General features: G+C 41.5%; 5 protein-coding genes and 1 long non-coding RNA gene across 9 annotated transcripts; 3 read left to right on the top strand and 3 right to left on the bottom strand.

The window, feature by feature from the left end:
* Window positions 1–1982: 1982 nt before the first annotated feature.
* pdia5 (protein disulfide isomerase family A, member 5) lies at window positions 1983–65868 on the top strand. Its single transcript, XM_037109980.1, has 17 exons — window positions 1983–2138; window positions 16668–16794; window positions 19422–19509; window positions 27277–27360; window positions 27507–27552; window positions 29132–29224; window positions 30092–30152; window positions 32071–32138; window positions 34289–34380; window positions 37882–37953; window positions 40186–40322; window positions 48164–48234; window positions 48913–49076; window positions 49459–49589; window positions 53800–53870; window positions 61745–61879; window positions 63385–65868. Exons 1-17 carry the CDS (start codon window positions 1998–2000, stop codon window positions 63463–63465), a joined length of 1662 nt encoding a protein of 553 aa, XP_036965875.1. The 5' UTR covers window positions 1983–1997; the 3' UTR covers window positions 63466–65868.
* Window positions 65869–76140: 10272 nt separating this feature from the next.
* Window positions 76141–90091, top strand: sec22a (SEC22 homolog A, vesicle trafficking protein). The gene is made up of 7 exons (XM_037110205.1): window positions 76141–76275; window positions 78968–79178; window positions 81761–81924; window positions 83933–84112; window positions 85605–85723; window positions 86350–86415; window positions 86776–90091. The coding sequence occupies exons 2-7, from the start codon at window positions 78997–78999 to the stop codon at window positions 86974–86976; spliced, it is 912 nt and encodes a 303-aa protein (XP_036966100.1). The 5' UTR covers window positions 76141–76275; window positions 78968–78996; the 3' UTR covers window positions 86977–90091.
* A 3747-nt stretch (window positions 90092–93838) lies between these two features.
* adcy5 (adenylate cyclase 5) lies at window positions 93839–185023 on the bottom strand. Of its 2 annotated transcripts, none has more exons than XM_037110203.1 (21): window positions 180392–185023; window positions 142279–142428; window positions 140251–140372; window positions 128350–128461; window positions 123772–123899; window positions 122990–123148; window positions 122571–122712; window positions 118734–118871; window positions 114958–114980; window positions 110387–110546; window positions 108340–108437; window positions 104175–104262; window positions 102141–102257; window positions 101841–102002; window positions 99777–99961; window positions 99642–99662; window positions 99130–99262; window positions 97695–97958; window positions 97205–97409; window positions 96903–97027; window positions 93839–95699 (listed from the first exon to the last, which is right to left on the bottom strand). In XM_037110203.1, the coding sequence occupies exons 1-21, from the start codon at window positions 181319–181321 to the stop codon at window positions 95571–95573; spliced, it is 3591 nt and encodes a 1196-aa protein (XP_036966098.1). In that variant the 5' UTR covers window positions 181322–185023; the 3' UTR covers window positions 93839–95570. The 2 variants fall into 2 exon arrangements, with proteins under 2 accessions (XP_036966098.1, XP_036966099.1); XM_037110204.1 differs by having other exon boundaries at window positions 110387–110531; window positions 180392–181321.
* A 1914-nt stretch (window positions 185024–186937) lies between these two features.
* On the bottom strand, window positions 186938–189819 carry LOC119026035. Its single transcript, XR_005076995.1, has 2 exons — window positions 187854–189819; window positions 186938–187074 (listed from the first exon to the last, which is right to left on the bottom strand). It is a non-coding gene; the product is annotated as an uncharacterized LOC119026035 (long non-coding RNA).
* Window positions 189820–193191: 3372 nt separating this feature from the next.
* hacd2 (3-hydroxyacyl-CoA dehydratase 2) lies at window positions 193192–204174 on the bottom strand. The gene is made up of 7 exons (XM_037109052.1): window positions 203924–204174; window positions 201242–201359; window positions 200431–200449; window positions 198431–198519; window positions 197457–197578; window positions 195075–195253; window positions 193192–193994 (listed from the first exon to the last, which is right to left on the bottom strand). Exons 1-7 carry the CDS (start codon window positions 204157–204159, stop codon window positions 193912–193914), a joined length of 846 nt encoding a protein of 281 aa, XP_036964947.1. The 5' UTR covers window positions 204160–204174; the 3' UTR covers window positions 193192–193911.
* Window positions 204175–204322: 148 nt separating this feature from the next.
* On the top strand, window positions 204323–221823 carry stam2 (signal transducing adaptor molecule (SH3 domain and ITAM motif) 2). Of its 3 annotated transcripts, none has more exons than XM_037109051.1 (14): window positions 204323–204445; window positions 206937–207021; window positions 207234–207309; window positions 208570–208665; window positions 208941–209087; window positions 212436–212502; window positions 212881–213079; window positions 214194–214288; window positions 214408–214490; window positions 214572–214659; window positions 214773–214827; window positions 215070–215217; window positions 217513–217679; window positions 219167–221823. In XM_037109051.1, exons 2-14 carry the CDS (start codon window positions 206984–206986, stop codon window positions 219354–219356), a joined length of 1449 nt encoding a protein of 482 aa, XP_036964946.1. In that variant the 5' UTR covers window positions 204323–204445; window positions 206937–206983; the 3' UTR covers window positions 219357–221823. The 3 variants fall into 3 exon arrangements, with proteins under 3 accessions (XP_036964946.1, XP_036964945.1, XP_036964944.1); XM_037109050.1 differs by lacking the exon at window positions 204323–204445 and adding an exon at window positions 205217–205402 and having other exon boundaries at window positions 219170–221823; XM_037109049.1 differs by lacking the exon at window positions 204323–204445 and adding an exon at window positions 205218–205402.
* Window positions 221824–223097: the final 1274 nt, after the last annotated feature.

The following is a 223097-nucleotide window of genomic DNA, read 5'->3' as shown; positions in this document are numbered from 1 at the left end:
CTGCTGCTGGGCTGTTTTTGTCCAGAGCAGACAGTGAAACTCAAGGAGCGAGCGCGAACAAGGAAAGACCAGAATCATTCTGTTCCGTTCCATTCTATCATCCGTGTGAAGACTGAGGGAAATAGAAAGGACAAATAATAAGAAAGGAAAAACATGTATAATGATATATTTATATAACAAAAACAACAACAACAACAACAACAACAACAATAATAGCAATAATAATAATAATAATAATAATAATTAATGTATTATTTTGTAGATTTACAGTCTCCTTCATAAACTGAATTTGAAAGGACTCTTTCTTTAAACCTCAGTTTGACACAGTAAAACTGAACTGCACTCAGAATAATGTTATTGTGAGCAAACGCCCCATGCTTCAATTTCCAGACCAAACTCCACTGGGAAAAAACATTAATTTAAGCATCCGTGGGCTACATCATTTTGATACAGCACAAACAGCCCGTCGTCTACTAATATTCTAGCACTTGTGGCGTCACGATGATAAAAGCAATCAGTAAAAAACAAACTCCATCAAAAAGAACATTGATTTCCACAACTCCATATCACTTTGACACAGCACAAACCCCTGTGTCTGTTCTGTTCCATTCTACTCTATCGATGACTAGCACGAAGTACTTTGTTTTCTCTCTTCATAGCTACCTCAGTTCGATACGACTGGGCAAGTTGAACTGGTAATTTATGTCAGTTCTTCAAAATTATCATTTCGAAACTGAACTCCATTTGAAAAACATTCATTTATGCAGCTGTAGGCTACAAAATGTTGATACAACACAAACCCCCACATGTATTCTATCACTTATTGTGCAGGATCATGATAAGGAAAGCAATCAGGATAAACCAAACTCCATTCAAAAATCAGTGACTTATGCAACTGTAAATCATTTTGATACAGCTCAAACCCCCATGTCTACTCTATTCTATGCTAGTTACTTGAATATGTAAGTGAATTATTACTTCTTGTTTGACACCTTAATGATCACTTATTGTGCAGGATCATAATAAGGAAAGCAATCATATAAGCCAAACTCCACTTAAGAATCACTGACTTAAGCAGCTCTAAATCGCTTTGATACCAAAACACCAAAGCCAAACACTCATATCTTGTCTATTCTATTCTGTTCTGTTCTGTTCTATTCTATTCTATTCTATTCTATTCTATTCTATTCTATTCTGTTCTATTCTGTTCTGTTCTGTTCTGTTCTGTTCTATTCTAACAGAGCAATGTAGGTTTTCACTCTTAATAGGCCACCTCAATTTGATACAATACAACTGAACTTTGTGCAAAAACAAGGATAACTGAAGTGATTCCTCAACGTTTTCTATTTCTAAACCAGACTCTATAGGAGAAACATTAATTTATGCAGCCATAGGCAACACCATTTTGATACAAAACAAACAAACCTCCCATGTCTCATCTATTCTACAACATCATGTTTGGCACCATATTAAAGCAAATAAATCATTAACAAAAAAATCCATAATAAAAAAAAACATAAATTTATGCAGCTCCATATCATTTCCATACAGAACAAACACACACGTCTATTCTATTCTATTCTATTCTATTCTATTCTATCGGTGCATGATGTAGACTGTTTTTTTATGATATATATATATATAACATTTGTTAATTCTAATTTGTGGTCAGTTTCTATATATTCGTGTTATATAGCCCAATTAGCTCGAATGCATCAGATGCTGCAAGCTCACTTTCGAAAGGAGCGGAAGTCGAATTGAAGAAGAGCTAATTAGGAGCCATTCAATCACGAGCCAATTTACTAATTACCCTGTCGTGTAATTAAATGTCCTCCAACATGTCTGCGTTGTGCTGATAGAACACTACACGAATGTAGACCACAGTGCTCACACCCACCGCCATCTAAACAACACGACACGGGCACGTGCCTGGTTGGAGGCTGGAGGAGGCAGGTGCAACACCTACCCGTCGAATGTCCGTCCAAACTACATTTCCCATGGAGCTTTGCGCCGTGCCCAAGAATCCGTGGAATACCGATTGCGCCTGCGTATCCAGACGTGGCAACGGCATCATGGCCTCTTGGAAGCGCGTCGGGAGTCGGATGAGAGAGGCGAAAATGTTGATGTTGGTGCTGCTGGTGAGTGAAACGAGCCCCCTGTGTGTGTGTCGTGTAGACTGCGGCGGGAGTCTGTCTCAGTGCGGGAGGGTGTTTGTGTCCGCTCGGGACTTCAGCGGGAGAAAGAGTCCGGGTCGCTGCTCACCGCGGCTCCTAGCCTGTCCGTGCAGGAGGTAAAGTTGACAGCCCTTGACTGAACTTGGGGCTCAGATAAGACGCTAGTTGGCCGGTTGGTGTTGGCGGTGTTGGTGTGGATGGGCTGCGGTGTCCGTGGTGGTCTTACCGCCAGCGGGGCGGTTTATGTAACGGCCACAGAGAGCGGGGTTGCCGCCTGTGGTAACACACGGGTCCCCTCCCCTGTGAGAGAGCCATACCTAACACAGTGTGCTGTGAGTGGTAGACAGCCAACCCGCTCAGCTAACTTATCTGTCCGTACATGTTGGCCAGTTTAAGGGCTCTGCTGTGTGCGGTCCCGTCCATGCAGCGGGCAGAGTTATTGTTATCAACACAGCAGATGGTTTCTGTGACTCACTGAAACCATCTCAGTTCGCAAAAGGGAATTGAAAGTTCAAAACTTTGTGACTTTCACAACAGTATTGTTAACCACAGGTGGGTGTGAGCCCAGCTACTGTAAGCTGAATCTGTTTATAACAGGAGTGCAGGATCCTTCCCTGTCATGTGACTGTCTCAACTCAACTGGTCAAGCAGCATAAAATAATCCTAACTCAATCCTAACACTATGCTTGGCTGCCAGTTAATGAGACAGACACCGTTTAAAGCACAGTCTCATGGGTGTTTTTACAACAGACTCACCTTTCACAAAGGTCTTGTAGTTGTAGTTTATGGAGCTGTACCGTGTTATGCAGGTGTTTTTATTAATTTGTCCACCCTATTTATATCATTGAGGTTGGCTCATGAACAGAAACACATTTGTATATTGTCAAACAGTTCAACACCACAAACTACGTCCTCCACATCATACATCAACACCTCTCAAAAACTGAACATTATAATGTTTTGTCTTGCTACACTTTTATTAGATCACAACAGCTTTAAGCAGTTGACTGTAAACATATCACTGTTTTATGCATCCAGTACTTCCTGTTTGTCTAACATGAAAATCAATGATCAAACTCTTAAAAACTGTATTGATTAATCTGTCACAGTGGGCATCCAGTCTGCACTCCAAGTTACTTTATTGCGTGGCCACACAGTCCAAAGTGCTAAAGGTCCAGTGTGTGGGATTAAGGTGGGTTAAATTCAGTGATGGGATTTTAGAATTCATAATTATGTTGTTTATAGTGGTGGGACCCGATTTAAAAAAAAACAACATCTAATTAAATAAAGACTTTGTAATTAATTAATTGCATATCAATATTTGACACTGCCGAGAGTGGCCGCCAGTCCACTGCAATCCACTTCACCAGTGTGTTTGTTAATTTGTGGACTTACTCATTTTGGCTCTGAACCCTGTCATCTTGTCGAGCGTGGACTGGCGACACTGCCTGCTCGAACTAGGAGCGTTGTCTATGCTAGCCGCAGCATGTTTGGCATTGAGGTGGTAGCGGAGGCTGGAAGTGCTCTGGTGATAGGCAAATTCTTTCTTGTACAATTTGCACACAACTGTGCTTTTATCCAGGTTTCCAGCCAATAGTTTTTAAAACTAACATTTCTGCCCACCGAACCCAGCAACGACTTCTTATCAGTTTACATTTCTCATTTTGTGTCCTGTTCATCAGTATTACAGGTTTGCTGGGAACTTGTGCAAAGAGCAACATTCCACGCTGTTTGGAGTGCAAAAATAAATTGCAATTAAATGCATTTTTTTTTTTTTGTGGTGTTATTTTTTCTGTAATTGATTAATCATAATTAACGTGATAAAGTCCCAGTCCTAGTTGTTTACATCATTTTATAATCAAGTGAAACCACCGATCATTCTGTTTCCACATTTTTTTTAGGGGCCAAACTCATACAGACTTCTAAGGGGAGGGTGAGGTGAGGTGAGGAGTATTTAGTTGGTTGCTATCTGCAACCGCATTGCTAGATGCTGCTCAATCCTACACACCTGACCTTTAAAGGTGCATTACATAAAATGGTAAAATATAACTTCACTGTGCAGAAATAAATAAAAGACAGTGGTCACCTGTAACTATAGGATAAACACACTGAAGACTGAAATGGGTTGGTGGCTCAGGTCAAACATTGACCCAAGCATTAGTATTTGTATAAAACTGTCTTCCTCCAGATTACTTCAAATATTACCATATTGTAGCTTTAAAAGTGATGCAGCCCATCTCCTGTTCTGCATCCTGTTGAGCCTTTGTAAATAAGGGTGGGGATGTGTGTGTTCATGATACACTCTGCGCCTTTGGACAGTAACAATATTTGATATTTTGGCCCTGTGCCACAGCTTGACGATCTGTACTGAAACAATTGGGATCATAATGATATCACGAGTTTGAGGTTAATGTACTGACTCACAGCTTAAATTCAGCATTGTTCATACCTTCAACAGATCACCATGTAGGATTTGTAGCTCTCTTACATATAGTTCATTTTAAAGGGACAAAAGTCAAACTATTTACTTAAGTATGCTCTGTTTAAGGTGTGGTTATTTATGCATTACTTACTTACAAATTAAAGTTTAAAGTTGGCATATAACCTCATAGGCAAGTTTAATGTGTTGGAATACAAAGACAAAGCAATAGAACTGGTGTTGCTGTCATTATACATGATGACTGCAGAGTATGTGGAACATGATGAAGCTCTCAAATCTAAAGTGGTGCAAAGTTGTCATTTGTACATGACTGGCAACATGCTGAATGTTAGTGAAAGCTGCCATTTTGTATAACATAAACACATACGTAAGTAAATATGATGAAGATTAATTGAAGTATCTAGCATGATGATCAGAATTTGATCTTATTTGATTTTACGGTCAATAATATGCACCATTTTTGGGATATTTAATGTAACTTTCAAATAATAACAATGCCAAACAGCACAAGGTTCAGACTTGCTGATGTGATGGTTTGCTTTTACCTTTCATTTTACCTTTTAGGTTTTTGACATTTGGTCGGACAATACAAACAATTCGAAAATGTCACCTTGTCCTCTAGGATAAAGTGATGAGCAATTATCAGTATTTCGAAACATTTGAAATGTTTAATAGAAAAACACAATAATCAGCCAGTAAATGAAGATGGAAAATAATTATTAGCTGTAGCCATATTTATGAAATATCAGTACTGTTTTAATACTATGATAAATTATGTCCTCATTACTTTCCACTACTGACCTCATTGCTGACTACCAGCAGATGCGTCCTGTCTGTGTGGTGAAGGTTTAGCCATCAAAACTATTGTCAATGATAATAGTTCTATTTTCAGGGCTGAATAATCGAAATGTGTGACCCTACCTGTGTTCATTGACATTCACAGACTCACAGAGAAGGCAGAGTCAACAGCCATGTGGGGACTGGCCCTTATTGATTTGTCCCATAATAACAGATTTTATTGGCAGTTGGTCCTCAACAGGTATTTCAGACACTGTGCACAAACACATGGTCATTATCTCACTTCAGAGAAAGTTCACCAGTGTGTCTTTCTTAATGAATTCAAACAATATTATGTTGATTTCATGAATCCTGTTAATCTGAAAGAGATTGTTTGGTTTTTCTTTATACAGTTTCCCTATTTTACTCACTGACTGACAACCCGATGAATGCCTTTCTCTTGTCTGTTTGCAGGAGGCTCAGGCCGATAACAGATATTTTCAAATAACGAGATATGTGCTGTCATTTTAATTCTTCAAATTCATAATATTGAATATCAAACAGCTGTGTGATTTTTCACCTGAAAGGAACTGCTCTGACTGGATTTTAATTGTATGCAACTAATATTGCAGGCTTTTCTGTTACATTTGCAATTAAGTCCTAATTTAAAAGTTCTTATTCAGTATTATTTTGTTATTTAATAGTGTTTGTGTTGGAAGAGGCGATTATATTGTCACGAAATTTGAGCAGGAACATATCATAATGTAAAAGCCTAAGCCTGGTTAGTAGTTTGTAGAGTTGAGTTTCTGATTTAATATTTAGTGTCTAGCATGTCCACAGAACCAAAGGACTTAACATAATATAGAACAGAATAAGCAGCAGGTCTAAATGGTTATCATCAGATTTCTGACAATAGTCTGATGCATCAAATAAGATGTACAAGTGGTAAAAGTAGCCCAGCTAAGCTTTACTAATTGTCAGCGTAAAAAAGTACTAGCACAACTCAAAGTATATGAAATAAGCTTGAAAAGACAAATGGCTAATCTAAAAAAAAGCTAGATGTTATAATTTGTAGATTTATACTGTAAGTCTGCTTGCGTTAGTGTTAACAAAGAAATGAGTTTACCTCACACAACAGTTCCACTGTCTTCTTCCACTACATTTGTCCACAGCCACAGTGGCAGAAAGCCCAAACATTGTTAACAAGTACAAATTCTCAAATACATTGACCTGTGAGCTACTGAGCCCACAGAAAAGAAGTATTTGAGCTAAAGTAGACCAATCATAACACTCAGGATTAAAACCAAACTGCTCACAAAAACAAAGAAAGTCATCCCTCCAAACGTGTCAAAGGATGTTACAGCAAATTCAGTTACACGCTGTCTGACTTAGTGTGATAAAGTCCCCACAAACTGCTCTACTGTTTACATTTGGCCTTCCTGATAATGATTATGTCCTCAAATATCGAAAATATGCCTCCTTGTAGCGATGAGCAGTCAGTTTGTAATCACTGTTTACTTAACAAAAGAAGTCCATGTTTAAACATTTAATGAACAGAAGCAGTTTTGTTGTAGTCCATAATTCAGATTTTGGTCCTGTAAATATCTGTAAGAATGGACAAACACAATTGTGAATGTGACTTGACATCTGATGCTATCTGTCAGTACTTGACCCAGTTTTCTGACTCTATTTCTGCAGACCCATTTTGATGAGTTACAAAGAAGTATTGAGGCCTGACAACAGTCTCATCCCGCAGCAGAGGCTTGGTACCATGTACCTCTCTGCTGACTTCCACTGCTTGTAGCTGAAATGCGATAGTAGTTAAAGTTGCTAATTGATTGCTCCGCTGCTCATTTGAGAGCTAAGAAGCCTCTAAATCAGCGCTCTGTGTGTGTTATCGGATGCTGCGTAGCTTCCTTTACAATGAGTCAGTCCACACACACCTGACTGGCTCATTAGTCAGACGAATCTCAAGGCAAGTGCTTGACAAACACTGTTGTGATTTGTGCTGATTCAGTACTGCCCCTAGAACTGGATGCCATTTATTAGGCAGATTTGTCAGAGCAGATGGAGGGTGTGGGCTTGCAGGCGGGGGCTGGGCACCTGCTGCTTAGTAAGCGCCACATTCTTTACAGTAATGTGACGGGACATACCTTTATGGCAGATAAGGAAGGGCGATCTATAGAGCACTAATGGGTTTCCTCTTAGTATTGAGTCTGAGTTTGGCCTCAGTTCTGTAATCGCTAAATGCCATTTTTAACCTTGCAGTTACAGTTGTCATATGCATGGTTGTGGTGTGATTGATGAGTTAGGAATTTCAGGTGGATTACACTGATGAAAGGAATTTCGTTGAGAGGTAAAACTTAGTGCGTGCGAGTTGACATTTAAGATGTTGTCTAATTGTGACCTCCATCAGAGAGCTGGTGGCTTTAGTGGCATTTGAACAGAGCACATTTTGATCACTGTTGCAGCACTGTGGATTTAAGGGGTTCATTTTCACTTAACTCTAATCTTTTGTTGTTATTGCCCATAAATGACATGATGATGACTTCCAACAGATATGTCACTGAATAGCAGTGTAACAGACGTAAACATTTGTGTTGTTTTTACATTCTAGGGTAGGCGACCTCCTGAGGATGGCTGAGTGTGAGCTGGGGCTGTCTTTTTCTAAATTTGAAATGACGCACAATTTGTTCAACTGAATTTGAATGCAGACATTGCCCCCTCCAAACAAAACAACTTCATTTGTTTTGTGGATGGCAATGAGATGTTTTAGTCATTATTTTTGTGATGTTATCAACTCTACTGCCCGTCTAACATCACCTTCATCCTGTTTGTCCTGTAATCAAATGTCAATCTTTCAACACCTGTATTAACTTATCGTTTCTCTCTGTCACTTTTACCCCGCCTTACCTTCTATCTCATCAGTGACAGGTTTGTTATGCTGTCAACAAACAGCCTTTTCTTTCCTGACAGTCCATAACCCAAAATATGTCAACACACTGCCTTTTAGATGTTTTGGTCTTGTTACTGTCCACTCAGGAAGCTGTTGTCCTCCATTTTAGTAACAAAACAACCTGACATAAGTGTTAAGTTAAGCTGATAGTGATGTTTCAGAGTACCCTCTGCGATTTTACAAGGCAAAGTACAACAAACGGCCGAATTTGCAATCAGACTACATTTCAGACAGGTTAATTCAGCTCTAATATGAACTTTTCACCCCACGTTTGAACAAATGTCCGTATTTCATATAAAAAGTGACAGCCCTAGTGTGAGCAAATCTAATGGTGAAGTAACATCATCTATTTATTTTGACTCTAAATTCTAAGTTCTAAGGGCTGCACAGTGGCCCAGTGGCTAGCACTGCTGCCTCACAGCTAGAAGATTACCGGTTCGCGTCCCGGTTGGGACGCCTGGGATCTTTCTGTGTGGAGTTTGTATGTTCTCCCTGTGCAAGCGTGGGTTTTACTCCGGGTACTCCGGCTTCCTCCCACAGTCCAAAAACATACTGAGGTTAATTGATCATTCTAAATTGTCCGTAGGTGTGAATGAGAGTGTGTGAGAGTGTTTGTCTCTATGTGTGGCCCTGCGATGGACTGGCGACCTGTCCAGGGTGTCCCCTGCCTTCGCCCTAAGTCAGCTGGGATAGGCTCCAGCGCCCCCGCGACCCTGCAGAGGATTAAGCGGCGTACATAGAATATGTACAGATGATGGATGGATGGATGGACGCCATGTTCTAAAAGTAGGCAGTAGTCACACAGTAACAACATTTTGATGCATCAAGTTGCATCAACAATCATTTTATAATAGCATCATAGTGCTCTGAATCAGATCCAGCCGTGAGGTGCCACCACTTGGGTTCAGTTTTTGTTAAAAATGTTTTATAGAGCTTGAGCGGTGGTCATTTTAAAAGCTATAGATTGTGGTGCTGTTGAATTGTATTGCATCATCAGAGGTCAGTATCATGTCATTAAAGCATGCTTTTTATTTCTTTTTAAGGAATATCGTGTCACATGTTTCACAGGTTTTTACCTTCTTGATTAATTTTATAATTTTTGCTAAATTGCTCTCATCTTAACAAGTATGTCATTTACAATAAGTCTTATTAATTTGTTGCCCAAATCAAATTGTTAAAGACAAATAACTAAGCTTTTCTCTTGGATTGAGTTGCCAGCTTGTACAAAGGAATTGCCTGCAGCTTTTGTTTACTGAAGAGAAAAATGCATGTCTTCTCCTTATGCCTTGTGTGCCTCTATCTCATATAGCATTCCTCATGTCGCCAGATGTAAATGTGCGAAATTTCTCTTTGTGTGTTTCACCAAATCACACTGCTCCCTTTGTGTTTCATCTCCATTGATCGGCTTTGTACCAATGAGCCTGTCACCCAGTAGTGTGTTTTGAGGAGCTTGTGATAATGAGAAAAGACGGTGTTGTGAAGGTAGAAACACTGCATTACAATGCCCTCTCCCAGTGATGGCAGAGTGGAGGGAGCTTCCAGAGCTGTCGTCGTACACAGCTGTACACAGTGATTGGTGGGGTTTGTGTCTATCTGTCACCTGCCAGCTGAGACGGAGGGGCAGAGGTCAGAGAATACTCAGATTAAAAGCTTTGCAGAGATAAAACTCTATTCTTTAGCATACACTACATCTAACTGAACAGTATCTTTTTAGAATAGATTTTACTCTGTTGACAAGATTTATAGATTTTTTTTAAAGGTTATTCAAGATTAAGTGTTTTCTATTACTTTTGGTTGGAAAAATATTAAAGTAAATAAAGAGATACAGTTAGGAATTTACAGAACAATGAACAGAAATGTGAACCATATGCCTTGCATTTCATACTCAAGCATTTATTTGTGGTGTTGATCTTCTTCATGGGAATTTTTTTATAAAAAAAGAATGTCACCAGCCTTATCTATGATCAGTGACAATGATCTATGAAGTTTTAAATCCCAGTGTTTCCCAGTTGACACATTTTGTGTCAACAATCAGACCCCAGAGTAATATTTAATTTCCAGTTTTTAATCATGCGATGGGAAATGTCAAAACTTTCTCATATTAATATCAACTTAAAATAGATGAATCAATTAAAAAAGCTTTTAATGGACGGTACTCAGGCTATGGTTCTCATATTGCTGGAACTAGTGGCATAAATCTTCACTGGCGACAGGAGTCGATTCAGCTGTCAACAATCCAAATGCAAAACAATTCTCGATGCATTTCACTTTATTGCATCCTCACTGATTTAATTCCTCTTTTATTCAGAAAATCCCTCCAACAATCAGTCTGTAGAAGTTTACAAACGCAGCTTTGAGATGAGACATCTATTGGCTGAGATCACAGCCTCATTTTTTTAATGTCATTGGGAAATTAATTCCATTTCATTATTTAGATCTTTCATCACATTCGTTAAAGACATGTCTTTGCGCTTGTCAACATCTCTATGTAGTTAAACAAAAAATTGAAAAAATGTTAAATGCATTGATCAGTTAGCAGTGTTGGGGTAACACTTTATAAAGTAATCCATTAGAGTACTCAGATTACTTTTTGTTGTAGCAAGTAATGTGGGTAACACTAAAGTACTCTTATGCATTATTTTCCCCAGTAGATAACCCAATAACACAAGTTACTTTTTAATGGCAGTAATCTTGTGACATAATGGGTTACTTTAAGTAATGTTACCCAGCACTGTCAGTTAGTAACAACTGACTGTAACACAATGGACTGCCCACTGCTGTGAGCTGTATCTTGTCTACCATCATAGGCTCTAATCAGCCACTGGGTCTTTATAATGGACCACAGAGGACTTGTGAGTTTGTGTTGGATTCAGTGCAACAACCACGCACATACATATTCATGGATCTGGCATCCCACTTAGTGATGGGAATGAGGGTCACTTATTTGAAATTCCAGGAATAGAATAGATTATCATATCCTCAGTGTTATACATTAAGATGCATGTGTGCATTTTGCTCAGAGGCTATCAGCCCTGATGGCACTGTGAGGTCAGTGTTTGTATTAGATGTGAGAAACTTAATTTGTGTGTTCTTCATGAAGAGAGTTCTTTCCCCTTGAATCCACAGAAACTGACCTTCATTATCATCAGTAAGTGAAGGAGTAAATCCATCGTCTCCAGATCTTACACTCATAACTCATTTTTGAATGTGAGGTATTGAACATTTGTGCATCAGTGACGGTTTCAATTGCTGAAGAGCACAGTTTGTTTTTGCATTTTGTTAAATGTATGTTTTTTTACATAAAGAATCAAAAAACCTTTATTTTAAAAGTATTATACTTTACAAAAAGTGTTATGTAGTATCCTGACCTCAGAGTTCTGAAACCTATAGTCTCTTTAACAGAGGAAGTGCCAATAAGTCCATGTGATGTAGTTGGAGGGGAACTTAAATGATGAGAGATGACTAGACAAGTGTTTTGATTAAGGCTGCTGTGATCTGATAAGATCAGAGTCGTGCTCTGTAGCTCTCATGTCTTGCTTGCATTTATCATTTGCAGTTCAAATTGAATATTTGCCATTTATTGTACAAGGCAAGCAGCCCCAGGAAAGAAGGGAGCACCATCAGTGAACACATGACACAGAAACCATGAAAATAAATTGGATTGTCATAAAAGTTGATTTAATTATATTTTATTTCTTTGTTACCCTCACTGTTAATATCTCGTGAATGAACTCTGCATAACACTGATGTGCTGCATTCATGTTTTTGGCTGCGTGTGCGTATTAAATCCTCATCCATGCAGTAATTCAGTTTCTGAATGGGCCTGTCAGTGTGGAGAAACTGTCAGCACAGTCTAGCTATTTGTATTATTCCACTTCTGTCACTGAAAAATGACGCATGCTTCACTTAGTGAATGAATCACATCGTATCACAGCCATCAGCAGTGTTGGCTTGACGACAGCATCATTGTCGTTCCCTGCTGGCTCAACTGTAGGTGTTGGTATCAGCCGGCGTGTTTCATGCTACAGGAAGTTCCTATAAATGTTTTGTTTATAGCTTAATGTAAGTATGATTACCTGTAGTTGTTTTCAGAAGTCCCATATCATGCTCATTTTAAGGTTCATGCTTTAATTTTGATGGGTTGTTTACACAGAAGCTCAAAATCCAGAACATCAGATCAAGATACTCTCCACATTTGCTTGTGTTCCCACATGTTAGCAGTATTCTGTATGGTTTGGACGAGGGGCGGCACCTGGGTAGGAGGCTACAGACTTCTCTGTACTGTTGGGATTAATACCACATGTTTTTGGACATATCAGCAATATAAACAGAAGAGTGGAGAGGAATGTGCAGGCAGAGAAGAAAAGTTGAGCAGGGAAAAATTCTGCAGATGTTTTTGCAGAACTTTGACAATAAACAGCTAAAACACCATTTTTGACATGTCCCAGTGTACGTTTGTGCAACTGACTAAACCAGCACTACCACCGATGATTATATGCCGTTTGCTCCCTCCACACACGTGGTTCACCTGGACTTATGGCTAGGGAGCTGGCAGGGCAAAGTCTGGAGCAAATGATGCAGACATTTGCTATCACACATACAGCTGCTCTGGATAAATCTAGAGTTATGGCAAATGTATGAAAGGAACTTATGTTTACATGTGTCAGTGTTAATGCACACATTATTTTTCTCATACTGTCGTTGTTGCAGCACCTACACATTCAACTTCTGACGGAGTGTTTGTTTTTACCTCCTGTCTCTTTAAGGCTCCCCTCCTGTGATTGGTCAGCTCTCACAGGCTCCTATTCAGTCCAGTGAGAATTTATCACTTGGCACATACACCAAAAAAGTTTTCTTGTGTCTGGGTTCACTTCCTGATTATGGAGCCCACTGATGCAGAGTAGTTTTTCTCCTGCGGGCCCTACCCGTCAGTACCTGATCTGCCTATGGACTTAGTATTATAACCACATCACGCTTCTTTTCTCAGCTTAAGGAAAGTTTTACAACTATGAAACGTCTGTGGATCAAATATGATAATTGGCTCATAATTTACCTTGTTTCCAGTTAAAGTGCCCTGTCAACAGTGTTACAGTCCTCTCTTTGACAATGGAAGTCTATGGGGAAAGTGTTTTCTGGGTCACAGCGGGGATTTTTTGGTACATTGCTGTGAGCAGTCACTTGGCAAAACTGGAAGTAAGGCTGAGTGGCCCCACTGTACCCTGGTCTTAATCGCAGATTCATGGTGTTTCCACATCAGCTCTGGAGGTGTTTTTGCAACCACAGCTGTGCTGGTGGTGCAGAAGAAGGCATTGACTGTATAGATGTGACATCACAACAACAACGGAAGTTCTGGGGCTCATTTGATGACACAGTTTCTGAATACACGCTCTGTGTATTTGTCAGCGGACTGAGAGTTAAGATGTGTTTCCGGAATTTATATAGCCCCCAGACCATTAAGAGACTGTAAAAGTAGATGACTCCTTGTTTATCTTTCCATCAGTATGACTTGTGCAAAAACAAAATTTTACAAAAATAAATCAGCTGTTTTGCAAACAGATCTTTGTCCCTGTTAAACAAACTATAGTACGTATCATCATTCCTTTGTGAAAATGTCTTATTTTAAAGAAAGACTAAATATCTGAATTTGCTTGGACAGACATTATAGAGTCACTTTGTCAGCCCAGAAACCTAATTAAAGAAAACTCTTTACGTAGAGCAAGCATTTGTTGCCTTTAAAATGGCTCTTTAAAGCTTGATCCTCCTGAAAGAAATCAGCTAAAAAATTTGAGGTATAAGCAGAGGCAGTTTAGCAGTTAAAATGCACTCTAAAGGTGAGCCAGGGCCACACCACGAAATAACTTGTGAAATGGTCCTGAAAGATTTTTTTCAAAACACCAAAGAAAATTATTGTAGAGTATTTACTGGAAAAAATAAGTGTTATTTGGAGAATAGTTTTGTTCTATTTCAGTGATTTTTCCTGTGACTCTGCTGCAGCTTCTGTGAATTACCGAGTATCACATTTTTCAGAGGCTCCTCTCATGTTTGCAGGAGGTGAGTTTTTGACACTCTGTGTTCGGTGGAGTTTTCTTCCCTTTAAGCATCCTCAGAGAAAGGGTGATGCTTGTGCTGTATATGGAGCCCAGAACAAGGTCATGTTTACATTATGTGAATGTATTTAATTATGCCATCTTTCATATAAGCTATATGAAAACCCCTAACCCTTAGCCTATTCTTACATTACAAGGTTTTGAAAGAAAAGCACCATAACAAGGTTGTTGCTGGGATCCATGTTATCTAATACTTCATACTTTTACTCCCCTCTTAAGTTTTGTATAATAAAGGCACCATTTGAGGTTAGATAGTTGTTGTAACTTTTTAGCTTGTCATTAATGTACCAGAGGGGCAATTGTACTAAATGTTTAAGTATTTAAGAGGCGAGGGAGCAGCTAAGTAAGAATCCTGTTCAGCTGTGTCATTTTAGTTCTCATGGACATCAGACATCCCATTTCTTGTCTAATTTGGATAGGACAGCCAGACATCTATTCTCATCTCTTCCTAATCTTGCCCCCGGCTCCTTGCTCTAGTCTGGATGCCCACCTATGCAGACAAGTGTCACCTAGCCAGCCTCTAATAAGCCTACCCTTCACACACTATTTGTGATTATCCTGTTGTCATTTTAGCCTAATCAGACACACATGACTACTTATTAAATTGTGCACTGCTGGTTACCTTAACACCACCCACCGAAACATTTGAGGATCAGCTCATTGAATCTGGCAAAGATGTGAAGGTGCTGACCTGGCCCCAAAACTCTGTCGCCAAATCTGATCAAGCACCCGCCCAGCATGTCAGAACAATGGAGGCCCCAGGTTGCAACTCATAGGACCCAAAAGATCCGATGCTTAACATCCTTGTACCTGACACCATAGACACCCACGTGGGTCCCATGTCCATGACTCGATGGTTTAGAGCTGCTTTACATTAGGCAGGCAGTTTTAACATTGTGGCGTGTATACGCAACTGGGCACTTAAGTTGTCTGTTCATCCTTTTCATAGCCCTTTTGACTTCTCTATGATCATTTCCAAAATGTATTGATGTGCAAAGTGTAGTGTTTTAAGATTCCCATCAGACTCACCTCTGAAGAGCATCCAGTTAGGAATTAAAATTAGAAAATTAGCCCGACAGGTGCTTGTTTCCATTCCAGGTGATATCAGTCATCATGCAGGATCCGCTGAGTGGGCAGACGATTTTTGGTGTCTAATTCAGTTCTCCGTAGGCAGAGAGGAAGGGCTTTTTAATGAATGGTGATGGCAGAGAGACGATTAGAATGCACAGAATTAACTTCGTATGGCTTGAGCGTAATCACTCCTGTTTTTTTCCCTGTTAGTCGTCTTTGATTAAAGTGCAGGCCTCTCAATATGGGCTTTGTTTTTCATATTACATGTTTCACACCATTAGTCCATCTATTGGTGTCTGGAAGCCAGTTAGACTAACAATGCAGATTGCCCACCTGTTATTACTTTGAAACCACCCTTAGTGCGGGTTGATACTGAAAGCAACATCCTGTCCTGCTTGTGCCATAGTAGCTGAAAAGAAATCCATAATAAGATAAATGCCGCGCTTAAGCGGTTCTCTGTGTCAGTGTGAATATCAAGTTAAAACTGTTGATTTTATTTATGGCAATTATGAGTCACAGCAAAGAGGTAAGACAAGCAACCAGAGCTGCCGGCCCCTGCTGCCACTCTGATGTTCTGATTGCGAGTGCTATGGACTGCTGCAGTGGCATAAGATTGTAGCTCTGCCTCTCTGTATCAAACTCACAGTTAAATCAAACTGATACTGATATACAGTATTTATCTGCCACATCAGCAAGTCCAACCCTGGCACTGCCCCCTGAAGGTTCATTAAACCAACAGTGTGAATTTGTTGGGCAGAATAAACATCATACTGATACTGCTTCTCTGTTAGAACTTCGCCAGAACAGAAGTGGAAAATCAAAGGTTGTCCAGGATTGGAATAGACTAAAGCGCATGGTGTAAATGGTTAAAGGTAAAAATCTGGGGAGCATGAATGCGCTCAGTAAATGTTACAGTATTCTGTACGTGAACAAGATGAATACAAGTCTGACCAGTAATGTTTGTTTGTTATAACATTGCCTAGATACCATTTTGGATGATATATGGAACCATGAGATTAAAATATAAAAAAAACACACTATATCTGATCAGCTTCCGACAATTTATGCTTTGTTATGTGTTTGCATCATCACACGACTGATTATGTAACTGTGTTTGTGACTGTGTTTCTGTGTTTCATTAGGTGTGGCTGTTACCGGTGCTGGAGGCAGTGAAGGTTTCTCCTCTCATAGAGCAGGTCAGCGACCACAAGGACTTCAGGAAGCTGCTCAGGACGAGAACCAACGTGCTGGTGCTCTACACCAAGACAGGTTAGAGATGATGACCGCTCATTATGGATAACCTTTGTTTAAGGCTATAGATTTTACCAGAATATACACCTTCTTAACAGGAACTGTATCAGAAATGTCTCATTCAGCAGCGCAAGTTTGTCTTTGAGCATCCATCGCCTTTGTCGAGGGAGGAGGGCGGCACAGTAATCCTGTCAGACAGTCATAGATCATTTTTGTATTATCTCTATGACTCTCAAACAGCTTGTCACTGCAGAGGTCATTATGGAGCACTGGAAAACCAAGTGATAGGATGTTATGTCTAATTTCACTGATATTTCACAGGCATACAGTCTGCTAACCAAAATCTTGAACATGTATTTTATTTTTAGATCAAAATTGTTACTTTAATTTCATGAAGAGCTAGTTATGTTTTTTGTGCTGATGTCATTATATACTTGTGCAAGTACATAATGACATACAATTATAATCATTTTATCATAATCAGAGAAGGTGAGTCACCACTGAGCCGCGCAACATTTGCATCCCAACAACTGGGCTTTTTCAAGGAATAGATCATCTGTGCCTCAGGAGAGGATGGACAAAACACTTAGGACCAGAACCTTTCCACCGTGTCACTACATGTTAGCTGTTGTTCCAAAATCCTAGCTTAGTCAATAGACACTATATGAAGTTACAGATGTAAGATGACAGTTGAATGACATTCACCTCAGTTATTGGTGAGTAAATACATTACAGACACGATTATCCCAGTATTTCTAATATAAAGCTGGCACATTCACATAGCTGGTGTAAGAGAACTTAATAGAAATGCATTAGTGCAGTTAGTCATCTTCACTGGTAGGTCTGAATTTTTGCTTGAATAATTAAATTGAATAATGCTGTAATTGTGAAACATTAAAACATCAAATTAATTCAAATTCCTTTGGTCATCGTCTGTGTTAATAAAGAGCAGTCGCACAGTGGCACTCTTCCCAAATCTGATTTAGTATATTAAAAAAACATTTTACCACAGTGAGATATATTTAGAATTAATATTTTGTGCAGCTTTAGCCAGCAGCCCGCTTTATAAAGGATGATTGTGGTGGTGGAGCTCAGTAATGACCTAGGAAATACTTATCTTATAGAATAAGAGGGTCGTCATTAAATAGCAAATAAAACACTTTGTGCGGTCAAATAGAGTTATAAAACAGCATTTTCCTCCTACCATTAGGGAACCCCAGATGTACCCCAGTAGATTTTAATTCTGTTTTCATTAGCATATTTCTGAGAGGGAGTGGAATGCACACTGCGGGCTTGTCGAAGGAGCTGCCTGATATTACTTCTCAATAAGCAGCACAGAACTCTCAGAGCCCCACAGCCACAGATTTATTTGTTTCATAATTCATGGCTGATATCAGCCAGCGTAAGGGCATTGGATAAGACTTCCATGTATCGAGCAGAGGGTCTGATTGATCACTGCTGCTCCACACACACACACATTCCCTCTGTAAAGACAACCAAGGTTCTTGTCATGCAGGTTTTCTGCCGTGCTGGTTTAATGTCTTCTCCTCTGACCGCTCTAACCCTATCACATTCATTCACCCTCTTAAGAGACAGTCTCGCCCCGTTCTTTACTCATCACCATCTGACCCTCTGCACTCAGGAACATCCCTGTTGAGTTAAGCCCTGGTTAATGTCCGTCATACTTTGACAGTGAGCGTATTAGGAAATCCACCAGCCACTATCTGCTCGCCTCCTGCTCCATACATGATAATAAACTGACACTGAAATGACAGATGTTTTTGTAACCAAACCGGTGTTAGGCGGGACCCAGGGGAGTCACGGCTGTGCCCCTTAATCTAAATATACCCTGGGCCTGGAGCATCGAGAGGAATTTTTCTCCTAATGCAGTGACTAAAACTCATTTGGTTTCAGGGGAGGTATAAAAATGATGTATTGTGTTACACAAGAACCAGAATATTACACTTTGTTTACTTTACTGGCCAGAATCTACTTTGCTTGCCATATCTGATAAAAATCAGTCATATTTTTTTGCTTTCAGTATTGTTGTAGCTGGTGCAGTTTATCACACCAGTTTCTTGTCTTTCCTAATACAGAAAGCAAACTGCACAGCTCGGCCATATTTTCTCTCTGACATGGTAGATTGTGTAAGCCTTCAGTTGTCGTGAGCTCTCCATGTCTTCCTCGAATGAGCTCACACTTAATGTTCATTGCGATTCAGAATATCGTAGTAAGCACATGCAGCATGTACAAATCGTGGAGGCATACCTGCTGTGCTTCCTCAGTTTTACTGAAAAGTTGGTCTGTTTCTGCAGAGTCTTTGTTTCGCCATATAATCCTCCCATCCCCTGCTTAGTCACACTATTGTAAGAGGTTGAAAGCTAATGTAACTTAAACCCCTCCCTGAACCCTTCCACTGAAAGGTATGAGAGAACCCCCTTCCATCACCCCTCCATTCCAAACTCAGTGATCTCTTTCTTCGGTACTTGGTACTTTAGTATGACACCGAGCTTCACTGTAACTTAATTCCTTTTCGCTGTGTCTGACATGACAGTGTCCTCTGTGTCTTCAGGCTCTGAGATGTCGTGAGCTATTGAACGGTTTTGGTAACAAGGCTGACCATGGTTTATTCTCTGTGTCTGTAGCTACATCAGGGGACTCCCACCTGAAACTGCTATCAGATGTGGCCCAGACAGTAAAGGGCCAAGGGACTATTGCCTGGGTCAACTGTGGGTAAGTAATGGCAAGATTTAAAAAAAAAAAAAAAAAAAACACATTACAGGACTTCTTCTCCCTCCATCGCATCCATTGACTCCCTGTCTCTTTCGACGTTACGGCCACTTTTGTCCAAAGAATTTTCTGACAGCAGTTTTAGAGGCAGAGCAATTTACTTCTCCCAAGAATGTCTCTGCTGCCATCCGTCTATGCGGATTGCAGCTTTTTCGCTGTGGTGTAAACGGCCTTGTTCCACTGGCTCTATTGTTCGGGCACAATTTGACAGGAGGCCACTCACTTAATGAAGATATCAAAGCTTTTTGTCTAATTTGTTACATCTATTTTATACCATCTGAGTCTTTTTCCAAGGTTTTCATTGTGTACATTTTATCTTATGATGGTGAATGAACAATATTAAAGTAGGTTAAATATAATCAAAATCACCATCTAGTCAAGTGCATATCTGTATCGCAAGAAGTTACAGCTTTTTGATCACAAGTGTCCAATAAAACAGCAGTATGATAAAGTGCTGTGATGCTGAAGAACAAGATTTTGCACACTTCAAATTGAAATGCCTGTTTTTCATTGGGTTTCTGAAAATTTCAAGTTAGAAATTGTGAATTCTTAGTTTGTTGCATATCAGTGATGTCATCCTGCTCTGTGTGTTCGAACAAAATATTCATCTTAATCCTCAATACATAAGTATTATTTCACAATTTGAAACTCTAACTAATTTCTGACATCAACTCAGCCAAACGTAACAAAATCTACTTCTCCATAGGCTGTCTTAGTTGGCCTCTTGCTCTAGGATTTTGAGCAGGACTCCATGACTTCAATATCTCATTAAACTGCTTAATGATGAAATGAATGATTGCACTTTTTAAAAAATGCTGGTTAAGTTGCAATCCATTGAGCAGTAATCCACCCAAACCTGTTCCAGATGGGATTATCCCAGACCTGATGTATTGGTTTCAGTGCCACTAGTTGATTATGTCAGAAAATTAGCTCAGAGAATTTTGACTTTGTGAAATATTATATGTGTATTGAGCTGAGGAACTAAGTTAAGTTTATGTCCAGACACACATTTCAGGATGCCATCTCCTATATGCAACAAATCAAACTATTACAATGTAAATGTATGTAAATGCAATGAATATCAATACTTTCAACTACAAATATTTCAAGGAATTTTTTACAGTCCCACTTGGGAAAATCTACAGTTAAATTAATCAAAAAATGTGTATTTCATCTGCCAATTTTAGGCAGATCTATAGTACTCAGTTTATCTGTGCAGGACCAAATAACTTGTAGATGTGACTGAAGTACATGAACACTACACAGAGCTACATTAATGCTACACAGTTGAGTGGAGTGCGTTGCACAGCTAATCGTAACACCTGTTTCCTAAAGTTACTAAGTGATTTGTTCTGGTCCATTTCAGGCCATAAAGGTTATTGTAGCTTTTGGAGATCTTCATATTCACATTCATTCTCCAGAAGAATTCGGGTTGGTGCAGTGAAAGCAATACTGTATGCATTCTGAACATCCCATGTGTTTTGAAGTTGGGTTTTGAGTTCCATTAAGTGAACTGGTTGATACTAAAGTTTTGATTGAGCTATGTGTTAAATAGGGGTCAAAAGAATCAGCTGTTGGTTTTCTAGTGGCACTCTAAAATAGGAGCTATAAAATAGTTGTAACAAAAGATAGTGCTAAATGAATGAGTGGTGCCTGAATAATAAAAATAAAAAAAACGTAATAAACCAAACTAACATTCAAATATCAGGGAACAAATAGATGTACCTACCCAACAGGTGGATTCCTGGTTAGATCTGAAAGAAAGAAAAACAAGTGTGAGTCACAAGAGTGATTATTGCTTTGTTTTGGATATCTGTAGTCATTTTTTTTTTAAACTTTCTTGTTGCACTTAAAGTACACACTTGAAAGAAAGGAGATAATAAATATTTTGTACTTATCTTTCAAACATAACTGCTGACTCCGTGTGTCTTGTTTCACCATTGCTGTTTGTAACCCATTCCTCCCGAGCGACCTGGAGCTTCAGATATTCTGGCCCACAGTGAAATTGTCCAGTCTTCTCTTATTAAACATAACACGATAGCTAATGCTAGTGTGTTATTACATATTCATGCTCAGCATCATAACTGGTGGTGCTGGTTGTTACACCAGACTCTTTGTTCCAGCCAGACATAAAAAAATGTACAACTTACATGTTTATTGCTTACAGCAATAGGTTTTTGCAAGGTCCTGTACATTTTGTCAGGTAACCCAAATGTCACTTTGAGTTTTGAGACTACACCATAAATCCTAACCATAATTGATAATTGAAATATGAATTAGATAGAGCCTTACATGAAGTATTTATTGACACTCAGTGCTACAGACACAGTTTGGTCAATACCAAAATGGTATTGAGATTTAATACCTATTATATAGTTAACTGATGGAAAATGCCAAGTGAAAATTTAAGTAACAACAAAAACAATGATTCATAATTCTGCTGTTTTTTCTGTTTTATGTCATTGTAAATGTAAAACAAGCACTTTGAAGACTTTACCTCTCAAGAATTAGAATTATTATGTCCTGAACAATTAGTCAGTATGTCAAAAAATCTCGCTTATTTCAATAAATCTATCTAAATCAGTTGCCGCTCTAGTCGTATGGAAAATACTTTTTTATCTTTGAAGTTTCTGTTATTATTTTCGTACTCCACACACTCTTTCCCCTGAAGGCAGAACAATTCATGTGTCATCTGTCTCTGCGGAGCACATCTATCTCAGCCCACACTGTCGAACTGTTTACATTAAGCAAATGCTAGAAACTCCCAAGACACTGGCAAGAACTGTTTTCTCTAAGCACAGCCAGCTTTGCTCCCCAGTGATCTGACTTTTGCTTGTTGTTCTTTTCTGCCCTTCCCGGTGTTCAGTTCCACTTACTTTATTTCATTCTTTTAATACCTGTCAACCCATCAACTGCATGAGCCATCTTCTTCTCCAGAGAGGAAAGAATATATCACGAAACAGGAAACTGTGAGGAAGGCAGTTGCTTCCCTTTGACACCTAGTGCTCATTGCAGCATTCACAATATCTCTCATGCTTATCCGGGATCGAAGACCAGGTGGACCGAAAGGAAGAGGAAAGTCAAAACAGTCTGAAGGAATTGTTTGAATGGTTGGTGTCCACTTTTTTTTTTCAAATACCCCCCATGATACATATCCTCTTTTACTGTTTACCTTTTTGACTCGGTTACGTTTGTCTCGAGTATCCTCTCTCTTCCTTCTCCAGCAACTCTTGCAGGCTTGAGAGTGTCCTAATGCTAAGCAGAGATTTATACTGGGCCAGATTGCTACCAGGGGAGCTAGAGCGAGCTGGGTTCATCACTGTAGGACACATAGATCCGGTGCCAGGCTCTGTAGCGAAGCATTGTGCTATTTGGCATATTTCTCCTCCATTTCAAATGGGCCGCTTCCAAATCGAAGCTCCAGCTGCGAGCCCATGGTGGACAGAGGGCTAGAGAGAGTAGAGCGCATATCACAGCGTGAGAACGGTCAGCCCTGCCAAGGGAGAGGGCCACCAAGGCCAGAATGACACACTTTGAACAGATGACAGGGACCTGAGTGTTGGCCAACAGAGATCCGCCATAGGGAAGGATGATCTCATACAGGAAGGGAGTATAGGACTGCCCTGTCCCCATTCCTCTGGGAATTAAGAACGGACATGTACCATGGTAAGAAACGTGGTCTTGCTTGAATGAATAGGACTAGCAGAGCACAAACAAGCACAGCACGGATTAGGATTTGTGTTTTGGTTTATAGTAATAATCAAATGGCATGCAGGGCTTCATCCTCTTTGCATGATGAATCTATTATTAATCCTTTTAAAAAGGGACTCTGTTGACTTTGGCCTAATGTGAGGTTTTGGCTCTAACTTTTTTATGTAAACAAGCCTTCAGTCTACGAGATGCATCACCCTCTGACATCAAGTGTTTTTACAGCCGTGTGTACCTAACCAAATAATATATCACAAAAGTAGAAGAAAAGGTTTGCACTCAGTTCCCAGTCTCAGAATTTGTCTGTTTTTTTGTGGGTTGGTTTGTCAGCAGGATTACATCAAAAAACTATGTAACTGATTACTATGAATCTTGGATGGAGGATGATTCTCAGCTTAGTATAGACTCATTAACGTTTGGTGAGGATCCAGATAACGAGTTGGATCCAGGACATCTTTTCTCACATTCTTCAACATTGTAAGAGAGGTCGTTTTCAATACTGTCATTAATTGTCTCAGGGGAAAATGCATGGATCCAAATGAAAAAATCAAGTGTTTACTTAGATGGCTGATGAGTGAGTACAGTTTGATGTGGTTCCTAGATTTGGTGATCTTAAATTATGGTCAAGCAGCTGTGAGTGATACAGGGGTATCAAGTTTAATATTGGATTAGGCTTGATTGAATTAAATGGGACTGTTTGGCCTAGGTGGACGTATGCGTTGTGCTGAGTGCCATTCTAGTGTTGGGAAGGGCATCAGAAAGACCACACAAAGGTTTTGGATTCCAACATCGTCAGTGTGCTTCAGTTCTGGTTTGATTAGACCTAAGATCATAGGTTTGACAAACATTTAAAACTATTACAATAATCAAGTCATTTCTGAGTTCTGAATTCAAGGGACGGGAAACTTGATCATTCAATCAACAACAGGTTCTAAACAAAGCAACAGTTCAGCCATGTTTATGTATAACTTTATTTTAAGGTTAAAACAAAAGTTATTGCACTCCAAAGGAAGGTCAAAATGGATGTTAAAAAAAACTGACTGTTTGGTTAGAGATTGGTTAATGGAACAGGTCAGTGAGTGCAGACCTTTTCTTCTACTTTTGTGATGAGCAATGCATTCTCTACCAGGATTTCATCGCCTCCTCTCAACAGTCTTAATGTTAACAATACATGATTGGACAATAGTTTTTCTTGGCATCTGATGCACATTTGTAGTTTATCTTCTCACCACATCTGTTTGTCAGCACCTTATAACTTCTCATCGGCTCTCTCCCCCAATCAGCCTCCAACCATACCGTCACACTTCACAGCCAAAGACCTCTTGCTCGCAGCAGTATCAGCTTTTTGACCAATTTTCCCCGAGAGACGAATGCACAGCATTTGTGCTCTTCCGGTGGACAGGCCTCAGATGACTTGTCTTTCCTGGCCTTTGTTCTTTCTGTACTAAGCATTAGCCAGCGAGTCATTCTCACTTCTCCAGGCTTCTGTGTGTTCTGATAATGAAGAGAACTGCCTTTTCATTGGTTGAATCACAGAAACTACAATTTGGAACATGATGACATGCAGTCTTTTTCTCTGAGTCACATTAACTGTATATGTGTGACCAAATGAGTAAGAAGACCATACCCATTGTTCTATCGGCCCATTCACATTCCTCCACTGAGTGGCAGTTAACAAAACCTAGTGGAATATCATGCCAGCGCCATCAGTGCTACTTTTGAGATCCTTTGTTCATTTGCTCCGGGTACTTTAACTGTCAAGGTATTTTTTAAAAGAACGGATATTAGTAGTTTCATTAAAAAAAAACTGTATTAATGTCAGTAAGAAACCAAGGCAGACATGTGATCAGTTGCAAAGAAGATGACTTTGTGGTGCTGCTGTTGTTGGTGTTTCAACTCAAAAGTGCATTTGAGATAAGTTATTTGGCTCATGATCGATTGGGGCCATGAATAGTGAGATCAAACTTTCCTGCTGCATTATTTATTCACTGACAACCTATCCACAGATGAGTGGAGTTATGATGGGGAGTTGTTGCAGAGTTTTTGTTATAAAACAAATATAAAGAATAAGGCTAAGTATGTCATGTAAATATGATTTTACAACAGTACCACATCAGAGGTGTCGGTAGACTGTGATCACTATGCTGTGCAGCAACTTATGGTTACTTTTGTTATCGATAATCTGTATTGTTTCATATTAATGAAAGAAAAAGAAAAATGGTGACAAGATAAAAGCAGGACATTATTGCATTGTTGTCGCTGTGTTGTGTTCAGCTGTGGTTGTGCAAGTTTGACTTTCATCAAGATTGGTTTCACTTAAGCAACTATCTAAACACAGTTATGCAAGGTTGTAGCACATGGCATATCGGTGAGGTTAGGGGCCTGCGCTGAGCCCACAGGATACTCAAAGGTATTAGCTCCTGCAGCCACAGTGTGTTCACCCTGTTCTTTCACCCTGGGAACAGATACAGAAGTATCTTCCAGACCACCAGACTACAGAGCAGCTAACTTAAGACATTTTTTTTAATGATTTATAAAGCATATTATATGTTGCATAAATGGCTACAGCTATACATTTTTTGTGCAGTCAGATTGTATAATGGTTACTAAATTGATCTTAGTCTTGAAAGTAACAGCAAAAATTGTTTTGATAGAATTTCTACTAGGGTCTGTATCTTACCTCTTAATGTTAAGACTTGCCTTGACTTTGAGGCAGACTTGTGGCAATGTTTCAAGGAGTCGGAAGCAGCAGACTGGTCTTGAATCGGATGACTGCGCGTCATCTCCAGATACATGTCAAGGTCACATCTGCTCCTGGTGTGCCCCGACTGATGCCATCTGCCTTCATGAGTCAGCAGAATGTGGCTCTAAGCACACAGTCATTACCTGCAATACTGTGGATCAATACCCTCCCACACAGGTTCAGAACTACACTGAAAATACATAATATTCAGCTCACTGTGGTTCTTGGAGGCATAATTGAATTCCCCCTCTTTGAATATGTTAGCATCAGACCTTCTCTCCAGCAAAGATCTCTCCCATCTCTCTGCCTCTAAATGAATGCATATTTTCATTTCACGTTATTACAGAAGAGGAAGAGTGCTTCATTCCGCTGATAATGCTCCACTGTAGCAAGTATGAAGTATGCGTAGGTGGCTCCATGCATATTTATTTCCTTTCCCACGACAGCTTTTTTTTCAATTACAGAAGTAAGCCCCGATATGTTGTAATATTTTACATAATTTGTGTATGCTGACTGTACGGTACAGGTTGTAATCAGCATTGCAAATATTTGTGTATGATTACTGGAACTAATAAATGGAGCGGAGAGCCTTGTTTTATAACCCTGTACATGTAATTAGATTGATCTGTTGAAATGTTAATAGAGCTATATCTCCATGCAGCGTCTTCTCTCCTTTTTTCAGAGTTCAGTTCGCTGAGGCTTTATTGTAAACACATTTTGACCAAAAAACATGTAGGCAAAGCACATTCTTAATCGGACGAAAATAGTACATTATACAAACGGTGAATAATGGTGGCACTACAGGTAATCAAACAAGTAATTACTGAACAGAAGGGTAATAATGGAATAAACAAGAAAATAATGCTTTATATGAAGAGATGCTGAGATGTGTGAAAATCGTTGACACACCAGGAGTTTCACCAAGGAGAGTTTTACAAAGCTGTTTTGTTGGAAGGAAAAGAAAAACTTTTTCTATGATGAATCATTCCAATAGCAAATTGATGATTACGAAGTCTGTGAAGTTCAGATTTGTCTGTGCATAAAATTTTGATAACGGGGCTCTTTGATTAGAGGGCTGCTTGAACCTCTTTGAAGTGATGGATAACATTCAAGTGTTTTATCAAGCCAAATGATTTACTTTATACATTTTGTCCAATTCAATCATTTCATCTTTTTTATATTCATTTTATTTTTTAGAATTTCACATATAACCAAAATGTGACTTTTTTAATTTTTTATTTTCCATCCCTTTACAACAGAGATTCTGAGGGCCGCAAGCTCTGTAAGAAAGTGAAGGTGGACCCGAGCTCCAAACACGGAGGAGCTGAGCTGTTGCATTACAAGTGAGTAACCAGAATCTCGGCTGGCTGTCAGACACTTCCACACCTCAGTGCTTTGTGGAGAGTAATGCTGTGTTCGCAGCTTAAGAAGTATGTTATTCACAATTTACTCCTGGTGTTGTGAGCACTGTGCCTGGTGTGTCTTGCAGAGATGGGACGTTCCACACGGAGTACAACAGGCCGGCTACCTTCAAAGTGAGTGTGCAGCTGAAATTCTGTATTCTTTGTCAGCTCGAGTGCAGCGACATGTTATATGTTTGTCATTTAATTTATTTTATGTAGTTTTGATAAGAGCAACTTCACATCATGGAAAGTTTGTTAATATGCCAGAAAAATCAAGTGCTTGAATTTATATATTTTGTGCAAAGTTGTTTTGATGTATTTTGTTAGTAAAGTGGCTGCATTCAGCTGTCTGCATGTGTGACTGATGCAGTTTTCTTCCATCACTTGTAACGCAGCGGCACAGTCGAGACATGTTCACACGTTCAAACCTCTCTTTTGATTGTACCTGTGAGCTTCTGTAAAGCCTGTATCAGTGTTTGGACAGTAATTAACCTCAATCCGTGTCTCAAACTATTACATGTTTGGTCCTTGGGTTTGAGGGAATTGGGCCTGGGATGTCTTGGAAAGTCATTGAATTGGATAGTTAACAGGTTTTATTTGTTAAAAATGGCTTTCTTTAAATTGATCTCCACATCTACAGTTTTTCACCGAGTAAAATCATATCTTGTTCCTACATGAAGAGTATAATGGTATAGAGACCAAAAACTGAGCTAAGAGAGAGTGAATATCGGACTTAGATTCATCAGAGGGCAAAACACATGACTCCAAATGTATGATAATGTTGCTCTGTAACTGCTGAATGTGTAAATAGGCAAACCATGTTTGACTGAGCATACATAGTCCAGACACCAATACTCATAAAGCATGTGAACCACACAGCAGCCATGTTTCATCATGTAGATGAAGGTAGACTGACTGTGAGTAACTGCAGCTTGTTGAATTTGCTGGCTGCTCTTCTTCGAGCCTGAGAAATTGATGGTCAACATCTAAAATGTCCCCCTCTTTCACAACCAGGTACAAAATCGCAAGTCTTCCATTTTGACTTTTTTGAAAATCAAATTGTTGTTTTGATATTAAAATGATAAACTGCTCAGCTCTATTTCAGATTCTCCGAAATACGTAGAACTGACTTCTTCTATTGGTTTCATTTGAATGAATGAGGCACCCATCAAAAAGAAATCTGGGAGTTATTGCTGTTTTGTTTTTAATTTTATTATTCTGCTGGCACACATTTCATTCCCTGACAGATGGAAGAGCCTCTGAGACAATAAAACACCAAAAGTTTCAGTTTAAACCATTACCAAGTAATGCTGAAAATAACATCACAACGATTAAATATTCCACCCATGTCTGCGCTGTCGTTGTTATAGCACGGCTGAATGAAATACTTCCTGCTGTTGCCTTCGCAGACATACGGTTCATTATATTTACAGGGCGCTTTACCAAGCCCATTACCAGACACTTAAAGGTATTGAAATAGCTTTTACACCTCTTGGATGCACGAACATGTTGGTGTATATGAGCTTCCACCTGGCACTGCCTACAGCGTTATTGGCACTAAATTTAGGTATGACTCTCCAATAAATCATCACCAGTCACTCTGTTGTTTACAGGATAATTTTGTGCCTGCGACAAGTTATTGGATGATCTAAGTGTTGCCTTTGTTCAGACTCACTGATTCATCACTTTCATCTTTTTTCCCCTTTTTCAGTCCATGGTAGCATTTTTAAAAGACCCATCAGGACCCCCACTGTGGGAGGAGAACCCTGAGGCAAAAGATGTTGTCCACATAGAGACAGAAAAAGTAAGTAGTGACCTCAAACAACCTTGTGAGCTTTGGATAAAGAAGAATTAACTTTTGATTAAAGACATCCATGTGGATATACAGTGTGACAGCAAGGAAGCAGTTAAGATGATGCACGGACCACTCTTCTGTTGAGGGTTTGATCAGCTTTCGAATTTGACACCGTAGCAAGTCCACTTCTGCAACACTAAACTCTGTATATAAAAGTGACATAGCAGGGCTTTATCATCAGAGTGCTGCCCAGTGTGTGGAGTATCAAAACAGCCCTGTCTACAACACAGCCTAAAAAAACTTCCCCAGACAGTTCCCATCCGGCCAGGTCAGATGGCAGTCTTGTTAAAAAGCCTCCACCACATCCACCCACGACCTAACATCCTGAGACGCTGTAGGTACATACAGCTCTTTGAAAGACCTTTGACTTAATGAGCTGTCCTGTCTGTTCTCACCTGCTAGTCCACTGCCTGAAGGCTTGTTGAAGGTGTCAAAAGATTTTGCTGAATATGTTTTTTTTTTTAGGAAGTACAGCTGAGCTCATGGAGGTGATGGTTAGTGAGAGAAGCTGGTATGATGCCTGATCTGCTGGTGTCCAAAAGAAGAAAGCCCTCTTTTTTTCTGTCTTTGTGTATATACCACATTAACCACTTCAGCAGTCTAATAAACTGCTGAAAAAGCAAAGTGGAGGCGTGCTGTTGTATGTGATTGCTGACTTTCAGCTTTAGTCAACAATACTGCTGTTATTCTTGGACAAATTTAGCTCTTAGACCTTCAGTTATTTTATGTGCTATGCATATCTTTTGTCTATAAATGATGAAGCTTCTTAATCATCTTTTTGCCGCCGCCCCCCCCCCCCCCCCCTTGCTCATTCAGGACTTCAGGAAGCTGCTGAAGAAGGAGGAGAGGCCTATCCTCATGATGTTCTATGCTCCCTGTGAGTCCTTTCATTATCACAGTGTTCAGTAGTTTGCAGGAACTGGGACAAGTGGTGCTCTCATTACAGTGTAATGTGACTGGAAGACAGTGTACCAGCAGAAACTGACAGCAGCTCTTCCACAAAAAGTGAAAAATGTACCATACTGTATAAGATGCCTCATTTTAAGAGGGAAAATACAGTAGGTGGACTTAATCAATACTCTAGGGCACACTTGGTAATACAACACTGTCATAATCAATACTGTGAGTATTTTTTTCTGCATTAATAATACCTGATAAACACTTAAGATACATAACAGTTTGTACAGTTTTTACAGAATAGGAACAGGACAAAAAACAGTGATGGATTGTAACAAAATATTTTCACTCAGTACAATTTTGAGATACCTGTACTTTACTTTAGTACCTCCATGTTCTGCTTCTTTATATGTCAACTCCGCTACATTTATTTGCCACCTTGATGCATAAAGAGGCATGTTGTGTCAGAACCAGAGTAGAGCATGGTTATATTCTTTTATTTTATTAGCAATAAGTTAAAGAGGCACTCTGCAGTTTTGGATTCAAACTGGATTCAGAATTGTAACATTTACAATAAATAATGTGGTAATAATACATAACTGAATAAACAAGCTGTTCTCAGAGGAAAATCAGGTCCCAGAACACTGTTTGAAGCTAGGTGGCAGGGTCCAACACATATAAATAAGGTAATATGGTATGAAACTGTCTTGTTTGTTTGTTTGGGCAGAAAAAAAATCTGCCAATCTTTCTTTTCTCTTTAACATTTCTTAAGGAGTGCTCCTTTAGAGGAAAAAATAACACTGATTCTGATAATCAGAAAAATTCTGAATCAGATCTAATAATCAGCCAGGCTGATAATCAGTAAAGCCTCGTGCTCAAGGATCTTTGGGAGTGGGTTATCTGGTCAAGGGCACACTGTTTAAGGCTTATTAAGTAAAAGTAAAGGACAATTCAGTGGATGTGATAGTAGTACTTATAGTTTAAAGAGAAGGTCTTCAGGGTATTGTTTTGTCATTTGCTCCTGCAATTTATCTCTAGAAGAATTTAGAGAAAGAGCTCTTTTGGACATTTAACAGCTCAGACATTTGGCCTGTCTGATGTGGATGCAGTTTATGTGTATAGGGATTTCATCTATCTCAATCTCTTAGATAGTTAAGTATGTTTTAATTCAGATACTTAACTTATTTTTTACTCAAATACAATTTGTATGGTTGACTTTCACTTTTATCAAGGTAAAGTTTTAACATAAGAACTTGACTTTTGGGTACTTTTTAAACAAACTGTCTAAGTCTAATGAGTTCTGTCATTACTAAATAATCCCTAAACTCATTTTTTAAGTATTTGATTTGTTTGTAGAATTAGTATTAACCAGTCTTAAAAATATGCAACAGTATAAAACAAAAAGAGGCATCACATCCAGACAAATGTATTGGAATTGTAACTGGAAACAGTGTTTGGCATCTTTCCTCAATAAATGGCAGAAACAATAATTCAGTTTGAAAAATTGTTGACAGTTTTATTCCATAGATTGGCTAAATGATGAGCCAGCTGATCACTTCAACACCAGTTTAATTTGGTTAAGTCTTCTCACTGACTTAACAAAATGAAATAAACAATAATGAACTGTCTGTTCTCCCTGTTGTTGCTCAGTGGTAAATCCTTAACATGAATATTTCCATATGTTGAGCCCATTTTTATGGTCACTGGTTTTCAATACATCATATCTGTCCCAGCAGATAGCACACTGCCAGCTGCTATTGACAAAAAAAAAAAAGAAAGAATTCCCCTGGCAGACGATGGGAAATCTTTTGACAGTTGTATCGACGAGGTCAGAGCGATGGTTCCTATTGAGTCCTCTGTAATAACTTCTGTTGTTCCGTGTTGTATTTTGTTTGCAGGGTGCGGCGTTTGTAAGAGAATGCAGCCCATCTTTCAGCAAGCAGCCACAGAGACCAAGGGGAAATATGTAAGTCTGCTAAACCTGGCCCTGCCGCACACTCAGTCCACTGTCTTATTGCATCACCGGACTGATCTGCAGCTGTCGTCCTCTGTGATGTTTGCAGATTAGATGAGATGTGTCAGCAGTGAATGTCTGGATGGTTAGCTTGGCAATCTGCTGGAGTACAGTCTGTCAGTGTGGCCTAAATGAAAGCTTTTCCTTAGTTGTCTTTCCAGCAAAACCTCTCAGTACAGCACCTCAGCAACTTTTGCACCATAGATGGGGGGGTGTGCTCTGTTCCCAGCTGTTGTATTGTTTTTTTAAACTGCACTAGAGAGATGCATGCACAAAAGCAACCAGGGGCTTATGTGATCAGCAAGGGAAACAATTGCTTTGTGTTCATAAATGCTCCTCCTCAAGCACCAGCAGAAGGAGAATCCTGGGAAGAATGTTCTGTACAATGAGAGCAGAGAGAGGCAAGCTGCCCCAGGAGACAGTCAAGTTCACAAACACAATGTGATTACCTATCACAAAGCAGGAGCTGAGTGAAAAGATAATTAACTGCACGTTTTTGGGAGTAGGTTTGTCTTAGCACGAGACATATAGTGTTGCTGAGAAGTGAAAGGTTTGAATGGTGATTTGGTGGTCAGCCAACTTGTACAACACATTTCTCGTCTCTGTGTGATGGACATAGGAAGTGTTGCATCTCGTCAAGAGGAAAAAAGAATCACATTTTAATGTGGGAGTTGTTTTGATTGTGTCACTGTTGTAGTTAAGGTTTATTCAGTTTTTATCTTGCAGTTCCATTTTTGAAGCCTGGCCTACTACATAACAGGGATTGTTGAAGAACACTGCCAACTTGAAAAAGGTGGAGAAGGCATAGAGAGCTGGTGTGACTCATGGATGTTCTTCAAGCTATTTTTGTCATGAACAGTGTGTTGTACAACACTTCCTCACAGGGAACCTGGGGAGTTGAAGCTGTTTGATTTTTATTTCAAAGACAGATTTATGTTTGTATGGAGGAATATTCTCACCCTTTCAGAACTGCAACAGTTAAATCAGTATAAGTAACATTTTAAGAAGAAAAGTCCAAAGTCTGTCAATCAAACTTCTTAAAAAATAGTTTGTTTGTTTTTTGTTTGTTTTTTTTAGTTTCTTCACTCCTCTGAGACAGGAAACTTAATATTTTTGAGTTGTGGAGAAAACAAGATTTGAGTGTGTCATCTTTGGCTTTTGGAAACACAGAAATATTGCTCTACATTCAAATTATTATCATTCAACTTTAAGCAGTTGTGTAGTTATTTTTTCCAGGTGTTACTGTACCTGAATCTTGCTCTTCCACATGGTATTATTTTAGGACTGACACACCACCTACACAACCTCACTGAAAAATACAATATTCCCTTGTACCACAGGACAGTAGAGCAAATAGATGATGCAGAGGTGTTTCCTCCCATTGCAGAAAATCATTGTTGGCTGGTAAAAGATTAAAAGATATGAATATTACTCATAGTCTAAGGTTTTTGTTAAGCGAGAAATAATTCAGCTTGTTAGGTGGACGAGCTTGGTCATTTCTAGACTGAGCAAACTAATGTCAGCATGTTACCAGACTTACATCCTACATGTTAAAAACTCACTATGAGCATTTTAACAGGCTTCCAATTGCACGATAAGACACTTCAGTCTGAAATGTTGAATGCTAAATGTCAGCATGTTAACAGCTCTGTGTAGCTGTTGCTGCTACGCTGAGCAGTGGTCAGACTGTCAGTCACTCTGCTATACTGTGGTATAACCCCACACCTCACACTGCTGCCACAAGGCCTCGCTCCTACACTGGATGTCTTGTGCAGTCCTCTGCTGGGAGGGAGGGAGGGAGACAGCTAGCAGAATTAGGGAGAGCAGTTACGCCTTAAATTAAAATGTCAATAAAAAAGCTTGGTGTGTGTGTTTCATTACAGCCTGCTCATCAACATTCATTAACCTCGTGTTGTTTCTCAGTGCTGTCGCTTTTCATGCTTGAAGTAATCCATCTTTTTTTTTTATTTTGGAGTCCTCTGATGATGACGGACCTGTTGTGATGTTTCATGTCCTTTCTCTTTCTTGTCTCTCTGCCTTCACTTTTCCTCAACTCCAAAACAACCCTCGCCTCATTTTCCTCTTTGTGTTTTTTTTTTAAGGTACTGGCAGGGATGAACGTGCACCCAGCCGAGTTTGACGGCCTCAAGCAGGAGTACAACGTCAAAGGCTACCCGACCTTCTGCTACTTTGAGTGAGTCAAGTCCTCTCATCCGTCTCACTTTAGGCCAGCCCTCGCTTGCGAGGCTCAGAACATCAGAGTAGGGCCACTTCAAACAGAAGTCCAGTCCAGATCTCTTAAGCACCCACATAAGTGATGGTGACAGATTCACAGCTTGCAGTGCTGTTCCCTGAGATTCAGAAGTTGCATCTACCAGGTGAAAAGGAAAAAGTTTCTGACATGCTCTGGGATCTTCTTGTATTCCCTTTGAAAAAGTAAACTCACAGTAAGAGGTTGGCAGTGTTGGTGTTGCAGGGTGCAGCTCAGGGTCACTGTCAGGGACAGATTACATTTTTTAATTTAATCTTTATTTAATTAGGCAGTCTGATTTAGATGAACATCTCTTTTCTAAGAGTGACCCGAGAACAAGAAACATTATGTTTGGCGTTGAAATAGAGCTGATATGTTTAGTCATTGATTAGTTGATGCACGAAAACAAATTGAAACATTGAAATCAGATTTCAAACAAACGTATCATATAATTTCTTGTTGCTGCTGCTTTGAATATCTCAAGGCTTTGGATTTTTGGTCAGTTGGAGGGGTTGAAGGCTCACTGGACAGCAACACTGCACAGTGGCTAATATTACCATTAACAGCAGTGTTGACTCCATATTTTGTTGCAGCGATCATTCGCTCTTGTTTGATTGGCCATGGCGTCGTGGCTAGAGCAGAACAAAGTTTACCGTTTTTTAGCCTTGAATTCTGCTTCGAGAACCACACTGTGCCAGCGCAGCTGCTTCATCGAGTAGATCAGAGGGGCTGCTCTCATGCGGCGCTGTTGTCTGCCTCAAGACTCAACACGAGTCAGCGTTTTTAATTATTAATAGGCTAGACTAAGTAGAGGCTTTTAATATACTGTCCCAAAGTTTTCTCATCTTCAAGAACACCTTAAGGCCATGTGTGACGTTGATGTAGCGCTTGGCCTCTGCGTTTCTTTTTAGTTGCGGTAGTGAAACTCAGCTGCTGGTAATCTGATCGTTTCAGGTACCTGCTCAGCCTTAGTGTCTAAATATGCTTACCGGCTCATATACACACATACTCAAATTTGTAGCCACATTAACAGCAGGGGCTCCGAGTGTGACCGATAGTGTTTGTTAATGCAGACCCCCCAGCCGGAGCAGCCCTGCCCTGTCCTTATATTTACAGTGTAGTTAACTGTGCGCTGCTGCTTTGTAGCTCCGGCTTTGTTTTCTGCTTCTTATTTCTGCGGCACTAACTTTATCATCCCCATTTCCACATTCAACACTCTCTCATTCCAGTCTGGCCTTTTAATTAGACCGGGACTGATTAAGTGCCTCTGTGGTTAGTCCGTGTGTGTGTGCTTGCACTTCTTTCTCGCGTAAGCGTTTGTGTAGGCACACGCACGCCCATGCACTCATGTGTAGCTGAGCCTGAGCCAGTCCGTTAGCTGGGAGCACATTAGTGTCAGCGCAGGGCTAGCTAACGACCATCCAAGCCCATTGGCTTCAGTAATGAGCCCCTCACTGATAAACAGCAGCTAATCACTGTAGGGTAAATCGGCATCAGCGCCACTGTAGTTATCTCGCCGTTGCACCCGCTGTAACTGCGCTCAAGGTCTTACCTTTTCCTGTCCTGCAGATTAAGAGAGCCGACTCCCCAACACAACAGCACACCTCAACTTTGCATCAATATAACAAATAACAAAGAGTGAAACTATTTCTTTGCTTCTTTGTCCTCGCTTTGTCCTCCAACCAAGAAAAACACCAGAAACTGTCAGGACAAATGACATTTACTTCACATTTCCTCAACACGATTTTACAAGGTTCCCCGTCTTATTTTACAGCCGCAGAGATAAAGCAAGCGAATACAGAGTTGGTCATAAATCTCACTGATTGAATTCCAAGCAGCTGCCCTCTTCCACGGTAGTCAGTTCACTTGAAATGCAAGTTTTAAGCTCCAAATCCAGTGTGTGTGATCGTGTATCACCTCTTAACAGTGTCCGCTCTGTATCTCGGGAGCTGTAACTGCGCTCGTCACCACCCTCAGTGTTCGCAGGATGATGCTGCCCAGAGCCAGTTATTATTGACACTGATCCATCAGCAATGGGCTGAGCCACCGCATTTGCTTTCCGGCTTTCATTTAGTTACAGAGTAGATAAAGTTATTCCTGTGAGAAAAATCTGCTTACGCTTTGAATCTTTTCAGACTGTGGAGCTGAGGGGATGCTTTCAGCTCATTTCAAATGCATTGCCATGGGTCACTGGCATTTCCTATATGCACTTTTAAGCTCTCGAGACAGAGGAAAGACTATCAATCAATGCTGAACTTTTCCTCCGAGCCTTTTGTCAGCTCCCATGAAACAATCTTTTTTCTGTTTCTGAAGGTCTGACAAATTCTGTTATGTTAGAATTTCCCGTAGGTTTGTTCAGGATTATTTTGTCCATGACATATAACATGGATCACTTGGTTTCTTCAATGCCAGGTAGCAAACCTCACTACATTATAAATACTGTCCGACTTGTGTCTTTAGCATCAAGTATCAAAAACTATCAATCCCCGAAAACTGTCATCAGATCTATTAAATCACAGTCCACAATCTTATGACTGGGCCTTTTTTCTCATTTTGGATGTTATAAAGAAGACTGTGGACATTGTCTAGATCAGAGGTCAGAAACCTTTGCTATCAAAAGATCCATCCATTTCAGTGTGAGTTAATCCTTATTTTTTTTATCCTCAGCCACATATAGCGATCAACCCTCGGGCCTGAGCATAAAACAGAATGATATTAACTCGAGATCATTCAATTAATCACAACTTGATAGAACAGATTTTGTGTGTAGGCTGCGCGTTTTGACTGTCGCACAATGTAAGAATCACTGTAGGCCTGAAACAGTGATGATGGTAAAAATAAAATGTTAATTTCCATGTAAAATGTCAAAGACACAGGGAGCCACTGCACAGAGGCAGAAGAGCCACAGGTTGCAGACCCCTGCTCTAGATTGATCTTAATCAAAAGTGGTCGGATGTCCAAGCCCCAACTCCAGCTGCGACTCCTCAGGGACCACTCCAGTGACATCATCCCCTCCTCTGCTGTTGATCCTTATGGAACAATTCATCATTCTGTGTGCTGCTCTCTTGCTCCAATGTTGCCTCCAAATCTGTGCTGGAAGTCATGTTACATACTGAATATGTGGAACAGCAGAGATGTGTATGTGCTCCAGAAGTGGTTTAAGGTATTTCTAAGGTTGCGGCCTGTTTTTGATGCTGAGAGTTTGACCTTGATTTGAAATCAATACAAACCTCTGTGAGTGTAATTCTCAGACAACAGATTTTGTGTTAGGTATTCCTTTAGATAAAAAGAAATTAAATGATGCTGTAAAAATACAACCAACACAGTAGGTTTTACAAAAATGATTGTTTCCTAACAAATGACAGGAATAACACTGGCAGTGGTTTGAACAGGACCGAGCTGACAGAGGGTTTAGAGATCATCTTGTTCTCTGTTGTCTTTTAGGAAAGGGAAGTTCCTTCACCACTATGAGAACTATGGAGCCACAGCCAAGGATATCGCAGACTGGATGAGGAAGTGAGTATGACCCTAATCAATCACTGTAGATGCATTCATACTTACTAAAGTGCAGACTTCAGGATTTTTGTGTCCAAAGCTGTTTTAGCTAATAAAACTACAGAACGGAGCCAAACTGCATTCTGCCTTCTGTCTGCTACAATCAGTAGACTGCCTCTACCTCTCACCTTCAGTGTCTGGCATCACCTTTTCCTTTCTGCTGTGGTCTTCATCACACCTTTTCTTTCCTCAACCTGACTCACCTTGCCACGGTATCATCAATCTACACCTGCTCCGTTCTTGTCTCATTTTTCTTTTCACCTTGGCTCAGGCTCTCTGCCCGTAACCCCCGTCTCCCGTCACAGACGGGCTCTCCTGGCTGCTCCTCTCCTCCGTCCCCCTTCTCGCGGTTGAGGGCCTGGCAGGAAAGCCATGACCGTCCACATGGGCTGCATCCAGAGGGCACAGAGCAGGGCTTTCACAGCTATCACAGGAAACGGAGCGAGACAGGCAGAGGATGTATTCTAGCTCCAGGCAACAACTCCCTCCCTCAGTCCCAAGCTTTTACTACACTGCTGATTTGGTGCCCAGTAGTATAATTTAGAAGTGGTTGCCAGGCTGACAATCAGGGAATCAAGCTGACAGAATGTTTGCCGTGATTTAAAATGGGTGATAACTTTGAGTGTAATTGCAGCTCATATTTCAGTTAACAAAGGGATAAACAGTGGTGAAGCACTTTTAATTTCTTTTAGATTCTGTCCCTTTCTCTCCGGCATGAAATAAAAAAGCTTAACACAAGAACGGGCTGACCTTAAACTACTACATTTAGATCATTCAGATGTCCATTTGAACAGGTGGAAGACCGGCCTCCTCTGCGAGCCTCATCACATGTGCAGTTTGCCGTGTCAGAGCCTTTTTTCATCCAGAGATTCTGCAGATGAGGAAAAGCTGAGAAAGGTTTTTGCTGTTAATGGTGTTGAAAGGTTTCTCCGGAATAGTCTGATGTGCTGCGTTCCTATTTTGAGACGTTGCGTCCATTGTGCTCTTTTTGTAGCACTCTCTGCCTCAGATCCTTTATCTCTACTCCCCCATTTATCACCCCCACTTCTCCTCCCTAGATTTGATGAAGTTCCTCTAATGTTCAGCTCTCTCAGTTTTTTTTTTTCCCCGCTCAGTTTCACTTGTTTCACCTTTTTTAACCAGACTAATAGAATAGAATAGATGTTTATTATCATTGTTTCAAAAACAACAATACACAGCTAGCAGCTCGTTGTTTGTCAAATCAATAAATATCAATATAAACACGTATAAAATATGTAGACATATACAGCAATAGTAAAATATATACTACAGTAAAATATATACAACAGGATAAACAGACAAAAGAGTCATGTAGGTACATAGGAATATGTACAGTGACATGTAAGTTACTGCCCTTTGCTATTTGCACTGACAGGGGATTCTACACCTACGGCAAAGATTGCAGCTGTTTTCTCTTTTATTATTTTTGCCAACGGGAGCAACAGAGGTCAGAGTCAGACCACACTTGAGTTGATGGCGTCCTTTGCTTTTGTATGTTGCATATCACCTCATCCTGACATCTACTTGATCCCAACCCTGACCTGATAACTCTAGAGTCCAGTTTCAAGGTAATAAGTAGACAAAGAATACAGGTAACAGTCAGAATCCTTGGTGATTGGTCCCTGCAACAGTGTGACAGCAATGGAGTAAGGCCGATTGGTATGGCCGTGTAGAGGCAGGCCAGGAGAGAAGTGCCTTATGTTGCCGAGAAGCAACCAGAGATGTCATCAGATAAAGCCGAAGTGTAGCTTCAACCACCCGATAAACCCCCGATCCTGAGCTTTTTATACATCAGAGAGATGTATACTCGACAGATGACATGCTGGATAAAAGATAAGTGTCTGGAGCAGATGCAGCATTTCTGAGCACCCCAGTTGCACACTTCAGGTGTTTTTTAAAGGCATTCAGTCTCATGCGGCTTCAGCACATTGGCTCAGACCAGAGAGTGTGATCACGAGAAAAGATTGCGTAAGAGGAATGTTTGTGCGTGTCTATGTCTTTTTAAATTGACTGTGTGTGTATGTGCAAGCGTGCGTGCAACATTGGGTGGAGTGCAGACTACAGCTGTGTCTGATTTCTGCTCCATACAGTTTACACGCCAGCTGCATTGTGTCCACGTTTTAAACTGTCCCTCACCTGTGTTGCCCTTGCTGTCTCCCATTCCCATTCCAGCCCTCAGCCGCCGCAGCCAAAGACCCCTGAGGTTCCTTGGTCGGAGTCGGACTCTCCGGTCTTCCACCTGACTGATGAGTCTTTCGACAGCTTCCTGGATGAACATCCTGCAGCACTGATCATGTTCTACGCCCCCTGTGAGTAACACAGCAAGTTGGAAACAGCAGGGGTTGATTTCATGATTATTTACATTTTTTTAATTTTTTAATTTTATTTTTTTTTAACTGTGTACTGTTGTATAATAGTGAAAATTAATAAGAGTGCACAAATAAGTTTTCTAGCATACTGTGTCAAATTCCACAGTTTAGAAACTGAACACAGAGAATGTTTGGCATTTTGAAAAATAACCTAAATAATCAAATAATAAATTACGACTTTCGACTTTCACTCGATTGTCTTATACAGTACCGGTACTCAACTAATCCTTTCTACAAGAGCCTCTGGTAATATGTTCTGTCATACAGTCCAAAAATATTTTTCATATTTCATATTTTTCTTAGCACAGCTTGTAACTGTTGTTGATAGAAGTTGTTACTCAAACATGTTGGACTTGATGTGAATTATTTTTAGCTGCGTATTAATTCACATTTGGTTCTCCATGTGATATTAGCAGCAGGACGATGTCTGTGGGACTGACTGAAATAATGGCTCTCTGATCAGGCTTTTTAGAGTAGATCACAGATGACCAATAGCTTATTTAAGTTAATAAATGACTATGTTCATTCAAAGAAATTTGCTGAAAACAAAACTGAAAATGTTCACGTTTCACAGGACTTTTACTGAGTAGCCAGCCAGTAATGGTAACTATGGTAACAGCATGAGACGATGCACTCCGGTGTAGTCAACGCTCGCTTCAGTTTGACATTTGCGAAGCTATTGTGCATTCCTCCCAAACACATTCTCTGTCATCCCAGGCCGAGAGACAACGAGAGGCCGTCCGTCTCGAGCGATGCGTCACCATAGGCCTCGACAGAGACCGCTAACCAACGATGGGCTGATAACGATCAATGGCCAATCAATAGTTGCACCCCTCGACTCAAAATTAACTACTAGTCATGATAATGAAGGAACAGTGTGACCCATCGATGTGTTTTTGGACGACAGCGGCGCTCTATGACACACAGGGTTAAGATATATCAGGCTTTAGATACCCAGAAAACACTTAAAGTATCTCCAGCCTTGTTCTATAACTGCCCAACGCTCACTGTTGGAAATACAAAGATAGTCTTCACTGGCTTCTATGAAAAATATGTGCAGCGGATTTTGAGATGAGCCTCACATTCCATCCTGCTGTGTAAAACATCGGCTTGCAGATTGTCTCGGGTAGAACTGTTGTTTAGTCACACAAATAACATCAGTGTTTCACTGTCAGGCTCAGTATTAACAGGCAGCTGGAGGAAGAAACTGAAATGAAAAACAAAGACAAGCTGGTTGCCGTAACTTGAGCTTTTTGTATCACACAGTCCCACACAGGCTCATCCTCACAACAGAATACTTCATTGTTGCCATATGGTTCACATAAGCCTGCTTGTCATTGTTATTCACGCACCATACTGCTGTAGTTACGCAGAACTTTGTAAACATGCCAGTTATTGTCACTGGGTTAGGTTTTTTTCACCTCCAGATTGCACTGCTTTGGTCCAGCCCCCCTGTGTGCGAGGGAGCTGTCAGAGGGAGATTTTGCATGTTGATAAAAGCGACCCATAGATGTAAAATCATGCAAATAGATTCACCTCATTTGGAAACACATTCTGAGTGCAACAGCTACACAATCTGAAGCATGTGCAACCAATTTTTGGAGCTTTGATTCCCCCCCCACCCCCCACCTCTCTGTTTGTGAATACATTACCCTCTGTGCTCATCTCAGTCTCCACGCTGTAAAAAGAGATGAGTAAATAAGAATAGGGACTTTTTTTCCCCAGCTTTCACCATAATGATGAGTCATTGTTTTCAAAAATTTTAGCACATACTTTGCTGCAGAGCTTTTGTACCTCCAGGTTGCCAGGAGCACTGCACTCCACCCAGAGGGCAAACACACTCTCCAGCTGCTGAAGTGATTAAAACACATCCTCAACACTGACACACTGCAGTGGGACCTGCTGCGTCGCCGCACACTATCTCAATCTTCACTGCATAAAACTCTGAAATATTTTCCGGTAATGTTTCGAGTAACTCCCGCCAGTTGGCAAGAACAAATGTCATGACATGTGATACCTCTAAATCCGTAGAGTGAAAAAATAAACAAGTGATGTAATTTGGTTTATCAGATCAGCCTGTTTGGAATGTAAAAACAACCATTACGCGAAACCCACAGACAAGGACCGACTGAGATGCTGCAAGCAGCCACTTGAACCAGCTTTTGTTCAAGAATTTGCTCCAGTGTGTACCTGACTACAAATTTTGATTTATTTTTAGTTATAAACAAAGCAGGCAGCTCAGGAGCTGTTGGAATTTATCTTTGGAGCCAGGTTGTTTCCCCTGATCCCAGTCATCACACAGCTATCTCCGTGTTGAACTCAATACCGAAGTCAAAGAACTTGCTGCTCCGACTGTTGCGTCGGCCAAGAAGCTGCACTTTGCACACCGCAAAGACTACAGCCGACGGCCAGCAAGCTCGTACATACGCTACAGCCAATTCTAATCAGGACTATGTCTGATTAAAACGTTGAGAATGGCACTGATAAAGAGACAGAGGAGGTAATTAAGGAGAGACAAACTGGGTGTGTGGATGCAACAGTGACAGGCTGAAGAGGCTGTCCCTTCTTCTGCTTCTTTTTTCTGCACTGATACACCTTCACCATTTGCCAATCAGACTGATTTCCCTCACCAGTGAGCCGTCGCCGATTCTACTTGCCAAATCAGCCAAAAAAATGCAGACAATGCCAACAATGTGGGGCAGACCAAACTGACTAGAGCCTCAGGTGCCAAGTGACGTCCCTGACGATGCCTGACGGCCGACCGTCAGCCTGCTGCTTCAGGGCTTTTAGTAAACTGCAATGTTTGAATGTCGCTGGGCCTGTTGAGGTGTGAGTGGCGCCAAAAAAATCCCTTTCAAGTTGTTTGGTTGCAACATGTGTGTCTAATAGTTCGTTTACGTGCTCCTACGGTGGTCCCATTTCACGAGTTAGGGTTAATGTTAATACATAGCTTCTCAACCTCTCTACCTCACCCTAAATGGAAACTTCAGATATAGAGAAGTTCTTGCTAGTTTTTGGCCACTTTTATTACACCTTTAGGCAATTTTTGTAGCAAAAAATACTTTTCTCCTTTTTTGATATTATAACTTGAATAAATACAACAATTTTGATTGGTGGATGTGCAGCCATCAGTAGATACATATACATAAAAAACGGCACACTGTAAGACACCATTGGTTAATGCAAATCATCACCATGTGTTATGTATATGTATGATATCAATGAACAGCTTTGCCTGATTTCCTGGGGAAAGTCTTGATAACACTGGTTTCATTCTTGTTTCTAAGAGTCCTAACCTCTGGAAACCAAACCATCTTCACTGAAATCTGTGTCACAGCAAAAGCACAAAGCTCACTGGCCTCGCTCTAGAAGAAAGAAATCACCAAACATTATCGAGCAGACTTTCAGAGATAATGTAGTCTCATTAACTGGTGTAGTTATTTAGGGCAGAAAAGATGACTCAGTAATTGCCTTTCTTTTCAGCATCATCTTTATGCTGAATGTACAGAAAACCCTTTGGGTGGACGTCAGTACAGGGAGCAGACCAGTACGCCCTGTCCTTGTGTGGTGTCCCGGCTTCACAGACGCTTGTCCTGTACTTGACCCACCCTGTGGACAGCAGCCTGTCACCCACACACGCAAATCAAGGACAGGCAGCTTAGAAACCAGCGGCATCAACTCTTCTAGCCCTCTCACACACACACACACGCACAGTACACCAGTGACACACATCAAACAAATTTTTCACATCATGACACAAACATTTATTGCACACAATTACACCGCATATCTCTTTCACACACACACACACACACACACACACACAGATGCCCGGTGTTGCTGCTTCAATGCAGTTTCTTAATGGCCCTGCTGTCAGAGTGAGATTAATGGTCTCCCAACCACCACCATCAGCTTGCATTTCTGTCCACCTCTCAGCGCAGCGTTCTCACCGTCCTCTGAACAGAGCTCAGTGGGGGTTGTTTGCGTCCAGTTCTGTACAGCGACTAAACCTCCAACAGAACGCTGTTTCCCACAGCCTGATTGTTTCCCAGACCAAAACAAAAGTTCCTCTCTGCCAGTGTTTGAAGAATGCATAGATAAATATTGGATGGAGAATGTTGTTCCAGCAGATTAGGCTGTTAATGACCATGTTTGAACCCTCAGTCTCTGTGTTTGGGCTGCAGCTGGTGCATCAGGGAGCTGTTTTTGACATCTCTCCTGACCGTCCACTCAGCGAGTAGCCACAGGCTCAACGTACTGCTGCAGTGGACTCAGAGAAGATGACCTTACAACACCCTAACATCTAACATTTGCCGTGAAGCAGAGGCAACTCACCCGCCTTTTCACTTTAGCTTGTATCTGTTTTTATTACAGCTACAGTGATGTGTGGTTTGTTCCTTTCCCTGACTCTGAGCTCTTCAGCCCCACACTCAGCCTGATTCAGCAATATTTCAGTGTGTTTCTGTAAGCCTCCCCTACATACACACACATATAGACAAACACACATACACCGGCCCTCATGCACCACTTGTTCTGAATGCAGAGCAGTGCTGATGCATAGCAGAGGACAGGACAGATATTTGGTTTTGTCTCTTACTCATCAGTTTGAAGGGTCAGACAAAGTCCTTTCCCTCTGTTAGTCCGGTAAGCCTTAACACAATCTGATGATCACACACTACAGTGACTGAGTTGAATAAGAAGCAGCTTTTTTTACACAGTCATATCACCCTTGATTTATAGCCTGCGCTAGTGCTGCATTGTATATTGAAGAAAGGAATTCCTGAACTGTTTTGACAAGGACAATTTACCAGGTTTGGAAATGTACCAAGTTTGTTTCATGCATCTGTGCACAGCAGCACCGCGAGCGCACACGCACACACATACACACTGCTCATCCCTGATCAAACGGCATATTCATTATGTCTTAAAACAAAACATGTTGTACTCTGCGTGAGACAAATAATGTGTTATGTATCTGAAAGTCCTTTTTAAATCCAAAAATAAAGTGTCTGCCAGTTTTCTCGATGCTCCTGCAATATTAAGCACACCTCGACACCAAACAGGAAGCTTATTCATGATGCCCGCAGCTCTAACAGATTTGTTAAAAAGTTGTAAACACACACGCGTACAGACACTGCTGTTGTAGTGGTTATAGACCAGCGACATCGCTCATGATGCCCTGCTTCTTAATCATAGGGCAGAGATAAACAGTGTTTGGCTGATGGTGAAGTTTGGTGAAGTAAAAAAAAAAATCCATTCTCTATGAATGTCTGCACTCAGGTTTAGAAAGCCATTTTTAAACATAGGAGAGATTAATGCCGTACAGCTTATCTACTCATTGAGTTCATAGCCTACTCCAATTTGTGCACATATTCACAAAAATGCAATGTTCCTACTACATGCTTAACACAAATGAAAATTCCTCTCATCTACCTATTTACCTGTAGCCATGCATACTCTGACTAACAAGCACAGGCTCTCTCTGTCATTCCTTCTTGAAAAGGTTGGCATTGAGATATTTACACATGTACAAAAACCTGTGATATCCAAGTTTTTCATTATGCTTAAAAGAAGTTGTGTTTCTCCTTCCGACCAGAAACATGGTGTTTTCTTTTGTGCATGCGACACCACCCCAGCCACACTAACCTAACTCAATGGATGTAGACTGATGGCACAGGCCTGTGACTGGGCGTGTAAATCATTTTTTCGTTGACACTAATTTGGTCACTAATAGCACAAACCTGAGCAAGGTTTGCCATTTAAAATCCTGAGGCTCACTTCACCACAGGTCCCTCTGACAGTACTCTGCAGGCAGAGGCACCACCACTGCATCCAACATTTAGCTCCACTCAAGATGATTATGATTGGTTTAAAGAAATGCAGACAGCCACGGCATCTTCTCACTTTACCAGAATAAGAATTGGTGCAGCCAGACCTATTTCCAGTGGTGGAAGAGTGCTGGGGAGATGCTGTAGGTCTGGCTATGCAAGACTACAGCCTTCTAAACTGTTGGCTAGGCAACACACAGAAGCGACTGTACACAGGCTGTGTGTTGCAGACTGCCCTTTTTCTTTCAAAGAGTGAAATTGCAGGCAATTTGGTTGTGCTGAGTTCTGCCAGTGTAGCTTTTCATCCAACTTTTCTCTTTCATTTCTTCCTCAAGCAAGTGTTTCTGTTTGGAGGACGTGAACAGTGTTTTTTGTTTGCATTGCCCCCTTTTTTTGTTTGTTACAGTCTCGCGCTGCTTCCACAGTGTCATGGTTTGTTATAGATCTGAGTATTTTTTAGGTCAGATTGCAGATATTTTTATAATCACAGCATTTTGTCACTATCGGAGTCGCTACATTGTTTTCTGGAACTAACTCCTCCACAGCAGAGTCATCAGCAGTGTTTCTGTCTGCAGTGCTTGTCAGTGCCAAACATACTGCAGTCATGATGTAATTATATTAACATATAAAAAAAACTGTTGGTTTTATCATGAACCATATGATACGGGTCGATTTTAAGCACGTCATTATGACCCTAGTTATTTTTCTTACTCTACACTCCTTCACACCCAGCTCTAAGTCTCATGCAGTCTGTCTTTAACATGCTTACTCAAACACACACACTCACACACAAACACACACACACACACACCCCATGACTGAGAGTGAAACATGTAGGAAGTAATCAGACGTGACTCAGGTCTCCTGGTAAACATGAGAGACTCTTGTCATCTCATTTAAAGTTTCACCCTCAGCATGGCAGCCATAAACCCACTGACAGACCAGGGTGAAGCAGCAAGACACCAGAGAATTACAACAAATTCAACAAGACAGCTCTGAGGGTGTAATGTGGAGCAACGATTGCACCATGAGACGGCCCTCAACCGTGGCTGCATGGAAGTAATTTCCAGAGGAACACATACATGTATTTCTTTTTTATAGCTCTGCAAGATTGAGAGTTGATTGACTCAGCTGATAAGGGGCTGACATTATCGTCTGATTGGCTTATCACAGATGCGTTAATATTGGTGTATTGAAGATCACGATTCAAGAGATTGAGTCTAATAAATAAACGTATCTTGCAAAATGTCAAGAAGGAAATATTTTTGACACCTGTTTTCCTTACCGAACAGAAAAATACACCAGCACACCGTCTGAATTCAAGTTTCTGGTCAACTGGACAGAAACTGAATCGAAGTCACCACAGTCACTTCTGGTTTGGTCCAAATAAATCCTCAGTTCACAGAGCAAGATGTGAAAGTATTCCAGCTCATCCTTGCCTGTGGTGATTCCATCTGTGATCTGAGGTCACGGTCCAGGTGGATTGCAGTCAGCTGATATGGCCACTTGCTCCATGGCTAACTGAGCTAGTTTGCCAAAGGCAGCAGAAATACCTGCAGCAAAGAGTATATGGAGCAGCAGTTAGCAGCTATGCTGCCACCAATATTTTTGGGGCTACCTCTGAAATCTGTCCTTATCCTACATGTGACACCTGGAATGTTAGTGTGCAGCATTTGTGTTTTCATGTCTAGTTTCTTTATATAGAGTGATGGAGTTTACTGTTTAACATCTACTATTATATTTATGGTGTTTTACAGTTACTCTACGCCTTTAAGACTGTAAAATATCTTTGTTCCCAACATGTAATAGCCAGTTTGTCACCACTGGTGTTTATTTAGGTCTGGGTTTTAATGAGAATTGAAAAAAGCGATGGTGGTTATCAGTGTTTATGAGTCTCAAGTATCAGAAATCTGCCTTGTCGCTGGTCTCTCATGTGTGATTTGAATCCTGTAGGGTGTGGACACTGCAAGAAGATGAAGCCAGAGTATGATGAAGCTGCAGAGATACTCAACAAGGGCGCAGACGTAAGTTTCTTGACCTTGTGTTTGTGTTTACATGTGCACAGCATGCATCTCCACAGGCCATTCATTTGTTGTATCTCACACTCCGATGAACATACACAACTACACGGGTGTAGCGGCGCCTCATTAACACATCATAATAATCCCTTCTCTTGGCCTCGATGCAGCTGACGCGCTGGTCGGTCTGTCCTGCAGCCCGGCTCTCGATGTGTTTTTGATTAGTGGGGTGTGTTCCTCTCGTTTCCTCTCCTCTCCGCCATTCTGTCCTCAGTGGTAATCTAACACTCCCCAGCCAGGGGCAGGGCTTATAAAAGTCCAGCCTGGTGACTGTAGCAATTATCTCATTCGTGAGCGTCCCCCCGGCCCGACTCTTGGACCTTCTCCTTGTGGCTCTCTGCCCGGCGCTGGAGGTCAATGGGAAAAGCCGGTCCATTATCTAATATGGATGGACTGGAGCCTCTTTCACCCTGAGCCCTTAAGACCCAGCACATCATTTATTTCTCCTCCTTGCTTCTCTGCTAGTGATACAAATGCAGCCCTTTATATACACAGTGTGCGCCCCTTCACAGTGGTTGAACTTAGACCAGCCTGTTACAAGTTCCCAGGTCTGACTCTGCAGCTGTATTGTTTTTATCATTTCACCAACGTGACTTAAGGTTTGCTGTGGTTGTTTGTCCACAGAGCCCCGGTGTGTTGGCGGCAGTGGATTCCACACTGCACAAGTCTGTGGGGGATCGCTTCAAGATCTCAGGCTTCCCGACCCTTAAGTATTTCGAGAAAGGTGAGGACAAGTTCACGCTGCCGCAGCTCCGAAGCAAAGACAAGATCATCGAGTTCATGCACAAGTGAGTCACACACACACTTAATAGGCCGTCTGATAATGTTTTAACTTCCTGTGCAAAGTTAACGCATTCAGACTCATGTAGCCCTGAGCGGAAATATTCTAGCTTCTGTCCGCATGACGGTTCGCTTTCCTCATCTGGTGCCTTGTAAAACAAAATGGGTGAAATGAAGCATTGATTTGCGAAGCTGAAACAAAACCACACGCTTGGAGTGTTCGGTTATATCACTAGTGTTTAAATATTAGCAGTTTTTTTCTTTTTGAAAGCAGCGGGGTAACTGCAAGCATGCATACTCTTTTTCCACTTAAAATGAAAGTAAAGCAGTGTTTCTCCCTCCTTGTAGCATCAATAGTAAATACTGCTTTGTTCTCTTTTATCTCTGCAGTCCCCAGGCGCCTCCTCCACCAGAGCAGTCTTGGGAGGACAAACCCTCCAGCGTCAGCCATCTTGGATCGGAGGATTTTCGAGAGGCACTGAAGAAGAAAAAGCATGCCCTGGTCATGTTCTACGCTCCCTGTAAGACCTTACACCAATTCATATCATCACTAACACCTGATAATTGAATAGTTCTAAAGTCTGGAATTAACTATGAGGGACTGCTTGGTCATTGGCTCTGGACACTTTTCACAACCTGTTGAATTTCATGTGATCGACTGTTTTGATCCAGATTTTAAGTGTGTGTGAAGTTGTTGCAACCAAGTATGATCACAGCCCTGCTGGACTCGGTGTGATCATATCCTGGGTTTAAACCAGGGCGCATACGTAACTCCGGCCGTAAAGCTCCTCAACGGCAGTATATAAACCCCGCCTAAGCCACGGGGAGACTGAGGCATGATTCAGATGACTGAGAATAGATTTGTGCAGGTTAAAAAAAGAGAACAAGCCACTGTTCCACCTCATGTTTCAGGGATCATACAATGTAGATTTGTAGTTGAGTCCTGAGAAAAAGCAAAATTAAAGAGGAATGTTTGGAACTAAATGACCTCTGTGTTGACAGAATATGGGCTGTCATAATCTGACCTGTCTACCAGTTGTGTCTTTGTCCATTGTCTCTGCAACAGCTGACAGTTTAGATTACAACCTGACAGCTCACTTCACTGACAGCACTGGTGCAATATCAGTGAATCAAATGCTTACAGGTAAAATCTTCTTTTATAAATGAGCCTGCAGCCATGACCTTTTAAGCCTCTTTTAGCTCATTGTCTCTGTTCAATGGTGTGTGTTCAGCATCCTCACAGTTTCCAGCAGTTATTTTTTTCAAACAAACAAGCTCTGATAAAGCAACTGTACATTACCTTCTCAGCGGCAAACAGTAAGGAGACAAAAATAATGACTAGCTGCGACTCCCAGGTGTACAAGCACAACTCCAAAGGAAGGCTGAATATGTAAATGGATGTAAACCTTTAAAAAAAAAAAAGATAACAGGACAAATATGCTAGATATGTTTGATGTAGAGTTAGTAGGAAGTAAACACAAATGATAGAGAGATTTAGAGGAGTGAAACCTGTTCTCTGTCTGGACATATCGAGCCGCTTGAAGTCGGACTTCTGGTTCTCTGTTAAGTGAGACCTCCACGAAGAGAGAGGTGAGAGTTTCTCTGTTACTGAACTTGTCTTTGAAAATGATTTGCTTTAAAAAATGTAGGGAGGTCAGTGTTATGACACCCTTCATCTGAGCTCTCAAACACAACATAGATGCTGAAGGAATACAGAGTGACTCCCTTGTTTAATCATCAGTGCACTGGTAGAGACACACATGCACCTCTGTCCCTGCTTCTTTGTCCTCTGCGTCTGACGAGGGCTTCAAAGCCAGCAGGGGCACAGTGGTCGGCCTGCTGCCTCTGTTGGGCCCTTTGGTGCCTCCCGCTACAAAGAGACACTCCAGATGCACATGAGGCTGCAACAACCTGCTGCCCTCCCACCTCACCAAGCCCATCTGCACCCCACTCACTGGTGCCTTATCAGTGAGGGAGCTTGTGTTAAATAGAGCATTTGATTAGTTACAGCTGGCTGCTAAGTCATCGGGGCTGGAGATACTTCAGACAGAACAGTTTTTAAACCAATGTGTGGGTTTTTAACTCGAATCTTCTTTATTGAACCTAAAATAAAACTACATACCATGACATCTTTTCTGTCTGCCAGCTCTTTACCGACCTCAGGGAATACTGAGTTAATAGTCCCTTTGTCTACACGTAGTGCTGTTTATCTGTCTTTATAGTTTTGTGTGAGTTGCAGAGTTTTGGAGACATCGACTATAGACATGTCTGCCTTCTCTTCACTAGGATGTAAACCTTAACCAAGTCCTCTTAAGCTGAACTGTTATGTTAGCTAGCTTGGTTAGCTGGCCTGTCATCCATGAGCAGATGCTCACTCGTTTCTGCATTTCGTTTGGTAAAAAGAAAATGGTTACCACATGAAACTGGTCACATCAAAGAATCTGGAAAAGAGACATGCATGCTGATATCTTGAGTGCCATCTAATTCCATAGTGTTCAAGAGAAGGCAGACGTCTCTGCAGCCGATATCTCCAAAACTCAACAAGACACACCAGAAGAGTCTAGATGGATAAACAGCACTACAAGAGGAGGAAAAATATATCTTTTTTTATTTTCTTGTCTCATCTCCTAAGTAATCAATTGTAGCTGTCAGAATAAGTAGTGTTACGTGATGCTCAGTTCCAAACAAAACACTTATTTGTGTTAAGCTGCCTCTATATTGCTTTTCTAACTTCTGTGTATGTGCAGTTATTATAAGCGATGATGAAAAGACAGAAGATTCAACGCTGTTAAAGTACATCTTCATCTGACAGTCTTGTATTCATCTGTCTTCTTTTCTCTCCACCTTCCTGTCCGTCTCTCAGTAACTCTGAAAAGAGCTCTTGAAGATGTCTGTGCAGAAGGAAAAAATGATAGTGCCGGTCTCATTATCAACTGCAGACCTGCCTTTTTAGCTGCTTCTTAAGCAGCTTGGATGGCAGACGATTTGTAAGAAGTGAAAACTGAAATATCCGGTACTTAGAGTGCTGTGTGACACTACCTGCCCCCTACCCTCATTTATCTGCTCAAATTTCCACTGTTAGAGAATCGTTGAGCTGGTACAGTGACCCCACCTGCTCTCTTCTTGTGAGGGCAGAACGCGGCAAAAGTCACACTGCTGTGTTTTTGATAAACCAGTGTCAGAATTGCGAAAGAACCTTTAAAGGCCACTTATTGTTGCAGCTAAAAGGGTACTTCAGGAGGAAATGGATTTCTGAGCACTGCTGAATGCAGACTCAGGGAGGCAACTCTGAAAAAGGAAGGCAAATGAACGGCTCCCAAGTTGGTGCATAATTGAGTTGAAGGTAGAGTAAGCGTGTGTTTTGTGATGCTTGTCGGCATGTATGCAACCGTAAAAATCTGTAATTATTACGGTGGCCGCCATCAGTCAGCGCTCTTGTAGCCTCTTGTGCTCTTAATTACAAAAACAAATCAGGTGATCTCGGTTATTACAGGGCCGGTGTCAACAATGGGCGGCTGAATATATTTTGTTTCATACATTTTGATTAAACTTGCATTTACAAGGTATATTGCAGGTTTAATAATCTCTTATGCTAAAAAGCCTGAAACTAGGAGAGTAGTTTAAAAATGACATGTTCAAAATCCACATCATAAGGTTTGGCTATGCACATTCTAAACAATCTGTCCACACAAGCATGCTCCCTCAAATAACCCTTACAGTCTGCGTGAAAGAGTTTCTCCAGTCACCCACCGCCAAGCAGCTTTTTTTTTAATGTCTTCTATTCGTCAGCGCAACGGAGGTCCTCTTACCTCTTCCATTCGCAGCAGCAACAACAGCTTGATTGTAATGAACAGGAAAAAAGGGGTACTTGACATTAGAGAAGGCTGCTGGAAGTCAAACTTCAACAGAGATTCAAAGGCGTCATCACAGTTATTGCACTCGATTGCAAGTGCAGTGCAACAGCGCAACCTTCTAATCTGTGCAAGCTGTCGCTAGAGAAAACATCACTGTGCACGCAAATCCAAACCAAGAGGGGCGGCGCTGTGTTGGGAAGTGAGCAAAACTTGAAACAGGTCGCACACTGCAGGACTCCCATATCGTTTAATGCAGAAAAATAATGACGTTTCCAGCAGCAGCAGTCTCCATCTGACATGTCTGACTCTGATGGAGAGTCGTGTTGCTCAGTCGACTTTGGTGCATTCAATAAGGCATAGCGCTGCCCTGCAGTATGTGAGCGTCTTTTTAATCCAACATAGCTCAACTCAGGAAACGTCTCTCCTCACAGAGTCATCAGACAGCTTCTCATGTACAGCTGAATCATCTTACCTCCGCCTACTAGAAGTGAACCTGCTGTCTGTGTATGTGATCTCTAGTCGTGGTACCTAGTGGTGTGTTTGTGCGAGTATTGACTTCCCTATATATGGATGGCTGATGGAGCCACGAGGGTCGGGGGAGGTTGTGTTTATGACGGCAATAAAGAAATTTACAGTCTCTCATAACATGCAAGTGAAGCATCCCTAATGTGGTGTAAACCTCTAAATACCTGCAGGATTGTGAAAGGGCCGAATGCTTTATGAACACGTCACAGAGCGTAAATGATGTATGGAAGTGATTCTGTTTGTATTGTGGAGTGTGTGACTCTTAGTACCTGTATATGCTGGTGCTGTTTAGGACTAGGAATGAGAGGTTTATGGTGTAACAATGACCCATCTGTGTGTTCCTCTCTTCCAGGGTGCCCTCACTGTAAAAGCTCCGTTCCCCACTTCACCACAGCGGCAGAGCTCTTCAAAGAGGACCGCAAGGTTAGTGTTGCTCGCTCACACACTCGGCAGCATGCGCGCATTTACACCGAGCAGTAGTGGTGTGACGAGGATCCCTCAAGCTCAAGATCACTCCTAAAGTAACAACACCAGTTTTGCGCAAGGGAAAGCAATTAGAAGAGCTGCTCAATATTGATTTCATCTCTGCATCTATTATAATGTTTGGGCTGCAATATGTTTAGGCTAGCTTAGCGTGTCCGACATTTGTCCGTCAATCAAGACAAAACAAAAGGCATGAGTAGGGCCCGCAGGTAGTCCAGTGGTTAGAGCACATGCCACAAACGCAGTGGACCCTGGTTCGAAACTGGCGAGAGGACTTGAACTGCATGTCACTCCCCCACCTCTCTCCCCTTTCTGATCTGTCCTCTGTCAAAATAAAGGTGTCTATGCCTCAAAAAATCTTTTAAATAAAAAAAGGCATGAGTAGTGAGGGCTCATGGTTGTCTGCTGCTGTTTGAATGTGAAATGAAAGCCCGCTGCCCCCACAAGGAAACAAGGTTACCTTGAATATTATTACCGATTTTTGGGGTTTTTAACATCGATTGAAAGTTTAGGATGATGCAAGTACATAACTCAACAAAACAAGTGTTTTTAGACAGAAATGTTAGATATTATACCTTTTAAAGAGTTAAGCTTTTTCACCTGGTGCATACTGTAGGAAAATACCAACAGCAGACAAAAGTCTTGTTATGTTGTTATTAAAATTCATTCTTGATTGCAAGTTAGTTGAACAGTGTGCAGAAGTGTTTGTCTGGACATGTCTTTAAAAGTCAGTCCTTGACTTTTTTTTAGCTTACAGGTTTTTGGTTATGTTGTATTCTGTCTTGAGCAACATGCAGCAACATGCTCAACAACACATTTATCCAAAAGTACACAAAACAAAAGTATGATGAAGGCAAACAGAAATGTATTCCAACATAGGAGAAGCGACACATCTCAAATGAAGTGAACTATAAAATAGGCTGTAAATAGACTACAACACAAACAAGGTTCATAAGATTGAAGCTGAACACAGGGTAGAAGCACTGCACTGTAATATAACTTATTTCCATAGTGGCAGGCCCCAGATCGTCATAACAGAACAGTTTGTGCCTCTGCTACACCAGGCTTACGTAAAAGTCTGTCATGTAGAATAATCATGAATAGAAGAATCAAAGTTTTCTTCAGATGGAGACAGACGCACGCATAAAGATGCAGGGACACCGGATCCATTGATGGATGCTGCATGGTGCACGGTGGGTACGGCACAGCGAGTTGATGGACCATTTGATGTGTCTGAATTGCACAATCGCGTCCCAGCCTCGCCATGAAGTTAATGAGGGTTCAGCCCAACGCGCCAGGCTCATGAAAACCATGAACCAGGCGGTACTGATCGAATACAAATCAAGATTCTGTCACTGCGTCGCCTTTTTCTCACCTTTAAGAAAAATATTATGGAACTGTTTAGCATTTAACATTTGTCACCAGGCTGGCATGTTAAAAACAGACGAGCCAAAACAGAAGCACCGCCGGACTCGCAGCACCTCACACATCAGCTGGAGCTTTTAGTGGTCCTGTCTGTTCCGATTTTTTGTCTGAGATGCTGCGTGACTCCAGCTGTGCACAGTAGCTGTTGGTTGTTAATAGATTATGAAAGGAAAAGTCAGACATTTAAGAAGAGCTCACTCTTAGAGATATTTAAGGCCTTGTGTGAAGAAAACTTGCTTACAAAATGTTCTCGGCTTTGCAGTCAGTGTTACAGTGCACCCAGCCGAGCTAAACACAGCATGGCACTGCTGTACATCTGTACTGGGCTCATAGAGGGGAATTTGATCAGTGTGGGATTTGATATCCATCATCTCACATTTCCCCGGGTGAGACAATAAACAATCAAAGTGTAGCGTGTGCATTGTCTACAGTGTGGCCTGAAATGGTCAAATGTTGTCACATTTTTTAATTATTTCTTCTATTTTTGGACTTTGCTGTGTCAGATAAGGCTTTTTTTTTTTTCAAAAAAAGCAGCTGTGGTTGGGGTCACATGGGGCACGCTCAAAATGTCTGATAAGAACTTATACTCCCAACTCAGAATTTACAACTCCGTCCACGTCATTCCTAATATTTGTCTCCGCGCGTCACTTAGGAATTTGACCACTTCTCCGAAGCCCACGCGGTCTCATCAGATCTTCGGCCTACAAGGAGATTTGGGGTTATTGGAGGTTCATGCAATCACAACAAGACACACTCCTCCTCGTCCTCCATCATCTCTACTCCCTCTCATTCCTTTTCCCTCAGGACCCGTGTCCTGACATACTCCCACTCCTGCTCCTCCTGTTAATACCCTCTGACTGCAGGGCTCAGTATTTCCAAACCTCTGTAATTGTGTGACTCACTCTACTTACACACACACGCACAAACTAAAAGAACTTGGGCGCGTGTCTGGCAGTGCTCAGCCACGATTTATCAGGTCTAAGTAACACTGACCTTGAAAAAACATCATATTGTTGAGTTTTGATTTAAAAGTCTCATCGAGATGCTTAGAGTGCATGTTGTTCCAATTGTGCTGAGGCAATGTTGCTCTCTCATGAGTTTGGAATTTTTGTAAAATCACTGTCAGATGGTACGAAACTGTGACGTGTCCTCAACAACCTTTTCATCAATTTTCTGAGGCAATCCTTTGTAACATTTCTCAATGATATAAAACCTCTACAGATGAACTTTGAAACAGTTTTTGTACACTTCTGTGAGTATTTCCCTTCAGCTGCTGCTCCAACAACTCAGACGCGCCTTTGTTGATTCCTTCATCCTGCAAGTAAACACTAAAATACACCAGTGGCAGTAACACAGTGAGTTATAAAAGATCATTTTTAATGTTGTAAAGAAATTATTGTTGTACCATAGACTTTAAAAAATGTTTGACTCAGACTGAGACAATGGTCAGTCAAACATAAGCTGATCTAAAGTCTGATAATGGCCACCAAGAAACACAAGCTGTTGAGACCTTGTTCAACTAATGGAAAAAAAAATGTCGACATAGTATTTTAAGAGAAAAGTGAGGACTTTAAGAGCGGTCAGGAATGTTTTGTTTTTTTTTAGATCCAATTTCTAGCGACCACAACAGCTTAAGGCACTTTGGCACAGCTTCACCATTCACCTGTGATGTTCGGATCTGTATCCCTGTGATGAAGCCCCCGCACACTGCCACAGCAGGGGACCCCCATATCTGTGCAGGTTATATAAACACAGAGGTTTAAGAACTTTTCCCTCTCGTTGTCTCCAGCAGCCGGTGGAGGTGTGCAATTGTATTTGAACAGGAGTAAATCTGAGAACTGGGCATGTGTTTACTTGGCAATCCTCTCTATTTATAAAGCCGAGCCCCAGTGTATTGTACCCGGCTGGTGTTGATCACAGTCTATTAGCTGCCCTCGCCTCATTTACCAAAGACAAACACAAGCTTAGCTCCAGCTTTGAAGACGCAAACAATTAAAACTGCACATTCTGTGCTGTATGACAGCGGGAGCTGTGTACAGGGTTTGAGCTGTTTGTCTTTTCACCAAATACTAATCAATAGCAGCATTAAAGGGGCACATTGGCCAGAATTGCCTGTTTGCAAAAGCTCTCTGTTGCCACTGTAATGAGAGCACTGTTTCATCTGAGAATTGCATTTTTTATTTGAAGGATTTGGCCAGTATGACCAGGCATGGTGCTGCTCAACAGACATGTACTGACCTGCCACCATAATGCTACAGATACCACGAGCAAGTCTGATCCTGACCTAAATGAAAGTGATGTTGAGCATATACTGATTTGAAATGGAGTTTCTAGCTGTTATCCTGTTATGTATTTTATACATAATTCAACTATCACTAACACAAATTCACATTTACATCTACATTAAGGGCATTTAGCAGATGCTTTTGTCCAAAGCAACATACAATAAGTACATTTGTCACAAGAAAGAAACAACAACATGTCACTGTCGATACAGTAAAGATGAAAAAAAAAACCTAACAATTTTCAAGCTCTCATCTGAGCATAGTAGCTTCTATTTATCAAGGAGACCGGGGGGAGGACCTCTTCCTCGACCTGTTCAACAAATGCCTTGTAACTTTCACTGTTGCCGTGGTTATCAACATCAAAATTAAACATTCAGAAACCACAAAAGCGGCAAAAGCACAGCAATCAACATTTGGCAAATGGTTGTGAGGTACTATTTGGGCCTCGCTTTAAGGGCGTGAACTCAACTTTCTCTGCACACGCACAGCAGCTCAACACTTGCTTGCTAAGTTGACTTCTGAGACTTTGGAGGCGCGGATGGTTTACACAGTGGATGATGTCTTCACCTCGTGTCCTCATCTCTTATTAGACTCGGCCTTTAATGCAACCTTCTGGGATACTGCCAGTTCCTGGAAGACATTGAATGTTTAATGTAGCTTCATTACAGTGGATATTAACAAAAACACAGTCATATTCTTCTCAAATGATACTCTGTTGGTTTACAGTTAAGAATGATATAACTTTTTCTTTTTTCAATTTTTGTAATCATCATAATTCATCATTAGGTATCATAATATAACATACAAGACAGATCAGAAACATGAGCAACAAGACAACAGTAAAGTGATTAGCCAAACTGTCGTCATCGTCATCATCATCATCATGCATGATATCTATGCTCTCTTTAGCGTTTATCTTCATATACAGGTGATTACTGGCCTCAGCTGTTGGCTTTTTATAACCTTGTCAGAGCAGTCAAGTTTCTGGGCTCATCCCACTTTGTTTTTGCTATAGATGTGTTCCAGATTTCAGAAATTACTCTTTCACAACCAGCACAAATGATGGACTGAGGTAGAATAAATAAGACCAGAGTTGTGAGAAAAGTCTTAATTATTCATCCCAGCATCCCATTTTAACATCACATTGCAAACACAATCACATGCCCCATTTAAGACATTCAAAGCTTAAAGTGAATAAAACCAATCCAATATTTAACAGTTGAACCAAAGTCTTGCCACTCAGCAGACATCTTGGCAACGGCCCCAGGCAGTTATTTCTGTAAGACCGGGCTCCTATCTAAATGAACAGGGAGAGAGCCAGAGCTTCACTTTCAGTGATCACAGAAAACCTGCATGTGTAGAATCACTGCAATTTACAAAAAAAGAAAAAAAAAACAGCTTCAAAAGTTCAGTGACTTTGCTCTGAAATAAGGTTTAAGCACCTTTTCCACAAGTTCTACTTCTACTGCGCACAGTGTCACAACAACAACTTTTAAGACTCAATAAGTTTATTACAAGTCTGACACCAAGTTCCTAAAAATGGAAACTGTTTATAACTTTCCTGGTTCAGCTGCATCAATTGTGTATATACATTTGTATGTATACACACACACACACGCACACACACACACACACACACACACACACACACACACACACACACACACGTGAGTTGTGAGACAGAACTAGAGCAGAATGAATTACTGCTCTGCTGCTCTTCAGTGTGATGTTGGTGAATTGAAACCAAGCAAACAGATAATATGCTGCTGCTCAGAACATTTCTCAGAAATTGATTGGATCAATGACATGATATGGGGTCCTCTGTCATTTGAAAATGGATCAATAACGGAATTGACTGCAGACCTTTGAAGAACAATGACTCTATGGCTTCATCTTCCCCTGTCAATTCACAGCAACTGTGATTGATCACACAGAGGGATGAGCAGTCAGATGGAGTCGGTAGTTACATCACGTCCCCTGTCGCAGCAACCGCTGCTTAAAGTAGCTTTGTGGAGCTCAGAGCATCCTAACTCAGAACTGGTCGGATATAAAACACTCAGTGAAATGAACCCAGAAGAACAGAACAGAACGTCTTCAAACAGCGTCGTCATGTAAATTTCTGTTGACTATTTTGCCATTTCAAAGGGTGAAGCACCTCAGTGCTGCTGAATACACACAGCCTGCAGCCAATCCATGAAATCCACTTGTTGTTTGAGTACATAGAGGCTTAGTTAAAGACACCTGATTAACAGACCATAGAAGAAGAATGTTCCTTTATAAGCTCTCTTCCCCACTGATGTGCGAAAGAGTCTTTCGTCCTTAACCTCCCTTTGTGTTCACAGATGTCTGTGCTGCTGATGCAGACCAAGTCAGCAGTGTACTTGTGTTACAGTATGTTGGTGCTCATGCAGATTCGCAGCAGTTGAGTTTGTGTGTTGGCATGAAAAGAGAAAAAACAAGAGGCACTTGTATTTTGTAATTAGGACAAGAAGTTTGGAGCGTGGCTTCACGGTTGGACGCGCAGAGAAAAGTGTCTGATATGTTTTCCTTCCGCATCCAGCACGGGCAGCCAGATGGACGGGGAGCGATTATTCGATAGTGACAAGTTCAATGTGCAGCGCTCAGCACGCTGAGAGAGGGTGACATTTCATCTGTCCAAAAGGACACGCTGAGTGAGTCATGTATCAGTGAGGCGGCATTTACGCCTCATTGCTGTGGCTTGTCACTAATCGATGCAACAGCCTCGCAACATAAATCTCCGTTGTTGTTTTTATGTAGGAGTGATTGTTGTGGGATTTTTTTTTTCCCACAATACCCGCACCCAACTGTTGAAGAGAAATGCATTGGTCTTTTTTTTTTTTTTTTTGACCTGGAAAGAGACACTAGCAGTCTAAATTTGGACATGGAGGAATGCGTTGACCTGGCCTATTGCCCGACGCACACATTATACATGGCCATTTTACACTTGATAAATATTGAGTTCTTTATTACATCCCCTTGTAATGTCCTGTGTGCAGTTTTTGTAGTGTTGATCTACAATTATAATAAAGTTTATTTGTTTTAAAAATATAGTGTAATGGTTTAGAGACACTGAAACGATAACAGATCACAACCAAACAGTAAAAGTGCCTCTTGTTAATCCAAATCATTGTTACAGAGCAGTTAAACAGGGACGTATAATGATGGAACATGAGCCAAATCCTCTATAAACCTGCTTTCTGAATGTTTTAGGAGGTGTTAGGTGTTACAGATCCTGCCAGCTTTAATATCCACCGGCAGGACGAGTTAGTGTCCTTATTAAACTTCATCACGGTTAACATTGTGTTCATTATCAACTTAAATGGCCACCAACTTTTTTCAACATTGTACAGTACAGTTTTCCATGGAGTTTTAACCTGTAAAACATGCACTAAAGTATGCTAACACACTAATGTTTTGTTGTATTAGAAAGTGAATAGAACAGAATAGAATAGTCAGTGACTTGATGATGTGAAATGTTAAAATCTTTGATATTTTAAACATTAAGTTACTGTGAACATGACACGTTGATTTCAGAAAGTTCCACTTTGATGTTTTAGAGTTTAGCTGTTAAACTCCCACTCATCGCATCCGATGTGGCAGCGTGTGAAATTTATAGTTGATGTTAATCTACTCAAGGGGTCGACCGATGCTTTTTACCATGAATTAGAAAAACCAAGGAGACTGAAAACCATTATTTGGGACTTATAGTCATTTGCAGTAAAAATGTAAATCTTTGTTTGAATATTTCGAACAACCAGTGATGAAATAAAGTTGCTCAAGCACTGCTCTGAAGTACAATTTTGAGGTACTTTACATAACATTTAACTGACATATTTAGTTACTTGTTACTTTGAAAATCCAGATTATTCAGTGTTTACTGGTAGTTATTTGTTATCAGACATTGTTGTGGGTGGGACATTGTGTGAGAGGATGCTGCATCATTTTTATTTTTATCAGCAGTGCGATCACCAAATCACCAATACCACTGAACGGAAAATGCTGAATGTCAGCCCGTTAGTCTGTATGTCAGAACGATACTTTATGTAACATCACACTGACTGTGATTGCTGTGTTTTTCCTCAGATCGTGTACGCTGCTGTGGACTGTACAAAAGGACAGAACCACGACCTTTGTAAGCAGGAAGGGGTGGAGGGCTACCCGACATTTAACTACTACAACTACGGCAAGTTTGTGGAAAAATACACCGGAGATCGTGGGGTAAGTGCTACTTCACGCTACAGGCAGAAGCTCCCTGTTTATGCCAGGGATTCCCCAAAGGCCAATTAAAATACCAATTTGTTCATAGAAAATATTTCTAGTATCATGTAGTCTGGTAGTTAAAAAATAAGCAAGTCAGCAGACCTTATCCTTTGTTGTGTGTGTGTGTGTGTGTGGGTTCAGAATTAAAATGTTTTCTCCTCCTGACTGAGCCTCTTAATTATATCACACATTTGACTGTAAATCTGGACAGTCTCTAAATGTGCGAAGCCAGTCTTTCCGCAGTTGGTAAGGACTTTAAAAGCCTCACAGTGTTCACGGCTTTGCAGATGAATGTAGACAGACGTTAGACAGGAAATGTGCTCTTCGTCTTTCATGCAGCACTCCCTGAGATGTATGATGTCGCAGGATCTTACATGAGGGATGTTGGATCTGTACCGCAGATAGGTGCCTCTAGAATAACCTGTTGCTATTGATGCTACTACGGTTAGTACAGGAGTGACAGAGTGGGTGAATGTGAAGTAGTCAAACGTGAGGTGGATAGAGTCATATAGAGCCGGCTGTGGGTCACACCTGCTCTGTGTAGGTCAGGCTTTGAGGCCGACTGTAGAGGCTTAATAACTGTTAGTTACTCAGAAACTACATCAGCTACTAATATTGGTTGCACCACAGTTACTTGGGGCATAACCTTACTGTTTTGCATATAAAGTCATAACTAAGGCAAGAAGAAACGTTGTTAGGGGTGGGGGTCACTGTGTGTGTCTGTGTTTGAGATGGTGTCCTGTCAGAGTTGCAGCAAGGCAGGAAGTGCTTACCAGCTCACTGCTGTAGTCACCACCGATCCCCAGAGTCACACTGATGGCAACCTCCGATTGTCTCACCCAGCCGAGATAACTGCCATGTCTGCAGCAAAGGGAGCTGGCAGATCAGCTCCTGCGTCCCTGCTGGCAAAACTGACATGCTGATTAAGCATCAGACAAACATCCCAGTGCTGGATTTAAAAGCGTCTTTGTCTCCACACCACATGTCCGTATCTAAGCTGTGTTCAGCGTCTGCAGCCTGAAACAGAGTTAGCCGGCTAGCTATGCCGACAAATCCAAGCTGCCGGACGTACCTTTTCTCCTGTGGACAGATCGCTACAAGCTGATAAAAGTATTGTACTGAATAACTGAATTATTTACGGCAAAGGGCCGGGGTCATGTACACAGCGCAGCCTACCTCAAGTGGGGAATTCGACTTTTGGCAGCAGAGAATAATGGAGGCACATCGTGATTACTTTGGATAAGGCTAAGAAGATTGACCTTGAACTCGGCAACAATGTTTGCATTCTGTGTTTACTGCTCTTATCTCCACGCTGTCGGGCTAGGTTGAGATAATGTATGATGACGGGACTCTGATGTCTATTAGATTAGAAGAAGGCGTTTCAAGTCTGACAAATCGCTGCAAGTGGTGAAATGATCACCAAAACATTGCTTTACCCACTCTGACTGTCCCTCTCTCCACAGGAGGCGGGCTTCACTGGCTTCATGCGCAGCCTGAGAGGACGTGATCAGGAAAAGGTCGGCAAGAGGAAGGAGGAGCTCTGAGGGCGGCATGCAGGGAGGGGGGGGAGGGGCGATGCACTGCACAGTTTGTCATTGCACTGTGACCCTTGACCCTGGCAAGGGCCCTATCAGCACTGATGTGGGAGACTTGATGACCTCAGCGAAAGGCTATTTTTTTACACCATGGTGATCACGTTTGTAATAATGCCAACGGAGAACCTACACAGTTTGACCGACCACTTGAGACGTCTTTTTCATGGATGTTCTGATGGGCAGAAAAACAAAAAAGTGTTTTTCGTTTGTTGTTTTTTTTTATTATTATTATTTTCTTTTTTTATGAATTATTTTTTTCTCTCTTTTACTTTGCCCAAACACTGTGACTGCATATGTGAGAAGCTACACCCTATACTGTATCTATGCAATACTGACCCCTGCTTGTCCCTGGGGGGGTCTGTGTGACTGATTGACACCCGTGGTGGTGGGTGGTGGTGGGCATCATTGGTTCAAAGTGGAGGCTGCACTGTCAATCACTCCACAGGGTCCTAATCAAGTCCCCATCAACCCTGCTCTGTTGGATCCAGTGTTTTCGTACAGAACCTTCATGTCTCCAGTCCAGAACCATCCGGAATATTGTGTTGTTACCGTCACAGATCAGTTGGATGATTTAAGACAGTAAAACATGAAGTGCTACTGTAGCAGTGTGAAGAAGACAAGATCCTGGACAGAGGCTCAATATTCTGTATGGTTCCGGGCTCTCATGATCAGTTTTGCTTTTAGAAAGGACTGACTAATTTTTGTTTGCTTCAAATTGTGGCCTTACTGATATGACCATAGAAAATTAAAAAAAATAAAAATGAAAAATAAATAAATAAACAAGTGGAGGAGAATCAGCAGCCTGGTGCCCTTGCACTTCCCTCACGTCGTGGACCAGAGCAAGTCAAAGGAGAAGAAAAACAAGAAGATGAAATGCCAAATATTCTTGTGCATTGCCCTTGATCATTGCTCATGCTTTGTACATTTCCAAATATTAACCACATTCACCGCTGTAGTGATGTTTTGTGTCTCGTACCTCCTCTGTTGTCCATTCAGAATGAGATTTCATCAATGTTTTAATAAGGTGGGGCTCATCTCCATAAGCATGGGAGATGCTCGAGTTCGGTGGCTGAATATTGCATGTTGATGATCAAATGTCCATGACCATTATCCTCCCTCTGTGCACTGAGGATGGATTCCACTCAATATCCCACAGTCTGCTCCGCACTCACACACCTTTCAGGGAGGAATAATCTGGGCCTCTGGTGTACACTTTGGGCATTCAGGGTTTTTATTTAAGGGTACCCAGTGTGTTTCACACGTGTGTGTTTCTGCCACATTCTGCTGAACTGAACGACACCAACGAGCCAAAACGACAGCCCTCTGGGCGGCTCACTCTGTGTCACCCTGCCGTGCCTCGGCCTGGAACTGCTCGGCTTCAGTTAGCTTGGACTGTGCTCTCTCATGCCCTCCGTCAAATTCCCAGGAATGACTTCATAAATATCCATAGAGTAATTAAGTATTGAGGGAGTGAAGGCTGCGGCCCCCCCTTTCCACTTCTGGCAGCCTAACATCATTGGTTCAGAGCTATCATCATTACCTTTGTGGCATTTTTTTGCCGTGTGTTTTCATCTCCCACGCTTCGGCCACTATAAATATTTAAAGGCTTATCTGTAGCTGAACTTGTGTTTTATTATTCAAGACTTTGGTTTTCTTTCATTATGAATAAGGTTCTCAGGGATAGCGAAACACAATTAAAGGGAACTAGTTTGTTTGTAATTCTGCATTCCAGCTGAATGATTTGAAATCCTTAGGTCACCAAATTAGATATTGTTTACATTTGTATCCCTAGACATTAAGAAAAAAAAAGTGTTGATTGTCCTTTTCTGTGCTATATCATGACAACATGTGTTGAATAGGACGTATTGTCAGTAGATGTTACTGAAGAATTTCTCAACAAACATCATTGTGATTCTTAATGGCTTCATTCTGACTGAAACTGTCTCCGATGTTCTGGCTGGCACCAAACACTCTTCGTGTTGTGTGTTGAAAGTGACTATTAATGTTTCATGGTATGCAGGAGCATTTTGAAAGCGTGCATTACACATTAGATGTTAACATATCGCTGTAGTTAGGTGTCCAATATCCTCTCAGTGGGGAAACTGATCTTTGTTCACTGTGTCCGTTAGTTTTGGTTGACGAGCCTCTGCAGTGACATCACACAATTGCTGAGTTAATAGAAAGTCCACCTCTGTCTTATCCCAAAGTTGTCCATGTTGTGTGGGAATCTGTCACACTAATGCCAAGAAGTCATTGTTGCCTTTGTTGATTTTTCTGTGCTGAGCCATACGTACAGTTTTGCCCCATGCAGGAAGAACCTTGCAAAATAAAGTCAAACATTTACAAAAAAAATGGAACTTTCTTTTGTAAAACGTGCTGTACGTTGTCAGGCTTACTTGAAGTGAATTCTAAAGCCAGCATGTTATTAAGCTAATAGGGACATTTTCGCCCTTTTTATCGCTGCATGAAATTCAGGGCATTACTAGAGGAAGTAGGATTGATCCTTTGTTATCACATTTTAGGCACATTTCAGTGACATTATATAAATTTATGTTTCACTGTCATTCTGCCAATAGATCCCCCAAAATCCTACACATTTTATAGGCTGTGGTGTGTTTGAGGGACAACCATATTTCACCTCTGTGAAGCTGCACGCAGCCCTCCTACACATGCAGTTGATGATTTTATCAGATGAATTTATGATTGAGCCTGAGAGACACCAAGTGGTCCTTAACATGAACTTAAAGGATGAATTCACAAAAAAAAATAGAATTACTTTTTTTTTTTTCTTTCATTCTCATGCTTGCAAAAAGCCTGATGTGATTTCCTAACACAGCAGATACTTCAGCATATTGTAGAATGCAGGAGAAAAGCTTTATTAGTTTTATTGTTCGTAGCTAATGGTACGTTTATATTTAAATCCATTATTGTTAATTGGTTATTATTGTAAAAGCTGATATATTTTACTTTTATCTTTATGTGCACTGTAGCATTAATAAAGTATAGAATTAGGTGAAGGCTGTAGGAACCATTTGAACTGATGGCTGCATAACTCCTGTATGATGTCTGCATGATGTCTTCTTTATTTGATGGGGGAATGGTTTGTGTTTGTTTACAACCAAATGAAAATAAATCTAACACCAAACCAGTCAAGTAACTGGACTGTAGGCAGTGGGAAATCCACATTAACACAATATTGAATTGATTTAAGATTTCAAACATTGTCCTTTATTTATTGATCCATGATCCATTATAATACTGTGAGATAATGAAAATAACTATTTAGAAATGTTGTCTTATATGAGCTGAACATAACATATCATGCAATATACAGTAACACACATGGCAGATGATGTGGAGGAGGACTGGCTCCCACTGTAGATATGAAAGGCTCGTTCTAAGGTAATGAAAACACAATATTCCAGTATTCCAGACCGCTAACATACAGGTTTCTCTCATACAATCTGATTTCTGAGCAACACGGTGAAAACAGCCTCTGTGTGTGTGTGTGTGTGTGTGTGTGTGTGTGTGTGTGTGTGTGTGTGTGTGTGTGTGTGTGTGTGCGTGTGCGTGCGTGCGTGTGTGTGAGGAGCTTCCCAAATCCACCAGCACAGAAGTAGAAGCAGATGATAACTAGAGAAGGCAGGTTATGAAGAACTTGCAGTTGTGAATGCTGGCTGGAGAAACTTTGAATAATGTCAAGGATATATAAGAAATGTGACACACTTTGAGATTTTTGAAGAGCTGACACTAAGTGTGCATTGCTTGCTGTGGAAAAAATTAATAAGGGCAATCATGTATTCAAGTATGAATAATGTGGAATATTTTAAGGTTTGGAGCTGGTGGCTTTAACATAGTTTAAGACGCGTCTGAAGAATACGAACAGTCGCAATAGTGAGGTGATAGTGAAGGATTTAAAATACACTATAAGCTTCAAAGCTGGCTTGAATCTGAAGAGATGTTACATTGGAAATGAGTCAAAAGCAGCAGGTGGTCAGCGCACCTGTCTTTTCAAAGTCCACTGAGCCGACTTGCACACATTTTTCTACAAGCGGATGTTAACAATATGTTGGTAGAGTGAACACTGTGGCAGTGAGAGCGAGGTGAAGACTTTTGAAGACTAGACTTTTTTCATCTCCCCCATCTGTCAGCTGAGTCCTCCCCTCTGGCTCGCAACATTCTGCCCCGTACACACAAAAATATGAAAAAAAATATTTGAACTGTGACTTTACAAATACTAGGAATTATTTGAAAAATTGAGTTTCTACATGAACGTATGAAGGAGTGCGAATCTGTCAAGATTCCCGAGTGACTTCCATTATAACAAGGCTAAGAGTGAGTTTCAAAGAACGTTGAATATTTTGATATGTTTCATTGAGGTCTGAAAGATGAGGTGCGCCTTGTACGCCGACAAGATGTGGAATATTTCCAGGTTTGAATGCAGTGTCTACCTGAAAGCATAAAACAGTAATTAAGGCATGAAAACTGGAATAATGTAGAGTTCTGAATGGGGAAACTGCAGGAAATGTTGAATATTTTGGAAAGTTTCAAAATTCTGATAACAATAGCAGGAATGTCCAAATTGAGCCGAACGTGTTGATGTTTCAGTGAAGAATGCTGACTCGGCATTCACAACCAATAACAACGTCCTCTGTGCTGGTCGGGCTGGGTGCTCCTGTCCTTCTGGGCTGGTGGCTGGGGAGGGTGGTGTCAGGGTGGAGAGGCAGAGGCAGGGTGGTGGTGGTGGTGGTGGTTACTCACTGGGTCCTCACACAGTGCTTTAGTGCCTGGAGGGAAGCAGAGAGCTGCCCAGCGGTCTGCGGTGGTGCTGGCTCTTCTGCAGATGATTGATCGGTTGACGTCCACTCTCAGCTGCTCCAGGAGCACCAAAGACACAGAGTGGTCCCGCCCTGCGACACTGAAACAGCTCCTGGATCACTGTGGACACACCAGTACAACCTGTTGTGTTGCTGAATTTGTTTACATTGTATAAACAAAGGGATACTATTCCTGTAATAAATCTAATCTGCAGACAGTCTGTCGTCAACTGTAGCTTTATATAGCCTCAATGAGAGGATGACTTACTGAGCCCACTGAAAGGAGGTGACCACCAACCTCCTGCTGCTCCATAGCCCTCCATCCTCCTCTTGTGGTCTGCATCCCCCTCTGTCGTCATGGTAATCCTGGATGTAGAGACCGGGCGCTGTGGGCAGGCCGGTGCAGCCTGTGTAAAGATAGAAGGTACAACAGAGTGAGGGGAACAAACAGTGTCTGAATGACTGCTGAATGAGACTTGACATTAAGCATGAACTTACCTTTGTCTGATTCCATCTACACTTTCTGTGATAAATACATGATAACAGTCCAACACAGTGACATGAATAATAACCGAACCATAAGATGATCTAGAAAGCCTGATCTCAGTGCTGTGAGAAGGCAGAGTAAAACAGGCGGATGTATCAAGTAGTCAGGTTTCATTTCTTATTGATCTTGTAGACAGAATGCTGGTTTTGAACTGTCTCAAGTGTCGGTGGTGAGGAAACACATAACAAGGGAACAGACTTTGACAACAATTTTGTGTTGAGTCTGTTGACTGGTTTATCAGCTGAGGGAGACGACCTCCTCTCAGCATTAAGACAAACATTATTGTAACAAAGAATTTATGAGAACTGTATCTGAAGTCATTTGGAGCCAAGTGTCCACAGAAAGTATACATGAGTATATGATGACAGTTACAGTTAGGGCAGATGCTGACTTCTTGAGCTCTGGATAGAAATGATGTAGGAAAAAAGGGGGGGAAAAAAGCGATGTTATGCACATCCCCAGTTCTTCAATAATAATAAAAGTAATTATAATAATAACATGCCTGAAAGGTTTTCTAGCTGTTGGCTCTTCCTGCTTTTGTTAGACAAACAGAATCAGAACACATAGACAGGACAAGGTAAGGTCAGTAAGTCTGGTATTCAACTACCAGACATGACGTGCATTGCACTACATACACTGCACAGTGAATCTTGTACATCACAGCAGATTCTAACTCACCATCATCACCAGGGCCGTCTCCAGACTTCTTGGTACCCTTGGCAAAATTAGATTTTGATTTCTCATCAAATATTAATTCTTTCTTTCTCATTATTGATTTCTCTGAATTTGGGTGAAAACCTTTTAATGTAGTAAGTTGAGCCTTTTTTTGCTGATAAAACACATCAGGCACACATTACTTTTCCAAGCCAACTATTTGTATATGTCTTAACACGCATCTCGAGGGAATCTTTCAGGAAGCATTTCTGCCACAGTGAAGCTTTTAATGTTGGATTTCTGATGAGAATGAAGTATGGTTAAGCTTCTATCGCTGATGTACTGAACTGTCTCATATTGTAAGGTGTCCATATTATTTTGTCTACCTCAGAAGCCCTCCAAAGAACCAGTCGTTCTTGCATCTCATGTAGGGGTCGAGCTTATCCTGGTGAGGATTTTGGTTTTCTCACACACCAGATTCTCTCTGTATTCTCACACAAATTGCACACATATTGCAAATAATCGTATAACTTACATCAGTTATGAAACAAGAAGATAAATTGCATTTTGCAATAAGATGCATGTATGTAAATAGCCTACTTGTTAAAGCATAATCCTACTCGTTTAACGCTCATGTACTCATCATGCAGAGTAGTGGCATTGAATGCAGCTATCTGTGAGAAAATAAATCTAATGATGGATAAAAACTATATCAATAAAACACTGAAATTGATAGTGTTTGAATTTCGTCTCTATAAGTGTCAAGTGTCAAGTGTGAGTGCGAAGTTGAATGCATCCTGATTGGAAACAAACTGGCATGGTTCATCACAGCCCAGGAAGACACTGGGGGATTCAAACTGCCCAGAACATCACTGGTACCATCGACAGAGCATCAGCGACATCGGTGAAGTGAGACGTCTGCACAGAACCAGAAGGACGCTGAAAGATGACATCCACCCAGCCACAGTCTGTTCACCCCGCTGCCATTGGGAAAGATACGGAAGAAACTGCCGCAATGCCAGACTACCAAACTACAGAGCAGCAAGAACTGCATCTGCTTATTGTGATGGAAGTTATATTTTTGCTGCACATCTGCAGGATCACAGTTCATGAGCTGCAGATCACAGGGCTGAACATGAGATGTGCTGTCTGAGATAAACAGCTGCGCTACTTCTAAAATAAAATTTAAAAAAACAGTGCTAATGATCGAATAACTTCAAGGTGTGTGATGATTGAACACAACAGTTTGGCATGTTTCTGATTTTTGTTCTTTCACATTAACACTGATGATTTGTTCACTGATGTTTGAGAACATGTTTAAAGACATTTTAAGATACAGCAGCATCACTGACCGACTCTGCTGGCCCGGTAAGATAAACAGAAGTCGACCTTTTCAGGTCACAGCTGATAGACAGTCCTGGTTTATTTTGATGTATTTCTCAGTTCTGTATCTCAGAAGGGAAACAAATGGACCAGGAGCAGCTCTCAGCAGATCTGACACCGATAGCTTGATTATGAGAAATGTTACTGGACCTGCAAGTGACCTGGCTTTACAGTGAGGTCAGTGAAAATCCCCACTGCAAAACTCGAAAGCTTGCACTGAATATTTTCTTCTCTAATTTCTGGTAAGAATTTCTCTTTACACCTAAAATGAGGCACTGAGGTAAAAATTCAATTCAGTGAGGTAGAAACTTTAGACATCACATTTTCATTACAAACATAAAAGTACTTAATGGTTAGGGTTAGGATAAAAAAGTAAATTAAGTTATTTAAAAAAAGAACATATTTACCATTTTGTTTCAGAAAAATGCATTTTATAATACCTATAAAGAATGTTTTCACAAAATGAGCTTTTCTTATACTTTGAAACACAAATTTCCATTTCAGCAACACACTAAACTTTACAATTTTCTTCCTTTATATAATCTGAAGGTTTTTACATAGTGATCTGACAAACTCTGATTTATATCTTACATGTTAAATGGTTAAGACTGATCTTGAAGGTATTTTTATTCTTTCATTCATGGAGTGATATAAATAGATACCTACAACTCCCTCAGTGAAAACCTCGACTCCTTCAATGGAAAATGTTGAAGCTGGCTTTATCCAAACGTTCCACACCTGGAGGAGAAGAACAGCGACATCGGAATGCTGTTTGTTGACTTCAGCTTATGGAATATTATAAATCACAACTCTAAGGATGAAAGTGTGGAGTTCAGCCCTCGTGTCGCCCACCTCAAGGCCTTTTAGACTGAAGTTTCTTGTGCTCACTGTCTGCAGTCACTTGGGATGCGTGCAGCGTTCAGCCATTGCAGGCTGATTAATGCCAGCAAGCAGGCAGAAATACCCTCTCAGTCTTTCATTGCTTCGTTGCGTCTTCGTGGGTTTTCTGGGAGGGGAGGGACAAACATTTTAACCTGCACAAAATGAGCGTAAGAAATGGAGGGCACAGGGTTGTTCACACAAAGTCAAGGTCTGTTCGGACTCAAGTGCCCTTAACAGAAGCCATTTCCCCTTTATGGATAATTGTGTTTTGGGCTGTTCAGGATTTTATCTCTCTGACGTCAATCTGCACCCTGCCTTCATCCACTTATTCGACCTCCACCTCACCTCTGCCTCGTTGTATCTTCATTATTCAGTGTCTCTTTTTTATATATATAAACCCCACACATGACCTCTTCTTTTCCCAGATGAATCATTAAAAAAACAACTTCCCGTTGTTGGCTTTTCCTTTCTTTACATACTTTTTGTTCCATCCTGTTATTTTTTTGCTACTCAATATGCAGCCGCTGGGACAAATTAGTTCAAGTACCAGAAGTCAATGAAAAAAAAATAGACCTCTGAGTATCTGCTGGGAAGAGATAAAGGTTTTTCTTCGCTCGTTTCTCACGAGGCAGTGATCAAGATGATTTGCATCCTTTGCTGAAAGACCCATATGTTTTAATGTCTGTGTGCTATATGTGGAGCTGTCGGTCATCAGTGGGAAAGGCAATGTTCTTTTTATGACGTTGCTGATAGAAATTGGCAAATTATGTCAGGAAATCGATCAGAACTTTATCATGAAAATGTCAAATGCTTACGCTTGATTGGCTGGTGAGAATGAATGGGCCTTTAAATGAATAGCTTCATTGTTTAACAGCCAAAAACAATTTAAATTACAACTACGACTACAAATGAATTAAAGTTAGGTCTATGGAGATCCATATGGCACATCAAATAATAAAACTGACTGTTGTTTGTGAGTGTTTCTTGGGGAAACAACCTTTGAGCTGTAGACTGAATGCTTTCTAGCTACTGAATCTAAGTTGGCAGCAGTCACCTATAGTATGCCTTGGATGCTATACAGCCTTAACTTACTTAATTACCTTAATGTGCATGACCTATTAACTATTGAACACATTGAAATATTTCAACATATAATAAAAAAAAAAAAAAGCTACATACTTGCTTGAATGTATGGAGGGGAAAGCCGGCTGGTGATGAGTACAAGAGCACAGGAGGGAAATAGAGCAAAAGACACAACAAAAACCCATAAAACATGTCAAACACAAACAGAACGAAAGTCAGATGAGAGGAACACGAAAGGAAAACCATTTAAAATGCAGTGTATTTCTGAAACAGTTTTTCTTTTTAAACACAGCTGTTTGCAGGATGCATGGAGATGAGGGAGACGATCCAAGACTGATAAATATTATGACACTGGTGACCAATCCAAACCAGACACCTGCATTAAGAAAGACTATAGACATCTATAGGATGGGAAATAGCCAGAAAAATAAATTGGATCTGGATATTTCCCAGTGGTTCTGCATCTCCAAGCTCTCCTCCTGACATAAAATCCTTACATCAGGGATGCCAGCATTCCATAATTTTGCAGATATTCAATATGCCGACATGTTCCAACTAATTATGGCTCACGCTACATGCATGTATATTTTTCCACCTAATTACAAAAAGCATCAAGTTTCTCCTGTGGAAGTGTTAACATATTATTATACACTGTCTTATTGCAAGGGCAGATGCAGACCAACGCTTTTCAAAATGTTCAGTTTGACTCAGAATCAGTTAGGCGACGGTTTGGGTCATGGTTGCATAAGCGTCGTCTTAACAGCTTGTAATTTGAGGCCAGTGAGGATATTTCTTTTTAAAGTCTTTATCAGACAAAATAGATGACTTGTCAATATTATCATGCATTTCTACTTTAGATCCCTCTGACCCCAAGGCCCTCTGTTAAGCACCATCCTGAGAAATGGCTGTAATTGTCAGTTTATTGCTTGGTTATATCGTGTAAGAGCATTGCAGTCTCCAAGGACCGTCGACTCAGACCTCAGACTTTTTGTCTTGTTACCATATTGATTCTCACCCGAGACAGGTAGTCCTTAAAATCACTCAATTTCCTGTGCAAAAAATGTCAAAATCTTGCAGTTCAACCGGCAGAATGTCTGCAGGGATATTTTTAGATATGTCACAGCTCTCAAGGATTCCTGAGCTCAGAGTTGAAATATATAATGATGACATCCTGGGAAAGATACAATTGCCGTGGAGGCATTTGAATGCTGATGTGTTTGCACATCTGCTTAGGCTGTGTCACGGTGAATGACGACACTGCCTTCCTCACACCTGACATTCTCTGCACTAAACATTTGCCGAGACCTGTGGCTATTCATCAGCTTGTCAGCAACAGCAGACATACATCATTCACGTTCACTCTGTGTGTCTGTCTTTCTCCCTCTCTCACACACACACACACACACACGCACACACGCACACACACACACACACACACACACACAGGACATGGGGGTACTAAGGAGGTCCCCTTGAGGCTGACACCTTTCCTGGGCTCTGGGGAGATTGCATGGGTACGTGTAAAGGATGAGGCCACAGACCGTCTCTGTGTTGCTGTTTTCATTTCCTCCAACCACAGTTGCACCGTGTTCCATATTCTAACAGGAAATGTATGAAAGTAAGGGGGAAAATGCTGATGCCAGTGAATGGCCTATTTCAGGTTTGAGTGGAAGCACTAAAGCTTGGCTGGCTCTGGATACGCATTATTCATTCTTCATGTTATTTTAATTCTATCACAAAAAAGATCTCAGTCAGCCTGGGAGTAAAGGGCTAATTTGTCGCTGGCTTCAGAGGCAAAGAAGCAACTGGAGCAAGTAACCTAAAAAGAGGAAGTTTGAATTATGAAACAGAGTATCTATAACTAGTAAATGAGCTCATTAATATTAATAATTTTATATAAATGAGTGAATATACTGCAGTAGTGCAATGACTGTCCACAGACCTTATAGCGAAAATGTAATCAGTATTTTTGTAACCAAACTGTTACTTATGATTGGTATGTTCTGTTTTGCTTCATGCTGTCCACATCACTTTACTATTTCAACTATACTTTGTGTCGAAAAGGCGAGGTATTTTAAAGGGCGTTCCAATAGCTGAGGGGTTTGAGGCACTGAAGATGTGATTGCAATGTCTACGGCTTGAGATGTGACTGAAAGCTCCAGAGGAAATCTTTCACCTTTAGATAAGAATGATTTGATAATATTTAATCCTCTTGGCCACATCACTCATTGCCTGTGGGAGATGTGGTTAAAAATGAAGTATTCCTATTTCTGTTCAATTCAAAGAACTTTGTACAACTTATGGTAATACTGAAAAAGCAATAAAAACAAAAAACAACCTAGAATACAGAACAATATATAAAAAAAGATAGTTCTAAGAACACAAATGCCACTGTTATTACTATCATTATTATTATTATTATTATTATTATTATTATTATTATTATTATTATTATTAAAATTGTAATTAAGACAATTAAAGGCGCACTATGTAGTTTTGAAGAAGAATTCAAACAATGAACTTTAATAGTTACAACACTGATAGTTTAATATAAACTTCTTCCATGAGTGAATAAACAAGATGGAAAATAAGGTCTCAGAGCACTGTTTGAAGCTAGAAAGAAGGCAGGGTCCGCCACATATAAACACAGGCATGCAGTATGAGACTGTGTTGTGCTTTAAAGTCAGTTTGTTTATTCAGTTTATTCGGTCAAGAAAAATTATGACATTCTTTCTCTTTGCATTAACATTTCTTGCTCCTTATGAACAATAACATTACAAGACAAAACCCCAAAAAGTAAATGAGGAAAATTGATAAGCACAGAAATCAAGAAAGAAAGAAACTTAAATAAGAAACTGTCATACAGAAATACTAACCAATGATTTTGTCCACAATATTCCTTCAGAAGGGTGCGTGTCTTCGTCATCTTAGGGACAGATACAAAGACATTGTGGTTCCATAAATTAAGAACAAAAATAAATGAGAGACAACTAAGAAATGGAAACAAATGAGAAACTGGCTCCTTTAAGCAGAAGAAGCACGTCTATTTAGGACTATATTACATATTAATTACATTTTTAATGATTTTTGCACAGTTTTGCTGGAAGCCAAAACATCTCTTGAGTTGTATCCAAATATTTATTTTAATATTCGGGACACGAGTCAAACACTAGACATAATTCAAAGTATATCTGATACCTCATGATAACAGAGCATATTGCTTTTTCTGCTGCGCTGCTGATGAGAGGTTGTCCTTACCCACAATGCACTGCGAAATAGCCACGTAAACGAATCATCCCGCTGTCTGTGATTCTCTAGCTGCCACTCTCTGCTCCCTGCACTTTCATACCTGCATATCACAGATGTCCACATGATGCTGAACTCGTTCACCAGGTATTAAACACCCAACTTAGTATCTCAACTTGTTGGACATTTGTGCTTTGTTTTGGTTTTGTTAGACCTCTGCCCTGCTGTGGGTGTACAAACTAGTTAGCTCTTAGCTCATTAGCCTGCTAACGTTAGCACGAAGGAAATGTCAGTGGACAAGCTACTGTAGTTAGCTGCTAATGGCGGCTAGCTGGCTAATCTAGGCTGGTGCGGCTCGTTTTCTGACGTTAGCTCTCCTATTTTTCCAAACCGACCACATACATAATAAATAGAGAAAAAACAATAGACAGAAGTTGTTAAACAGGAAGCCTGAAACGTTTCAAGCGAGTTTTATGTTGGCAGCGTTAAATGGACCCCCTCACCTCCTAGCTTCTGACTAACTGCTGCTAAGGATTAGCTAGCTAGCATAAACGTCAAAACCCCGTTGCGAACTCTTGAAGGCTGTTGTTTTAGTGAATGAAGACAGGTGACGTTAGTGGTTTTTGGCTCTCCAGTTCATGTTGTAGCTGGTAAATGTTTTCCACGACTTCGGTGAAAGCATGTAAAATGAATGTAGGCTTCCTCTGAACATCCCTGTATTCAGTCTGTGGAGCTGTCCATGGTTCTAACAACCGACCAGACACCCACCGACAGGTTGTGGTCGTTACTGAGAGCAGCAGAGGCTCTTAAACATTTTAATTGTGCCACCAAAACTGAATTGTAGTGTGCAACCCAAGCTCATGCATGCATGATGAGCCAACACAATTTCTTTGGCTCTGACAGTAAACTGTCAGAAAAGATATAAACTTGAATTAAACTCACATATTTATTTAACTTTAGCACATTCAGATTCCATAAACCTTGTCTGAAATATTCATCTAACATTACACAGTAATGACTGAGCTTGATATCTAACCAACTACAAGAGAGAATGTACACACTGTTCTGCAGTCGTGGAGATACCTCTTGGGAAAACAACACTAAATGTTCTCCACTGTCAAAACGATTTATTTAGACGAGCTTTGTTCTGGATGAACTTTTTACTTATTCACAAAACATACCGTGAATACTCCTTACTAGTTGTAATTGCTGTGTCAATACCAATAAATGTGTCCGTCTTTTTGTTTACATACAGTAAGTACTGACTGCGGCTTGGGGATAACGATGGTGCTTGCTTGTACACGGTTTGACTTGCGCTGTGCACCAGCATCACTCACTTCATAGCCAGCTTTCATTGGGATTTCCTGAGGGTTGACTGAAATGCTTTTTCAAGGGCTGATACCCATTATTATTCATCCAGGAGACAGATAACTGATAATTGAAACTGATGTGTTTACAGGAAAAATAAAAATTTCATTCTCAAAATTGAGAATAGCCATTTATGGAATGTAACCAACTACAATTTACTCAAGTATCATAGTTATATATAATTTTGAGTTACTCTCCATTGTCTGCTTCTTCATGCTTTCACTCAACTCCATTTATTTGATCCTTTTAGTTACTCGGCTATTACAGATGACATCAGGAAGTATTGTGGACACTGAGACCACAGATTGGTGATCACTAACAGAGAAATTATGCTGCATCACAGCCAAAATACCATACATTTTAAATATATTGATTTTATCAGCAATCAGACACAAAACAAAATACAGATAATCCAAGAAACGTTGAATATCGGCCCAAAATTATCCGGATATATAATTGGTCTACCTCTAATCTAGAGGAAGTGTCAGTTTGACAGGAACTGATAGTATTGCAAGAAGCAGGGAGGGTACATTTGTGGAAGCCATGATAGTACACAGCACTTAATACAGCAAAATAAGCAGTATCTAAGTGCCACCCCCTTCATTTTTCAGTTTCTCATAAAACAAGAGATTATAAATGTGTAATATTTCTGACTTTGAAAAACAAAATGTGTGTTTCGTTTGACTCCTGTAGGCTAGCTTCTTGAAGGTGAAAAGGGGAAAATTAATGCTGTCAACAAGAACTGAAACTTAAGATTAAACATTGTTAAAGACTCTGCTACTCATTGATCTCAAACTGATCAGCCACAACATTAAAAGACCCACAGGTGAAATGAGTAGTGTTACTTCATTATAATGCTATATTCTTCTGGGAAACCTCTGGTCCTTGCCTTCATGTAAATGTCTCTTGACATGTACCACCCAGCCCAAACAAACACTGCTGCAAACTAAGGTCTACCCTTTATGACAAGGAACTCTCCGATAGTAGAAGTATGAGAGCCAAAGGCGTAAGCGTGGCCTCCAATTTCCCAATCCAAGGTGTGGCCTCCATGGACCAGACTTGTTTCAGGAACTTCCCATGGATGCTTGATTTGTAGGCTAGGTCGAGACTTTATTTATTCCTGAGCAGATTCAGTGGTGTGGCAAGGCGAGGTGTCCCTCTAGGGAGGCCACTGTCATGACGGGTGTACATGGTCAGCAATGGTATTTGGGTGGGCGGTGCGTGTGGCATCCACACAAATGCCAGGATCAAGGTTTTCCCAGCAGAACACTAGCTGTAGCTCTGATGTCACGTAGAAACAGCATTGTCAGATCTCTTGCGATGGACACATTCCTGCTGTCACATGATAAATATCGCCACATCGCTGAATCCTACAATATTGACTAAATTGAGAGCCATGTATTGGACAACAGCATTAGATACATGTGCACAATAAATTGTTTTTTTTCGCCTTTGCTCCATCTGTTTCCAGGGCTTCAGTGAGTTTACTAGAGCTGTAAGATGTCGATGGTGTTGTTCGCCTCAGTGGTTCGGGTCGGGGATGGCCTGCCTCTCTCTGCATCCACAGACTATGAGCAGGACAAAGAGCTTCAGGAAACCAAGAAGCACCTCAAAGGTCTCTCCAAGAAACTCAGCCAGTTCCCCGACCGCTGCACACTCAAGACTGGACCATATAATGTCAAGTAAGTCATTTGGGATCTTTATTTTAAATTCCCAAAGCCAATAAAACATGTACATCCAGTTATGATACTCTGTAAGATAACTGTACTTGCCTGATAAGAGAAGTATTTGTAAGACTGGGTTCATTCACTTAACATATTTTATATTCCTGGTTTAAAATAAAGTTTAGAGATCTAACTTTGGTGTCTTGGAGAATATTAATTCATTGATCCCCGAGGGTGATTAAACAGCCCACTGCTGACTGTTTTCCTGCCCTCCTCTTGACCCCTCTGTTAGTACTTTGATGGAAAAATGCTTTTTAATTTGAATGATTTGACAGCTGGGACCTCATTTAAGATGTCAAAATGCTTCTAAAAGCCCCACTGGTGCTTAGGGAAATGCTTTGAAACTTGCTCATGCACAGTTTAAGAGCTAATTAGTCTTACTAAGACAGAGAACATGAGCTCAAAAGAAACTCTGAGAATTGGCCATTAACAAGCCTGCTATACCTTTCACCAACCAGTCTCTTCTGATAAGAGTCGCTTTAATCAAGGAGTCTGAAGCATCTGACGATGAGAAGGTCAGATGAAAGTGAAGGTCAGACGGAGGCAGGTAGTGGTTAAAGTCACAGGTTAATCTGTTCTCTGATAGTGTAGACTTTTTTGAGGCTCTTGATATCTGTTTTACTTCTATGCCATGAGAGCTGGAGAAGATTCCTTGTATCATTTTGCTTAAAAAAATAACTCTGTGGTAAACAGTAATGTTGATAGCTGACTTTATGTGGACATTTACAGGGATTTAAAATATATTGTAGGTGATAGCATTTAGGGACTTTGCAGTAACCTTAATATAACCTGTATACTGCAGTCTTTTGATTAACAGTTTTAACATATTGATGCTGTAAGTCAAATTCATATGTCAGCAGTTAAACCTGAGGACCAGCCATTGACTGTATAAAATATGGACAGACCTTCCTGCTTCAATCTGCATTGTTTCCGATGGCCAGCAGGGGGCAACTCAACTGGTTGCAAAAAGTAGTCAGATTGTGTGAAAGGTTATGAGAAAATGACCCTACTATTTACCTGATGGATTTAAATAGTTTCTTCACAAATTTATGGTCTCAGTTGCTGGTTTCAAATCTTCGATGCAGCATGATGTTGTACTTTTATAGATTATGGTCCTGTTCAGAGTACAACAGACAATAAAGCAGGATATTATTTAGGGCGTGGCCACCTTCTGATTAAGTTACTACCATGTTGTGTCCTCTGGTTCTCCCAGATACTAGTCAGGATATCCTCCCCAGCTCCAAAAAAACAAAATGTTCTTGATGCCAAAAAGCAATGGGTGTTGTCACCATGGATTTATGCTTGGGACCAACTTTATTTTGTCTTTAACTCAACAGTGAGTTTATGACATTTTTTCTACTCCAGTATCAGAAAAATATCATTAGGACTGCGGTCTGTGCAGTCAAGACAAAGATAATCGGATGCAAATTTTTCCACAAGTAGGATGTCAGATGTGATGTGCACTAGTCAAAGCAGACCTTTTTTTTTTTTTTTTAAAGATTCCGATTAAATTCAGAATCCAATTAAAGTTTTTTGTAGTCGGTATTCAACCTCTGCATTGTCAGGTCCCTGCCTGCACCAGTGAGCCACTACTGCCCTGTATCTATTGTAGATTCTGCGGTCTTCAGACTCAATGGTTGTTCCACCCTGCAGGTGTAAAAATAAAGTAGACTGTGCCTTTCAAGTCGTGGCTCCTAATTGTAGAAAGTTGTTCCCTGTGGACCCTTGAAATCATCTGTTTTTTTTGTATTTTATTGTGAAACACTTTTTTGAATGTCAGGAATGAAAACTGCTTTAAAAATTAACATACCGGTACTTAATTTAGTAGCTGTAACATTTCTGATACACTTAGATCAGGATTAAATACACCAAGTAGATGTGTAGTAGGTGTATACTGATTGCCTAACTGTACTGACTCCTTTTGATATTTATTTATTAAATGGTTGCTTGATTTCTGCAGGTACACAGTGACATGCTAATGTCAGATTCAACCTAATCCTTTAGATATCTTCTATACTATGCAATGCTTTTAATGTTTTGTGCAGCCTCATGGTAATCATCACATCAGTCTGTACTATTTGTTGACATTTATGTTCCACATCAATTTAGATGTTGCTTTGATAACCGGATTTCCCCCCAGTTGTGCTCTTAACAATTCAGATAATGAAGAAGTCTTTGTATCTGGGGAATTTAATTTGTGCTCTGTGTATCAATTAACACTACAGGGCCAAAAGACAGAGTGTCTGCCGAAGTGCATATGAATGTGGATGTGGAATTGTGTTTAATGAGCTGTGAACGTGTACATTTTAGGCTCAAATGTGCTGAAATAGTGTTTGTACAGTGTTTAAAGCAGCAGCCTGCAGAATCAGAAATGCCATTATGTTTTTCCCCCTATAATCTGCACTGTAGTTAGCTTGGTGTCCTAATTACAGTGTTCCATAGTTTCTGTCAAGAGAAAAGAGTGTAGTGTGTATAAAGCAATAATGTGTGTGTGTGTGTGTGTGTGTGTGTGTGTGTGTGTGTGTGTGTGTGTGTATTAGCTTCACAAGCTCACTGGGTGTTGGATACCTGATGGTGTGCACTGCAAACTACCCCAATGTGCTGGCCTTCTGCTTCCTGGACGAGCTGCAGAAGGAGTTTATCGTCACCTATGACACCAAACGAATTAGCAGCGCCGTGCGTCCGTACTCCTTCATTGAATTTGGTGAGCTCCATGGAGTTTTATAGAATGTGTCAGCTGTCTAATGGTGAATGAATTCAGCTCAGATTCAAAGAGTGTCTTGGTTCATCAATGATTTGGTGGAAAGATAGGTTGTGAAAGAAGAAGTATTACAGATTTCTCCTACATAATGATTACTTTTCCAGAATATCTTTTGTTCGGCTAAATACAAAACACATCTGAGGTAAATGTGAAAAAGGTGGGTTTAGAGAAAGTAATGGTGCCAAAACTTGATTAAGCAATATTGTGATTATATAACTTAACAACGAAATAAGAGACATAATCAAACTGTATTCATGTTGTAGGGCAGTTAACTCTCAAAATACATGAACTTTTTCAAAAGTGTTATCTCCTTTTCCATGGAAATACATGGGTTCTGACTAATCGGAAAACAGCCAGTTATGTTGGTAGATCCCTGTTTCTGATGAAACCTCGTTTACTACTCCAGCAGACATTCCAACCCGTAGTAACAACCAGCAGCAGAGACCATTTCTAGTCGCTGTTGAATCAGCCTTGAGCTGATGTTATTGTTTTCTGGATATCTTTGCCAAACTGAATAAATATCACACATTTAAACACAAAAACTACTTAGCTAGCTCAGTCTTCTTACAGTAGCTTGTAGCACTGTACAGAATGCCTGCCCTGCTCACTAGAACATAGGGGTGGGCAAAAATATCAGTTCATCAATGCATTGCAATTTTTTCCCAATTCAGTATCGATTCATAAAATCCTCTGAATCGATTCAGACGAGCAGTGGCTGCCGACCACCCGCTGTTCCTCACAGGATGCCTCTCGGTCCCCGCCTCCAGCAGCTGGAAGCGCCTCGCCCGCGACCTCACTCAAGGGTCAGAGGGTGATGCGCCATGGAAACACCGTTGGAGCTGCGGAGGCGGGTAGCCGAAGTCTGACGCACCGCTCTTTTGGAGACTGTAAACTCCCAGCGCAGCCGGTCTCACCCTGACCGCTGCACTCTGCACCCGCGGTTAGCACTCTCCTCTGGGGAGAGAGGGGGGTTCAATGTCAGCGCTTTACCCCCTTGCGTCTAACCATAGGGAAGAGGGACCACGGTTATGTCTATGTTCATGTAAGACAAAAATGTACCATGCAGTCCCAGAAACAATGGCACTTTCATAGCTTAACTATGGTTACACTGTTTTATAACTAAACACATTGAGTACCTTTGTTTACATTTCAATTCAAACTTGAACTTCCTTGAGCAAAAAGTTATAATTTAAGATTGCTTTTTTTAATTAAAAAATTATCAACAGTATCGATATCAAAGCATTTAAGTGAATCAAATCGATATTGAATTGAATTGCGACCTAAAGAATCAAAATCAAATCATGAGGTTCTTAACAATACCCAGCCCTACTTGAAAAGCTTTAGAGCAGCCATGTCCAAACTATTCCACAAAGGGCTGATGTGGCTGCAGGTTTTCTTTTCAACCAAGCAGCAGCACATCAGACCTGACTCATTTAATCAACTGGTCTCAGTCTTCAGAAAGCTCATTGGTCAAACCGTGTGCTCTTGACTGGATGGAACAAAAACCTGCAGCCACATGGCCCTTTGTGGAACAGTTTGGACATGCCTGCTTTAGAGGATGTCGTCGCATATGACATCTAGGCTGAACAGTTTCTGTGTTATCCAAACATTTTCAATTACTCATAGCGTTAAATCACCTGACAGTCAAAATGTTTGGGAAAAAGATAAATATAATAATTTCCAAAACACATAACATGTTTATATCTAACAAAGTATTCTTTAATCCAAATTAGTTGGCGTTTAGACTTTAAAAAAACATTTTCACTTTGTTCAGGAAACTATTACACATTTTTATATATATATATATATATATATATATATATATATATACACACACACACACACATTTCAGGGATAATTGAGAGTGTCAAATATTAAAATTGCTTCCATGCAAATGGGTATTTATGCGTGTATTAACCACCTTGTTGTTGTGCTCGCTGTCATCCATCAGACACCTTCATCCAGAAGACTAAACAGCGCTACAACAGCCCACGTTCCCTGTCCACCAAGATCAACTTGGCTGACATGCAGACAGAGATCAAGCTGCGACCGCCCTACCAGCTCTCCCCTGAGGACCTGCGGGCTATCAATGGATTCTCAGTGCACACGGCCTCTAAATACAAGGGCATAGGTAGAACAGAACCTACGCTTACACACATGTATAGATCTATACACACCCCACCACCCATGAAAGAGGTTTGATATAGTAATAGACTAGCTGCTTAAGTTCCCTTCTGGGGATCAATAGTGTTATCTTATCTTATCTTACTCATTACTTGGCACTGGCAGCACTGGCAGCACTGGTCTTTGTAACACAATGACATACAAAGGTCACTGGTAATTATTTCAGAATACTGGATTCCATACTACACCTGTATAGGGGCATTACTGGAAGCAATGTTGCACCTGTCACATTATTCATATCACTTTTTGAGCTGTTTGGTTTTTCACCATTTTATCTCAAAGCTGTAGACACTCACATGTGCTTGTTATAATGTTCAGAGGAGCAGGACAGTGCTAAAGTGCAGTCCCATCTGTGCCTTTTTGGGGGTGTTTGTTATGTCAACTGAAGTGCATCAACCTTTTTTAATTGCACCTGAGGAATTGAATTTTGTTCATTATTTTAGTATCACATGAAAGACTATCTGTGAATATTAGAGTCTCGACTAGAATACTAATACTTACTAAAATGTAAAATGTTAGAATCTATGTTTCTGCATGTTTCCTTATCAATACTTCCATCTGATTCAACACACATTTGATCATCATTGAGGAGAGGTGCAAGGAAGTAGCTCATCAGCAAGGTTCTCCAAAGGCACCCGAACAGCTGTCGTTATGCTCAGTTTTGGCTATTTATAGCACTCACACCACTAACTCATCACATCATCATCTCATGATTGGAATGTCACAGTCGTCAATTTTAAACACCCCAAAGATAATCATTGGTTGATATAGAGCTCAAATTCAACAAGACTTTGCTGCGCACTTGGGTTAAGGATTAATGATAAGATCACATCTCTTACGTACATTCTATGTCACCCACTTCTCTCTCAACTATTACACTTTGTCTGAATTATAAACACTGTACATATTGTTTGTACTTCTGGCCCCAGGTGTTTTTGAGTTTCAACCTTAGATGTACTGTATGGTGGTCAGATAGCACAGTCGAACAGCTCCACTGAAACAACCCTCCTGTACGCACCGTCACACCTCAGCTGCCCCAAGCTAAGTGATGCCAACTTGGGTCACTTAGAGCTGTTGTGTTCCCCCTGACATCCTCTTCAGGGCAGCTCTCCACGCTATGTTCACTCTCCCTTGGTTGCCCCGGCCAGTCTCAGTTTTCTGAGAACATAAATCATTTTGTCCTGAGGGATGAAGTATGCTAATCTGATGACGGTGATGTGTCAATCCTGTTACTGTGCCAGAATGTTTTGGAAGACAGAGGACTTTAAATAGTATATGCTCATCTTTGTTTCAGAATGTATCCCTTTATCCTGTAGCTAATAGTTTTGATTACATGTTTTGTTATGCCCCTCGTAATGCATATTTTTTTTACTTTTACAGTTAACCTGTCAAAGCTGTGCAATTTGAGTCTGTTATACCCTGTGGTTTCTCTCGTCCAGCTCCCACACAGATGTTGGAGCCAGTCACTCTCTCAGGCATCGTGTCCTGTGTGCTCAGTGTCCTCTGTGGCGGCCTAAACCTGCTGCGAGGAGTCCACGCAATAGAGAGCATACTGCAGGTGAGGTCATAACAGAGATGACATCCAAACACATTCAGATTCTCTTAAAGGAAAAATCTGGTTTCACACAACCAGAGTCTTATTTTCATGATTTTGTCTCTCTGTTCTTTTGTTAATCACACACTTAAGTTATTTCCTTAGGTCCACTGTGACATTGCTAAAAAGAAGTCAGACAGGGCAAGGAAGGCAATATGTCACATTGACAGACAGGCTTTAAGCTTATTTCCAGATCCACCGTTTTCTTACACAATGAGGAATTATTACTGACTTCATGCAGGGGCTTTGTTTTTGGAACAATATCATGCAATCTGATTAAGTTATACAAGTCATAAGAGTTACATAAGATCTATAAATTAATGAAAAATGCCAAAACATGAGCCAAGATGTCATGAACCTGAATCTTCCTCCAGAAAAGTTTAAGAATTCATTCAACTTTGGTGCATAACAGTGTCAGTCTGCCATGAGCCATCCATTATGTTCCCTGAAACTAAATGTCAAATCATAAAATAGATCAGGCTGAATGGAAAAAATGAAATATTGGAGCCTGTGAATTTTCTTGTCATATTAGTTTCATGATGCTTTGTCTAGACAAGATCACTAAAAAGCCTTTTTCTTCCTGTCTGCAGAATGACGATGAAGACTTTAATTATGTGATTGCCTTCTTCCTCGGCACAGCAGCCTGTCTGTATCAGGTAAGTGATAGTCTGCGGTAAGAGCAGCCCGTCACTGGCTGACTGGCTGACTAACAGCCCTGCACTTTACAGCTCAGCAGCTTGTCAGCTAGACTAACATTAGCAAAAGCTCAGTGCCTTTTACCCCCACTACCTTCTCTAAAACATTTTCATCAGCTCCTTTTGTGCAGCTCCTGATACTAAATGGAGCACCACAAATTGGGAGACTGATGGGGGGAACAAAGTTATCAGACAGGATTTCTTACTTGCTGAGCAGACTTATTGTCCCATGAAGGACATTAATGATGAAAACATGTCACTAGTCAATGTCACTCACACAATGTGCAGCATTCAAATTCTCCTCTGTCCTTCTCCTTGCAGTGCTACCTGTTTGCCTACTACTCTGTGTGGAGGAACAGTAAGTCCTTCCTGGCATTTGCACTCATCTGCCTGTCCAACATGTATCTGTATGAACTGAGAAACATGTGGCAGATCCTCTTCCACGTGGCAGTCGGGGCCTTCATGACCCTGCAGATCAGACTGAGGCAACCGCTGGGAAAAGCACCAGACTACAATGTCTGACAAAAACTTAAAACACAAAGGACTATTGGACCTTCAGTCAGATGTCTCGCACGTGCCCTGAAAATGCAGCAGAGATGGCCCTGACTAACCTGAGGACAAAGTGGAAACAAAAGAAATACAATCCTCCGTGATCAGACAGAGAAAACCAAAATTTTAGCAGCACCACATCAGTCCTGTTCACTCCATCCCATCACCAGTGGGCAGTGACAGATCTGAGTGAGGACTTAGAGGAAACTCTGACGCAGCTCTAATCATTTATGGAGCTTAATGGATTGATTTTGAGAGTTGTTTACTCCCCACCATTGTCTGATTAAGACATTTACTTTTACTTGCTTTAAAAACAGCCACAGTTTAGGTCAGAGTCCTGCATACGTGCAGTTTTTCAAACCGATACTCTTCCTGAACCTGCAAAGCTACAGTTAATATCAGACAGTACCTGTTATGTATAACACAATCCCTCTTTAAAACAAATATGTAGGCTGTTGATTTCTGTTTAAAAAATCCAGTTGTTACTGGGATTGTATCATAAAAACACGATACCTTCCAAATGAACATTTTTACCCTTACTACTCAATACCCTTGAGTAATATTAACACCTCTGCGCATTTAAGAAGCTGAGTCAATGGAGCACATAGTTATATAGAAAATAATGGATGCAGTATATTTTGCCCTTAAAAGTTTTACCAAAATTTGATGACATTCATGATTTTAGTGATTGACTTTAATATCATATTATATTATATTCAATAATATACAGTCGTCTTCAATAGTAGAGCTTCAGACAAATTTCTGTTTATACCCAAAGATTATTGCGGTTCAAGACTGAGACTTCTGTTGTTGAGCTCAGCCAGCAACCCATAGCCCATATTCACACCACGGCTATTTTTTTCTCTGGCGTCATGCTCGGGGTGGGAAATTAAAATTTCCTGTTGCTGTGCACTTACATTGATGTTATTAATATATATTACACATTAACTGCTTTGTGATTGATAAGACACTCAAAAACTATATGGTGAGAATCTGGAGGTACCTGGGCCATATTTCAAGGTAAAACAAAATATTTGATAACCCATTAGCCTTCAACTACTTCCTAGATGGCATAGATGTTAAGTTACATCCAGTGTGTGTCACTTCCAGGCCAATGTGGCTGCTCTGACCTGTCAGCATGGACTGTTAGCTAGGAAGTGGTTGAAGACCACTGTAGCTATTGTCTAATGTCAGCTATTGGGTTGTAAAATAAGTGGTTTTAACCTTAAATCATGACCTGATGTCCCTTCAAATTTTAAAAAGTCTCTTTTTAACTGATCAACCAGGAAGCAGTGACATTCTGACAATTTTTCAGATTCACTTCGTTTTCATGGCTGCCTGAAACACCGTACTGCCACATTTGAGTTTCAGACCCTGAGTGTGACATCAGGGGAAATTGGCCACAATTGTGAATGTGGTCTGTGTTAGCTTTGCTGAAGGCAAGACTAAACCGATATTTGCCAGGATACAGCTAAATGGAATATAATTACTATTAAAACATGTGTAACATAATAATTAACTGTTAGGACTGATAAAGTTACTGATAAAGGAAGATGAAAAAAACAAGATTGGCAGATGGGGTATTAGTTTCAGTTTTTCGTTCACCCGATCACATCCAGTTTTCTTCCGTGCGCTTTTTTAAAAAGTTGTAGCTGATAGATGCATGTTTTGCACCCGGGTCCATGTGTTGCTGACCAGGTGCAGGTCTCTGGTTTAGGTCTTTGTTTAAAACTATGCAATGCTGCCTGGTGTGTGTGGCTCTTGTTTCAGATTTGGTGTACTCTGTTTTCAGGAGCCAGTGATTGTCAAATATTTGTCATTTTGTAGACAGTTAATTTTGCTATTTATTTACTGACTGATTGTTCCGTGGAATGCGGTCAATGAAGATTTATATAGGTTTTATTGGTTTCATTTGTTGTTTTATGATTGCTCCATTTCCTTTAGACGCAGGCTGCCGTCTGGTTGTCACAAAGTAACTCCTGCTCCAGGAAACACAAACAGCCTGTTAGCATTCATACCCGACTTGCTCGCCCACACAGCCTCAAGCATATGCCAGTGTCAAGTGACTATGTTAATAAACAGGTCTGTGTTGGCAGCCGTAAAGATGCGTAGCTGTGTTGTCGATGCCAGAGGCAGCTCGCATCATCTGAGCAGCCTCTGGCGTGCTTTTCCTCCCACCGAGCACCTCGGTTCAGACATGTTTGCGCCTGCCACTTACGAAGACGAAAACTCAAGTCTATCACCTTCTGCCTTTGTGATAGATATCAGCACAGTGCTCACATTCAGCATAATTACAGTCAGGAGATGCCACATTCACCGTTATTAGGCAGTGTGAGATTTGTTCAGGGAACTATGGGAACATTGTCTGCCTTCCTGCACCATCCTGACAAACAATAGCAAACAAATGAAGAAGGGTTCAGAATTGAGTCATACGCCTTTATTATTCATTGTTTATGAGTAGTTCAACAGTTGTGCCAAGATTGTCATGCCATATATAAAAAAAATTCTCTTCTGTCTCTCACTGGAAGAAGTTTAAAGTGAAAATGAAATGGAGCAAAGGCACTCAGCTCCACTCTGCATCCAGCTGGCATCTGCACTACAGATCTGTCGGGGGACCGCTGCAACACTTCAGCATCATATGATTCATCGTCGCCTGCTCTGAATGTTCAGTGCTTTCCAACAGCGGTACCACACCTACATGAGCTAATCGCTCTGTTCGTAATGTGTCTGGGATCTGAACTGAGCTCCATTGGCTTAGATTGTTTGTGCTCACATTCTCCTCTTCCACAACATTTACAGTAAATGTGCAGTGTGGCTGTGTTGTGTAAAATAAGAACAGAGGAATTCAAGGCGTTTTGTACTGGGTTAACCAAGTATGGAAAATGAATGTGAGCATTTTCAGACCATTAAAACTTGGAAACGAACTGCTGAAAACTTCTCGTTCTGTGGTGTTGTACAAATCTTTCACATTTTAAACTTTTATTTTACATGTAGTGTCATATTATCCCTTAAAAGTCCCTCTGCCAGGATTAGAATTCTAATTATTATGAAATGAAAATGATACCTAATAAATTCAGGACATGATTTGGATTTTATATGATTGGAGAATGTTTTTTAAAAAACTGGATTTAAAGCATACTTGAGACCAGAGGTGTTTGATCCTGTCCACTGTCTGTTTCACAGCAAGGCACAATGATTCATCATAATGTGTCCTGGTCCTCTCAGTCCACTTAAAACATATCTTCTGTTGTGTTAGGAGGCACTGTCTCTGAGCTCAGCTATGGAACACTGAACATTAAACCAATCTGAGATATTACAGCGGTATCTGTTCTTCAACAAATATTGAATGTGATCTTTTTTTGACACGGCACTGCTGGGGCTTAATGGGGCTTTCAATGAGGTCTGGCATGTTGCTTTAATTATTGAGGAGATGAAAAGATTCAGTGAATCCTGCATTAAGAGGGATATCCGTCGAAGACCTTTATAATTTAAAGAAAGAATCTACCTCACCCTGGAGACCGAAGCCTCCAGCATGTTGTAAATGAGCAGAGGAATTTCAGCGGCTAAATGTAGTGAAACTGCTGAGTATTGTTAAACTCTCCCCCAAAGTCATTTTTTTTTCTCCCTGGAGCACCAACAAGCAACAGATTGCCTCATGATTCAGAGGTGGCTTCTACTCCACTTTTCAGGCAGCAGTTTTTTTTCCACAAGTAATGGCATAAGGGGTATTATTAATATGGGGATTATAATCAATTACATTTGTGGGCGCCCCATCACAAAGAACAACAATTTCCTCTAGATGTAGAGTCAGCAGGGATATGTTGTTGTTTTTTTTCTCCCTGGGTTCTGCCACTGTAAATTGCCACCTACTTGAAACACAATTTAATGTGAATGTCAAGTGAATGTCAGTGGTGATAATGTTTTTGTGGCAAAGCTCACGCTGTCAGGGGATCACAAGTTGCCTGTTCAAAAAGGTCAAAATCATTAAATCTGAGGATTTTGTTTGCTCCAACATGTGCTTGAGTTCTCCTGAGAAAAGTCAAGAAAACACTACAGTGGTAACTGTCTGCAGCGCGTGGGCCTTTTATCCTATTACTGACCATTCAAATCCTTAAATTGCATTAAAGATACTCAGTTTAAATCAAGTCAGATGCTGGGCCTTAAATGCATATCATTGAATTAACTACTAACCAGGACCTTAATTCATCCCTCTATGTAACTGGCAGTGATTTGACTTCTATTTAAATATAGGTATTACAGCTGTAATGGATGAAGCAACACTCAGGGTGCTAATCAGCAGATTAGCATTTTGCTTCCATCTCCTCCATCATATATAAACAGTAATCATGATGAGAAGAAGACAAAGGAACCCCACGTAGGAACCACCAGATGTAGTGCTGCTGCCATCTGTTGGTGAGCCCTGTGAAGACTCCCACATTTCAGCACACCAGCTGGAGCAGCAGGGGCTTCTAACAATGCTCCATGGAAAGGCTCTGAAAGGGGGAGGTCTGGTCTCTAAATAGACATTATTGTATACGGCAAAAAGCATGAGGACATTTGAGCTTTAACCATCAGCTGTTACTAATTGCTAAGCATGTCAGTCAGATGTCATGTCTTTGTGCACAGGGATTTGTGCAAAGGGGCGTTGTCATGTTGAAAAATGAAAAGGGCTGGCGCCATAAATTTGGAAGCACAATATTTTCTAAAATATCACCACATGCCCAACCATTAAAGGGACAGTTCACCCTAAAATAAAAATAAATAAATAAAAAAAATTCTTCTTACCTGCTGTTCATCCATCTAGATTGCTTTGATATGATTATTGTCCTGGGTATCACAGCACAGAAGGAAGCCCGCATCTACTCATGGAGGAGAGGCTAGCTAAATAAACCAATTGAGGTAGCTAACATTACAGCGCTGCCGAAGAGGACATTGTTCATGTTTGCATCCCGCTCTGACAGCACAAGCCTCTCGTCCATGATTAGATGCACGTTTCCTTTTGCGTGGTGATACTGTTGGCAGGTGTAATTTACCTTCATGAAACTGCGTACATAAGGTCTTGAATAACCGGGTCATCATTTCTGTATAATACTCTGTATTTTTTCACTTCAGGCACCACAAGCCGTGTGCCATCTAGTGCCAATAGAGGGGGCAGACATATCCCCAAAACTCGACAACTCAGACCCAAACCATGCAAATGGATCAAGAGCACTACAGGTAAGGGGAAAAAATATGTATTTTTGATTTTGGGTTGAACTGTCCCTTTACGACTTACCAGAGTTGGAACTGAGAGGCCTTGGCCAAATTATAGTGTCTTCATATTTTAATAAATGGTGTAAATTTATTCATATATTTAGTTAGTGAGCTGACAACGCAGACGAAAAAAAAGCACCCAGATGAGATCATAACGAACCTGTGAAACATCTCAGGAGTTTATTTCACTGTAAAAAGAAAATGAAAATAAAAATAGAGCATAGTGTTTGGCATGACATGAAAAAAACCCACGGTTTTATGTCTGAAGCTGTTTTTGTCACCGAAGCTGCCTCATCTTGTCATCTGATCAGAGTCATCATGATGATCCTCTGCATGAAAAGGAGACGAGCTTCTCCTCTTTTAAGCTTATCTACTCAGGCACCTTGTAGCTGCCCCCCTCCTCTCTGATCTGTGCCTTCTCTCCGACCCCCTTGTGTTTTCTAATGGCACATTCCTGCACAACAAGCAGTAGAAAAAAAGGGGGCTCACGTGGGCGTAGAATGGCACTGCATTCGATGAGTCAAATGGGATGACACTTAAGAGTTCTGGTAGTGGCGTGTGAAGGTAATGGTTGCAGCAGTACAGAACATTAACGAAAAACAGAAACCACCAGGGTAGATCAGTGCAAGCTTATTCTCATTCTACAGCCACAAAGCAAACATTTGGACTCAGTGCCAAGTTTCTCTGTCCATCTTCTCTGGTTGTTTTCCCTCGCAGGAGTATACAACCAAAACCACATTTAAACATTTAAAAGCTGGTGCTAATACACATGCATTTCCAAAACGTATATTGCATGAAAAGACCAAAATCATCAATCAAATTGTCGTGCTAAGAATCGTTGGTGTAGCAAAATCATGATATTGCTTATTCCTTTGTGCCGTCGAGCTCCATTGTTGTTCAAAAACTATTAAAAATATGTCAATGAGCCACACTGTAGCCATGAACAAGGACACTGTTATCAAGCCTGGAGTGAGCCACTGGAATTTTTAAACTGTTCCCTTGTTTAAAATTGATCAATTTTAAAAAACCCTATTGCCAAGTACAATATGTTATTTCTCTGTTGTGACTGCACTCTTGGCAGAGTGTTTTGTGGAAAGAGCGGCTGCTCAGCTGTACCATTACAATAAATATATGAAAATGGATTTCTTTGGGTTTCCAGATTGTTGGTAACATTTGCAATAATGAAGGTACTTTTTCATTTTAAAATTCTAAATATCTAGTAATGTTTAAGCATCTCTCCATGAATTTGTTTTGTGTAGCGTTTTCGATGCACATCTTCAATTCAGATGTAATTAATTTATTATTAGGTGGTTATTAAACCCTTTAAAAATGGATCATTATTGCAGTGGCACAGTCAAGCCTCCATACACTGTAGTTCACTTTCAGTCAATTCCACATTTAACGTTAACCTTGTGCAGTAAAATCTCACTAGACTAGTGCACCAATTGTCTGTCAAAAATACACAAATGGTCCCGGTAAACGCTCCGTTTGTAGTGTTGGAAGGTGTATGTCTACACGTGGGACAAACAGGCCTGGAGCGTAAAGTGCAGTGTGTGTAGTCCATCAACAAGGGACCAACACATTGATGAAGTTGGTCTTTTTTAATAAGATTTGTTGGCAACAAAAACATCCTTTAAGCATTCCATCTCAAATGAGCTAAATGCGTCAATATTCTCAGGCGGAAACTCGACACTGCCCAGACATTTACTGATAGCTGTGACTCTGTGACTCTGCCAACACAAACAGAACCAGCTGTAATGTTTGTTAATAACACCACTGAAAAATAAATCACTAAAGTCAATGAAACTGCCAGGTTACAGATAGTTTGTGGGATGACATGCTTCGAAATGCTTTAATACTGAAGAAAACTGCTCTGTCAAGAAAAAAAACAAACAAACAAAAAAAAAACCAGCAGATAAAAGGGCACATTTCCACATGGGCTCGTCTGTCCCCGTCCACAGGATGAGAATCGTCACCATCGTCAGTGTAGAGTTCATATTAAAGGCCTCATCGGAGATCATTGGACATTCATTGGGTCGTACCATCTGATTGAGCAAGCAACAGGGGGATGTGGAGCGATTGCAGGAAGGGGTGGATGGCTGAAAGCACTGGAGTGCAAAAAGACTGATCCGTTCCTGTACTCTAGTCTGTCATTCAAAGAGCGTACTCGCCAGGTTTTAACACTCTCGCCTCAAAGTAAGATCCAGACACACTAGCAAAGGGAAACATCAGAAGAAAAAAAAAAAGACATCTAATCAGCAAACAGTTGACTTCCTGCAGATTACGGATGCTCAATTCGGTGAAAAGAGCAAGAAAAGACGGGCGTTCAGTGGCATCGGTCTGATGGGGCTCAGCAAAGACCAGGCAACACCAGCGAGTGATATAGTATGTACATCTGAATACACATTGGTGTTTATAGATAGCTCTCTAATATATTAATGTACAAAATATAGAATCTTAAAATATTTGATAGGGTTTGGTGTTCTGAAGTCAAAATACAAAAAGAGATTAGAAAAAGCTCTTCGTTGACATCCTCTTTGTGTTTCGTGTGTGTCCTTATATGCTGACGATACTGTAGTGTGAGCTCGTGAATTTAATCGTCTGATGAGAAGCTTTCTGTAAACACTGTGGAGCGTTTTTTTTCTGTCCATTCATGTGAACAACCGTCCTACCGTTTTTCGGAGGGACCCCTTCACCTTCATGTGTAAGACACAAATTCCTGCGACTCCTCCAGCGATCTGTTAATTACTGACGTGATCAGATATTGATACATGGACGGATAGTGCTGTGGTGCTGGCTGAGTTGTACCTCTATCACGACATTACAGACAAAATGTGTTACATACAGTACATAAAATCATATACATACACATAAAACTGTCCGTGTTTTACATGTACATGTATGCTTCAGCAGGAGAAAGGCAGAGAAAAAGACAGGAAGTGACGTAGTTCTCGTCCTCCTGCAGGTTTGTCTGAATCGTAAAATCTGGCGGCTTGAAGCAAACAACATTTCTCCAGGAACATTTCTGCCTTGGGACCATGACTTGCGCAGCTGGCAACATCTGTCTTTATGCTCTGATTGGACATCTTTGGTCTCAATTGCAGATTCAGGCAAGGTAGGCCTCTCCCACTCAGTCTTATCCGCTGCCTGAGCTTTAGAAGGTTCTCATCCTTTTTTCCCATTGCGTGCAACAGGGGATGCTTCAGTCAGTCTCAGTCCGCCAGATGGTATCAGAGGTCCATGAGCCTGCTCGTTATGTCAGAGTCAGTGTTAAGGCGCCTGCCCCAGTGTGTCTATTTGTCACTTAGTTGGGGTTAACTGCTCGATGGTCCACTTGTGAGGAAATAGGTCATCATCTCTCCTTTGCCCTTGACCGTGACCACACCTCTGTATTCTAGTGTGTAGTTATAGGAGCTCAGGACCTGGTGCAGGTCTGCGGTCACCTGGAGACAGAGAGGGGAAGGGACCGTAAGTGCAAAGGTTTACATCTTCTTATCTTATTACATTGTCTTTGGTTAGCACCTATTGGCCTCCAGTCAGCAGTGGTGTTTGTCTGAAGGTGTCTAGATGTCTGGGTTAAAACCACACTAAACATGTTGGAAAGTCTAACATGTAAGGATTGGTTTTATGTAGAATTCATGCTCAAAACAAATACAGGATATCATCAGTATTACCACTGCCTGCCGCCAACTAGCTACACAGATACCATTTGCTAGTTTGCTTAGCTAGCCATGCAACCAGCAGTCCAGACTTAGAGCTTGGATTAGTGAGGTGTGTTTGTTTATACCACTGGCACTGGAGCTTTGAACCAAGCCCAAAGGAACAGCACCAGGCTTGAAAACCAATTCCTGTAGTGGCCAAACTGTGAAGTGACAACTTCATGTGATGCGCTGTGGTCCAAAAAGACTTTTTCCCATAAGCTAACATTGTGAAAAAAGCACCTATAAAGCAGTCTATAATTTTTTGGAGCTTCAAAACCTCCAAATTTTTACCTTATGGTATCTTTGCTTCTCACTTATGAGTAAAAAGTAAAAATATATATATATATATATATATATATATATATATATATATATATATATATATATATATATATATATATATATATATATATATATATATATATATATATTAATCAAATCACCATTTATCAAGCTTAAAGTTTCCTTTTGTCGATATCCACTGATATGAAAAACTTGATCCAGGTAAGATTTTTTTCCATATCGCCCAGCCATAGGGAGCAGTTATTCTATTTGCTCTGGGTATAAAAGGTTTTTCAGGGGATGCAGTGGAGGTGGATGAGATGAAATTAAAGGGTTCCATCTGTGTTCAAGTAGCGTTGAGTTATTAAGCTTTAATGATCTCACATCTGATAGAGCAAAACCAATATGGCCATTTTTAATTAACATTTTTCATTAACTTGGATCGACTTCTTCTAAATCCAGCCATCAGCCATGTCTGAACGGCAGTTTTGTGGAGCTCATGCACGTTCGGTGAATCCCTCATTTTTGACAAAAATACCTTGGAGCTCATCCTGGGAGGGGAAACAAAAGTAACAGCAGTCCCGAGCTCTGCAAATACTCAACTCTGAACCCTCATTTAGCTAGGAGTATATGTTGGCAGTGCAGTGTCACACTTCACTTCACCTGGATCCTCTCCGGTACACCTGTGCTGTCCATACGACTCGCCACGTTCACTGTGTTCCCCCAGATGTCGTACTGAGGCTTCCTGGCCCCGATCACCCCGGCAACCACAGGGCCAATGTTAAGACCTAAGACAGAAAACAAAAAGAAGTTGCAGAACACCTCATTGCCACTAAACCAGCTGGAAATTGACAAAACTAGGTCAGAAAAAAAAAACATCTAATGAGTTCCAGTCAATAACAATCTCAGTATCTGCAGCCCTCTGACACGGTCAAAATCACCTCTCTTTCGTTTCTGCTGCTCACCTATTTTCATCTTGAAGTTGTTGAAGGAGTGCTCGTTGATGTATTTCATTTGGTCCATCAGCCTCATGGCGTAGTCTGCCAGGGCGCGGATGTGCGAGCGCCCGACCTTGTCATACGTGGAGTCATTCAGGCCGGAGGCCGCCATGTAGGTGGAGCCAATGGTCTTGATCTTCTCCAGCTGACGGAACTGGTCCTCACTGATGATCTGATGTTGGCAGGAGAGGGGGGGTTTCATTTACAAAGTATATTATTATTATCATTATTAATATTATTATATTCAGTAGGGTTCTTTGGATCCATTTTTAAATTGATAAGAGGGTTATTCCTCAATCTCTGAAGAAATCTCCTCTTGATTTTTTTATTTGCCTCTGTATATCTATAGCAGCAAAGATTTAAAAGGTTTATGCATTAAGTGAGGAAAATCAGACAGAAACCAATATACTGCTAACTTTACTGGGAAACAGAAGTCAAATAATTTGTTCACCCTCACCTCATCGAAGTCTGCGATCATCTCGTTGAGCAGTCGCAGGCACTCCACCCCCTCGTTGTTGCCTTCCAGCTCCACGTAGAACTCTGAGAAGTTGCTGATGGAGGCGAACATGACGGCCACGCACTCGCACGACTGGTAGTAGAGCTCGTCGTTGCGCCGCTCGCGCTGCAGGAAGTGGGCGGCCACGTCTTTGGGCAGGATGTTGTGGAGCAGACGGCGGTTGTAGGCCTGCAGCTCCTCCATCTCCTCCTTCTCCTCTGTGGCCTGTCGGGGGTTCAATACAGACATAACACAGGATGTACTTCAAGAAAAAAAGGAATCACATGCGGGGGAACCCAGCACTGTTGAAGATCTGCGGTGAATACAGATATTCATGGTCCCCAGAGGAAGAATCCTGATGACTGCTGACTATTCATGCAGCACCACCAGCAAGTCAGTAATCCAGTGAAATATCTTGACATCTTCCAGAGGGATTATAACAAAATATAGTCCAGATGTTTAAGGTTCCTTGTGGACATGATAATGGAATGCTGTCAATTAGGGTGCACAGTTACTTCTGCTCCTGGGTACTCTGACACCATCCTCTGGCCAATTTTTACACTTATTTCACAAACACTGCACAAGATCGAGAACAACTCGAGACTTAAACTTTTACCCCCCTCACAATTACCATCAGTGACAGCAGTGAGCTGTGAAATAAAGAGCCCTCCAGCAGCTCGGAGGGTTTTTTTTTTTTTTTTTTAGATAAATAACTTGTTTACCCCCTCGACTGGATTACCAATCGCAGGCAGCACAACCTGCTTCAGTAACTCCACGAGATGTCAGAACCCCGGAGCATCCCTGAAGACACTGTCTGATTGCTGAATACACACTTCACTTAGAATCATCTGTGCATCAAACACTGGCTCCCTGCAGGCCTGAAAGGTTATGCCAGAAAGTTTTCGGCTTGTTCATTCTCTGAGGAGAACGGCAGCATTTGGGTTTGTGACAGCTGCAATGGATTCCAGTAGAGATGCAGAGGCACAACCACACTCTGACTTCCCAGACCACTGCTGCAGCACAACGCACCCCTCCGCCGTCCATCCACATGATCCAAATTAAATTCACTTCTTTTGTGACACACTGTTTAGTGTTTTCTTGGTGCAGCTGCCTTCCTCCTCAAAGCCACCTTTTGAAACAACTGTATGTGATACTCAAATGATACATTTTTTTTGCAGTGACTACTTTTAAATAAATGTATTTGGGCCCTAGGTTGCCATCTGCCTTTTTTGCATTAATTCCCTGGAGACATACCTTAACCCTAAGCCAGGTTGAAACCATCAAAATTAAAAGATTTTTACATAATAGTAAAAAGTAATTCTCTCTCTTACACACACACACACACACACACACACACACACACACACACACACACACACACACACCAGAAACTGACCTGCAGCTTCCAGAGGAAGTCGAGCCTCGCTGTGGACTCCACCTGCTGGGCGTGAAGGTAGAGTGCGAGAACGAAGACGGTGATGACCACCGGGGTCATGATCTTCAGAGGAACCTTGGAGTCTACTTCACAGCTGGAGTTCAGCACACACACACACACACACACACACACACACACACACACACACACACACACACACACACACACACACACACACATGTACACACACCCATTAGGTTTTCAGATGGACGAGCACTAAACTGCCAGCTCATCAAACACAGACGTAACATAAGGTTACACTCTGTGGGTGTGGGGATGGACTTTGAACACTGTGACAAAAAAAACAAGCTGCCCTCTAAATGGCTTGGCTCATTAGCGCTAGCATCTGTTGCCAGCAGGTCATTACAGCTACATTTGTGTCAGCACAGTGATAATGATGCCGTTAGCTTAATCGGCTGACAGAGGTGATGCTTTGGCTCTCTGTGGTAACAGGAAGTTGCCATCAGTCTTACCTTGTTCCATTCATGTGCTCGCTGTGTGGAGGGGCGAGAGAGAAGAGCCAATCAGAGGTCAGAACATCTGCACACGGTCAAAGATTTCAACAACGCACACGCACATGCGCGCGCAACAGTGACGAAGTTACTCACAAAACGTTGATGGCGTTGGCCATCACCAGCAGGTCCTGGTTGTCAAAGAGGCTGACTTTGGGCACCTCCAGGATGAGGAGGTAGATGAGCTCGATGAAGAGCATGAGGAAGAGTTTACCGATGCTGCTGATCTGCAGGAAGACGGAGCAGGCCAGCAGGCTCAGCAGCACGCAGGACGAGAAGTACTGAGGGAGAGGTTGGGAAAAGGTACATTTGTTTTATTGCGTGATGGGCAAACCGTTTCCTCTGTAACACACAGCTCTGACTGAATGAGTCACACCCAGGCACTTTATAAAACACCTGATAAACCCACAATTTTAACCACTTAACTGTTACATTACTGTGCAAACCGAATGTTAACATTTATACCTGCAGTAACCCTCACTAAGCACCCATTTGTGCTGCTGCTGTTCAAATTATATCACTTGTCAGAAGAATCACATTGAAATCTTCAAAAACAATAAACCACAAGTGCTTCACTATAATAGTTTCATTCCGCTCTCGTTATAATAGCAGTGACGCACATGAGGCGTTACTTTACAGCCACACAGAGCTGTTTTTCATCTGACATTTAGACAAACCCACTGCCTCAGGATTAGACAGCTTGACTGTCAGAATATGCAGCAAATGTAGGCATGACGAAGCGCAAGCTGATTTAATGAACCCCTGGACACAGCAGAGAGACACACGAAGCCAGCGAGTTCTTGTTCAGTCCTGCTGGCGTCTTGTGCTTCTGTGCCAGACGTGCAGCAGCACTTAAGTCTCTTTTGCAAATGAGGCTAAACATTTGAAACAGATTTATTTGATCGACATAGCTAACATTCATTAGCTTTATTGCTTCGAACAATTTGGCTTCTCATCTTAGCTCAACTTTGAAAAAGCCTAATTTTCCACCAACTGCAGTAGATCTGTTTTGGCCCATTTCCCGTACTTGCACAAGTTCATGGCACCGATAAATGTGCCTGTGTACGCCTGCATAAATATGCTTGTTGTAGTAAAGCACAGAATGAACTATGGCTGTGTGATCTGATGATTTTAGATCATGATTAATGTCCTCTTACTTCTGTTTGCAGTCTTTACAGTACCTCACTGACTATCAGACCAAACCAGCCGAGTGATGCGGCCAACTAGACTGTTAAGCTGATGGGACAAACTGGATGACGTGGCTCTTCTTTTGTTGACACTGGAAATGATCAACGTGAGTTACAGCCAGCAACAAGGTAAAAGAGTGAATGAGAACTTTCGTTAGCGCAATCTTATGTTTCCATTCAAAGGCTACTCGTGGATCATGACTGCATTTACTTTTGCTTTGAAAAAAGCCCTCCAAAGTACTTTTGATCACAAATCAACTTGTCAGTGCAGGACTGTCAAAACAAAACTGGTTTTGAAAATGTTCCACCTGGCAGATCTCAGTGTGAGCAGACAGAAGGTATCCAAGCGCATTCCCCAAGGATCGGTCTTGGAACCTAGTTTTCATTATATATATATATATCAACTGTCTCAATCAAAACGTTTCAAATGCAAATTGCTGCTTTCAAGCCAATGACACTGTAGTAAACTGCCACACATCTACACCAGACCAGGCACACTGGATACCATGTAGCACTGAGATTTATTACACATTTTAAAGCCCTTACTCACCATTGCTCTTTGTATACCTGCGTTCGATGGTGCACTTATTCACTCAAAGACTCAACCATTGTTATTTTTATTCTATTTACATCGCTGTTTTTGGGATCACATCATTTAGAAATGTAGTAGAATGTCGTCTTTGGAAAAAGGCCATTTAAGTGTGCTGTTCCCTCTGCATGGAATCAGTTACACAGTTGCCTAAATCTTGAGGAGCTGGTCTCACTAACTGCATCTGAAGTGTTGATTATGTATGTACTGAAATTTGAAGACTCAGCCGTTACCTGTCCCACTTTAATTGTTTGTTTTATGTCTGCAACCTTGTAACCGTGCTGCTGTCACACAGACACACACACACACACACACACACACACACACACACACACACACACACACACACACACACAGAACAAAGCACCCTGCAGGGCCCTGTACCTCAGGGAAGCTGCAGATGAGGGCGTCGTCTTCTCCACAGGGGTTGTCCTGTGTGTCCAGGCTGTAGTTGAGGCGGCAGGCGTCGCAGATGGTCACGCTGTCCCGACTGATGTTGAGCTCCATCTTGATGCAGCTCCGCAGATCATGGTTACTGCAGGTGAACTGAACGAGGTCAAAGGTCAGTGAGGGCACGTCAGAGTAGAACCTTTGCCAATCAGAGCCGAAGCAAAATGCTCGGTGCTTTGAAGACTGTCACATGAGTAGAAAAGTATTACTCATTTGGGAAAAGGGAGAACTTACAATATTGATGAAAGCAGAAAGAAAGACGATGATGATGGTGAAGATGCCCACCAGGGTGCTGTTCAGTCTGGACTGGACTATCCTTTTAGAAAGAGTCTGCAGGGGGACCGGGAAGAGCTGCAAGCACGAGAGGCACAGACAGAGCAAAGGAGTGAGTGATGTGTAGAGTCAGACAAAAAGGAGGAGAAAGATTTATTTGATCTACTTTGTTGATTCTTACCGGCAGCCATGAGATAAATACATCACTAAATTGCAGGTCAGTTTCTGAATAACGAATGGTCAACTTCTGACTCCAAAAATACCCTCTGTTTGTTAAGTCACTGGACCGGTGGAATAGATTGTGTTTTTTTCAGGAATAGATCCATGACCATGATGAGTGAAAACCATCAAAAGCAGCTCCACAAATCTCTTCCGTCCCTCCTGACCTGTCAGCAGGTGCTGAGAGCAGGAGATGGATAGAAACAAGCCTCCTTTGAGAGACGAGCTCTGCCTCCTGGCATCATTACCCTTCCTCTTCCTGTCTTAAAGTGCGCTGAGTTACACACATACAACAAAGACAGAGAGAGACTGTGAAATCCTCCCGCATGTTCACAGTTGTTAAAGGGTTAACAACTGTGTCAAACATTTTTCAGAAAGTGAAAAAGGAAATTAACTTGCCCACAAATGGACATGTGAGTGTGATGTGTCCATATAAAATGTTTCGGTAAATAAGATGTTTATGTATTTATATTTCCAGGTTCCTACTCAGTATAACATGTTATACTGCTTCCATGTCTATCTCTCTTCCCTGCACTACGTTTCTTTGACTGAGTGAAACTCAATTACTTTTATGAATCAAGGAATTATATATATACATTTATGTGTCAGCTGATTGAGTCAGGGAAAGGGATTATAATGTTTTTTAACCATTGAGGGAACATTTCTACTCATGTGTAATCTTGTGTTTGTCTGTATATCATGTGTGTCTATCTATATCTATATCTGTCAAAAAAGATAATTTTTCTACATTATTGAACAGTGATGGAGTCATGGGGAGTTGGTCCGGTGTGCAAAGTCAAGGAATCTCACACCAGAGCAGGGCTCACGTGCAGTCTGTGATCACATTCAGACATCACAAGTACTTTACTGTAGTTGAGGTAAGGAATACTATACTATACTATACTAAATTACTATCTGAAACAGTCACACACTATGATCTGTAGGATTGACTTTGGTTAAGGTTAAGGACACTGCGATTTTGGTAACATAAAACTAAAAGTTTGTTTTGTAAAACACTGACATTTTATCTCTTACATTTGTGAATACTTTGCCATTCTAAAGACACACGCACACAAAAAAAATCCTGTAAATTCATGCCTGAACAGAGTCTCATGTTAGTGTGAAATTGCTATGAACTGAACGGCTGTGTGACAAGCTGTGTCAGGACTTGTCTGTTCAATAACACCTCTAATACAAAAAGCATATTTTCAACCCAGACCTGCAGCGGACAGATCGTCCATTAGGCACCGACCAGTCGACTGACAGAAACATGGCAGACTGGGATACACAAATCCCACATCCAAAGTCAGCCCTGTTGGTTTAGGAGATGGGCTTATCTGATGGGTATTTTTAAATCACAAGCTCTTTAAAGTCTCTAAATTGTAGCTTCAAACGGTGACATCTGCACTTTGCATTAAGGAACTGAGTTTTAAAAACTCTCGCTGAGAACTTACGCTACGAGGTCAAGAGCAGATTAGGTTTAAATTTTCCTCGATCGCTGACATTATCTGGAAAGCACAGCATCAGACCGCGGCCTGATGAAAGATTTAACTCGCAATCTGTCTCCGTGATGTCTGATACTGAAGCTCAGTAAAAAGAAAGAAGAGTCAGCCCTGCTCTGTTCTTGATGACATCTGAGACAAATATGCTCCGATACTGCAACCTTGTAAAAGACTTATTTTTTTAAAAATCACCCTCGTCTCTCATCACACAAGGAAAGATGAAGGTATTTGATCTCATTTGCCAATTTCATCCATCACATCAGAGAAGACTCACCCCGAAACAGCAGTACACAGTTGAGATGAACATGACAGCCATCAGGATAATGAGACAGGTGACGAAGAAGCCCATCATCAGACTGGAGCTGCAGACGACACAGTCAGGATGTCATTACATATACCGTGTTTATTTCTGGCTGCATTTAATGGTTTTTCAAATACGGCTGCCTCTCTTTACCTTGTCTTTAACCTTCTGTGTGTGTGTATGTGTGTGTGTGTGTGTGTGTGTGTGGGCATGACAGAGAGAATGATAACAACAGGAGACCAGAGCAAACAGGGGAGAAAAAGTGTGATTACACTGAAAATGATTCAATAAACAGATTAAACAGAAAGTGGGAGGTGCAAGAGGGCAAGGAGACGGAGAGGGACGGGAATTAAAGACGAGAGGGGGAGTGGTGTGATGAAAGGATCGAGGAAAAAGGTTAATAAAGAGGCAGGCTAAGGAGGATCAATACTGAGAGATGGGCTGGGAGAGCAGTGTGAGCGCAGGAGAGATAAAGAAGGAGAGCGAGGGTTCGCCTGGAGACAAAAATCTGCCGGAGCTTTCTGAATCTGGCTGCTGCGCGTCGGCAATTACACCGATTCTGATTTGATATTCTCTTTTAAAACCGTATTCAGCTTTTTGTGCTACGAAAATGACTTTTCACATTTCTTTTTTTTTCACTTTCATAATTCTGGTTGTAGGGCTGAAGATGGAAGAATGTGCGATTGAAAGATGGATAGATGGATAGATGGATAGATGGATAGATGGATAGGTGCTGTGAGGACTGAAGCACTGTGCAGGATTTTCAAGGCTCCAAAGATTAAAGGCACACACTGATGGTTTGGAAAGATGGGCCACAGCTGGCATGTTAAAGAGGCCGCCGTTCATTATTAATGTGAGCCTCACATCAGTCGAAGCAGCACTTTCAAAGAAGACATTGTTTATAAAGGACTAACTGTGTATTTAACCAAGAAAATCATGAATGGTTAATTAAGCCGCTTAAATAATTGGTTATGAGATGAAAGCCAGACGTGTGTTTTTCTTCTTGTTCCTCCAGCTGAATGTTTGAGCCCTGCCGTGTGATGATGGAGCTGAAGAGTCTGACACTTAATTTTCTCGGTGCTCATTGAAAAGCAGATTTTAAGAGGCGGGCCTAACACCATGATCTGTGACACTGGCAAATAGCTTCACAGGAAAGCAGGAGACGTCTCCTGTCCAGCAGTTAAACAGGGAAGTGACAAAATATTTGCAGATTCAGGTATTCTGGTATTCTTAATGAGTTAGAAGCAGTCAGTGCCATTTGAAGGATTTTGTTTTAAAAAATCGTTCTTCAAAAAAAAAAACACTTTACATAATACCATCTTTGATAAATGGTAGCTTTAGTTAATAGTTAAGTCACAATGCTTTGTACAACATTTATCAAACAATTGTAAAGGTTCAACTTCATAATGGCCATCCAAATAATGCTCACAGCATGAACTACACAGTATTTATTATCATCACTGGGGCAGCAGCAGCTTAGTCTGTAGGGACTCGGCTTGGAGATCGGAGGGTTAGTACGGAGCGTGGATTGGTAGCTGGAGATGTGCCAGTTCACCTCCTGGGCACTCCCGAGATGCCCCTGAGCAAGGCACTGATCCCCTAACCCACTGGGGTGCCTGATTACAGCTGTTGTTTACGGCGCAGCGCTCTCGCTCTGACACCTCTCTATACACTAATGCACGTGTATAGGTCCTGTTTGTGCATGGTTGTGTACTACGTGCTGGTGTGTGTAAAAAGAGTGAAAGCACTGAACTTCTTCTTGACCGTTTACACAGTATCATACATTTTGTTGCAATTTTACAATAAATAATTAATTAATAAATGGTTTACAGCACATCTAATTGTTTGTTAACAGTGAAATAACCATAAATGTTCCATTTACTAATGCTGGTGATTATGAAGTGTGACCTTCCTTTTCAATAATAGCTGAAGTTATGTAAAGAAGCAAACAAGTGTGACTGTAAAATGTCTGAAATTTGACTTCCTGTTTCAACTTTGCCCTATTGCTCTTCGTGCAGTGCACATTGAGGAATTATTAGCAACATCACGGGTCCACTCACTGTGAGTGTCACCTCCAGATAAAGTTGTCTGGGGGATCAGTCCGAACTGTCAGCTTGTTAACAGCCCGCCTGATTATCTGACTCACAGGAGTGAATTTCACGGGTGCTCTGCAATCAGCCAGCGGTGAGTAATGGGGAGCACTGAGGACGGTATCATGGGATGACCATGAGGGGAGAGTAGTGATGTTAATTGTCCAATTAAAATGAAAAGAGAGCTGGACACAGTGCCTCTGAGGTCAGTTATGAGCTAACCCTGCATCGGTCCTTGTAACTTCCAGCTTTCAGCTGTTTTCTGACAGTCCCCTGCAGGTTCTAACTGATGGCTTTCTATGTTTAAAGTTCATCATCTTGTGAACCGACTGCCTGACTAACCCGGCTCTATAGCAACACGCGGCTGCACAGTTTATAAATACATTCACATTTCCAGTGTGTTCTTTCTTTGGCCTTTTAATGGCTTCATTTGAAGGACAGGACAGGTGAAGAGTGACAGGAAGCAGGGAGAGAAAGAGAGGGGATGACATGCTGCAGAGGGCCTCAGGCTGCTGCAGCGAGGACACAGTCTCTGTCCAGGGACGCATCTGATCTGACCACACGAGGCTTTTCGAAACTTTTGCAGTAATGTAGCCAGATCCTAAACATTTCTATACAGAGTATGATGTATTTAAAACAGAGAGAAGTGGTCAAAATGACTAAAATAAGTACTAAGTAATTAACTAGAGCAATTCTACATAATACAAGACCTCGAATGGACTGTTCATCAGCAACAACTTTGTCATTAAAAACTAGTACCATACAAAAGGTTGATGTATGGAGGATTAGTAAATGAATATTAAAAAAGGTTCATTTATTGTTATGGTTTATATACTTCATTGATATTGGCTCTATTCTGGGGACAATTTCCCATCTGCAGTCATGCAGCCTGTTTATACGGAAGCCTGAAGGTGCGAGAGAATTTTTTTTTTTTTTTTTCTAGTAATCCATTTTCTAAGTCTGATCTAAATCATTTGCTCTCTTGTGTTTATGACATTTCTTTTCATCTTTGAAAATATTTGAAATGTAAAAGAAAATGTCAGGAGAAATGTGTTTTTGTGTTTTTGTGGAACTGAGTGAAACTATTTTTTGTTTCAAAAGGCTTGTTTTTTTTTTTGGCAACTGTTTGTCTTAGTCATACTCATACTGACCACGAGAAGCTGAAGTGCACTACTACGCATGGCCTAAATAGCAAAAGCATCCATGTTCTTCCAGTTGAGTTTTGATACCTCGCTGCACTATCAAAGCAAGATGCATCTATTATGTGTTAGCAAGTTATGTAGCATTACTGTTACATCTTTGTTTTTGCGAGAAATGCATTGTACTCGGCGCTAATCTGCCGTTAGTCTAATGGGAGGACTATTGTGTATTATCAGCAAGTCAGGTCAAGAATTACAATTTCATGGCTTCATACGTAGTATTATTCAAATTCTGATATGAGCATTTTTCATGTTATAACATGTTACAGTTTATAATAGTGATTATTGTGGTCATAGAAAGATGATCCTTAAAACTTAAAACTCAGGTCACAAATCTTAAAGACAAAAGAGAAAATGATTTAGATCATACCCAGAAAATGGAAAAGATGATTCTCACTTGCCCCTCAGGGCTTCCGTACAGTCATCTCCTGAGCAGTGCATATTAGCAGTGAGCAGTCTCACCGGCTACACACACTTTCTTGCAAATTAAAAATTGTCCATGTACTTTCTGTATCGTTCTTCGTGACAATTATAATCGGCAACAAAAACACCCACACTCTGCCGTTCATGATTTGATATTAAATTGTTTTTTTTTTTTGTTACTGTCCCCTCTGAGATAGTACACATTACTGAGAGTAGTGGATGCTGGTGTTAGCATAAAGGGGACACATGGCTGACTGCAGCATCTATCTGTGTTAGGCCTGCTGCTGGCTAAATGACAGTGGTGACAGAGTATCTGCGAGGAGCCAAAATACTGTCATCCCATTTTTAATTATAAAAATTGGAGTTGGAAATGGGAGCATATTTCAATGAATCTGCTCTCGGCTGTTTCAAAGTGTTGTGACTCACGCAGGCACAATGACAATCTGGATGAAGCAGATGAAGAGAAAGACGAGGGAGGCGCAGGCCACGTAAGCTCCGAACCTGGAGTCCACCTGTTTGGAGTACTGCAGGAGGGAACAGGAAGAGAAGGGAACAGCGTTTAAACATCTGATTTATCCTCTTTTGTGTAACACTGAAAGCAAACTGAAATATGAGCAAACATCAATTTGCCAAAATAAAAAACAAAATGTGTTTTTCCTCTTCGTACTTCTTCCCCCAGCACCGGCCCCATATGCTGTTCTATCAAGATTTGACTTGACCTGAGACTAGAAAGCAAAGTCTGTTGAAGGTTTTGAGCTGGTAAAGTTCCAGAACAATAAAAAAGTAAATAGGACAAGACAAGAGTTTGAATATTTGATTATCTTGTCTCTGCACGGACAGGTCCAGACTCACACAGTAAAATAGTTGAGTTGGAGTGAAGCAGCTGTCCTGATGAATCCTGACTTCCTGTCTAAACATATTCAGTTTTAAAGATAAAAGTTTCATTCTGTTTCCTTTGAAGAGTTCATAGCGACAGCCTTTAGTTTTGATTAAATGTGCCACAGTATTTGTTACAGTGACATTCCTGCATCCATGAAAATGAAAGACGCCTCTCAAGTCATAAAATCAGAGTGTATGAACAGTGTGAACCCGCCTGTGCAGACACATCTCACTGTCTGGATAATGCACGTTAAACATCAGCAATCAAACTGCGACTTTGACTTCAGACCAGTTTTTTGTTGGTTCTGCTGTCTCAAGATATCAATCCTCCATCAGTGCGCCTGACCAAACCTCACTTTAAGACCAATGCACCCAGGGGCGCACAGGTACATTTGCTATTTACGCAACATGCATGGTGCTGGGCGGGGAAATGACAGCTGTGCCAGTCTGAGACTAGCAGTGACTCTTGGCTGAGCCGCACGCCGCTTTGCGCCAACCGTAAGCTTGAATCATACTTGAGCTTAAAAGCATTGCAGCTGTTGAGTAGGATTTTTCAGGAACTGATTTTCAGAGAACTCTGATCAAGATACAGCATTTAAAAAAATATTCTACTTATTATCGCCGTCGGGAAACTCAGTGTTTTTCACAGTTTGTTTCTGCACTGAGGTCGACATTTAACAAACTAACAAAACAGTCAGGCAAAGTAGGATAGTTCAGTTTGAAAGTGAAATTCAGCCATGAGTTATGATAACTTTCAACATCGTTCAGCTCCGTCTCAAGCAGTGCTGAAGTTACAAACAAACCGTGACCTTACAACATTGTTCCGCCTGTTTCTGCCACGCTGCAAGATCACATCGTTTTGTGATTCACTGGCAGTCGACATATTCAGTCTGTTAGGTATGAGAATGTGAGAATAATGTTTCTGTCCAGTGACACGAAGGTATCTACATATTTAGTTTTGTGAAATCATTGAAATGAAAAAGCTGAGACATGGTTGAGTAAACTGTCATATGTCTGGGGTGCTACTAATTCATGAAAGAAAACAACATTGTCCAGTAACTTATCCAGTCATATTGCTTGGCAAAATATGAAGTGGTCTGTGACATTATTGTTTTGATAAAAATTTGGCACAAAAGAAAAGTGTTGAGCAATAAGTCATTTCTGTGGAACAAACAAACCGTGGAGTGCCCGGCCATGACTCAGTGTTTAAACCAGCTCCGCAGGCAGTTCAAAAGTCCCTTTGATCGGCTTTTAGTTTCCACTTCCTCACACTTTTTACCGTGACAGGAAGAAAGAGGGAGAAACTTGAAAAAGTGACAACTGTGACGACCCAAGTTATCCTTTCTTCTCAGCCTGCCCTTCACTGTCTGAAGCAGTTTACTTCCTCTTTCCTTTAGTGTCCGTCTCCTCCTTTAAAACACAGTTCCTCCCTTTCTGTTATACTTTGCTTTGACTGACTTCCTCAAGGGACAGAAAAGAGTGAGCAGGAGAGAGCTTTTTGCACAGGGAAGATTGCTTGTCACGGCCAATTACTTGCTGCAATATTAGCAGTGTGTGTCACTGAGTGTGTGTGTGTGTGTGTGTGTGTCCCAACCTTTTTCTCCAGGTCAGGCTCTCTGAAGGTGAGCAGGAACTTCTTGACGTGCTCGGAGCGCAGGCGGTCGATGCTGCGCGCGTCGATGGCCCGGCCCAGGAACTCATCCACCTCGTCCTCTGGGTTTAGGTTCTCCTGCGTGTTTCTGAAAATGAAATGCCTGAATAACACAAGAAGAGACCGGGTGACATTTACATCTCGGGACGACTGAAAAAGGCTCTGCGGCTAAACTTTGTCTGCTCAGTGTCTTGTCAGGAAACTCTCAACACCTGCGACCTTTTCAAAAGCTAGAAAGCACTGGAAGTCACCTGTAATTGCCGCGTGGCTGCCTTAATAATAACCCACCCTGAGGTACAGCGACAATTATCTAATTATTACGCCAAATGAAAAGGGGCAGTTGACCTGAAACACCATCACGCCCTCAGACTTAGACTAATCTCGCAATCTGCAAAGTGTCACTATGACTGATTGAGATTCTCCAGCTTCATCGACGAGCAGTGAGCAGCTGATGGAGACGGCGTGCTGCTGTGATCACAGTGATTACGATAATGTGTGGAATGTGTCAGGCCTGTGTGACAGCACATATGATGTTATGAGAGCGGGATATGTGTTCGATGGGTCATGTTCACACAGAAACTCAAATGGTAGGATGACGTTATGCTGCTGGATCTGAGGGGACGCGGTGCCATATTTTAAGGTAAAAACTATATATTCTGAAGCATCTTAGCCAACGTTAGCATTCAACCATTTCCTAGCTAACATTATTGTTAAATCCCAATGCATTTTCCCTCACAGACGGTGTGCCTTTGCTATCATACCTGTAACTTTCAGACCGTATTGTTAGCTTGGAAGTAGTTTAATGCTAACGTCAGGTCACATATTGCTATGCCATGAAATATGGGTCAGTGTCCCACCACATTATCACACTCCATCATCTTGATGACTGCTGGTGACATGACAGCGACTTGTCCAGTTCACGTGAGAGAAGCAGTGTTGCATCTGAGCCATCCACCCTGAGCGTGATGTCACGGGAAAATGGCCGCTGTGTGATTACAGTCTATTGCTAACTGTGACTTGACTCAGATGTTTCACTGTGCAGAACAATGTATGTGTGGTACTGTGCTTGGCCAGTCGGGAGTAATGTGTAAACCTGAAGCCTTTTGAGTCCTGTTGTAGACCGTTTAATCAGTCTCTTCAACCACTAAATGCTCCACTATGTTAACCAGCTAGTAGCCATCAGTGTCTGTCTGATGTTTTCTGTCTAGCAAGTCGTATGCTGTGAGTTTGTAGAGCTTTTCTCTCTGATAACAGACAGCATCAGAGGTGATAGATGCCATTTTAAATCAGGTAACTGTTTATAGAACAACAGATAAAAAAATATTTTTTGGTTTGGACAAGGGGATCTTTAAAAATAAAAACTGACTCTGTGCTGCTGCTACTAGTAAAGTTGTTGTTTGTTAAGATTCTGTGGCAGATGGCGACTCATGCTGATCTGACCTGCTTGGGGACACTGAGACAAGTGCCGACAGCGACAACAGAAGCCTCAATTTTTCATCAGACCGATCAAATTTTTCTACAAACCAAAAAATAATAGATGAGTAGATGTTTATGCATTTATAGACGGTGGTTTGAACAGAGAGGCTACAATACAAGGCAACAAAGAGGCATGACAATTTAGTTTTTTGACCCAATCTTTGCCATAAAATACCCCGACTGAAGAAGCAGATTGGTTTAAAATCTGGGCGACTGCATGCTGTCATGGACCCAAAAGCAATTGTGTTTCCTGCTGCAGAAGACACTGATCACCACAGTACAAAAGGCTCTTTCAGTAAAATAAAGTAAGGAGAAAAACTGGCTATAAACCAGCAATATATCTGGGCTATTACTAGAATATGTAAATTTAAATGACTAAAAATTTAGGAAAATTGTTCTGGAGTTGGACTGATCTCCTGAAGTGATACACATTCGTGAAAACACGCTTTGACTCACTGACTTGCAGAAGTGGGCAATTTTCATTAAATGATGTATAAGTTTGGGGGTGATATCATGTCATGATGTTGCCTGGTAAATGCCATTTACTTACCATGAAATGTCTGGGCCTGTAAAATGAATAAGTCTTTTATAACATCTAGGAGTATTTTTGGAGCTTTTGTCACAGGAAGTAGACACCGAGTGAGAGAAACATGCAGTAAGCATCCCTGGCTGGAATCAACGGGGATATTGGGGTTCATATTACCCTTCAAACTATTGGGGCAACCCTAAATTAAGACTTGGGGGCTGTAGCAGCCACTTTTCACTTCTGAATGTCTGCCTCAGGTCATTGGTCTGACTCAGCCAAATCTCTAGCTCCTCATAAATGGACTAAAAATGTGATTGTTGTCAACATCGGGCCTCTGAGCGCACCAGATGTGGAGACAGATTTGCAAACTAAGCTATGATATGGCATCTAGTGCTGCTTTCTAGTCGAGCAGGGCAAAAACGCAGCATATACTTCCTCTCAGCATAAGAAGCAGGATCTGTGCTGTAGCCCGGAGCAGAGGCTGTCAGCGTGGACGCTGTGTGACGGCAGAACAAACTCGCAGATACAGAGGAGGAGGACAACTTCTTCATAAGTGACTGCAGCTTTCTGATCGCTGACAGCCTTTGTGTTAAACATCCCCTCCTCCGCACCACCTTACGAACATCTCTACCCGCCGGAGCCCAGACTTTAGACGATATCATCTTTGAATTTAGACAAAATGACAAAACACTTTGTGAAAGAGCACTCTGAAATAACTTTTTTCACAATAACAAACACTGCTGGACAGGTGCGTCATATCAAGTCGAATGCTAATTAGCAGCAGTTACGAGCTAATTAAACTTCCTGACAATCATGGCTTTCAGATCTGAGTTTCTATGGCAACATGAGATGACTTAAAGCGCTCCGAAGAGGCTCAGGCACTTTGTGGACAAATACATAGATGCATCGGGCAGAAAAGCTGCAAGATCACAGGTGAACATTAATGGTGTCAAAAACCATGACAAGACATAACGGACACAGAAACGGCATCAGTAAGGTGATCTCACGCCTCAGCTAATGACTGGCTGCTGCTCCGTGTTCAGGTTTCTGTTTTTAACGCCCTCGTATTTATCTCTAACCTTAAACAGTCCTACAGAATAAAATACTATATAATATACACAAAAAAATCCTTACATATTACTTATCAATATTTATCCACCAACAAACCCAACTAATCTGCTTCATCAGGACTGCACAGGTGTGCTTTCACCAGGTTTGATCAACAGTGGGCAAACTGAGTAATGTCATTTCAGAATAAAGGTTACTTTTGAACTGTAAAATGTCCTGTTGTTAAATATCTTTGTCACAAGTCTTTGATAATTACATCTGACAGATCAATATTCAAAAAATGAACATATATCCGCCAATATGTCGAGATCTGATTTTGTATCCGCATTGGCACCAGACCAAGAACTTGTGAATCGTTCAGGCTCTGATCCTTTAAAAGTCAACTGTTTTAATGTTGTTGTTTTATCTTAACTTCTTTATTTGCTTGCTATACGTTATGTCCCATGTATTCTTTTGAAATTAAGCGCATTGGAACAATGCTGCAGGGTGTATCTGTTCTTTAAAAGAAATGTCATTCACTGATTCAGGCACTGGCTGCAAGTTTGTCCAACTGAACCCCCTGTAGAAAAAAAACAGGCACAGATGGAAATCTCCCGTGTGAAATACTCAAAACTGTTCTACATTTGGCAGAAAGCAGTGCTCACCACACAGTTAACAAGATAACTGGGAAATTAAGGGCGGCGTGAACATCATTCTAAGGGGGTCCACTTAGGATTCAGATCTCTATCAGTTGTTCACATTCTTTTGTCTATCCCCTGTTCTTTTCCTGGAGTGTTGAATGAATTCAAATAATATATCAGGTGAGCTCATAAAAAAACCCAGCAGACTCGACTTCTGAAAGGGTTCAACCAACTCTGCTACACTTTATTAAGGTGATGTTTTTAAAGTATGTATTGTGTGTAGTGTGTAGCCGCTTGTCTGACGCAGGCTCTATAGCCTCGCCTGCGCTCAGTAACCAGGTGCACTGTGATTTAATGTCACCGTCTGTACTTTGTTCAGGCTTGTGACTAAACTGGGTGCTTACATCAGCCATAATGTGTTTCCCACTAATGTGTTTTTAGGAGCATTAGCGTGAGCTCACAGCAAACGTGCTTCATAAGACAGCCGAGGAGTCATCGGCTCCCACGGTTCGTACACCTTAAATACACAGTCAGTGTAATCTGATCTCTGACCTGAGACCTCATTCAATTACGAATCCCAAGTGACTCGAACGTAACGTAAAAGCCACTCATTCTGACCTTTCAGCAGTCGGCAACAGCGCTAATTACATTTCCTTTCTGGGCTCAAGTTTGGAATCGATTTAGAAGTGGCCCATCGATTCTGTTCTTTTTCCAGCATCTCTTCTTACAGACCAAATTCATGGCAAAAAAAACACAATAGGAAAAAACAGAGCAGGCTTACAGAAAATAAGAGTCAACACTGTTGAGATTCAGTCGCTACTCACTTGTCTTTGGGGTCTTCAAATCCCTGCAAGACAGAAAACAGAGGAAAAATACAGTTAGCTGGAAATGGCCTCCTCTAGTGTCGAATCAGTCCGACAGCAACGCCGACTGTAGGAACTTCACTCTTCACCTGTTTCCAGATGGCACATCAGTTTGTCCAATTGAACATAATTATCAAATCAAATGCACCTCTGGAACTGTGATTTTGACTATAACATGTCTTGGAGGCCTGATGATATAATAACGAGCCCGACACAAAGAAGAAAATGAAGTAGAACAGGAGGTGTGAAAGAAAAGGTTCCCCGTGGCTGCAAACAAGTGAGCAGGAAATAAAAGTCAAACTGGGCTGAAGATTGGCACCGCTCTGTTACCGTCTCACCTATACTCGGCTCTGCGCGGTGAGAAAGAAAGCAAGCAACAAGCAATTATAAAAAGGGAGTGAACATTTTTCAATCTAGCTCTTGAGATCAGATGGAGGGATAGACCGAGTCAAATCAGACGGGGATGAAAAAGCAGAAGTTTCAGTGTTGAGCGGGGACAAATACTTGTGCTTTTTCCCCCCATAAAGCACTCGAGCGAGAGTGAAGAGTGAGTCAGAGCCCGACAGAAGAGAATCTATTTTAAAGTCATAACTCTTCCTGTTGGTTTGGAGAGATGATTGTGGGCTATTATCTTCATCCAACATTTTTTTTCTGAATTATCATTATGTGAGCCAAAGATTCAAATTAAATAATGATCAATTACTGCCACTCAGCTCCTGCTTCACTTGGAAGTATAATGTATAACACACCACTCTTACTGTTACTCTTAGTTTTCATTTTTCATAAGTGACTATGGATAGATGGATAGATAGATAGATAGATAGATAGATAGATAGATAGATAGATAGATAGATAGATAGATAGATAGATAGATAGATAGATAGATAGATAGATAGATAGATAGATAGTTCAGGAGCTTCTTTCTACACTCAATGAGGAAACAAGCAAACTGAAAATAGAAATGCACATGAAGATTTTAATTTGCCTTTGAGGGTTTATTGCAGAGAGCTCTGGTTGAAATTGCTTTATCTTACTGTATTTTAATAAAAATGTGACTGTCGCCTCAGTGCGCAGCTGTGATATGAAGGAGTGAAAGATTAAAGATGTGATCAGGACATCGCTGCTTCACGGAGCTCTTTCCATCAAGTTGTTATCTTCATACAGAGGCTCTGGCTCTGGGGTCTGCGGATCCCCTCGGCCTGTGCCTTGTGGCCTGTTCACTAATCCGTCCAAGTCCACTTTCAACTATGTAATGAAGTGATCCAATGCATCTCTCTAGCTCCCTCTTCTGGATAAGTACATCACTGAAAATGGAGCACAGCTCGACTCTCAATACAAAGACTGACACTGTTTTCATTATGTATTTATGAATTAATTTTTAATCTAAAAAGAATGAAGTCTTTTTTTTCCATCTAACAGTCCAAAGCCCAGTGACATTCAGTTTACATCTCATCGATGACAACAAGCAGCTAATTCTTACAGTTGAGAAGCTGGAACCATCAAATATTTGGATTTTTGCTCAAAAGACGATTATGTAAGTATCATGATAGCGGCGTTCCTGCCGGTTCAGTGCTTTCCTCACATCTTCTCAACACATGAGAGCAGCTGAAGAAACATTAGCAAAGGAAAGTCCATGTGTAAACTCCAGGACGCCTCAGAAGCCTTCTACAGTCCACTGCTCAGCTCCATCTGTGTCTGGACGCACAGATCTAGAGACCATATCATCCACAACAACACCCTCTCTCATGCCCTCTGTGCGTCTTTGACTCGTCACTCTCTGCAACTCCCTCTCTGCTCAACTTTCTTTATTGTCAGCGCTCGCCGGGGATTAATGAGCTGCACGCAGATAGAGAGGGAGAGAGTGATAGGCAGGAAGATGAGGAACTGAGGCAAATGAAGTCGATGTCAGGAGCATTAATGCTTCTGCAAACGTCAGAGGGGCTCATTTAGTCAGGGTGTACTGAACACACACACACACACACACACACACACACACACACACACACACACACACACACGCACACACTCTGGTGACACAATGATATTATGCAAGTGAAGAAGAAACATCAGAGCAGCTGATGTGATGTCTGCAGCAGTGATTGAATGTACTCATCCAGGATGACAGTGGATAAGCCTGTTCCTGGAGGTTTTGGATCACTGGACAGTCTTTGCTGCAGTGTTTCTGCTTTTACTGTAAAAAATAGTCTGCTGTAAACCACTGTGTTGGGTTTTTTTTTGGTTTTTTTACCTGCGATATTTGTGTTTGGAGCTTCAGTAGGTGGTGCTCTTTTCTTTGTCTGCTCTGTTATGTTGGCTGTTGCTAACCCACCCACCTGTTGCTGCGTTTCTTCCAATCTGAACTTCTACCACAGCATGTGTAGCATAAAGATACACTAATAATCATATAAAAATAACCGATGTGGAAATCTGTGGACGCAAATTGTCTAACTGAGCGCAGATAAACTGTTTCGTAGATAGAAAATTGTTTTTTTTAAATAACCCCATGCAGCCTGTAAATGTCATACAGCAAGTACAAGCGTTATAATGTCATGTATGCCTCACGGCAGTGTTTCCATTAGTCATTATATTAGCTGCACGCTGAAATGACTTCCCTGGCCTCCTCACATACAGTATAATAAATGCATTAACTATCAAATGGGACTTGCACAGTTGGAAACATGCACCGCTTCACCTGGCTGATGTTAAGTTTATTTATTTTAGTTTATCACACTGTTTTTATCGTATTGTTTTGTATTGTATCATATCGTACTGTATTGTATACATGCTGTCTGTAAGATGACCTACTGGAAAAGACTGGAATGGATTTTAACTGGAAATTTAACTATAAAAAACAATGAATGTAAGGTACTTTTTGCTTGTAATATGTAATTGTTATTGTAGTAAAATTGCCAAAGGAAAAAAATCTGAAATTATCTAAAACAAATCTATGTCACTACACTGGTACTATTTTCAGTTTCATTGTGTTGCTGATGATGAACACAAACATTTTGTTTAAACTTTGCTTTCAACAAGGTCATGAGGGTCAAATGACAATTGCTTCATCATTGCAAAACTTATTCAGAAGTGTGCTACGAGGCCCGGGCCTCCTCACAGTGTTCCCTGTAGCAGACTGACTGAGAGCGGTGGGTGGACTGATGATATGAGAGTGTGTGTGTGTGTGTGTGTGTGTGTGTGTGTGTGTGTTCCAGGTGTGGGTGCACCCATTCACCGAGTGAGTCATTCAGAGAGAGCTACAATACGTAAATTAATGAATCTTGATATGGTTACATCACATTTCAGGCTTTTCCTAAATAATCTAATCCAGCCAGGAGAGGCGGACGTTCAGAGGACGAGGCTCTTTTCCCTCCCGCCTGCTCAACAGGCAGCAGTGGACCCACGATGTGTTGTGCTACTCGCTTCATCGTGGCCGCCCACATGTTGCTGTTGTCTCCCTGAGTGCTCCTGAAGAGCTTCTCAGAGGAGAGGTGTGAGAGGCGGCGTGTGCCATGAAGGGCCATCGCCGCTGCTTATCAGGGCCACAGATCAAAGGATTATGGGTATTAACAAGGCGTTGGCTTCATCGGCAAATGAGGGCTGATGAGATACTGACGGGAGACTCACACCTGGCTGTGGCACTCTAACAACTGTGACAGCCATGACAGCAGCTGAGCAGAGCAGAGGGTCCGGACACACTTCGAAAAAAAAAATGACAGTGAGCATTTTTAAATCTTCCTCACCATCCTCTTCATCTCCTTGGAGATCTGGTTGCCGCCCATATGGTTGTAGAACGGACGGTCAGTCCAGTGGCCGCTGTTGTGGGTCACAGAATTGGTCCTCTGCCGGTTCATCTTGGCTATCATGGCCTTCTCCTCTTTCTGGAAGAGATGAAGACACAGAAAATGTAACAAATGTATTCATTACATGTTGAGGAACATTGCTTAAATCTTTAGTTCACACCGATTAAAGATAAACTTCATTTACAGACATTAAATCTTTGTCCTGGTTGGTTTTACAACAACTTGTTCAGCTGAAAAATTGGCCTCTATTGGACCAAGATCATTTTATTCATATTCACCATCGACCTCCAGTGGTGGAAGGTAACTAAGTACAGTTACTCAAGCACTGTGGTATATTTTTAAGGTACTTAAACCTAACCTAAATAGATTGTAGTTAGTGAATAGCTCTGTTATTTTCATTTCTAAATGCATGATTTTTCCTTGTATTGGAGCAATTTTATATTGCACTATTTTTAGTCTTAATTAAAGTGAATGATGTGGATGTGATGACTTTGGTACTCATAACTGTGACCTGGTTAGATGATACACTCCTTGTTTAGATGAAAAATAGCCTGTTTATATAAACCATGCATCTCCTCTAAACTCGATCCCAGGATGTTCCAGAGGTTCACACTTTTAAAACCAGGACTGAAATAGAAAAAAAGCAATTAAAAGTTTGTTCTCACTTGAATGCTAAAAAGCTTGAAGCTTCGCCAGGATCTTAATTTAGATTGTCTGATATCTTGGCTGATTTTAAAGCAGTAATAATTGGCTGTTCTACTGACAATATCTGTACCACTGCCATCACAGCTTCACTGAACAACTGGAACAATCATTGCTCTCTGTACTAAACCCTTTTGCATTCTGTTGGATTTTGCATCGCTGATCATCTTGTGTGGCCTGTCCTCTTCCAGGTCACCGTGGTGGAGGGGAGGCTGTGTGGCTCCGTCACCACTTGGCAATGCTTCAAGGTTTTTCCTCACTTGAATGGAGGGTCCAGGGACAGAGGATGATGCTCACTGTGCAGATTGTAAAGCCCACTGAGGCAATGTGGTTGTGATTTTTGACTATATAAATAAAGCTGGTTTGATTTGAATGTGATACAAAAATTAGAAACAGAGAAAAGCTGGTAACTCTTTGTATGAAGCCCATGTCTGTAATACACAGAAATAAAGTCTAAATAAGACTACAGAGGTTGTCGGGGACATTTAACGTCATAAGAGCACAGAGACTCAACTACTCACTAGTCTTTCTCTATAGGTCAACTTTAGTTACTATTTGAACTTTAACTTTACAACATGCACACTGATCAGTTTACAGTTAACCTGTATAGTACTTGTGTAATGAGATGTTTAGTTTACATTAGCTGGAAGCAGGGAACAAGATGAGAGAGGGGGGGGATGACACGCAGCAGAGGGCCACAGGTCCAACTCCAACCCTGGGCCACTGCAGCGAGGACAAAGCTTCTGCACCTCTACCAACTGAGCTACCAACATCAGCTTTTTACCTCTGGCAAATTCACTGAAGCTCCAAAAATCATAAAGTGGTTTTCATCTGTGAGGACTGTCTTGATAAACCAAATGTGTGAATATATGTAAATAATATTGTAAACTTTTGGTGAAAATCCTCAATCCAAAACACAACCCCACAGAGTGAGCCAGAGCCATGCTAACTTACAGGTTAGCCTACGAAAATACATCATCACTTCACCGCTCTATTCCTCATGGTGAGCCTGGACTTGTAAGCAATCATAAACATTCGGAAAGATTTATAATCATAATCAGACATTATGAAGTCATGTATCAATACTTCAACATTTCTGGGCACTCACTATTTTTGCATGGATCATTAGTGTATGAAAATTCTCATAGTTGTAATATATTAAAATCATTTCATAAAATATTAAAATGATTAACATAATGCAGTATAAAGTGATTATAAGTTACCATAAGCAGCCATCTGGTGCTTTAATTAAAGCCATTATATCTCTGTCTCACAGGCAGATGTGATACATATCAAGCTGGTTATATGTCACTACAGGAGGTCATTGTTTCCCTTAAGTTCAACATAGATTGCCATATTTCTGTTACATGTGTGGTGGGAAGACTTTAACTAAAAGCACTGGAAGAAATTCTCCTCCCACAGTAGACACCAACGTTAAAGACTCATCATACTGTGCGAAGCGGTGACTAAAAACATGCACCGACTTTTCAAATGTGTATTTTTATGCTCGAGGAAAATAATCAGCTTGGTTGCTGTGTAATAAGATGCTTTCTGGACCTGTCATCTGTAACTATTTTATTTCTTACGGATCTGATATTAGACCAGCACGATGACTCCAGGATGTTCCCTTTCAAAAGTAAAAAAAAAAGTATAAAAAGTAACCGAAATAATGAGACTGAACAATCATCCTTCTGTCTCACAGCATGAGCAGCGAAATGAGAGGAGGATATCACTTCACATGACATGCTATCTATAGTCACAGCTTGTGATCCTGCTGGAGGACAAAGACAGCTGATTAGAAACAGACCAGTCATAAACAAACCGGAGCTCACGCAGCGAGGAACAGTTGAACTCATTCCTCTCCCAAACACAGTTCAAGAAGGGACCCCCGTCCCACTTTATAAACAATGATATGTACAGTATGGACTGGCTGTGTGTTTTTGAGAAGAGAGCTGCATTAGGAAGAGCACTTTATTTGTTTGTTTTTTTTATGATGATGTACCAAAAATGTCTTATGTCGATTTTAGCTTAGCAGAATAATTCATCGCCCACACAGAGATGTTCTCAGTGGACTGTCATTGAGTTGCATTATGTTGTTAGTACACATGTAGCATCAGCCCTCAGCCGCACATTAACACACTGCCTAGTTAATGGTGCCACTTGTCACATGGTCGAGGCTCTTCGTCTTCCGCCGATTTCAACTAAAAACTGCACAGATTTTAAAGGCAGTGGGTTTTACACAGATGTCTCCGATAATCAAAGTTGTGGATGCTTTCCGTCACACTTTATAGTAAATCGAAGCCCGCAGCGAAATGGAAGAGAGAAATGCGAAAGCTTCTGTATATGCTGTGAATCAGAGCCTGAAAGTTATTGGGAATCAATTAAGGGCTTATTACCTACTTAGTGTTTTTTTTAATTGTTAATATTCCAAAACAGATACCAACATATTTCAGATTTTTGCATTTAATAAACTTTTCTTACATTATGAGTGCAATAAATGAGCTATTCAGAACTTCTCAGCCTCTTTTAGTTCACAGTTTTGGTTTCACAGCACATTACAGCGGCCTCTAGCCCCTTTTGGCATGTGAACTCACATGAATCCAGAGAATCCGATCAGGATGTTCTGCACATTAGCTTGTTCACACGCGCAGCACACATCAAGAGATTGTCCGTGTCAGATGTGTTCACACACGTTGGAAATAGTCTGGGTGGTTTGGGTGAGGGACGGCGCCTATTAGGACTCTACAGACTTCTCCATAATGATGACTGGTTCTGCGCTGATATTAATACTATATGTATTTGGCCATATCTGCAATATTTACAAAAGAGTGGAGAGTAATATCGGGCGAGCAGAGAAGAGTAAGAAGCCGCTGCACTCTTTGCACAAAGGTGTAGAAAGAAAGCTGCAGCATTTTGGATTTGTGTCCAGCAGTGGGAAAATACTCTGCAGATATTTTGTAGACCTTTGAAGATGAGAAGTTTAAACTTTTTTTTTTGCATAATGACTGCAGCTTTAAATCTAAGAAACTGAAATGAATCAGACCTTGCACTTTCAGACATGGATGTGGACCATACCCTTTTCTGACTGCAGCCCACAATGAGGTAGGTTTCTATGTTGTGCTTCTTCAGGTAGGCGTTCCTTTCCCCCCCTGCTCCCGCCTCCACATCATAGTCCCCATTCAGATAATTCAGAGTGGCCTTGGTGATGTGGATACGCCTGAAATGGGAACAACACACAGATCACCCACATAAATATTCATCATTCAGATCCTGTATATTCAGACGTACAGTGCTACAGGCAGCATATATAGGGTGAATTCTAAATGAAATACTTTTACTTTTAGTGCATACTGCAGCTGCCCTTATAAAGTTATACTTAAATCTGCTTTCATCTGCCATTAAGGTGTCGGTCATTCTGTCAGATGTTTGTGCTCTCTCTCTGCTTTGTTTGTATTTGTGTGACTAGGGATCAGAATAGTGAGAAAAGCATGTACCCAGCTTGGCCCCCGGCCTCCATCTGATTGGCTAGCGTGACATCATTGGACCAGACGTCAAACTGCCACTTCCTGAGTCCCAGCACCCCACAGTGCACCCTGCCGCTGTGGATGCCCACTCGCATGTTCACATTCACTCCAGTCACCTCCCGTACCAGCCTGCAAAAAAACATGAAAAATGACAGTCAGTAGTCTTTAACATGACAAACAGAATAATGTACAAACAATAATCTAAAATATATCATTTATAATTGTGCCAGTATCTTTGGTAACACATGCTGAGCACTTTCAAATCAGTGTTTTTAGACCTGTGTGTCTTTCTAACTTGTTTTTTTTGTTTAAGTTTCCAAAGGTGGTGCTTTGTCTCTGCAACCAATGATACACCTGCTCTTGTGAGGGAAAAAAAAGTTGGGATTTCAGGTGAAAATATGCTTTAACAGCAGATCTAAAGGGTTTAACACATCAACCTTGAAGGCGGGATCACGATACAGACCCATACTAAACTGAACAGCATCAGTGGGTACAGATGAATAAGTAGAGGGCAGATTTAGGCAGATCAGCTGTGACTGCTTAAGAACTTGGGATCACTGTTGGAAGAAATGAAAAACACGCACGAACCGGCCGTCCCTTTGGGGATCGTGTAACAGACAGACATTATATCCCCTCCGGCTGTGCTCTCCGAAGCAGACTGGAGACAAGAACTTCCTTCAGACTTTCACATATTTAGCCTTTTTTTTTATTGCAGTCACATGTTAACCAGTGAAATGAGGAGGAAGTCTTACGAAATGGCCTCTATCATGTCCAGCCCCATCTCCACGCAGCAGTGGGCGTGGTCGGCCCTCGCCTCCGGCAGCCCAGACACGCAGTAGTAGCAGTCTCCCAGGATCTTGATCCGCAGACAGTGGTTCTCCTGTCAGGAAAGACCACACCCCATAGGTTCACTCAGACTTCAATATCACTGGCTGTCAGAGGTATATGGAGGACCTGAGACTCACAATCTGCAAGTCATGAAGTCCACTCCCCAGTGCAGAGTGAAAGAGTGGCATTCAAAAAGCAAGGAACTCAGGGTGTAAGAATATATATATATATATATTTTTTTTTTACAAAATTTAAATACTTAACAATTAATAGGTCATTAACATATTTATGGAATTGAACATTCAACCTTAAAATGCTTATTACAGTCAAGGCCCTATTGCTAAAGCTAAGCATAATCACACATTTGCAAGTTATACATGCACTTGTTTCTCAGACTGTAACAATAACTTCAGCTGCTCTCATCAGTATTCTTTAAATAACAAAGGATCAAATGACCACCTGTAATGTGAAGGAGGAAGATTATTTAACCCACAGAGAAATCCACCTGACCCGTAGAGTGCTTATTAGCAACTCAACTTTAAGATCAGTGTCTTTATTGTTATTAGTACTTTATTAGTATTATTATTAATAAAATGGAACATTTCTAAAAAGCCAGATATTTGTCTCTGGACACAGTGGAAACCAGGCGAGCTAAAAGGAGAGTGGAAATTGGGCTCATATTAGCCAGATGGTCAAAAACAGCTCCTGAAGTATGCTAATGCTGCTCCAAGTCTAAATAGACTGTTTGCTGATATGTTTTATCAAATCAACTTTATGATCAGATTTTAATGTTGTGCATTCGTCCACAGAGCTGAAACCTTTGCACAGTCCAAAAAAAACTGAAGCCGTACGCAGCTACGAAACAAAACATAACTACGATGAAAAGAACCACGATTCTACAGTAGCTGCATCTTAGCATTGGTGTGACACATTAACCTCAGCTGCCACTGGTGTGTATGTGTGCTTGTGAGAACACTCGCTATCTCATGATAGCCACCTGAGTGCTGAGTGTCTCTCTAGCCCCTGGCTCTGGGAAGATACAAAAAGACCCACTGTGTGAAGACAGAGTGTGTGTGTGTGTGTGTGTGTGTGTGTCCGTGTTTGTGTGACTGTGTGTGTGCGCATGCGTGCCGGTCCACACGTAGATACGAGGCACATCTGGCATGGACATAAAAGTGTCAGGAGCAACGTTTCCTGCTCATAATGCCTGCTTCGCTCATAAATATTGATTAGCACATTATTGCACCTTTCATAAACAAATGTCATATATTGAGTGCTGGACAAATAATGAAGCCTCTGTGGATAAGAACAAGGAAACATCAATATTCATGAATGTGCTCCCTATGAGGCTGTGGTTCAGATACTGGAGAACACATGTCTGGCTGCAAGACACTGATGGCAGATATGATGCAGATATTTCAAAGGTGGAACTCTGTGCACATGGTTGTATTTATGTTAGCATTGGAGGAAATGTATCCTACAACTGCATTTAGGAGTGTTTAAGATGTCCCCAGGTGCTAAGGGTTATGCTAAGAGTTTTATCCGTAGGCAAAGTAACCACACTGAGATAAGGACCTAATACAGTGAAGGCTGATGTAAGACGTCCGCACATTAAGCTGGCTAAATGAAAATGCATCTCTCTTTCTTCCATTTTGAAGAAATGATGAAGAATGAAGAATGATAACTGGGTTTTTAGGGAAATTCAGGGTTTAGTGTAAATTCAGCTAAAGGATGAGTTCAACCCAATCATGGAAATCCAGTCACCCCTATATGCAGATGAGAAGTTGGATAAAGACACGTGGTCCACTGAACATTTTTGGAGCTTTGTGGCAAAACAGCTTTGCAGCATTCTCCTAAACAACTGAAGTAGCTGGGGACTTGTTTTAAAATGGAAAAAAACTACAGAATGAGTCCTGAGATCCAAAATTGATTTGAAAATCTTCATTGTAGCTGCTAAGCTTAAAGCATTACCGCGCACCATGTCTGAAGCGGGTGCACAAGCTTCAACTGAGGACGTAAATAATGTTTTGTCTAATCAATTTTGGATTTCTGGGCTTCCCGAGACTAGGATTATATTGGATGAGCTATCGAACGTAATCCTATGCCGTTTTTCCATCACATCTGCCGGCCTGGCTCAACTAGGGATTTGCATTTTAACCACAACTGGGCTACCCGCTTGATGGTGTGTCTTAACCACGATCTTTTGTCCGTAGTACTATCGAAGAATCACCGCTAAAAAAGTCGTTCCACTGATTCTGTAATACATTTCATTTCCTGTAACTTCTTCACAATAAAAGCCCACCGTTATTAAGTCATTAACAGCAGTAACTAAACAGTGAAACACAGCAGATGTTTGAAAGAAAAAAACAGGATGAAGAGAAACTAAAGAGATTAAGTAAGAAAAGTACTGAGGGCTGAACACACAGACTTTTAAAGATGTGTGTCATGCATGGGATTTGCACTGGTCTGGTCTTGGTCTCAACCCCTCCAAGTCTTGGTTCTTGTTCTTGACCACAACACCGGCTGATAGTTCCCAATCATTTTGTCCTCAGATGCATAAAACAGAGGTTTGTCTCCTAGCAATGTTGTTTCCTCACAAAAGGTGATTTGCTTTACTCTACAGCACAGTGCAGTGTGACACATGCCATAGTTCACCAAATATTTTACATTTTGAACAAAGAGATGCTGAGCCAGAGTAGGTGTAGTGTCAGCATTCAGTCAAATGTTTCCCACTGCGTCCACACGGACTGCATCTGGCCTGCTGCTCTGCTCTGCTCTGCTCTGACAGTCTCATTCATTGTTGATGACACGGCCGGCTCCCCTCCTGTGGGGGCAGTTGTGCTGAGTGCCATGTGCTCTCTGTGACTTGTCTGATCACCGTCTCAGCACCCCTTCTTTCAGCTCGTGCTTCAAATATTCTGCTACTGAAAGATTAGAACCATCTCATGGATTATTCAGAACCACATCACCACTGTTTTAATAATAAATGAAATTACAGACAGTTGAGATAGTTAAAATATCACGAATGCCTCAAATACTGATTTTTCCACGTAGCCACTGCATCTCTCTCGTCCATGCACCAGTCCTCCTCTACTACTACTGTACTCCTCTAGTCCCTGTCATGTGCGTGACCTTTGAGGCGCCTGTGCTCTGACCTACTACTCTGGTTCACAGCCTAACCGCTGACTGGCTTTACTGTACATACTGTAGGCTGCAGGCTTTATCTGAGCTTTCAACTCAGCGGTATCAGAGGTGAGCCCTCAACCAAGGAAGCTGAAACAGAAGGAAGGGTCATCTAATCACTGAATCTTGCTGTGGTGACAGCTTTACTGAAGTCAATGAGAGATGCATGGAGTGCACACTAATAGGACATGTCTACACTGTATGACTCCTGATGAAGAAATGCCTCCACGACATGACAGAAGACACTCCAGAGAGGTTAACAACACTTTTCTTATCGACACGTCGTTGGTTCTGAGGCTTTGTCTGTTCGCAGTGTAAATGCAGTCTGGTCAGCGGAGAAATTTGTCACAAAATATTATCAGCCCTGTCAATGATTTAGAACAAAAAGCGGTTAAGCTCCTCTCTGAAGTGTGTTGTTTTCACTTTCTGGAGACGTTTCTTCATCAGAAGTCATTCGACGCAGACATTTTGGGCTTTAGTGCGATTCTCCCATAGACACCAATACAGCTGTCAACACAGTCTGGTGCTGAGTGAGATTAGGTGACATTCATCTTTTAGATCCTCTCCCTGATCCAGGAACATCACGCATCACCAGCGAAAGTTTTCACAATCACGCTATCAGGACAGTGACATCGCCAGTGACCCACACTGGCTCAGTGATGAGAGTGAGGGTGCTACAGCAGCTCTGAACAGCAATCACTGTTAAGAGCTGCTCACAGCCTACATGCATCTGCATGCACATCAACTGTTTCAGCCACAGACTGAATAAACAGCAGGCTGCAGTGACAGTAGATGAACTCCGACCCATTTGCTGTTTCACAGTACTCCACTGCCAATTATCCATTACATGTACAGGAACAACACGAGGCGATCAACACAATCACCATTAACAACCAGAATGAGTTTGCCTCATTCATAACCACTGGAGGGAAACCCCAGGAATGAGATCAGGCTCGCCTGTCATATGATGTCACATGTAAGTGTAACTGCTTTCATAAGGAGCCCCCCAGATAACTCCTTAGTGTTGTCAATGGAATTTGATCAACAGCTTTCTCTATGAGTGTTGATAATCAGTGAATTACTTCTATGTACAGTTCTTTTTTTCCCTCAGCGATATTATACATTTTTCTAGCCTGCTATCTTAAAGTGTCTTTGACGTTTGCATCGGATGAAATGTGATTACTCTAAAAGTAAAAACATAGAAACAGATTGTTCTACAAAATAGAGCTAGAGTTGTGGAGCAAAAGTGAAAATAAATGAAAATGTGAGCACATTTTGTGGCCTTCACATACAGTGAAATAAGTGTGTGGGATTCTTACCGCCGCCAGCTTGTCAAAGCGGGCGAAGAGTTCATTCAGAGTCATCACCAACTCCTGCGCTGTGCACTGGGATGCCAGACTGGTGAAACCCTCGATGTCTGCAAATAAGATGCTGTGGAGAGACAAAGACAAGAGAAACACAGTTCAATATCTTTCATTCTCCCAGTTTGGGAAGACAGCTCCCTCTGTACTGCAGTCCTCGTCTCTGATATCTGTACAGTTGGCCTGGTGAGGCTCCAGACAGACATGTGCTACCTGAGGGGGCACGTGGTGTCACCAGCCACTTCTTTGCACCTGCCAGCAATGAGCTTTCACAGGAAGGTGCAGCCCAGGGGAGCTTCAACTCAAACTGGATTCAACTCAATCTTTCTCTGATGATGCACCTCCTGTTAATGTCTCACAGATAGCCCGATGTGGTCACCTCTCAAATCCCAGATACGAATTGTTTGGTCCTGTTAGTCTAGCAGGTTGATTAGTTTGATCATTTCTGTGAGGAGGTGGGCTCAACAAAAGGGACAAAAACAATTATTAGTATAAAGTAACCGCCATGCAAATTCATGCGAGCTATGCCACGAACACGATCGCTTGTCGCCTTCCCACATGTGAACACAATCGATTCTGTTAGTCTGAATGCTCAGCCGAAGCCTGAGGGTTACAAGTAATCAATTCCCTGCACGGCCCATGGCCAGGTCAACGTTTCCTAGAAGTTCCCAGAGTTTCCAGAAGAGACCAAAACCGAATCTCATGACTCAATGCCATGGGAAATCTCACCCCAAAAGAGTGCCATACTGTTCCTTTACTGAAATCAGCACTTTGAGAGGAGTTTATTCTGAAACAGCCCTGCAGCTGCATAGTTGCTCGGAGCAGCACGTGGTGGCAGAGAGCAGGCTCAGAGTTTGGACCTGCTGCCCACCTGTGATCTTCCTGTACTCTCCCCTTGCCTGCTTGACCCACCAGCTTAGTCAGTAGAGCACGTGCCCCATGTAGAGAGCCTCACCTCAGCAGCCCCGGGTTTGAATCTGACCTGTGGCTTCCCTGTTTCCTGTCTCTCTTCAGCTGATCTGTCCAATAAAGCCATTAAACAAATGTCAGCTCAATGTCATCCGACTTCTTGCTTTTTACCGAATTTGTCCATAAAATACTTGACTCGAAACCCCTGAAAAAGAGAGCATGAACACATTTTGATGCACCAGACAAGAGTATAAAGACAGGAGAGCAGAGAGTGATTAAATGACTCTGGTCGATGTGTACCACTGAAGTAATTGAATGGAGGTGAAAAGTGCGAGGCTGTGGGCGAAGTGTCTTTGTACAGTCATGTCTGAATGTAATACAATGACTGTGATCTGTACATTTGTGCTAATGAGTTCTAGTCCTGGTAAAATGGCAGAGAGAAAGAGAGAGAGAGAGAGAGAGAGAGAGAGAGAGAGAGAGAGAGAGAGAGAGAGAGAGAGAGAGAGAGAGAGAGATCTAATACATTTGCGAGTCACCTTACGCTTGTGAAAAAGTTAGCTTTCCTTCCCAGAGAACAAGGTAAACCGATACAGCGAAGGTCTTTTAGTGACTGAGGCATTTTCATTACCCTCCTAACACTGACGCACAACAGCAGGACAGATGATCTCATCAGCCGCCTGAATCATTTCCCTCAGAGAGACACAAGGACAAAGGGACCAGGCCGGCAGGTGGGGACAGTGATAGGCTCGGCGTTAGCTGCTGGAGACCGATAAAACCTCGTCCTGCACGGTTCAAGTTGCTCTGTGAGGCATCCTAGCCCTCGGCCGCACAAAGTCACACCTCAAGCTTGACATTTCTCTCTTCAATAAGCATATTTATCCACCGGTCATTGATTTTCTCCCGGGGTGGAGCATGTGATGAACTTCATAAAAGGCAAAAACCAGCCTCGTGTCTCTTGCTACTGGGTGCTGCTTAACCCCGTCTAATCTTTGACTCACCTGAGCTTGACTCAGTGCCTTGTAAGATATCCAATGGTCACATATACTTTGAGGAAAAGCCCCATCTCCCACCTCAGTCTTCATTCATTCATTCAAGTGTGGGTATCAATACTCTGCAGCAGTCTGGATGAGACTCTTACCTCTGTTTAACAAACTAACTGGTTTGAAATTGTGCAGACCATCTGGAGCTGTTTTTTTTTTTTTTTGTCAAGATTTGGACCCCCTGCTCCGAATAAGAGACGTCTTTATGCTCCAGTATGATACATGTCTCTATAGTTGCAGTATTTATCATGTTTGCAGGCAAAACTGGCTATACAGTAAATAGCTCCTATTATCTGAAAGGAGCACTGTGTTAATTCAGGCAGAGCAGACCATCAGCTGATCGTTGTCAGCTGATTCTTCCAATCACATTTATACGAGCTAATGAGGCTGTAATCACAATCTGACAATACTCCCTCACTCTGCTGATTATTCATGCCACTGTTGCTTTTATGCACGCTGCTGAGTCTAACAGCTCCTCCATTGTGAGATTACCCTGAATCATACTCATTAATGTTATTTAAATCACCGTGCCAGAGTTAGCTCAGAGCTAATTTCCATCCGCGGTCCCTTGTACATAAAGGATAACACATAGAAACAGTGATGACACATGATTCCTGCATGACTCTTGAACAATATTACATTGCTAATGACATTATATAAACATGACACTGATGTGTCGGTTTGAACAATCTGATGTTACACAAACCTTTTGTAATAAGGCAAAAAAAGGGAAAAAACTGACTGCTGCAAAGCAGGATGAAACAGTTTTACACGGGACAATCTCACACTCAAAAGCCAATGACCATGACGACAGTAAAAGGACTTTTCTTCATATGTATACACATTAGTGTGACTTAGCACTATGATCTTCATATAAACTAAACAAACAACACATGTGACACACCTGTCAGGCTGATCATACTACTGTGCACTGGATGTTTCACTTTAACACAGCGTCCTATTTCTGTAAAGACATCCCAGGCTGTTACATGCATTCTTTTCTCATATAGTAAACTGTGTAGCCTGTAAGGGAGGTAGTCATTGTATTGTATTTTCTGTCATCTCTCTTTGTCATACAATGTACCATTCCACCGTATTGTATTTCAATGTGACACATTACTCTTGCTCCTTAAGTAAACCTCAGTGTAAGCTCCGCTGTACACTCGTCCTCTTTTCCAGGGTCTTGAACAGGACTGCCTGTTGGAACTGACTCGAGCAGGCAAACGTTCAGCTTTAGTTGCGTCTGGCATTTTGGAGAGGTGTTGTCTTCAAGCGGGAATCCTGGATGACACTGTACCAGGTGGGGCTGGGTACCATTTAAAAATAAATAAATAACGATATCTTGACTTGGAACAGTTGCTGAATGTAACCTTTTTGATATACTTTTAATGAAATCAGTTTCAACAAAAAGATTACATTACACATACGCATGGTGAGCCCAGTCTCTGATGTGAGATACTGTTTTTCCTGCATGCTTCAAGACAGCCAAACCCCAGTGGTATTAGATCTACTGCATGCTTAGTGTCTCACTGACACTGATTTGACTGAACTCTAAGATACTGAAATTTGGTATCGAATGACACGATATCTCTAGATACTCATTAGAAATGAGGCAAGTCATTCGGTACCATAAAAGTATCGAAGTTTGATACCCAGCTGGACTACAGGACAGGATGACCAATTTGCTAATGACAACACCGGTGGGCACATGGCAGAAGTCGGATTATGGTTCAGACAGCCATAAACAACACGGGGGCACTTTATTGATAACAGTTTTAGAATACTTTGCACATCTATTTCATGATACAGGTGCATAGGAGAGAGATCTAGTAGATCGGGAGTTGAAAGTAACACACTGCACGGTGCAAATGGTTTGACTGATGAAGGTCTGGTGCAGAAAGATCTTATTAAATCTATCTTTGCAAGGTAGTCATTGATAGCAATTCAAGACACTGCGAGAAGATCCTGAGGCATTCACCCACCACCAGCAGTTCATGTTGCAGCATGATACTGCAAGGATCTCTACACACTTCCTGGAGGCTTAAAACATCCCAGTTCTTCATGGCCTGCACACTCACAGACCTGACAGCCACTGAGCATGTTTGGGATGCTCCGGACCGATGTGTCTGTGTCCCACTTCCTGTCAGTATCCAGCAACTTCACACAGCCACTGAAGAGGAATGAACCGACACCGTGATCGACTCCACGCGAACGAGACTGAGGCAAATGGTCATATGAGAGCCAGAGTTCAGTGCCTAATAAGTGAGAACTGCACTGTTTTGAGTGGCCTTTAACTGTGAACAGTCCAAGGCACACCTGAGAAATAACTATGTCTTAAATCATCATCTCATCATCTATCGTTCATATGCCACACCTGCCAGATTATCTTGGATGGATTATCTTGCTAAAGTACAAGTGATCACTCACACAGCTTTCAACAAATCTGCGAGCAAAAACAACAATGATGTGTTAAAATTGTATTTATATTTGTGTTGAATGTAGAGCCGCAGGTTTGCAGAGCCAGCTGATGTACAGCTATAACATCAGCTAGCAGGCAGCATTGTTATTATTTGGCTCAGTGAGGCCAGACATTGGAAAAGTTTTCCGACTTAGTAGAAGAGGCTCTCTGAGTCAGACCCCCAGGAAGGACAAGAGAGGGCTATAAATAAACAAAGCTTTAAACCAAACAAGCTCACATGAATCTCACAGGATAGGTGCCTGCTACACAGCCAAGAACATGGTGTGCTTATGCAGTCCAGTGTGTGTGGGTAGGACATGCGGGTGTTTATGTTCACGTATGCACACACAAATGTGTCCGTTCGTATGTGGAACTCATTTGTGTGAGTGTGAAGACCGGGTTTTGTCAGGGTTCACAGACTTTTTCTCTTGGCTGCCCACATGTCAGGAGCACTAACAGGTTCTAATGAACCTGGGCTTCAAGAGGCCTAAATGTCCTCAATTTGGGTCTCAAGCCGAAGAGGATTAAGAGTCCCCACTCTGGGGTACACATTTCTGAGAATAATTGATTGTTTTCTGTGAACTGTTGCATGAGAGGGGGAGTGAAACCAGACACTTGACCAATGTGTCTGAGCTCAGAGACAGGTCTGTCTCGTGGGCAGAGAGAAGTGATGGTCGAAGAGGAGGGCAAGAGGGAGATGGAGGGGTGAAGGAGGGAGAGAGGGACGTAGGGTGCTCTAATTCACTTATGTTTAAAGCAAAACCTCTGTAAGCCAATTCAACTTAAACAAACTGTTCACATACATACACATTAATGCGATGTGTGGCTTGACATTAAAACAAGATTATTAATCATTTATCCTGGCACAGTTGTATGCAGTTAAAAGACTTTACTTAGATCATTGATGGGCAAATAATGAGTCCAACAAGTGCAGGTGGAAAACATGTTAATTCAGTTACCAGAGTCCAATTGCAATGAATCAGTGCGACAAACACCGCAAACTGAATTTTACCCAGCAGCAAATATCAGTGTCATTCTCATGCCCTTTCAAAATGCAAACAGTCAACCTGCTCATCTAGAAATGACTTGTTTCATTCAACATCCATGACAAAATCTGAAACACGATATAAAAAATTTTGTTGACACACGTGAGGAAAATAAAGTCATTGTGTCATTGTGTGACACTTTTTTATTCCGACGAAAGTTGGTCACCACATCTTCTTTTTATAAAGTTCTCTTCACGTCTGCGCTGGCTTATGTTTGCATGTTCCGCCTAATTCTGCTTTTTTTTTTTGCGGCCCATGTTTTTGTCCTGCTTTTCCTGTAACTCACATGGCTTACCTCATGATTTGTTGTTTCAAATGTGTTTTTTGATTTGAGGCTGCCAACCTTACAGCTGGCGAGGTGAACGTTTTGGCACAGTTACACTAATGTTCATTAACATGCACGTCACCTGAGAAATAAACTGAATATTTATAGCCAGGTGTATAATGGACAGGTTTCCTGGTGGAATATCAGTCCCTCCACCATGGACACAGTGAAGCAGAGAGCGAGGCCACTTCCCACAGCCTGATGTAACATTAGAGGGGGCAGTGGGAGGTGAGTTAGAGAGAGGGCATGAGAGAGAGACCTGGGGTCTTTCAGTCTCATTTAATCATTACCTTGGCGATGAGTCACTTGTTGGACACAACATTACAACCTGACTTGCCTTTGTAAATGACAGTGACAGGAAACCCTGATGGAGTCTCACAGGGGAAGGATGTTCAGACATCTTATTCAGCGTTTGTTCAAACACATAGAGCTGCAGTGTTCGGCTTAACTTGCTCTCCTCTTTGTTTGATGTTGTGTCCTTCTTGGAACTCACAAGGATTTCGGGCAATAACTTCCTCAGCTGATAACAACACAAACACATGAAAGGGTTTGAAATGATAACCACGCAGTTCTGCGAAAAATACAAAATGCCTTGAAGATAAAGCATTCTCTCTCTGTTTTCAGATCAGTTTATATGTGGGCTTTGGGATGAACAGAGACAAACTAAAGTTGACTGAGGACGAGAGGCTGTAAAGGCAGAAACACTTTGAGGAGGACAGCTGAATGCAGAGACGGTTCACTGGCAAAATTTACTTTAGTCCTTTCATTGAACTGTTTTAACATTTCATATTAACACAGTACTATCACAGGGATGGTATCAAACACAGTGTTTAAACCACTGACTAAATACAACAACACGTTTGATATTAAGATTTAAATGTACAGTAACACCTTAAGATGATTATCCCCCCAACTGCTATTTGTATTTGAGTATAATTTGTCCCGGAGTAATCCTTGCTTTGACTCAGGTAATGGAGTTGTGTTCTTTTGTCGGGACATTTGTAGGCAGACTGAAAGCTTTTTTTAGGTGCAGCAGCTAATGTTTAACTGAGAGCAAGGAAGAGAAGCGGTAACATTTACTCTGAACTGTTGTGCCACTTCTTAGCAAGAGGTTCAACGAAACCAACGTGGAAAAATGGCAAAACAGAGTCGAATAGTGTATGATATAGGCCACCCCTTCTCCTGCTGGCAGAGCCACCACTACAAAATCTATTTTGGGTCAAATCTCGGCTGAACCAAAGCTGTGCTGCGCTGGCCTCGCTTGACCCTGTGATCCCTCCTCGTCTGGCACTGCCACTGCTACCAGCCAGCTGCCCTTTATCCGCCTCCCCCGCCCCCCCAGCTGCTTAACCCCACTGCTCTGCTGGTTGTGCGCTGACCTCAGCGAGGGAGAGATCTCATTCAGACCCTCCGTTCCTTTTGTCTGGCTCTGACTTTCCCTGCTTCTTTTTTCTTTGTCTTGGACCCCATCGCCCCATTCATGCCGTGTATTACTCATCTAATCCACAACCATCTTCATTTCCTGTTATGTCCTTCCTCCTGTCTCTCTAATCCTCTGTCTCTTTCCCCGTCTCTTTTAGACTGCTGGTCAGCCTTGTCCCAACTTGTCCATTTAGGGGGGCGTTTGCAAACAGTGTGTACTTGGCTCCCTCTTAATGGCTAAATTTTGCAAAATATAAGACATCTGGACACCTGCTCCGGATCGATATAATTCCTCGAGGCTGAATATGATCTCATCCCTGAAAAAAATGACACGATCTATAAGTAACACATGTCTTTACGTACACATTATAGAGGCAAACTCTAGCCAGATGCAATCTCAACTTTACTTACCAGTGAACATCTACAACGTGTGTCTGTGTCATTCCCTGTCCTTGCTTAGATTAGAAACCTGGAGAACAAAGGTGAGGTGAGTTCTTCTGATTTATGTAATATTCTCTCCGTGTCTCTCTTCGAGGCTGCTGGCCTACAAAACAGCACCAGCAGACACAGTCACAGCGTTCTGAATACTTCACAAACGCTGACGGGGTGACCCGGCAGCATCAAAACATCCGGCCCCCAGCCTGCTTGCATAATACCTTAGTCAGCACACAATGTGGCCTCCTTGCTGAAGCCACAGGACAACATTTCACTCTCAAGGGCAAACACAGTGGGATGCCACACTCAGGGGTACAACACAACTGCACCTTTAGACTGCAAATGCTGAAAGTGGGACACTACCATGAACAAATACATACAAGCCTGATACTCCTTTCCCACTGGTGAAAAACCCCATTTAAACCTGTCAAGATCAGGCTTTTGTCTGCAATGGGAATGCGCAGTTACACCCAGGGCAGCTGACTTTGCAGTAGGCAGACACAGGTTTTTATCACCTCGGCTTGGCTCGGCTTTGATCTAAAGTTAAACATGGAAGTAGTTTAAGATGGTCTATTAAAGGTGTTTTATTACTGGCAGTGAAGATGCCCGGATCGGTGACCAAGCCGCCTAACTTCTGATTTAGATGGGCTGCATTGTCTGTGGGAAGTGGGAATGGGGTCAATAGGGAATTTTTAGCAGGTTGACCCGCTAATTTTGGTGGGAAAGCAGTATAAGAGTGAGCAGAGTCAGCAAACTATTAACACTCATATGGATGCTTTTATAAAGTGTTGAGATTGAGATCCCAGTCCATGAAGCCCAAAACGACATCATCCGACTGAAGAAGGGCTGACCTTCGTGGTGATTTTAACTCATTAAATTTGGTGATTTTTTTTTCACTAGACAGCAACTAGAACAACACAATAGTGGAAGGACTCAAAGACATTGTGAGCTAAAGCTTTTTCTGCTCAAAATCAGGTCACATAATCACCGGCAGTTAAAAACGGGAGCTACCTGGCTCTTGTTGCCGGGGACAGAAGTGTGACGAAAGCGGAGCAAAACTGTCAGCCCATTCTACCTCTGTAACTTTCATACAGAAGGTGAGACAGAATAACAGCTTGTAATCTATATTTCTTGAATATTCAATCATTAACCCTGTGCATTGAAAGGACTTGGCACCAGCTATGTAAAAAACAGATAGAGTAGGTAGAAACATTAATGCATATCTACTGCAGCACACACTCCACACACCTCTCCACCTCTCCACCTCCCCCTGTCCCCCTCTTACTCCTTAGTAGCAGCAGTGGGAGCTGTCACTTCTCTTCCTGTTGTTTCTCGGCCTCGCAGCAGAGCCCCAATTACCAAAAGCCACTGCCGGCTCCCCAGCAGGCCGGGTCACACCTGGTTAGCTACCCATTAACCACACACTCATGACCACAGACAGAACTCAGCCAAGCTTAGCGGATGCTGCTAATGTGCCGCCTACTCCCCAGCGAGTCACGAAAAACCTACAGTAAGACCAAAACAACCCTTTTGGTTGCGTGGTTTTGTTTGTTCCAGCTGAAAATGCAGATTTCTGTGGCTGCGTCTCCTCCAGTGATGTAAAGGGTAACGTCTTAACAGGTGAGGGTGAGTTATGGGTCACTGACTGCTGTTGAAGCTTGACAGCTGCAACGTATACATCCACTGTGAACCGACATGACCTTCTTGGTGTTTGCCTCTTAATTGTAGAAGGCACAATTTTGTTATATAATGGCTACATGTACCTGTTTGTGTGTGCGTGTGTGTGTGTCTCAGTGCAAATTGGTTTCTGTATCTTCAATTGCATGTCCTGATTTTACACACTGCACTCTTAATTTTATCAAACTCCTAAACTTTGTCAACAGAAAAGCACAATGCTTAATATCAGTGCTGAAAAGGCCTCTGTGTACAAGAGCTGCATGTACGTGACATGATGCTCTAACCCCTGAGGATTCACAGAGTCACATCAAAGTGATAATGTCCTTCAATAGCACCTATTATGTACCGAGGTTATGCCACCCACCTGACTGCGACAGCCACAGGCCGTAAAACTCTCAGTGCACCGTTTGATTCTCGGCTTACACACACACACACACGCACACACACACACACGCACACACACACACACACACACACACACACACACACACACACACACACACACACACAGTGTCTGTTTCTCAACTTGATGCAGTGTTTTATTACTCCACAAGGTGGTGCCAAACGTGACCACAGCTCTATGGCCTGTAAAATTACCTCATATGTATAATGAGCTCAATGATCACAGTTATTTAGTTAAAGCAAAGCCAAATCACACACACACCTCAGTGAGGTAAACCAGTGATTAAACAATGAGATTCCGCAATTGTAAGGACCCCGGACTAAACTGAAAAGAACAGTGAAAACAAAGATATCTGACCAGAGAAACATCGCGGAGCTCATTCAAATCTGGCACCAAGGACAAGTCCAGCACATTTTGTTTATGTAGACAAATATCGTTAATCACAGCTTATCTTTAAACAGTGACACGAGTTATGGTCTCCTCTCCGTACGACCCTCTGTTATCGCCTGATGGATGTTCCTAACATTCTGAGAATCAACATTCAGAGCAAGACAACAGAGGCACATGGACACTGTTGGAGCGTCCTTTGGCACAATCCTCACCAGCTCTGACCACCATTTGGTGAGACCATCTTCAGACCGTTGTCAGATGAGGCTGAGTAGCAACAGCTCTCCTGAGCAAGACTTCTTTTTAAGCAGGCTGACAGATTTTTTTTTTTTTTTTAATGTCCAAAAGTGAATCATGAAAGCGCAAAGTAAAGCTTGAGCCTCAATAAGCACCATCTGTTAATAAGTGTACAACATACAAACAGTGGGAGGAACATTTGGAAGGACTCTCTTCTGTTCACAGGATTAAAAACTGAGCCATCTACCTGGAAACAGAAAAAACTACACCAATGGAGGATATGTGGCTGAAAGCTCTGCAAAGTCTCCAGTAAGTGGACACATGGCTAACACTAGCATTTTTAGCATCACAGAAATCCTGTTGCCTTTCAATATGCTGCAAGTGTTGTCATTATGTCTAACAGTATTTCTAGGTTGAAATCTTAAAGACACAAATTAATTGTTTACTTTATTGTCACAACACCATTATCAAATAAAACATTATAAGGTAAAACTTCTTCAAACTTTTTTTTTGTCTCTGATTTTTTGTGTTCTTGGTTGTCTTTCTGGTGGTCAGAGTTCACCGTAAGTATTTCCATGACATTACACGCTACACTGTGTATGATTGCTGATGCTGTGGATGTGTCTAGAGACGGGCGATAAATACCCTGGGAAAATACCATGCAGCCTATTGTCATGGCAACGCCTGCACTTCTCCCTCCTCCTCTGCCTTTGTCTGTGGGTGGGCTGCACCATTCAGGATTAATATGGATTAAATCATGTTTCATTTTACAATTCTGTAGCAGCGACTAAACATCAGACTAAACTGGCTTGTCCAGATTTGGAGTCCCCAGTGCCTCTTCCTCCTTCTTGTAAAAGTTCTGAAGGCACGAGCTTGAAGGGTGAACAGAAAACTTCCTTATTTCATTGATGAGTCTATTCTTATAAGCTATCATTAAAAGACTGATAATTGGTACATTTGAACACTAAACAGAGATATCCTAATGAACATTTTACTCTCTGTACTGTAAATTAATCCAGCAGGTCCAAATTGTGCTGCTTATATCTGCAACAGAGTTCAAAATTCAGACTTTTCTGAATTAGATTAATTTGTAAGATAAGACTCAAAGCCATTGTATGACTTAGTGGAGCCGACAGCATCACGTTTCTCCAGAGCCCTTTCTGTTGATGGATTAATATACTGTAGTACTACTGTACACAGACGCTTGTAGTTATGAGTGGTGTTTCAGCCAAATCTTTGTCCTCTGTGGCCAAAACCCTGCGTAAGAAGGAGGTTTGACACTGCATACTACTTGCCTGAGGAGTGCACTTATATCTTGACGTGTGTGTATGCCTTGTTACTCTTAAAGCTTGAAATGACCCGTGGAGCTGTTGAGAAAACCATGTTAATCATAGCAGCTTCAATCTGTTTCTCCAAATTATCCCACCTCCTCGTCGTCAGCGTGGGGTGTGGGGGGGGGGGGGGGGGGGGGGGTGGGTGGGTGTGGGGGGGGGGGTGGGGGGGGGGGGGACTGGTGTTACCTGACGTTGTCGTGCTTCTGGATGTAGATCTTGTGAAACATCATGTCCTCCCGCTTGGCATTGATGTCAGCTTTCATCTCCATGGCAACGTGGCGGGGAAGCACTGAGAGCAGGAGACGTTCCTGCATGGAAACGTGGGGGCAAAGTGAGTTCAGTGGACGAGTATGAGGGGGGAGGCAGCGTGACTGAAGCAACTAAGTAAGTGTAAGAGCGAGAGCTGCCTCCCCCAGTGCTGATGAATAAAGGCTACATAGTGATTAAGCTATACCATTTATATGAATTGAGAATGATTGCATGTATGAAAAATGACCCCAGTTGTGACTTTGTGTGTGTTGGTGAAATGATCTTTTCCATGATGCTTTGTTCTAGCCAGCAGTGATTAAAAAGCTGTTTGACTCTGGCCTCTGGCCTCCACAGGTTTCTAGAGTAGTACAGTTGTAAATCCAGAGGTTACCCAGTGAAGACATTTTAAAATGTGAACAGACCAAAGAAGAAACCTGTCTGCCAGTCACCCAGATATAATGTTTGTGACTCGTTATGAGAGAAATAGAAAATTGAACCTAAACAAATGTGAAGTAGCAACATAAGCGTTCAGTTTTAACTGCAATCTTGGGTTTTGCAGAAACACAGCTTTTAATCTGGCAGTTGGGATGTTGTTAATGCCCAATTCATTCAGATGATGTGGTTGGAGCACTTTCAGTGCTTGGATGGACATGACTCTCAATTGTTTAAATTACAAAGTACAAAAGATGAAAAAAATATTTCAATAAAAAATTGATTATTTACGCCTCTGACTGGCTTCTTCTCCTGGCAATGGCAGCCAATCGGCAGGCCAAACTGGTTGAAAAAAAAATTAATACTTCTTGACTTTGTAAACCAGTAGTGATGAGATGAGATGAAATAAGATAGAACTGTACGGATACTTCAGTGGCAAAATTCACTCATAATAGTAAATGTACTATTTACTGTTACTATTTAGAAAATAAAATAGGGGGAACATAGGGAAAAACAGTGAGTGAAATATAACGTAAAACAGAGCGAAGCAAGTCAAAGATAGAATGATGAAAAGATAGGTGTTATAATAACAATAATAATGATTAAAATATTAAGTAGAGTGTCATGTTTCTATGTCTGATTATACTCTACTACACAACTAGAAGTCAGCAGCTTCTTCCATTAACTCTGTTGTGGTGTCAAAGAAAAGATCAAATGGTCAGGTGGAACTTCTTTTGTCTTGTACTTGGAATTAATGAAGAACAAAATCACAACCAAAGTGACTCAGCTGTGGCTGTTAGACCAGGTCTGGGTTTGGGTGGTTTGGGTGTCTAGCATATGTTATATTTTAGCATGTAGTTACAACTAGTAGGCAGTGCTGATAGTGGGTGAGCACCATGTTAAACTGGCAACAGACAACTTTTTTGCTTTATCTGAACATTTTTGGATGAATACTGATGTCACAGTGTGATGGCTGTAGAGAAATGATACTATCTGTGTAAAGACTGGTTCCCTACAGACCTCTCTTTCACTATGCTAATCAATGAACAAAAATAAAGTCTAATTAGGCCACAATATTGACAACTGACTTACAAAATATATATGTGTATATTTGAAATAGTAGCCTCCTGCAAGTTAACTTTTTTTTTAATTTTTACAATGAAATGTTCTGTCATGGAGTATATCACTTCACTGCTGAAAGAAAAGAAAGACTCACTGCCAGTTGTAGACTTTGTTCATCTTTTGCCTCAATGATCATCAACATTAGTACTAATATAAATAATTTATTTTAAAAACAATTCATTAAAATTCATTAAATGTAAACCCTGGCCTCCGCTAAGGAGCAAGCACTTTCAGTACACACATTCCACAGCCATCTTATGAGAGACAGGTGTTCAACATCCAACAAAAACAAAAGTTTTTAGTCTATTCCTCGAACAGATAATTGGATTTTATCAACGAGGTTACTGTGGGTTTTTTTGTTTTTTCTTTACATCCTGTCTCCTCCCACCACAAATCTGCACCCTCTCTCACCTGCTGCTGGTTTTCCCTCTGGGAGTGCAGGCGAGCCTGGATGCATTCCCTGGTCTCCTGGAAGGCCTGCCTCTGGGAGCCCTCAGCAGGGTAATGGGTGCACACTCCCACAATGTTGGTGCAGGAGAAGATCAGCACGTTGGACACTATCTGCAGAGACAGCAAGACAGAGAAAGAGTTAGGGCGAAAAGAAGGGGCTTCCAAGTGGGCCAGAAACCACAGAGACGCAACAGTTCAAATAAAAAGTCGTGTCATCTTGTTATCTTTCTCTCTCCTTCTTGGTGATAACTGCCAGCATTAAATACAGCTGAACAATTTGAGATTTTATGCCCTGTGGAACATTAACCTTGCCTGTGCAGCTGAACCAGGGGAATAGTTGAACTGCTGTTGTCTGTATCGAAATTTGACATTTGTTATGGAAAAAAATAAGTGAATAAGTAAATGTTCATGTGAGGAATGTGACAAGAATATGGCGTCTCTGTAACTTTTTAGCATCGATTAACACACTCAAGTGCTGTCATGCCGATCGTGTCCTAACATGGTAGATGTGTCATAAATGTATAGCTGTATATAAATGTATAGCTAACAAAACGACTTTGTTATGGGTTACATTACTGGTGCAGAATGACCAAGAATGTGACTTAGTAAGTCTGATTCTTCCTTAAACAGGTGGACAACGTCTTGCTGACTGATGACTAGAATAAAGAACAACGTGCATTCAGGTGTTTCTGAAACTAGTGCAAGAATGTGAGCATAGAGTCTAGTCTGAATCTACACCTGGCCCCTCAGGTAGGCCTTTGAAAAGTACCAGTGGTGATTGGGGGAGACCAGAGGACAAAGAACAGAGGCCATTTTGAATTATAGGAAGAAACTGTATTAGGGATGATGCAAGTATCTGATACATTTATTCTGCAACTTTGTTTGCTTTACATTCTGAATTTGCTGGAGGACAGAGCACAAGCTGATACTGTGTTGCAAATTATAAACTCATCCAAAACAGATTCAATCAGCATTCAGTTTTCTCTTAAGTAGGCAGTTAGGAATAAAAGCTCCTTATTTTATTTTTACACATTTTAAAGAACAGCAAGTAAAAAAAATAAATAAAATTGCCCTGAACCTGGAGTGGACAGCTGAGGACTTTGTGCTGGCCCAAATCAAGAGTGTTTATCAACAAGCAGACATGCAGTTCGATCAATGTGTAGTGCAGGGTGACTACATTATAAAGCTGATGGGGTTAACACAAAAATCATGTGTCATTAGCTGAAAAGAGTGAAAAAGCATAGATACTGGAAAGTGAGAAAAACCAGGCCGAGCAGTGAGCCTTGAGTTCTATTCTCATCTCTAAGCATTATGGAAATGAGATGTTTGATTTCCGTAATTGGAGTAAGCAAACTACAGAAACCTGATACACCCGGACAGAAAAAGCTGATTTCCTGGCTATGATCCTAAATGCATAACCGGGTCACGCATGATTAAGATGCCAGTGTGACAGCAGAGCAGCAGGATGAAAGGAAAGATTACACATAGCGATGCATGCCTGTACTGAAGTTCGACTCAATCGGCTGAAAGTGAAACTCAGGCAAGGCCAAGTCAGCTTCCCCATCACACGTCGGACTAGTTTCAAAACCAATACACATTTGCACTGTGAGAGAGCTGCTTCCGTCCCCCTTCTGGAGTGGAACATATAGTAGGCTAGCTCGGGGAAGGGGTTGGACATTTTAGAGAAAGCCTTTGTAGGGGCACACTTGCATTTGTGCGCCACACTAAAATTGTGAATTCTTAATTCGCGAGAAATCAGTTCCTTGAGGTTTCCAGGCCAAGTTTCCACCTCTCAAACAGCCTGCATGCTGTCATGTGTCCAAGGCACCAGCACTAAAAGACATTGTTTCCATTCAGTGCCAGGCATACAGTGGGTCCTCGGACCGGCAGCCAGCAGCAAGCCAAAGCCGGCAGCCCATTCTTTTCATAAAGCCATTTAATGGGCTGATTCAGCCAGCTGAATCACATTCACACCACGGGCCTCTCTGTTGCCGGAACAAACTGAACAAACACAACACGTCTTTATCGAGTCAAAAACCCCTCAGCAGGTCTCCATGCAAAAACCGAGCACGCTCAGAGGGAGGAGAGGCTGGTGGAAGACTAGCCTGGAAGTGAGGCACGAACCAGGAAAATAAAGAAGCGAGGTGTGAGACAGAGACAAGTTGGTGCATTCAGAGAAGGTTACTCTGTCTGCCTTATCTGACTGAACTGGACCGACCCACAGAAGACAAATGACTTGTTAGATAAATACAGTCTGCCAGGACAAGAGGTTTTGGCTGCTCAAATATTTATCTTCACAGACCTGTATTCACCTAACAGCACATCAACCAGAATAACTACCACAGTCAGGGAACTCCGTTAGTGCAAAAGTGTAAAAGGCCTTCTGAGCAAAAACCTGTTTTCATAATCCTGAAAACTACAGCAGAAGTTCTACAGAGTTCACTGGCACCTGTCAGCAGCGCACTTTCAACAGAATCTTGATAACTTCGACAAAACCAAATGCTTCAGCACATTACCATGGATGTTTTTTCGCATGACAGTGAGAGGCATCAGGTTCTAAAGGCAACACTGTGCGCCTGTATTAATGTTTTGATGTTACAAGACAATGAAGGTTAGCATCAGTGAGCCACTGAAGCCAAAGCATGAATGAAAAGCTGACGGCCAATCAGCAGACACATTGTTCTGCACGAACAAAAGCAACAGGCTCGTTTGAGACGATCCAGGCCTACGCAGAATCGATCACCGCCGATGCTGGTTAGATTCGCTCTTCCCATCATGCACGCCATCAGGGCACCTGCTGGCATGATGGGAAACGCCGGGCTATCATCTGATCAAACAGCTGATTGGTTTAGACGTTGACTCACTAATATGACATTTGATATAAACTTTTCACTGTCGTTGAATTGGGGAGATTTTGAGTTTCAGTTTGAAGGTTTCTCTGTCAATATGATCCATGCTGGGTGGCTGATGGTGAAGTTAAGTGGTCAGAGATACTGGATACATATCCAATCAGAATATCATAAATGGCATACAATATATCATAGCTGTCCATTGTAGACTTATATTGACCGATTTAATTTTCTAGGTATTTATTGTATATTGTCTTGTATTTCTTGTCTGCCTTTATCTATAAATGTTTTTCATGCACTTATTTTTCCTCAGCCGGATTATAAACAGCAACAATCTGATATGATGCTGATGTGAACCATGAACAGAAACAGCCTTTTGACCAATACATATTTATATGAAATATCTACAAATATACAAAAGGATTGGCAACCCTGCAGAAGAACCCAATTATCACAACACATCACAACACAACACAACACAACACAACACAACCACGCAGCTCAGTCGAGACGTCCAGCAGCTCTAAAGAGACTTGTCACACTGAGCGCAGCCAGCCACGGTTGAAAGGCCAAATATACTGTATGTAGATTAGAAGAGAGAGAGGGAGCAAATGGCCTTGTGAAGAAGTAATCCATCTGAGTCATGCCAGTCAGAGTCGCAAAAGAGGCGGAGAGATTTTTAAAGTATTTTTAAGTATTAATATACTAAATAAGGCATCATTAATCTAAGTGATGAGGAAGACTGAATTCTGCGTGAAATGCCTCTGGGAGGCTGGAGACAGAAATTTTTTTTAATTTTTTTTTTTCACAGATGCATCGCAGAAAGAGACCAAAAAAACAATAAATAAACATTGACATATTGGGCAAATATATATACAATAAACCATTACAATTACTGCACATTCAGCGATGATATCTGATGACATGATAAGAGGGATGTGAGACGCGATGTGTATGTGTGGCAGAGAGACGAAAGCAGTGCAGTATAGTGATTCCTAACGCCATGCTACCACACAAAATATGAAAATAATAGCATAATAATTATAAAGTAAACCAACAAAAACAAATTCACAGATTTCTATGAATTCATTTTCTATGTCTTCTGACCCACGAGGGGCTTATTGGCATAACACATGTGTTTGCATCACATGATCAGCAGAGAAAGACTGGTGAAATTGTTGCCGTGTATAAAACTGACCGTCGCGATGCGTTTCTGTTAAAACTGTGACAGTCTGGAGACTCCTACTTTAAACCAGCCTGAACATTTAGGAGCTGGGCTCCTTCTACCTACAGTGCAGTCAGCCAGTCAGCTGCAGCCTGGCAGCATCCCGCCCCCACACTGCCATGGAAACGGCATGCATCAGATAAAGCCTTTCAACAGGTCAATACAAATATTCCCCAGCAGCAGTCTTATTCTATTAATACTGCCGGCACTCACCCAGGCCTTATTTGGGAACCTATGGGGTTTTCCTAACCACAGAGGGAAGCTGAGAGCAGAGAGACACAGCTCCCATGTTTAATACAGAGACCATCTCCGGGGTAAGACCCCAGACAGCGATTGTCAAATAACTGCAGAGGAGAAGTGATGAGCTCTCTGCTGATTATCTTAATGGGCATAAATTAATCTAAGTCTTCTCAAACTTAATATACATAATCAGGGAAGATTATCTTCAGCAGTTTCCCTTTTGTGATTCATGCATATTGTTTTGTTCCTCTGATTCATGCTGATTTTCACACTCATACTCAGGCAAGTCATCTTAATATTAAACTGCTACCAGAGAACCAACCTAAATTCAGCTCAAATCTCCGAATGATCCAGTGACAGTGGTGACGCCCCGAGCCAGCTTTCACAGATTCACTTACATGAAAAGCTGCATTCCCACTGAAGACAGAACATTTGACACTGTGGGCAAAGAAAAAAAAAGCTGTTTGCCTGTTGGCGCTGCCACAGGTATTTAACTCTTCTGCATGCCCTTGTTTCTGTTGTCATCTCATTAATGGAGCCACTGCACCTCAGCAGGCAAACGTCTGCAGGGGGTGAACAGTGCTCAGCACAGTGAGCACCTCAGTCACATCATGATTCTCTGCTGAGCAATCGTCCTGTGGCCACATTAAAGCTGTTCAGCACATGACCACACCAACACCACAGACTTCTGGGACAATATTAATTATTGGAAAGCGTCCCAACTCTGCTGTGGCGGTGCCAGATATTACAATGTTAGATAACAGTTTATAATAACACATCCTCTATTTACTTTGACCAGATGTTACTTCTTTTTATAATGCATACCATTTCTTTAATTGTCTGATGACACATCTAACGATTAGGTCACAAGTAGTTTTATTAATAATAACTGCCAATGATTTGCAAATGTATCCATTTATTTCAGACCTCACGTGGCTTTCCTGATCACTTCCATTTATCGATCATGGGCAGATGACCCTCAGCGTTTCTTCGAAGTAGAGTGCTTGAAGTTAAAAGTAAGACAGTGAAACAGCAGCGGCCCTGTCCTGAGAGCTGTTTAGTCTCCCCTCAGTGATATAAATATTAGAAACAACCCTCACTTTGACGCAATACCATTCAACATCCTCCAAAAATAATCATGCAGTTGAATCAACTCATCTCTGAAACTGTTTCAGCAAAACTGAACATTAGGGGAGGATTTATTTTTTTGGGTGTGTTGTATCAGAGTGCATTAGTTTTACATAGGTGTACTTAATAAACTTGTGTGAATATGTACTTGTCCATTAACCAGCCTGTTAGCTGACCACAAATGAGGAATGCTTGAACATCATGTTAACTACAGCGAGACAGGGCTTGGAAATAATTCAGCGAGATTATTTATACTCTCAGTGGAACCTTATGATGATGAGTAATGATCACGCTGTGCTTTATCCAATTCTTTTATCCAAGTTAATGAGTCCAAGCAAGTTGTAATTAAAGCCAACTACATGAATTATCCAGTTGGGTTTTCTCTGACACAATGCATACAGTGTAGGAGAGCTCTCCAACATCACTTTGAATATTTTAGTGAGTTCTGCTTTTTTTTTCTCATATTTAAAATAAGTATCTGTATTATCATTACTGTCATACTGATTTCAGTTAAGTAGCCCAGCCATAATGTTAATTCATGATTCATTCAGGTTTAATAGCTGACTTAACAATAATCTGTAAACCACAATGTAATGCTGCTATCAAGGTTTTACAGTTTTCAACACATTCAGCCAAACAGCTTGCTCTCTGTCACCAAATGACTGCAGTATTAATGCAAAAGCCAAAAATGTAAAGAAAACACACCTATATTAACTCCGGCTGCAGCAAAAGAAGCATGTGTTTTTTGTTTTTTTTTTTAAATAAATGCCTCATTAGATTAAAGATGATCTGATGTGATACAGTATTAACAACAACAACTTCTCACACTTTCCCATCCAGAGCAACAACTACGCAACACCTCCTGCAGAAGTCAAAGAATTCCTGGAACTGTGGAACAGTGATAGAAACCATGGGACCAGTTCACTCGTGTGCTAGTGTGTGCATGTGTGTGTGCGTGAGTGTGGCAGTTTTTTTTAGTCTGTAATTAATAATTGCCAGCAGGGGTCATAAAAACAATAGAGTAAGACATCCTAGGTGTTAATATTTACCCAGCAGTCTGAGATTGTCCCCTCCTCCATCTCTCCCACACCTTCCTCTGTATCTTACATCCACCCTGAGGCTGAGAGTTTCTTCTCTGCTCCAACAGACGTTCCACTTCTACTCTTGTGTCATCTGCCAGATGCCCAGCATGATGTCTGTGGAGGACTAACAGCCAGCATCCGGCCAACACAAGGGACGACCGCAAGTGAACCAAACCACAAGGCCCTGTGATGTGGCCTGTAATTTTTATGAGGCAATCTTTAAAACATTGGTGCACATTACAGACGATTAGTCACTGGTGCTGCAGCAGAGCAGTGCTGCGATAAGCATGTCCTCGTAATGTTCGTGTCACTCGCTCTGCCAGGAGACTCAGACAGCTCAGGCGTGAAGCACAAACATTTCTTCAGCCTGAAACAGGCAGCATGGCAAGTGTTGCATCACTGCGTCATAAAGGTGGACACGGTGAGAAAATAAGGTGTCTGACCAGAGCTGCAATGATTTATCGATTAATCCATTTGTTCTTAAGTATTACATTATCAGACAATTTGGTTAAGCATGTTTTGCTTTTTTTAAGAAAAAAAACAAAACGTTAGATTCTCTGTTTCTAGCTTCTTAAATTAGATCATTTTCTGGTTTCTTTCCTGCTCAGTGATAGTAAACTTTGATTATCTTTGGATTGTGGACAAAACAAGACATTTGAGGACGACATCTCAAGCTTTGGGAAACTTTCTGACATTTCATCCACTGACTACCCACTTAATAATAATACAAAAAAATCATAAGCAGCCTTATCTATGACCTCAAAGTCCCTGGTTTAATCTCCAGACCAGCTGGATACATCTGGCTGGGGAGTGTGCTACAGTCCCCAAAACTTGATCTACGACACTCATATTTGTTGTTTTTGTGATTACTGTGTCCAGAAGTAACTGATTGTTAATCACTTCACAATCAACTTTATCGTAAAGTATTAACTCCCAGTCCTACTCGGTGAATGAATCAGATTAGCGGGACTGAGGAACACGTTGGTTCAGTTTTGCTGTATGGACAGACCCGGTTTGTTGACTGAGAGCTCGTCACACGCGCTGTAAAGCCGGCAATTTGGCAAAGCAAGCGAGAGCAACGGCTCCTCTTCCAGTCTTTGTGAAGCTGTTAGCGAAAGCATAAAAAATGTCATGTTTTTTCAAGTTTCACCAGAACGGGTTGGCTTTTGAAATTAAAATCACTGCAATTTCAAGATCCCAAATTCCAGGAGGCAAATCATGACTCTTATTTTAAACTGAAGTCAGCGACAGGAATGGACAGGATTCTGTTGACTCTGTTTTGCCCTGCAACACTTTGTCAGTCCGATTCTTACTTGCAGTTGTGATTAGATTAATAAATTAGCAACAAGTGTACGCCCCCCTCAGCCGGCACACTGAGGCACATTGTGTGTTTTAAGGATAAATGCAGGTCATGCGCTTCATGCTGATTACTGTGAGCAGCCTCTTTCTGCAGGGCAATGTACAAGAGGGTGAAAGTCTCTCACGTGAGGGCCGCCAGTTATTTGTTGTCGGATTTTACCTGGAAAGCTGTCAGCTGCTGCATTAATGCCTCTGTAACCAGGAAGCACCCTGAGGATCAAACTGTATGAACCAACGGCCGGGTCTGCTGCAGGAGTTCTGTGTGTTTCATATATTTCTGACCGCTACCATGATCCCATAAAACTGTTATTTCTGCTCTGGGAGGGCAATACACACTTTACATTATACTGACTGACTGAAAGGGCTTCAGTTTTCATTAGAAAAACATACATCTTAACAGGAGAACTGTGAACATTCACTGCGTGTAGTCTGAACTCACACACGCATTCATTCATTATCTACTGAAAAGCATAAAATTAACCAAGTCACCTGCACATCTGCAAGACAGTGTCGCTTTTTAAAACCAATCCGTGCTCCACAAATATACATACGCACATTACGTTGATGTTTCGTTGTCGTTGCCTTGGGCTTGTTTTCTCTTAAAGGAGCACTCCGTAGTTTTGTTGAAGAAAAGTTAATGAGAAGAGAAAGATCTTCATTGGTTGATTTATTTCTTCCTAAACAAACTAAATAAACAAACTCTTTTTGTTTTCACGACTGAATAAACAAACTGACCTCGGGGGACAACATAGTTTATACTGTTATACTTTGTTTACATGTGGCGGACCCTGCCACCTCTCTAGCTTCAAACAGTGTTCTGGGACCTCAGTTTCCTCTGAGAACAGCTTGTTCGCTTATGGAAAAAGTCTATATTATGACCTCATTAATATTGTAAATAATACAATTCTGAGTTTGAATTTCTTCTTCAAAACCACATAGTGCCTCTTTAAAGTTGTTGGGTAGCACGCATAAAGGTTAGCATGTTGTATTGGACAAATTAGGCATCTACCTATGTAGAACAACATTATGCAACATGACTGCATGACGGTGTGGATCCAGATGAAGGGGAGCATCCTGTTTTTTTTTTTCTTTATTACCATTGAGATATTCAACAATTCTGTCAATTCCTCAGAGTATAACACTTGATCTTGATGAGATAAAATCAGGCGCATTTAGGTGGCTGGTATCTATGAACGAATACATTTTGATGTGGATCAGAATATAAATCCTGATCTCGCAGATTTAAATATGTTTTATATGTTTTCTCTGCTGTGTGCCGTTTGAGTTGGATTTTTCTTTCATGGAGCTCTTCAGTTCATTACGTCTTTCACAGATGGCCAACAAAAGGGAGATGATATGAAACGAGAGATGGGGAAGAACGGGGAACAAAGGTCCCCCGTCGACCAGCTGTCCTGCCTCTGATTGGCTTCCCCTGATATTCCCTCACCCCAGACAACCTCCATCCTTGTGCCTAAACCTTACCAATGTCTTATGGTTATTTTCTATAGGGGGTTACTTTCATAGCAGAGGGTCTTCTCCCCAACCACGAGGCCAGCAGCGCGACCACTAGGAGTCGTTTCTGGCCACCTGACAGATGGAGGGCCAACATTTAACCTCCTTTTATGTCCGTTTGGATCCCCACCAACTCCAGAGAGATATCCACTGCAGAGACTCCTCTGTGCTTTTAAGGTGGTTTGCGTAAGTTTGTCACACATTTGTTGCTGGTCGTGTGTACGGTGGATTTATGGGATCGTTTGTTTAATTCAGCTGCTGAAAATAGTCCCAAGTATCTTCTGGACAAAGTGTAAAAATAAATCCTGCCTCTGCCTCTCTCTCTCTCTCTCTCTCTCTCTCTCTCTCTCTCTCTCTCGCTCCCCCCACTCCACTGTTCTCTAATGTAACAGCCTGCTGATATATATTGTTCAGAAATGAAGCAGTTCAGCAGAGTTCGGTTGTGACTGGGAACATTTCTGGGGCACCGAATGCTTTCAAGCAGCCCTGATGCCTCGCAGGAGACGCTGAGCTCCTGGGAACTAAAAGGTCACTCGATGAGTCATGCCTTTGAAGAAGAAAGACAAGCCTACCAACAAACAGAAAAAGAAGAAGAAAAAGCGTGTTTAATTTTTCATCCCATGCTTCAAAAGAGAAGAGACAGAGAGGGGACACTGACTAACTAGAGATTCTTCCAAATATAGACGGTGCATTTCAACGGCGGCCAAACAGGAGACACGACTGCGAGGCTCTTTGATGTCAACGCCACGCACTCAAACCGGTTTCCCTCCATCGCTTTGAAACTCTCGAAGGACACAGGCCCATTTTTTTTTTTAATTGCGAGGTAGGTCTGTGAACCCGGTGTATTGCTATCCACCTAGACAAGAAGAGGACAAGACAACTCGCAGGAATTCTCTCTGCCTGCACAGATTTATCAAAGCTGCAAGGTTAAGGGATCCAGCCTCCTTCTTACCTAAGGCCCCAGAACCAACACAGCCTTATGAAATGGGCCAAAACAATGCTACAAATATCCTGTAACACGCTCACAGTGTTACTGGAGAAGTCCAGAGCTTATAGAGGGAATAGAAATTGACTGGGAAGGCGTCCCCTGGTCTGCCCGAGTGATGAAACACGATGAGAAACATTGATGTCTCTCCTGGGACGGCTGGTCCTGTAGTCATACTCGCCATACATTCATCCTGCTGTATCTGCCTGAATTGTTTGAAACAGATACACCTCTACATTTTCTCTGGCAAAATGGTGGAAATCCAAAAATAAAATAAAAAAATCCCAACACCAGTGTTTCTCCCCAAAATGTTTTCTTGGCAACAAAACACCACAACACAGGAGCGCTCAGCTTAACATTACTATTGAATTGGTCGATGTACTTGCGTTTTGCAAAACAAGAATAGCTTGACATCGATGTTCATATGCTGATCATGACGGCGCAGCCAGTAGGCAGTTAGCATAGCTGAGCATGCAGACTAGAAGCGGTCCGAAACAGGTAGTCCCCCTCCAAAGTCCAAAAATACAACAACAGCACTTCTGAAGCTCACTAATAAATATGTTGTACCTCGTTTGACCAATTTGTACACAAACATTTGTCTTAAAGAGAGCAAGCTGTGGTTAATACTCTGGAACTATTTCTCTGCGGGTGCACTAAATATTTTTCGTTCACTCAATTACTCAATGTACAAGTTGTAAAACAGATCTAATCAATCAAACTGAACTTCATACTGGAGGTGAAACTAATGCCAACTCACTGAAGTCTGAGCAAACAATCACAAGAATAAGACCCTGACATTTGGTCAGGAAGAACGGCGAGAACAGATCTGAATGAGAGGGACAAATGTGGATGGAGGTAAATAATAGACTTATTGTGTGTCTGCTGAACTGTAAAACACACACTGTCATCAGAAGGTAACAACATCATTGTTTTTGATACAAAGACGTTTTGATGAAAACATTCAAATAATATCTAAATGGTCAACATGATGTCAAGAAAGAACAGCTTTGACTTTGAGATGTCTTTGTATTGTGTAGCAGAGATATGTTCATGTGAAGCTCGTTTGCACTGGTATGTGATTGGGCTAAACATAATGTCTTTTGGATTAAAGTTGCTGTAAGATTTGTTGTCATTTAAGAAAACTTCCTGTCTGTTTTGCAGTTAGCATCCAGCTCCCTCCTCTCTACGCCACATGAACACTCAGCAGTAATCGGCAGACACTGCAGCAAACAGGAGGATCCTGACAGGCCCGCCTCTTTATAGGGCTCTCCGTCCCGATTGGATAAAGTTGGCAGGGACACCACAGCTATTTAACAACATTTTTAATAAAGGTGTATCACACACAGCAACTTTATTTTCTTTGTAATCATCAAAAAATGTACAGCCTTTTTGATTACACATGGTTTGACACTGGATAGTACAGCTGATGTCGTCAACACAATTCAAACTAATTATGAAACCTCATGCCAAATAAGGATACAAGAGTCACACTCTGCGCAGCGTGACAATCTACAGTTGCAGTGTTTTCAATATTTACAATCGGAGAACACAAAACACTACTTGTAATAAACATTGTTATGAATAAAGAGCTGTCTCTGTTCAGCTGTCTCAGTACAATTTTGATGTGAGATTGCAATAGATAGACGGAACTATAAAGACAGAGATACAAACTGGCGGAGGCCAGAGACGAGTCTTAATTTCCCCGCAATAAAAAGTTTATTATTCAAAATATATTTACAACATGCTGCCGAGTGAGCACTTACAGCAGCTGTGTTATCTCTCATGAATTTGAGTGATAAAACTGAACACTGACGCCCGTGTTCAGTTATTCTGTGCTCACTCTGACAATTTATTCTCACGTTTCTGTCAGTGGTCCTTATTACAATCTCTCTATTACAGGCTCAGAGCATATGTTCCACTCATTATCAAACAGCCGTCAGCACGACAGATAACAAATAAATCATAGCCTCATAACGTGCAAGTGGAAGAAGAAAGCTACAGATCAGTCAGTCTAGTAATCATAAACACACAAAAAGGGCTGTCCATTGATTTTAAAGCTTAAACAATCTGTGTTACCTCCATGACAGACTATACATGTGTGTCTTCATGCTGTGTAAGGTCATATATTGAACTGTCAGCAAGACTTCTGTTGAACTGTGTTAAGACCTGATTTACATGGAAGCGCACGATTAGACAACAGGTAATCGTCACTGAGCAAACTAATTTCCATGCAAGTGTGCCACTGGACATGTGCTAACTACACTTAGCATGTGATTAGACAAACACAATGTGTTCACTGTGAGTAAGTGGCCACGATGTAAGAGGCGCCGACCAAAGAGGCTCCCCTCAGCCTGAGGGGTTTTTCAGCCACATTACTGTCTCTGTGAATGGCAGTGTCAGTCTGTAGGTCAGTCCACCATTTTTGTGTCCAGAAAGACATATTTTAATATGTCAGATTGATTGCCACGGTGCCACGAGGAAGAAACATAATCACTTTTGTGATCTCTGACTCCCCATTTAGCGCCACCAACAGGTCAAAATTTTCCCTTCTCAAGTAAAATGTCATGACTACTCCACTGACAGGTACAAACATTTCTGCAGACTTTTGTGTTGCCAGAGAATGAATCTCATTAATGTTTCTGTTGGCCATCTAGCTCCACCAGGAGGGTTAAAAAAAAATGTGTTGATTAGGGTGAAACTCTTGAATGATTTCCACTTACATTTGTTATCCAAATAGATTTTGTTCAGTTTTGTGTGCAGCCACTCCAAGAGTTTCAAGTGGAAAATCTCTTAGCTTCTCAGAAGGGCGCTGGTGTTGTCACTGTTTCTCTTTTTCAGGCAACCAATCATATATTAGATGGGCCAGGCCCTCGGAGGAGAAGCTTGTTCTGGCTGTGTCGGTCTATCCTGAGCTTTATCAGATGGAAACTCTCATATCAGAGACACAGAGGTCCATCTGTGGGAGCAGATCAGGTCTGTACACTGAATGTTGCTGGTGAGTCCTTCTGTCACTCTGCGCCTCATAAGCTTGTTAATAGCTGTGTGGTCAGCCCTCTGTTACCATAGCGATAGCAGCTGTCAATGAAAGCACAGCATGTTTCCCTTCGGTGCACAAGTGCTTCAGCCTTGCACTTTAAAGCCCAAGAAAAACGTTACGTGGCCACGGGCCCAAACGTTTTGTCTCGTGCCATCACTGAGTCAAATCACTACTTTGTCCAGTGGTTTGGTTTATGACCACATATTTGCAAAACTGACACTCCCACCAGCCTCAGCTGTACCTTATTGTAAGTGCTAATTAGCAAATGCTACTAAATGTCCATAAAAAACTTGTCAAGCCTCTCCTGCAGTACAGTCTCCTCTGTACATCCACATGCTCAGTATGCTCAGCTCACCCATTGACAATACTGACCCTGTGCTGTCTGTTTACCAACACGGAGCTCGACTGAGTCACGCATTCGGTGAAAATGAATTGATGAAAATTAAATCATGCGGTAACAAATAGTTGCCTTGTGTCTGGTGGTCTGTTTACTGAATTAGACAGCAGGTAGATCTTTGTATGACCTGGGAATAAACAAGTCAATTACAACAGGAATTCAGGCCGGAGCTGGATTTGAGCTCCTCTTCGTAGCCTATGAGTGCGTGAGGAAAGAGCAGATTAGACCGACGGGAGGGAAGGAGACAGCGTGAGGATTTAGCCATTCCACGGTTGACATATGAGTGATTTACACCCTTTGCTCGACAGTGAAACCTCCTTGTTTCACCGCATCTGTTGCGACTGTGGATTACAGCCTCCATCCTCTGCGAAGTGTCAGCCCGTTCAACAGCAGGCCAGTGACATCTACATACAGTTGGCTGTACACTGAGAACTTGTGCTTTTATATCTAGTTTTGGATGCCTACTTTAAGTACGCCCATGTAAGCAATATTTGAGTCTCCGTGCCAGTTGGCTGTCTATTATCTCAGCCTGCAATATCTTCTCCAAAATAAGAGCCAACGGCAAACTCCCTTCTCAACCGACTAAGAAGGAAGCGGTCCAAATCGAAATTCTCCTACTTCTCATAGAAAATGACTTTTTCATAAAACTGACAAGACACAACAAATCACAAGGCCTGAAATGGATCAGTAGAGCCTCATCTGAGCTTTCTATTAGTGTGGAGTAATTAAAGAGATAAAGATCCCGTGACAACAGGAGTGATTTTTTTATTGAAAAAAGCAAGTGTTTCCACTTAAAGCCCATCTGTCTGCCCCGAATGACCAAAGGATGCTCAAAAGCACTTCAGGTTACTGTAGGGTTAATACAGTTTGACATTATGTAAGGGAACCATGGCCATCTCTGGAGTAACAGCTGAATGAACCAATAACTCATGTTAAGGGAAAATAAATGGTGGATGTGTGTTGGGGAGATGGGCAGAGATGTGCAAGTGTGTGTGTTGTGTGTGAGAGAGAAAGCTTAGTGCGAGAAAGTACCACAGCCTCCAACATACCAAGCATACCATGTCTGACCCAGCAGGGGATAAACATTAATGCTCAGCCTCAGTGTATGTGCAGCTCTACCCTGTTCCCTGTGTTCAGTTGTCACCATTTAGGAAAAACAAGGCCAAATATAGCCAAAAGTGGCCGTTGTGAGGTTCTAAGAACAATATGGAACCAGTACGGCTTATGATTACCCTCATGAACAAAAAAGAAGCAGTGATACTGAGCTTAAGGCATGAATTAAGATCATTTTAAAACAACGTTCAAAGTGTGTGGTGGAAGTGGACTGCGTGGCATCGACGTATGCTGAGATGTTTAAAGATATACTTCACGAGATGTACATGGCTTGTGAAGTGAGGAGCCTCTTTTCTTCTCATTCTGGTAACATTGTACTTTCTGTAAGGTGTGTGTTTTATTAGTAGAATTACTCACTAGAACTAGTTTCTACAGAGTTTGCCCTTTATTTTAACTTGTGTTCACAAGTCACAAAACATGTACAAATTCAAATCCAATCAAAAAAGGAATAAATCTTACGGGAAACATTTTTTCTTGCTCCTTATTAAGCTCTAAAATATTTTTTAAAAAAGGAAGATCTGTTATAAAATTACAGACATTTGACATTGCATGTCAAATAATAAAATATATTTGTATGAAACTACAACAATGCCATCTCACTGTAGAGTTCAGTACTTCCAAAACTTGCTCCAGATGCTATGTCAAAAATGGTCAACGTTAAAGAGGCTGTCAGCACTGTGGTCAAATATAGAGCTGTTTAACAGTTGTTTTAATAAAAATATATCACTTACAGAAGCTTTCAATACCTTATTTACAACACAGGTGAAACCAACAGCATCTAAATTCGCTGCACTGCATTTAAATATCTGTCAGAATGGAACCATCACTAATCAAGCATGGCATCAGTTCAGGCAGTACACTGGAGTCGCAGTCACATTAGCTTATTAGGATCAGCTGATCATACATGCTTCACGCTCACTGGCTGTTCCACAGCCATGTGGCTGTCAGTTTTCATGCAAACACTCACTAATAGACCTGCAGCTACATCCAGTAACCTCTGTCTTCCTTGCTAAGATAGACCTCGGTAACACAAATGTGAAAGGTGACAAAGCACCCCAATTCTTCTACAAGAACAAACACAACGTCTTCATCCACTCCCACCATCCAAAGAAATGAAGATCGAGTGGATTAACTTCATTTTGATGGAAAATACCCCACAACGACAGGAAAACTCTTACAGGGTACGTTTTCCCTAAACATTTTACTAAAATAAGCTTTTTTTCCAAGAGGGCAAGCAAAGTAAGGATCTTCATCAAGTTCACAATCTGTTGTCGGTCACTGTTTATTTTGAAGGTTAACCCTGTTGAACTTAGTGTTAGCGCATACCAAAGCTAATGTGGCTAGTGTATATTGTAGTACGCTGGGCAGAGTATTTAGTATTCAGGGAGAGTCCAGAGAAAATCTGTTTAAAGTTAAGCCTCATTTCAAGCCGATTAAATAACCAGAGTAGTCAGGTGTGAGAAAGGGATTCGTCATGTTGCTCTGTGTGGAAATTACACTGCAACGCTCACAAAATCTGACTATAACCACCTGCTATAGATGATCATTCTGACAAATGTGTCCTTGGCTCTGGACTGTTCATCTTTAGAAGTCAACATACAAAAAGAAAGTCTACGATCAAGGAAAGATCAACAAGGACAGACTTTTGAAAAACTGGTGATTTCATCACGCCAACCCACCGGTTAAATCCAGAATGCGAAGAATCACATCTTGCTTTTACGTTGACTGTCAAAATAGCAGAGTAACCTTGTGTCTTCTGTGTGTCAAAACTCTGGAAGCTTGGGCAAAGTTAAAACAAATTTAATTTACTCAACGAAACCTAAAAAACAAGATATCCAGCTCATTGTGCAATTTCAATCAAATTTTAACTTGGTTTATTTTGTGACTGTTTTTCTAAGTTGTTGTTTTTTTGTTTTTTTTTGTTACTGAAACAAAAAATGCAATCAGTTTAACCGTTAAAGGGGGTCGGGGTGGGATGGAATAGAAAAAGTTAAAATATCAGAAACGATGGGGAGCATAGGAACCCAGCAACAAAGTAAGGCTTACTCACACTCAGAAGAGCTTTAGGGATCCAAGATAACTTGATGAGAGAAGAAGCAGGAGGACAGGCAGAAGAAGAAAGTGCCAGTTACTACACTTCCAGCTCTTGTTTGTTTGGTTCCCCACCAATAAATGTCCAGCAGAGGCTTGGACTGTGACACACGTGTGTGTGTCAGATAGATGTCCCGTGCTCCTCTGCACTGCCTCCGCTTGTTTCCACAGTTTTATCCACACGGCCTGTGTGATGTTCCGTGTCTGCCCGTCTGTTGTGTTTGGGTGTCTGGGAGCCAGCGGCCATGACAGTTCTGTCTGAGTGATCAAACACACCCACGCTGTGATTTCCACAACACCGAGCCAAAACAGACTGGAGGCCCTGGAAGGCTGTTGGACCAAGGCTCAGTTACAACTGGCCTGTTCAGTGACAGTTTACACTGTAACACCTTTCAAAATATGCCAACTGCAGTGCTGAGCCTGCCAAAGCCCTTTAGACCATTGTTTGGTATTGTCCACATTCCCCTGCAGCATATCTCTGCAAATCTACAACACCATGAGGTGTCCAGTAAGGTGGCCGTGGGAAAAGAAGATTAGCTTTATAGCCACCTTATGACGTTTACTGTTGTTATCTTATGTCATCATTTGAATAATTGTGTAGCGGGAGTACAAGTCATCTCAAATCTACATCTCAACATCAACTGCACAGCCATACTCAGATGGGTCTGTGAATGATGTGGTTACCAGAATAAAATGTTGTTTTTTTAGCAAACCATGGATAACTTCAAATTTCAAGGTGTCATTCGCACCAAACCAACATCTCGACAAAACATGTCACATCACGTTCACTGAGCCGTGTTTGTGGTGACAGAAACAGTTGAGCCTCGATATGACCGGGTGGTTTTTGATGTGGTTTGAGTTGTGCCACGAGATACACGTGATGTTTGTCAATTAAAAAGATATTTTTCGGGTCGACAAAGTCTCAGTTTGACGATAAGCAAGTGAAATATCAGCCGGTCGGTTTCACTCAACACGCCACCAACACCAACATGGCCGCCAACTGGGCTCAGAAAAAGTTGTAAAAAAGATGAAAAATCACAATAAACCTGCTCATACTGACAGCTGCAGTCATGTGAAAGGACAGTATACAGGAGCAGCTCTACAATGTAGTCTTTATAATGACATTTTCACAGTCTGATATGTCATTAGTCATTTCACAGCAACCGTAAAACAACACTTGCAGCAGCTTCGATGTAAATGTGGTGTTTCTGGTTCAACACATTTTAGTTGTGCAGCTCAACATGCATTAAAACAAAGACAGAAGTAAACTCCTGTTAAGTCCCTGAGAGCATAATCACATATCACAGAGGTATGCATATGAAGGACTGTTCAGGCACAGAACAACTCACAAAAGTGCTCTTGTTGCAACAGGAATGCCAGAGGTCGTCTCCCAACTGTCGGCCATTGTTGTGTTGTGTTATTTCTGACGAGTTAAGCTGAGAATGCCGTTAGCGACGCACAAGACCAGGAGAAGTGCAGCGCAACATCCAACACAACTTGAGGCACCAGCCTCAGCAGCTTTCTGCAGAAGTGACTGCAGAATGGATGGTTGGGTCCTAACAAGTATAAGAAGCAATAATTGCTTCATTTCCTGTCATAATACATGACTCACACCTTTTGATGGTTTGACGGTGAGTCTTACAGCGTCAATGAGCGCAAAGGCATTATGCTCCATTAGCGAGCTTTACCAAATCCACAGTGAAGAAAAGCTTCTAATGGAAGTCCAAACACAGGAAATTTCTCTCCTGTAGCAAGGAATAAATACTAGATTGTAATAAATGTGCCTACGTGCTTTATATAAATTGTACTCTTGTATTCTGTAATGACTTTCTACAGCATACCTTTCCTCCATACCTTCACACTTTCCTGCACATGTTCACAAGCCCCTTGGTGACCAGTTCGCGGAAATTTGCCACAGGAAATTATTCTTAATATATCAGTAAAACTATTACATTTAGTCGAGTGGGGTTCTCTTGTTGAAATACCCCTCGTGTTGTTGCACATCACCCTTTACATGAACGTCTGACCAACTGTCAGAATTGTAACACAGAGATGGAGAACACAATCCTTTTAAAATGATCATTTCACAATCATATTGTTGCTTTAAGGAGAAGAGATGCTTTTATTCGACACCTTTCTACAAGCTCTGATGATGTTTTATTAAAAAAATATATAGATTTGTGTACAGGGGCGGCTGTAGCTCAGCCAGGTTCAAATCCTGGCTCCGGGCAGGGCTGAGCTGCATGTCGAGATACTGAACGCCACATTGCTCATCATTGAGGGCCCTGTGATGAGCTGGCGACTTGTCCAGTACCCTGCCCTCGCCCTGAGACAAGGCTGGGATTGGCTCCAGCAGCAACACCCCGCAACCCCTTGGAAAGGGATAAGCAGTTACGGACAATGACATGACATGACATATTTGTCTACATCAAAATGTTTCGACGGTTAAGTGAGTCGTGCTCTGGTTACAGCAGCAGACTTATTAAGCAACAGAATGTTACATGTATCCAAAATTAGTTCCAACCAACGACAACAAGCTAGTTGTTAAGTGATGCAACAGAAAGCTTTGGCCAGTGGCCAGAATGATGTCACATTTCTGTCCCAGTCTGTTTTGAATCAGCAAATGTCCACATTATAGAAAACAACAGTAAATTTAAAAAATATCTATTATGTGTGCCAAGGCCTTTTTTTCTCTCTTTTTGCTGCGGTACCAGAGAGGTTGTGTAGTTTTCTTGCGGTTTTAAAATACTAGTATCGCGACAATGTTTAAAATCCTGGCAACAACATTACACCCCGCTTATGTAATTAAAAAGATTCTATGCTTCAGTGTAAGAGCTCTACATCACGCATGAGTTATACTGTAATTCTTCTCCTGTGGCTGCATTCAGTGCAAGTTCACTGAGTGGGATTTAGTCGACAAGCAGAAATATGGATCAGAGAAGCTCCGCGAGGATGACAGCTCTAACTTATCCCTGAACTGTGGCTCGTGAGTGGTTGTATCCTGCTCAGTCTACAAAGCAGCCGCGGTTCAAACTCCGTCCATATAAGGCCAGGTGGGGAGAGTCTGAGCCTTATCACACCCCGCTGCTGCTCTGCCTCGCAGTCATAATACATGTGGGAAGCATCACTGGAGAGGGATCTGAGGACTGAGGCTTTTCCTTGACAACCAGCCACAGAATAATGATAACCTCAGGGCTGAGCGACGGCTCTTCCCGCCCGATACGGACCATCTGTAATTTCAGAGCCAGTTTTAGCTGAAACTAACCGACCCTTGCTAAATATAAAAAGAATAACCAGATGTGCAGACGCACTTCTTTTCTCTTCAGTGAGAATAAATGCATTCGGACAACAGTTTGTTTTTCTGAGGGAAACCATTTCCTTTGTATAACGCCAGGAGGCCTGCAGGGTCACAGTACATGAGTTACATTAAACAACACAGAGAATACACAACGTGAGCTATTAGCGTATGAATATACGGCAAATGTGAGAATGCTGTTCCCTCCCTGAAAACAAGGCGATAGTGAAAATAATAACATGTGGTGCAGTTCTCTGATGAGACACAGAACTGCTTTCTGTCTGTGAAATCTTTTTTTGCCCGGTCGGACAAAAAAAGTGACACGAACACTCACTTTGGGTCCCCGAGAGTCATAAAAATAATCATCAGTCTGCGCAAGGATGAAAATAATTTGTATCCCTAAACCTGTTGTGAGCTGGGATGAGTTTGTCAGTCACATGCCTGCTCTCCATATGGGACATCTGTGCCCCAAATGTCTCTCCTTCCCATGCAGGAAGGGGTAATTGGCGATGGGCATGCTGCCCCACATCCAGCCTCTGTCATGCACTCCCTCCAGAGCAGGCTGCTTTTATGTCTGTCGCACAATGGCGCCTCTATGAAACCATGAGGGGGTCTGTGGGAGCTAGAGAGAGGTTTGATGCCAATTATACCAAATCTGTCTGCTGTGTAGGTCCAGGAAACGGACCCATTTGTCTTTCAGAACTTGGCTACGATTTGTGGGGAAATTAAACATTTACATGTAATAAATACACGTCAGACTTCACAGCAGCGATCTGTAAAAAGCCTGCACTATCAGTTCTGTAATTATCATATGAAGGAGCATTTCTCGCACAATCATTTCATCGGTGAGTCATCTGTAACTGTGCGGGTGAATCTTTTGTATGAGTAACAGAAAAGCACCAAATACCCCCCCCCCCCCTTCTATCCTTCAACTACTTGACGACAGGACAATAGATTTGCATTCATTACTGATGATAATGGCATTACTTTCCACAATTAGCATAATGGCACATTATGGGCTCAATGGACTCTTCGTGCCACCTTGACAAAGGCAGCCTGTGAGGCGCACTATGTTAACGTGCACGCAAGCACACTTTGTGTGCTGCATACAGTACATGGTTCAGTCAGATCAGGGCTCTTCACCAACGCTATCCGAGGCAAAAAGGTTTGCTAGCAGAATACTTTTACTTCTTTTTGAGTAGTGTTATTTTCTGTGCAACCAGAATCTGTAATAATACACCTGTCCTCTTTAAATCACAGAGCTGTGCAGGTGAGGTGAGTTCCCGGTGGAGAGGCCACAGATTGAGCCTGTACGTTCAGAGGAAGTTTCATGCTGGCACAGGCAGGAGGAACACTGAGAATACAGATGGACAGACTGTCTGCAGGAGTAGTCTGTTAATGCGAATATGTTTTTCCCCACCATGAAGACTATTGGATTAAATTGCGAGTGACACAAATTCAGTCAGTCACTGTGACCCGAGTCACTCTGCTTTATGAAGAGGGACGCTACGAACAGCTCTGCAGTTAATCAAGGGCACAGGTGGTGAGAGTTGGATCCTTTGTTAAAATTCAAGCACTATAAAAGCATTTTGGGTGGTTTTCCAGCTCTGTAGTACATTATTATTATTTTGGTATGAAACCTCACATTTTTATCATCCTGTATCACTGAATATATGTCTGGCATTTTTAGCGCTGCCTCCTTCATCTCTATAAAATGTATCATCCGTAGAAATAACCCCAGAGTCAGTTGAATCAACAAACTTCTGGTTTTAGATGCATCACTGTGCACAGAGCCACACATGAGCAACAGCATGGCAATCTGTAGACTGTACACACCGAGTCTCAAAATAACCACAAAACTAAACTAACCTTTTACACATTCCATGATGGAATGTTACTTTTGTGCACAATATTTGTACTTTGAACAATGGTTCAATTGACTGAAGTGTGACAGATGTTGACCGCCACGAACCCAAAGGTCATTATTCCATTTATTATAAATGTATCTCCACAGAACCTTTTAGCATCTCTCAGCTCATTCTTTTGGTTTTCCAGTAATGTTCACTCCCCCTGCTCCTATCAACAAGTTCATGTGAATACGTTTATCCTCACCGAGAAAACTGTTTGATTCAATTGCAAGTGACACAAATGCAGTCAGTCATTGTGACCCCATCAACCACATCTCCAGCAGCAGCAGCATGCACGCAGTTCTGATCAACAGGTACCGAACATTACCTACCGTACCAAAGGGCACACTGTGTGAGTACAGTGGAACATTTAGCAGAAGAGTCACATATCGGAGGAGAGCAAAAAAGAGATGAAAGGTGGGTGAATATGGGCATATGGGCCCAAAACTACTCCAAATAATAATGCTGTTTGTTGACACGCTCATCATGTCAAAAACAGTTCTTCATTGGTTCGGTTCAAACCCCCGGTGCATCTAGGTACGGCCAAATGCTGCAGAGCAATCCCTTTCACATCGCACATAGTCAAACATTGACTGGTGTGCCTTTTAACATGTGGTATTTATAACTCTGCTTTATGACATCCCATAAATAATCACCAGAGTAACCACAAATATGACAAATGGCCAAGAGGTGACTCTCCTCTCTGTCGAAGCTCTCAATGTAGCCTGACACAAAAGATAAGACAAATATAAAATGTGATGCTGGTAAAGATCCACCCTGTCCAATCAGAGCATATGGCCAGGTGGAAGGCGAACAGCACAGCAAATTGAGCCAGGAGAGCGGGACTGGCCGTTTCCCTGGATATCACGGATGGATGGTTTTACACATGAGGCCCTGCAGACACACGTATTCATGAAGTTTAACCTGCGATCTTATTCCTGCTCCAGCTGCGGCTACAATCGATGCAGAGATTAGCTGTCTGCGCTCATGGAGTGCCTCTGATTCATTGATTATGAGGTAAGCCTGCGAGATGAGAGAGGAAAACATCCCCTGTGCAGCCGGCGGAGAGGGGGACTCACCTAATAAAAATGGATGTTGCACAACACACACAGCCACGCGGAAAAACAAGACATAATGTCCTCATTTGAAGCCTGGTTACATTAAAACACATCACTTCGTCACTGCTATTTTTAAACCACCACTCTCTGTGCTTACGACAAACGTCTCTCCAGATAAATGTTATAGGTCAAGAAGTTTACTCTGAACTGAAGTCTTGGTCTATGAGATCACTCCAGCAGTGGACAAAAATGGCATTAAAAAAAAGTCCTTGTTCCCCAGGCTGGCAGCTCTTTTTCTGCCACCGTGCACAAACAAACAGTGCAGCAGTCGTGCCCTGCTAACAGCTCTTCTAGGAAAAGGGCATCATCCCACGAGGAAACAGCTTGGTTGCACAGCAACAGGACAACAGGTGGAGTCCATCAATTATGAGAAAAGTCGATATTTTAAACAATATTTTTAGGGAGTCATGATGACAAAAACAAAACAACATGTGACATCAGAAATCACAGTTGTAATCTTTTCTTTCTTTAACGATGCACTGTGAGTAACTGACTCGTTTGAGTCATCGCCGTGCAGAACAATGTTCCAGCACAGGATTGCAAAACGGAAACATGACTACTGAACCAAAGTTGTTGCGCAAATGTAGCTCTGTAGAATTTTGAGGGAAGTTTTCTCAGGGGAGCAGTCAAATATGTTGCCATCAAATGGCAACTGGGTGTGTAAAGAGGCTCAACACGAGACATACAAGCACCAGCTGCACTTATGACCAATCTGGCACCCACATACATGAGCAAGGCGCTACGTTAACAAACAAAGTAAAACACAGGACGCTTTTGGCCGTCGATTGACAGTAATGTATGTCTGAATGTTCGCTTTCAACTAATGTGAGTCTTAAACATCCACATTCTTTGACAGCTGAGTACCAGGTAGAACTTAACCGACAGCTACTACTATGAAATGTCACATGAATACGCACATGCAATTCATAAGCCCTGTCATTACAGCAAATCTCTGTAAAATGCTTATGGCATCTGTGGGAGAGTGGCTGTTAGCGGAAAAAAATCTGTTGAAAAAAGTTGACCAAATTAGTCATAATATGCTTACTGCAGGTTACCAGTTTATGTTCCATTTCAAGTAAATTATCAAAGGAGCTGATGTTAAATTAGAAATGGAGTCAGCTAACAGAGATCTACATCAGCTAACATTAGTTTAGAAATGGAGTCAGCAAATAGAGAGCAACACTAGCTCAGCTAACAGAGAGCCACAGTTGTTAACGTGAGTTTAGAAATCTCTAAATTTATTTATATAGCCTGATATTAAGAGAAATCAATTTGACTTGAGGGAATTTACAATCTGTACAGCATACCACACCATTTAGAGTTAGATTTTGTGAGGCAGAAACTGAGGGAAAAATGGGAGAAACCAGTCGTTCGGATGGGAGTTATTTAAATAACTGAAACATGACTAACCTAAAGACTTGTGAGTAAGACCGAACAGCTGTTTTTCTCCAAACTAGACTATGAGCAATAAACAAAGACGTTAGAAAACTCTGAATCTGATGTAGTGCCCAGCATTAGAACAAACAGCAACAACAGTAACAGCAAAATCAATCACAGATCACAGACCGTCCTCTGCAATTCTTAGAAATGTAAAGAGGTCCCCAGGTAACACTACTGCCGTGCAACCAAGTCTATAGAATGGTTCAACTGTCTCTTGTCGTCATTGGTTTAACTGCAACTGCACTTTTTGATGCATGAACTATAGAAATATAGATCACAATAGCTTCACCATCTGCTAGACTGTTCAGTCCAGTTTGGCCACACAAAAAAAAGTTGCCCTGTACACCCTGTAAGGTTGAATAAATAAAGACCTCCATCCAGACTGAATCATTGAGTCAGCAGTTCATCTGCTTTGTGCCCTGGACTCTCTTTCATCAGGAGGAAATAATCTGTGTGCCCGCTCATGGCTGCGTTACAGATACGCCAGCAAGACTTACAGGGTACATTTTTAGAGGACACAGCTCTCATTAAATCAGGGACTCATTCCTCAAGTAGAGTCACAGGATAAAACCACAGCGAAACGTCCGCTTGTCTTAAGGCCTGTCAACAGCAGGTAATACAGCGGCCGCAGAGGGCGGGCTACAGGAAATGACCATTAGGTTCCTGACAGTCACTCAGTGCAGCAAATAAACTGAGTCAATAGTGCAGTGAGGAGACTGTGCTATCAACTTAAGCTTAAAGGTGTCTTTAGCCACATCAATATCACATTCATTTTAACATATTAGTATAGGTAACCCACGATGCATGTCTTGATAAACATGAGAATATGAAGGACATGTTTGGTGGAGTATGTATAAAAAAAAAAGTTATCCATCTTTCCCAGTGGCCGCAGTGATGAAACACGAGTGTAAGGGAGTTCATCAAATCAACAGACGTGTCATTAATAAATCATATAAAGCTGTAAATGTATCTGCTATAAACCCTGTTTTATAGCCAGAGTGAGACACTGCTTCCACTGCAAAGATCTACTGCAGAATCTTTTCTGATAAAAACTGTGTCTGTATCATGTCTTCTCAACAAAACACACTGTGTGTTTCCTTCAGGTCTAATAAACGGAGATAGCCGGATGCATTTCTTTTCCTCAAAAACAATCGCTAAGCTCATTTGCTTTGAAGCAAAACACAGAGTTATAAGTGAGTCACAGCCCTTCCAGCGGACCTCATGGAACCTTATTCTGGTAAAAATATGTAAGGTAGCCAGTGGGATGAGACAACAACATATGTTTAATTCAAAGTCAATAAGCCTCTGTTGTAATCAAAGTGAAATATCATGTGGTTTTGTGTTAAAGCGCTCAGTGAACTACACTGTCACAGTCAGCACATGTCACCAACACCAACACAGCCGTTAGATATTTCATTAGTTTGATGACAGACTTTCTCAAGTTGAACAAGTATCTTTTTAACTGACAAACATCATAAATGTGATTCGTGACATTAATTGTCTCTCTCGGTTCACTGTCAGACATATTTTTTTTCTGTAGTGTGGGTCCAACAACAAACGAAACATGGACTGAGTCATCCAAAAATAGGTAAGGTAAGGTAAATGACATTTTTTTTTATAGCTGCATAGCGCCACAGGTGGTGAGAAATGCGACAGGGTGTCTTTCTACTCATTTGTACAGTAAATGCATCATTTCTGTGCACTATGTTATTTATAGTATCTATCTCCTCACTGGAATTCTGTGGTGATGGTGACTGTTCTCCCCAGCAGGTGACAGATGAGGAGGTTGTTGTTTTGGTACATAAGCCTGAAACTGCACCTGCCAAGTTTGGTCTAAACATAACTAATTACCATGGAAACGAGTTTGATGTAACTGACATTGCACAGAAGAAGCTAAGTACATCTCCCAAGTTAACAGATTAATGGATGGAAGTTAAAATGAAAAAAATCGTTGCCTTTTGGTTTCACATGGGAAACGAAGCCAAGTGTTTGTTTGGTTTATCCATCCACCCTCATCAACCTCCTCCCCGTCAACCTCCTCCCCGTCAACCTCCTCCTCATCAACCTCCTCCTCATCAACCTCATCCCTGTCAACCTCCTCCCCGTCAACCTCCTCCTCCTCAACCTCCTCCTCAACAACCTCCTCCTCATCAACCTCCTCCTCAACAACCTCCTCCTCATCAACCTCCTCCTCATCAACCTCCTCTCCATCAACCTCCTCTCCATCAACCTCCTCCCCGTCAACCTCCTCCCCGTCAACCTCCTCCCCATCAACCTCCTCCCTGTCAACCTCCTCCCCGTCAACCTCCTCCTCATCAACCTCCTCCCTGTCAACCTCCTCCCCGTCAACCTCCTCCTCATCAACCTCCTCCTCAACAACCTCCTCCTCATCAACCTCCTCCTCCTCAACCTCCTCCTCATCAACCTCCTCCTCAACAACCTCCTCCTCATCAACCTCCTCCTCATCAACCTCCTCCTCAACAACCTCCTCCTCAACAACCTCCTCCTCATCAACCTCCTCCTCAACAACCTCCTCCTCATCAACCTCCTCTCCATCAACCTCCTCCTCAACAACCTCCTCCTCAACAACCTCCTCCTCATCAACCTCCTCCTCATCAACCTCCTCCTCATCAACCTCCTCTCCATCAACCTCCTCGTCAACAACCTCCTCCTCGTCAACCTCCTCCTCGTCAACCTCGTCCATGAAAAGTTCTTAAAGTGGCTTGTTATTTATACACCATCCCATGAGATCACTTTGCTATGAACCACTAAGTATCCATATGCTGCGTAGATCATTGTCCATTTTGACCTTTTTGAAATTGCTCTGAACTCTAAACCGTCCATCCACCCCGGCCTCCTCCATCTGCAGACTTTCTGGCTATTTACACTACTTCACTTGCCATTTTTTTTCTCTTGTATTCACTTGAAAATCTCAAAGAGGACGATGTAAAATAACTTACTGTCTTCTTCAGACACCATTATGAAAGACCAGGTTTCATAGGCCTCAATATGTGGGCAGATATTAAGTTTCCTGACATTTACAGTCTAGACTGATTTTGAAGCACCGTCATTGTGAGATGTGCACACTCTGGGGGTGCAGATATCAATACAAAATCACTGACCGCTAGTGGGTATTTTTGCTCAGAAAGTGGTGACGAGGAACTGCCTGTTTTCAGTTAAAACATCTCACAATGTTCTCAGTATGAACAGTGGCGACGTTCTATCTCATTCAAATGTTTTGTTTCTATAGAGGCCAGATTCAATGTGTAACCAGTAACAGGCTTCCAGGGCGAATGACAGGTGTGAAAAGTGCAATAGGTGATTGCCATTTACACCATTCTGCCATTTTTTGCACTCTGTTTACACAAATTGCTATCGTTAAGTCTTCTTTTGAATGTTTTTTTGAATGTGCTCTAAAAATAAAGTGCACAACATTAAATGTGTGTGGGCGAGAGCTGTTTGCTTCCTGGATAGATTATTTATTGCTTGATGATGTCAACAGCGGTGCAGTTCTCAGAGGACTTATTGAGAAAAGCACTAAGTTTTTTTTCTCATAGTCTTACAAACCACAGGGTCACATTGTAACTGCATGCATCACCATCCAAGGACCTTAACAATGCAAATAACCACAGACTTAACGAGGGTGGGGCGTCAGGCGTGAAATAACCACGTCCCTCTTCACACTAAATCAAGACACGGGACTCATGAAATGGGTGAGATTTTGATTCCTTCTTTTTTCCCAGCCGCCATCAAAATCCATTTTTAACTGAGGATGGAAGTTCCACCAAAAAAACAAAAACAGAGAAGACAGGAAACTAAGTTCTGAACACTGACAGAGATAGATTATAGTTAAGTGCCAACAGACAGACTCTCCCTTCACCTCAACCCTAATACTTCTTAATCACTCTGGCACAGCTGGCATGGTTTAAGTTTCAGTGTCTTCATTTGTCAAATGCACCGAAATTAAAGGCATTGGCAGTCAATGCTGTGAAAATGATTGAGATCCGAGCTGTTACAACGTGCAAGGTTTAAAAGTGATAGCTGAGGTTTATCTCTTTAAAACGATCTTATAATGCAACACATTCCAGTAATGGTGCATAATTGCTGTTTTCTTATCTATTGTACTGTCTAAGCCCACACCTCACAACAGAAAAAACCCCGAAAGGCATCAGCTACATTTTACAGTTCAGTATGTATTATCTGACCATGTCTAAAGGCACAGATCTAGAACCATTCTGATGACTGCACTTGCCGTTATATGGGCCTTTTCCATGCACGTGTGCTGGTCTGGCTCGACTCGGTTTCACTCGACAGCTCAGACCAGTGTGGGAGGGTTTTGGATTTCCATTAAAACAGGTCTACCAGATTGAAGGTGTGTCTTTAACCAATGAAGTGCTTGTCTTGGGTAGTGGTCAGGAGGGGCTGTTAATGCTCTTCCTCCATGCAGCACTATGAAAGAATCGCCGCCAACAAAGATCAGCTAACTCTGTTATAAGCATGTTACATGTCCTATACATTCTTCATAATAGAAGTATGTAGTATGAAGCAGAAAAGTCAGCAAATGGTGGGGTTTCACCGGAAGTTTACTGCAACACTGCTTAACAGCTGAAAGCAAACAGAAATGAAGCTGTTAAAGAAAGCCGATGTCTGAACACACAGACAGGAACACTGAACAGAAACAAAATGCTTGATTTGAGAGAGATAACTGGGGTTGTCTCGGGTTGGCCACGGTCACGAGACGTCGCCACATCCCGCTTAGAGGCGGGGCTGGCGCACTTTGGCCCCATTTCAGAGAAGGTCCACCTCAGGCATGTACTTCAGGTACTGAAGGTCGCGAGACACAACTCAGCCCAAGCCTTTTTGTTGTCAAGCCAAAAGTGATTCAAAACGGCTTCATCACAAACTGTCAAGCATTTACTGTCCTCCCAGTATCCAGCATTACATGCTCGTGGCCTGGACTCGCAGTCACGCGACATCAATGATCATAATCAGCCCCCTCCTGTTGGAGCATTTGACCTGAGCCTCCTGGAAATAACCAGCAGCAGGGATGATCGTCATCTCATGCAAATCAGGTCAGGGTGGACACTGGTTGTAGTGTGTGATCTCATTAAGAACACATATCAGTAAATAGTAATATAAATCTAGTGGCCTGAGCAGTTCCCAGCAATAGCTGAGAAGAAAACTGCACCCTGTCGCACTTCATAGACATAATAAACAGCAGGCTAACTGCTAACAAAGCCTCTGGACACATCCGCCACATCCTACTAAAAAAAAAACAACACTCCAATACCAAACAGAAAATGGCTAACAAGAAAAACTATTGTCAGACAATAATGAAGCGGTAACAAAATGGAAACTTGGTGTAATTATCAGTCTGGGAACAGCCTCTTTACTCCCATAACGTACAAAAAAAAATAGCAGCGCTGACAACAATCACAAAACTGGTCTGCTCAGCAAGAAGCAGCGTTGACTCATTATAATGCGAGCTGTCAGAGGAATGATTCCATGTTCGAGATGTGTGTCATAATCATTTATAATTCCCCCTGCAAATAATATCACCATGAGTCGGAATTCCTACACAGCAAACAAACAAATTAAAGTTAATGAATGTCAGATGAGCAGAATTAAGCAATGATTCCCAACAGCCAAGTGTTGCTCAGCTCACCACAGTGGAAACAACAATGTGGAAACAATCCATCAGATTAAAATTTCCCTGTCAAAGAATTTGCTCGTAATTAGAGCAACATGCCGCCATCACAAGCAGAGGGGCTTCCTCGTTGTCAGACATGCAACACGTTGTACTGCCGCATGTAACATATGCCACACTGGCCCCTGATGTGTATTGTGTTATTTTCATCCTAAACAGTAGTATTGTTTTGAACATATCCTGTACGCTGTGTTAACAGAAAAACAAGCACAGTGCGGCGGGGCGATGCTAAAAGCAGAAGTTATCTGTCCCTGTTCGACCAAGTACACAAAATAATGTGCAGGCAAGTCCTCTGGCTGGAGGTAAAGGTGCTCCCAGGGAAGCAACGATCGGAGTTGGATGGTGTTTGTGGAATAGAATCTGTTGCTAAGTTACAGGAGTACTGAGCACAGTTTTGTGGACTCACAGGGGAATGCGTCAGCAGTGGTTTCTAAAAGGTACTCTGGTTTGCCCTGCATCCCTGTTTGGTTCAAGTATGGTCTCCAAAACAGCAGCATCCCCTGTCACACTGCTGAGCCTCCGGGTGCTCACATTTCGAGAAAAAAAATAATAAATAAAACAAATAAACAAAGCAAAGAGCAGCTGAAACTGTATATTTGCATGCTGTCACAAGGGTCGGGGATAAAAAAGTGAACCCAGCAGTGTGAAATCTGATAGATTCTGATTTAGACCATTTTCCCGAGGGGCACTTCTTTCTCATCGCTCTAGAGCTCATGTGGTTCATCCTGCAGGGGGAGGAAAGTGGTTAAATGTGTGTCCACAGGGGCTGAGCCTCACAGGGAAATTAAAAGCATGTCTAGAAGCAGGTCAGGACCATGAGGGATGGATTTAAGAAGGCAGGTAAAGGAGGGAGAGAGGATGTGGACATCTGTTTTGAATTTCCACACGTTACGGGCACTGGGCAATTCAATTAGATAAGCAGAAAACCCTGTTACTACTGGAACCCTGCCCACAGTGTTTGGTCGCTAACATGCCTCTGTTAACTGGACGGAGGGCAGAGGATAATGGAAGCAGAGCTCCTTAACTACACACTCCCAGGAAACACACATACAGGAAGTACCTCAGGAGTTTAAATGTTCTAGCTTTTTTTCATATTAATTAAAAGAAGATTCAAAGGGTTATTTAAAGGGGCACTCTACTGATTTTATATATAAGAAAGCCTTGGGGAATAACTACTACATATATCTGTATGGGAATCATGCGCCAATTCTCCGCCTCCCCATCTGTGTGAAAGTTACAGATTCGGAGAGGGAGACCAGTTGGGTACCGATTCTGAACATTTCTGCCCAAAAAGCAGTTCTGGTGGTGATTATGTGATTTAGAGCAAAAACCTATTAATCACCATGTCTGTGTATCCTTCCACTATTGTGTTGTTGTAGTTACTGTCTTGAAAAGAAATCACTGCAAGGGTCAGCCCTCCTGACCAAGACTTCAGTGAACTTTCCCCCGGAAAACAGCATCCCTCCTCGTGAGTGAGAGTCAGACAGGGTCTGCTGTGTGCTGATGGTGATTATGTAATTATGTAATTTAAAGCAAAAAGCGTAACTTCGTCATTTTCCACTATGTAAAGTGGGTCAGGATCTCAATCACAACACGTTATATCTGTAGCCATATGATTAAAAACAGATTAACGGGTGGAAACCGGTGAAACACACCAATGTCAGCATCATGGTGTGTACAGTCACGCCTCTTTTAGTTCCACTGCCTGGTTCAGTGTGAGTTAACGAGAGCCTTCATTTTCAACCATTCATGAGACAAATGTATGAGAATGCAATACTGAATTGATGGAGAACTCCAAATATTCATACCAACGTTTATCTGTCTAAGATGAAACACATAAATGTTGTTTCCACTACATTCACTCTGAAATACTGTCCTTGAAACAGTGGTTGTACAAAATCTTTCAGTTTTAAACCAAATTTAGCCCATTTAAAGTTACCTTACCATCTTCTGATCAATCATTAAATCCTTGCTCACTGGGTCCAGATCTTCTAAAAAACCTTCTAGGTTCCAGGAAAGGTTCATCAGGGCAGCACCTGTCTCCCTATCCTCATGAACCCAGCTCTGCTGTATGGAAGACCTATTCAACTGGCAGCCTTTGGACCGAATTCAGCTATTTGACAACTTCATTCAGGCTCTTTGGTAATGTTGTTAGTCAGCTACTGAGCCCGTTCATTGGTTATGTCTGTTTCTAAGCACAGAAATATTCTTATTTTTATTCAAATGTTTGAGCCCAGGCTACTTAAGCAGAAGGAATATACAAGAATCAAACTGACAGCACACTTCGCTTAGCTTTGCTCTAGTTCATGTAATGTTTCCGTTCCAATTGTGAAAACTAATTGCAAAAAAGAAAATCATTGTATTCCATGAACACATTTAAATTACGAGCTAAAACGGTGCCTGAACCAGTCTGCTGTGAGCTGTAACGAACCACAACTTAGTTTGCCGACGTGCCAAATTAACAGTAAACCACACTGAAACATAACCAAGCTGTTGGTGGTCGACTTGTATTGTGTGTAATGTAGGCACCAAAACAAAAAGGAAAGAAGACAGCCTGCAATAGAACAAGGTGATGCAGTGATTTTCACTGTCCAACGTGAGCCTGAAAACCTTAGAGATGCTACATTAGTTGAGTACACTTAAAATGTCATATACATCATTATTTGCAATGAATCATAGTACGTTTCCAATACCACAGTCTATCATTGATACCAGTGCCAACCAGTAAAGTCCATCCAGTGCTGTTATCTAGTGCAACCACAGTTTGAATAGTACTGTTTCCACTCCACAGCAGTTTACACCACGCTAATCTGTGTCAACACACCGCAAATCTGAATCTTTATGCAATGTCCCCTGTTATATCTGAACCAAATGCGTGATGTAAATGGACAGATGTGTACTGGGTCACTGACGGAGAGAAAGAAACAATGCGGGCATTAGGGGTTTGATCAAACAGTGCAGTGTTCTGTAACCAGGACTGAACAATTAAACTCACATTCCTGGTGAAAAGGAAACCATTTGAACTCATGAGCAAAAGATGTGCGAGGCTGAACATCTTCACTGGAGTACTGACACAATATTATCATCTCTGTATTATGAATATGATATCATTATAAAAAAAATATATATTACCATGGATATTGTGGAATATCATGATACCCCTGACTCGTGAGTGTGACACCCCTGGATATGCTGATGAGGAACTTGCCCGACTGGACAATTTCCAGCCGTGTTTGGCAGATAGAAACAGCCATTTCTCACAAGAAGTCCTGAGCATCTCCAGCCAAGTCATGCACCATAAATGAAAACCTAGCCAAACTGCAAGCACGGCATTGTCGCGTGATAAAATGGAAAACTGAACTAGGAGCAACGTAAAGTTTCAACATATCAGCAGCTTGCAGAAATGTGAATTGCCAACATTTTTCCTAGTGAAATGAGCTGCACTCTTGGACATTATCATTATCTCTGGAGAATGTGAGCAACGATGAATTCACTGCGGGGGAAGTTTCCCTCATATCATTAAAAAAAGGCCTTCGGGATGAACTGTAATATTAAGCGATGTGAATCACACGTATGTCTGCCACTGTAATGCCCCTATATGATAAGACAGGCACTGGGGCCACAAAAAGAGCTAAGTGGCAATGAAAGCAATTGCTTTGTCTTAAAACGTACTGCAAACAGTTTCACAGATGTGCTCCCTGTGACAGATCAGAAATACACACCTGTATCAGTGGTGACAGTAAAAGTGAAAGCTCATCCTAGTTTTACACGGATGTGATTTCCGGCTCACCAAAGAGGAAATCTCCATTATTAACATTATCACAGGTCACAAGGTTGGCAGACGTTTACTTGGGGAAGCTCAGCATATTCCTCAGAGCCCACGTATAAGAATCGGCATTATCTTAAGATCCCCGCTGAACAGCAGTGGTCTAACTGAGAGAGGAGCCGGGTCCTATGTAAACAGGGGAAAACAGATATGCTAAAAACAACAGCATGGTGAGGAAAGAACAACAAATACAGCAGCTCGTTCCCACACACTCACATCACCACATCGAATGACAATGTGGCTTTCACAGAAAACACAAATAGATGCAGGGTCACATGCCATTCACGCAAAAAACTAAACTACCGGCTTACATAACCAAACATTAGATTCCCAACAGAAACAAAGGATGAAAAGTGAAATCCTTCATCCTTTCCGGTGGTCGACACATTCTTTGCTCGTCACTGATGACTGAATGAAAAGTTACGAGCGTTCGTGCACTTTCATTGGGTTTTTAAGTGGTGTGCAACTCCAATGTTCTCTTTCTAAAGTTGGATACACACTGATGGCCCAGATAAAGTGTGTGCGGGACATTTTCTTTTTTAAGTTCTGGAACACGTTGTCTTGTGTTAAAACAGCTCATGTTCAAGCCTCTGCAAGGCTTCAGAATTAGACTTCAGTACAGTTTTCGTGTGCGATATGGTCGAACACTGTTGTCTCAAGGGTCATTTGACTGTAGCATCAAGATGTTCCTTCACTGGAACAAAGGCTCGAGCCTGCATCATGAAGAACAGTATGGATGTCGCCAAATACTGTTTTGATAACTTGGAACTTGACGTGACAGAAGATATATGACTTGAGACTCAACTTGGACTTTACAGACTTGTGGCTTGACTTTACTTGAGACATTATGACTCGAATGACTTGTTGTTTTCAGTCTGGCTGCCAGATTTTCCCAGAAGGGATGAGGAGGGTTTACTGATTGAGAAACTAGGATAGTAAAAAAACAACATCCACACCAGCCCAGTCTGTTCACCCTGCTGCCATCTGACAACAGATACGGAAGTATCTGCTGCCTTAACACCAGACTACAGAGCAGCTTCATTAATCCAGTGTACACTCCATGTATTATTAGTGTTTCGTCACATTCCATTCTGCAACCCTGGTGTCGTAAAATGACCAATAAATAACCTTTTAAAGGGGCCATATTGTGTAAATTTCCAGCTTCTTGCTTTTATTTGGGGGTCCTAGTAGAATAGGTTTACAAAACATTAAAACAAAACATTATTTACCCCATATGGTGCACTGCTACAGCAGCTTTAGTTACAAACTTAGACATCTTGCCTCTGTTTAATTGGTGACAGTTGCACATTTGGTGGTTTTACACGTTGAAGACTTTTGACATGGCAAACACGATAAATGACATAACAAAAGGAAAGCCAAAAAGCAGAATATAATCTCTTTAATATTGAGCTGTGTGACTATATTGACTTTTCTCTTCATAAAGAGCCAATACTGTCCATAAGACTGCAGTATCCCAGGGGAGGGGGGTGGGTGACTTTACTTGGGGCTTGACTTGCCCGAGGGAAAAATGACTCGAGACCCTTACCAAATGACTTGAATCTCACTTGCCACATTCAGTCTTTGTAAAAGCACTAACTCTGGAAGAGCTGCGCTGTGAGAGAAAACATTTATGAGCAGGGAATGGCCTGATAAAAACAGTTAATCGAGTGAACGGCTAAAACAATGTGGTGGGAGGGAGGAGCCACAGAGCCTCACATTCGAGCGCACAAAGGAGTGCACAGTTGGGGGGTTAATAATACCGAGTTGTAGAACTCAGCAGATGATGCAATTTAGTGTACCTTTAAATAATGGCAGAAAATTATACCCATTTGTGTGAGCACCTATATTAAAGAGCGAGTCCACCAGTAGTGGAGAAAAGGCTTTAAAACTAATACCGATGCAGTAAAAACACAACCCGAGGCATTTGGATTTTATGAGGGGCACGCAATATCCACTAAAACAATCAGCGCTGAGCTTATTACACGTCCAGATGAAGTCAAATAAACAAACTAACAAACATTCTTCTTCCATAAAACAACTCAGATTGCAGGTATTCGACCTGAAGTTTGTTCCTTACTTTATAACAAAACGATTAGTCCTAAATGTGAATCATGTTTCTTGGTGAGAGGCCGCCATCACAAAGTCGAGAGCAGGATGAGCATTAGCTGCATTTCTTGGCTGCTGCTCCAAGCCGTTATGAATCAATCGAGGCAGAAAGTAGACACGAAACCCCATACGTCAGGTAAACATCCTCTCTGTTCCACCGTGTGCTCAAAAAGGTCACGACGTGGAGGAGTCGGTGACAGGAACACCATAATAAACAATAAGCAGTCACACAATCCGTCCTGACAGGAAACCACTGTGCACTGTAACAATTACGAGGATTCACCCTGAATGAACTGTGGCCACGGTGAAGTGGTGAGCACGGTGTGTTAACGAATCCCAAGAGAGACGTAGCAGCAGAACTGATAGAAGTCACTGAGTAGAAGGTGACATTTGGTGGTGAGAGACATTGTTTTTTGTTTTTTTTTTTTTTTATCATTTGCAGGTGACAAAATGCTTCCAAACGACAAGAAAGTAACTGCAATCACATCACTCTTTCTGATCACGTGTCCGGTGTTTTCTTCACACAGCCGGTGAAACAAACAGGAAGATTTGGAGAGACCAAGAAGATGGGAAACTTCATCCACTTTCCCGGCCGCAGAGGAGTACCTTGCTGCAGTGAGTCGAGGTGTGCTTGTGCTAAACTTGCAGTTTGTCTGCAGCCTGAGGAGCAAGGAGGCAGCTGATACAGTTTCCGTGGCAACCAGAGGCTACATCCCACAGCAAAGTCTTTGTCTGCCGTTCAAGGGCTCAACGTGGCGACCAAGTTTTTAAATGCTAGTTGAGGAAACAGCCTGTGGGGATGTGAGAAGTTAAGAAAAAACAGGACAAACTTTTTCCACTTTTTCTAAAACCTTCACTCGAGAGTTTCTAAGACCGGATAGGGTTCCCTCATCATTTTTACCCTGCTGCCCCTCTGCTCTGCCCAGCTGCCTCTTTGGTTAACCCATGTCTCTGGTCAGTGAACTTGACCTCTGTGAAGGCTGTTTGGTTTCATACAATGAGCTCTTGGCCAAAAAAAAAAAAAAAAAAAAAAAAGAAACACTGGGGCTCATAAACTTCAAATGATCTGCTATGGCTCGGACCACATGTGCAGGCAGGAGTGTTTAAACACTTCAAACAAGTGGTCATATAGTGCCAGTGTGGCCGCACCACTGCCTCACAGTCTGCTCCCAGGTGGCTGTGGCTCTTTGTAGTTTTGATGTGATGAATCACACACACGCCGGGCCGGTCTCACCTCCACACCACACATTGTTTTACTCTTCTCTGCACACAGAGTCGTGACCTTGGCAGCTGTGTGAAGAAACAGACCTCGCATAAGGGGGGGAGTCGGTGCGCAGCGTTTTTTCTTCCTCGCTCAACCCCAAAGAGAGTGCGTGCATGCCACTGCTGTGAGAAACGGTTGTTTCCAGTCTCAACACCGCACTGCCCGGTAGACTGGCTACTATAGTGCGGCCAACTTGTTAACACACCGCTGTCACAAGTCCAGCGGGAGGAGGCTTTAATGGAAATGCCCGTGCGTTATTGCGCACTGTGTGTGTGTGTGTGTGTGTGTGTGTGTGTGTGTGTGTGTGTGTGTGTGTGTGTGTGTGTGGAACATCTGCCCCACTGCATGATACAAAAAAAAAAAGTTATAAGCGAATCAAACTAGTGTACATACCTGTTTCCACAGAAAGCTGTCCACCCCGTTCAACACCCAAGAAACAGCCACGTGGATGGCAGAGAGAATAACTCCAGTGATGACCGCGGCGCGCATCCTGACGGGCAGCAGCGTGTAGATGACATGGATGAAGAACACGGTCCACCAGATCCCCGCCGAGGCACTTCTGGGCTGCACGAGCAGCACCCCGATCACCTGGATCACCAGCACCACCAGGATGACCACGTAGCACACAATCCACATGTGGTCCTGGTGGAAGCCGTTCCTGTTGCAGACCACCATGAGGATGAGTGTGAGGAAGATGGCCACGGAGAACACCACCACGTACGTGACGCTCGGCCTCGCCGTCCCGCCGGAGCAGTGGAAGCCCAGCATGACCGTGAAGACCAGCACCAGCACCGCCATGAGCATAGTCAGGCTGCTCTGGTTGAGACGGAAAAAGTAGCGCTGGTAGAGCCGCTCCAACTTCTCCGACTGGAATTTCTTGGATTTGAAAATGTGCATGACGCTGATGCAGCACGCCACGAACGAAAAGTTCGCTTCGGGCATGACCTCCTCCTCGTCGGACTTCAGCTTGGCTCTCCGCTCCTCCAGACCCAGCTCCACTGACTTGGGTCTCACCTCGCCGTCTGGACGCTTCGGGGACGCGCGCTTGTTGCTCTCCTCGCCATGGTCCTGCCAAGCCGACCTGGACCTGAAGCTGACTCTGCTGACGGTCGTGGAGGCTCGCCCGGTCTGCCGGTGCTCCTGATCATCCTCCTCCCTCCACCGACTGTTTGTCCGGCTGAGCTTCTTGCGCGGGGATCTGGCTGAGTACGGGCACCCGTTGGCCACAGACTCAGACTCGCCCCAAGCTGATCTGTGCTCGGTCCCTCCCCTCAACCCGGGCGCACCGACTCCGGGTGGGCTGACACTATTCGATCTGGACATGGTGGCGAGAGGGACGCAACAGAGATGTGTCTCTGCGGGAAAAGTTTTGATCAGCGAAGGAAACGATTGTAAGTCCAGAGAAGCCTGTCCTAAGTTGAATTTCTCATAGTTGGAGGGCTTTAAATCTTAACAAGCACGATCAGTCCGCGGGTTGACCTCCCACTTTTAGAAGCAAACATTCATTCTAAATGTTAAAAACATAAAACAAACAAAAAGAGAAAGAAAAAAAAGGAAAAAAAAAACAAACAAATTGAATTGAAGTGGTAAAAAGCTCCGGGAATAAAAACAATTGGACATGAGCAAAAGTCACAGGGGAGCCAGTTCCGCCGCGAGAGGAGGGAACATGAGATCCAGGTGGATTTGGCTCTACATCATTGGGCCCAATTAACTGCCGTCCATGGAGAGGGTGCACGGCAGCGCGCGCTGTACGTGAAATAAAACCATTACACAACTCAGAGAGTCCCCAGAGAGCATAGCGCAGCACCATCAATCACGCCGTGAGCCCGTTACATCTGTGTTTCCTGTATCCGTGTGGGGACACAACAGACGGAGCTGGAGGGGAAGAAAAAGGTGGATCCCATGTTGGCGTCTTGTCCTGGTCCCGTCAAGCCCCGGTGCACCTGTATTGAGCACACATCGCAGCCTGGATGGCGGGGGGGGCGGAGGGTGTGTGTGTGTGTGTGTGTGTGTGTGTGTGTGTGTGTGTGTGTGGTGATGGGGGGGAGCCTCACGTTTGTCCAGAAAGCATCATCACGATGCTCGCACACTTGCACTGATGGGAGCGGAGGAGAAAAGTCAGCCGCTCCTCCTCCTCCTCCTCCTCGGGCAGCCGCACGGCACAGCTCCCTGGTCCATGGCTGAGCCTTGTGTTACCGCACGGTCAATTTATCCCTAACCTCTGCGCCGAATCGACGTCCAACAGCTGTCCATCACCCCTCTCAAATCCCCCGGAGAGCGACTCCTGCTCCGATCCGCAGTTACGGTCCGCCCGCAGCCAATCCGCGGCCGTGCAGCGGCAGCGTTGTCGCCAAGCGTCTACCCGGTGCCAAGGTGCGCTCCCGCCGCCTCGGACAATCCGCTCGGTGTCTGTTTGGAGCGTGGCATCATAACATATTTACCGCTGATTGCTGGCTTCAATGGCCATTCAACCAAGTGTGCTTCCTGCGGCCCGCCTCTCCGCCGCGCTTCCATTGGAAACGGGAGGGGGTGAGTCACGCTCTGCCGCGCTGTCATTGGACGACACGCCGGTCCGTCTGAAAAGCAGAGGCTGCGCGACCCCCGGGCGCTTTCGATGAATGGGCGGATCTGTTCTCACAGCTGGATGGCCCTCACGAGCACACTCACCCACACACCCACGGTGTGACACCGGGGGTGGACCGCTCCCCCCGTGATCTGCTGCCCTCCACTCATCCACAGTCTCAGGCTGTCCACTGTGATTTCATATAGAATCGTCCTTCAGAACGATAGATTGGTGAAACAAGTATTTTCTGAACCTCTCTGTCCGCAGAGCATCTTGATCTCAGCTCAAACGAAGGGATGATGTGTTTGCACCAAAACTTGTGATGGACAGGATCTGCAAAGAGCTTCTGACGGACAGACGGTTTAGCCCTCCTGTTCTAGTCGGAATGTTTTGTTTCCCATCTCGATCCCGCCTGAGCGACTTTTCAACTTCATGGTTTTAATTATAGCTAGTACATTCCTGTGTTTTGTGTGTGTGTGTGTGTGTGCTTGTTCATGGGTTATTGTTTTAAAGTAACAGTTCACCCAAAGTTTAAAATTCAGTCATCACCCCCCCAATGAAGTTTCATTGTCCACAAAACAGTTCTGAAGCTTCACAGCAAAACAGTGTTGCAGCGTCTCTCCTCAACAGCCCATGTAGCTGTGGACTTGTAAATGTCTTAATTCAACATAAAAGGTCTCCGTCCGGCACAGTTTAGCCTAGCAGCTAAAGATTTAGCAGAATACGGTCTTTTCAAACCAATTTGGGAAATTGCAGCTTCTGAGACTTGGATTACAGCAGATGAGTTTCATTTATATTAGAACACTGATTCGCTCTGAAGCTCCAGAGATGTTTTGCCAACTATGGAACTAGCTAGTGACTCCGTTTTTGTCTTCGGGTGAACTGTGCCTTTAAGAACAGCCTCCTGTTCATCACTTCATGATGTGAAGATTGGATGTTTTCTCTGTTTAAGACGGCTGTACAATAATCATTGTTTGTTTGACAAGATTTTATTCCGGTGTCTGGCAGCTTGTGATGGGAAGTGTTTGACACTTTTGATTGGTAAATCATCAGTGATAATGTTGTGTGTAGATGAAGGTTCTCAGTCATCCAGGTCATGGTGTCATCTAGTTGCTGCATGGTAGGCATGAGAGGGGAAACATCTTCAAGAAACTGAAACAAGTCCAGCTGCGTACGGTACAGCACTCAGATCAGGTTTTAGTTGCTCATAGCTCTTTACCTCTGATCAGTACAACAGCTTAGGACGAGGGAACGAGTATGTGGAAAGTGGTTGTGATCCTCGAACAGCGTCCTCAGTGGGTGGCAGTCGCTGGTCATTTGCTGAACATACAGGAAAGCAGCATTCGTCTCTCTTAAGTCCACATTGTGTGCTAATGAATGTAAATTGGAGGCATGTGACGAGGAGCCTCGTGTGTTCGCTGGGACCCGGCTCACCTCCAGCTGAATTCCCTCTGCCCCTTTTGGAATTCATCAAGGGTGAAACTGTGTTAGGTCGGAGAACAGGAGCCTCCATTCAGCGGCGTCCTCATCAAATAAGGAGGGGAACTCAGATATAAATCAGATACAAATTTATCTCGATTCAAGTTGTGCAACTTATTTGCTCCGCTCGTCTTATGACCGCGTGTTTGCTTGCTCTCCTCTGCTCCGTCTCTTTGCTCTCTCACATAACCCTGACACAATTAGCTGCTGTGTAATTTCCGAGGAACTGGATATATAACCGCATTAAACTCACACAAAAACAGATTCATGTGGGAAATCATGTTAATGCGGGGATTCTGACAACTGTGCTCACCTTCCCAGAACAGTGGTGGAAAGTCACTAAGTGCATTTGCTTGAGCGCTGTGCTTGGTTAAGAGTTTCGGTGCACAGTACTCGTACGTCCTCATACTTCAACTTCAAGACATTGCAGAGAAAATGATGGTACGATTTACATTTGTACCACAGCTTGTATGTAAGTTCCTCCTTACACCACGTGGTCCAAAGTATGAGGACACCAAACCCCAGCAAGATTCAAGATGAATTGTCACTATGCAACACAAGATTGACAAGTGGCATTTTCTGTTGTAATTCCCTAAGCTATACATACGAACACACCACACTTAACAATTCTGTAAAAAAAATTTTTTTAAAAATTGCATAAATAATAAGCAAGTCACATAGATAAACTGTTCATGGTGGAGTGTTGAGTTTAGGAGTCTCACGTCCTGGGAGAAGAAGCGGCTCTGGTACTGTGGTGGTGCCACAGCGGATACTTCTGTAGGTTTTGCGGGCAGGTGGGAAAACCACGTCTGTAAGGACCTGGTTTTGTGCACGGGAGCAATGTCATGTTAAAACAGCAGAGGGTCCTCACCGAACTGTTGCCTCAAAGTTGGAAGACCACTTTTGTCTAAAATGTCCTCTTATTCTGGAGCTCTACAGAGGCACTATGTAGTTTTATAGAAGAAATTCAAGCTGAGAATTTGAATATTTACAATATTAATGAGGTAACAATACAAACTTTTTGTCCATAAGTGAATAAACAAGCTGTTCTCAGAGGAAAACGAGGTCCCAGAACACTGCTTGAAGCTCGAAAGGTGGCAGGGTCCGCCACACATAAACAAAGTAAAACAGAATGAAACTGTGTTCCGTCATTCATTCCGTCATGAAAAAAAAAGAGAGTTTGAATATTTTGGCAGAACAAAATCAGTCAATGAAGATCTTTACCTTCTCTTTAACATTTCTTCATGGGAACTATAGAGTGCTCCTTTAACGTGTGGAGCCGTGTCCAAACCATGAAAAACAGCCCCGGACCAAAATGACACAAAGGTTTTGATGGGGGCTGTCCACATACTTTTGGCCACAGAGTATACATTGCACATTAAAATACGATCAGTTTATAAGCAGTGATGTTTTGTAGTCATAACAAGCACAAACAGAATGTGTAGGAGCTCAAACTACAATGACCAAATATATTCAACTGCTGCCTGATCCAACAGTAGAATACATACGTGTCAGACGGCTCGTTCTGATTAACCAAATGAAATAACCGAATTAAATAAAACCTTTATCTGACCCTCCTCACATGTCTTACTATGTCTGAATGCAAGCAACGTGAGAGCTTGGATAACATTTGGTATAGACTGTTCCCAGACACCAATCTATAACATGTACGGAGCACTCCGTGCCCACTCCGTATCCGAGCGCACTCCTGTTTACACAGTCTGGTGAGGGAGACGTGAGGTTGGGCTTATCAAAAAAAAAAAACACACTGCCACATCTTCACAATCTGATGTCAATATGTGCGTGCATGTCTCCCGCTTTCATCTGATGTTTCCCAATAATTCAAATCACACGTGTGTTATTGTGTCGAGGTAAAATGCTTTCACGCACACTGTGAGAACCTTTAAAGCAAATGTGACCCGGGCAGCTGAGGATGACGTTCCCTGGTGATTTGTCACACAGAACACTACTGCCATCATCTGAATGTTGCTCAAACTGTTGACTTGTTCAGACTTGCTCAGCAGTAACAGAATGCTGTGATCTCATTAAAGTCGCCCACCCCATTTTTTTCAGTCGAACATGCTATGGAGCTTTGGAAAGTATAGTTATTTAAAAAGTTATTTCACATGAAGTTCCAGTTTTACTTGCAGGGGTTCTGTGACGTCTGCCACCAACGAGATACAAATACAAAATGAAAAAATACAAAACAGAACCAGAAACAGTCTCCCTGATTAGTGGATGAATCAAGATGGTTTTCATATGGATAACATTTCAGCTGAATGTAGTCCAAATTAAATCTGGTATTAAACCAAAACTACAAAACAAACGAGATGTCTGGAAACCATCAAGGGCGGTTGGGATGTTTTGCTATATTTTAAGCATTCTTGCGGGGGTAAAACATTTCTGTGTAAGTGATTCAATAACATTAGTTCCGAAGAAAACACAACAGGGACTGAACTTATAAATGAGTTCACTTTAAAGTGAAGAAAATCTACAAAAAGCTCAATCGCACCACATTCTACTGTTAGAAATGTGGAGAGCAAAAACACAGAGCCCTGTGAGGGTGTGTTGCCATCGTGCTCAATATCTTGAATCAATCTGTGGAAGTTGTTTTTCCTGCTCAGACAGTGCTTAGTACAGTCCTGCCATACTGTGCAGTGAGGGAAACAGCCTGATGGAAAAGCTACAGTGACAGCAGTCAGCTCACTGATCAGTCACACTTTGTTTCCAGTGACCTTGTCCTCACCATCCCTCTCAGCAGACACCGACGACCTCATCCAAAGGGACCAAAGAGACGAGAGGGTGCAGCAAAATACTCGTTCTTATCAAGCTAGTCCATGAGAAATAACTAGAAACAGCTATATATGAGATGAACTAGGACAAGAGAGAAGAAAAGATGTAAACACTTCAATCTTTTAATCGTTTCCCTTTATACCTAAACTGGTTAAAGTGATGTGCCTTTCATGTGCCTTCTGTGTGGATGCTGCTGGGGAGTGCTTCACCTCTGCTACTGTTGGTCATCATGCTGTCACACCTGAAAAGTTAAGAATAAGCATGCATTCAGGATAACTGATTTGCACAGGATGTTAGCTCAACTTATGATATTTAGTTCCTGTTTTGTGATTGTTTGGGTTTAAGAATCTTGGCAGGAAGCTTGGAAGGTAGGAAAACAAGGCAGTGCCTGCTCAACCTGAACTCCAACTGCATCAGGATTCGATATGTAGCACACTGTGTAAATGTAATAATACGGGAGAAAAAATACAATTTCTGAGGCTGTAGTAACAGTAAGCGACCAAGGGGGGGGAAGTATCATGGGTATAATCCTGGGTTGTGTTTGTATGTTTGATTTTGAAAATCCAAAGTAAAAAACTGAGCCCAAAAACCCAGAAAGAGAGTGAGTATTTGATATGGGATTCATAAATCCCACATTGTTTACAGACACTTGAAGGTCCCATATTGTAGAAAATGAGATTCCAATGTCTGTTCCTCACAGCTGTGTGACCCGTAGAGCGTATGCACTTTAGAGACTTCAACCGACCGAGCTGGATAACTTCTGGCTTAGAACCTGGCTAACTTGAATAGACATAAAATAATCTGAACTTGCATGTCTTCTAGACTTTTTCCAAATTTTATTCGATTGAATGGCTTAAATTACAATCATTTATTTCATGGAGGTTGTGACACTCAAAAAATATCTGTTACAGACGCTTCCTTCACAATTTAAACTCAAGTGAGAAAATCTGTTTGGGCCACAGTGCATCACATGACTATGTAATTATGCAGTTTGGCCACTATTAAAACTGGCTTCAGTACCTGGTGCACCTCCTGGGGGCTTGGAGCTGATGTAGGAACATGGTGGGCGGTGCCTGCTCATAACTGTGAGAGCTGACCAATCAGAGAGACTGGGCTTTTCAGGAGGCGGGCTTTAAAGAGACAGGAGCTGAAACAGAGCAGAGGGTGAACAGAGGAGCTGCAGCAATGGACAGTATGAGAAAAATGCAGATATATTTCTAACATTAAAGCATGTAAACATTCCCTAGAAGGCACCTAACATAAAAAATATGAACCTGAGAGTATACCACATTCGGAAATCTACCCAGGATACACGCAGCAGAGGATGGATTCTAGCTTCAGCCCTCTGAACCACAGCCTGACTAAAGCATCTGATCAAGTTCAAGTTCCGATTGCAGTCCATTGGCACAGATCACATCTTAGGCAGTGTGACACTGTGCAGGAAAAATAAACTTTGCGTATCAATTCATTCATGTCTAAAATAGCATCAGGCGTTCCCGATGCTCACCACAAGTGAGGCTGTGTGATGAATTAAGAGCTGATGCAGAGCAAGAGCGATGACTGCTGTAAGGATACGTAACAAGGCCAAACAAGGTGTATTATTCTGCTCCTCACCCACATCTGCCTGTAAACTTGTACTTTTACTCTTTCTTCCATGAAGGGAGAAACTGATGAGCGCTGCAGTGCTGTGACTCATCCTGGCTGAAACCTTAACAGTCGCTCTGTAGACTGTGCAATCAAACACACACACACGCGCGCACACACACACACACACACAGTCATATGTACCTGTAAGTGCTATTATGCGTGCCGTAGTTGCGGCATGTGGAACTCACACTCAGCCACACACGTAACTCAGATACCTCGTTTGAATTTGCTATTTGAGCCGGGGTTCAGACTGAAAGGAGTCGCAGCCTGACAGCGTCCTTCTCCGGGTAGCTGTGCGGGGAATGGTCATATTGGGCCATCATATGTTATGGAGTGGGTGACTGAAATGTGTCCACACAGTAATAAAATGTGTGAAGTACCAAAAGCTGGCGCAGATGCCTGCCTCAGATTAAGTATTCTGTGATCAGATGGATTCTAATTTCATCCATTCATGTTTTTATTTCACTTAACTATGTTTTTTGGTTCTCAGCTCATGGGGTCGAGATGGGGCACGAGTTAATTTCAAGGTATCTCCAGATGGCTGTGGAGAAAAAAAATACAATATATTCTAGACCAGGGAATATTTTTTACATTGCATTGCCTGTGTATGTGTGTTTGTGAGAATTCAGATTGAATATAAAAACAAAACAAAAAGGTTGAGAAACACTGAACTCAGGATTCAATAAAAGGACTGTTTCTAGTACTAGCACAAACAATTATATGCAGTCCAACCCCAGTTATGGGGTTCTGTTGCTGTTCAGATGTGTAAGCTTTCCAGAGAATGAATACAGTAATATAGCCAACAAAACAATTTGTAAAGTAAGAGTCGGTGTGGCTTTATCCGGTCAGGACTGGTCAAACAACATGTACAAACCGGATGTGTCATTTACCCACTGAATCTCTTACATCAGTTGTATAATGTCTACTGCTTCAAGGAGCAGATAACCCTCAAATCCAACAGACGTTTTTTAAAGACACAATATTTAACAATTCTGCAGTAAAATGCTAAAAATCCCTCCAGGGATTGTTCTGTGTTTTGTTGAGTTGTGTCTTTCCATCATGCCAGATGTTTCCATCAGTGTTCAAAGCAGAGGAGTGGTAACGATAAGCGTGAAGAATGGAAAAGGAACCAAAGAAAACATGAATAAAACCTTAAAACATTACCTCATCTGTAAACGTTTCTGCCCGAGTCACAGAGACAGATTTTCATCAGTAATTGAATGTTCAATGAGGACAACTCCCATGATCTCACGCCACTTACTCTTTTGTTTTGTTCTGATCGACAGACTCCTAGCAGCAGAAATTATGTATACTATACGTGTAACAGAGACCAAATTAAACCAGGGTTTGGATATTAAACAGGAAAAACAGGATTGATGCACATCAATCTTTTTAACTCAGTTCATTGTGTTCTGTCTTTTTTTGACTGCATAACCATAAATGCCTGTCATTTCTGGGGAAAAAAATCAACGAATAGCAGTGAACTATTTCTGCAGCTTTTTCCTTCTTATTTTTCTGTTGTATGCTGGTTGGCATCCTGTGTGAAGGCGCTTTAACATCACATACTTTGACACAGCGAGAATGGAAAGAAACTGAAATGATCCAGGAGCCACTGGATTATTTACACAGTATCATCATATTTCTATCATTAACACAACATGGTTATTTCATGTTGTGAAAGTCATGGTTATGTTCAGTTCTGGTTATTGGCAACACCCCAAGTCTGTATAATGAATATCGTAAAAAAAATAAAATAAAATAAAATAAAAATCACTTGATCCAATCATTTTTTTATGGTTTTACCTATAGGTCTTTTTTTATTTGTATCTTTCTTGTATTTACTGTATATGGTATATCTAGCAACATGCGCATTTAGGATTGTAGTACAGTACATATGCACAGTGTGATACTCTCTACACTGCTTCTTCAGGCTAACAATGAGAGAATGAGCTGCTGTTCTGTGTTTTCAGCTGATCGGCTCCTCGGCTGCTCTGGAGTGCGCCTGCGCCTGCCAGGCGTTTGGACTCTGGGCCTGTAGATGCTGTACATCAAAAGCCAGTAACATACATGATCTTGACAGCAGCACACAGATGAAAGGCACGGCTATTCTGCGAACCCACATCCCAACCTGCTGCATGCACCCAAGTCCATTTTCATTAGAGCCTGAGTGTAATAGGTTTTATCATACTCCACAGTTTGTATTTAGCTGCTGAGGCCTTTCAGCGCAGCTAAATTGTACAACAATGTTCCCACCCACGTGGAGAGTGACTGAATGACTCACCACACGCACATTTAATGCTGACACACAAGCCATCCACTTTTCCCTTATACTACCAGAGGATGTATCAGTGTGTGTAAGTCGAGTATATATAATACAAAAAAATGAATATGCTTCCCATATTATAGGTTTATTGTAAATATATACTCATTATTCATCATACCTGTACAAAGTCGGCTGGCCCCATGCAAAAACATCTGTATCAAAACTTTATTCAGTAGAACCAGTTCTGGAGTAACATGTGCCATGCGTTTGATTTTTTTTCTTCTTTTTTTTTCTGTTGTAAGTTAGGTCGTATCACAGATCATCATTCCAGGCATCCAGATTTCCTCTTTCATGCAGTGTTACAATGAGCTGCACGTCTACTCCTGCAAGGCATCTCCAACAAGTATCCCCAAATCATGCTCAACCAGTTATGGGGAAGGGCAGGAAAAGTGCACACAGGCTAGATTTGACATGACAGCCACCAGCTGCTCACCTTGCTACAGAATAAAGGAGTTTCAGACAGGTTGATGATCGCGACAGCAAGCAGGGCTTCAGCGACAACTCGTATGTTTTGGAGGGGGAGTATTGAGTAAAGTAAGGCTTTTGAGAGGACATTTGGAAAAAAACAAACAAAAACACAATGGCGACTGCGCCTGGAAACATTGAAGTTTGCTCAATTCACCAAAAAACTTCTTGTGGTACAGTATTCAGACATACAGAGGTTTTTAGAACTTTCATTTCTGAGATTTTGGCCCCCACAGGAGAAAAGGAACTTTGTTTACGGAGCTCAAAATATATTTTTGACAGACTCATCTTTATCCAGTCATTCTGGATAGTCTGCAGACCTCAATGCAACACATTTTCATCACAACTACTATCTAGCAAAGTAATGACACGCTATAAAAACAGCTGACAGCTTGATAAGTGACAGAGGGACGCCTACAAAACTGTAGGGTGGGGGGGGCCTGGGGGAAGCAAGGGCAAGAGAGTCTGGCAACGATTGAACCTGAAGAGCGAAACTCAACGTTAACTGTCTCCATGGCTGGATACCCCCAGAAATATCTGAACATATGTTCTTTGTAATTTGGGCGACCAGTCGTAAAGTAAATAAAGATGCTGAAGGTCAGATTTACATGTCTTTCCTGATTATGAAGTATAAAAGCAGTCAATCCTTTGAGAGATGCGAACAACTCACATTTTGAATCCGTTTTGAAATGAGCAGTCAAATGGTGATATCAGAATATATAGTCATTTACGGCCCTGGTTACGGAGCAGAATGATGGTGGGCGGTGTCAGAGCTGACCAATTAGAGCAGACTGGGGGTTTCATGAGGGGTGCCTTAAAGAGACAGGAGCTCAAACATAGCAGGTAAATAAGAGGTGCTGCAGCAACAGACTGTATGAGAAATATGTGTTGTTTGTACATTAAGCATGTAAACACTGTGCAGCAGACACCCAAAATAAATGTATGAAGCTGAACATGAGCATAGTGTAACGCCTTTAAGATGAAGGTCTTTTTTTGCTGAGCCCAAGCGGTCATCACATTGCGGCAGTGGTGTCAAATATATTTGAAAGCACAGCTAAAAGAGGTCAAAACATCTATTTCAGCCTGGTGTTTGGTTACTCTTTGACAGAGCAACTGCAATTGAGCCCAACAACATAATATGAATTGTTCAGAGTTACAGCTCCAAAATGTCACAATTGTTCCTTTGTCCAAAACAATGCGAAAATATCATGGAATGTGCATCAAAGATGACCATTACAAACCATCTGATTTCAGCAGGTAAAGAAAAAAAGGAACTAGTCTGATCTACTGTTCTCTCTACAAACTGTACATTATTCGAGTTGCCTCATTGAGACTGCACAGCTCACTAACTCAATATGCCCTTTAAGAGTCCCATCCCTTCCCACAATGCCACTACGACTGACTTACCCCATATAAATGAATAACCAGTTCATGACATCACTCTTCACTGTAAAAGTCCATAAAGTTTAAAATCCAACATATATTTGGGCTACAATGCAGTTTTGCTTGTTACATATTGAAGTTTATTTAATCAGAAAACACTGTTGCTACTGTTGGTTGTGCTATCTGTTCTTTTTTTGCTGAAGAGTCCTATAACTTAAGTCATAATGTCTTAATTGTTCATTGTGTAATAAAAAAGGCTATTAACATCCCATTTACAAGCCACACTGACCTCATGAATTACTCACTTTAGTGTGCATGTTCTAATTTAGATGGTTTGCAAAGTGTCAATTTATGGGAGCTAAAATTGCTAAAGCAAGTTACTTTTGATAGATAAAAGCAAGAAAATACAATCTCATGAAGAGAAGAGCTGGATGGATGTTCGATGGGAAAACATACCGGCTACTACTAGGGCTATTAATGGAAAAATCACGTGAAAATCAAACAATGAGTAAATCAAATGACACAACTCACAATCACTGGTAAAGGAGGTAAACTTAAGCTTTTAAAGAGTCAACACAATCAGCGTCAGACCACTGAGGATGCAACCAAGCAGACACCTAACACAACAGCGAGCACATGGGAAAACAGATGGAACCATGCAAACAGAATGAAAAAGGTTTATTGAACTAAATTGGGAATGTAATCAAACTTTTGACTGAAATGAAGAAAAAAAAAATCCAGACCACAAACAAACACACTGTAGATGCAAAACCTACAGACAACCTAGTTTTCAGTACTAGACTTCACATTATTCCTTCTATGTCGCAGTAAAACTCCCATTAAAAGAGAGCATGGGGAGGTGAAAACTCTAATTCTACAGTGACTTTTAAAAAGGAGGTTATCGATTCTATCAGTGCATCTTTCGGTTTAATGCTTTGTGGTGAGCGAGTTCTGCTCACTGCTCAGACAGCAACTCAACCGTATCCACGTCAAAATACAGTTACAGTACAGCTGCAGGCTCTCCGACTAAACACAAGTAACTGCGGTTTGTTCATAAATAAAAACAACAACAAAAATAACTCCAGTTCATTCATGATTTGTGAGCACCTATACAACCCGGACAACAGCTGGAGAAAATAAAGTTGCATGTCAGTTGTGGCAGTTTGAAAACTGGCTGGGCTTTGCATTTCTTTAAGCAGATTTTGTTCCTCTTCTGTCGCTTGTTTTGGTTTCTTTTTTTGTGTCTGAATGCTGTCGGGCTCACTCCACTTTGCTGTAGTCCTCTACGTGGCCCAGCACCTTCTTCCTCTGTCGGATCATATGGAAGTAAAGCTGGGGGAAGACTGAGGGGGGAGGCAGAGGAAGATCAGTTTGTTACCAACAGAGTGAGGGAGTTTAACAACTCATTACAATACGATGAGAGATGAGACGAGAACAGCAACGGCATCAACAAGGGACAAAAACCTGCTTTTTAAACTAAGTGTCACATTATTATTATTATTATTATTATTATTATTGTTCTTACATACACTTATACAACAGCTCTGCCATCAAGTTCCATTTTTATGATATGATGGTCAACATTAGTGATTGTGTTGTACAGGACTGCATTATGTATGTGAAGAGGAAAATTACAAAATACTTATCATGACTTAATCAATAAATGAATCAACAAATAATAGAAATATTTCTATACCACCAGAATGCATGCAACTGAATGATGAAACTTAACCATCAAATACCGCAGAGACTGTTGTGGCTATCAGTCGGCACAGTTCAAACTCTTTCTGTTCACCAGTGGAATCATTTTATAGAGACAGACATGGAGCTAAATGGAGATTTTATCTATGAACTCTCTGATGCTAGGATTACCTTGACAGGTCAGGTGATGCTTGAGGCTAGGAAGCAGGCACTTAACGCAGCTTCAGCCGTGATAGGAATTTGATTTCTATTTTTATTTTGTTTCATTATTAACTTGTTGTGAGATGTTATGCCTGTATGGTAGAATCTAGAGAAAGACCCACATGAAAGTGCTTTCAGTAGCTTTTCTTCTGTATGACTGTCACTAGTCATAATGGTGTGGCTGTCTTGTGACTCACATGCAAGTATGAATGTATTTAAAGGGCTCTGTGTAACATTTTGTAATAATTAACATGTATTAATCACAAACAGAGAACAACATTTGTCAACATTAGTTTAAAATGGAGTCATTTGACATAAACAAGCTCAACACAGAATTTCCACAGAGCTCCTTTCAGAAAATTTTTAACATTCAAACATTATAAGCTTCTTAAAATATAAATATATGGCTGAGTGGTTGATATGAAATATAACATAGTACAAGTATATCTATCATCAGTATATCCTGTTTATTGTCACTACGAGAGGGGGAAAAAAAAGGAAAAATCTGCATGTTGACTTACGGGGAATGTAGGAGATCATGATGAGGATGAGGAAGGTGTAGTAATCAAAGGAGAAGTTGTACTTGTTGGGCAGAGTGACAGAGTACAGGCCTGTCTTCTGCACGTACGGCAGTGCTGCATAGATAGTCAGCAGTTCCCCGGTCACTCCCATGGGATACAGCACAATGAAGAAGGTGTACCTACAGCAGAAGGGTTGTCAAAGACAAGACAGGAAGAAAATAATAAATCATACATTATTCATTGGTACTGCAACAAGAGGGGTGGGCGGCATAAACAGCAATACACTGGAGGAAATTTCCATTGTATGGATTTGGCACTCGAACATCTTCCTTCTAAGAAAATGTGGGTGCTAAAGAGGCATGACCAAACAAAAAGAACGTGGTATAAAAAAGGCACCTCATCCATAGTTTGGACATGGCTTGGTTTTAGAAAATAAAAAGCTGTTGGCAGAGGCAGTTTTTATCTCTTCAGGAGAGAGTAGAGGAGTAAGAGGAACGTTTGAGGATGTGCCAGGCTTTGACACAAGTTATTCAAGCCAGGAACGATACATGTAAATTATTATTCTTAAAAGAAAAGCCAGCTATGGAAGGACATAAACTAGGCATGAGAAGACATGGTTTCCATTCAAACTGCTGAGACACTTTAATGTAAAAGTAGCATTAATTTCACAGAAGACTAAACAATGAAAGACTTTCCATGACTAAGACAACAAGATAATGACAGACTAAAGTCATTAAGTCTTAAACTCTGTGACTACATCAACATGTAATATTGTTCACCTTTATAACTTTGCCTAAATCTGCCTTTATTTTCTTTGACAAAAAAAAACAACTTCTTTTTCTAATGCAGCAGTTTTGTGTCCTGCACATGGTTCATTGTATAAAAGGTCTCTGTGTTTTTAAGTAATTGTTTCAAACAGTACTGTTTCTCTAGAGTGAGGGCCGAGGCTGCCGTGCATGGTGCCGACCTGCTCATTAGGAGCAACACAGCACTTTCTCTCCAAAGCACCCCATGATATTTCTATGCTCAGCACACACACACACGTCTATGAATCAGCCATTGGGAGCCATATTGGATTAAGTATCTTGCTTGAAGATACTTCGACAGGCTGCTAGGGGATCAAGGGATCGACTTGTGGACCACCCTACCTCTAAAATCTTACGCGTGACATTAGACACAGTACTTCGACTAAAAGAAAAAGCTTACAAAGGTAAAACTATAAAGGCTGCTTGCACAGTATTAAATTCCAAGTTGCACAGCAGCTGTTCAGAAGAAGTAGAGCAATCAGCTGACACTAATTATACAGCATGAACTGTCAACACTCTAAATACACTGTGATATAAACATTATTCCTTACTATGAGCTGCTTGACAAGAACATTTCACTACCTCTGCAAGTTTCTGAATGTTTCATCATAAAAATTTTGGAGGCATCAGGCCTTCTGAAGAAAAGTATCGCAATTAAATCTCAGAGCTACACTGAACCGATTGTCTCCTACAGAGAAGAGAGAAAATAACACGTCCAAATGCGGCGTCTGTCTTCTCTGATCCTTCACTGAATTTTCAATGCATGTAAGACCAATTTTTTTCTGCCTCCTGGGTGCGATTCAGACTGAAAGTCAAATGCCAATATTGCCATGGTGTCATTTGCTACCTAGCAACAAAGGCCGCAGGGAGGGAGGCACTAAACAACTGTTGCCTGGGTTGAAGATGCAGCTGAATCCCATTGGGCAGATTGAGATTTTTATGGAGTAAACAGCACAGGGTTTTTTTTTGTTTTTTTAGGGAAATTTGATGGTTTTTCTTTTATATATTTAGTCAGTGTTGGAAGTGAGGCATTTAAAGTGTCATTTGTTACTGGGATAACAGTTTCCTTTAACAATATCCCATTCACAAACCTCCTCAGCCTTTTGATCGTTAAAGTATCTGCAAAAAGAGTCACATATCTGTTTTCTGCATTTAAATAAGGTCATTTAAACAGTACCAGAGCAAATTTCCTATTGCAACAAGGAATTGTTTGACTAATTTATGACTTTTTTTCCCCACAAAAGGCCAAACTTTCAACATTATTGACAGGAGCTGTGGCTCAGAAGGTAGATCTGCAGACCAGAACAGCGCTTTATAAGTGCAAGTGTATGTATGAAGTGCTTGATCATGTGTGTCTCATTGTACTGCATGCCCAAAAACAGAGAAAAATGCTATCATCAAGTTGACATGTGTCAAAAGGAACAACTGGCAGCCTTAATTAATGGATTCAGTATTCTGGCTTCTCCCAGCTCTTACCAAATGACCAAATTTTGATATGATAGTTCATCCATGTTTTTCAGTAGATCGAATATACATATCTCCTGATCTGAAACCACTCTCAAGTTGATTTTCCTACCTTGCCCATTTGATGAGGTATGGCAGGTGATTGAGCAGGCTGAAGGTGTAGAAAGAATAGCGGATGATCTCTGTGACAGTCCAGGCTGTGACAAACAGCAGCACACTGTCCTCACTCTGCACCTGCACAAACACACACAAGGCATGATGGGAGAAGGACAGAGGGACAGACGGCTTGCATCATGCTGCTGGAGACTAACTGAGACTATTCTTCACAGAACCATGCTGTTTGTTTCAGATGCTGAGAGATCAGATCACACTGCAGGCAGACGGACACTTTCCTCAAATATTAGGATAAAACCAATTCAAATATGATGTTAAAGAAAAAGCACACTTCTTATCAACCAGTAATAATTTAAACATTCCTCAGACAATGAAAATAAAGGGGAAAGATGGAGCAGCTAGAGAATATGTCAGTATAGCATCATACAACAGACACGCAAAGGAAACACAGCATTTAGACCATGAATATATACGTTATTCACTACACTAAATTTCAAGGTTTAAGATTCATTCCTGCAACCCGACAGCAAGACCATCTGACATTACTTACACAAGTTCTCCTCTCCCATCTATCAACGGGGCAAACAGCACAACAACTGGTCACTTTTGAACATGATTCCGTGTTTGCATTTACATTAGGGATGCACCAAAGTGAAAATTCTTGGCCGAAGCCTACCATAAGGAAATACTTGTTTGGATACCTAACACTGAATAGGACACAATAACCTACTGGTAATATATCTATCTTTGGATGGATGGCTGGATAGATAGATAGATAGATAGATAGATAGATAGATAGATAGATAGATAGATAGATAGATAGATAGATAGATAGATAAACAGTTTTCTTACACACATCACAGTTCAAAACTTTTTCCATTTCCAGCTGTGATGTCACTCAGTCCAATTTCATTTCACATACTGTTTTAAACAACCCTGATTTATGTGTGTAAGTCAGAAAGCTCATCTTACCTCCCTGACGCTATGTGTGACGGCCCAGGTGAGGAAGACCCGGGACATGACCTGGAATCCAGTCAGTACCACTGAGGATGGAACGATTCCTGAAAATCACCCAAAAGAAAAACACTCATATGTAAGGATGCAAGAATACTGGTAGTTGAATGCACATAAAGTCTAATTCAAGGAACAGACTTGTATCCATCTCTGCCAGGGACTCAGCCAGAAGTTAGTCACAGTTGGGGGTTCTGAAAGGTCAGTCTACAGTATATAATGATATAATTATGGTAAACGGTGCAGAACATTCATGTTCTCTTTAATCAATTTAAAAAATCTGATAGTTATAAACAGTAATTTAAAACAATTTTCAAACAATTAAAGGATTTTTTTGGAAGGATCCTTTGATTTTTCTGCTGAGTTAGGCTAATGAAATCCTGTCTCTGACAAATTCTTAATTATTTGAGTTTTGATGAGAATTCAGCAAATGTAACATTAAGTTATTTCTTCAAATTGTGTCTGATTGTCCCAGTTATGTTCCTCTACATATAAAACAGGGAAGTAAGATGATAAAGATGCGTGTGGAGGCACATTGTTATGCCAAGTGTGAAATGAGGTAATTACAGCTGTCCACTTGTGATCAGATGAACAGGGATAAAGTAGTTTAAAAATAGTGAGGATACGGATTTCATAGAGGAGATATGGATCACAGTCAGTTTATTTCTTAGTAAGAAATGTATATTTTCATGATTCAATCAATTAATTAATAATCAATTTGTTTATGAAACTTTAGGTTTTGAAGTGGGTATCAAAGGAGAAATTAATGGCATTCATTTGCTTTTCTGAGTCGTTGTTGTTCTTCTCTCTCTCTTATTTTTTAGCTGTTTAGTTGTTTTTCTCCAGCTTGAGGAATACAGCTATATTTGGACCTCTGCACTTAAATGTTCCTTTTTATATCAGCATATGTTACTTCAAATGGAAAAATGCTGAAAAGAGCAATGATTGTCATGTGGAATGGAGAAGATTAGGGATGGAATTTTAAAAAAAAATCAAATTTGCCCAAAATCCTTTGTTTATAGTTGCATATACAGGACAACATGTGGATAACAGATGTCCAATTATAGTATGAATGAGCTGTCAAATCCACACAGAGGGCCAAAGAAATAAATGTTGATGTAGTGTCTTCAGATGGCCAGTGGAGAGGATCCGAGAGCTGTCTGTGTCTGTGTCTGTGTGTGTGTGTGTGTGTGTGTGTGTGTGTGTGTGTGTGTGTGTGCGTGCGTGTGTGTGCGCGTGTATGTGCGCGCATGGCAGCTGCAGGGAGTATGGGTAATCTTCCTTTAATCCTAGATAATGAAGGGAATGGACTGCGAACACCGGCGTGACGGCCAGGCGAGAGCCACTTGCTTCTCCCACATTAACACCAGGAGAGCTGACAGCTTCTCCACTCCCTCTTTGGCAAACACTTTGATATGAAAAGCTTCTGTTTGTCTATTCATATTAACATCTGAGACACAAGCGCAATCTGATGAGTCCTAATTCCAGTGTGACCAGCCAAAATGATCATTTAATATAAAAGCCGAGGCTGCTTGACTTGTCATGATAACTGAGGACATCTGCAAACAAATAACAACACAATTATATTGATGTTCTGTTTAAAATTCATCAAAATTATATCTATAAATATATATATTAGTCTTGAGGTATACTGAATTTGAGTTGAGTTGTGAAAATAACCACATACATGAAATGTGTCACATCATCAAAACTTTAGAGTTGATTAGTGTTTTCTTATAATCTAATGTCTGTCTTGTCCAGTTACTTAAACAACAATAGCCAAAATGTGATGACCGAAATCTTAAATTACCATTTGAACAAGTGATATTGTAATTATAGATACATTACCACACCAATACATGGTAAAACAGTTTGTGATGCTCTCTCTAAAGTGACCTGTGCAAGAGTTTTACTGGTAACAGAGTAGTGAAGGTAAGGATGGAGGGTGAGGAGACACTCACCTACAGCACAGTGCAGTATCTGTGAAAGGAGACGATAACAGAGTTACTCAATGTGACAGCTCATTTCAGTGTGTTATTTTAAAACTCCATTATAAAATGTATTTCTCTCCCAAACTGTTCAACTTGACATTATAAAGCCTGTAGTGCTCAATGCACACAGATAACTACATGGAGGGAAATGCTGATGTTAAACAAATCCATGTCTCCTATCACTGAGCTACAGCGTGTCTGGATAAGATCACTGAAACGCGTCATGCTGCCTAGCCTTTGCACTTTCCATGTGTGTGTACTGTGTGTACATGAGCATGCTGAACACATGCGAGGGAACTGGATAATTATCTTTCACCTTGATTTGTATGGGTCCTCATTTCTCTCTTTGATTATAAGCCACTATATTTCTACTTGTTAAAAAAACCTATAAAAAGTCATTAGAAAAATGTATTTCTTCGGATATATGCCTTTAACGCAGTGTAGTCAGACATATAACATTAGCGTGCTGAAATGTTAGAGGACATACTATACTCTGTGCAGATAACAGGCCTGTCTGTGTCACTGAACAAGGACTGCTGAGACAACTGATCGATGTAGCCTTAATGAGCAGCAGTGCTGTAAAATTAGCATGTTTATGGAACACTAAAATATTTGATACACCTCTAATGTCTCTATTCATAAACTGGATGTTGTACGCTGATAAAAGCACTAACAGTCATCGTTAAAATACTGGCACATTATACACTGAAAACTGTATTAAATTAAATACATTGTGGTATTTCATTATGTCAGTATTGCCCGGCCTTGGCGCTTATCTCACCTCCAGAATAGCTCCTGTCTGAAAGAACTTGAGGGGCTTCTCTATGGAATAGTACAGCCCATGGTAGCTTCCCCTGGCCAGATAGGCTCTGACAAGACCCACAGCTATCACCAGCCACCTGGAGAGCAGAGGGGACAGAAAAAAAAATCACAGTACTGTCTCTGCAAAAATGAACAAACAAAATTTACCAGTCAGTCTCATCAAGAAAACAGAGATCTGTTAGACAATGTTTGATCATATCTGTCATCATATATAAAAATACTGATATGTGTTTAATTAACATGCGCTGTCCAATTATATTAGCCATGCTGATATATCTTAACATAATTTCCCTCAGCATTAATATAAGAACCTGACTGGAAATCATATTTAGATTTATTCCTGTGTAAATATGTAACAGGTCAGGTTGGTTGTTTTTGTTGGTGGAGAACTGTTGCACGATATAAATCAGACCAATCAATGATCTGCCAGATAATGGGAAATGTATATCATTGTTATCGGCTGCTAATTATGGAGGACAAATTGCAACATGGTTGAAAGAAGCAGCAAGGGCTCAATGAGAACAGAATACAATATGTGTGTTGTAACACAACAAATACTATTAGAGCGATGGAATATTAATTTACCCATCTAAGCGCACTACATTTGAGCCTTTCTTACCTTCAGGTGTGCATGACCTAATATATAATTATCAGTTATCAGTATCAGCAAAGAAAAATCCATATTGTGCATTTCCTTCTGATAAGTGTTTCAGCACATTCATTTGTGAGGCCATTACAATAATGTGCAAAACCACAGAGAATTACTTTGTCACCTTCAAAACAGGGGTCAGAGGTCAGCTGCAGATCAGGGGCTGTGGAGGTAATAGCTGTGAGAGTGTTGCAGGAGACAGGAGCAGGGCGGAAGTTTCACCTCACACTTTGGTTCCCACAGTGAAGAATGTGATTTGTATCTATTAGGCCTACAAGGCCATTATGAATATCAATATCAGGGCCAGTTGGGCAGAAACTGAGCACGCCTGCTTAGCTGGCAGAATCTGAGTGCAGACGCTGCATTAGAAAAGCGAAGATGTGGGTGCACAACACCCTAACGATCGCTCAGTACAAAGCCAGCACTGTATGGCCTATCGACACTGAGACATACACAGTGTCACTATGTGACCTAACTGGTTGGAACAGCGAGCAAACAACTCCCACCATTCCATTGTGCAACAGTGTAAAAACCACTGCAATAAAAGACACACACACACAGATATCCCAGTATCTGGGCCAGACAGCAGAGGTTATAAAATGGGCGTCTACTACTTAATATCAACCTCCCTTCATACAAATCTAACTGTAATCCCTAAAAATGCAGAGCAGTAAAATCCATCAGGAAAGTTCATTGTAGATTAATTTTGCTGGTGCCATTATCTCTGTAAAAAGTCCTGTCTGAAAACCACCGTTTGCTTAAAATAAATTAATCACGCTGGCTGCTGGCCAACATATTGGTACTGTGTGGTTATTGTGGTTGTTGTATACATTGTCTTAGATTTTGTTTCATAAATCATTATATCGTGATATGACATGATAGTTATCTTTTCCTGATTTGAAAGGCTTTAACATTATAAGATTGTCTGAACAAATAACATTTTTGCACTTTGACTGCTCCGATTTTTGCTTAGGAAACTGCATCACCCTTCAAGTTTTGATATGTTTTCCAAACACATATTTTCACACACAAAATACAAATCTGAGCAGGAAACTTTCCAAATAATTTCATGCCTTGGTCACAAGTTCCCTCTCAATCAACCCAGCAATTCACCTGCAAACACCCCACCAGCCATTTTCAGTGACAGGTATCCTCGCTACACCTGCAGTTAGCCTATACATCTCTTTTGTGTTTAGATATTTGCCTGTTGATTGATTTTCAGATTAGCATGAATTGTTTGGTCAATGATATGAGGACCAAAAAAAAAAAAAAAAGTTAAAAATGCCAATCACTAGTTCTGAAAGCCCAACAAGGCATCTTCAGATATGTTGTTCTGTCCTATCAGCGTCCAGAACTCAAAGATTTCCCATTTAGAATCATATAATCAATAATGTGATAGTTAGAATTATGCACAACAGCGACAAGTACAATATGCCCAATAATATTTCAGTCTATTACATGTTGTAGATTATTCCAATTTTTTGTCCAACGACTAATTTTTCCATAAAGGTATTATTTGGTTAAAATAACTGCGCGCGTTTACTTAACGTCTGTTTCATAATTTGGTGCTCATGTTACGTGAACAAAATTCAATCGTCGCCGTGCAAAAACAATGCGACAATGCGAGACGGTAACAGCCCCCTGCAGACAATAAACCATCTGTCCTAATATTGTTGTATTATTGTGTGCGGCGGAGACTCTCGGTCGGTGTTCATGTGCACGCCAGGTGGCTGTCTGCTGCTCATGTGACGTAAATCTGTGTAAAGAGTTAAAGCGTGGAAGAGGAAGCAAACTCAAAGTTGTTGCTCCACTGCACGGTATGTTAGCGGTGTTCCCAATGAGCACTGCATGCAGTTTGCAGGTTAGCTAATAAACCAAACATAAACAGCGGCTGAATGTCGCCCCTGCTACACACACACGCACACATACACACACACAAAAACACACACGCTCCAGCACGGCAGCATTAGCACGAGGGAACACGCTACATACCCCGCTGTCATAACAACGTTGTAAATGACGAGATAGGCCGTGGCCAGGGCCCCGGGTCCCTTCTTTTTCTTGGCGGCCACATCACCGTGAGCCGCCTTACTGGTCCCAGGAGCAGCTGCCGACATGACTCCAACCCTGAACGGTCTTTGGTCCTGAACGACGGCGGCTGTCAGGTTCACCGAGTCAGGAAACGAACAGGGGCCAGACCCGGAAGTGTCGTGCCGAAGTGAGAGCATTATCGCCAGCGCACTTCCGCCTTCGCTTTGGGCACATCTCGTTCAAATATCATCTAACAATCGATGCGATATTCTTTCAGTGGACGACTTTATTTATTCGTTAAGTGTAATTATGTAGTGTAGTGGTTTAGTCTAGCTGGTCCGCTGCACCAGTGCCCGCAGACTTGAGTAGTACTAACAGAACTGGTGGTGTCTTGACCTGAGGTATGACTCTTTGTCAGTGTGAGACACTATCTGAAACGTGCGCCCCCTGCTGTACATCTCAGACATCACACTTCCCAACAGGGTAAGGGCATCTATAGTTCATATGATTTACTTCTATCCTGTGGTTTCTTCCCCCCCCCGGTAAAAGGTTTTTCTATTCATTTGGGAAATGTTTCTTCACTCCAAACTTGGGTCTAAGGACAGAGGATTTTGTTCATTGTACAGACATACTGAAGCAATGACACTGTGATTTGGGGCTAAATAAATAAATCTGACCCAGAAGAGCAGAGATATTGTCTGGTTTCTGGAGCTCTGAGTCTGAATATGAATATGAAATCCTCTAACTTCGAAGAACTTCGACTAAGTGTAGCTTTAAATTGCTTGAGTATCGCTTTAGATTAAGTGATCTTGTTTAACATTAAGCGTCAAATCATTTGCATCGAGTGACTGTATGTGGCCCACAAACATAATCGGCACTTGGTTGCTTACCCAGTTCTGCCAATATGGATGTAAACCTCCTCAATCTAAAGATAAAAGGAAGCCCTTCAAACATACAGTGAAGTCTAATGTGATGCTAGCCCATCAATCTATGCTTGGTAGAAGTGCTACGGTCTTTATGCACTCACTTCCCACTTCTGTCCACTAGATGTCAGTGTTTCACTAGTCTCCTCTGAGAGCGAACAAAGATAATAAACTTAAGCATATAATATTTGGAGTCATGTCAATGTGCTGTATTTAGAAAAAAAAATCAACAACACCAACAAAAAAACCTCACAAAAAATAATAAACGTCCTGACAACAACCTTCACCCACTGCATCATGGGCCTGCACTCCGGTGTTCAAGAATATTGTTCAGGCATTATTCAGGGCAGCCAAGTTTCCGGAAGAGCAACTGGTGCGAGTTTAATGGACAAGGAAGAGATATTTGTTTAGGTTTCGTCTGGAAAACACGCATACGTTTCTTTCGTCAAGTAGTCTGGCTCCTTTCAAATCGTTAGAATGCCTTTGTTCGCCCAAAATCCATTTGACCAAGATGTTGGTAAGCGAAGTGCTGTTTATTTTGTGTTTTCAGTGTGTCAGAGCTGGCTGCCGATAGGGCCAACAACATCTGAAGCTAACGTTAGCTTAGCTTTAGTTCTTTAACGCTAGTTTGGTGTAACGTTTAAAGTTCAGTCGTGACCGTCAGTTTCTGGCAACAACAACACCCACACGTCCCAGTCACCCCTTAGTGTGTAGCTAACGAGCTGACTGGTTGTCAACAACTTCCATTAGGTTTATCGATAAGTTAATTTGCGAGGATAAGCGACAGCTTAGTGACTAACTTTGGGTCTGATTCATAACGATGTGCGTTAGCTAAACCGTGACTGGCTAACGTCAGTTACAAGATCACCTGATCCCAAATCAGGTCATATATCTTATTTAGGTCGATTGTTTCTATATATGACATGTGTCAGTAGGACTAGGCCAGCAATTAACTGTCATTTTGAATCTCTACCTGATATGATTTATTGCTCATCAATAGTGAAAATGACGATCTCAGTTTCTATGAACAGTCCCAAAACCCCCTGGATCTTTACTTTACAATGACACATGTGAGAAGGTGAAACAAAAAAACGTCTGTACCTTTCATTGATAGTATTAATGCTATGCCAAATGAAAGATGGAATTATTGCTTGATTAATGGATTAGTCATTTGATGGAAAATAAATCAGCTGCTACTTGTATTATCCATTAAATGCTGAGATGATTTTCAGTGTTTGTGATGGGTATTTTTCATTATTAATATACATGTCTAAGAATGCATTTGTAAATTCACCTCCCTTATCGTCAGTAATCCATTTAGTCTATTAACAGATACAGATGGATATCTCTTCAGCTCTACTTTGGGTCAATCTGATTTTAAAATGAGAGTCTGACCCTCCTTGCAGTTATGTATTTTCTCACATTTAAGTTATGTAGATTTGCATGCAAAGTTCCCAGATCACCATCCTTATCTGTCTCTGCGACACCATAGTTCTTGTATGACCAGACAATAGTACACTGTTGCACTTAACTGGCACTCTGGATGTTTTGTGGTTGTCATGACATAGTTTACTAGGAGTTGGTTTCCTGCTGACATACCACAAAGCAGCCGTGGGTCACTTCACCTGGCACACATTACAGCATCCGCTACCATCATAAGAATGAATATATTTCTATTGACTATTATGTTACTAAACATTAACTGTTGGTGAAGGAGCAGATATGATTTATTCACACAGCAAATCTCATTTAGTGAATGTGGTTTAACCATGGTATACCATGGCACAAATATGTGCAATTATTTGGCATATTGATGCTTAAGAGCTTTTGGGTTTTTTTTTAATTTTCAGGCTGACAGACTTCAGCACAACATCAAGCAGTTCTAAATGTGGCATGCCAACACTTGCTATGTGCTATTCTAACACTTGCCCACTGCAACTGGCATGTCCGCCCACAAATACATTATGTCTGAAAATGAGCAGTAGCGATGCCAGTGAAGATATTTTCTCACTCAACCATATGCACTGTATCTCTGTTTGATATATTTCCAGAGAAGGCAACCAATGAAACCAACACAACAGATGACTGGGGCCTCATTATGGACATCTGTGATAAGGTTGGAACGACAACCAATGGGTAAGCTGGAAAGCAGCCTTGGAATAAAAAGAGCGCCTTAGCATTTAAGCAGCACTGAGGTTCAAATATTTCCTTCATTAAGAACAGTACATTTTTTAAATTATCTACACTGGATATGATTATGACCATCTCACACAGGACCATCTCTAGTGTAAAGATACTGGGTTGGTTGTTCGGTATGAATTAATTGATTCTGTTCTCTTCTGTTTTAGACCAAAGGACAGCTTGAGATCCATTATGAAGAGAGTCAACCACAAAGTGCCTCATGTTGCCATGCAGGCCCTCAATGTGAGTTTTTTGCCACGTTATCATGCTACCAAATGTATGCACACATTAGATGAATACACCAACAAGATATCTACTGCACATCATATTCATTCTTCTTCAGCAAACATTGTAACATTGTCCTCAACAGTAAAAGCATCCATTATTTTTTCTGCTCCAAAGCTTCTGCTAATTTTACATTAAAAAGACAGTTTGAGATAATATGCAAAATTTTATGAAAATGCAAGCCGCTAGAAGCAAACTAATCAAGAAGAGCTCATATTCTTGTCATTACGGTATGTTTGTGTACAGATAGAGTAGCTAAAAGCATGCACAGGACTGTGTTTATGCCAAATACACTATGTTTTTTCTGTGTGTAATAGCTATTCCGAAGCACCATTTAAATACCAAATTACACTAAATTCTCCTTGAACAGCAACAAAAAAAGAAATATGAAGTTTAATAGATTTTGGGAGGGTTGAACACTTGTGTCATGTTCCAGATAATTTTCATTAGCCAGTAAATAATAAATGGAAAAAGAGAAGAAAAAAACTGTGAAAAACACTTATCATAATTTCCCAAAGCCTAAAATGACGTCTTCAGAATACTTAATTTTTTCAACCACCATCACAAAACCCAAAGACTCATCATTTACTGTTGTATGTGACATAGAAAAAGAGCAAATCTTTACCTTTTAAGAAGAAAGAAGATGCTTGCAATATGACTGAAAACAATGAAGCTGTTATCAAAATATATTGTATTTAAACATTTCCAGTACTGTTATCATTTTATTTTTACAGACTAATTGATTCATTGACTACTTGCCGCTGCTCTACTCATGTGCCATTTAGACATGAGAATTAAGTAATTACCAGGGCAGTCTGGCTCCAGTTGGGCTGTAATTTATATTTAACATTCCCACTGTTAAAGCCACTCAGGAAAATGGAAGATTTCATACTGGGAGGATTTAACTCAGACGAGATGCAATACGAGAGCTGTTTCTCTGTCTCTGCCTGAGTCATCCTGAGCAGATACTGTCGCATGGCCTGTTCTATTTTTAGATCTCTGTGTTCACTCATTCAGATATTTAAAGCCTTTTTGACATCCAAACCATTTATAATTACAAAAGATTTGTCTGCTATTAATATGTATTCTAAATAATTCAGTCACGTCAGTGGTAGGAAATAAGCTTCAGAGGTTGAAATACATTAAAAAAAAAGCCTCATTGTTTTGTGTTAATACAGTATTTACCAGGTGTTTAATTAGATTTTCTTTCTCTTGCAGTTGCTTGGTGCATGTGTGTCAAACTGTGGCAAAATATTCCACTTGGAAATCTGTTCAAGGGAGTTTGCCAGTGAAGTACGGAGTGTGCTGAGCAGGGTAAGTACACTTGTCTGGCTTTTTTTCTTTTACTATTCATACTTGTCACTACATCTGTCTGTCATCTCTTTGTTCACTCTTGACTGGTGTCATTCTCACACACATGCACCCTCTCACTCGTTGACTTAAAGATTGCAGATAGAATCATAACATGCTCTTCAAACAGTTTAGCCCTTAAATGTGTTAGGGCCTTGTTATTGGGCAGCCAGTCCTCTTCTATCATAAAAACACAGGAGGGCAGTGATCATAGCTGTTTGGTTGCCTGTCATCTGTAGGCCCACCCTAAGGTGTGTGAGAAGCTAAAGGCTCTGATGGTGGAGTGGGCAGAAGAATTCCAGAAGGATCCGCAACTCAGCCTGATCAGCGCCACCATCAAGTCTTTGAAAGAGGACGGCATCAGCTTCCCCTCTGCATCTTCACAGGTCAGTTGACATCATAGAGCAATCTCACCTTCATTTCTAATTTACTGTTATCATTATTCAGTCCACTTCCCCTCAGAAGGAATCTAAAATCTAAATCTGTCTGCCCTTTTCACCAGCCAGCATTTTTTTACAAGAAGAAACTTCGTTAGCTTCCAGATGTAACAGCATTTTGTTTTATCCGCTTCCATCATAACACGCAATCGTCATCATGCAACAGAAGTCATGTGTAAGCAGTTCACTTGCACACTCCTCTGTTTTGCTGATTTTTCTTCCCCTATTTAATCTCATTCCCAACGCATTTGGCGTCCCAACAGTAACAAGATAACTGTGTGTGGATAACCTGTCTAGCCTGATGCTGTTGTTACAGCTGTGGTTTCACAGCTGACCAGTGTGTTGCCACTGTGACGGTTCAGGTTGGGTGGAGCTCGTCTCTCTGCATTTGTATGGCGAGTGCTTACAGTGGAATTTCCTCTTGACATATTTGACATTATTCTGCGGATATTTGTGCTCAGATGCCAGGATCAGGACCGTCTTCTTGATGGTTAGGGACAAAGCTGCCCTCTGTTTTCTTTTCTTTTCTTTTCTTTTCTTTTCTTTTCTTTTCAGTTCTTTGTTTGATGTGTGCGTCATTTGTTATCTAACAGCCTTGTATGTGTCGAGGGTTGAAGTGGACTTTGCTCACAGGGTGTCATAAATCAGCTGACCTACAGTTGTACCATGTGTGGTCATCGTCTCTTTGTGGCTGGCGCTGTTTGTTAAGAGCTCCCCTTCTATAGATGATGTAAACTTGGAGTTTGTCACTCTACTTTGAGAAATGTATTTTACAGGAGAAAAGAAGAATTAATAAGTAATTCAAACACCACCACACACGGTGTCTACTGAGAGTCATGATATATTAATGTGCTTTAAGCATAATGTGCTTTGTGAATTTGTATTTAGAATGCCGAAGTTCCGAGTATCTCTTACAAGGCCAATAAGCAAATTCCCTGTGTTAATCTGGTGTTCATATTCAAAAAGCTTTTTGTGGCCAGAGGAAGCTGAATGTAATCTGTTAAATTTCATCTAGTGATGGCGCTTACTGGCTTAATTGCATTGTGGGTAATGTAGGTGCCAGGTTTGAAAAAGAAAGGGACAGAGCTGTAATAAAAAAGGTGATGTCTCGAGTTCTGCTGTACTTTCCATAACTATTATTAATAGTCCAACTATGTTATGGAAGTGTAATGTTCGACCCGTGAACTGCTTTCCAAAGTTACCCTTTAAGCACGGCCATAGATTGGTATATCAAGACAACACTAGACAAATCCTGTAAAAGATCCTGTAATTCAAATCCAGCGTAACAGCGTGGCCATAAAATCACCATAAAACACCTCTGCATTTTTAATGCAGTCCAGTTCAACTGCACTGCAGACTCCTTAGCAAACATTGGTTAATGAATATCTTCAGCAGTGTAAAAGATAAATGGACATCACACTGTACAACTGATCAGTTTTATCCCTATACGCAGAATATGGATTAACAAACAGTTGTGTGTGTTGTAGAAATTGTCATAAAATCTCTGGGATTTAATTTTCCATCTCATCTTCACTGTGTTGCCTTTGGCTGTGTTGGTGTGCTGTGTGTCATGTAATGGGATGGGCCAGGGAACCTGCTTTAATGGAGAGCAGGTGGCACATGAGGCAGCAGGTATGACATTTATCAGCTGATGAGCAAACAGCAGCAGGTAGTGCCACTCAAGCTGCTGCAGCGCCTTGTATTTCCCTTGGGCTCATCATTCATTCTTTAGTGTGATATTTAAACAGCATGCAGGTACCTTTTTTCTATCTGTTTTCAGCTTCATCCTACCAGTCGGTGTTGTCATGGTACAGGAATTTCTAACCTTGTGACAGTACCTTGAAAAATAGTGATAATTTCTGTCATTTCCAATACCATGGGGAAATATATACACATTGAGTGCATGATGTTTGTTTTTTTTCTATAAGATAAATATAACGATAACAAGAAGCATCTCTTCTTGGCTAGCAGCAGGCGAACAACAGAGAGACTGGTAAACATCAAATATCACACTTTTTTTTTTAGAAATATTAATTTTTTTCTCTTTAGGTTTGGACTTTGAAAATAAAGTGTGTTTGGGTAAGTCAGTTCGCTGTTGTAGAGCAGAGAGAGGTAGAAAGTACAGCTGGTACTGGCACATCAAGACGAGTGCAACAGCTGAGTTTTACAGTCCTTCACGTGCACCTTTCTGTTGATTTATAAAGCATTTTGTTTTCTTGCTCCACAGTCTGCTGGTTGAAGTAAGCACAAGCAAAATGTGTACTTTTGTGTGTCGTTTTAAAATGGAATGAAATCTCTACCCATCAGGCACAAACTGGCACCCTGCTGGTCTCCAGGTTTTGGGATGTACCATAGATCGCATTACATTTAGTTATATACTCATTGTAAGATGTTGTTATTGCTCACATGGTTATCAAACCTCACCTATGCTTGCTTCCCTACACCTGTTACTTGTAGTGTGTGTATTTTACAGTGTGTGTAAGACTGATTGTTACCAATGTGGTTAAGTTATTTGTACTTGATGCATTTCTTGCACGATATAATTGCTGTATAAATGTAGCTGTTACCAAATTTTTTTACAGGCTCTATAGCCAGAATGCAGGACCAGTTGTGTTTTACTTACTTAAACTAAAATCTAAACTATTAATGAGGTAAAAAAAAAAAAAAAGGTTTTCGTTCTGCTCCATATTAGTTGCCAATGACTTGCTTGAATTTGCAGTTGTTTCTTGTATCTCAATATTCTCGAAGCACACTATTGACCAGAGCAATACTCTTCTGCCACTGTACTGTAAAAGTTTAATTTCTTATTGCCACCTTAAGAGGATCCATAACTGTGAGAATTCTGCCTGCAGCTTGTAGATCTGCTCATGGGTGTTAGATTTTCTTTCACAGTGTATGTACAAAAGAAACAATGGCGCAGTACTCTGTTTCACCAGCTGCCAGTATTAAGCATTAGTTTAACCACTGTGAATATGTGGGTGTGAAGAGTTGTTGTCTAGCTATGGCAACAACATCCAGTTGACCTGTTTTGTCCACTCTGACCTCATTGCGTGTTAGAGAGCGGCCTGAGGTCACCTCAGATTAGACATAATGAGACAGCCTGGTGTCTGAAGGGGACAGCGCGTCTCTGAGCAACATGTAGTACCCAATGTGTACTGCAGGTGGCATTACACTCACTGTCACTACTCTGTTTTCTCTCCATCTTGTATGTATACGACCCCAACACACACACACACACACACACACACACACACACACACACACAGCCATGACCTTATCTTTCTATATTGACTGCAGGGCTCCACCGTAAAGGTCAACACACCTGCTGCGAGTAAAGCATCAGATGATGACAACCTGGCCAAAGGTAAAGTGAGACGCCACCATTCAGCTCCACACACTATCACAAGTACACTTCATCTGTTGTTATCTGCATTATTCTCTACAACAGATACATTACTTCCAACTGCTGTGCTGTTTGTTTAAGGTTTATTGTTATCCGTTTAGAACAATATTCTCAGGAAACAGTTCATTTCATTAAATTAATTATTTAAGACGTCCTCATGCATCAGAAGGTTGTTTTGTTGACGGCATCACTGATTATTTCCATTTCACATTGAAGCTTTCTTCAGAGATCTATTTGTATTCCGAAATTAAAGGGAAACATTAATCCTGTGTCTGCCAAGCCCATGTCCTGGAAATTTGACTCTACTCTCCTCTCCTCGCCTCTCTTCTCCACTCCCAGCCATCGAGCTGTCCCTACAGGAGCAGAAGCAGCAGGCGGAGACACGACCCCTGACCGTTACCTCCGACCCCCCGAGCTACACCAACGGTGGCGGGGGCCAGGAGGTCCGGAAGGTGCGTGCGCTGTACGACTTCGAGGCTGCTGAGGACAATGAGCTGACCTTCAAAACTGGAGAACTTATCCTGGTTTTGGATGACAGGTTAGTGTTTGCCGACTCCTCCAAACTTGAATCAGCTCCTTTATATCCTCAAAGCACAAATGTTGGTGTTATCACCAGTCGGTGATCATCCAAAGCAGTGACATCATAACAGAATTCATAATCTCTTAGGCAGCACTTGTGCAGTAAACCTTATAAATCTTATAATGTCCTCGGCTTTGTTGACAGTGTGTCAAAGAGGCATCCAGAAGTGTGAATCCAATTCCTAATAAACCCTCAGATCCTTCAATAATTATTATATGTACACGTGTTTGTGCGCTTGGTTTAATTTTGTCGGGTTTTTGAACATGCAAATTGAGAGATGCAGTTTGTCTACATTGAGCATACAACCACCTATAACTGCGTAACCATGATTTGAGTTCCCCAGATCTAGGGTCAGCATTAAATTGTCGTCACTTCATAACAGCTGTACACCATACATACACCTTTTTTTTCCTTCAAAATCCATGGCCAAATCCATGAGGATTCATGGAAATGTTGAGAAGTACCCTCTCACAATGAGACCGATCCTCCATTCAAGTTTAGTAGCAGTATGTTCAATAGTCTCTCTCTCTCTCTCTCTCTCTCTCTCTCTCTCTCTCTCTCTCTCTCTCTCTCTCTCTCTCTCTCTCTCTCTCTCTCTCTGTTTCAGCTTGACCCACATTTTAAATGTCAATCAATAAAAGTACCTTTAACCTACTCCTGTTGCTCTTACAGTGCATTCAGTGCAGCACAGCAGAAATCAAATATTAATTTTCACGATCACATATAATTTTTTACACTTTGATTTATATAATCAACTGTAGAATTTTCGTTAACAGTCCTAATATAAATGATGTTTTTTGTGGGACCTGTTAAAAATGTAGACGTCCACACACCAATCATCGTAAAGCAAACAGCCGCCATTCAGCTATGAAAAAATGTATGCCTTTCCTAGCTTGAAAGAATCACTTCAGTTCTTACACCTTTCCTGATTTACATCCAAATTTGCAATTAATAAAGTGGCTTTATGAAAGTCTGTCCTACTAATAAAGAAAGCAACACTTGAATTCTGAAGAGATGACTCATTTAGCAGCTGATGAGCTTATTGTTCCTGTTTGATGCTTTTGTTTTCTAGTGATCCAAACTGGTGGAAAGGAGAGAACCACAGAGGAGTGGGGCTTTTCCCCTCCAACTTTGTCACAACCAATCTGAATGCTGAGCCAGAACCAGGTTGGTCTTTCTGCTGAATCTCAAAGTGAACATTGCTCTGGTTTGTCTGACCAATTTGATATTGCCAGGAGCAAACAACTCTCAGTACTGCTATTAAAACGAAACCTTTTCATCCACAGTGGCTTATGTTGAAAAGACAACCAGTCCTGAAGAGACGGCCATAGAAACCAAAGTTGAGCCTGAGCCTATCTTCATCGACGAGGTAATACATTTCCTCAGTGCATACATATATAAATCCACATTGCCCGCATCAGTCTACCAAACTGTTCCCTTTTCTCTGCAGGGGAAGATGGACAGAACACTGGCACTGCTGCAGAATGCAGATCCTGCAGATCCGGCTCCTGACTCCCCAGAGCTGATCCAGCTGGAGGGTATAAACATTAATGCTGGTGTAAATCTAGTCGCTCAGCCAGTGAGAACTGCAGTCAGTCTGTTATGTTCTAACTCTGTTTCTGTTCCCCCTCTAACTGTAAAATCTGAACAGGTGCTTGTGAACAGATGAACCCAATGATTGATGAGAAGCTGCAGGAGATTGACAGGTAGAGTGTTAAAGATGTGGACTTCTCATATTTATCAGAACGATTACGACTGATTCATTAACGGTCCAGCTGTGTCTGAGATTATCTAACATCTATTTCTGCTTCAGTGAAGTTTAGGATAAAGATAGCGATGCTGGTGCCTCAGCTGTCTTCAGGCTTCAGAGGACAATCTTTTGACCAGGTGGACTGTTCTAAAACTGAAATACACCCTTGTAAGATACACGTTTCCCTCTTTGTTGCAGGAAACACTCAGAGTTGTCGGAGTTGAATGTTAAAGTTCTTGAGGCCCTGGAGCTTTACAACAAGCTCATGAACGAGGCTCCCTTCTACTCAGCCTACTCCAAGATGCAGCAGCAGTACGCAGCAGCCGGCTCAGCTGTACCCATGCAGGTGAGGAAACGGTACCTGATTTGTCCTCTTTGCTGCCCAGACTCTCTCCTTAATAACCATTTCATCTTGTGTGTAGCACTGATACCTACATATTTTATTCGTGTAGCTTTGCAATATTGAAAGTTAAAACTACGAGCATGCCTGAATCAATCAGTCAATCAATAAATCAAACAAAAAGCACGCAAACAAATGAAAAGGACACGAGATAGAGTAGAAAATTATGTCAGCCCCTTCATAACTCTGCTTTTTAGACTGGATTGCTAGCAGCTTAGCTAATGTACTGGTACTGTCAACAGTGTCTACACATTTGTGGATATCTCAAAATAGAGATCTTGTCGATAACCCTGATACTAAAAAGAAATTATTAATACTGCACTTATAAAACACATATAATAGTAATAATGTGTGAATAATCCAGCACAGACTTTATTTTCAAAACTTTCAAAATGTTGATGGGACAAACATGATTTATAAAGACTAACCCAGATAAAAGTCGGTCCAGCCTTTCAGCTTGAAGTATGACGGTGACCCTGACTCACTTCTTTGCTGTTGAGTGAAACTGGCAGGGGAATCTGTTTAGAGTGCTACAAGTTTTAATAAAAATAATGCTATTCGGCACCAGTGTATTGATAATTGCATAATGCAGTGAAACGATATATTACAATATCGATATTTTGTCCCACTGTTGTTCTTTTCACTACACTTGTATTTTGAGTGATATTTATTTGCCAGAAAGAGACGAAAAAAACAGTAAACAAAGCTTAGATGAATTTGACAGTAATTCAGTTTGACCTTCCTCAGATAAAAGGTTGAACGGATTTTATTGGTTAATGGGAAAGTGTTGTTTCTAAGTTAACTGAAATGCTGAAGCTTTAGCTGATTGTTAAGTATGTCTGTAGTCTTAATGACTGCTAAGATCGCAAATTAAGGTCAGCAAATGAAGTGGCTTTGTTGCTCTCCAAAGGGAATTGGATTCATGTTTACTTGGACAACTTTATATCCCATCACTCAGGCTTCTGGCAGATGAACTGCAGTCGTCTTTTCTCTGCTCTGTGATGTGTTCCACATCAATAAAAAGCCGCACCATGTCATGCATAATTTAAGGATGGTCAGAGGTTGGCTCTCACTTCAGAGCAGTAAAGGTTGAATATTTTCTGTGTAGAAGAGGACCTGTGTTAACTACATAGTGTGCCCACCCACAAGCAGCGGACTGTCCCTCTTTCCTATGGATTCTATTGATCTATTGATTTATGTTTTTATGTAGACAACAGTGGACTAATGTTGAGGAAAATCATTCAGAGCAGTCATATGATTATACATTGCTATTAGTGTCCTGTTTTTTTTCTCACATCCTTTCCTCGTGTGATATATTTGGCCAGCAAAGCAGTTGATTTTCTTGCTTTTTGTACTTGTCCTGATAGCTTAACATTCAGTCAGCCTTTTTCTCCCTCCCTGGAGAGTCGCAGGCAGCCTGGCTTTTCTTGGCACTGGCTGTTTTCTCTGTAGTGATTGATGTCACTGTCTCTCCCTCGAGATTTAGAAAAATGTCCACATCACTGGCCAGGCCCACACTGAAGTGCTGCATGTCCTTTTTCTTTCTTTTTTGCCCTTCATCATTTTTTTTTTTTTTTTTTTTTTGCAGACTATTGTGAAACTGCTTACCATGTTGTTGTTGCACCTGCAAAAGCAAACATTTTGCACATAAGCACTTCAAATTAGTTAACTGTATTTAATGATTTACATCCGCTAGCATATATCTGTTATACTGGTGCTCTTCCTCATAATTTGAGTAAGTGTGAAAAATATGCAGCAATACTTCCTGACTTACTGGAATAGTTGGCAATTAATTCATCCGACGGCCTGGTGTTTTACATCTCACATTCTCTGTGTAACTCCCAGTTGCCAGACCTGTTCTGGAGGCTTAACATTCAGTGATGGACATCTCTTTTATTACCGTTGCTCGTGTCAGCCTGGGGCAGACATGATATTATTTTTATCAGGCGAGAGAAAGAAACTCTGGTCTTACAAGCTCAGAAACTTGCATCTGCTTGTTTAACATGCAACTTCTAGAACATTTGTTGTGAACATTTATTTTGAAATGTTTGTGTTGTAAGTGCAACATCATCTACAGTCAGGCTGTTTATGTCTATTCCTCATGAGTTATTTCAGTTAGAATGTCGTTTCTTGTTGACTGGCGAAATACTGACACACTATTTTTATTGATGGGGAATTATGATATGTATGCTCTCAGCAGTTATTAAAGCTAAACTGCAGCGCTCCTTCTCTTGTGTTTAGGGCTACCTCGGCCCAGCCGGCGCTCCTTACATGCCCGCAGCAATGCCGCAGGTTCCTTCGGCTCAGCCCTATACTATGCCCAACGACCCGCCTGCATCTCTGCACTCAGTGCCACCCAACGTCTCAGCCCCACCCAGCAGCCAGGCTGCTCAGCCACCCTACATGAGGTAAGAAAACAGCACTGCCATTGTAAACAGGACCTGTTAGACTGTCAAAGCACTCTGTAGTAACCCCAAGACATAATGATGAGGCTCACATCATGTGACTCACAGCTCAATGCCTCAGATCAATTGACTTAAAGCTGCTTGAGTTACCAGCTTTGAATATTAAGCAGTTAGACAACAGTTAGGGTGTGGATGTTGGCACTAAAATGGTAGACAGTTGCGATTTCATAAAAAATAATTTTATCATAAATAAAAAATATGATATACATTTGTGACAGGGGAACTTTAACATAGAATCAACTTCAGTAAATTGGCTCTGCTATTCCAAATCAGTTAAAAGGTTTGCAGACAGAACAACTGGTGACTGTCAGCCCTAGATAATATGTAACAAAGGTGTACTATGTTACTTTTCTGTCACAATCATGGTTATGTTAGTCTTGATCTATAGACTTCTGGATCGTCAGTGAGCTGTTTTTGATCGCACCCCACCATTACTGAAAATGAAAGCCTGTTTTGATCAAATGTTAAAAAATGACACCGTGTGGCTTTAAAGTTCATTGTTAACACTTAATTATAACCACCATGTCTAAATGGTAGATTTATAGTTGATTAACTGTAGCGAGGAGTTATTTCACTGTTTCAATTGTATCTATAAAAATGCTCTGGATGGCCAGTGTGTTTACTTGAACATTTGCTCAATAAATGGTTCATGAATCATTTCGCTATTGCAGAACTTCTGTAGTGCACCTTTAATATGCAAGAGATCTAAAAAGTAGTCCCCTGTGAGAGAAGACTTGGTGCTACAGAAGCTTAACACATCTTGCATTAAAGGATGGTTGTTCTCTCCACTTCTCTGCATATTCAGCTTTCTTTTTTCTTAGATAGTAAGTTGTATTTTTTTGTCTCGTGTCCAAAAAAAGATCAAAGCAGATAAGCAGAGAAAACAGACGGACGAGTGGTGTACAAGTACCTTGTTCGTCAACACTGATTATTTTGGCTGATCCTCATCATATTTGTCCTTGGAGTGTTTCCCAGAGAAAGTCACAGCATGTGCAATCTGACTGTAGCTTTCAAATGGACTTTCTGTAATAGACTGTATCAGAGCTGGGTGACATGGCAGATATTAGTATCATTATATTTAATAAAATATTTTTTCAATGTGCACAATACATATCCTGTTGTCTGCAAATCTCATTCACCCATTAAATGTGATCTGTGTTCACTGAACTGTTACACCAGAATAAAACTTTATGTAAAAGTCCCAAACATAAAAACAAAAAAGTAACAGCATATTTACTTGTATTTTTTTTTGTACATTCTGGCAGCAGTTAGTTACTCTGGTGATGTTCTGCCCTTTATTTGTTTGGAGTGTGAATGTAATTACGTATTGCATCTTTAAATGTATTGTAAAATGTAAGTACATTTACATGTTGATGCTCAATTTCCATGTTTGTTGTTGGTACTAAGCATCGCGTCTGTTTTCTTCACAGCAGTGGTATGAACGCTCAGTACATGAACCAAGCTGCAGGAGCTCATTACCCACCCCAGGCGGGCGTGGCAATGGACATGTCGACCTATCACAACTCCAGCATGCCACCTGTATCCTATCCCGTGGCTGCTCCCCCTCACCAGGCTCCTCAGCAGCAGCAGGCAGCGTACTATCAACAGCCCTTGCTGTAAAACTCCAACTGACAGCAGACCTGAGATGAATACACCCTTCAGATATTTCCCTTTCCAGTGGTGTGTTCATGTGGCCTACGTTTGTGCGAGTGTTTTTGTTTGTGTGGCATTGCTTTGGGGGACATTCCTTGAGACAGTTTTTGTGCCTGATGAGCTGAATCGAACACACCCCCCCGGAGGGTTGAAATAACTGAGGTGTGTATGTAGCGCAGGACTGTTGTTCATCTGAATCAGGACTCTGCATGGCCTCGGCTACTATACATGGGGCTAAACATGGCGTCAGGAAATCGCTCCTGTCCTCACGTCTTTTCTCCTGGCAGTGAGCTGGTCTTCACAGACGCCACAGGTCAACACACATGAAGGGTTGTTCACCAATGCAGGGCCATGCAAAGACAAGTCTCTTTCAGAAGAAATTAGCATACAACAACACCATGCTACTCCTATATTTTTGAATTGACCCCCCCCCCCCCTCACAGAATTCATGCACATCTTGGTGGTAACAGAGGGTCAGGCCATGTCCTCATTAATGTAGATACATGTGAAAAAATGCTTTCTTTACTCTCCCTGGTGGCCTTTATCCACACAATCTTGTCTACACCGGCCATGTAGCAAAAGGCAGCACGTCACCTGTCTACACTGGAGACCTTCAGCCGCAGCACTGTTGTGCACTAGAAGGGTTTGGCAGCATATTTAACATTAAAAAAAAGACCAGTGTCATAATTTTCACACAGGAATAAAGTGGAAATAAAATAGCTGCATGTAAAAAAAGCAGTTGAAACGTTAGCCTGTGCACAGCTGGTTCAGACAGCTGTATTGATCAAAAAGTGAAGCATCTGTTCTGTCAGGTGTTCGTGAGACTGATAAGTGAAAAACATGCAAGCTGAAAACAAATCCAGTAAAACAAGTACATTAAATTCCAGACTCACGTTGTGGTTCATTCTTGATGGACTTGCGTGATAAACTAGTGTGCCAGCTAGTGTAGACTGAACCCCACTTAACCCCTCGGTGGCATTTTCACATCTATCTGCATTATTGTGAACATGGCACAAATGTTTTGTTTTCCTTTTTTAGTTTTTAATTGCCGTCTTGTTTTTAAGTCTGTCGGTGAATCTTGTTGTGAGCGCTCATGTTTCTGCATGGCCTGCACTTATTCAGTGTGTGGGTGCTCGCTTCAGGACAAAGTGTGCAGTTCTCTCAAAGGCAGGAGCTCTCTCTCTCTCTCTCTCTCTCTCTCTCTCTCTCTCTCTCTCTCTCTCTCTCTCTCTCTCTCTCTCTCTCTCTCTCTCTCTCTCTCTCTCTCTCTCTCTCTCTCTCTCTCTCTCTCTCTCTCTCTCTCTCTCTCTCTCTCTCACCAGCATCCATCACTGTAGTTGATCGATGTTTTGAGCAGAACTCCTGAAGTACAAACTATATTTTCAACTATCAATTATGTATGTTAACAGTTCTATTTGTGTAATGGTTCCAAGACAACGTTCCCATACACTCACTGCCTTGTAATGCATTCTGTGGTTGCATTTGAGATATTTAAGATGACGTCTTTGTGTGTTTGTGTGTATGTGTGCACATATTTGTTTTCTGCATACGTATGTGTGTCTTGCATACGTATGTGTTCGAGGGCTTGTCCACAATAGGTTCTTCATCAATGTAAAATGACATTGATTTTCATGGATCATCAGATTTTAGGGTGAACTGAGAAATGGTTAGCTGCACCTGTTTGTGTGTTTATTAATCTGCTGAAACACTGCGTCTGTTCATGACTATTACGTCTGTACCTTCCTGCCTCTCGTCTCCGTGTGTGCTAACAAACCTGTTAGAGTTCATGTTTTATGCAAATGCACGATGTTAAATTTCAAAATTGTCAATGACATTGCCTGTACTTTGATTTATATATATTGAGACATTATACATGTATAATTTACATGGTTGGAGAATGTGTAATTATTCTTACTTTGCTTCTGCTTTTGACTTTCATTGTTCAGGCAAAATATAAGTGGAACAAAATTTCAAAGACGATAAGAATCATAGTTGCTGCTTGTACGAAGAGAGGGAAGTGAAACATCATGTTTTACTCTTCAGTTTTAATATACAAAGGAGCAGCTCTAATAGAATCCACAGTCCTGTTGCAGTAGCTTCATAGTTAAAATTTTAGCCACAGCTGTTCCTTTACCGGCCTCATATGAAAGCCGTTGTATATTAGTTGTAAAATACCTGGTTTTGTCAGTGACATTGACATTGCACCTTAGCTTTGTAAACATGTATTTACCACTGGATGCCTTGTTTTTCTGTAGGAATCAAAGAATGACACGGACGCAACTTTGGCGAGTAACTTCAGTCTCAGTATCCGCTGGATATGTATAATTCTGTAAAAATATTCCAGGAGAAGTTCCTTTATCCAGGATTTTAAAACTGCTTTTGTAACAGAGCAAACTATAATATTCTTTGAAATAAAAAAAAAACATTGACCTGTGTTGGGGGTGGTCTCGATCTATATTTCCCTTCGGAGGCCTTGAAGTAATTACATTTATACAATTAATAGGAAGGTGATTAAAATAGTAACTGTCCACCTAATTAGCCTCTCCAGTTCCCTGCACACATCTCCACCTGCACCTGATGAGGAAGCTGATGATACGATCATTGCCCAGAAGACATCATTTATTCACTGAACTTGGCCTTTTATATAGTTTCTGAAAGCTGTGCTGGGGATCCTTTGAAGGCCAGCACTGTTATGGTGGCAGAGTGAAGCTAAAAACGGTTTTCTTTAATTAAATGCTCAAAGCCAGACACCACAGGCTGTTCTCCAGGATGCATACACAGTGTAAAGGCTTTTTTTTCTGGCTTGCAGTGGGATTGTCTGAAAACAGCACAGCTGGTAGCGCTGTCTGACGAGGACGACCGAGATTTTATCATCTGTTGTTTGTCCTGGTTTATTTACTGGCATAAAACTGGTCTGATTTATTTTCAAGGGAAGAACGGACTGCTAAATCAGTAGAAAGTGATTCTGTTGGCCTGCAGATGTACATTAAACACTTTAAATATATATCCCATATATATTAAACAATGGTCTATTTGCCATAAAAACTATAAGTTACCAGTTTGGATTCATTTAAACATAGCCTAGAGTATTTGAAGTGGGACACTTTTCAATTCTTATGAGGGATGTTGCTGTTTTTTTATACCAAGAGAATAAATTTGCCTTAACTCTCTTGCCAAAGGGAGCAGGCTAGTACAGCCAAGGAGAGTTCATGCTGCCTTCAAATGCTCCTTGTAAACTCCCAACTTTCCAGAAATGCTTCATTTTCGGCATATCATTTTAATCAGTCATGCAAAACCATATGTACAATTAATGAGCCATTTGTGAGGCCTGGTTGTCTCTGCTCTCCGTACAGGATGTCAGCATTCTGGTGGTCAGGATTATATTTGTGTACTTGCAGAACATTTGATGGGTTAGACTGATTCCTTTTAAGCCTGACCAAATATAGTCTGGGTGCAACCAATTTAAATAAACCTGGTTTGACCCCATAGATTAGAATATTTAATCTGACTTCATTTTATTTATTTATGTATTTTTTTGCAATCTTCAGTACACAAGAGGGCATTTAGTGGTTCAACTTTAATGGGGCTCTGTGTAACAATTTGTGACATTTTTCATTTATTAATCACTTTTTTATTGGCCATGTATGAACCTTTATTATGTCAAGAACAATATGTGGAGTTCTTGTAGCTTTGTTGTTTTGTTTTTTT

The sequence above is a fragment of the Acanthopagrus latus genome, chromosome 9, assembly GCF_904848185.1.
Source record: "Acanthopagrus latus isolate v.2019 chromosome 9, fAcaLat1.1, whole genome shotgun sequence".
Taxonomy (NCBI): Eukaryota; Metazoa; Chordata; class Actinopteri; order Spariformes; family Sparidae; genus Acanthopagrus; species Acanthopagrus latus.
Note: the sequence above shows the minus strand (reverse complement) of the source record. Positions and strands in the feature narration are given on the sequence as shown.

Bases quoted from the DNA above. Each gene is read 5' to 3' on its own strand.
- pdia5 (XM_037109980.1), top strand. From the start codon at position 1,998: ATGGAGCTTTGCGCCGTGCCCAAGAATCCGTGGAATACCGATTGCGCC. The intron at 34,381-37,881 runs GTGAGTCAAGTC...GTTGTCTTTTAG, and splicing joins CCGACCTTCTGCTACTTTGA to GAAAGGGAAGTTCCTTCACC. The intron at 37,954-40,185 runs GTGAGTATGACC...TTCCCATTCCAG, and splicing joins ATCGCAGACTGGATGAGGAA to CCCTCAGCCGCCGCAGCCAA.
- sec22a (XM_037110205.1), top strand. From the start codon at position 78,997: ATGTCGATGGTGTTGTTCGCCTCAGTGGTTCGGGTCGGGGATGGCCTG. The intron at 84,113-85,604 runs GTAGAACAGAAC...TCTCTCGTCCAG, and splicing joins CTCTAAATACAAGGGCATAG to CTCCCACACAGATGTTGGAG. The intron at 85,724-86,349 runs GTGAGGTCATAA...TCCTGTCTGCAG, and splicing joins CAATAGAGAGCATACTGCAG to AATGACGATGAAGACTTTAA.
- adcy5 (XM_037110203.1), bottom strand. From the start codon at position 181,321: ATGTCCAGATCGAATAGTGTCAGCCCACCCGGAGTCGGTGCGCCCGGG. The intron at 123,900-128,349 runs GTAAGAATCCCA...CTTTCCTGACAG, and splicing joins GCTTTGACAAGCTGGCGGCG to GAGAACCACTGTCTGCGGAT. The intron at 99,962-101,840 runs GTACAGGGCCCT...CCTCTCCCTCAG, and splicing joins TCATCTGCAGCTTCCCTGAG to TACTTCTCGTCCTGCGTGCT.
- hacd2 (XM_037109052.1), bottom strand. From the start codon at position 204,159: ATGCTCTCACTTCGGCACGACACTTCCGGGTCTGGCCCCTGTTCGTTT. The intron at 195,254-197,456 runs GTAGGAAAATCA...CTTCTGCTGTAG, and splicing joins TACCTCATCAAATGGGCAAG to GTACACCTTCTTCATTGTGC. The intron at 193,995-195,074 runs GTAAGTCAACAT...CTCCCCCCTCAG, and splicing joins CATGATCTCCTACATTCCCC to TCTTCCCCCAGCTTTACTTC.
- stam2 (XM_037109049.1), top strand. From the start codon at position 205,363: ATGCCTTTGTTCGCCCAAAATCCATTTGACCAAGATGTTG. The intron at 208,666-208,940 runs GTAAGTACACTT...TGTCATCTGTAG, and splicing joins TACGGAGTGTGCTGAGCAGG to GCCCACCCTAAGGTGTGTGA. The intron at 215,218-217,512 runs GTGAGGAAACGG...TCTTGTGTTTAG, and splicing joins GCTCAGCTGTACCCATGCAG to GGCTACCTCGGCCCAGCCGG.